At 36.8% G+C, this 204,958-nt stretch overlaps 16 protein-coding genes and 5 long non-coding RNA genes across 44 annotated transcripts; 12 read left to right on the forward strand and 9 right to left on the reverse strand.

Moving 5' to 3' along the window:
* The first annotated feature begins 713 nt into the window (after window positions 1-713).
* Window positions 714-5,417, forward strand: LOC117219949 (uncharacterized). Its single transcript, XM_033469530.2, has 3 exons — window positions 714-1,091; window positions 3,538-3,777; window positions 4,645-5,417. Exons 1-3 carry the CDS (start codon window positions 1,028-1,030, stop codon window positions 5,220-5,222), a joined length of 882 nt encoding a protein of 293 aa, XP_033325421.2. The 5' UTR covers window positions 714-1,027; the 3' UTR covers window positions 5,223-5,417.
* Window positions 5,418-5,946: 529 nt separating this feature from the next.
* On the forward strand, window positions 5,947-10,011 carry LOC117219950 (uncharacterized). Its single transcript, XM_033469531.2, has 4 exons — window positions 5,947-6,086; window positions 6,834-7,056; window positions 8,459-8,787; window positions 9,486-10,011. Exons 1-4 carry the CDS (start codon window positions 6,026-6,028, stop codon window positions 9,659-9,661), a joined length of 789 nt encoding a protein of 262 aa, XP_033325422.2. The 5' UTR covers window positions 5,947-6,025; the 3' UTR covers window positions 9,662-10,011.
* On the reverse strand, window positions 9,964-15,104 carry LOC117219951 (glyceraldehyde-3-phosphate dehydrogenase). Its single transcript, XM_033469532.2, has 7 exons — window positions 14,302-15,104; window positions 14,108-14,231; window positions 13,460-13,575; window positions 12,879-13,142; window positions 12,087-12,247; window positions 11,142-11,336; window positions 9,964-10,188 (listed from the first exon to the last, which is right to left on the reverse strand). The coding sequence occupies exons 1-7, from the start codon at window positions 14,377-14,379 to the stop codon at window positions 10,065-10,067; spliced, it is 1,062 nt and encodes a 353-aa protein (XP_033325423.1). The 5' UTR covers window positions 14,380-15,104; the 3' UTR covers window positions 9,964-10,064.
* On the forward strand, window positions 10,207-13,033 carry LOC143260165 (uncharacterized). Its single transcript, XR_013034279.1, has 3 exons — window positions 10,207-10,529; window positions 12,161-12,328; window positions 12,896-13,033. It is a non-coding gene; the product is annotated as an uncharacterized LOC143260165 (long non-coding RNA).
* Window positions 15,105-15,257: 153 nt separating the features above from the next.
* Window positions 15,258-17,973, forward strand: LOC117220111 (uncharacterized). Its single transcript, XR_004490185.2, has 3 exons — window positions 15,258-15,383; window positions 16,063-16,239; window positions 16,335-17,973. It is a non-coding gene; the product is annotated as an uncharacterized LOC117220111 (long non-coding RNA).
* Window positions 17,593-25,358, reverse strand: LOC117220110 (Type III alcohol dehydrogenase). 2 transcript variants are annotated; one of them, XM_033469792.2, is made up of 8 exons: window positions 25,149-25,358; window positions 23,907-24,015; window positions 22,453-22,716; window positions 22,096-22,328; window positions 20,401-20,634; window positions 19,601-19,763; window positions 18,546-18,827; window positions 17,593-17,741 (listed from the first exon to the last, which is right to left on the reverse strand). In XM_033469792.2, the coding sequence occupies exons 1-8, from the start codon at window positions 25,199-25,201 to the stop codon at window positions 17,658-17,660; spliced, it is 1,422 nt and encodes a 473-aa protein (XP_033325683.2). In that variant the 5' UTR covers window positions 25,202-25,358; the 3' UTR covers window positions 17,593-17,657. The 2 variants fall into 2 exon arrangements, with proteins under 2 accessions (XP_033325683.2, XP_033325684.2); XM_033469793.2 differs by lacking the exon at window positions 25,149-25,358 and having other exon boundaries at window positions 22,453-22,726.
* Window positions 25,359-27,268: 1,910 nt separating this feature from the next.
* On the reverse strand, window positions 27,269-63,975 carry Gp150 (leucine-rich repeat domain-containing glycoprotein 150). Its single transcript, XM_033469705.2, has 9 exons — window positions 63,813-63,975; window positions 39,611-39,960; window positions 37,634-37,911; window positions 35,407-35,990; window positions 34,061-34,400; window positions 32,253-32,618; window positions 30,717-30,890; window positions 29,829-30,042; window positions 27,269-28,791 (listed from the first exon to the last, which is right to left on the reverse strand). Exons 2-9 carry the CDS (start codon window positions 39,950-39,952, stop codon window positions 28,381-28,383), a joined length of 2,709 nt encoding a protein of 902 aa, XP_033325596.2. The 5' UTR covers window positions 39,953-39,960; window positions 63,813-63,975; the 3' UTR covers window positions 27,269-28,380.
* Window positions 63,966-66,132, forward strand: LOC143260166 (uncharacterized). Its single transcript, XR_013034280.1, has 2 exons — window positions 63,966-64,105; window positions 64,297-66,132. It is a non-coding gene; the product is annotated as an uncharacterized LOC143260166 (long non-coding RNA).
* Window positions 66,133-70,836: 4,704 nt separating this feature from the next.
* On the reverse strand, window positions 70,837-76,861 carry LOC117220033 (jerky protein homolog-like). Of its 2 annotated transcripts, none has more exons than XM_033469666.2 (2): window positions 72,889-76,861; window positions 70,837-72,795 (listed from the first exon to the last, which is right to left on the reverse strand). In XM_033469666.2, exons 1-2 carry the CDS (start codon window positions 74,408-74,410, stop codon window positions 72,770-72,772), a joined length of 1,548 nt encoding a protein of 515 aa, XP_033325557.2. In that variant the 5' UTR covers window positions 74,411-76,861; the 3' UTR covers window positions 70,837-72,769. The 2 variants fall into 2 exon arrangements, with proteins under 2 accessions (XP_033325557.2, XP_033325559.2); XM_033469668.2 differs by having other exon boundaries at window positions 72,885-76,861.
* Window positions 76,862-79,274: 2,413 nt separating this feature from the next.
* Window positions 79,275-80,338, forward strand: mRpL18 (mitochondrial ribosomal protein L18). Its single transcript, XM_033469780.2, has 3 exons — window positions 79,275-79,649; window positions 79,741-79,854; window positions 80,014-80,338. The coding sequence occupies exons 1-3, from the start codon at window positions 79,465-79,467 to the stop codon at window positions 80,246-80,248; spliced, it is 534 nt and encodes a 177-aa protein (XP_033325671.2). The 5' UTR covers window positions 79,275-79,464; the 3' UTR covers window positions 80,249-80,338.
* Window positions 80,339-80,414: 76 nt separating this feature from the next.
* Window positions 80,415-113,071, reverse strand: LOC117220094 (protein Wnt-5b). Of its 2 annotated transcripts, none has more exons than XM_033469779.2 (9): window positions 112,802-113,071; window positions 111,378-111,842; window positions 93,836-93,921; window positions 85,273-85,538; window positions 83,832-84,012; window positions 83,214-83,325; window positions 82,982-83,084; window positions 82,195-82,362; window positions 80,415-81,866 (listed from the first exon to the last, which is right to left on the reverse strand). In XM_033469779.2, the coding sequence occupies exons 2-9, from the start codon at window positions 111,399-111,401 to the stop codon at window positions 81,679-81,681; spliced, it is 1,128 nt and encodes a 375-aa protein (XP_033325670.1). In that variant the 5' UTR covers window positions 111,402-111,842; window positions 112,802-113,071; the 3' UTR covers window positions 80,415-81,678. The 2 variants fall into 2 exon arrangements, with proteins under 2 accessions (XP_033325670.1, XP_033325669.1); XM_033469778.2 differs by having other exon boundaries at window positions 112,493-113,071.
* Window positions 113,072-113,165: 94 nt separating this feature from the next.
* LOC143260135 (uncharacterized) lies at window positions 113,166-123,727 on the forward strand. The gene is made up of 2 exons (XR_013034245.1): window positions 113,166-113,281; window positions 122,499-123,727. It is a non-coding gene; the product is annotated as an uncharacterized LOC143260135 (long non-coding RNA).
* A 3,651-nt stretch (window positions 123,728-127,378) lies between these two features.
* Window positions 127,379-128,867, reverse strand: LOC117220217 (transmembrane emp24 domain-containing protein). Its single transcript, XM_033469972.2, has 3 exons — window positions 128,634-128,867; window positions 127,690-128,033; window positions 127,379-127,612 (listed from the first exon to the last, which is right to left on the reverse strand). The coding sequence occupies exons 1-3, from the start codon at window positions 128,758-128,760 to the stop codon at window positions 127,463-127,465; spliced, it is 621 nt and encodes a 206-aa protein (XP_033325863.1). The 5' UTR covers window positions 128,761-128,867; the 3' UTR covers window positions 127,379-127,462.
* Window positions 128,868-129,292: 425 nt separating this feature from the next.
* Window positions 129,293-131,575, forward strand: LOC117220214 (sn-1-specific diacylglycerol lipase ABHD11). 6 transcript variants are annotated; one of them, XR_004490219.2, is made up of 6 exons: window positions 129,295-130,004; window positions 130,082-130,238; window positions 130,291-130,656; window positions 130,734-131,044; window positions 131,135-131,204; window positions 131,285-131,575. XR_004490219.2 is itself a non-coding variant. In XM_076524784.1 (6 exons), exons 2-6 carry the CDS (start codon window positions 129,889-129,891, stop codon window positions 131,142-131,144), a joined length of 960 nt encoding a protein of 319 aa, XP_076380899.1. In that variant the 5' UTR covers window positions 129,295-129,674; window positions 129,775-129,888; the 3' UTR covers window positions 131,145-131,575. The 6 variants fall into 6 exon arrangements, 4 of the variants coding, with proteins under 4 accessions (XP_076380901.1, XP_076380899.1, XP_033325852.2 ...); XM_076524784.1 differs by having other exon boundaries at window positions 129,295-129,674; window positions 129,775-130,004; window positions 131,135-131,575; XR_004490220.2 differs by having other exon boundaries at window positions 129,296-130,004; window positions 130,734-131,050.
* On the reverse strand, window positions 131,085-132,859 carry unc-119 (unc-119 lipid binding chaperone). Its single transcript, XM_033469970.2, has 4 exons — window positions 132,454-132,859; window positions 132,261-132,374; window positions 131,871-132,170; window positions 131,085-131,793 (listed from the first exon to the last, which is right to left on the reverse strand). The coding sequence occupies exons 1-4, from the start codon at window positions 132,596-132,598 to the stop codon at window positions 131,666-131,668; spliced, it is 687 nt and encodes a 228-aa protein (XP_033325861.1). The 5' UTR covers window positions 132,599-132,859; the 3' UTR covers window positions 131,085-131,665.
* On the reverse strand, window positions 132,612-136,488 carry Pop1 (POP1 ribonuclease P/MRP subunit). 5 transcript variants are annotated; one of them, XR_004490218.2, is made up of 5 exons: window positions 136,200-136,488; window positions 135,956-136,121; window positions 133,640-135,871; window positions 133,074-133,163; window positions 132,612-132,885 (listed from the first exon to the last, which is right to left on the reverse strand). XR_004490218.2 is itself a non-coding variant. In XM_033469953.2 (4 exons), the coding sequence occupies exons 2-4, from the start codon at window positions 136,077-136,079 to the stop codon at window positions 133,147-133,149; spliced, it is 2,373 nt and encodes a 790-aa protein (XP_033325844.2). In that variant the 5' UTR covers window positions 136,080-136,121; window positions 136,200-136,488; the 3' UTR covers window positions 132,612-133,146. The 5 variants fall into 5 exon arrangements, 3 of the variants coding, with proteins under 3 accessions (XP_033325844.2, XP_033325843.2, XP_033325842.2); XR_013034243.1 differs by having other exon boundaries at window positions 133,053-133,163; XM_033469953.2 differs by having other exon boundaries at window positions 132,612-133,163.
* Window positions 136,489-136,652: 164 nt separating this feature from the next.
* Window positions 136,653-167,794, forward strand: Pka-R2 (cAMP-dependent protein kinase type II regulatory subunit). Of its 2 annotated transcripts, none has more exons than XM_033469959.2 (8): window positions 136,653-137,585; window positions 138,063-138,154; window positions 150,084-150,167; window positions 152,546-152,652; window positions 153,221-153,482; window positions 155,086-155,244; window positions 155,455-155,557; window positions 156,614-167,794. In XM_033469959.2, exons 1-8 carry the CDS (start codon window positions 137,360-137,362, stop codon window positions 156,742-156,744), a joined length of 1,164 nt encoding a protein of 387 aa, XP_033325850.1. In that variant the 5' UTR covers window positions 136,653-137,359; the 3' UTR covers window positions 156,745-167,794. The 2 variants fall into 2 exon arrangements, with proteins under 2 accessions (XP_033325850.1, XP_033325851.1); XM_033469960.2 differs by lacking the exon at window positions 136,653-137,585 and adding an exon at window positions 137,718-137,877.
* LOC117220215 (uncharacterized) lies at window positions 166,248-171,151 on the reverse strand. 8 transcript variants are annotated; one of them, XR_013034244.1, is made up of 8 exons: window positions 169,291-170,478; window positions 169,132-169,226; window positions 168,879-169,017; window positions 168,593-168,730; window positions 168,381-168,528; window positions 168,020-168,303; window positions 167,191-167,926; window positions 166,248-166,997 (listed from the first exon to the last, which is right to left on the reverse strand). XR_013034244.1 is itself a non-coding variant. In XM_076524788.1 (8 exons), exons 2-8 carry the CDS (start codon window positions 169,336-169,338, stop codon window positions 167,891-167,893), a joined length of 888 nt encoding a protein of 295 aa, XP_076380903.1. In that variant the 5' UTR covers window positions 169,339-169,483; window positions 171,013-171,151; the 3' UTR covers window positions 167,066-167,890. The 8 variants fall into 8 exon arrangements, 7 of the variants coding, with proteins under 7 accessions (XP_076380908.1, XP_076380903.1, XP_076380906.1 ...); XM_076524788.1 differs by lacking the exon at window positions 166,248-166,997 and adding an exon at window positions 171,013-171,151 and having other exon boundaries at window positions 167,066-167,926; window positions 169,291-169,483; XM_076524791.1 differs by lacking the exon at window positions 166,248-166,997 and adding an exon at window positions 170,510-170,996 and having other exon boundaries at window positions 167,066-167,926; window positions 169,291-169,483.
* A 36-nt stretch (window positions 171,152-171,187) lies between these two features.
* Window positions 171,188-173,729, forward strand: Ndc80 (kinetochore protein Ndc80). Its single transcript, XM_076524783.1, has 2 exons — window positions 171,188-171,386; window positions 171,742-173,729. The coding sequence occupies exons 1-2, from the start codon at window positions 171,188-171,190 to the stop codon at window positions 173,466-173,468; spliced, it is 1,926 nt and encodes a 641-aa protein (XP_076380898.1). The 3' UTR covers window positions 173,469-173,729.
* Window positions 173,730-173,855: 126 nt separating this feature from the next.
* Window positions 173,856-177,164, forward strand: LOC117220210 (uncharacterized). 4 transcript variants are annotated; one of them, XM_033469954.2, is made up of 8 exons: window positions 173,856-174,081; window positions 174,165-174,249; window positions 174,327-174,659; window positions 174,733-175,068; window positions 175,138-175,259; window positions 175,332-175,613; window positions 175,686-176,110; window positions 176,217-177,164. In XM_033469954.2, exons 2-8 carry the CDS (start codon window positions 174,169-174,171, stop codon window positions 176,627-176,629), a joined length of 1,992 nt encoding a protein of 663 aa, XP_033325845.2. In that variant the 5' UTR covers window positions 173,856-174,081; window positions 174,165-174,168; the 3' UTR covers window positions 176,630-177,164. The 4 variants fall into 4 exon arrangements, with proteins under 4 accessions (XP_033325845.2, XP_033325847.2, XP_033325846.2 ...); XM_033469956.2 differs by having other exon boundaries at window positions 174,736-175,068; XM_033469955.2 differs by having other exon boundaries at window positions 173,856-174,035.
* A 4,554-nt stretch (window positions 177,165-181,718) lies between these two features.
* Window positions 181,719-184,446, forward strand: LOC143260113 (uncharacterized). The gene is made up of 3 exons (XR_013034199.1): window positions 181,719-181,896; window positions 183,221-183,325; window positions 184,341-184,446. It is a non-coding gene; the product is annotated as an uncharacterized LOC143260113 (long non-coding RNA).
* The last annotated feature ends 20,512 nt before the right edge of the window (window positions 184,447-204,958 follow it).

The following is a 204,958-nucleotide window of genomic DNA, read 5'->3' on the forward strand; positions in this document are numbered from 1 at the left end:
GCGAAATTGTATCATGATTGAAACTAGTTTAACAAAACGTATTGATTCGTGAGCACTAGTCTAAAAAATTTTCATTCATTTATCAGATTCGTGCAAAAATAATGACCGATTTTGAACGTCAGCTTCGAAAACTTGCACACACACACACACACACACAACTCCGTTTTAAAATCTCATATTAAAAGAATTATTCGTAGAACTCGGAGCGAAAAAATTCATTTAATATGCATTTTCGTAAAACTCTGGCATTTTTTACAGAGTATAAAATGACACTCAAAGTTCGTAATTAATTTTAGCCAAAATGTTCACCTAATTTCATAAAAATTCACAAACGAATTCAGTATGTATACATATATTAATATCATTTGTTATTATTTAAATTTATTATATATATTTTATTTCACTATCTAAATTTAAAATTGTGAAAACATAAAGGCTGAGTATCTATAAAAATACCAAAAACTTTAACAGAAAAGTATGGATTGAAATAAATTGATTACATTACCACATACCTATAATGCTGTGTAAATAAAACAATTACGCGTGTAAACTCAAAATAAGCACAATGTGGATCCTCTTGTATATTTTACACAACTATGTTTTTAGGATAAGAACTTCTTCGGAGGAAGGTCGGTAAGGAACACTCTGTTTGGTTAATAGAACTTTGAATAGAAATTTTGGGTTTCCGGTCAGAAGAGACCGTCGTGCGTTCCTATCGGTTCGGGAAAGTGGTGTTGGGTTTCTAATGCAACTGCTTATCGTGTAATCTGTGAAATCTTACGAAACCATAGCTGTACAAGGGAGGAAGGATAATATGCAGCTGAAAGTGCTGTACAGTTTTCCAGAGATAAGATTCTTTTGGAAACCGTCGTTAACTCGGTTCCCGATAGCCTGCATGTTAATATCGCCATGTTGCTCCAGGGTTTCCAGGCATGTACATATATAAATCGAACGTTGAAAGGTAGACAGTTTAGTGAGGTTTTTGTTTACGAGCGACGACCTATACGTTCAACTAACGAAGACGATCATGTCGAGAACAAGAATCTTAATGCTCATGGTCCTTCTTCTATCGCAGCGTGACAACGTTAGAGGTACTTTCTACAAATCATCTACTGGAAAACGGGAAATTATCATTCTTTTCACATATTCGAAACGTTTTTATAATGAGACTACGGATCATTATGTAAATTCCCACTTTCCTCGATTTTATGAAAACCAGACGAAGGAAAAATCTTAATTTGCTGCCTAAACGATTCTTTATATTAAAATTGTCCATGTCCGTGTTCCTGTATTGTATAATTTGGCAAATGTCGTAAGTGCATACAAATGCATAATCACATACGATTAATGATTTGAAGAATATTTACATTAAAATAAATCATTTGATATAAATGTGAATATTCGAATATGGCAGGTTAGCAGTTATTTATATATATATATATATATATATATTATTTATATATATATATATAAATAACTAAATTAAATTATATATAAATAACTTAACTAAATTATTTATATATATATATATATATATATATATATATATATATATATATATATAAATAACTGCTAACCTGCCATATTCGAATATTCACATTTATATCAAATGATTTATTTTAATGTAAATATTCTTCAAATCATTAATCGTATGTGATTATGCATTTGTATGCACTTACGACATTTGCCAAATTATACAATACAGGAACACGGACATGGACAATTTTAATATAACAAATCGTTTAGGCAGCAAATTAAGATTTTTCCTTCGTCTGGTTTTCATAGAATCGAGGAAAGTGGGAATTTACATAATGATCCGTGGTCTCATTATAAAAACGTTTCGAATATGTGAGAAGAATGATAATTTCCCGTTTTCCAGTATATATATATATATATATATAAGTGATAGTTTCGATTATTATTCGAATCTGTAATATTTGTAGCACTGCAATGTTCTAATACTATGTGCATCGAAATTATGTAACAATGAATAATATTCTTCTGAAGAACGAACAATGTGAATCATTCACATAATTGTCTAAAACCGAGAAATCTGTTTGCATCATTTAATAATCTAACATACTGTCGATTGTATTATGATTGATCGGATATTCCTATGATTGAATGCTATGTTTTTTTGCGTTCGCCCGACAGTTCACGGATACTTTAATGACGCACAGATTTTTCAGATAACGTTACACTGTAATACCCTCCCCGAAGGCGTTGAGGTATGCATTAAGTGATACGACAAATAATTTGCACCAAGATTACGCATGGAAACATCATTCTCGTTAATTTATGGTATATACATTGTTAAGGATACAATATATTTTTGACATTATGTCGATACATTTTAAATGCTAAAAATATATATTTCATTCTCACCAATGTATGTTTTGAAACATAATCAGAATAATATTTTATATTATTATAAATTATTATTATATATATAGAATTATTATTACTAATTATTATAATAATTCTATATATATATAATAATTAATTTATAATATATATATATATATATTATTATTATTATTATTATTATTATTATTATATATATAGAACAACATTCTCATCAAATTGTCATAATCATTCAAACATACACATATCCATTTTACGATTATTTAATATACGTTTGAAATATTAGGTAGCGTGTTTACGAAACTTGAAAATCTTGAAATTCCACAGTTGTTGTACAAATCGAATTCAATTAAATAAATTCGAATTCAATAAATCGCGGCATTAGTAAAAAAGGATGACCTTGTCTGACTATTATCTAAATTATAATACATGTTTCATGCCTCTTCGATTTCGTAGTCGGTTTCGAAGAACTGAAATTATACCTTCGTCGTCATTTGAATTCGGACAAAAGTCTCGGTGATTAGTCGAAAGAACGTTCAATCCGGCGACGTTGGAGTTTCCTGAATAAAAAAAACAGAAAGACAAGATAAAAAAAGTTTTAAGGTAATTCACATCCGTGAATGACTCAACATTATTTGTAGACAACAAATTGTAAATGCTACAACGCTATTCGAAAGTCTGAGATCATCTACTGCCACTAGCAAAATGTTTCGTTCGCCTTTTTATTTCGTGATTACGATATAAGACAGAAATGGTTGGTATGGTTTATTTTATGAACGAGCCATTGTTGCTTAACATTATGATTAATTCTTTTGTATGCTTCCAAATGTGAAATTATTTTGAGATCACCGTAGTGCTCACAATTTACAGATTAATAATGGTGCAATATTTTTTATCGCTTTCTTATTAATAATATAATATATTATATTAGTAATATATAATATATAATATTAGTAACAATAGTAAATAATGATATATAATATTAGCAATATATATTAATATATTATAATATTAGTAATATAAACGAATCTCTCTGCAATTTGAAAATATTATAACAATATATTATTAATACATTATAGGATAGAATAGTTTATTTTTAAACAATTCTTTTAAGCATGCAGTAAAGTTTAAAGTCTTCAAAGACAAAACACCAAAAAAGTATTTCTATTTTAGGTAAATCACTGGATAATTTCTTAGTTAACAACGAATCAAATGAATACGTAAAAACTCTTCAATCAAACGTACATCGGAATCCACGTTCACATCATTCTTGGATGCTACCGGTTTCGACATTTTCGGTCAATAATTTGTTCAAAGACAATAGCGGAGATGTGACAGCGTTGAAGAAGGGAATGGAAACAATACAGAAAAACCAGGAAGAAATGCTGAAACTGCTAAGACAGCTCGCTGAAGGTAACTGTAGTAACAATTGTATGTGTATAAAACTTTGAATATGTATAATGTACTTTGACATTCTGATAGCGTACTCTGACTAAATCGTTGTTTTACAAATGAGACAGTAAAATCTATTTTTCTAGTTACAAATAAGTGTTAAAGATTGATGAATATTATATAATAATTATTATTATATATTATATTATATATAATATTATTATAATATATTATTATATTATATTATATTATATTATATTATATTATATTATATTATATTATATTATATTATATTATATTATATTATATTATATTATATTATATTATATTATATTATATTATATTATATTATATTATATTATATTATATTATATTATATTATATTATATTATATTATATTATATTATATTATATTATATTATATTATATTATATTATATTATATTATATTATATTATATTATATTATATTATATTATATTATATTATATTATATTATATTATATTATATTATATTATATTATATTATATTATATTATATTATATTATATTATATTATATTATATTATATTATATTATATTACATTATATTATATTATATAATATAATATATAAAATATAATAATAAACATGATCATTCACAAGTATATAAAAAATATACCAAATATTTCTATTAGGAATTCTGAATAACTTGTACGTCATTAAGAAAGAGAGGACATTATCTCTTAAATAAAATCTAATAATAATATAAAAAGCTATATCAATTATTAATCTAACGTTGTCAATCAAAAATACAAACTAGAGTGAATAAATTCATATTTATATGAATGAAAATTTCTTTATCATGAGATCTTTACAAATATATTGAAATTAATTAATTTTCTAAACAGGGCCTAAAGCAGCGCTTTGCGAATCCCCATCCGTTCCAACATCGAACAATGATGATTCTAATATAGAGCCTGAAGATTTCGTGTACGACAAATCGAAGCAATCAGTCGTCGATATTTTAGACAATAAAAAGAAAATCGCAAATGGAAACTCGAATACTCCATCGGACTCTCAAAATAAAGTCATACACGATGATCTCGCTTCCGATGAAAATGCAACAAAATTAATGCAAATGGACAATGAGACATTCGTCGATCCGTCAAAAACCGATAATTCTTCTGCTAAATTGGACGTCAATGAAAATATATCCGACGAGTACAGTGACAAAAATACTACAGAAGTGGAGTTCATATCTCATTTGAAAGAAAAGGTATTCGAACGGATAAGAAAATTAATGAGATCAGAAAATGATTTGAAAAATAGGGAAGAGAGTTCAAAATCTAGCAACTCCGAGGACATTGTCGCTGAAGAAATCGGCGAGCGGAATGTTCAGCCGGCGAACGAAGGAAGCAGCAATTACATGGGAAAGAATTTCAAGGGAATGCCATTGACATATGACGGCGACGGAAATGATGCTTAAGAGTTGTGACACCGAACGCAACACGAAAGTCATAAATGGATCGTGAATTTTATGCAGTTGCGACAAAACTGAGAGAAGACGAAATAGAAAACAGTAAAAACATCGGAGTTACACATCAGTTTGGACAACTAACATTTTTCATTTTAATATCACTTCAACGTTTTGTAAATGACACAATAAACTTTTGCACAATGACCCGTAGTTTTTTGACAGAAAGAACTCAACAAACATTTCCCCTAAACTAAAGATAACGCAAGTAATTAAAGTTAACACAAGTAATTTAGTAGTCGATTTTATAAACAATGGAGTTTATTTATACAAATCGTTCGGATGTTAAAGAAATGAGGAAATGTCGAATGAGCAATGTTATTTGACACTAACACAGCAAAGATATAAATAGATTGTAAAAATAGGGCTGCATATGGAAAAATTAGGTTCTTAGCTTTTCCAGAATATTGTTATTTTTCTTTATAATTTAAAATAGTAATCAGCGATTTTCTCCTCCAATTGAAAAGGAAACTGTGAACTTCGATGCGATTTGTTGCATTGAAATCAATATTGCGAGGTTTACGTCAATGTCAGCGTGGATCCTCGTTCGTGAAATGCAACCTACTGAATTGCTTCTCCCCGAAAGTCACATTTCTTTTCGTACGAACGAGTCATCGAAGGATTGTGTCTCTATACACAACGAGAAGTATTACGTAAATGGACGCCCATCGAATATCAATAAGGAGTTCAAGGTCGTTCATACTTCTTGAAAAAGGGCGGAGAATAGTCGTGCTGAAGTCAGAACACTGTTAGTCATGGCCAGGAGCAGTTTCTTCATCGTGTCACTCTGTGTCGTGTGTTTAGTTGCGTGGGCAGGTAAAAATAACACTTGCTATTAATCTGGAAATGCGTGTCGCATAACTATGTATGCGTGTCGCACTCTATTTAAAACAACAAATGCTATAAACGTATAAAGTGATGTGGTGTGTTGAGTTCGTTTTAGAACTAATTAAAAATTAGGTTCTTAAAATATCTCAATTACTTTATTACATTTCTTCTTAACATCTAAATCTGTAATAGATTTCTATTAATTAAATTCGATCGATTCTGTCACTGTATTAATAATGTCCTATCATCGTTTTAATGATCAGACAGCGAATATTTATGCTGTAACACTAAAATCAATGATACAATACATTGAGTTTTTATACTATTTTGAGTATATTCAAATGCTTTGTGAAGAATTAAAGTGAGTTTATACGATAGCTAAAGCTTGCTTCATGTACAGAAAGCACATTTTTATTCGATGCGAAGCTTCATGAAGAAGCTAAATGCACTTTATTGACAGAATTTTATAAATACGTTTATAAATACGCAGACCATTGGACGTTGGACAATCTTTTCGAAGACTTTCATATCACACGCATAATCTGCAATCTACTTAGCGATAATAGTACATCTACAGTATTCGGTGCCATTTAATGTTAACTAATTTGTTGAGAATGGTATGTTCTCTCAAATCGACTATGATCTTTGGAGAAAGGAAGAACGAAGATGAAGCCATGGAAATGAGAAAATACCGTGTCCCCTATATGTCAGTTAAAAACGTTTCTCGTTTCCCAGATGATCGCGTTCCTCTCACAGAAGACGAACGACGGTGGAATACACCGCCGGAGCTCATACCGGAGGAAGTCATCAAGGGGTCTAACGCGAAGAACGGACGATCGTTGTCCATTCCGATTACGGCGAATATTAACTTGAACACCGGGAACAATGCCCATTCTTTAGGCTTTCAAGTAGGCCCCGAAGGTCTCAGCTACTCCGAGAGTAACAGCTTCAACAATCCGTACGTCTCTGCACCGAGCAAAAAAAAAGAGAAATCGTGACATGTATCGGTAATTGTCAAAGTGCTCCGAGTAAATACTCCAAGAGACACTTGAATTTGAGGCGTATGCAACAGTGATTTACATTACAATAACATGGAATCATTTCTTCAGAGTAAGAATAATCTCGCTAAAACCAAGTTGGTGATCCTGATGTTGAAATATTTGTAGTCGAATTCGGAGCACTCTCACAATCTCCGATATATTTAGTAAAGTAAGAAAAAGAAAGGCTAAACAATGTAACTTGACATAGCGTTCAGGGACATTGGATTTCAGTAATTTATCATCCTTTGATCGAGTTTGATTTGACATAACTTGTGAAGAAAAGTTGAACTGATTTCTAGCTATTTGTAGTTCCATTTCAACGGCCTATGAATTATTTTCTAGAATAGTGTATAATAATGGCAACAATAGTTGCGCTCATTTGTGGTGTAATTAGAGTTTTCACAAATTTGGTAAGAGTTGCAAACTTTCAATTAACACCTTTATCTACCAGAAGTTTGTCAATAGGCTGCTTAATAGCCGAGTTGTACCTTAAAGAAGCACATTTTTAAATAATTACTTGTAAATTATCTTTTAAATAATAATTCTAAAGGAAGTTTTTTTATTATAATTATAATATAATAATTAATATAATATTATAATTATATTATATATAATATATATATAATTATATATTATAATTATAATATAATATATATATATAATTATATATTATAATTATAATATAATAATTAATATAATATTATAATTATATTATAATTATTATTTCATTGTTCTTTATACTTCATTATATAATAAGGTGTGTTTTAAGAATGAAATAACTTGAGAGATATACTTGCTATTGTTTAGGTCGTTTTGCAAAATAGATTTAAGTTGGAATTGGCTTCGGGCTTCATTATACCGATGCAATTAATTTGTTGGACCACGACTGAAATTGTCGTCGCTTTTGAACAATTTTGAAGAAAATCTCATCTGTTGATCTCCTACTTTAAAAGGACTATTAAAAAGCTACTGGATAGATAAAGTGTTAAGATTATGCAACTTTTCGTTGTTACAACGTACAGGAAAATAAAATTGCGAATATACAATATGATTCGAGATGAATTAGATTTGTAAAATAACGAATTTGGTTTGCAAAATGATGATTGTTTTACGAGCATAACGCTAGTTTTTTACAGTTGACCTATCGAATCGAAATGGCCAGTTTCACAGCTTCGAAATCGTAAATTCTCTTTTCTAGGAAACAATTGAATAATTTCTTAATCCGAGCTAACGATATAATAAAAATTGTAGTAAAAGTCTAAGTAAGTTCAGTCACGTCATCGTAATAAACTAACATGCGTCAATTAAATTGGTCTGCAGCCTGATTTCGCAGAGTCAGGCAGTGTCATTGGCTGCTGGATCATCAGGCATCACCGGTTCGACAGTCCATGCTGTCGGTCAACACCAACCGGATTATAATAATCATGGCCACGCTAACAGACCATCTTTTGGCGTCAGTGCGGCTGCTTCTTCGTCGGCCTCGGTTCAAAATGGACAAGTATCTACAGCTGCAGCTTCCTCTGTTAGCTCCTCGCATTCCACTGCACCTTCGAACGCAGGAAACACTGGACGCGGAATGAAAATTCGATTTCCGGGACAAAATAATAGATATCCGATATGGACTAATATTCGACCAAACAATAACAATGGTAAGACACATTAGAAAAATTTAATACTAGAAGCCGTCGAAATGACTGATTTTTCATTTTCTTTTTATTTACGATTACTGAAATTATAAAATTGTTTTCATAAGACAGATTTTGATGAACTTCTCCGGATTTTTTTCATGCATTTATGGTAAACGTGTAGAATAGCTAAAATATTCAATTGTGAAGACATAAGAAGAATTATTTTTTTATATATTAATAATATATTAATAATAATAATATACTTACGTATTACGAGCATAATATACTTATATATTAATAATAATAATATACTTACCCTATTTTCAACTTATTAAATATAATTCTCTAAGGACTATAATTAGACTGCGGATATGATGTATTTATGGCAGAAATGAATGTATAAAATATTAAATTGTGAAAACATAAGAAGAATTTAATAATATTCTTACTCTATTTTCAATTTATCACAATTATTAAAAGAAACAATTTACTTTTATCTAATTTCTGTTTCTTACAATTCTTGGACAATTATTATTTCGCATAAAGATCCGCAGTTTAATTATAATTTTATTCAATTATACGAATTCAATCATTGCTATAAAATAATAAACGTGTGCAGCGTTAATTACAGCTGATTTGGGAAATGCTCATCTCAATATTAATAAATAGAGTCGTTGACTAACGAAACTAATAACAATATAACAATAAAAACGTTGCAGGTCACAGACCTTCGAGTCAACCAAAATTGGAAATTGACGTAAGACCGAGCACAGTGCATCGAGAGAAAAATGGTGGGCCTGTAATACTGGAAATTACATCGCACCCAACGCAACAGCAAAACAGGAGACCGACGGTTCATGTACGCAAATGGTATCCTAGTGATAATGCGCAATGAAATCAGCAACAAATTTAAAGAAAATTTAGGAATGATAATTCTTCAGAATGTGTTCACTTAAATTAATAGTAAACAGTTTCACTTGTGATTCTAATAGTTTTCGTATATTCAATTCGTCTACTTTGCTGACGTGTTATTTATTCGAAATATCTTAACATCGGTTTATTATTCTCGACGCAAGTCTAATTACGTAAACTTGAAAAATCATGTCACACTGAAAATCGCGTGAGACTAAAAGCAGGATTTTTGAATGAAATGAAGTAGCAGCTAACGCAACAACGATCGATGAATATTCGAACCATTAAAATTGATTTCTAATATAAATAGTGATAAATAAAATACATTTTTTTTCTAATTATTGTGACGTTTTATTCGAACACACTGAAATGACATTGCACGATCTCTATGCATCATCGTTTACCGAACCTTCGTCTGGTCTCATTGCAGTCTCTTCCCCAGAATCAACTTTATGCATGTACTCCACCAGATCTACCACACGATTCGCGTAACCGTACTCGTTGTCGTACCTACAAACATTTACGAATATTAGTTGACGTCGATGAAATTAACGGTTCCCATAAAATTGAAACACATTAATTTTATTCACTTCGTTATTTGAAACGATAATAACATTAAGAGGAACTAAATTGTTTACTCATAAACGTATGCACGTTACGCGGTACAGTAATTTCTCCCGGAAATGCCAAATCTCGGATTGCTATGAATTTCCCTGCGTAATTCCTACGCCTATGTAATCTATTGCTACGTCGATGCTAAGGGTCGACGGAGTTGGTCAAACATGTGATGCGGCACGCGATGCGAATTCCCGGAAGACAATACAAAATGGTCTGTGTTGGGTGTGAGTCAGGTAAGAAAAACCGCGGAGCTACAAGGTACGAAATAGGTACAGTAATTTCTCCCTAATTTGCGCTGAGATTGCGCACAAAAATGGACAATTTGGGAGGAGAAGATACGATTATTCGAGGCTTGAGTCTCGTTTTTGTAGTTGTTGACAATCGGTGACTATGAAAACAAGCCGCAAAGCTCGAATAATCGTATCTCCTCTTCCCAAATCGTCCATTTTTGTGCGCAATCTCAGCGCAAATTAGGGAGAAATTACTGTACTAGGTACGTGACCGTCGAATCGTGGCACGTGGCCTCCGAATTGCCTTCGAATCGTGTCATGTGGCCTCCGAATTGCGTTCGAATCGTGGCAAAAAATTAGTTAATTTAAAATTAATTATTGACAAAAGAGTTAAATCATCGTTTTCATTCTAGCATTATTACGTGTTCGTATTAATGTACACCGGTATGGTGGCCGCTGTCTTTTTTCTTTGCCGACTGCCCCGAGTTTCTATAAAAACGAGCCGCCAGGCTCGAAAAATCGCGACTTAGTATTCTCAGATCTGTCGGTTCCAATTCCGACCTTTGAACATTTTTAGGAGAAATTACTGTGTATTACGAAATGTTGTCAAATTACCATGCGACAACTTTGATGAATGTACTTGTTTGCGGAATGCCAGCTTTCGCGTCAAATATACACGAATAACTCGTGTTCATGAAATCAGATGACACGCAGTCGTCGTCTGTGTAGCCGATGATGTTCGCGTGAGAAACTTCCGACGCCATTTTCATTGCGTCCTTCACTTCTTCGTATGTCGTGGGCTTGTTCACCCTAAATCGTATAACGAAAATGTAGATTATTGTACTGTGGCTTTATTGCAGGGTGATCCAGTGAGAACCAATTTGAATGAGTAGAATTGCTCAAATCTTATATATAATATTTTTGTTGTATATATTTCTGTTAACAGAAGGGTAACCGAAATACTTCTGTTAATAAAGTTCTTTTCTATAGCACCAAAAATAAGAGAGATATTCAAGTATTAACCCTTTGCACTCGAAGCCTTTTAACAGTCAATCTAAAATAATTCTTCCGACTTACAGTATTTCCATTTTATACGACAAAGTGCATTTTATGCATACGAAATTGCGTCTCGCGATCCATGCAACAGTTATACTTTTTAATCATATTTAAAATCTAAGCTTCGATAATATAAAAATGATCTTAGAACGTGACATAACAATATTACCGGTGCCTCGGAGTCACCACTCGAGTGCAAAGGGTTAATTCTTATTATATAGGTGGCTCTAAGCAGAAACGCCGCATGTTATGATTTGAAAAAATTTAAGTTTGTACATTAATTGCTGTAAAATATAGAAGTTTACGTATTTATCAGATAAAAATCATGAGAATGTCTTGGATACGCTCAAAAAAAGTAATGCAATTCGAAACATTACTGAGACGAAGAAGTAGCGGTCAGAGTTTTAAGCGACAATATTACGAAATCGAAAACATATGACGTTTTTCCATGCAATTGTAGATATTTAGATGTTCCATTTATTTATTATGTGACCCAGTATGCACCTGAACGTCATATCGCACAAAGAGACATTTGGGACCGGTACTCTGAAAGCTATTGCAGAAATTTTGCCTTTCAGGTCAGGAATAATTTTGTCCAACGATTTGGCTGCTCCAGAAGATGTTGGAATTATATTTTGTACACCGCTTCTGCCATCTCTCCATAACTATGACACAAATGTATGGTTACATTATATTAGGATCTTACACTTTCTGCACTATTATATAAGCATGAAAGATAGCGTATGGTAAGATACAGAAAGTAGAAATCTATTTCTTTTATTAATAATTTCAATATATTGAAAATCATGTATTCATAAAACCTCTCTATTTTTCTATTATTTTACACTTCATTTCATTTTTATCATAAATGCATAAAATCTTTATGTAAAATCAAAATAGTCTAAGTTAATTGCAAGATGAATATGTAAAGTGAAATATTGTAATAAGTTGAACAGTAATTAAAAAATAATAACAATATATTAAATTCTTCAAATGTCTTTGCAGTTTTATATTTCACTTATCAACTTAAATTTGGAGTAATGGTATATATGTAATGTGACGTGTATATTGACAATATTATATTTAATTAGTATATTTTTATATCGTGTTTATTTTAAATATTATATTTAATTGCTTGAGTAAATTCAAAAATAACGTAACAATGTTCACAAATTCTTCTAATGCATTTATAATTTTGCATTCGATCTACTCATTTTTGTCATAAAATCTGCCGTCTAATTATAGCAGTTTTGAAATAATAATAATAATTATGGTAACGATATTAACGATATTTACTTTTCCTCTCTCTATAGGTCCATCCAAAATTCTTTGGGACGGTGTCAAAGCATGCACGCTGCTGATCATCACCTCGATAACATCGAAATTTTCGTGCATAACTTGGATAAGCGGTGCTGCACAATTGGTTGTGCAGGAAGCAGTTGATACGATTTTACTTTTTGTTGGGTCGTAACAACTTTGATTCACGCCAAAAATAATCATTGGCGCGTCAACGGATGGTGCCGTGATAATAACCCTTTTAGCGCCGCCGTCCATGTGTAACTAAAACAGTCATGAATAATTATGTTGACACACAGTCGACACGATATTGAAATATAAATATTGCATATATAAATGCAAAATATATAAATATTAATATAATATAAATAATATATAAATTGCAAAAATATATATATATATATATAAATATTGAAAATTTATTACTTAAGATTATATGTTATTGTTTATATTATTGTCGTCATGTCGTAATAAATAAATACAAAGAAAAATGTAATATATTATTATTTATTTATTTCAAGATTTAAAACAGATAACAATAGAACAAGATAATCGACAATAATAAGATTATAATTCCTTACCCCTGCTTTGTCCAAGGTATTAAATACACCAGTAGCTTCAATTACATAAACAACGCCAGCATCTTTCCATTTTATTTTGCTTGGATTTTTTTCTTGCGATGTGCAGATTTTCTTATCTTTGATCAAAATACAACAAAATCAATTGTTCATTTTTTCACTGTTATATAACATCTATCTAACAATACGAAGCAAATTAATAGTAAATAATTAAATTTAAATAGTAAAATAATTGTAATCCATTACTAAATATAATACAATTGATATTATCTATAATTATATTACCTATGTTTAATATAATCTATATATGATCTCTTTTAATTAGAACAAAATAAATTGTGTTTATATAATTTTGTAATAATAAAATATATAAAAGTAATAATAAAACATAGTAATAATAAATATAGTAATACGATAAATAAATAGTTTGTACTATTATATTATTTTTGTGTCTAATATAAAATGTAGTTTAGTATGAAATGTAAACATTTAAATAAAAAATAAAAAACTATACTTATATCTTTAAATGTGAGGCCATAAATATTTTGTGTTACCGTATTATCTCTCTCTGTGCCTAATATAAAATTTAGTATCCGAATTAGAGTTAGGTATAAGACAATGTACAACAAATTGTTTAGGACACATATATACCTGCAATAACAATATTCCCGTCCTCGCACTCCAGCCTTAACGGATAGGTGCCATGAGTTGAATCGTATTTGAATAAATATAACATATAATCGGTTGTAATATAAGGATCGTTGATTAGTTTAACCTATTAAAATGTATCGTTTGAATTCACACCGTAGAGAAAATTTGTCAATTTTAAATAGTTCATATATTACTTCAATACTCTTTTCTATGCAAGCACGAAGACACATCCTTCCTATTCTACCAAATCCATTGATGCCTACAGTGGCCATAACTTAATTGTGAAATTATTAATTAAATATTATTACACTCGTTGAGAAACTATCAAACTACATACGAAACATGTATCTCGTTTACTTCAGTTGCTACAAACATCTGGTAGTCAATAACACGAACTCGTGTGCGTTTGTTATAAAGTGTACACGATGTTGTATAATGCATTTTCATAAATATAATATCTTATCAATTAATATTATACGTACAAGATAATTATTTTTTACAAAATTTTTGAAAACCACGTTAATAATGTTCAGTGTAAAACAATATAATAAAATTTTGCTAGTATTACTTAGTCTGTTTTCTCAAAGAACACTGTAGCTGTATTACTATTTGTATTAATTTTTCATGAACTAAATTTAATTTATTTTAAATCTTGAAGATTACTAATACAGTAATTTCAACATAGGTTATTTGCAATCCCAAAAATTGATGCAATATTTTTAAACTTCGAAACACCTTGGAATTGAATGTATAATCAGATCGCAGATGTTTACACGGATATATTATGATCTAAAATGCAGAATCTTAAATCAAATTAAAATTAATTCCTCTTATTAACCGTTTTAGAAATATACAGATCGAATAAATAAATCTCGCAGTGAATCCTATAAATTTATAAAATCTAAGATCCAATGCTAATGTAAAAGTCAGTTTAACTATCCAATATATCGAACATTATCCGCGCAGAATAAATGGTTCGCGCGTGTTTCGGAATACATGCGTAGTTAGCATTCATTGTGTTACATATTTACCTCGTACTGAATGAGAGTCGTAAATTCCGTGTATTTTTTCTGTGTAAATAGAAGTGCTTACACACAATCATTGTAGAATATGATAATGAGAACCGGAGATCAATAGGCTAGAGGATGGAATTCGACTAAAGCCATTATTCGATCGCCAGTCTCGTATTTGCAGTAAAGGAAGTCGGTTCGACATGAGAGAAATGCTCGGGTAAACGTTCGTTGAAAGATTAACATTTCTCTGAGGAAGTTAAATGGTGAGTAATTCGGCATTTTTAACCAAGCTTTAATGTTACGCAAATAACATACATTTCATTTAATGTCTGCTAAATTTAAATAGATTTAATCCAATATCTAATTTCGTATAAGTTCAATTTCAATTTTAATTTCCTATTTAATTTCATGCGAGTTCAATTCAAGGGTTCTCATTTCATATTTAATTTCATATAAGTTCAATTCAAGTTTTCATTTCATATTTAATATCATATAAGTTCAATTCAAGTTTTCATTTCATATTTAATATCATATAAGTTCAATTCAAGTTTTCATTTCATATTTAATTTCATATAAGTTCAATTCAAGTTTTCATTTCATATTTAATATCATATAAGTTCAATTCAAGTTTTCATTTCATATTTAACTTCGTATAAGTTCAATTCAAGTTTTCATTTCATATTTAATTTCATATAAGTTCAATTCAAGTTTTCATTTCATATTTAATATCATCTAACTTCAATTCAAGTTTTCATCTCATATTTAATATCATACAAGTTCAATTCAAGTTTTCATTTCATATTTAACCTCGTATAAGTTCAATTCAAGTTTTCATTCCATATTCAATTCCATATAAATTCAATTCAATTCAATTTATTTCAATTCAATTCAAGCCCATTTGATTCGATTCGTTTACATTCATTTTCACAACTGTTTCAAAAGAATTAGATGAACCGAGAAAGAACGTACACCTACAACGATAACTGTAACGCGTGTACTATCAACTTTTCAAAAGGAATGTCAGAGTTCTTATAACATTTGGATGCATTTGCTTCAACAAACTCGTTGTTTAAACATGGAACGACGACTACACGAGGCAAAAGTGAAGAAAAAATGCAAGTACGTATAAAACTAAAAATAAAACTGCGCTCAATTTGCAAGTGCAATATAATAATGTGGAAACCATTAATTATATAAATTACCGTGAATTTCAGAATATAAAATATCCGATCCGGGACTGGATTGTTTTAAACGATTAAGCATCGATCAAGATGGACGAACGATTGGAAATTATTTTAAAAGAAAATCATTTGCGGGCACGGAAACTTCGAGGAGCAATTATTCACGTTGTTGCGTTCTGGAAATGAGATTGGAATTTCGCGGAACAAGAGGTAAGGAGGAAACGAAACTATGTGTGTCACCTAATGCCATCTAAATTAACGTTGCTTCGAGAAATCTTCGTAATTGTATCATATATTGGTATGGACACAGCTTTCTCTTGCATCAATCGAAATGAATTAATATGTGCGACCTCGGTACACAGATCCGCTTCGTTCGAAATTCAAGCATCGCTTCCCATAAAAATAGACCGTGACGAGACGACTATTAATTTTCCTTCAACGATCCGTCGAACACAAACGACATTCGCGCGTTTCAATGAAGAGGCATTTGTTAAGTCGTCGCATTCATATATTTGCATTCCCGAATGTTCAAGAGGAAAAGATATAGTAGAGTATGGAAAGTACGTACGAAATATTTCTCGAAGTAACAGAAAGAGTAACTTCGCGTTTCCGATATCGCGACATCGAAACGAAGGGCAACGATTTGTAATCTCGATCGATTCTACGATGTCTATATATTATTCCGATGGTGCGTGTTTGTCGTATGTGTGTGTGTGGCGTCTCCGAAGAACGGTTTTGCAATGGAAAGTGTCTATGAAGATCAAAGAAAACGATTGCATAAAAAATTCGCGTAATACATAATCTTTGACTGCTTCAGATATGAATTGAGATCTGTGGCTAACGTGAGCTCTTCCGAACGCGGCAGAGCTCGATTTTAAACAGCCAATTTTGTTAATTAATATATACGATGTTTTGGCGTAGGTGTTTGAAGTATGTACCGTAACAACGGCATAACGTAACGTTATCGTAATGTCGAAAATTTCGTCGTCGTGCAATCGAAGTCATCGATCATCAGGGTTCCTTTACGCTTCGGCGAACGCTGCTTTATCAAGGATCATTGATGAGACGGTGACTTCGCTATTTAATTCGTGCGCTGCGCGTTCGTAATCGCACGAAATATTTTTAAATTTCTTTGCCAGCGGTTGATTAAATTATTTATTTATTTATTAGCGTTTTCATCGCGTTCGAAGCGGTAGTTTCGTGATGTTGATTTTTTACCGACACGAAACAGAGAACAAGTGTACGTAAATGTTCGTTTGAGAGTGTGTTCAAGGATAAATACAACACGGGGTACAGAGGTATAAAATAACTCTTTATTTGTTGCTGGCTTTTAATCGGTTTCCGGAGGATGCGTTCTTAATAAATCGTGAACGAATTTTCGAACAACCGCGCGATATCTTCTTCGGATTGTTCTCTCGGCGCTAGTTTTGTTATACGATGCTGCAATCAAAAGAAAATGTATTAAGCGTCGCGAATAAGCATATAATGTGAATGTGTGTATACCTATAATTTGCGCAAATACGAATAATGAAATATGTTCATAAAGGTACGTACCATTAACGCCACAATTATGAATTCGTCATATGTAAAAGTGTGTAATCTGTTAGCGATATGTCGAATTTATTTAATTGTAATAAATCGTGTATAGTGATCAATAAATCACTATTCTAAACTCGGTTCTTTATTCATTTTCCACGTCGCGAGATATAATCCGTTCGTGTTAATTCTCATATATATATATACTCTTCAGAAATAGTTACATAACAAATTCTTGATTGATATTAACCTATTTTCATTTCAGAATTTTCAAATTGTGAACAAATTGTGTGCTAACTGACCTTCATTCATAGTCTCGTACTTCGAACGAATATATTAAATAAGAACATAATCGCAAAGAAATAAAAAATGTCGCAGAATTTAAATGAAAAATGAATTATTCTGTGTCCCGAGAAATATAACTTGTCGGTATAAACCCTTTGCGATTAAAGCGTATTATATTTTAGCCTTTAATTTAATATTTGCAATATTTTGTTGTGTTGTACATTCGCAACAGTGAAAAATCAAATAATTCCTCTTAAGATCAATGTAAACGTGGCTACTGTGTATATGTATATTAGTTGACGACGGTAAGCTTATGGTGTTACGTTACTTATTTCTTACATTGGAAAATATAATTAAAAGGTTCTTAATTCGTAAGGGTTAATTCAACGAGACAATGAAAAATCGCGGAATACAGAAACTCACCTGTGGCAATGTGCCCTGAACCAGTGTTGGAATGTCGTCTTTCTTAAATCCTAATTTTGTCAGACCATTTTCGATTTTCATTTCGTTCATGTACTGTTTCACTGTGTCAGCCAATATTTTGCCAGCGTCTTCCTTCTTTGCTCGGTTGACGTCAGCGCCAAGCAGCTCGGCAGCCTCCAAATGCCGTTCCGGGCATGCACTTCCGGTGAAGGAGAACACAGCAGGCGCTGATATAACGACCGAGAGACCGTGTGGCAATATGGGATGATCTTTGGTGTAGCCCTGAAATAGTTTCATAATGTAACATTGCACCTTCACTGTGAAATTTACTAAAATTTTATATTGCTCAATAAACGTTTGTTGCAAGAAAAGATATCGTTACAAATCACATCTAGAAAATTTATTTTTCCATTAAAAATGGATCTTTTTTATTGTTATAATATTCATAAAAAAAAATTTCTACAATTTTATATTATTTAATAAATGTTTGTTGCAAGTAAGAATATCATCGTAAATTACGTCTATAAAATTTATTTCTCTATTAAAAGTAAAAACGATATAAACAGTAAAACCCTGAAGGGATTTCAGAATATTGTTGAACTTTTCTCCACTTGTTTTAATTAATTATAAAATAACTTAATGTTTAATGGATTTCTGCCTTTTGCAATTACCTCAAAAAATCTTGACTTTGGATAAAAATCTAGTGTATGAACGAAGGTCGTCTCAATACAATGATTTATCAATTTTGTTTAAATGTTATTAACCCAGCCACGTAACGAATTATATATCAAATTATCTACTAAGATAATGTACGAATATTTTGCATAATAAAACATGATTTTTAATATTTTCGTTGCTGAAAATTAATAATTGCAATCTTCGCTGACTTCGCTTCTAAAATTTGCATATAAATGTTTAATAAAGTAGTTTGATTTCGCTCGTATAAATTTCTGCGTTGTTCACTTAAAGATAGCGTAGCTGGTATTTTACAGATCCGATTGAAAATTCAAAGACGCTATTGCTACCGAAAGTACGAGAACTTTTGAAGCAGTTACCTCTGGTTGAAAACTTCGCACGTTTCCGCTAATAGGGTAAGAGAGCCCGTGGCACAGGTGCACACCAGCATTACCAAACCCAACACCCGCCATAGTACTTGCAAGATGCATGTTACTTCTTGCTTCGAGATCGTCCTGGTTGTAAACTGCTCTTGAGAAATATCTGGGAATAAGAAAAAAACAGTAATCAATATCATACCGATCAAATATTAGCATTAAATTTTTCATTCAGAGAATTTGTCTACTACTGATCGTACAATCTACGACAGTAAAAATAGATTATCTTTCAAAAAGTAGAAAAAACAAACATTTATATTATTACAATAATAATTTACTTAATTAATTAAAAGGCCCTTCGTAAGAGTGTATTAAACAAATGCAACGTAAAATAATTATTAAATAATTTCTGGTACGTATTAATCGTAAATTTTTCTATTATTCAGATAGTTAGCAAACATTTTATTCTGTTTATTATTGTATTTGATGTTTTCTTATTACAACTATCATCTAGATTAATACGTTTTACTTGAGATATTTTATTTCACTATTATCGAAATTCTCCATTTATTTTATCTTTATCGAAGATCCCTTTGTACGAAATTATTGAACAAATTCAATATAAAACTATTATTAAATAATTTCTAGCATATATATCGATAACTTTTATAAATTGTTCTAGCGTTTAGAGACTTGAGAGATATAAAGAAAGTTTAAGATGAACGAAAGCAAACATTTTGTTCTTTTGCATTGTCTTGTCCCCATGTTTCTCTAATTTTTGCTTCCAGTTGAATTCTGCTTACTTGCGCATTGTTTGAAGGGCAAATTTCGACCATACATCGCTGACAGGATTGCTGCCCTGATAAGCTGGCCTGAGAATTGGATTTGTAGGACAGGGTGTCCTCTCCGAGTACGGTATCGCAGTGAAAGATTCAAGGGCGTGACAGAGAACATCGAAACCGGAATACGCGCAGACCCTTTCTGGCATTGTCAAGGTGTGCTCCGGATCAATTAAGCCTAGAGTGGGTTTCAAAGCTCTGCACTCGAAAAGAAAAATGTACGTTAAGAAATTTGTACGCTCAACATGCTTTGCAAAACGTTTTGTACAGACAAGTGGAAACAGATAATTTTCTCGTGTATTAGATTCGTCCCGTTCTTCAACGGAATTCTTATTCTTCTTCCATCTGATTTCCTTTCAAATGATTTTTCTGCCTTTCTAAACTCGAAATATAGTAAATTCTCTCCAATTGTCCCTCAGTTTGTATGCAAAAATGGACAATTTGAGAAGAGAAGATACGATTGTTCGAGCCTCGCGGCTCGTTTACGTAGCCGCCGATTGTCAAGAACTATAAAAACGAACCACGAGGCTCGAATAATCGTATCTCCTCTTCCTAAATTGTCCATTTTTGTTTACAAACTGAGGGACAATTGGAGAGAATTTATTGTACCCTGATCTACAAAAAATTCCTTTCGGCTTAGCGTGACAATATCTGTATTAATTCAACGAACGGCGTGCACTGAATTAAAAGCTCCGTCTTAATTGAATTTTTATTTCAATGTTATAATATTCATTAATTTATTTACTTGTTACTCAAACAGTAAAAGATACTCAAACAAAGTTCAGAATTCTTTCATGTTATTTGCAACGTATTCAAATTATAAAGACAAAAAGCTTTCCGTGCAGTTTTTGTTCCTTGCAATCGACGTATAGCGTTTTTATTTTGTATGAAATTTGTTTACGACGCTATTTATAAATACAACTATTTGTTTTCAATGACATTTTTTGCAGTAATTTGTATTACAGCAGTTCATACTATAATGACAATTGAACAACGCACGACTTCTTTAATTAATTATATAGCAATTCTAGTCCAATCTTATTTTCAAAATATTTTGTGATCTAAAATTGTGGTCTAAAATTTTCAATAAAAATCGTTTTAATATTGGTATTATTATGTTTATAACATGTGCTAATCATAAATTCCATTGTCTTTAAAGAATTGTTATTGCATACTACTGAAAACGTGTACAGACACGTGCACAAATATACAAGATAGTCCACCTAGATATTTCCTTCAGGTATAATAACAGAAAGATATTTTTTATAAGTTAAAGTTACTGATATTTTATATAGGTTGATCGTATTAGAACACAGTAATCAATTTTTAAATAAATAAATAGCTACACTGAAATCTTATTGTCATTACATACTTTTCAACTTATCTGTAACATGAGCTATAGAATTCAGTTTATCGTAACACTGATAATTTAATTATCCATCGTAAGCGTATATAGACTAGCTACACTGAAATCTTATTGTTATTACATACTTTTCAACTTATCTGTAACATGAGCTATAGAATTCAGTTTATCGTGGCTCCGATAATTTAATTATCCATCGTAAGCGTATACTTTCAACAAATTGCAAGTTAATTGTTACGATCGCTCATTCATCGTAAGCAGTAATTCAGTTTGTAATTTGTCAAACAACGTTTTACCTATTGGCGATACCGGTTTTGGCTTTCAAAGGTCGATAATCAAAGATGGAGACACCTGTGGTTTCCGATCCAGTACCGGAAGTCGTCGGTACAGCGACCAATGGTTTCAATGGCACCACGACCGGTTTTGCTTTGCCGATAGGCGCGTTCACGTAATCCAGAAACTCGGCCTGTGGATCGCAGCTGTAAAGATTTGCCGCCTTGCAGGTGTCCATCACCGAGCCACCGCCGACCTACTCGAAAATTAATTTCACATGAAATTCGTATAACAACCGTGCGCTTTAAAATTGTTCTCTTCAAACTGTCAGAGCATACTTCGGTACATCGAGTTATTATCGAGAATCGAGAGCATCTTACCGCTATAAAAGCATCAAAATTCCCAAGCTTCGCATAATCGATGGCGTCTTGGAGACTCTGCTCTGTGGGCTCAACGCGTACCCTGTCGAAAACCTCAAATTGGATCCCAGCTTTCGCGAGACTGTCCATGGCAGTTTTAACGGGCAACAAGTTCACCAGGTTGGGATCCGTCATCAAGCATGCCTTTTTCGTGCCCATGTTCTGCATGTCCATACCCAACTCTCTGGTGACGCCGACGCCATATCGTATCGTCGAGCATGCCATCTGTAATTACCTTTAATATGTATTTTATAATTGCTGCTGCCCTTTCGAAATAATATTAACTCTAATTATATTAATATAATGATGATATGATAATATACTATATTATAATAATATAATATAATATATATATATATATATATATATATATATATATATATATAATTATTATATATAATTATAATTATAGATTATTATAGATTATATATTATATTATATAATATATTAATATATTATAATATTATAGATTATATATTATATAATATAATATGATAATATATTAATATAATTATATTATTATACTATATTTCTTGAGATTTAATATTTAATTATAATTGCATAGCTAAATTTAAACAAATTGTGACGATTGGAAATTATAGCGAAAGAAAGCTAAAATAAGTGAAAGTCAATATAGAAGTCCAAATATATATAGATGTAGTTTATAATAATATCTTTATTTGCAACAACCGTTCATTAAAAAATATAAAATTCTAGACAATTTTGCAAATAATTATCTAGACTTTTATATTATTCAACGAACAGTTGTTGCAAGTAAAAATATTAGAAATTACATCTATAAATGTTATTTTTTCTTCAATGGTAAAATTTCAATAACGATTGGAAATTAAAGCAAAAGGAAACTAAAAGAAGCGAAAGTCAACAATTTGAGAAAAGAATAATATTGAAAGAATTTAACGCCAAAATTATAATCACATAACATTCCTGATTATTAAATTGATGAATTACAAAGTTGAAATTATCTTTGTCATTTGCAACGAACAGAACCCAAAAAATCTTTCGCGTACAAATATTTTCGATGAGTTGAAAATAATGTACAACCTTAACAATTAATGTATAAGGCTCAAATACTTAAAATTTGTTTCTACTATTTTAAATTGTGTTTAAAAATTCTCGTTTGTTTAAAAATTCTCGTTTCGATCGTAAGTCCGCAGTCTACTTATCAGTGACGTGTTCCAAAAACCTAATATTCACTAATTACTTGTGGACAGATACGCAAGTTAGATTGCGAGAGAGCTAAAGAATTTGAAAACATCTTTATCTGAGTTTATTGATTATGTTTGCATTTTGTAATCGCATGGGTCGGCGATACGAATGGATAATAACGGTCTCGTTAGAAGAGATCGTTATTTCACATTTACAATATATGTTTTGCGAATTTCATTAACGCATACCTCAAATGCATATTCCTTCTGTGGTGCAGAATGTGCAGCCGTGCTGCGAGCTTTTGCTAGATCGTGCCGGGTCATGCCCTCTACCTGTGCATGAGCTGGACACCTACATCTGTGAAAAAATTTTTTTTTTGAATAAAACATGATAAAGCATAGCCAACGGCAAGCATTGCACTGCATTATCAGTGATTAACCAACATTACAGAAGGGAATTTATTAATATTACAAAGCTGTAAAAACAAGATACATAGTATGTTTTTATAAAAAAACTGAAAAGCTTGAAGTAAAAGAATAATTAAAAGATATTTGTATTACTTTGAAATACCCCGAATGTATTAAAAAGTTTAAAAATGTTCATATACATGTACGATTACCATTCTCGATACTCGTTTCAAGTTTTCTTTATTGAAACACGTAATCTGTGTCATATTTAACTCTCGCATGACGATGGCCGGGTCTCCTGTGACCTTTATGTATTACATGCGAGGATATGCGTGATATAAATTACTTATTATAAATAGAACGAATAAATTGTTCTCCATTCCCTTCCATTTCTCATAATGGCAATATTAACAATAATCAAAAAAATAAATAAATCAATGAAAGTGTCATGCGAGACCAGGCCACCGGTCACTATGGACCGTCATGCAAGGGTTAATAACAATTGAACCATTTATTTGTCCAGAAATGATTGTACTGTTATTACTGTTATATCGGTTATAAATATTTATGTAAAGAAAGTGCAATTTGATTTTGATCGTTAAATACGTAAATATGTGAAACAATTTCTAGATACAGGGAAAAATATTTTGGATAAGAAAAAACAACTTACATCCTGTGATAATGACTAGATATTATAAAAAGGAGCCAATCGGAAAAGAAAAATATCACATTCTAAATAAAATATTACATAGATTACATATTTAACTTCTTTAGTTAGTATACATGGACACTGTTATATAGTAAATAGAACGAAGTCTACGAAGTTTTCTTGACGCGTTGTCAATATATGGCTGCGAAACAAAAACATTTCTTTCGAAACCACTTAAAATTCTTCGAACTGGTTTTAGATCTGTGTCCTCGATCGATTCGATATTTATCCAAACACTGGAGACACGGGGTGTCAACTTAATTGCAGTATCGGCGACATAGATTCGCGGAAGTGCTCATTTTGGCGAGTATCTTTGACTTGCGCGAACGTCACGGCTTTGCAAATATGTTATTAAATAACCAATATTTACTTACGATTGGGAGGAGATGACCTGCAACAGTTCCACCACGCGTCTTCGGGGATACATTGTTTGATACTAGGAAATGCAAGGAATCAAACAGGTCGGTCAATTTTGGAGAAAAATCGGCGGCCAGAATGTACGTGATAACACGTCGTTGATATCTGGTGCTCCCTTCTACACTGACTAGTCGTACACTCTTTTAAGTCTTGTTATACACGCATGTTGATGAGATGCGATATCCCGCATGTGTGGCGCAAACAGTGCCGTATCAAGCGTATCGAGTTGTATAATAATATGGACACAGAGAGTTTCGCAACGAAACTAAGCCAAAGCACAGAACTTTGTCTGCGACTGCATCGCAATAATATAAAATTATTAGACTGCGTATTTACGAGTTTTAAATTTATTGAATATTTCACACTGTACTTTGTTCCAGTACGCAGCAGTGAAATATCGTGCTTAAGATGAGTATAATGTTAAAGTAAAGAAATTAAATACGATATTTAAAATAAATGTGATATCAAAGTTAATTAATTAAGTATAACATTAAGTGCCCCACTGGTATTTACCCAGGGCTCGCGGGCCGTAAGAACTTCCAGAACATGGTTCCCTCTTGTTTAACCACTGCCCAACGCAAAGGAAGGAGGGAAAGAGTTGAAGTGGGACGTGTCGCGTCGCGTTGCTCTCGGTGACTCCTACTCCTTTTCTCCTGCGGTTAAAAGGGTGGGGGGAGTTCAGAAAGCTCTTACGATCCGCGAGACCTGTTGGTACCATTTCCTACAAAACTGATTGCTACGAATTGTCATCAGACAGCGAATTTTATGCGTTTATGAGAAAACTGAACAAGTGAAATACAAGACTATAAAGGCATTAGCATAAACGAAGAATATTCTTACATTATTTTCAACTGGTTACAATTATTAAAAGAGGAAAGACATTTTTAGCTGACTCATTTTGCACAAAAATCCGCGATCCAATTGTTATACAACTCTAATCTAATAGCATTATGTATAATCTATAAATTGTATATATTTTTAAAATTTGTTACGTCAACATTGTTTAAGGCATATATTAATTGTTACGATACTGTGGGCAATTAGGGTCGTTCTGTAAACAACTGTAATTAAGATAATCCATTGTTTATACTTCGCACAGAGAGACTGTAGAAAACGTGATACATTATTATTATTATTATGTATTACGTGAAATATGTATGTATAATGAAACGCATTCTAAAGTTCGTTTTATTTATGAAATTCTACGAATTTCACGATTATACAATGCACGTATCAGATTCTGCATAATCTAATCGCCATCGTTTGGTCTGATATTGGCACTGTTAATTGCGCGCGCGCTAATTTGCGACGATAAGATACGAGAAAGACGAAAGAAGCATGGAACTGCTGCAAGCTACTGTTTCGATTGTTATTGCAGCGTTGTTCTGCGCTAGTAGGAATGTAGTTCGAAGCGTCAACAGCCTGCAAGCGGGCCGGTAACAATCGAGTTGAGAATATGTGTCATCAATCATTGTGCCACGCTTCAATCGCGCGCAGATAATTCTATTAAGATCTTTTGTATTTTCTAGTTGTGCAAACCTCCCATTTGGGACAGAAATATTGATCAATGATCAACGCGGTAAATACATGGAAAAGATAAATAAGATAAATTCTTTGCGTCGATTCAAAAATGTGTATTAGCACAAAGGAGAAACTGTGCTTTTACAACGTAAACAGATTGCAGATTTCGAGGATAGTATCAATTGTTATAAATTAGTTTACGGAAATAAACTTCTGTTGCTTGAATTGTGGATTATATGTTATATATTAAATAATATAAAATATATTATATATTATAATTATTATATATTATAATATATTATATATTATATATTATTTAATATATAACATAATCCACAATATATATATAAAAATAATGTGTAATAGAATTGATGTACACATGATATAAGTTATTTATCTATAATTTCAGTATATATAATTTACGTATTTGTATGTGTACAAAGTGCATAAGATCTGCGAGCTGATCACGACTTCAAAAAAGCGAATCTGTTTGAAGAACAACGGAAGGCAGACATTTTGTAATTAATTATCGAGTTAAGACAAACACTGAATCATATACCGTAATGAAAACTTTATTAAAACGTTATACATTATTTACAGCATGTAGTATAATACATAGTACACGAAGATGTACTACTTATACTAGGCCACGTTAGTTTTCTTAGTATTATATGCGGTGTTTAGTCGTGTAAATACTTATGTGTGTTCATGACTTGAACGAGACGTTGTGGTCACTGCAATTGAAAGTCGCTAGCCTTACGTATTATGTTTGATATATATATATATATATATATATATTACTACCGACCGATCGTTTTTCTCCATCGAAGCTTGCTCTTGTTTCCACTCGTTTCCTATTCTTTCGAAATGCTAATTAACCTAGCGCCCAAAGCTGCATTCCCTCAATGATTAATAGTAAACGTAGTAGATACGTAATTATGCATTACTATTAAATATACAATTATAATTAAATTAATCTGACTCCATTCCGATTTTCCCCATTAAAAATCGACGATTCCGATATCGGCACGATATATCGATACCACGATGCTGGATCGTGAAATATTCCACGCGAAATATCTTGATTCGTCGTCTACAACCTTTGGAGCCACGCTAACTCGATCGAGTCTTACATGTCGGTTCGCCGACACGTTCGCGTTGCCCACGTGTATAAGTAAATACATTTATAAACCTTCCGTTTTACCCCTGCAAGTATCGGTGGTGGTGGTGGTGGCAAATATTTTTCAATTTTCCGTTTCATTAAGAAAGAAAACAAAAGTAACCGCGCCGGTCTAAAAAGTCAAAAAGCTTCTTAAAATGAAATAAAGTCGCGTATAATATCTTCGTGCATTGCGTGTGCATCAAGATCGCGTCGCTCAAAGGTTTGGAGTCGCTGGATCCCCTCGAACAAACACACCGTTCCTATAATCCTACACTCTAATACGGATAACGAAAAATTCAAATGCGAATCGATAAGTACTTACACCGCCGACTGATCAGCACGGCCAAGTAATCTGCGACCCCAAACGTTTGAACGGCAATGTACTCGGCCAATTGGATTTGTACAAACTATACTTCGTTCATCGACTACTCGAACTATTCGCGTTATAAATCAACTCGAGCCGCGTCAACAGACCGGTAACTATTGCGTGCGGTCGTGTCGGCTAATTAGACGCTCTCGGGCACGATCTTGTCGTAGTGAAATGTGCTGCTTGAATAAAAGCTGCCACGCTTCGGCATATGCGGCGTGGCGATTTCCTCTTGCAGAGGCTTGTAGACCAGTCCGCAGTTCTTGTTGTCGATCAACCCCGAACGCAGCATCATCGGCGGCCTGATCACGGGGCTTCCGCCGCGTCGTTTCGGCGCGTAAAAAACAACGTGTATCGCGATGGAGACGAACATCACCGTCATGATCACGAGCGTCACCACGGGCCAAACGGCGCTTGTGTACCAAGGATGGTGCTCCGTACTTCCTTCTCTTACAAAGTCTTCGTATTCCTGGTCCTGAGTGGTCCACGCCTTCTCCACCTCCTCGTCGGATCGCATATCTCGATCGTCCAACAGTTTCAGCAGCTCCTGCTACGAAAACAACATCGTTTCTAATTAGTACGTAGACTTTTAGTAATTTTATCGAGACCTTTATGCATTCTTTGTTGTTTTTTTTTTTTAATGGAGCAGAAAGGTTGCTTTAATTACTTGTTGCAGTACGACGGTCTAGTCGGATGAATACAAACGCTCATTGTTTTGCTAGAGAAATGGCGGAAATAATATCGGACAGATTTAATTACATTAAATATATCACGTAGCTTTTTAAGTTATCTTAAGAACGAGACCTGAAATTGTATTTAGTATTCTTTTCAGTATAATTTTTTCAATATCACAGACTTTTACTAATTTACTTAAAGAATGGTATACAAATACAATTAAACTGATTTAATTATGTTGTAAATATATGAAACACCAAGCGCTTTTACAATTTTTGGGAACGAAATGGAACCTCTCCTTCAATTGTTCTTTTTAGTGTGATATCTGTGGTATTACGATTACAAGCTGTAATATTTTTTTTCTAAGAAGTGGTATAAGGATATACAGTAATTCTCCTTAATTGACCCTCAGCTTGTATACAAAAGCGGACAATTTTGGAAGAGGAGATACGATTATTCGAGCCTTGCTGCTTGTTTTTATAGTTATCGATTGTTAACAACTACAAAAACGAGCCATCGCAAGACACGAATAATATAATAGTATCTCCTCTTCCCAAATTGTCCATTTTTGTTTCCAAGGTGAGGGTCAATTAGGGAGAACTTACCGTAATTAGGCTTTTATTAAATCTTTAAGTACGTTAATTATCGGCGAATTTCTATATTTTTTATTCTTTTACTGATAAAGCAGAAAAGTTGATCCAATTTCTTTGTTTAAATATGATGTTCTTAGTTTTGCGAATGTTAGTTAAGATTTTAGCTCTAAAACAGTATCATTTTTCAGTTAGTCAATTCAGTGTAACGATTTTAACAATTTTAACAATTTTTAACGATTGAAAATATTATAAATGGACATTATAGAACTATAGTTCTTAACAATAAATATGACTTTTTTTGATTTCCGTGATAACTCACCTCATCGTTTTGTTTGCGCAAAATAGAGTCAGAATCTTTCGATGTGTCAAGCTCGTCAAGCATATTTTTCACTTTGTTCTTTAAGTGCGGGATGTTTCTGTTCGGTGGTCCATCATCGCTCACGCCATCGCAGACTATATTCGCCAGATCAGTCCAGTGACTGATACCTTCGTTATCTTGATTATTATCCCCGTTAGCGTAATCATTAAGATATCTGTAAAATAATTTTATTTTACATAATTATCTTAATTAAAATTTTTCGTTGGACTTCATTAGTTCAGTAATAATTGAATTGCGGATCTTTTGCATTTATAGCATATTTCGATCTTTCAAATTTGCAACGCGGAAGAGTTAAGAAAAGAAATTCATTAAGATTTTATTCACTTTATAAATAATTATGAAACTATAAAAACTCTAATAAAATTGAGGACCGTTTCGATTCCATTTCCTATAAATTAACATGTACGATAATTCGTGTTTGATAATGATTGTAAAATCGATTCCAATTAGACGACATTAAACCACCTGTTTCTTAAGATACAATATAATTATCTCAAACAGTTCAATTAGGATTGACAAATATTAAATAAACATAAATGGAGGTTCATTCATGTTCTTCAATTCCATCACATAAATTCTTTTAGCAGGGAAAGATTATTTCTTATTCGATAGTATTCTCTCTCTCTCTCTCTCTCTCTCTCTATATATATATATATATATATATATATATATATATATATATATATAATTAGTATCTTTATATTAAATTCAGTCGGAAGCTCGTTTCACTCGAATAAAAACTAAAAAATTATAAACAACAATGCATTTTAATTAACCTTCCACTCGGCTCAAGACACATATGCTTCGATTATTTTCGAAGTTGTATACCTGAATGGTTCCATCGTCGAGATTCCACGATCCGTGAGCCATTGAATAGCCTCGGTGAACTCGTTATCACAATCCAGTGGATTATGCGCTAAATTGATGCCAACAATTTTCGGTGTCGCATTCAATTCCTCAACGGTGATTCGTCGCAAGAGATTCTCGCGGACTGACAAGGATCTGAAAGTGAAATCGAACGTAAACTTACAACCAGTTAATTAACACAAATTAGAACACCGAAATTAAATTAATTTTTCGATCGTTTTGTGCAGTGAACAGCAAGTTCTTGCGCCCCAGATGATCATAGCGAATTAATAAACTAAAAGAAATCGCAGAACGGTGTTGAATTTTGTAAATTACGAGTATCGCTTTTATCGCTGTTCAGGAGATCAAAATTTACAAGCATTGTTGCTTTAAATTTAATCCTTTCGGTGCAGAGCTCGTATCAGTTGACTATACGACACATAAATACGATAGAACACAATTTTTGAACATTCAGAGCGTTAAAACGTTGCTGTTAGCTCGTAACTAGGCACGAATGACAAAAATTCTGTAAAAAACGTAAAGGATGATTATTACTGGTCTGTGGATTTTATGCATTTACGAGTAACAAAACTAAGAGTAGTCGAGAAATAAAATTCCGAGAGCATTTGAAGAATTTAATAATAGCGTTACACTATCTGTTGAGGACTCATCAGATGGATGACGGAGATCCTCTGAATATTGCACTTGGTGCCGACTACCTCGAAGGACCACCCACTGTAGTGGGACTCTATTTGTAACGCGCAACCTAACCGTTACGCGTATCTCTCTATGTGTTCTGTTCTGTTCTGTTTGAAAGTCTGTCTTGTCTGTACTTTCTGTATGTCTGTCTGTCTTCTGTGCTTTCTGTCTATCTGAAGTTGTCTGTACTTTCTGTATGTCTGTCTGTCTTCTAAGAATGTTCTGTCTGTCTGTACTCTAAGAATGTTCTGTCTGTCTTCTGAGAATGTTCTGTTTGTCTGTACTCTAAGAATGTTCTGGTCTGTCTGTACTCTAAGAATGTTCTGTGCTCTAGAGGACCGGAGTCATGTCTCATATCACCTCGGTCCTCCCTACTTCTCTTAACCTAGGGTGGGCGGCAAGGAATTACGGTCCAATCACTGCAATCCCAAATCCAGTGAGACTGCCCCAAAACGGTGGGCCGGGAGTTAGGAGGGAGAGTGACAAAATAACTCCTGCGAGACATCCCGCGCTGATGGGCCTACGTGCCCGAACAATGCCAGACCCAACCGTCATTGACTGGACCGTAATCAAGGACCAGGAGACGTTATGACGGTGCCACATGTGCCCGGGAACGGCCCGGGACAGACCCATACCGTCCGGGTACCCAAGCACATGGCCCCTGCCATAAATCCTGGCCACTCGGCCCTAACACTATCCTCGATTTACTAAAATGATTTAAACGAGCAATTCATTTTCATTTAAAAAATTTCGGTTTCTTACAACCGTGTCGGAAGATTTTTATTCTGCATAAAGAACCGCAAATAACTTATCACTTGCCTCAAGCTCTCCAGAGGAACTCTAGCCTCGCTCCAAACTCTCTCCAAGGCGCATCTGCTCGCGTCCAGCTTGGAAAGATTGGGAGTCGCCAAGAATGGTGTCACTTGCAATTTCTCCAAAGGATTGCCAGCGAGACTAATCTTCGCCAGGCCGCTGGCACCGTTGAACATGTTGTTCTGCAGCACGCTGATTATGTTGTCGGAAATATCGAGAGTTTTCAAAGAGACGAGATCCCGCAGAAGTCCATCTGGCAGGGTCGCTAGACGGTTCTTGGACAGGTTCAGTCGTTGCAATACTGGCATATGCCTGAAGGTTTCTTCGTGGATTGTGTACAAGCCACAGTTCGAGCATTCGAAACGGTAAATACTGCAAAAATATGTAACGAGATTTTAACGAAGATGTAACGTTGACTGGAACTATGAGAATTACATCTGTTAGTCCATAAAAATAGTCCTCCATGCTATCGAGCTCTAAAAGCTTTAAAAATTATTTGCAAGAGAAATCAGAGAGTCGATTGATGTTGGAAGAATGCCATCGAAAAGAGTGATTGATACGTTGACGATTAAATATTATTTTATAATTAATGGGATGACATCTTGATGACACGATTATACTATTATTTTTCCATAACTAACAGAGGCCACAGTCGCTAAATCATTGATTTTGATCAAACTTCTTTTGATGGATCTATAGCTATTTTCGTGGCAACTCATTCTTTATGGTTTCTGCAAATACTGTCATAGAAACGTATTGCATCAGGTCTAATTATAGATCCTGATATCTCTGTTGATTCAAATCTCGAAAGATTAATATTTGGTTCATTTGTTTTTTTTCGCGCGAATTACACGTCACATTATACATTTCAATAAAATGATAGTAAATTGAGTATAAATATTTAGAAAAAGAAACATACGTAAAAAAAGAAAAATATTTAACAAATATTACAAAATTAAAAATAAAAGAACAGTATGTGTATCTTCCGAGTTTTCAACACCATTGGTCATTATCATTTCCGCTATCATACAAGTGGAATACGTGCCTATTAACCCAGTATTTATGAAAATCGTAAAGGTCAAATGTAAAATATTTTCATAAATAGTGAATATTGACGATGACGCCAAAATATGAGTCGGCTTATATAGTTTCGCTTTACATTCATCGGTAAAAGTTTTATCAAAACCGTCGACCGAAGGATTGTAATTACTTCTTGTACAACCCCTGGTAAAAAGTATTCGTTCACCTTTTAAAATGCAATAACATTTTTAAAACTCCGCTAAATGACTTTACTGTGCAATGACAAAAATACTTCTTGTTAATTTTGCATGGTATGAGAAATACGAAAATACGAAACACTTGTTCTTTAACTTTTTTATTTGAAAGTGAAGCGAAAATTTAAAAAGTGCATTTCGTAGATCCAGATAACTTACATGCATACTGAAAATTTCATTGAAATTGGTTGACGTTTTCACGAGCTACAAGCAATTGAAGATCGTAAAAATCGCAGTCTTTCACGAATTTAAACCAAAAACAGGTCATTTTTCCATCTTTCAGTGGCTGTAGTTTGACTATGCGTCAACCGATCTTTTGTTGTCATTGTAAGTAACGGTAAAATTAAAAAAAAAAGTATGCTAGTCATTGTAACGTAAACTAGTCCCTTTAACACTTAAAAACAATTCAAGTTGTTTAGACCAGTTTGGAAAAAGTTATTGCGTTTTAAAAGATGATTTGCCATGGGTTGTAAATCATTTGCCATAGTGACCGCCATAGTGATGAGAGATACAGATTCCTTAGGTGAAGGTAGCTTTTACCTGTAACCGTCGTATTCGTTGCGGGTCTTGAAAACAGGCAAGGTCTCCAAACCAGGATTGTCGTTCAGCAGAACCACTTGCAATCTCCTGTTTCCTGCCAGATGGCTCTCCTTCAAGGAAGTCAATTTGTTGTTGCTAAGGTCGATATAGATAAGCATCTCGAGGTCAGCGAAAGCGGACGGATGAATCGACCTGATCTCGTTCGAACGGAGCGTCAGTTGCTCCAATAGCGGCACACCCATCAGACCGTCTTTAGGTATCACCCTGATTTTGTTATGGGACACATCCAACTGTCGCAATTCTGACGCATGAATCGTGGACAACGTAGTCAAGTTATTACCTGCAAGTTGAAAGCTCTGTCTTAGATGTTCTATAAAAGTGAGCTGATAACTAAATATATAGAGACACGATGAATGAAATCGACGAAATCACGAAACAGTGAATATTCTTCGGATTTCTTCTGTCAAAAAACCGTAGCTAAAAAAATCTAACACAGTTTAACAATGTTTATTTTCTTAAAACTTTGTCGGTGCATTTAACACTCGATCAACGAACTTTCCCGAGAAAAATATAGCTGTACTCCTAAATAAGTTAGTTTTTCTGTAGTCCTCAATGAAACATGAAAATTTTAATTAAGTGTCAATAACATGATGTTCAAATTTTTTCTGGTTACAAACGGACCCAGGCCACGTCGTTCGAGTGTTAATAAAGAAATCAAATATACCAATAACTCGCGAACTTCTAAAAATCCACAGAAATGTACTGAGCATCGATTCAAAACGTCCTTCGCGATAACCAGAAAAACAAGATTCCAACAACGGGAAAAACATGTTTTTGTCCATTCAATTTTGTCGAATTCTCTCCTCTGCGAATTGTGTAAAGTCGCCGACAGACTTTCGTAGTATCATTTATGACTCCTACAGGGTGTCCCAAAATTCTGACACTTCCGAGGAATGAAAGGTTCCTGAGACCATTTGAAGCAACTTTTTCCTTAGCGCAAATGCAATCCGCGGCCTTATTTACGAGTTATTAACGAAAAACACTGACCAATGAGAGGTGAGCTCGGCTGGCGCGAGGCGACCGAGCCAATGAGCGGAACTAGGCTTCGACCGCTCGTCTAGGCTCCGCCTCGCGCCAGCTGAATTCGCCTCACATTGGTCACCGTTTTTCATTAATAACTCGTAAACGAAGCCGCGGATTGCGTTTGCGCTAAGGAGAAAGTTGCTTCAAATGACCTCAGGAACCCTTCTTTTCCCGGAAGTACCATAATTTTGGGACAGCCTGTATGCTCGAAGAAAATTGTGATCACAGAATTGCAAAATCTTCGAAATAGCAGATGCTCTTACCGGCAACGTTGAATATCTCCACTCTCTTGTCATACAGCAAATCGGCAGGGATCTCGTTCAGCAGATTGTTCGAAAGGTCCACATCAGCGAGCGCTTTGAGCGTGTTGAAGACCGCGCTGTCGATCTCCTTGAGTTTATTATTTCGCAGATTGATGTAGAGCAGGCTGGGCATCTTCGCGAAGGCGTTCCGTCTCAGCTTCGTCAAACCGTTATGAGAGAAATCGAATTCAGTGACGGACGGAGTATCGAACAAGCCATGTTTCGCTGATCTCGGGTCTTGGGTGTGTTTTAACGGGTTTCGGGAGATCGACAGTAACGTGAGCTGCGAGTTGTTTTGGAACAGATTCGGAGGAAGCTCTTGCAGGCCGTTGTGGGTCAGATTAACAGCGAACAAGTACACCACGCCGTCGAATGCGGTTTGATCCAGCTCGACGATCTGCGTGTGCGTGATCTTGATCGATTCCAAGTGCTGGAGGCCTCGGGATCGAAGCGCATGGGGACCGAGCGAAATCGGCTCGGCGTGCTCGATGCGCAGATGAGCGACACCTGTGCCGAACGTTTGGTCCTCCACGAATTTGTTGCATCTGCACGAAACGGGAACATATCCGAATTAATATTCAAACTTTAAAGTCCTCAGACGGCGAGACATCTGATGATGAAATTGAAGATCAAAGCTGGATGTGAAAAGGAAAATAAAAGATACTGAGAGAATAGGGAAAAGTGTTGGAATGGTATAGAGTACTTGGAAAGGAAAAGGGGGAGTCAGTAATCTTTATGTCATTGTTCTTTCAGTGCCAAAGAAGAATGGACAGTACAATGATAAACTACAATAACAAAGTAAAGGAAAGTACAAGTATAGTAATGTCTCCCTAATTCGCGCTCAGATTGTGCAAAAAATGGTCAATTTAGGAAGAGGAGATACGATTATTCGAGCCTCGCGGCTCGTTTTTATGGTCACGAATATATATAGTTCTACTCGTCGCGAAAAAGATGTTACCCTTAAAAAAGATGATCAAGCCGATCCGAGGATGTAGAGTTTTCACTTATGCTAGTCACGACAAAGCATTTTATAACAGCCTGTATAAAGTCACTATTGCTGAAATTCATTATAAAAAATTCAAATTTTTAACAAATTATTCAAACGAATTATCCTTTCTTATACTCATCTACAGGCACAAATTCCCTACTCAAAAACAGACAGCCTAAACAAATTATGTAATCCTATATTCTCTTGTTTTCTCTCTCTCTCTCTCTCTCTCTCTCTATATATATATATATATATATATATATATATATATATATATATATATATATATAGTTCCCTAAAAAATATTTTTCTAATTCACCAATAATTAAGAGTTTCAACATGGACAATGACTGATGGGAAAGACGTGTATGAACTATTCCTCCAACACAACTATCTATACGTTCGATTCAAATCTGCTTATTTGACTTAAATACATTACGATGTGTGCAACTATTGGTTGAAACGTTTATGAAATCTAGCATTAATAAAATTGAACGATTTTTGAAATGTTTGTACGAAAGAAATATTTGTACTCCATCTCGTTCTTTATATTGAACAACTGATATACTAGCCAATATCTCTGTAATCAATAATTATTATAATTTGCTAACGATAATTTGTTACGGTGACAATGAAAATAATTTGTAATTCGGCGTAGCATCATCGGAATCACGATTCGCAGTTGTCAAACGAGCTTGGTTCATTTTACAGGGATGATTTTCATAGCAACTATTTAACCCTTTCGATACTACGAGCCACTATAGTGGCCCTCCATAAGATGCCATCGAGGTACTACGAGCCACTATAGTGGCTTTCCATAAGATGCCATCGAGATACTAAGAGCCACTATAGTGGCCTTCCATAAGATGCCATCGAGGTACTAAGGGCCACTATAGTGGCCTTCCATAAGATGCCACCCAGGTACTACAGGCCACTATCGTTTGTAGCGAATAAAGTCAGTGCTTACTGCAGAAAGCTAATTCACCTTATTTTTCTCTCAACAACGGATAAATAGATATGCCTTATTTTTTTCAATTTTGTTCAACTTTATTTGGATTAACCCTTTTGCTACGGGCGGGTTCTCCGCTGCGGTACCCCCGCAACGATCGGCGTCTTGTAGCGTGCAGCGATGTCGCAGCGCGCCGTCCAGCAGAAGTACCGCGGCGGAAAATCCGCCCGTAGCGAAAGGGTTAAACATACGTTGCAGTCGTTGCAGCTGCGTATTCTCCAGCACATTTACAGTAATCCGGACACCCTGTTAGCACTTGCTCGTCGTCTTCGAACTCGTCGTCATCGTCGTCGTCGTACGTATCCTGGCTTTCGTTCTCTTCTTCCTCGGTTAAGTCGTCGTAGGTTCCATTCTCGGCGTCTAATAATTTTTTGATAGCACTGGCGTCCGTGGTGCTGTTGCTTTTCGCAGCAACTGGTTTGTACCTTTGGGCTTCGGCTCTGAATGCTTTCTCAACTTCTTCTTGAGTCTGTAATTATCATAATGATCGGCTATAATAATGGTTAACTTTTCAAGCGAATCGAACTTCCTTTAATTATGTTTAGCAATAATAAGCGATAGTGAACTTCCAAATTACATCTTACGAATATCAACGTAAAGAAAAATCTCTCTATGGATCTGCGAATCGTCTGCAAATAAGAAATCGATCTGAAAATAAGATCGATTAGTATCAATTCTGCAACGAAGTAAGAAAAGATGATCTCTTAAGAAAGAGATTATCTTTCTTCAAAATCAGATTTGGTTTGAAAATTCAGATATTGTTTTGAATTTGAAATATATTATTACTATTAATAGTAATATATTATTACTATTAATTATTATTACTATTATTATTATTACTAATCAGATTTAGTTTGAAAATTCAGATATTATTTTGAATTTGAAATATATTATTACTATTAATAGTAATATATTATTACTATTAATTATTATTACTATTATTATTATTACTATTAATAGTAATAATATATTTCAAATTCAAAATAATATCTGAATTTTCAAACCAAATCTGATTTTGAATATTGAAACATGAAAGGATAGTTTTGAAATACTTACAGCGGGTAAAAAGGTATTCGTACACCTTTTAAAACGCAATAACATTTTTACAACTGCATTAAATGATTTGAATTGTTAATAGATAATAGAGTATACTAGACAATGACTAAAATGTTTTTCCTTTTTAATTTTAATCGAAATTTTAATTTCCCAAATTTTAATCGAAATCAATTAAACCAGAGTCGAGCTACAGGCGTTTTTGGTCAAAATCGTGACAAAACTTCGATTTTTATCCTTTCTAATTCGCTGTAATTCATAATAACGTTAACCGATTTCGATCCAATTTTCAGCATGCATTTAAGTTATCGAGATCTACGAATGAGATTTTTTAAATTTTCGTTGTAGACTCAGATAAAAAAGTTGAAAAATGACAGTTTCCTATTTTTTGTTTGTCATTCCAAGTAATAGCAAAATTAGAAAAAAAGCGTTTCAGTCATTGTCTCGTATATTATAGTATATAAATAGTTCAAGTCATTTAGTTTTAAAAAAGTTATTGCGTTTCAAAAGGTGTGCGAATACATTTTTTACACACCGTAAACAACGAACTCGCTCATTTGTTTTCTAATTTAAGTATAACAACTGAATGTGCTTTAAAGATAATGCACAGTGTATAAATAAACCGTAGATATGTTATGGAGTATTGATAATACTCATTGTAGAAAAGGACAGAACCATATATGAGCCGTTTATTTTGAAAGTGGCACAAGTCACTTTACCGTGATGAAAAGTGGTGATTTTTTAATGTTTATACGAAATTATTTATACTGGGAAAAATATCAGTATCCTGAGATAACAAATACAAGTAAATCCTCTCGAAAGTTAGCATCCATATTTTGAAACGTGTTAAAACGCAAACCCTTAAATAAATCGACTTAAAAACAAAGTGACTTATGCCACTTTCAAAATAAACGGCTCATATAACATTTGTGTGCATCAATTATACCTTTTTAAGCGAAGGCTAATAATAAAAAAGTTGCTTAATTTTAAATAATACAAAACGGACGATACAGAAGTCCAGATGTTGGCATATTTGAAGCTGGCTTTTGACGAAATATTACACACAGGAAAGAAACGACTGCAAGTTTATCGAAACAGAATAACACGGTCGTCACCTTGGCATTCGAAACCTCTTCGTCCAAGGTTTGGATTTCTTGCATAAGCATGTCCTTCGGACTCAGGAATCTCTTCGGATCCCCAAGGAGCAAAGAATCCTCGTCATCGGTCGCCGTAGTTTCCTCTTCCAATCTCGCGAGAGGCGTCGATTTGCTCCTCATGAAGATATTTGTGTGCGAGGTGGAGACGGATTTCCCCGACGTCGCGCTGGTTTTCTTTGTATCATGCTGAGAGTCTGCCGGGAATGACGCTTCGGTATTGCTTCGCGATGTGGGCGTAGTCGAAGCAAAGACGAATCCGACAAAGAGGACGGTCAGCAGCACTGCTGCTAGGACCTTCATTCTGCCTTCTATAGACAGATAAAGATGTTACACATTAGTCCCGTCGTCAACGAAGCTTTTCGTTCTTCATCTCCTCTTCTGTTATTATTAAACCGTGGATTTGTGTGCGAAATAAAACTTTTCTGTAACGATTGCAAGAGATAATGTAATAATAAATGTATAATAATTATAATAATACAATATAATAATGATAATAATAATATAATAATATATATAAATAATATAATTTATATAATATATAAAATTATAATAATAATATATAATAATATAATAATAATAATAATAATATATATATTATATATAATATATATTATATTAATATAATTATTATTATTTTACATTATATATTATATATAATATATATAATATATATATTATATAATATAATATAATTTATAATATATAAAATTATAATAATAATATAATAATTATAATGTAATAATAAATCTCTCTAATTTTCTTCAGCTTGTAAACAAAAGTGGACAATTTATAAGGAGGAGATACAATTACTCGAGCCTCATTTTCATAGTCAATAACATAGTCAACACACTGTCAACAATTATAAAAACGAGGTGTAAAGCTCGAATAATCGTATCTCCTCCTTATAAATACGATTATTGTAGATTATACGATCTCCTCCTTATAATTGTCCACTTTTGTTTACAAGCTGAAGAAAAATTAGAGAGAATTTACTGCATTTCTTTTCTTGATGATTTTACTAACCGAAGATTCTTGAAAAATGCTTCTATAGTTCTGTATTTCATCTATTGATTTTCGTCGCGAATTCATAAAATCCGCAGTCCATTAATTACATTATGCTCGGAAGCTTAATTTTTAATATAAATCGAAAAACGCCTTAAAAGATTGATGTGTCGAAGGTGTCTCTTCAATCGTTGATTACGTATGTTTAAATATTTGTAATGCAATGGAAAAGAATATACTGCTGTGTTTGTGAATCGTTCCATGTAAGAATCATTTCGTAACTTTCATAGTTAAAGCGAAAAGCACGGTGTAACGTAGAGTAGTATAATGTAATACGATATATAACTGGATATAATACAGTATAATACAGGTTTTAGGTTTTAACTGGAGAAAATGAGAAAGACAAAATGAGAGAAAAGAATGCGTGAGATGAGATAAATATGTGTACGTATAAAGGAATTGTAACAAGGCTGGCCACAAGAGAGGCTGAAATAAAGACATAATAAGAACAATTAAAGCAAAACATATACTCAAAATCGCGTATATCCGACTTCTCTTTCGAAATCCAAAATGCACGTGTTTCTCTATGCATTCGTGCATTTTAATGTCAACTGGTTGTATATTGTATAATTACCACGTTTTACCTTATTTTGTGGTTTATTATTCCAGACGACATAACAGGCACGAATCGTTCGAAAAAGAGTTTACCGCGTTAATTAAAAATACGTTTTGTTTCAATTTCTTATCTTGCAATACCGCAACGTAAATTACGTAAACTTTCTCTGCAAACCAGTCACGCTAGTTCCTAGATTCATCGTACGTGGTTTAGGCTCGAGCATATCCCGACCGGTTTTAGAAGCGGAAGTGCAGCATCTTTACAAGAAAGGGAAGCACCTTTAAGTAATCAATCCTGGGGTGAAGCCTTTATCATCGCGATCTTTCTGATCCCATGCCTCGAATTTCGGATCGCCTTCTGCTTCGTTCGCAAACCCAAGCCTCTACATCAAATTGATCGCTCTCAAAATACAGTCTTATTTTATTAATAGTCTTTCTCACCATAAATGCGGTTAAGCAACCCCAGCCGACGAACAAAATCAGCAAATTACTTCAAAATCATCGTGATTGATTTTCTTAAGATATTTTCTGTTTCTTTGTTTTTAATTTCGTGTCCTTTAAACGAAACAATTCATAAAATGTCGATACAATAAAATGAATAAAAAGGAACGTCATATGTTTCCCGTATGATATTGTAACGTTATTTTGGAACAATTTTTTCACGAATGTGAAAGTTAAAACAATTACAGATGAAATTTCTTATCTAAATCGATTTTTATTACCTATCTCGTTAACTTTATGCACCAGATCTCAGCAAACATTTTAAGTTGTATGCTACGTAGTTTCGATTTCTATATACAGAGTGTCCCAAAATTATTGTACAAGTGAAAAATGAAGGGTTCCTGAGACCATTTGAAGTAACTTTTTCCTTAGACCTAGTTCCGTTCATTGACTCGGCTGCCTCGTGCCAGCTGATCTCGTCTCCCATTGGTCACCGTTTTTCGTTAATAACTCGTAAACGAAGCCGCAGATCGCATTTTCGCTAAGGAAAAAGTTACCTCAAACGATCTCAGAAACCCCTCATTTCTCGCTTGTACAATAATTTTGAAACACTCTGCACACAGTTGAGCACAAAAAGTAATCCGAATATATTATTATATTATAAATTATTATAGATTAGTTATGATAACTAACTCTGCTCTAAACTCACTGAGCAATAAGATATTTTAACAAACTGTACACGATTAAAAAATGTCTTCACAATCACGCTTTTGGTATAGTCGTTTTTGTCAAATGCAACAAGAAGTGCATAATTAAATTTAATGCATTAATTAAATGCATTAATTGAATCTTCACTGATGCATCCACCTTTAAAACAGTTTCTCTTTCGGAACGAATTTTAAGAACAGTTCTGTTAACAAGGAATTGTAACTGACTGATCATGGCACTGTCACTCAACAGAATAACTCGGCAAAATACTTCGATCTGACGTCCAATGGGTGACCAAATAAAAATAGCTATAGGTATTATCGCTGTTACATAAAAATGTTATAAAATGTCATTGCTTTGTGATGCTGTGATATAAAGAAGACTGCACTCGAGATTGAGACAAAAGAACTGCAATTTTTCCGTGATATCGCTGATTGTTGCTTTACGTTGGATTGCAGATAATAGAGAGTAAACTGCGGAATAACGTCTTTGGATTGGCGCCAAGTATCTTCGGATAGTATGAAACAATAGATATCTGAAATCATTTGCAGCGAAAGAAAATAATCTTTCCTTCTATGAAACATTATCTTTACTTTGGAACGTCAACAATTTCTCAGCTCGATTAAATTTATTAAATCGTAACGCATAGAGTTCCAGTAAAGTACATAAATTTACAATCTCGAGAGTTCACTCTGAAGTCAAAGGATTTGAACATCAAAACTGCTGATCTTTATGGATTTATAGCATGTGCGACTTTGCAAAATACAAGAGGTCGTATATATCAATCAAAATTAATAATAGTATAATTTTAGGTTCACTATAAAGAATCTTTTAGACAATAAATAAATTTAGTCAATAAATTTAGTCAATAAATTTAGTCAATAAATTTAGTCAATAAATTTAGTCAATAAATTTAGTCAAAAAATTTAGTCAATAAATTTAGTCAATAAATTTAGTCAATAAATTTAGTCAATAAATTTAGTCAAAAAATTTAGTCAATAAATTTAGTCAATAAATTTAGTCAATAAATTTAGTCAATAAATTTAGTCAATAAATTTGCCTAAAGATCAACAATCTAATTACGATGCTTACTTTACAATTGGTGATTGCGTAATTTGAGAATAACATGTACTGCACGCGTACATTATTAACATCTAGAGGCGTAATCTCATAGTTTTCACTAACTATAAATATTATTCATTGTTCAAATGAAGTTACGATCAAAATTCGCGCAGTACGAACCCATCTGACAATTCGTGATCCAAAAACGCATAGGCATGATTTTAAATTCATCTTTTTCGTAAAATTGTTATCAGTCACGCTTCGTGTTATCTGGTTATAAATGGCGGTGGCTTAAGTACTTCAATAATTGTGTTTACTCTGACGAAGCAAGAACCCAGAAAGAGCCGAAATTATGGCGGTTACATGCAGCATGATAGATGAATCAGCAACCCGTAATTTTTAAGAACCGTGTCGATCGCCAGTGACCGACACCATGCTACTCCTGGAAAATAAGTATTTGGCTAGAAACAATAGCAACGAATTAATTTAAAAAAAAAAAACAAGATTGTTTTAACTTCAAATGCTACGACAGAAATATAAAAGTACTGGCAATTTTAAATTGGACATATATTGAATAAATACGCGACACATAATTAATATTTCTTGGAAAATATAGCGAACAAAGAAAACGATGCTTGAAGAAAAGTATTTGATCTAGCGAGATTCTGGAAAACAGTATTTGGCCATTCAAGTTTGCATATGGAGGCGAAAAATAATTTGCTTTGTGTTCGCGGTATCCAATATTTTAGGACGATTTTACGTATACATATACATATGTATATGACTGTTTTAACGAATGCTAATGCACTCGCAAATGCATGGTAATTGATTGCTTCGCCATTCTGATTCATACTTTCTGCCTTTGTTCTACATTTTTCACAAAGGATTTTCTTTTTCAGAATGAATTCGTTGCTGTTGCTGCTGGCCAAATACTTATTATCAGGGATGGTACTTTCAATTTGGACCATGTCACTCACCCGTGACTGACACACAATTTGAAAAAAATTGTATTCTTTTAATTTTAATTAATAAAATTCAAATAATTTAGAGATCGCGCAAGAATATACCTAAATAATACTTGTTACCGACAAAATTTTAACGAACATTTTTAAAACGCGGGAAGAGAAGACAAACCGAGCATTACGCTTAACGTGTTAATCATCCGAAGCACATTACCAATCGAAAATTTGTAAATAAAATATTTAACGGAATTCTACCTATACTCTAATACGCGGTGTGATACAATTTAAATTTAATTAAATTATCAGGCAAATTCAATTAAATTGTAGAGAAAACTCAATTAAATTATAGCAGAAATTTAATGATAACAATGACATTATATTATCACGTGAGACAAATAAAATAAAAAACGATCGCGTAAATTTTATAATTTTATTTATCACGCCAACCGAGCAGCTACAGATCATGACTACGAAGCTGAAATCCTGCAAACACGTACCAGTCGCACAATGTGCTAATGATGCAGCTGTCATTATCATGATACGCGTTGAAGTGTCAGACTACCGCATTTTATTCGCTATGATAATATATCGGTGAGTCCGGTGCTTTTATTAGAGCGGAAGAGAATACAAGAAGAGTTTTCCGAGCGGTAACAACAACGGGGCAAAATTCAATGTCTATTTTAATCGCGTGACGACAACACCGAATATCATTAGCAACGAAAAGAATGACTTATATTCGAGAGATGCGCACTAAAATTCTCAGTTTCTTGAAACAATCTAATAATAAATTCTAAAAATCTGCCAAACACACAATTATTGTGTTTCATATCTTCTTAAAATGTCCCTTTTTCAAATGCGTCTTGAGTTTCGTAAGTGGTTTAGTAAGTTATTCTTTTGAATTCAAAAACTATACAATGCGAAATTGAGACAAAGGCCACATATAATATTAGACGGGTTCTTTTGTTTCGGTAGAAGCCTATAGTAAACTTGTTTTCAGCAGCCTGCGATGCTTTATAATCCAAGAAAAAGAACTTATTGCAAGTATTCACTAGGAGCAGTGTACATACATCACAAAAATGTACTTTTAAAGTAACATTATCCTTGACGCATAAGCAATAGAACTCAAAAATAGTTGCATAAATGTGATTCTCGCTTTACGATTTATTCTTTTTGATTCTCCATTTTAATTCGTCTAGCTTTTGTGTTAACGATATACAGTGATTATACTTTTAAACAATTGCAATAAACTTAGTTTCATTAACATCATACTTGCATAACAAATTTTCTGTTGAAATTATAAAGGCTCCTTCATAGGAAATGATTCAATGAACTTCGCGGTTCAAAGCCGCATTGTCATCATAATGCTATTAATAATGACATGAATGTTTTAAATGAATTTGGCCTTATCATTTTTAGAAAGCAACACACATACGATATCTTCGGTTAGCTTCCTCCATTCTATGTGGAAAAATACATATACTAAAAATAAGAAATATATATAACATAATGTATAAATAATAAAAAAATATGTACACAAAATATATATAAATATATATAACAAAAATAAATATAATATATTGATATATAAAAAATATATAAATATATATATAACAAAAATAAATATAATATATTGATATATAAAAAATATATAAATATATATATAACAAAAATAAATATAATGTATTAATATATATTATATATATGTATATAATGAAAAACCGTATAAGTACCATTATTTTTAGAATTTCATTCGAACTCTGCTCAACCAAACAATATCGCAGTGAACTATTATCCGTATTGTTTCCAAATATCAGTATAGCATTTTCCAGGAACGAATGTGTCAGGCAGAATATCCGACTGCGGAGTTCGAGGAACCATCGTAAACCGAGGGAAATCCATTTTTCTTTGATCGTGCTGCGCCAGGAATGCCCGCGCAAATAGAAAACATCGGCAGCCTAAATGGAATGCGGTTTAAAGGAGCCAACTCCTGAAGTCGTCAGGTACGCATGTGAATGCCGCTTTAGAAGATGAAAGGTGGCGGGCTTAGGTCGGGGAAGGCACGACTACCAGCTGGGCTCTTTGTTCAATCTTCGAAAAATCTCGGCGGTTCAGGGGCCAGGTAGAGTTACCTGTCTCCAACGCATAGCGCAGGTGGTCCCTTCCTTCTTCAGTTCCATCCCGACTCGGTTAGCACGGGGACAGACCAGTAAGGAGGACCGCTCTGACCCAAAATGGAATCTAGTAAATCTCGGGAACGGCGTCCGCCGGCCACCTTGGCGATCGGCGAGGAATTCAAAGGGACCCGTGTGTCAAAATAGATAAATTAACTTGGAAACGTTGCCCGACTATTATGGGATATTAAGCTTGTCTGGATCCCCTAATGGAATACACTCGAAAGTAACAATGATTTGATGGTTACGATCGGTCACAGAAGCGTTCGTGCACATCTTCGTCCTTAATCATTTCCCCGACAGGACGAGGCAATTTTTGTTTCCCGGATGTCTCAATCCAACTTCGTTCCCAGATTTTGATAACAGAATATTTCGTGGATTCATATTCTGTAGATTATGTGCGAAATCTTCGTCATGATTCTGTGAAAATTGTCCGCATTGAAAGTGCGGACGGAACCTGTACAGACATTTCTTTCTTCCCAGAATTACTTTATTGAGTTGAAATGAATTAATGCAACAGTATTTTCGAGTTCTTTAAAATAGTTTCAGCGTTTTGTTATTTGATCTACTCATTTTTGTCGTAAATGCTTAAAATCCGGAGTTCAGTTACATAGTACAAGATTTCCGAATTTTACTTTTATAATAAACTTCTTTACTCAATATTATCATTATATTGTGGATATTTATTCATTTATGGTGTATGGCAATTTTTTTAAATGCAAGGAAAGGTACAAATCAATCTTAATTGATTGTATTATTTTCGTGCATTCACCACAGTGAATTTGATCGTTGATGAAAGAAATCTTTCCTTCTTCAGGTTTTCATAAAAAAAATCCATGAAAATTATTGTTGTAAAACGATATCAGTGTTATCGCGACTAGAGCTTGATAGTTTTAGTGATAAAATAAAACCTATAATATTTAAAGTGTGAGTTCACGATCTTGTACTTAGTTTATAAAAATATATCGCTATTTAAAATCGGTAAGACTGCGAATTTTATGCATTTGTGTCAAAAATGAATTTAGGCATGTTGTTACATTATAATCAAATTTGTTAAAACTATTATAAGAATGAAGAAATTTTTCTGCAACTCCTCCTTTGTACAATTGAAGCATAAAATTTCTGTTTTGTACAAAGATTCATAATTTAGTCGTAATACGTAACAAAATACGTCAACAACTCTTCTTTGTTTCAGTGACTCATAAAGGAGGTGCGCAGCGTTTAATAATACATTCTACAACAAAGATAAACGGCGAAACTAATGCTGGTAGCGAATATGTTAATTTTAATAGCTCGCTAGTTCAAAAGTTGCTTTATTCGTTAAGCTTAAATGAAGGATTTCTTGATATGTGTATTTATTTACTGTGGAATTAATTATTAATATTTTGCTATTGATATCTATATTTTAGTATTGCACCGATGAAATTTGGACTCGATCTATAATATGGGGAATTATTAATTGAAACAATATTTCTTTGGAATACCTGCATGAGAAATGATTATTTCACTATGTAAACTTCTAAACATAATTATCATCGTCAAAACATATCCACACGGATTAGAGCACCCACTCAAATTATGCATAAAAATTGTATTATACGATTAATAACAGAAACATTTATTTCAAAATTGCTGCTTAAAATTTACTAATAGTATAATACTATTATTATTAGTAGTAGTAGTAGTAGTTATTATTACTATTAGTATAATAGTATTTACTAAAATAGTACTAATTTATTAATAGTATAATATTGTAAAATCAAATAGTATTTTCATCGATACGAAAATAAACGATTGTCTTACACGTGTCACACAGCTAAGGAAATAATTCCTGAAAATATTGTTTCTTCTTTTACACTTGGAAAATCAACAGAACCTTTGGATATTTTATAGACACTAATTCCTTTACGAGGAAGATGTCTGACGCCGTTGCGGATCTAGTCGATCGTGCGATAAAGAAACACGAATTCTGTAAAATTGTCTGCCCCGTTCTTTTCAGAGATCTTTATGGACTATAAAAGGATAAAGGCGTCTAACGATCCCCCTGTTCGACTGTTCGATTTCAACGCGTGAGTTTCGTACGGTCTATATTTAATCCGCTAATTATATGGCTGCCTTCTTTGCTAGGGTCTACGTAATGTTCACGGTAAAATTGATGATCAGCGTTGGCAAAATATGTCGTCATAATATTTATACGTGTTTGGATAGCAGTCGTGGGAATTGATGTTACAATTAGTTCTTCTATTTTTAGCACTGCCGGTCCTTCGAAACGAACGAATATTATTAAAGTAATGAAAAGTCAAACGAGTTGCTTCAACGATGTAAAGTGCGCAAAGAGACATAGATCACTCGCGGCACAGAATGCACATTTAGCTTCATCTTCCAATTTTATATTCGCTTGCTGTTTTTATATTGATTCCTTGGTAGCAACCCTCCGAAATTAAATGACAATAAATCAAAAATTCTTTTGCGCTTATCTCAGAGTTAGAAAACGAAAAGTAATCATTCAAGAATCGCTACCATCGATCGCAAAGTTCCGAAATTTGGCGACGAATTGGAAAAATATAATTTTCTGCAAAGCGTGTAAAAATCTGATTACAATTATGTAACGCGACCACTGCGGCAGCTATTCAATATCGAAACGTTAAGAAATTCAATCCCTCATCGACAAATAGTCATGTTTCTTTCTACTTGGTTTCTCGCATGAGAAACAAAAATATAATATTACTATAGGCGATCTTTAGTACAATAAAAAGCGATAACACCAAGTAATTCTCATAATCGTTCACTATAATTTTATCAAATTACGTCACACTTTATTTCAAGCAACAGAACAATATTACGTAAAAGATTCTGATATTCATCCATTTTTGTTTCACACATTGATGCTACCGATTGTGTTTCACTCACAATTTGAAGAGAAACAAATTCGGCGGTATGTAGAACCCTGAGTTTACAAGGATTATGAAACTCTAATCACTATAAAGACGCGAACGTTTCTTTACTCGATATATAGCTCAACATTTAATTGATTGGCCAGCTTTCAATTTCTTACAAAAATATGGAAGCAATTTATTGCAAGTGCATCTTTACGACCCCGGAAATAATAAATCGAAAACGAACCAGTTTCACTCGAAGCACACGGTGCTACTATTAATTGCAGAAGTGAATCAAATCGTTCAACCGATAACAAGAATTTCTGTGAATTCTGCTTCTCGTTAAAGCGATGTCTACGTTCCATTTCGTGGAAAAGATTCCGTTTGCATGCGTTCGATGTCTATTATAAAGCGATGTCCTTCGAAAAATCGTATCGGCGCGTTCTCCAAGTCGGAATTACACATCGATCCGATCGATTCCCTATTCGACCTGCATGACCGATTCGTCGCACGATGGTTAGCTGATTTCTTGTGAAATCAACCGGCTCGAATGTCAATCTGTACAGGGAAGCATTATTGGTCACCGTCAACATAACGCTGGCACAACATAATCGGCCGCAGTCTAGTGTCAATAACAGTAAGAGTAACGATTTCGCAAATCGGCGTTCATTGCTCTGAAAAAGGTGCGCAAGGTGACCCTTCGCTGATAAAAACCGGAACAAGGATGATTCGCGAGAAAAAGATGGGAAAACGGTCGAGAAGTATCGTGTTGAATTTTTTACCTCTTATCGTCTTTGGCAAGAAATGTTCTTTGCGAGCGTAATCGTTCAAGAAATAATTTCGGCGTTTTGACGGAAGAATTGATGATTAGAGTAGGAATTTGATGCACTCGTGATCAAAGTGAATTATTGCAGTTTAAAATAGTCATAAATATTTTTATATATAGTTTTAACTATTTTAAATAGTTATTATATAATTATTCAAATAATAGAACGATATATCAGTACACTACTTTCGATTAGTTCGAAAATTTTTGCAATTCATGCAGGAAACTTTTAGTTTGCACGAAGCTTCGCAGTGTATTAATGGTGTTCCAGAAAAGTATTAGTAAAGTCATGAATGTTGCTGTTCTGTTGCCAAATTTAAAATAATACACCTTTAAAATAATCAATCATTAAAATAATCCTTGTTTGAAGATTATGAGAATAATTAAACGACACGACAAGATATAAATTATGAACACAGAACTTCCTTCTACGCTTAAACCCCTTGAATTCTATTTTGAAATTCTTTTAACGTCTGTAGTCTTGTTATACTGCTGCATAAAAACCGCGATTTAATTATAACAGTAGACGTTCGACTCATTTAAGCACAACCAGCTTATTCCTCATGCAAAATAACAGTTCTTTACTTCGACTGCAACAAATAGAAGGTAAATAAACATCTGTTTTCATTTTTAGCATTTTTAATAAATTAAGAATAATCTACTTTTATACTACTTTTATGCATGAAAACCGCAAGCCTAATTATGACAGTTTTGTAATCTTTGTATCGCAAATTGTAACAAGACAAGAATGAACCAAAAATAATAACGAATATTAATGGATTCTTTCAGTTAACATTGGTCGTGCAATAATCTTGATTTCGTTTAATGTTCAACGAGTGAATGGAGTAATATTGTTGAATCATTGACACACTCTCTTTATCCTCCACCGACGATACGAAGTATGATTTTTGCAACACTAATCTGTCGCCGTCTCCGTTCCTTCCGATCGTTAAACGAAACGTTCTCGTTTCGTCGCATACATGTTTTTGTATCGTAATTGTCGCTTACGCAATGCGACACCGTGTCGATAGAATTAATTGCGTCACATGCAACAAGTTTTCTGCACTCGAACCTTTCCAACTCATCCTCCCGTGTTATTCCGATTGGTTTATCGAGATCGCGATAATTAAGCGTTCGTTTCCCGTCGAAAAGTGTGACTGCACTGGTGCCTGTTAACGTATCGCGATAAAATTTGCGGGATAATTAGTGACACCGATTTCTTCGCCCTAATTGTGCCGCAGCGGAAATTAAGACTGCGCGTCTAATCGGTCGTACAACAGCAAAAGCGTGCAATTTCGTTCTACCAGTTGTTTATTTATTAAATTATCGTGCATTCGTATATAGAAAAACCATATATTGAAATGAAATATCGTGTACGATCGAACGATGAGGTATATTTATTTCGAAATTCTGTCAAATTGAAATTTTTTTAAATTACAGTGTAGCTATAAAAAGTTTAGTCACTCAAAGAATTACCGTAGAAATTTATTTTTCAGTTTGAATAGACTCGAATATATTGAGATGAACATATTAACGTTGATTATAATAAATAATCTGCATTTGTATTGACAAGATAGATATAGACTTTAAGGGTAAAACAAAAGCAATAACAGATTGTTCTTAAGTGGGGAGTTAATGAAATATACAATACATTAAGTAGAATGTAGCTTGTTATTAAAAATAATATGCATTCGTGTTGCAAGTATGCTGATTTATAATTGCAAGTATGAATTGGCGCGAAGTATGAATTAAAAAAAAGCTGGAGAGCCATTGTTTTATCGTTAACTCTGAATATTTTGGATTATCGTGCACTTCTGTTCGCTTCATTTTTGTTCCACGTGTATGGATGATGTGTTTTAAACTTCGAGTAACCCTTTCGCCAGCACACCATTACCTCTATTTTATCAGAGAACATAGGTTCCGTTATCATCTCTCCTTATCGACCTGTTTATCTTGTATATGCTGATAACATATTTGCTTTGTCTGAGACTACGGCGTTGCTCTTTACGCCTTTGTATCTCGTGTTTGGTGCTCTAACACGCGCGCATAAACACGCATTCTACCTTTTTGCATAGTTATCAGGATTTTGAAAGACCTGCGGTTGCGGTGTTGGAGTGCTTCTACTCGCGGAAACTTAGATTTTTAGTAACGCGATACGATGCAGTATAGCGCGATACCGACTACCGAGAAGTCGGCGATTATGTTTGTCGATGTGTGCACGTGTAAAGACGCTCGTTCGTATGAATCTCAATTGAGTTTCCTTATTGCTCGAAAATGCGTAATCAAAAAATTATGAACCCGTCACGATCGCAAACAAGGACGAAATATTTTCAAGTATTTCCGATTACCGAGATAAGGAATTTCACATCTCCATTTTCCGTTTTGGAAAAATTTCTTGTGCAAATGTGCACGTGGATAACGGTGTATGCATTGGTGATGAAACGTACGAAGAATTTTTAACACCGATCCGACGGTTCAGCGCACGAGACTGCGAACAAGGGGCCTCCGATCTGCGCGATTAGTAATTACTAAATTACGTTAACGAGCACCGTTCGTTACATTGTAATCATGTCAGAATTATGGTCGTTTTCATTTGGTCTCTATTCGAATGTCAACTCACTGTTTAAACCATGAATTAAGAAATTTTTCTATTGAGTTGAAGTTTCCACAGTTAACAATGCTAATAATTTTGAATGTAATACAGAGTCACAAGAACTCGAATTAATACTAATTTGTGAGATGATAAATTATTGAACGATATTTTTAATGTTTGCGGATGTTTACGCAAAATGAAAATTTGCTGAGCCTGTTATATAAGAGACAGAAATAGAACAAAAAAATAAACCTTTCTCTTGAATAAATTTAACAAATCAAAAGTAATATAACAATATTTTTAAATTCTTATCATGTCTTTGCGATTTTGTATCTTATCTATTCGCTTTTGTTATAAATATATGAAATCCGTACTCTTCGAACAATCCAGAACTTCAAAAAAACCCGTACGTCTTCTAAAAAAATTTACGTCAGATTGTTGACCTTTCAACAGTTTATAACAAGATCGAAGAGAATAAGATATGGTCAGATTACACGATCGATAGATCACAATGACGAGCGGCTACGTGCCCGATTGAATCGAGGATATAAATTCAATCAATTACTGTTTTACTGCGATATGTTCAGAAGTACCTATAGATCTGATGCCTCGAATTAAATAAAAATCGCGAATTGCTTGAACGCTTCATAAATAGAATATTTAACATTTTATTTATTAAAATATATGTACCTCGCGAAGAGCACCACGTCTGTAGGCCCTTAGATATTTTTAAGTGCGTCGGTTCATGTGCAATTAACAATCGCGTCGGTTCATGTGCAATTAACAATCGCATCGGTTCATGTGCAATTAACAATCGCATCGGTTCATGTGCAACTAACAATCGCATCGGTTCATGTGCAATTAACAAACGCATCAATTAACAATTGCATCATTTTTCAAATGGAAATGCATGTTTTCATTGCAAAGATGGATTGCTCTGTTCATTCTGCGTGAAAAAATATTCGGATATCATAGCAAAAAAATAATTAGTTCCCGAGATATTTTCAAAAAATATCTTTATTGAAGAAGATGCTCAAACGCTTCTCCATTTATTCGTTAAATAAATATATTCTGTCATTTTACTAAATGAATACATTCTGTTAAATAGAGATTTATTTATTAAATAAACCTATCAGAGAACTAAAATAGACTTAATTAAGAGGAAAGCAAGTAAACAGTATTTTTTATTATAAATTTACCTGATTCTCATAGTAATTTGAATGTGTGTGCAGTGTAAAAGAAAATAATGATTTTTTTACACATAAACATAGTTGTTTATACCTGGAATCTAATTTTGACGTCAGTGCAATTATGTACTTCTATCCTCTTTTATCGACGACAGGATACAATGATTACGCAAAAAGGATAGATTATTACAAATTCCTTGTTAATAGTTCTGCAATCACGAATAGGACATTGTGACAATGGCACGCTGAAAAGAAATTTAAACGATTTTTTAACGAAAGAAATACCTGACATACTGCGAATATTTTACATGAAAATAATAGTTGCGTCTCGAAAGGATCTTTCATACTAATGGAAACGCGAAACAATTGCAGCGAATTATTTATAACCGGTTGTGCAAGTATGTTAACAGAGATCTACGCGAGTTTTTGCCGCATAGATCGGATATTTTTTCAATCGAAACAATTTATTTTCTTTAAAGTTAAACAGGTCGAAGTTTATGAGCAACACGTGTGGTATCGTGTGCTTGTTTCCTGTACATGTAAATGCTGCCAGAAGGCTAATATCTTGCGGTGATTTCCAAGAAGAACCGCTTTTTAGCATCGAACGGTTTTAAAATAGCGGGGCAAGAGTGCCGCAAAAAACATCCGTCTCCTTAGACACAGATGGTGTCATGAAATCGAGTGTTTCGTACAACAGTGTCAATTCTGCTACATGCCTTCTCCTACACGTCGAATTCCTTTATCTATAAATTTCATGCTCAACGCATCATCTAAAATGATTTTCCTTAACAATCTAACCACTCGATTGGTATCGATATTTGCTCACATTCAATAAAATCGAAAGACAATAGCGAAAGATATAATTTAACAGAATAATTTGACTCCCAACACAACATTTATCCGCCTACTTTATTTTCTCTTTTCTTTTACTTTCTATAATTTTACATTAAGTTTTGGTGTTGTTACAGATACTTAGCCTCCACTATTAAACTTCCTGTTCGCAACACTAAATTTAAATACAACTGTACTTGTATAATATTTATATAAAATGTATAATACTATGTATATTATTATTATATACAAAATATGTATACATATAAAATATATAATATAATATAGTATACACGTAACACATGTATAAAATAATAATAATATAGCTCAACTGTAAACTGGTTTCGGTTTTATTCTTAAAAACTGTTTTACTTTGTAACATTATCGCTGTGTTTTCCACAGATCTATTTGGCCTACTCGTATCTTTAATCATTTAATTCCTAATTATTTTTTAACTATTTAGTAAGCGACATTAACTTAAATTTTCATATGTTTCATTAAGATATATACAAAAACTAGCCTACAAACGATATCATAAAAAACATATTGTACAAAATCGTTCAATAAAATAATAAACGATTCCAATCATACTCGGTTATATTTTTGTCAAAATGTGCGAGTGTTAAGTACTAATTCGACTCCGTAACATTTTTTTACCTAACATGCAAATTTTGTTAATGAAATTTCTCATTTTATAAAATTGCAAGAGAGAATAATCAATGACATTGATATATTGACGACTACGTCTCCTTTTGTCAACATTTTCAATGCATAACTCGTCGACAATCGCGTCTGGATTCCAATTAGAATAAGTGTGTACTGCGTTACTATTTCTCACTGAGCACATTCTGTCGCAGCGTTTGATAAGCACGTACCGACGCGTACTTCGAACCCAATCAGATGATGAATTTTCACCGTTCATTGTGGGGAATCGAACCGAAGTTTTAATAAAGGAAGGATAACAATGGAAGCGGAATACTTGTTATTCATTCGTCATCGCTTTATCAATTGTTTCACAAAAATCGCTCGAAGAAGTCCGAATTGCTCGCTTATCAAACGTCGCATCGCTACCGACATTAATCATTCCGTGTCTCTTGCACGAAATGGAAGGCAAGTTTAAATATCGAATATATACAGGTCGTGTTAAGGATGACATTCGAACTCTATATCGTCACTTACGTTGCGATAAGCAACACCAGGACCACTGTTTATCGATATTTAGCAAACTTCTTTTTGTGCTTGCATCGTGTTTATTTTTTAATAAAAAAACTCTTTTATTTTGTTTACTCTTGAACAAAGAACTCTTTTATTCTGTTTGTATTTGAAGAAGTAACGCTTTTATTTTATTTATTCTTTCATGAAAAAAACTTTCATTTCGTTTATTCTTTACAGCGTGTAGTTTTTTCCCAATGGACTATAAAGGTAACACAAATTATAGTTACGTTTGTTACGCAATGTCTTTTATGTATTGGTTTATCATAACAAAATGTTAACTAAAATAATACAAAATTATGAAATACAATTAGTACACAAGATGATGTGCTAATTATAATATTCTGCGAGGCAATTTCTGTTGGTTGTGAAGCAAAGATAAACATTGCACATAGTACATATATTATACGTCCTAGTTTCTATGCAGCGTGTAGCACGATTTGCATATCTTTCCATTCTTTTCGTTTTTTGCATGTTGTGTGCTGTGGGCAAATTGCGTTTTGTACCAAAAATAACCAATAATTAAATACGACAATTACCAGTTTTAAAATGGGGAAAAATGTTTCCCTTGGTCGTGAAGGGGTTAAAAGGAGTGGTCGTGTGAACGAGCAACCGAATACGAAAGTAATGTGTTACTTCTCGAATGAACGCTAAATTTTGGCGAAACAACTACTGCAATCGCTGTTTAGCCTGCACATCCGTATTTTCGTGCACTCGAAAGCACTTCGAGGAACTTTCTATCCGATACGAATCGATTTGCTGCGCGACGATTTCCCCTAATTCCACGCTCGCCACTGTGCGTCGCACGAAAAATTCTGCTTTCCACGATCGACGTGCATCGTGCTCGTAGCTCGGAGAAAAAGTAGAGGGAAGGGAAAAAAGAAGATAATCGAAGCATCTGGCGAACCGGCTCTTCCACTCGGTATTTATTCATTCAGGGGCCGGGAGCGATCGTTTCTGATCTCGAGTGGGAATATCAGGACGGGAATGAAATTATGGTGTACCGAATAGGCCGATTTTGACCGATCCCTCTCGGGGCGAGCGTGTCCGTCACGCTCGGATATCGTTTTGTAACCTCCATAATGCATAACTATCGAGTGCCTTAAATCGCGGCGAGTTTATAAATAAAGTTGTCCACATTCAGAATCGGCAAACAGGAAATCCACGTGGATCGTACTTTTTTCCCCTACCAAAAAGTATAATTTGTTTCCGCGTGTGTCACACTTTTCCTTTTATCGCCAGGTGTAATCTGAATTGAACTTCTGGTCAAACCCTTTCACATGCCATGCTTAATAAATTAATTTCGACGCCCTCGTTTGTTGGTATGTTCGAAACAATTTGTGATTGAGCTCTTCTGTTTAATCGGCTCGGCTCTAATATCATTCCCGAAACTCTAATCTTATTTACAGTATACAGTAAATTTATACTCAATTTACTATTATTTCATTTGAATGTACAATGTGTAATACGCGTGATGAAAACAAATAAACCAAATATTAATCTTTCGAGATTTGAATCAACAAAGATCCCGGGATCTATCATTTTATAACTAGACCTAACGCAATTGCGGCACAGTAAATTCTCTCCAATTGTCCTTCATCTTGTAAACGAAAACAATTTGGGAATTCGAGTCTTGCGGCTCGTTTTCTATAGTTGCAAATTGTCCATTTCTGTTTGCAAGCTGAATTTACTGTACGTGTAAACGAGATATTATAGCATTTTCATTTCTTTGTAACTTCGTTCCTGCCAATTTGTATCGGTATTTGTTGAGCTACGGCGCTACATTCGATCAATTATATGACATCACGACAAGTTCATCGTCTTCGAGAATGAGTCATCATTAAAATCCTAGAACGTTATTTACATGAGATCGCACATTCGTAACGTTGCATATCTCACAAACAGAAGCAGCAAGAACGAAAGCAAAATAGAAATAGAAACGTGCCAAGGCATAATGCGACATCGATGCAAGATCTCGAAGAATCAACGATTCGCAACTGACGGAATCCTTCGCGTCCAATGGAAAATGGTCGACCGGCGCCATTAATCTCGCCGTTCGTATCGATAAGTCATCGCGTGGACACCACCATTTTCGTCTTTTTTCGAAAGAGAGAGCTTTTATACTCCGTCATAACATTATTATCTATACAGAGATAAAAAGTCACGACGTTCGTACTGTTAAAATATACGCGTTTTTATTGTCTGCTCGGAAGATGTTTCATTCAATTTCGAGAACCTTCTCTCGAAAATATGATTCTCCTCGATCGTGCAAAACTTGTCTTCGATATGGTATAGTTACGATGCCGCATATTTTTTCGCCTCTAAATACAAAAACACGTACATATTTGCAGGTGGAAGTACGTTTTGCTCGTGCGTTCGATAAAGCGGCAGTGTCGCCAGTATTTTTAACGTCTGATCGACTGATTAAGAATCGATCTACAGATTATTTTATTTTTCTCGAGATAGCCAACAAAACATGTTGGACAGGAATGCAAGACTTACCGATACAAGACTTACACGCTTTCTTTTGTAATCGGATGGAAGTTGTTAACTGATTCTTCGTTCTCGGAGCTAAAAAGACGTTCGATGTTTTCTTCGCCCATCGACCGCATGGGAATCTATGCGGTCTCTCGTTATCTATGTAAATTCAAATGAGCTCTTTCTCGACGAAGACGCGCCTCGCGAAAACGTAAATAAAATCACCGACTTTACGAAAGTTTTTGTACTTGGATTTTTAGTACTACGACGATCTAGCAGCTAATTTCGATGCATTCGATGAAAATGAGTTCCATGTGCGTTTCGAAAGCTTCGGCGTCGCGAGCGTGAGTAGAATGAATTTGAAAAGACTAACCAAAAACAACTTCAAATGTCACTGTGTCACGTGTTGCTAGCAGATGCAGTTCGGCGGTTCTCCGACTCTAACTGTCATTCTGCGTGGTGCAACCGCTTTCATAATAGTTCGCACCGATGTAGGAGCTTGTGCTGGGTTCCGGAGCTCCTCCCGTGCAAAAATAGATCATTCAAATGGACACTGACCTTGCGATTGCGCAACGAAACGGACCGGCGCAAGAATGCGAAATATTATTAAAGACACAAAGCTTTCCGGCCGCCTCGATTACTGCGGAGCCAACAGGTAGCAGATCTCATTACAAGTGAGCTACAGCGGTGTGCACGATTATTCAGAAAATAACTTTTCCATTGTTGCTGATATCTAAACGAAAAGCTAAGTTTTATGTTCTAAGTTCTTATGTTTTAAGTTCTGATATCTAAACTTAACAAAACATCGTATTTTTGATCTTTTTATTATCTCCCGTATGGAAATACACCAATATAATGTTTCGTTAAGTTCTTTTCGAATATACAGGGTGTTTCAGTTAAGGGAGATCACCTGCAGTGCTGTGAATAATTGTAAACTCGAGGTAACTTCTACATCTTTACTGATATTTTTACCACTAAACACACCAAGCCAGTCAAAAGAGGACCGGTTTTATATTATTAAATTTGAAGTTGCTGAAATTGTGAAGATCCTCTCAAAAAAAGATCGAGTAAATTTCTCAATCCAAGCATGCATTGTACTTAGAAGTTGTGGAGAGTCTAAATAAATTCGGTCTTATCATTCTTACAGAGCAACACGCATTCGTCACTTTAAATGCTCGGTAGATCTAGTGTTAAACAAAAACCAAAATAGCTACATTTGTACATTTCTGTTATCTATTAATTGCAATATAGAAATATACAAATATGGTGTTTCATTAAGTTTTCTGTATAAATACCACAAAAAGTGAAAAAGTTATTTTCAGTCTATAATTATTCACGCCACTGTATTTATCTTCGAAAGAACTTCGATCCATCTAGACTTTCGACATGGATCAAAGAAACGCTGGTCTCCGTGAAACGTCTTAAGAACAGTTTCTAATTTGTCTGAACTATCATCAAAATGAACGCGCTATAAACTCGCATTTCTTTGTGTCGATAAAATGGTTATTGCCCTCTAAAAACGTTAACCATTAGTTAGTAATGATCCGATCGAATTGGACCTGTTACTTTTTGTACCTGTAACGGAGATAGCTCCAATGTTTAACTGGCATTTTAATGTATACTCGGTGGTGTAAAAGCTTATTAACACGAATGCAGATTGTTCGGAAACTTGTGCTTACTGCAACAGCTCGGTCATCAACGTCATTTCGAAAATGTACCAATTTGTTTAATACTTCAAATGTATGGTCCATCTGTCAAAGAAAGAACTTCATCTTTATAAAAAGTAAAAGTTTGAAATAAAAATGTGAAACAGAAATAGAACAGTGATAAAATAAAGATGAAGCTAACACGAATCAATAACAGACACAAAGAAGACGAGGATAAAAATTGTTTCACGTTGTTAATTTTATAATCCTACGATGTTATAACCTCGTTCGCAATTTGTCGATTGGGAAGCACAAAAGCAACGCAAAACGTGATGCTTATTGTACAATAAAATTGTACTTAATGTATTGTAGAAATAAAAACAGCACGTAACACGTCACGATGCGTAAAGAAACGTTTGTAATACACCTTGAACGTCGTATTTTCAGTGAATTTATCGGAAGCTAACGTGACAAGTACCATTATGTAGATTGATTACACTGCGATCGTACGTACAATGTGTTGCACGAACAGAAATATCCTATAGAATGCGTAAGTCGTTACTTCGTAGACACCCTGTACGCCGAGAAATTATAGTGGTGACGACAGAATCTGTGTACGGCTTACGCGTACACTCCTGGCTTTTATTAATATTAATGCTCGTGTATTGTAACCACGCAAACCACACTCAACACCGAGATTTAAATGATATGCACAATGTCGTACACATGGCCGGCATCTAATTTGTTGCATCTAATGCATTCGATCGCTTGTTCCATAAATTGAGTCTGCTTTCTTAATCTTACGATTAAAAGCAGAACTGTTTTTATAATTAAAAATAAAGCAGAACATTGTTTTTATAATTTCAATCACGCCACTTAACACGTAGGTCTCGTTTGACGTTGCTGTTCAGAAAAAGTTATTGCATTTTTTTACGATTCGAACTAACGTTTGGTGCTGAGATCTTGGAGGAGAAAAAAAACAACTTATGCACATAAAATATGTCGAACCGTTGCAGAGAAAATTGCCATTTGGGCATCAACGACCGAGGAAGAAAGAAATTACAATGAGTATACTGAAATGCTGTTAAAAAGTATGCTAGTTTCATTAATTTTATACATGTATAACTCTAATTGTATGTATTAGAGAAAATACGTTAGATACCAAGAGCCAGAACGATCAAGTCATTGCGTTGTGTCAATAAGCCTTTCTTTTCTTTTAAATGTTGCCGCTATTGTGCTTTAAAAGCAACCGCGTTAAGTTATCAGCGTGAGACATATTGCATAATAAAGTTGACGTTTAATAACGACACAATAAAGTAGTCGAAAAGACTAGCATAACCTACGATTCAACTGATTACTCCGAATTTATTCTTACTTCGTAAATCGCAGATAAGAGCCATAAGTGAGTACCATACAATCTTCGATTCGAGGAACTGAAATTACCGTAACGTTTCATTTTTATTCGATAATAAACAACATTAACGACTGTTGCATCGAGCTCGACACTTCTCAGATGCTTCCCTTTTGATCCCCCCAAGTAACTTGAAATCTAGATCGAGGCTCTTACATTATATTCCACGAAATATCAAATCAGAGATAAAAGGTAGGTCGAGCCGCGCGCAATCGGCAGTGACTCAAAAAAAACATTTCCTGATTAGATCGGATTTCTAAAAATTTTTGGCGACTGTCGGATCCCGCTTGATGGTAACGATCTCTAAGCAGGCATTAAAAACAAGTACTAACAGTATTATAATCGACGTTTTATTAGAAACATGGCAGACCCAAGAAATTCTGTGTTACGATGCTGCATCGGTGATTTAGCTAAATCAGCGATTAAATTAATTTTCTTCGAGACGGACTCGAAAGAAAATCTAGTGCGCGTATCGTGCGCATTCGTCGCGTGAGTGAAACACAATGCATAATTATATTTGTAATTTTAGGCTCATCTTCCGGTCACGCATTTCTCGTTTTTGCAACGCAAACGTAAATACGTTTAATAAATTATAAATATAATATAAATATAACCGTTATATAAATTATAACCGTTTCACCGAGCAACCTCAGTTTTTCCTTTTAATTTGCATTAATTGTGCAGCACCTCGAAACCTGTTCGCGAACTCCAAAATCGTCGGCGCCCTTCGAAATTGAAATGGTGGCACGCGTGCATTTTTCGATACCGTCGCGGTCGTCGGATGGCTCGATTCGTGCGCGCAATATTTTCGTATCAATTTACTGGACGTATCGCGAGCATTTTTCGAGCCATCCTTTTCGCGTTATTTATCGTCGTCATAGTTTCGCAGTCAGCGCCAGCGAGGACGCGAAATGCAAGTTAATCTGCAACTGCTGATAAGCGCTCAAAGGTAATACGATAGACCAACCGTGCGCGTCTGTGGCTTGCGTCTTATAATACATGCATATACACAACGACTCGATTGTTACGGACGCTTAAAATATTTCGCTGCCAATTTTTCCGTCTTTCTTACGACCAGAATCGTTGCACGCGAACACAACGTAACCACAGCCGTGCCCCGCGACTTCTTACCGACTTCGAGCGCCGATTGCGGACCACACACGATTCATCGGCGTCGGAGAAACCGGACAAGAAATACGTATTCCTAAATTCGATGCTAAGCGGAAAAAATTGTAAATCGCGTTCATGCAAATGTTCTTCGTCGCAAGACCGCGATTACGGGAATCCATTTTGCCCGGGTGAACGATATTTAAATGCCAGTTATCGCGAGTCCTCGGCATCTCGCCTAGAAACGAACCAGTTCGAACAATACATTTTTACTCGAAATTCAGAAGGAAACGCGCACCGTGCGCGTTCTCTCCGTGATCGTGTTCACTCAGTCCCGCGACTAACCTCGGGGATAAGCGAGGCATACTAATGCCGCTTTCCACAAAAGAAATGCGCAAGGTGAAATAAAATGCCTGGCCGATGAGCCAGCCATGTTCGGGACGCGACGACGTTCGCCGGATTCCGCGGCGAGATTCCGGAACTTAGAATCCAAATAAACGTACGGGCACACACGGGCGTCGTGCGCGATCGTGTTCGTGCGCGGCATACGCTGCCAAAGATGCGTCAGCCCGTCGCGCTCCAAAATGTTTAACGTCCCCGAACCTGATTGGCAACTTTCGAAACAGCACGCGCATCGGGCGAAAGACAAAACACGTTCGCCGAGCCGAGAACAGACGAGAAGGAGCAGCAGCAACAGCTCGAAACGATCGGTAGAAGCAGTTTAGCGTTCGCGACGTGTGCACGGCGCGATCGTTACGGCGACGAGAGTCGCGTGACCTTAGAGGAAAAATGCAGGCAGATCGTTCGAGAGGCGAGAGGCGGTGTCGGGGAAACGCGCCTACCAAGTACCGAGCGTCCTCGAGAGCTCCGATCGGATCCGAATACCGTTCGGAATGTCCTTAGATGGTGTCCCCTTCGGGAACTTCCTGCCGATCCTACCGATCCAATTATACAATCGACGGAGGACCGATCGCGGCCGTCGATGGAACGGTGAACGCGGATATCTATCGGACGGATCCTGGAATTGCTCACCTGGATCGTTGTACGCCGACGATGGTACTCCACGAGGAATCGGTACACACTAACGTCTCAGTCCGGTGGTGCACTATACGTGACGCGCGCAATTCCAATGGCAGCAGAGCCGCGAGAGATAACGCTGGAAATCGGTTTCAGCAGACGGCCGACGAAATTCTGAACTACGTAGCCTGTTGTACTGGAGCCAGGCGGCAAGTGACGCGCGGCTAAAGGGGGCGGTGGGGCCCAGGGTCGGTGCAGCCAATGGTCGGCCGTGTCGGACCCTGATGCCGGGGCATCGAGCCGTTCAGGTAAGAATCAGGTAAACAGGTGACCGTTTGTCGTGCCATCTGGCGAAGCTGAGAACAAAACCGGGGCGCTCTGGTATATGCACACAACGCCACAATGGTATAGACAAAAAGTTGACCACGAGATTCGTCATTTCGTACGATTGTTACGAAAATCGGTACTCCTGTGTGTGTGTGTGTGTGTTTTTTTTCAGGTCGCTGACTTTCGGTATGCCATCGGTAGAATGCGGATTTTTATGCAACTGTGAGAAAAATGATTTATATGCGAAACGGTGAAGACATTTGACGAATTTACATTCGCGGTTCTACCGAATCGTTGAAATTATCGATAAGAAAATTGAACGTGTGTTTAATAGTTCGCATAAAAATCCAATGTTCGATTGTCGGAAATGAAATGTTCGACATTGAAGATCAGACACTGTCGGCGTTGCTTTTTTCACTTGTTCCTTGTGAATATCAATAATATTGCGATATTTGACTGTAATTATATAGTTGGAAAATGAAATTTTATATGGCGAGCTTGATTTCAATGTCTTAAATTTTACAGAATCTTACTGGTCTTTCGATGATTATCGAAACTTTTTCTCTATTGTAAAAAAAAGGTCAGAAACCAATTATTGCGACTTTATTATTGTTTGATAGTATAGTATAGTATAGTATATTATTGTTTGGTAGTATATAGTATAGTTTGGTTTTTATTATTGTTCGGTAGTATAGTATAGTATAGTATATTATTGTTTGGTAGTATATAGTATAGTTTGGTTTTTATTATTGTTTGGTAGTATAGTATAGTATAGTATATTATTGTTTGGTAGTATATAGTATAGTTTGGTTTTTATTATTGTTCGGTAGTATAGTATAGTATATTATTGTTTGGTAGTATATAGTATAGTTTGGTTTTTATTATTGTTTGGTAGTGTAGTTCGTTTCGACTGCGAGTATAAACACTGTTATTTTCTGAAGTGGATTGAACGATAAATTTTTTACGATTGGAACAAACGACTTGAAGTTGTTCGTGAAGTAACTGAAAATAACTTTCAGTTTATTATAGACAACGAATACAAACATTAAGCAACACCTTATAATAATAAGCTCTTTAATAAACGTAGTCCGATTTGTATCATGTTTGGACTCATCTTAATCAAAAGAATTTCATCTATCCATTGACGCTGCAATTGTGAATAATAATGAATAATAAACTGAAATTTACTAAAAATAAAATTTTCTTTCATGCACATTTACATTGTCTAGTCACGGCATTGCCTTGTCTACCGATGTAAGGCCTCGCTGAGCTCGAGACTGAGGCGCTGTGGTGGGAAAAGAATGCCGATTTTGGAAGTTACATTTACGTAATAAGTGAAACCTGATGTGTGCATTATATTAGAATTAGAATACTTCGAACTTTCTTTCAACAGGATCGTTTGGTAAACATATTTTTTTTTATATTATTAACCAAATATTTTTTGGGTTCCCAACCACGTGAATTTAAATACATCGTTTGAAAAACATTTTGAAGAAACTGACTTTAAACATTTAAAAAGAATTTGAAACTATATTGGCTGTATCAACTAGAGTATGACAAGCTATCTTTGAATCTCTTAATGATAACGAGTTGTTTTTTTTTAATTATAACGTACGATGGTGATTTTCATTGGTTTCGTGAGATTTATATATTTTATAGCTGTCCCTCTTTCTGGGTCCTCCAACGATGAAATTCGAGCTATCATTTTCTTATGTACTATTTCCTGTCACTATCACACATGTGATAATAAAAGAATTGTGTTAATGCAATATGCAAAATGCAAACTTCATTATTATCGAAAAATAGTATCGGAATCACCATATCCAATTCAACAATCCAAACATTTCCGAATTACGTGATGCTAGTAGATTAAAAAAGCTTTTTAGATTAAAAGGAAAACCTTATTTATTAAGAACATTAATCGAAATTTTTGTAATATCTACGAGACTTATGTATGTATTTATATAAGTATGTATAAAAATAAATCGTGCATGATTAACTTTTTAAATTTTTTGGATGTGCAAAAATACTTTATGATAATATCGTAGTGAACATTTTCATCGTTTGAATGTACGCGCCGTATGAATGTGAGGCTTCCAAATCATAAAATGTGTCGTAATACGAACGAAGTATACGGAATACTCGATCCTCACTAACAAACTGAAATTTCTGAAATATAGTATACCTCATTTGTATCACAGCACATTTTATGATTTGTAAGAGAAAGTTCTAAATTAAATGTTTTACATTGCGATAATTTTTATATTGTTAATATTCTCTGAATTATTCGCAAATGATCCTTGTTGTTCTAACCACAAGCCGGAATACGAATACTGGTAAAAATGATTTGCTTCGTTTGAGAGTTCGTGTATCGTCATTCCACATAGTGACAAATTGTTGAAACTGGTAGCATAAACGTCACAGTTATCGACGTAACACAAGTTCTCCTCTAGATTGGTAACATAGACTTAGAATCCGTACAGACATTTCATGCAATGCTTTTTTTGTCTCGGGATCTGAATTACCGACTCTGTAGAAAATGCTATGGTATGATAGATTTGAAAGGATAACAGCGTAAAAATAATATATATATGTATATGATCAAATGACCTCAGCTACCCCTCATTTTCGGCTGTTAAAATAATTGTGGAACACCCTGTATATATATATATATTATTATATATATGATATATATATAATAATTAGTAGAAATAATTGCACAACTGTCCATAAAAATAATTTCACTTTATATCGCATTTCTATAGTACATGTTTCATAAATACTATTTCTATCATTTAAATGTTCGCACTCGATATCAGTATTAACACTTCTGACATGCTACCACAGATGGCGCAACCGTCCTAGGGATTTAGTCGTTACGCTCTTCAATAAATGATGTAGAAATGATGTAGGATCGTGAGTAGAAAAGGTAGAATCAAATATTTTGCAAACAAATTTATTATATAACAATTATTCTCGGCTTCTTTGGTGCAGCGTACGTAGCGTGATTTGCTATTAACAAAATTATAACTAAATACCACCTTACCTTACCGAACTCTCCGCTCGGTAAGGTAAGGTGGCAAATGTCGCCACAGCAAAAAGAATTCTTATTGTTAGTTTACCGAATTTCTCCCACAATTTCACATGTTATCACAGACAAGGTGTGAGAGTAAACTGGACATCCAATGTATTATCACAGACGGGATATAAGACTAGACTGGACATCCAATGTATTATTTTATCACTAAAAAATGGGACTCCAGAAGCCCCATTGCCATTCCCGCGTCACGCTCATTCTTACCGATATTTCAGAAATTTTAGTTTGTTAGTATGGATCGAGTATTCCGTATACCTCATTTATATTACGGCATATTTTATAATTTGGAAGTCACAAATTCATACAATGTGTACATTCATACGATAAAAATGGGTATCTATAAAATGTAATTAACTGCAAAAGTGAAGTTCACTACGGGAGTTCATCTGCAATTAATTTGACTAATTATATCATTAAAAACAGAGGATTATTATATTATAATCTTATTAATAATAATAATAATACAATTATTATAATTATTAACATTATTTTTTATTATAGAATAAAAACGATAACTTGATTTTTTCATTTCTAACTTTTTATACATGATATTTTTTTTATTATATTGTGGTCAGATTCTTGCAATTAAAATGATACCAAACACGACATGCTTTAGACCATATTTATTCATTATACGTAGGAAGTAACTTCTTTTATTTCCAAAAAAAAGCATTAGAAAAAGATTCTTAACTATACATATATGAAATATTAAAGGCAACGTCAAAGAAGGTACATATATGTCGTTCGAAAGAAAATATCAGTGAAGTTATGCTACTCGGGCCTAGCATGTGAATAGGCATGCCTATTTGAAGGCAGAGGACAGATACAGTAATGTCTCCCTTACTGACGCTCAGATTGTCCTTAAAATGGATAATTTGGGAAGAGGAGATACGATTATTCTAGCCATGCGGTTTAGTTTTATAGTTATAAATTGTCCACAATTATAAAAATGTGCCGCAAGGCTCAAATAATCAATCGTATCTCCTATTCCCAAATTATCCATTTTAAGGACAATCTGTCTCTCTAATTGGCGCCCAGATTGACCACAAAAATGGACAGTTTGGGAAGAGGAAATTAATATTAAAAATGCACGGAATAAAATTATTAATCCTGCCAATCCTCCCATTCAGTTAGACACGACAGTGCTTGAATCTGATTTGCCAGACATGATAAGTGTAATCACAGGAGAACAATGTACACCGGCACATGTTACACAATTTTTATTAAACTGTGAGGAAGAAGAAAGTCGAAACGAAAATGAAGAAACAGAAGTAGAAACGGACTTTCTTGGGCAAAGAAAATTAAATAAGTACGTACTCATACAATGGTAAAAATTTGCAATAGCAACTTGAATATGAATTAGTTATAAATGAATTTTTTTTATATTTGCATTTGTTATTAGGAAATAGAGAAAAACCATCACCGTAGGCCACGATACTACACGATTCCAAGGATGACACGTCACAAAACAATTCAATATAGAATATAATTTTTCACAATAAATATTAGATAAATAAATGTAATCGAAATTATATCTCTTGTTTGACTTCAATGTAATCAGAAACGTCTGTCCAAACTATATCATGTTCGGTCTCATTTCAATCAGGAAACTACCAGCAATGTGTTAAAATTAAAAAAAAAGGTATATCATTGCATTGAAAGTGTATTGAGTTGTTCTCCGGGAATTCGAGTCAAAGGAGCCACAACGCGTGTCACAGCCACGTGTTCACCGACTCCGACGAACCTTAGCATCGGCGTAGTGAGAAAATCGATAAATTACAGGGCCGTAGCGATATCACCGCGTCATTTACGGCATTCCAAGATTTTGACATTTGGAGAGAGATTACTGTATGCAGCAAAGGATACGACAAGTTTAGACACATTGGTGCTTATAAGGTGGCGCCTGTATAGGAGCCTACGTCTCTGTATATGTAATTTTCTTAAATACGCAAGTACAGTAATCTCTCTCTAAATGTCAAAATTTTGCTATGCCACGAATGTCGCAGTGATATTGCTACAGCCCTGTAATTTATCGACTTTCTCGCTACGCCAATGCTAAAACGTGTTAATTAACTCGAATGACTCGAATGACAACCAGAAAACAACTCATAATACAATGATATAACTTTTTTTAATTTTAACACATTGCTGATAGTTTTCTGACTAAAATGAGACCAAACATGATATAGTTTGGACAGACACATTTCTGATTACATTAAAGTCAAACGAGAGATATAATTTCGATTACATTGATTTATCTAATATTTATTGTGAAAAATTATATTCTATATTGAATTGTTTTGTGACGTATCATCCGTGGAATCGTGTAGTATCGTGGCTTACTAGGTGATGGTTTTCCTCTATTTCCTAATAATACAAATACAAAAAAAATTTATTTATAACTAATTCATATTCAAATTGTCACTGCAAATTTTTACTATTGTATGAGTACGTACTTATTTAATTTTCCTTGCCCAAGAAATATAACTTAGATATTAACTCTTGAACTGTGAGATGACACTTCCTCGAAGGGCGTACGTAATTCATTGTTCACAATCCCATGAAAAGACATTTAATTTAAAACTGCAGGGTTGATGAAAAAAAGTAAAATAAACAGTTTTTTCACACTCTCCGTCAAACGGGTAGGTTCGTTGCTCCGAATCTCCGTCGAATCATATAATAGTATGTAATTGTCGCTGGCTTACAGACGAATCGTCGCCGGCTCCTCGGAATTACAGTCGAATCAAGGCCCGAATAGCGTAACTCCACTGATATTTTCTTTTGGACGACCTTTTACATACCTTCTTTAACGTTGTCTTTAATACTTTTCTAATGCTCTTTTTGTTATAATTATAATTTGTATAGTGAAATAAAATAAGTTACTTGCTACGTATATGGTCTAAAGCATGTCACGTTTGGTATCATTTTAATTGGAAAAATCTGACCAATATATTAATAGAATTTTCATGTATAAAGGATTAGAAATAAAAAAGTTAAGTCATCTATTCATAGTAATGTACATCGGCATGCTGGCCGCTGCCTCTCCAGGTAATTTCGTTCTCTCTCTCTCTCTCTCTCTCTCTCTCCTCTCTCTCTCCTCTCTCTTTCTCTCTCTCTCTCTCTTTCTCTCTCTCTCTCTCCTCTCTCTTACTCTCTCTCTTTCTCTCTCTCTCTCTCTCTCTCCACACCCACGAAGTGTTGTTAACTATAAAAGCGAGCCGCGAAGCTCGAAGAATCGTGCCTTAGTATTCTCAGATCTGCACGTTTCAATTCCGACTAAAAACATTTGTGGGAGAAATTACTGTAGTTTCGTTCGTCCCGAGTTTCATTCTATCTCTATCTCTGCTACAAGATATCGGTAACTATAAAAAGGCGAGCCGCGAGGCTCGAAGAATCGTGTCTTCTGTAGATCGTTGTCCCTACGAACGCGTTTCCTGGGTGCTGATGGTTACTTTTGTGTTCTTATTTTAATTGTTTACGTATGTAAAATCTCACTTAACTCAGTTTTTAGCCGAAAAGGATCAGACTTTCTACGAGCGTGGAATTTTCAAGTTGTCGGAGAGATGGCAAAAGGTCATCGAACAAAATGGAAAATACATTACAGATCAAACTTCGTTCCAAGTAAAAAAGACTTTTTATTTCATTGAACAAATCGGCAATTACTTAGTTGCCAACCCAATAGAAACAGAGCTGAAAGTATAACAGCTAACTGTACAATCAACGAAATTGGAGACTTTTATGGCACGCGCGGTGGCAAGTTTATGCCGCGTCCACATTCGAGAGAACAGTTCACGAGCAGCTCACGGACTGCTCGCAGGCAGTTTGCGAGCTGTTCGTCAACGAAAACGGCAACGTGTTTGCACACGGTGCTCACGAACAGCTTGCGAATTACTCACGAACGGTTGTAAGCTTCTTCGCTCCGAATTCATAGTCGGTTACAAATTGTTACGAACTCGTCCACACGCTCCTGCTATCCGTGCGAACAGTGTTTGCTGTTTACTGAGGAGCTCGCTGCTTGCTGTTCGCAAAAGTGTTCACACTGCCGGCGAGCTGTTTGCGAACAGCAGTGTGGACGCGGCATTAGGGACAAACACACTTACAGGCAAAAGCACGGCCCGTGCACATTGTTCGTGAGTCGAGTGTATATCTATATACAGTAAATTCTCCCTAATAGTCCCGCAGCTTGAGATCAAAAATGAACAACCTTAGACAAACCAGTCACGATTCTTCTCGAGCCTCGCGGCTCGCCTTTATAGCCACCTTAAAAGCCAGTGTGGCCAACATATCGGTGTACACTAATACAAATACACAATAATGCTAGACTAAAAACGATGCCTAACATTTTTCATTTCTAATTTTTTATACATGAAAATTTGTTAACATATTGTGGTCAAATTCTTCCAATTAAAATGAGACCAAACACGGCCATATTAGACCATATTTATTCAATTACATCGTGATTTATGTTATTTCATGTAATCAGAAATATCTGTCCAAACTATATCATGTTTGGTCTCATTTGAATCACGAAACTATTATCAATGTGTTAAAAAAGGTTTCAGTTTAAAAATATTCAAATTAAAAAAGTTAAGTTATTGTATTATTAGTTATGATTCCGAGAATTCTAATCAAAGGAGCCGCGTTGCGTGTCGCATCATACGGTTAACTGACTCCGACGAGTCTTAACATAGGTGTAGGAATAATGTATATAGCCGTCGAAATAGCACAGACATATGTAAGCAAGCCTCTAACAGGGACTATTTAGGGAGACTTTACTGTATATGGTACCGCTCGAAATTCTCCCACATTGTCCCTCTTAGAGATCCACTCACATTGCCCCTGTGCTATTTCTACGCCTATATGCGTTACAGCAAATTCTCCCACTGAATTCTTTTCAGATATTGCTGGATAGTTTTCTGATTAGAATGAGACCAAACATGATGCAGTTTGGACAGATATTTTTGATGAAAATAAAATAAAACACACACGATATAATTTCGATTATACTTATTTATTTTGATACTTATTGTGTAATTAATTTTATTCCATTATTGCTGTGACTATACAAGAAAAATACATTGCTGTACAAATAAATAATAAACTGTATAGTATTTCTAACATACTAAAGTAATCTTTCACCACAAGTGTTATAACTAGAGATGGGATAAAATTTAATGTATACTCATGAATCCGAGTCACAAATTTCATTGAGCAAGTTTCGTTTCATGGGTTTCGATTACTACCTAAAAACAATAAGGTCTCAATGATTATTATACTTGAAATGTATTCATTCTATACAAGTAGATATCGAACCCCGAAGTGAGTTCTTTTGTCAAAATATTTACATAGGGGGTTCGAACCTTTCTCGTAAAAATTCGAGTATATTTTCGATATATAATTTGATCCCATCCATAGCTACAACATTTATACATTAAAAAGCTGCCTCGATATTATACATAATTACGCATGTACTAGTTAGAGAAATGTAAAAATTACATTCTATATTAAATTATCTTATGGCGAATCGCGTAGAGATATGTATCGTGGCCTACTGTGGTGGGTTTCCCCTATTCCCTAATAACAAATAATGTAAAAAAAAATTAATGTATGTATAATACATATTTAAATTGGCTGCAAATTTTTACCATTGTATGTATACGTACTTACATATATAATTCTCCTTGCCCAAGAAAAATATTTCTAATCCCTGCAGTACGCATTGTATAAAAGTCGGTGCTCTCGCACTGTAAGACGTCAATCTGTCGAATATTATGCGCAATTCATTTTTCACAGTTTCGTCACTGCTCCCCGCATATATTACTTCTCGCGTTCTTTTCCGAAATTCTTCCGTTTCCTCTTGAAGCTCTTCCATTTCTTCTTTTATTTCTTCGTCGTCGTTCTCGTTCCTTCGTTCTGCTTCCTCGCAGTTTGATAAATACCGTGTAACGTCCGCCGGGGTGCACGGTTCGCCTGTGATCACGCTTATCATGTCTTGCCAATCAGGTTCAAGCACCGCCGTGTACGGCTGATTAGAAGGATCAGCGGGATTAATAACTTTATTCCACACGTTTTTAATAGTTTTCTGTGAAATCTCCGACCAGGACTCGGACAAAATGTCGACGCAGTTCTTTATTGTGTAATTAGCATAGAACTCATTTATTCTTCCATCGTACGTTAAAACACGTTTCAAGAACTTGCGACGGAAAACTCTTTTTGTTTTCTCTACGATCTCTTGATCCAACGGTTGAAGAATCGACGTTGTGCTGGACGGTAAATGCATAATTTTAAAATCCTCGTCTTCCTGTTGGGAAACTTTGTAGGCTTCGCAATTATCTAACAATACGATTGCTTTTTGCGGTATTCGTTTTTCCTCCTGATATTGTTTCACAGACGGTTTGAAATGTTTCTCAAACCAATCTAAGAATATCGTTCTGTCCATCCGTGCATTTGTCTGCGATTTAAAAATTACAGGTAACGAAACTTCGTGTTTCAAAGCTATTGGATTTTCGTGTTTGTAAATTACAAGAGGCATTATCTTATGCGTGCCTAACGCATTTGCGCATAAGCCGATTGCAATTCTATCTTTTCTCGCCGTATGTTCGCTGAGATTTCGTTTTTCTTCTCCGGCCAGTGTTCTCGTCGGAAGAGCCTTCCACAAAAGTCCACTTTCGTATATATTGTAAACATTTTCTAACGTTATATTTTCTTCCTTCATTATTGTTTTCAAATTTCTTATAAATGCTCCGTTCAAATCAGCGCTAACTCTTTTCCGATAGACGTTTCTGAAACGTATACCATGACGTATTTTAAATTTCGTTAACCAGCCACGGCTGACCTTAAATTCCGAACACGACGGCAGATTTTCTTTCAATTCCTCCGCCTTTTTGAATATGATAGCATCGGTTATATGGTCACCAAGGGTTTTTCTTTGCGCGAACCATGCTAATAATTGTTTATCCAACTCATTATATACCGGCTGCATTATTCTCCGTCGCTTTTGTTCCTGCCTATCTTTATTTGCGAACGCAATAATTTTTGAGGCTTCTTTTCTAATGCGATAGATCGTTTTGATGTTAACGCCATATTTAATCCCAATTTCTGTAATTGACAATGATCTTTCTCGAATATCCTTCAGGACGTTCATACGTTGCTGCATGGTTAATATCATATATTTTCTCTTAGTTGTCATAATAGTAATATTAAAGATACGTGTATGTTTTTATAATAAATAAAAATTAAATAAACAGAAACTGTTATTAATAATGAGAAACTATTAATAATAAACAGAACTATTACTAATAAAATTATCTTACGTCTCACTAATTACTAATATGTATACATTTAAAAAACGATTATTAACAACGATATTAATTGCTACAATTTATATATCACTAATTACTAATATCTCTAATAATAGCACTTGACACTATATAGAAATTAGTAATACTGGTAATAAACTATAATAATACAAAATGATCTTAGAAATAACACAATGTGGAGCTTGCACTAAATAACGTTGTATCTTATCCGACGATTCGGACGAGACTGGCTAGCAGTGTGGTCGAGAATATAAGTTACGCAAGGAAGGAGGTAGCTGACGCATGCGCCGGGAGTCTTGCACAACAGCGTGGCGCGTCTACCGGGTGAACATTATAATTCTAAAATAGGATCGCGTCGCGACGTAAGATCTTTGTCTAATCATCAGTCAGAATTACAACGTTCACGCGGTAGATACGCCACGCCGCGCTCTGTGGGACTCCTGCTCATGCGTCGTTTATCCCCACTCATTGTGTAACTTATTTCTCAACTATACAATCGCGAGGAGTCGACTCTTATCTTCGCAGGATCACTCGTCTTTAACACTTAGCCAACCGAACGGGGAGATCTCCCCGTTTTAAATTCAATCGATTGACGACCGAATGGATGATTAATGAAACATTAAAAATGATTGCTTAATTTTATCAAGATTTGCAAGAGGTACGAATGCTGAGGAAGTAATCGATATGAAATATTTTAATTTTATGAAAATTGTTGAGGTTTCTAGCGCGGTCGTGGATGTGTTAATCGATCCCCATCATTGCAAGATCGTTGGTATTTGTCCTGACTTTCGCAATTGAACGTGGCTTCGTTACGATATCGGCGCTGAGTTTCAAGGTCCTCGTATCTAAACAGTGTCGTTCTTCCTCGACGTTCGACCATTCTTACTCCAAAGCCACTTAAAATTTTAAGATCAACGGAGAAAGTACATTTCCTCTCTTTGTATCCATTTTCAGTCATTTTTTACATCTGATTTACACAGTGCAACAGAATCTATTTTCCACTTCCATCAACGAAATCATTTGGTGACGTCATTCTTTTCTCTCCTCTGTGTTCTTTCACACTACCCGTAATTATGTCACATCGTGCGTTGTATGTAGACTCATTCTTTCACGTTGTCCATCGTACGTAAGTTCGTTCTCTCACATTGTCCATCGAACGTAGGCTAGATTTCTTACATTTTCCGTCGAACGGCATAACTCCACTGATATTTTCTTTTGGACAACGTTGTACCTTCTTTCACGTAAATATTTCATAGACAGCTAAGTTTCAGTTTTCCTAATGCGTTATTTGTTACAATTATCTCTGTAATGAAATGAAATAAGTTATTTGTTACGTTTTAATAAATAAATTTGGTGTAAAGCATGTTATGTTCGGTCTCATTTTAATTGGAAGGATCTCACCAATATGTTCAACAGATTTTCATGTATAAAGAATTAGAAATAAAAGAGTTGAGGTATTCTAGCATTACAGTCAATTCTCCCCAATTGGCTTTCAACTTTTAAACAAAAATGAACAATTTCTGAATGACGATTATACGACTCGTTTTTATAGTTGTTGACGATCGGTAACTATAAAAACGAGGCAAGGCTCGAATAATGGTATCTCCTCTTCCGAAATTGTCTATTTTTGTTCACAAGCTGAAGGCCAATTAAGGAGAATTTACTGTATTGTGTATATTTGTATTATGACACCGATACGCTGGCCGCTGGCTTTTGTTTGTCGACTGCGACAATTTTCATTCTATCTCTCTCTTTTACGACGTGTCGGCAACTGTAAAAAAAACGAGCCGCCAGACTCGAATAATCGTATCTGGTCTTTCCATGTTGTCCACTTCCGGTTCCAAGCTGAGGGACTATGCGAGAGAAATAACTGTGTCCCTGTATTATGGCATACCGACATCGCTAAAAACAAGAGGTTTCCTCGCGCCATCTGCCTAAATAGAACGGTCAACTGGTCAACTACATAAGAATGCAGCATAGAAATTTCGTTTCTATTTTACAGCGTTGTCAGCTCTAAAAATCAATATACAATGGTGCCGCGTGAGTTCCAGACATTCCAGCTCGACGAATCGTCGGGGCCAGAGATGACGTAGAGAGATTGCTAGCGCCCGGGTTTTGCTGGTCCGCCGTGGCTCGACGAAACTCGTCAAACAACATATGGTGCGCAGTGCGCACCGAGTTTTAAAAAGAAGATGAGAACCTTTTCCAGCCTTGGTGGGAGAATTTAACCTGCAGAAAACGAATGCTGGCTGCAAAACAAGATTTTCCTCGAATTGTCCTTCTCGGCTCAGCCTTTAGTCCCACTTGTAGTTGTTCGAAAATCTACCTGCGCACAAAATCATTATTCTTTTCAAATTACAGTAAATTTTCTAGCCTAATTTTTCTTCAGCTTGTAAACAAAAATGGACAATTTGGGAAGAGGAAATACGATTATTCGAGCCTCGAATCACAGTTATAAAAATGAGGTGCAAGGCAAGGAATAATCGTATCTCCTCTTTCTAAATTGTTCATTTCTGTTTACAAACTGAAGGAAAGTTGGAGAGAATTTACTGTACTTGCAAATAAATGCTGCATCATACTTTTGTTTGCCGACTGCAACAATTTTCATTCTATCTCTCTCACCCAACAATTGATTATATAATATGTACATACATACATAAATCAAAAAATTCGATGAATTTATACACTAAACGCCCACACATATACACATACAGAAAACGATATTTAAAATTAAATAATATTTGACGAGTTTCTTCAAGTCACGGCGAACCAGAAAAACCAGAACGTTAGCAATCAACCTACCAATCTCTGGGCTAAGTCTTTATCTATGTACAATAAATTCTCTCAAATTGTCCTTTGGCTTGGAATAAAAAATGGACAACTTGGGAAAACCGGATATTAGACACAAATCTGGGTACATAGTCGGCAAACTTAAAAGCTAGCGGCCAGCGCGTCGGTGTACATTAATACAAATACATAATAATTCTAAAATAAAAGCTATGCCTTAACTTTTTTATTTCTAATTTTTTATACATGAAAATTTGTTGAAAATATTGGTCAGACCCTTCCAATTAAAATGAGACCAAACACGATATACTTTAGACTATATTTATTCAATCTTTTATTGATCTTATTTATTGATTTTATTTTATATAATCAGAAATATCTGTCCAAACTATATCATGTTTGGTCTCATTCTAATCAGAAAACTATCAGCAACATGTTAAAAATAATACAGTTTTAAAATCTTGAAATTAAAGAAGTTGATGTTATTGTGTTGAGTTGTTATTCCGGGAATTCTAGTCAAAGGGCCACGTCGCGTGATAGATCACACGCTTGACCGACTCCGTCGAACCTTAGCACGACGTAGCAATAAATTACATACATAAGCGTAGGAATAGCATAGGGGAAATTCCCAGCATGTTCGTAACACGGACTACTAGAGAGAATTTACTGTATTGGTAATATTCATTGTGTGTAGGAGATTGTGTAAGAATGTGTATGTAATGATAATGACATGTATGAATGTATGCAGCGATGGGACGTACCGGTCGATATGTATTCGCATCTAGTGGAATCCGATCGGTGCGGAGAGCGGAGAGTGATTTGACGCGTCCTGACGTCACTTCTTTCTTCTTCGATGACGCCACATTGTATTACATTGTGTTAAACAAAGTTTAAATTGATATTTCTTATTAGTCAGAAACTAAGCCCGATCGATGATAATCCAAATTCTTAATATTGACATAATAGGTGTTCGAAATTATAATTGTATCATTTGATATTATATCATATAATTATATCATATAAATTGATATTTCTCATTAGTCAGAAACTAAGCCCGATCGATGATAATCCAAATTCTTAATATTGACATAATAGGTGTTCGAAATTATAATTGTATCATTCTTCTATAAACTCGAAATCTCCGCAGAACCTTTTGATCGCGATATCTAGGGTGTCTATAAAAAACGCTCGCGCGACGCTAATTTTTGTACACGGCAGCGAGGTCAGCTGATCGAGCTTTATCATCGTTTTTCAACTCCTGGCTGTTTCACATTATCGTTAATCAATTTTGTTTCATAATAAAAGTAAATAGTCGTGTCAGGTAGACAATCCAAAGAGTTGTCTCTTTCACATTGTAAATGCAATCTATCGAAATCTCCCGAAATAACAACACAGAAATGTTGAAACATAATTCGTTGTACAGTAATGGGATCTATACTCCTGCACACTTTTCTTCCTCCCTAAGCTGGCGCGCGCATCCCCACCATTTTACTGCGCTTCCAATTCGTAGTGGATCCTGTCTCAGCAGTGAATCATCAACCAATCAGAGCAAAGAAAATTTCTACGTCGACCTTCGCTAACGGATGAAACTGTGGCCTGGAGGTGTGCAGAAGTGGGTCCCATTACCGTATTATGTCATTATGTATTACCGAATCAATGTATTAGTTCGCTATCGTGTCGCAGCATTTTCTGCAGAGTCGATAATTTAGAACCGTAGATAGAAAAATACATTGCACGCAAATGCAATGTTTGTTCGGAATTCGGTCTCTTTTGGAGTCACAAAGTGAATGTAAGTAATTTATCAATGTTTTTCGATCGCAATGAGGAGTCAGTAATGCGAAACTTTTCACTAATGTATAAAAACTAGTTTTGAAATACCCGCCAATCGTTGTCCAATGCCAACACATTTCAGTAGAGGTTGCTACAGTCGTATTAACAATATATTGTAGTACAGAGACCATACAATATCGCATATGTGCAGTGCATTAAATTAACTTATTCTGTGTATGTTTGTAAATAATTTGATTATATGCATATATGAACTCAACTTTGCATGCTTGAAATAAAAATAATTATTGTGACAAGTTATAAATAAAAAATAAAAGAATACACGATAAGAGAGTTACACAGTTTTAAAATGTTATCTTTAAGAAGTCGTATACTGGATACGATTATTAAAAGAAATGTACATGGGAATGCCGAAATAGTTGCAAATTGTAAAACTGTTAGAAATCGCAATCCAAGAAATTTAGAACGTTTACGAATTGCAAGAAAGCCTATTGGTTATGCTCTTGAGAAACCTGGACATTCTTATTGGCACAAGTAATACAATTAATACCAAACTAGTGTAACCTTAATAACATTTTGTTTCTGTTTTTAATATAATATTAGTAACTAAAATCTGTGTGCGCAGGTTGATTGTGACGAAGGAAAGTCGTCATGTTACAGCAGAAATACATCATTTTGAAAATGGTCCTGTTATCAAAGTTTCAAGTCGAGAATGGGGATTACATAAACAATTGTATAGGTTTGTATGCATTAGAAACCTATTTGTTAATATTTATTCTCACAAATTTAATTTAAATATACAGTAGTTTCAAAATCATAAGTACTTTATATGTCAGAGTATTTGTGAAATATAACAGACAAATAAAATATAACATAATTGTTATTTTATCGTTTTTAGAGGAAAGGATACAGCTGCATTTATAAATGTAGGACGTGTGCTTGGTCAACGTTGCTTAGAATGTGGGATAGTCGAGATTGATTACGATAAAGAAACAATACCTGGAGGAAAGGAAGACTTAATGACAAAAGAAATTGAAAACCAAGGAATTCGCTTACAAGAACCACTAAAGTACAGACGCTTTGTTCATGCAGACAGATACAGAGATGAAAAGCCTTGGGAAACTTTTGAGTAATAGTTTTTATTTTATTGTAAATATAAATAAATAATACATTGTATATACTAATGGGTAACAGAGATTCAAATTACTACTATATGTACTTTACATGAGTTCTTGTTTTATTACTCGTGCAATTCTGTAAACTAAGGAAACTGTAGATGGGGAACATAAAACAAATACCTTTGCTGTCGTGCAACTCCTCTTTCTTTTATTTAGTCTTTTTTTTTATAATTTGAAGTATACAAGTTTGTACATTATACATTACTCAAAGATAGCAATAAATAATTCTACTAATATTAAATAAACATGTAATCTATGGTAAATACGGTAAAGTTATAATGTATGAAAGTGTTAAATATATTTGTGCAGAATTTATTGCTACAGAATATTGGAACATAATATTGATACTACAATTAGGCTAACATATTTGATACTAATAGAAAATGGTTTATGATAAACGTAATACTGCATTTGTAATTTTATCATAATTCTGACTAATAGTAATTAGAAAGTTCAAAAATGTTAGCAAATTAATTATTTGATGCTTTTAATTGGGGCAAATCACAGATTGTCAGTCATTTGTTAGTATTGTTCCATCGAGACACAAATAAATATATTAATAATTACATAACTAATTGAGCACAAGGTAATATAGGCCGCTTAATACATTCACAAATTCATGAATAAACATATACTTCCTAATTATACAATTGCTTTGCTCTAACGTACATATTAAAGATTGAAAAGGTTGTTATGTACAGTATTTAAGACTTATTAAATTGTTTTAATTAATAAGAACCTGTTGCTATGCCAACCCACTACAGATGCAATCTTATTTTAATAGTATTACATAAAATTCTAATGATAGATGAACTCTACTGGGGCTAAGACTTTAAAGTTAAATACTAATTCAGTAATAAAGTAACATCTGACATGTACATTATTTTTTGTTGCTATGGACCTGAATATATTGCTTCAGTGTTTCTCAGATATTAAATGAAAATATTGTAAATACAAATATTAGAACTGTTTCACTTTCTTTCAATATTGTGAACTTTTTTGTATTTTTCTAATATTTTATATAGATGAAGATAAGATAACTTATTTCTCGTCAAGTGTTTACTATTAAATAAATATTAACATTACCAAACAGGTATTACTATCTGTAAGATTGTTTCTATATCTAAGGCAGTTTGAGCTATTTTTTAAATAGATGTAATATTTTGTAAAGGATAATAAGAAAATGTGTATGTAACTTGAAATTAATGTCAGATATATCGTACATATCGTGATAATTAGAAAAATTTCTTTTGGTATTTTTTTAATAGCAAATCACCTTGTATATGATACAAAATACTTCAATTTATCAAATTATTCTGAAATGTAAAAGAAGTTGAATTCCAGTAATTGAATGGACCTTCTAAAATATCAATACGGCTGATATTTTATTTGCATGTATGAATGTCAATGCTTTTGACACAAGTTTTACATTCAACAGAACAACACCATTGAAATTTGCACTCGCATCTCTCTCGGATAGTCGATTTTTGCGTGTTATAACCCCTGCCGCAACAAAGGAGATTACAGCCATCCATACCAGATGATGTTCTGTTACAAATTCTGCCATGTGTACCTAGAAAAAATATTTTTCATTTTAATTGTTATACAATATACTAGTGAAGCTAAGCATGTGTGAAAATAGGTTTCTTATTTTTTACAACTATAATGATTTTATGAAAAAAAAACTGTTTCTTTCCAGTAACTTTTCATTAAATGCATTCAAATCAATAAATACATATTTTAAGGTTGCAATATTTTAATTCGTTAGATTAAAATTATATTTTCTTGATAGTAATACATTTCTTCTGTTTCGTAACAAAATCAGTACTTCAGAACTTTCACACATAATTTCCAACTTTTTGATTTCTTTTAAGTTGAGTACACATTGCTGAAGAAATCACCTAGTGATCCATATGTTTCATTAGGAAGGCAATAATTTGGCGAATCATCCAAATAAACCAGATCATTTGCCGTAGGTAATGAAAATCTTGGATCTCTCATGGACAGACGGCCGCGTCTGTTTACTCGGACTTCTGTTGCTCCATCATATTTATCTAACAGAAAATCACCTGTAGACATCGAATACAATCATTTAATTAGTACCTCAAGCGCATTAGAAACATATAAGAGAATTGAAATTAGTAATGTTATCTTGGACTGATCAAAGCATTCCATACGATAAGACTGATCCTTTGCGCATTCATTACAATACTCACAAAATATTCGAGCAAATATTATAATAAATACTTTATAATAAATAAAGTATTTACAGATAAGGTAACGAAAACGTGATTAATAATCTTATATTAAAACAGGAAACAACAAAATTCAAATTTGGATCTGGATGGTTTCAGAGTTCGCCATTTTGGTTATAGAAACTTTTTGCTATTTCACTATTAAACTGTACAAGTATCGTGTAAAATACGTATCATTTTAGTAAAATTATTATTGTATTAAATATGTTGATTTTTTAAAAAGGATATTAAAATAAGGAAGGGAGCAAAGATTATATTAGATCCGTTTAATTTAATAATTTCAAGATCATCAGGGTACAAAAATGATTAAATACAATTTAACCGACATTTTCGTAGCATAAAGAATCAAGGATTATCCGTATTGCTGCAAATGTTGCAAAGACAAGAAATGTAATTCGAGAAAATTACAGTATATCATGAAGAAAAAGTATACCAATTTCTCGAAACGATGCTAATTGTTGCCAGCAAGTGATCAAGCTGCAGCTTCCTGAAACCCCATGGCACTTGCATGTCACCTTGGATTTTTTAATTACCGCCTGTAAAAAATATTTATATCTTTCAAGTTCGCGCAACTGGTATACTCTTATCGTAATAGAAATTTAAATGCGTTTCATCTGTACATGCATCCAATATTTAGCAAATTTCTTTGACAAAATTCGTTTTACCCTGCGTCCCGCCTCATTATTGTGAAGATTCATCAGACTTCTGCCTTGCTCTCTGCTGCCTCTTTTAAAGCTGCGCTCGCGCTCCCTTACATCAACAAATGCCTGTGTGAATCTGAAACGATTAAACAGCAACTTGTTGATCGTACAATGTTGATACAAAGGTAATGGTTAAAAAACAGTGGTAATCGTTCACGACAAAATAGAAAACATTAGAAAAATGTAGGTTTTCATATTATTTTCCAAGTATAGAAATTCATTAAAAGAGAATACGTGTTCATTTAATTTCTGTGTCTTACAATGGACTTACAATTAGACAATTTCTATTTTGCACGGTGGTCCAATCTAACTACTTGATAAACAACAACGAATCGTTGCAAATAATGGAGAATATTTATTTTATCGACAAATCAAATTTACATATCAAACCGAAAACTGCTTATGATTCGACCAAATATTATTCGAAGATCGATGATGTTTTCTTCGTTTTCTTAATAATGAAGATTTGACGCTAGTCTAAACATTCGAAATATGAAATAAGAGCGTTTTCAGCGATTGCAGGCAAATGTAAAACGCAAAATAAGTATCGTCGAAATGATTTAAGGATGGACTAATACTCACTTGTAACCGTACTCAAGATTGTCTCCGCATCCACCCCAAATCCAATCGTGTTTCAAATCTCGGGGCCTATTGCTTCTGGAACAACCACAAGAGGATAACTGACCGTCTCTGCAGGATCGACTAATTGAGTAAACCACTCCTGCAGCCGTGATTGCATGAACGAATGCGGTTTCTCTGCTAGCTACGAACAGAAAAAAATACTTTATACGATATAATTGAAAAGACAATTTGGGATCATTGTGATCACAAAAGGTCGTTTTATGCATGGTAATAACTAGACCGCGGATTATTATTGCACTTGTGGTAGTATCGTTATTGTAGTTTTACGATAAGGAATTTTTTAGCTCACGCAGGAAATTTTGTGTTATTTCTAATTTTTGTAAAAATTATATTATTTTATTTTCTAATATTATTTATATATATTTATATATATTATTTATTTTATATTATATTATTATATTATGTTATTTATATTATTTATATTATATTATATAAACGAACTTGCGAATTTGCATAAAGATGAGCAATCTAGTAATAATTAACAGCTTATTTCAAGGAATTGGAAAACTCTAGGCAGTAGAACGAATTGCATATTTGAAAATAATGAGGTAAAAGACAATATAAAATTTGAGAACTTTAAACAGCATGATACGTATCTGTTTCTAAAAATATTGTAGTATAATCAAAAGTTTCTACGGTTTCTTTGAAAAAACCACTAAGAAACCCGTATTACTTTGTTGAATAATTGTACGGTGAACGGTGAATATTATATTTTATATTATAAATTTATATTATATTATATTATATATTATATTATTATTATATTATATTATATTTTTCTTTCCTTATTACTAGACTGCGGATCTTTGTGCAAAATTAACATGTTCCTGGTTAATTGTATCAAACTGGAACGAGACAGAAGTTTCTTCCTTTCCATAATAATTTTAACGAGTTCGAATTAATGTACACAAGTAAGTGTAGATGCAGCAAAACCTCGATAATCTTCGGACTTCTAATGCCTGATTTATTTATTATTGATTATAGCTAGCGAGTTTAGTCCTTTCGGAACCTAAATTTTCCACTTGTGAACTGCACACTTCGATATTAAAGCGTCAGTTTTAGTGGATGTAAACCTCTAAAACTAATATACGTATATGGCTTTTCTTCTATGTGTGGGATGTCATAGTGTGCGGCGAGCCGGGCTCTTAAAACTAAAAAAATGCATCTGAGCGTCAATTAGGGAGAATTTACTGTAATCGTTCCATTATCCGATCATTCATCTCTCCCCGACTGATCCGAATTATCTCGAAGTTCTGCTGTTTCCTTAAATTCTTTTGATCCTGCTACCGTTTTAATTCTCGCCTACTTGTTTTTTCTCATAAATGTATAAATTCGCAGTCCACTTGTTACTCAAGCAAAAGAATTTCTGAAAAATTCTTACCAATTCTTAGTATTGGTCCGAAGACAGTTTCATCGTGAACAGTGGAGCAATTCCATCTCCGATCGTGAAATTGGTGTTGGCACTCAAGAATCCCAATTTTCGCACCATTAGCTACACTTAACATGTGATCCACGGACAGCTGACATAGTTTTCCTTGGCCTTGAGAGAGACCCCTCAGCCCGTGGCAAATAGTGGATGCTGCTACGTCGTAAGTCTCGATCATTTGGGCAGTCTCCAGTTGAGGGAAATGTTGCAACCCGACGTTTCTGATGACAGCAAATAACACGTCATAGTATTAAAAGTATTTCAAGATAATTCACAATAATTGCATCATGGTGTTGTCAGATATTAACAACACAAACTCGAACTGTCGATAAATTAAAGGAGGTGGTTTTAACTAACTCAGAAATTTCTGTAAAATCTTCGCTTAGACTTCGTAGCATTTTCAGAGTTATTGTTAATAAAATGTAATAAAATTATATAATATAAAAATAATATAATAATAAAATATAATATAATTATTATTATTACTAGAGTCTCGACTACGTTGCATTGCTAGTTTGAATTGTCGAAGCTGTTTTTCTCGTAACAACATCGTTGCAATTGATTGACATGATTAAAAAGAAATTATTGGACCGATCAACTTCAATTTTATCTTAAGGAAAATTGACCTGGAGTCAATAACCAGATACTACAATCTGCTCGAGAAAATATTATTGGATATTGTCTAGTAAATTAGTCCTTTTGTTCATTTTAAAATTGTTAGCGTACAGTATAGTAAAATGCCGGGAAGTTTAAATAAATTGTTTCGTTATTCTTGTGAAGGTTTAACGTTGGCACTAAAAGTAAGTAACGCGTGTTGCTTTACAAGAATAACGAGACTGAATTTATATAGACATTCCGCCATTTGTATATTTAAATTAAGATATTTATTCAATTATTTCACATGAAAGTGTTTTTATATATGTATAGTGGAATTTTAAAGGGGGGGGGGAGATGTGTGACGTGTCGTTTTCACTAAAACGGTAGATTTAGAAACTGTTCGCCCAATCGTGCATGTTGGAAATGTATCAAAATCGAAACCCCAGGGAACAAAACCTTCCTTTCCATTGTTTCCCACGCGCCGTGCTCACGAGCTCCCTGCACAGAAGCCGGTAGAACACGTACCGTGCGTCTGATTGGCAATATTAGAGCATTCGAGTGTACCCGTATCGCCACTGAAACGTTTACGGGCAGCCGTTTCGAATTTGAGATTGCTACCCCAGTTCGAGACCCCCGACTTCTGTCTGTGACGGCGTCGTTCCATCATCTCACACGGTTGACTCCCAAATGTGCCATTAAAAATTGCCGCGGAGAGCCGTTCGTCGTCGTCCACCGGTTTCCCGCTCTGAATTCGTGAATCGGCGTAACGAATTTCGCGAAATCGGATTGCGTTTTCGAAAACGAGGGATGCAGCGTGTTCAATGAGCTGATCAGACATCGTTTCTGGGCGAAATCTCTGTATACTATTGGGTTGGCAACTAAGTAATTGCCGATTTGTTCAATGAAATAAAAAATTTCTTTTAACTTGGAACGAAGTTTGATCTGTAATGTATTTTCCATTTTGTTCGATGACCTTTTGCCATCTCTCTGACAGCTTGAAAATTCCACGCTCGTAGAAAGTCTGATCCTTTTCGGCCAAAAACTGAGTTAAGTGAGATTTTACAGCGTCATCGTCATTAAAAGTTTTACCACGAAGGGAGTTGTCCAGGGATCGAAATAAGTGGTGATCCGATGGCGCGAGATCAGGGCTATGTGGTGGGTGTAACATCAATTCCCAAGCAATTTCCATCAATTTTTGCCGAGTGGCAAAGACGTGTGCGGCCTAGCATTGTCCTGCTGGAAAATGACACCTTTACGATTGACCAATTCTGGTCGCTTTTCCTTGACCGCTGCATTCAATTTGTCCAGTTGCTAACATTCGCGGATAATAAAAAATAACATAATAATAATAATAATAATTTTATAATATAACATTTACGGACATCATAAAAATGGGAGTGAGAGACAGTTATAACTGAAATCGGCAATTGCTTAGTTGCCAACCCAATAGAACAGCCCACACGTGTTTGGTCACGTGTGAATTTGTGGTGTCTTACCAATTTGTTGATTTTCAGTAATTAATCCTAAGTTAGCGGGGTCTGTTTTGACTCAGGGTCCAAAACGTTGCATCTAAATCGTAAATTTTTAGCAGTCGACTGAAATTGTCGGTTAAGCCGTTCCAGTCTAAATGATTACACTTTTGGGCCCATGTCTTCGAGTCAAATTATTTTTTAATACGTTGCCACTTGAAATCAAAAGACATAAAATAATGTCCGAAAAGTCGATAACTTTGCTTTGCTAGATTGTTTTAATGATTCACAAAGGAAGTACGTTGCGTTTAATTAAAAATTTTAAATATCAAAGTAAACTGCGAATCTAATGCTGGTTGCGAACGCGTTAATTCGTTCTACGAAGAATAATTGCAGTGCTGTTATAGTCGTGTTACAGAAAGATTGTTTTAAGGCAGATATCTTATGCAATAAATTGACGATAAAGCATTGAAATTATGTTGTAACAAGCAATGAGAACAATAACATTTATCGGAACAATTATTTCTAAGGCACAAATTATTCAATAATTTCAATTTGATCATTATTTTTAGCTAACCTAATATATTTCCAAAATTGATGAAAAATTGAAAAACGTAGTTATAATATCGCGCAAAATTTTTGGATTTACAATTTTGCTCTTTAATCAGTAGTTACTTATCTGAGCCTTTAATACGGCTATTGTTTCGAATAAAATCTTATCCGAATAAAGCTTCGAATAAATATATAAAATAAATAATATATATAATAATATATATAATAATATAATAATTAAATAAAAAATAATAATAAAATATATGAGATAATAATATATAATATAAATAATATTTCGAATAAATTTTACAAATAAAATGTTATTCATTATTCGAATAAAATATGCCCAACTCCGTGGTCGGCTAAAGAATTCGTCGATTCTGCAGAGAACATGGGTTTCGATAGACTGAAATAATCTCCGCAGTTCGAAGGGTTAAAATTAGTTTTCGTCATCAGGACTAAGATGACCCAAGGTATATAAGATTATACCAGGGAGTGCGTAATAGAGAGCATTAATATTCCGGAACACGTTTCGACCGTGATATATCATCGACTTTGCACTCCCCTAAAACAATGACGCTGGGAATCACAGGAAGAGAACGATAATATTTCGAAGGATCCTGCCCACGCAAATTCGTGGGACACTGTGGGCTGTGCCGTCCCAAAAAGTAATGTCTCGTGTCTCTTAAAAGATTGTAGCAACAATCGTACGGCTTCATCTACCGGGTGTTCGAAATTCAATTTTCCACTGGCAATCAATCACCCGTAAAAAGGACAGGCCCTGCATTTAGGGTTAATTCACGCCAGGCTATCATCGTTAAGTCCATTTCGCTGTCCTACCATACCTTGTAACTTTTGTCCTTTTATTCAGATCTTACTGAAAGTTGTTTCATATGTTTCACGATGCTCACGGACAGGTTCGCGATAGTGGAATAATTATTTTTAAAATTTCATGATATGAAGAAGTTTAATATAACGTGTGTTACACAATAAACAGTTCAGTGGAATATATGTGTTAGGTAGCAATACTTCACTCATATGAAGAGGTTTAATATAAATTGTATGTATATTACACTGGAATACCTCAGTTACGTGAGCAAATCCATTACTATACGTATATGTATATTACACAGTATTTCATTTACATCAAGAAGTTTAATACATGTTTATTGATACAATATGTTTTATAGAGGAATACAATAAATATAATATAATATGGTACTTTCGTGTTACACCAAATGTGAGGAATAGGCGGTATAGTTTCAATTGATTTACATAAAACAGAGAATATATATTTACAATGTAATACAATATATGTACAGAATATAATATATGTACATTTACAAAGCTTGTATTGCGGTGTCTAATTGATATTTAAAAGTCGAAAGTCATGTAACATTATATTTTTTATTATCTAACGATATTTATAATATATAAAGAAATGATTGAGAACATATAAAGAACATATAAAGTCATGTAATATTATATTTTTTATTATCTAACGATATTTATAATATAAAAAGAAATGATTGAGAACATATAAAGAATGAGTATGACTTACTCAAGAATAAGTATGACTTAGCGGAACGAGAATTAAAGTTTCACATATAAAAATCGAAAAGAAAGTATTCGTAACAAAGGGATGATAAAACAGTTGAAATTCTGTCGTTTAAAGAACTGGAAAGATGAGAAAAATAAATAAAAACGTTCAGCATCTATTCCATAACTTTCAAACGGTACGATAATTAATGCAACAATATGCTCCTGAGTAAAAACATTCCTTTGGACAAAACCGGTCTTTTTGAATCATAATAAAAAAAAAACACGCGTTTCCGTTCAAGCACGAGATCGAAATTGAGCCGAACAGTTCGGTAAATGGAATATGCGCTGATTACCTAACGACAAACGCGAAAAAAACGAAACGTTCGATAGAAAGTCTCACACAATGGCCGATATGCATAGAACGTAGCCAGCCGCTTTCTTTTCACGTGGGCTGAGAAAAAATGTCCTGACGCCACCCTTTAATCCGGCGACTTCGATATCCCCGCAGATTCACGCTGAAATAATACCTCGCGAATGGCTTGGCGTGAATCAATTCATTTTCTGGATGGAAATGCGTACACGGTCACGGTGTGTGCTTGGAATCTAATCTGGATGCCGGCTCTTAGTCGTGACTTAAGGGGTTGTTACGCCGATAGCAGAGGGCAGATTAGCGAGAATAATGCGCGTTTATATTGGTCGGATTATTTTATCGCGCGTGGACCTTTGGTTGGTCCCGCGTTGCATCATTATTATGCCGTTATACCCCTTGAGGTCGTCTCAAAAAACGTGTAAATTATCTGCGGAAATTCTCGACGTTTATTGGCGGAGTTGCCCGCGCAACAAGCGGAAAGATTGCATAACAGTGGTGACGATTTTGTTCGGAATAGATACGAAATTATTGGCTCATAAATAAGTGACCGTAAGTAGGCCGAACTTTGTGCGAACACAATTTCCAGAGATCTCTAGAAACGAATGAAATGTTTAACTTTAACGGAAATAATGCTAAAATGTTAAATACTTCTGAAACAATTTTTGAAAAGACAAATTTTTTTATCAAACAGATATTAATATATATGCAGGCACTGAAACAATAGAATTTTACTTGAACCTTCGACAGTTTGAAAATTAAATTCTCAAGGACACTTTGCTTATAGGTGGATTGCGGATCTTTATGCATTTTTTTAGAAGAATTTCGATATGAGACAGAATATTTCAGAACAATATAGAACATAGACATATTATTCTTAAATGATTAGAATTTGTGAAGAGGAAAAATACATTTCTATTCGACTTAAGTTTCTTGAAATGGACGAAGATAATTTTTATTTTGCTTAAATATTCGCAGTTTGCCTATAAGGAATTATTAATTCTGTCAAGATCGCGGTCTATTCAAATTGACAATTACGATCTTTCTTTGCATTCTAATAAAAATTTCAACAATTATATAAAAAGCGAACTCGAAGCAGAAGGAAATGGATATATTGGAGAAACAAGTAATCTAGAAGCAAATTAGAAAATAATAGTAATAAAGAATATAAGAAAATTTTGATAACAAGGTTAGTGTATATGTATATATGAATTAATTATTATATTAATTTTATATATTATATATAAATTAGGTAGTATATGTATACACATGTAATATATACATATTATATTTATTATATTTATTATATTTATATTATATTTATTATATTTATTATATTTATTATATTTATATTATATTTATTATATTTATATTATATTTATTATATTTATTATATTTATATTATATTTATTATATTTATATTATATATGTTATATATATATATATATTATATTTATATTATATACATTATATTCTCCGCGGGAAAGTTTGTTTTGACTTGGCCGCACACGTAGTCGCGTCGACTCCAACCTAATTAGTTTGTGATAAAGATAGAATTAAGATGACGACATTAAATCCATCGCGTTCTTAACTTAAGCCCGGGTAAGAAGGATTAACTATTATGGAGATGCGAGGTGGCCCGCCCATGTGATTAGGCATTTTTCGATCGGGCGGTGCTTACAGGAGAGATTACGAAGAGAAAGAAAGCAGTAATAATCCGAAAGGTCAGTGACTACGTATCGGAATCAGCCATCGAAGGCATTATGCCGTCTCTTTGTTTACACGGTGGAAGTTCAGTTGTACGAGCTGATTGAGCGATACTCCGTTTGCATAATCGAATTCTTTCGTTTGACACTTGTTTATCATACAATGTTGTAACAGAGTAACAGGCTACAACATTTGTAAAATTTGTGTCCACAAACTTTTACGAAAATATATGTACTTTGACGTAATATCCATTATATTGTTTAAAGGAAAATAATATTCACCCGAGAAAGATAACCTACGTCGCAGAGGCGCCTGCGAAGACTGTTGATTTTTGTTAATTTTTCATAGAGGTCTAGTGATTTAAGTTTAAAATTACTTAAAATATAAAAAAATATAATATAAATGCATTTTATTTCTACAATAATGCCAAACCTTTAAAATGACTAGATTAACTTAAATAAATATCCATTGTTAGTATAAAATTGACGCCTTAGAAAAGCATGCGCCTCTGAAGCGTATGGTTATCTTTTACGTACGTTGTCATATGGTTATCTTTCTAGGGTTAAGAAACGAAAATACTATTTTTCATTATATTCGAAAATATGTGCACTTTAGTACCAAAGGTTTGTATAGTATTCGTTCGGGGAGAAATCATTCGGTTGATGTGCGAATAGATAGCTCATTTTTAAGCAAAGAAATGATTCGATTTAGACTGGTTTATTTTATATTTATCAATATGATCGTCAATCTCATCAGACTTTTGCTAATATCTCTTGCGACTACTTTCGAAATACAGTGTTGAAAAATCGACTAAAATCGTCAGATTTTAGCACAAATGTATGTACATATATTGCTTTGTGAAAACGACGAGACAGGATTTATTCGAACATTAGGAAATGACAACTGAAGTGACAATTCAAACACATAGGAATGACTTTCATGATATCTCCGCAACTGTAAAAGAAAAGATCGAAAACCATTTTATCCGGTTTGGGAGTTCTCTGGCTTGAACGAGAAAGGGTGGAAACCGAAGTAAGATCTTGCCGAATGGCGTCCACTGTCACGTCGCATTTCATCGCTTTTTACCTGGCCGAGCGATTTGGTACCGCCGTTGCCACCGCGACGCGACGACAAGCCTGGAAATGCGCTCCGAATGCTAACGAAACTCTACCGTGATCTTTAGAATTTCTGAAAAATCCAATTATGGAGTCGAGCATGAAGACCTCCGGAACGTGATGGAAGTTCCCTGCGACGAAAAACGACGGTGATCCAGGGACCATTCAATGATTTGTCATGGACGTGCAGGGGTGGAATGAAGGGGCGAGAACGGCAATTCAGGAATTAGACACACCAATGGCATGGGTACGTCGGAAAAATATAGACGGCCCAGTGTTTTGAAAAATATCTTCGTCCGGGTTCCCACGACACGGTTTCGTCTCGGCCTGTACAAAGGGCCTATAAATTATAGAAGTCGCGCGAGTAGGTAATTCCTGCCAGAATTCGACGAGGGTAGCTCCGGCCGCACCTTTCTCCCCGCGACGCGACGCGACGTGTTAATTTATCGATTGCGTCGAGATAATGGAACGATGCCGCGATCGTTCATTTGTTGATGGGAAATTGTGCGTCGAATAACGTTGTTCGGAGATTTCGCTCGCCAAGAGACGCACTGTTTCATATTCTTTTTAGCTGATTACATGCGAAACGTCGTTATGAAAACAGTTGGAAGAATGGTAAAATTATAGAGCGCAAGAAAAGTTGTTTATTAACCAAAACTAATACCGTATTTCCTCTATTTTTGCTATAAGTAATTAATCCAATTTAAGACATCAAGAATTATTTCATTAGCTATTACGACATTTGGCAACTAAAACATTTGAAAACACTGTTATTTTTTTATCGAAATTAAAAGAAGATAAAATGATTTTCTATTTGAGTCTTGTGTCTTTTTGCAAGTGATTCGAAGAAATTCATCAGAAATATTCGCAGTCTAATTATAAACACAATAATAAATTATGTGAAATATGAAAGACGGTTTGAGAGAAATATTGCGTACTTTACTATCGCAATTAATAAATATTTAGGCATCGTTATAATAGGAAAATATGTTTTTATGAGGGTGTTTTTCATTATCTCTTTGGGAGCACAATGAAATTATTTGTACAGTAAGAATTTGGAAGTAGAAATGGTTATGTTTTTGAATACTGTTAATTACATCTTAAAACCTGTTTTAGCATAACAATGAAGCTATTAATATTGATACGTTTCAAATAAAAAAGATACTTACATCCATGTTCCAGGTGTAGTCGATGCTGCGTCGATAAATAGTAGCCGTAAAATAATAAATATAGTGCAGAAAAACGCCATCTTTGTCTGAAAAAGAAATTCAGCGTGTGAATATTGTTACGAATTATTTCTCATTCGATTATTCTCATTCATTCTCATTCAATCATCGATGATTTACACAGCACCGTCTGCCATCAACGATCCATTAAAAAGTATCTCTGATGCAACTTGCCACACGCGTGCATAACCACTGTACTCATAAATCTACTGAATTAGAATGTGACGCTAAAAAATGATATATATATAATATAATATAATATAATATAATATAATATAATATAATATAATATAATATAATATAATATAATATAATATAATATAATATAATATAATATAATATAATATAATATAATATAATATAATATAATATAATATAATATAATATAATATAATATAATATAATATAATATAATATAATATAATATAATATAATATAATATAATATAATATAATATAATATAATATAATATAATATAATATAATATAATATAATATAATATAATATAATATAATATATATAATATAATATAATATAATATAATATAATATAATATAATATAATATAATATATTATAGGTTATATTATATTATATATATTATTATATTATATTATAATATATTAATATAATATATATAATATCGTCAAACTCTGTACATATCTCCGAAAACCTGTTAAAATATAGAAAAATCACGTTGAAAGCCAACGATTTGCATCTATCTATCATCAGAGATTCACTGAAAAATGTTTCTGGTACAACTTGTCCCCTACGCGCGTATTTACGCATTCATGAATACTGTGACTTAGAGTGTGATACGAAAACGTCGCGGCTTTCCCATTCGATATCCAAGTGTTGCTGCGAAAAATCCGATGAATTATGCACGATCTCAACATTTCCGTTCGTCGCAGGAGACTCGTTGAAAAATCCCCGTTTTACGAAAACACTCGAAGACCCTGTAGCGCGGAAGAAGGGCATTTCCGAAGGTAAATCCGAACGATAATGTTAAGCGCTTCACCCGGTATATATAACCAGTACCTGAGCATACATAAGGTACGCGTATACCAGTTCTGTGGGCAGTAAGCACGCCGAGGACTCGCCTCGGAACGAAAGACACCTAAGTCCAAGCGATTATGGTACATCGATTCGACATTACACCTTGCTCGCTCCTGAAGCGACTCCGCGAGACTCCTCGGTTCTTGCTCTCTCAGCACGGCTGAGGGCTGAGAGCTGCATGACTGGTTAATAGAAACTACGGAGCTGAGTTACGAGTCACAAACTCTATAACTTTTCATTTTCCGCCGTGTGTTATACCGGGATATGAGAACTGTGCGAGCCGATGACTAAGGCACGCGGTAAACCCGTATTTATGGTTTGCGGGTTTTCTGGATTTTTTCGCAGCCGATTCGCCGAGAGTGATATCGGATCGGTGAATCAGGTAGCTAAGAGCTGAAAGGGCGGTCGACCGTTTAGGGAAAATGAGTCGTTCGACGGAGCTTCCTTGGATTTCATCGTTCATTCGCTGGATGAAAATGTCCTCGACGGATTCTCGAATCGTTTAATTTATCAGCTCAGATCGATTCTTAAAGGTTCTCCGACGAAATTTGTCGAGTTTCTTTTCCGATTTTTAGCGCCGTTGTTGAAAGCATCTATTCAAGAGTTTAAATAGTGGTATACAGTTGGTAACAAATTTAACTCTGGCCATGCCAAAATCATTTTGCATGGAAATTACTAATGGGAATATGGTGAATGGATTGCGAACCTTTGTGCATCCATGGCATTTACATATTTTTTAACTAGTAAATGACGCGCATATTAACATATATTAATGGCAGTGCTGTCTTATTTTTATACTATAAGGAATTTTCTAGTTCGTAAATCGTTCCTCACTCTTGGTTTTATGAAATGGTCTATAGGAATTGGTATTTACATAAAGATTCGGAGTCTAACGATGATTGAATTTTGCCCAAAGTAAACGCACCCTTTGATCTTCTGCAACTGAAAATGGTACAAACGTAAATTGTATTTTACGATGCAAATAGATACACGTACTTCTTTAGAAGAATCTATCGAGCTGTAAATTTGATTACCAGTGTGTCATGCACAATTGCAGTTTCCGCATAATTTGCATTCACTTGGCCAAACTTTATAATTTCATTGTACTTGTGAATTTAATCAGTAATTTTTTCAAAACTATATATTTAATTTGCTTCGTGACTATTTACACTATTAGGTGTACCTTGATGACATCAGGAGTGAACGATTATCTTGCATACGATCACTTTGTCATGTAGGTGGTAATTAAAATTGCAGGTTTTGTCATTCATTTATGTTATGAATATACATGTTGCATTATGTAAAGCAAATTAACAGTTTCAATTTTCTTTTTAATTTAACATGTACAAGCTATAAAAAGGAACATTTCTTTGACACTTTGCTTTATAAGTGATAAATTGAAAAGACTTACCACAAAGTTCGTAATTTCTTTATTAACGTTTTACAAATTACACTGGTAAGTTCTTAATTGGCACAGTAAGCCTGCAGTTTGATTTTATTACATGAAAATATGAAAATTATCTAAATCAACTGTCAAGAACAGAAGAATGAGAAGTCAGAAGTGGACTTAAATTATATCAATATCTCTCAGTTTATATTCTACATATTCAATTTTTGTATAAATGCATAAAAACTATATTATAATATATAAGAATATAATAATAATAATTAATATAATAATAATATATATAACAATGTGTATGTGTGTGGAGTTTTTATCAGCTTTAGGAAGTAACTAAGGATTTATTTGGTTCCAATTTCGAATTGAATCGAAATAAATCGGTTTATAAAAATCGACATCTGCGTTTTCCGATAAGCAAGTATATTAGACAAGACATTTCTAGCTTATGATGAACCTATGAGAATAATCTATAGTTGCGCGATAGAAAGAAGAACACAGAAAACAAATTACAAGTAATTCGATTGAGGCTGAACAATTTCCTTGAGTAATTTCAGAAGATTAAGAGTTACGTTCGAAGATCGAAAAGTATAGTCCATTATGGTAGATCGATTCTTGTGTTACACCTTGCCCGACCACGATGGGTGGCTGTTGCTTTCAGGTTTACCTGCTGCGGCTGGTTATGTAGTACGCGTATCAGCACCACAACGAAATAACGAGTCATAAATTTTGTAACTTTTGATCCTGTCGTGTTTTCATTTCAGGTGGTCACTCAGCATGTTAAACGCATTCACGAACAAGAGCTTCTTAAAAAAGGGGGCAAGGATTCTCCATCAATATCAGAAAAAATACTGGTACGACCGATTTGAAAGTTTGACAAACCTTTAAATACGTCCAATTATAAATAAAATACCAACATATTTTTACTTTGTAAATCATTGTTACGAAAAAACAGTTAAAATAACATACAAAAAAGAATAATTATTATTATTATACACATATTGTGTTCAGGTTCACAACTATTACAATCTTAAGTGTACACAGAAAATGTTTAACTTGGTTCATCTTATTTCTAATTATCCAAGTTAACTTAAAATGTATAAAATATATAAACTATATAAAATATATAAAATATATAAAATATATAAAATATATAAAATATATAAAATATATAAAATATATAAAATATATAAAATATATAAAATATATAAAATATATAAAATATATAAAATATATAAAATATATAAAATATATAAAATATATAAAATATATAAAATATATAAAATATATAAAATATATAAAATATATAAAATATATAAAATATAAAAATATATAAAATATATATAATATGATAAACGTAGACAAACGAAATATATAATATAGCAGGAACATACTATAATTTCTTCATTAGTTGAAGATAATACTGTAGTTAATTTTTAAAGCTTTGATAGTATTTATATATATGAGTAGAGACACTAGTATGAAGAAATTTGAAAGCGAACGTATTTTCAATTTTATAAAAGTGTTTATTCAAAGAAATAAAGTGTGTTATACATTTTAATTAATTCCCTTAAATAGAAACTTCTCAAGAGCACATTTTACAAGAAATAGTATATATAAATGCGACATAATATTATGGTTAATTAAATAGTCTAAGAACAAATTCTACCACTTTGTTCCTGGAACGACAGTTGTGAGAAAAATCTTTCGTTTGCACAAATTAGCTAGTGTACAATTACTCGAAAAATAACGCTTGTCAAAACTCATTTTGTATATATCGTTGTACTTAGATATTTGTGCAAAATATAAATTTTCCAAATCGATCGTACGACGCCTAAGTTAATTGAAATTGTGCTACTTATTTCAATAATTTCGATAGTTCATCAGGAGTAATAATATAACAATATTTTCAATAATCTTCTGAATTTTGTCATCGTCCTTCAGCATCGTATACTTCAATGTTTGCCATTTCATTTCATTAAATAAATGACTCAAATTTTGTGGAACTTATACTGGGCTGGCAGTGAAAGTGATAATACGTAAAATGCGATCAACTGTGATAACTCATCATTGCGTTTACAGCAACTATGTTTTATATTTTCTTCAATATCGAAGGAAAAAATGCTAGACCGCACGCCGCGCCGTCGACCGAAATTTTCACGAAGAACAAAATTTATTATATCAGCATACGTCTATAAAACGCTATTAAAAATAGTGATAAACAAATTTATGTATCTTGAAACGTCAAATAATATGTTCGGAAAGTGACGAAAGGTTCCATGAGGCCCTCCCCCTCGAACGAATCGCTACGATTTCATGGAACTTTTGTGGATGCTGGATTATGTCGAAGCGTAGCCAGGCCACAGGCGTGCGAAGCACAAAAAGTCTGCGACAATCGGATATAATATCGCAGGAACCCGAGTTTCACTCGGCGGGTTTAAGTATCCGCGTGCACATCTGAAACACCCTGTATGTCCGCGTTTATCTAGCCCACGCGATCAGGCAGAATATTAGCCGGTATATAAAATGCATTTGTGATCACGACAGGAATGTAAATGGCGTACTTCAGCACGTCTCTCGCGGGGCCAGCCTCGAATTATCAGCAATAAAGTATCTCGCTGGCGTGTTGAACAAGACATGACCGGCAGTAGTGCAAGCACCGCTACATTTGTTGCTGAATGAGCTGGTCCCGGCGACGCTGATCGTTGATCCTGCGCAGCTGGATGATACCACGCTGGTTATAATGAACATAAAAGATCGTTGGTCCAATATTAAAGGCGCGCATGACGTTCCACCGGCGCGGCGCGCGTGCAATAAAACGAGACCCTGTTGCAGTTTCACGGAAACTCGACTCGGTGATAATTAGGTGCGATTCTTCGGGGTCGCGCCGGGATCGCCTGCCATAAAATCCGTGACGCCCGTTCTCTGCTTATAAACGACAGTTTAAACCGTTTTATTATTGGAAAGTACTAATTAATATAATTTTATTAGCGTGCTGTAACGCGCGCTGCCCGCAGAAAATGAAAAACCATCCCCTACCACCCCTCGCAAGAACTTTTCAGCAGAGCGAGTTACCGTGCTCGCTAAAGATGTTATCCGCGTAGAAGGCGAGGCGAACGAAGTGTTGCAACACGTTTTTCATCGAAAGCATTGCGTAGATATCGTCGTCGTACGTTTTAATGAAATCGAACCGGGCCGTGAATTGTCTTGCTTGGAAGACGTTTTTTTCAGTTCAAATGAAATCGTTGATATTCCTCGTTTGGATGACTTGTAGCAACGTTATTACTAACGACCATGATAATTCCCTTCTTAAAATAATAATCGGCGCTTTTTGGAAAAAACGGAGTTCTAAAAATCATATAAAATCTTTCTGCAAGCGTTACAAACGTGGCTCCCTGTAGGTTTATTCATTGAAGAATAATTTAGCCGTGTGCTAGAAATATGAAAAATAAGCCTAGAAACTAGACTGCAGGTCTTTAAGCAAAATAAAAATTGTCCCTGTTAATTGCAAGAAACATATGTTAGATGAAAATGTGTTTCCACTTTTTATGATTACAATAAGTTGAAAATAACGTAACGATATCCTTAAATTCTCTTAATGTGATCTTACAATTTTATATTTAATCCATTCATTTCTCTCGCAGATCGATAAAATCCGTAGTCTACCGATAACCGTTTCGATCCGAACGAAATATGTATATTTGATACGCAAATTGTAGCATTAATCCTGTTGATTGAATGCAATAATCAGCAGAGTTGTATGATCGTAATTCTAATGTCAACTATGTTTTGACCAATCATTTAATAGCTGAAGACCAAGTAGAAAGTTCCGTCTACAACACTTGCTATTTTAAACAAGCATCGGTCTTATGGAGTACTACTTATCACTAGCTGCTTCCCGTTCCGTAGTCCAACGCATAAGAACGCTACTCTCTCGGTGTTATGACAAATAGCACCTCAACATTTGGTGGTACATAGGCTGTATGTGCTTAGACGAGTGGCTGCAGACCCTATTGCTTATTTACGAAACACATTAAATCTTAATCGGAGTCTACGGGATAAATATCGCGTTCTTTAGTACATTGGAAAAGCGAACAAACCTTTTCCTGAAAATAAGAACATACCGATGTTGAAGTTGCTGATCAAGAAGTGAACGCATAAAATGTGCTGTAGAACGTGACATTGCAAAAGCGGTGTACAGACTGCGGAAGTTTATGCAAATATTTTAGGAAAATGACAGACGAAACTGTAATTGGAATATGAGCCGTTTATTTTGAAAGTGGCATAAGTCACTTTACCGCAATGAAAAGTGGTGATTTTTTTAATGTTTATACGAAATTATTTATACTGAGAAAGATATCAGTATCCTGAGATAACAAATACAAGTAAATCTTCTCGAAAGTTAGCATCCATATTTTTAAACGCAAACCCTTAAATATATCGACTTAAAAACAAAATATTGCATAGTCCTTGCATATTTTGAACAGAAGTTGCATGTTCCACGTATTGCATGCATGTACACAATTTCGCTACAAATTAGCTTGGAAATGGTTAGAATTTGCTTAGACTCGTCGTTGAAGAGTAAAGTATTATGATTTTGTTGTGCTCTTCTCTTTTCACATTCTTGCAAGATGCCATTCGAGTAAATTCGAACATGCTTCAGTTAAACTAATTATCTCCGACAAAAAGCATCAATTTTCAATTGAGAGTTTCGATAAAAAGATATTGTAGTTTATTGTCACTTCAATTATGCATGAAAATATTATGTATAGTATAATATTAATAATCAAATACTTAATAAAAGTTTACATATATAATACTAATTTATATTATACTTAATAATTTATATAATAATTAATTAATTTATATAATACTAATAAAAGTTTATAAAGTTGATGATGTTTAAAGGTTCAATCATTTAAAAATTTATAGAAATGATAGATTAAAAAGTCAATAGAGTTCAATATAGTTGTATACATGTACAAATATTATATTTGTATAAAATATGTAATATTATATTTTGTTTCTAATGTCATGAAGTTAATATTTGAATAATACGCACAAGCAAGTACAACGTGAGTATTTTTTAGAACAGTTTGTGTAATATTAAATATATTTACATGTAACAAAATTTGATGCATTTTTTTAGTATCTACGCAAGTGCACGTTTTCCAAATCTATGCTGCATACACTTTGTATACATATATCTTGCATGCAGTTTGCATATTTTTGCACACCGTCTGTACTGTATATTCACTGCATACCATAAGTGCATAAATTTCCGCACTCTGGCGACGTATTATAACTTGAATAAGAAGTGTCTAACAGTTATACTTAATTTTTGCATTATTATGGCATACACAATCGTTTCACGAAATGGACGAGCACGTATATTTAAATAGTTTATATTTAAAATTCAAATGTAATTAAAATGTAAAGAACGCTTCCTGACATTTTAATATGAAAGGATACTTTTTGACGTTTTAATGTAAATAAACTTTTGATATATCAATTAATAAAATTGTCAATAAATAAATAAAATAAAGGATATATACAAATCAAATCATTTCCTCAGTTTTAATCGGAGACACAAAAGGATATTTGACGCGGACGAAAAGTATATATATATATATGTCTGTACAGTTGCCATCTAATTAAAAACAGAAGCTACAAAGTCCGCGCGGTGCTGATGAATGATCTTTACGATGAAATGCATTACAAAGAGAGGAGCGTAGAATTATCGTAATAAGTTAGGCATATTTCCATGTCTTTAGTGCTGCCGCTAGGCGTGTAAAGAAGCTCTAAAGCAGCTCTGAAGCAGCCTCTGCCGCCACCTGACCAGGAAACATTATCGTAACTTCACTGCCGATAAACCTACTGAAATTCTGCGATACAAGCTCGCCGGCTATAGCTACTTGAACAAGCAGGAAAGCCGGGAATTGGTACAAGTGGACGTTAACATCGCTGTTTAATTTCTCTTAGAGTCGTAATTACGTTCGTGATGCCAACATATAAACTTGCATCCGCGAAAAATGTAATGGACGGTCGAGATGCAATTAGAGGCGGGTTTTAGAGTCGTGAATTTTTCAGCAAAACGAGATAGCCACGCGAAATCTCCATAGAACGTTCTACGACCCGCGTTTTGCGACGTCCGTTTCTTCGGGAACAGAAGTATTGATATTAATCGACGTACCTATTTCTTCTTCCACAATTTTTAATACAATCAATATTGATCGATTAAGAAATGATCAGTAGACCGCGGATCTCTATGCAAAATAAAAATTGTAGGCATATGCACGGAGATTTGTTTCTTCTTGTATAACTTTAATAAGTTGCAAAGATGATAATGGTATCTCGAAATTTGTCTAAAATTTCAACTATTGTATATTATTATATTATTATAATATAATATAATATAATTATAATATATAATATATATATAATAATTATAATATATAATAATAATAATATATAATATATAATATAATTATTATATTATTATATTATTATAATAGTTTTGTGCTAACGGCGTGAAAATCCGCAGCGTAATTCATCAACAATGAACAAATATTTGCAACGAGATAATTATACTTATTATTACTTATTGTTATTATTACTAATTACTATTATTACTTATTATATACTTATACTAGATATTTTCTAAAACTAGTGTCAAAAGTTCTGAGTATTCTCGATTACAATAAATTCTTTTAACAACGTAATACACTGAAATGTTATTGCTGAATTATTCTTACTGTTATTCTTAGAAAATATACACGATCATTTTATCCGCAATAAAACATTCGCTAAAATAACAGTTGCCCTAAAATTATAACAAGCTTCGAAGTTAAGAGCGACAGTATAGTTCAGATCTTTGCAAAGTGAATCTCGTGTTGACTGGTGTCGACCTAGACTGCGGGTTTCATGTTATTTACAACAAAAATGAAAGTCTCGAATATCTATATATTGTTTCCAATTCGCTAAAATTATTATAGATAGTTTCTATTTACCACCTGTTTGTCGCAACTGCAGAAGAACATTTTTCCTTCGCACAAATACTCGCGGCGTATAACGATTGAAAATACTGGTTTCATTCAACATGTAGTCGAGAACCGTCTTACTTTAATCGCGCAGATCTGTTCGAGATTTTTGTATCTTCCAGAGCAACAAGCTCGTTGTGATCTTCCTTTTTAGGCATTTAATCGAGTCCTAGACCGGAGCAATTGCAATTTTGTTGTAAATATCAGGATTCTCCTTACTGGTAAATCCTTTGTACTCGACGCCGCGAGATTATCCGAACAGATGATCCTAAAACGACTGTAAAACTTTACGAGATGACGTTCCGGCGTCATCGGCGTCCTGACAACGTTCGGTTTTTATCGGTCCAACGATGACCATCCTTTACGCGTTTTGAAGAGCGTCGCGCCAATTGGGGAAACGGCGCAACAACTTTTATATGCCGCATCATTTAGGGTTATCTCGCGATGTCTCATACTTGTGACATCTTTACTGTCAAACCTCTAAGGAGCCACGAGGCTGAATGCGAGAACGTTTTAAAAGGACATATACGTGATAGCGTTTATTGCATTATGTGGTTGCTGTTGCTTCGCTACGATGGATATAAAGCGTGCAGATTTTCATCGAGTCGGACGATCGAACGAGGCGAGAACTGAAAATTGTTTAGAAGTTGCATTTGACATTTTCTGTTTGACGAACGTTTTTCATTCTCTCTCAATAAAGTGAAAATTACAGGGGAAGCTCCAAATAATTTGCATACCGTAACGAATAGGGGACAATTATGAAAAAAACTCGTACACGTATGTAATAACTTAAAAATTGTTTTTACGTTAATTAAGAAGAAAATAGTAAATGTAACAGTAATAATAAATGTATATAATAGTAAAAGTAAATATAATAATAATAGTAAATGTATAAAATAATAAATGTTTGTATCTGCTTCGCTACCAACGGTTCGCCTAATTTTTATTGTAAGATCGAACTGAATAGTCAGTTAAAAATATCCACATCCTATGAGCAAATGTTAATGAACTAGTCGAACGAATTATTATTTTGAAAAATCATAGACAATAGAGAACAATTATGAAAAAAAACTCGTACACATACGTAATAACTTAAAAATTGTTTTTACGTTAATTAAGAAGAAAATAGTAAATGTAACAGTAATAATAAATGTATATAATAGTAAAAGTAAATATAATAATAATAGTAAATGTATAAAATAATAAATGTTTGTATCTGCTTCGCTACCAACGGTTCGCCTAATTTTTATTGTAAGATCGAACTGAATAGTCAGTTAAAAATATCCACATTCTATGAGCAAATGTTAATGAACTAGTCGAACGAATTATTATTTTGAAAAATCATAGACAATAGAGAACAATTATGAAAAAAACTCGTACACATACGTAATAACTTAAAAATTGTTTTTACGTTAATTAAGAAGAAAATAGTAAATGTAACAGTAATAATAAATGTATATAATAGTAAAAGTAAATATAATAATAATAATAGTGAATGCATAAAATAATAAATGTTTGTATCTACTTCGCTACCAATGGTTCGCCTAATTTTTATTGTAAGGTCGAACTAAGTAGTCAGTTAAAAATATCCACATTCTATGAGCAAATGTTAACGAACTAGTCGAACGAATTATTATTTTGAAAAATCATAGACCGCGATCCTTTATGCAAAATAAAATCTGCCTGCATCAATTGCGATAAACTGTATGCATATTGAAATTTCTTTCTCTCTTCGATCGTCTTAATAATCTGGAAACAACAAATTGATATCCTTGTTAATTTTTGTAGCAATTTGGATCACACCAGCATAATTCTATCGTGCTTGAAATCCTAATTTGATCGAGAATCGCATGATTTCTGTTGAAACCTATTCATAGTCCTATATATAGACGATTGTCAAGGATAAGAGACACATACACGCATGCCATAGACAAAAGTCACGTGCATTGTTAAACAGCATCACGTATTTTCACTGAAATCAAGGTGTTCGATAAATCTGTTTTTTTCATTAACCGAACATGAAATACGCGCATTCACACCCCGCAAACGCCGACTGATCCATCTGGATCACAATTGCGCGTGATTCTATCCGCCTACTTTCGTGGGAGGTTCACTTTGCAAACCGGCTTCGGCCGTTGCAGAAAAGAAAAAAAAAGAGAAAAACTATATCTGGGCCACTTTGCGAGCCAGGTAAACGCGTATCGTTATTTTCCAGGCGGGGAAAAGGTGTTCATCATTGAAATCAACTTGTCGGCGACAGAGAGTCAGCCTCTGATTTTCAACAGGAGCGGCAGGACGATGACTTGAGTCCTCTTGAGATGCAGTTCCCGGCTAGGGACCGTTCACGCACACAAATTCGCTTCAGATATACAAACACATGGGACACCATGAGAGCCTGGCTGGCTGGCTAGCCTGTAGAGTGGAGTGAAGAGAAAGGAGTGTTCGTTGAAGACTCTCGATGAGGAACAGAAGAAAGAGAAAAAGATGGAGACGAATAAATAGCAAAGTAAATTGAGTGACAGAGACAGAGAGCGTAGGGCGGGGGGCGGGGGGTGGGCAGGCTGCGTATAAAGGAGAAATTAACGAAAAAATGTTTTCGAAGGATAACGGGATTAGAAAAATTCAAAGAACGAAATTAAGAATTTTTGATAGCAGAATTCGAAAAAGGGAGAAACGATAATAGAGGAAAGGATGAAGCAAAATGGTGAAGAACGTTTGAAATTTGGAACGATGTGTATATTGTTCGATTGCTGTATAAGATATAATAAGACAAAAATTCGTAATTGTGGGCATTTTAATAGACAATCTAATATCGGTAGCAATTTTATTCGTAAGCCAGTAAGTTATCTCGAGTAAATGTTGTTCAATGATCGTCTTCTCAGATTGTTATTTAAAAGAAACTTGCTGTAGTTCGACTGAATATGACGTATTTATTCTTATTATTTATTTTATTCTTACTTATTTATTACTCGCTCTCTTTTGATAAATATTCTCGCTGCAGAAGAGTGTAAAATTTATGTTGAATTTTATACAAATTGTTGTTCTACTGTATGTTATTCAGCAGCGATTGTTGTGGTTGCGTGTAGAGTGCAGTCCAGCCATCGAGAGAAAATAGAGAAAATACATACTAGAATATATGTAGTATATACATTCTATAATATATACTGTATAATAGAGAAAACAAGTACAGGAAGAGAGGAACCGTGAAAAAAAAACACGTTGATACGGTTCAGTCCGATGACTACCAGTAAAATGATAATAGAAAAGTAAAACCGCCACGGAGAACATGCAATCACTTAGTGCAAATTGCATGGAATTAGCCTTGAAAATGAAGAAGAGCGATAAACGCGTCCCTGAATAAATTAAATGATTAAGAATTGATGGTTACGATCGACCGAGACGATTAACACCTTAATGACAGGATCTGAATAAAAAAATTCCGCTTAATATTGGTCAATGGCAGTCACCTTCGACGTCGTAAGATATTCATCCGAATTTTTCACGATTTATTGAACAGTATATACAGCAAGTATTGATGGAACATACGTTTTAGATTTGATATGCATACAATTGTTTAACGCAACAGTGTGTAAGAAAATCCCGAGTCAAGAGAAAACGCGACATTGAGTCGCGTCCGTTGTGAAGGTGTTTCAGCAAGATAAGAAGAAGAAAGGAACTTTTTGTGCATGCCTTTTGCGTTAACAATGAAAGGTCGTGAATCAAATTTGCGGAGACAGGGCTGTGTGACGTAATGGATCGAGATGAACTCGTAGATGGAAACGAAGCAAAAAGATAGTGCTCGCTTTTGATATATCTATAATTGAGTTTCAGATGAATATTACTGTTTCAAAGTGATCGCGACTGCAGTGCTCTATTCTGTTTATATTTAAAAAAAAAACGTGTTACAATGTGAGGGGAACGATAACAATGGAATAAATTAAACAATTATTTTACGTTTTTAAGAATCGTTTGAAAGATTATGTTACTTTTGTAACACGTTTTGACTGCAATAAAACTATTGAATATTTTGTACTTAAAGGCAAGAGATATTATGTTATTAGAACTTATTTAATTCATAAAACCTCGAAGACTCATTCACCAATTTTATAACAGTCACTTGTTTATTACAACTATTTTGTAGTTTTTATTAATTAGATCTACTTTGTAATTGTATTTATGTAAGTGAAATTAAGATCAGGTTACGTTAAATGGTGTTCCAAGTTATGGTATTCTGACAATTATTGTCATAAACCGTAAAATTCCATGAAGGGGTTAATTGTGAAAGAATTTTTTAATTCCAAAAGACTTGCAAACGTTGTTACTGCCCGCTCGTAAAAACTTTGAAGTGTACAACTTTCGAAAGATCTTTTCCAATAATTACGTGTGCTCGCATTATCAGGTAATTTATAAATGCATTCCGGACGTTAGATGTCCTTTCATTATAAGCTCGATAAGCGTAGTCGTTCCATGTATACACTTTAAACATTTATTGCATTTCATTGCGTGCCAAATGGTCTGTGTGGGATGGTATGAGCGTTATAAGGTTTCAATAGCCTTATCGATAGCAAAGTTACGATATTCACGGTCAGATAGCGGCAGACTGTTTTTGCACTTTGATAAAAGGAGCTACATAGGATAATAGTAGACAGATGCTACGAAACGCATTCTTTTTGACCCGAAGAAAAGTCTAATTTTGAACTTACGCGCGAGCACATTTTCAACAGAATCTTGATCACCAACTTCGAACCACGCTCGACGTATTCTTTCAGAAACGTCAGTTTATTTCTTCAAAAGCATTTCTTTCTTTCCGAAAAATTTTTTTTTAATCACAAAAATTCTTTATTTTAATTTGACAGTCAACTTGCAAGTTTCCATATACTGTTTTCCTACAGAGATGTTAAATTACTAATAAGTAGACTGCGGATTTGATGTATTTATGGCAAAAAATGGGTGTGAAAATTTTGAAACAATGACAAGATTCGAAAAAACGAAAAATGTTCGTGCATTAATTTCGACTTATTGAAATTATTACAGAAAGAAATCAAATCGTGCTTCGATCTTACATTATACAATTGATGTATGCGATTATTATTTTGCATAAAGATCCGCAATCTACTAATAAGTGAAAAATGTTAACAATGTTTTAATGTTTTACAATTAATTTTTAACATTTTTATATGTTGAACCAGCCTGTGTACGTGAAGTTGCAAATCTACGACGATTTTTTTAAACGTATGATAACAGATTCTTGAAACGGAAGAGAATGTATAAGTTAACAACTTCTACTTTATTTTCTTTTTACAATGAGTAATCTTTTAATCGACGAGTGATGCTTAATTCCAAATTTTGCCAAATAATTCATATAATTAATAATGACATAACACAACATCATAATATGTGTTATATACATTGACATAACATATATTGACATATATGACAACATATAACAGCACATGTTATGTTATATATGTTGACATAGCATAACATTAATTGTCAAATAATTAATACGTAACATATATTGACATATATGACAACATATAACAGCATATGTTATGTTAGATATGTTGACATAACATAACATTAATTGTCAAATAATTAATACATAACATATATTGACATATATGACAACATATAACAGCATATGTTATGTTATATATATTGACATATATGACAACATATAACAGCATATGTTATGTTATATATATTGACATATATGACAACATATAACAGCATATGTTATGTTATATATATTGACATATATGACAACATATAACAGCATATGTTATGTTATATATATTGACATATATGACAACATATAACAGCATATGTTATGTTATATATGTTGACATAGCATAACATTAATTGTCAAATAATTCATATGCAAATAGGAATTTACACGAAAATTACGCGAAAAAGAGTCCTTATTCCGAATGAGCGAGGGTACAGCACTCGAACGATCGAAAGCAAAAAGAAAATCGGTAATTTAAAAAAAAAAAAAACAAAAAGACACGAGTTGCTCCTTTAATAGATACATAATTTTGAAATCGATCGATGCTACCGCGTGTAGCACCGCAGCAATGAAAGTTTATCTTCGAAACCGCATTCGTCGAACGGCGCCGAATGCCATCGTGTGCATATCGATTCCTTCTTAACGAGATCCTGTTACCGACACTGACAATTTTAATGCGTGCACCGTGTTAGATCCACAGCACCGCGTAAAAATCACCGATGTTCCACTTTCTAAGGGCACTCGCGTTACTTTCGCAGACTCTAATTGGTCGAAAAGAGGGGAACTGTTGTCGAAAAAAATAAGACCCTTTGTTTATACTGCTACAATGAGAGCTTGGATCGTTTCCAAGAACGCCTTGATTGTTGTAGACGACACTTTCTTGGTAGTCGCTCTTCCTTCGAGCAGAGACTTGGACAAATTTTATTCGAAATGAAAATGAGAAATAACTGTTTCCCGAATAATTCATTTCGAATCGTTATTTTCAATGCTGCTGTTTGAAGACAAAAAAATAATATCGATCCATTCGAAAGAATACCAATTCTAAATAAAGAATTAGTTCGTTGTTCTTTTTTTATGTCAGATATGACAAGAGAAGTGATCGTCAAAATAACGCAACCAAAGGTATAACAAAGGTATGAAAGTAAAAAGATTTAATGTAAAAAAGTAAGAAAATAATGAAAATAATTATGAAATAAAATTATTATTTGATATTTCAATAATTCGATATAATATTTAAAATAATGTCATTTCATATGTGCCTTCTAAGACAATGGAGATGTTAATCAAGAAACAAACAAAACGATGGACCGATGGCAAAGCTCCTAAAATGGAATTTCGATCGAATTGACAAGGAAAAGGGATGATCCTTGATACGCGCATTTATTCGTTGCCTATTTTGTGCAACTACCTACGGTGAATAATTTCTTGAATGCAAACGTGCAAAAGTTCATATAAAATCTTTCATTTGAATTATGGTACTGTGTCAATATTTTTATTAACTTCAGTCGATTATATGAGTTTATTACCATTAGTATATTGATTATAGTATAGATATATTAATAATAATAATAAAAATAATAATATTATAATATATATATATAGATTATAATATTATTATTTATTATTATTAATATATCTATACTATAATCAATATACTAATGGTAATATATATATATTTATACGTTATATATATATATTATTTATATACATATATAATATATATATTATTACGTTATCAAATATATATATTATAGTAAAGATATATTAATAATAATATATTATAATAATAATAATAAAAATAATAATATTATAATATATATATTATAGTATATACTATATACAATGAGTTTATAGATTAAGTTGATTATATCAACATTTTTATTTCACAAAATTTGCATCGGTACACTTTCAAACCAAAATTTCTTTATATTTGACTTAATTCGATACTTACTAGTTCGCGAATGAACTCGTTTTAGTTGCTGATAGATAATCGGAGAAAATTCTTCAAATGCAAAGGGTTGAACAGATAAATTTCGGTAAAAGTTACTCGCGATGTGTTCTCGATTCTACGAACTCCAATTTAACGTCGTACGAGAAATTGTTGCACACGAAAGCGAAAAACAAATTCTATCGAAGAAAAAATATTGTCCGATAAAAAATATCGTAACTCTATACGCGTATGCAAATAGTTCGAACGTACATGTTCTAACTATTCGAATTCAGAAATACTTCTGATCGAGTTTAATTGATACACCACGTATCAATAAATTATACCCCAGGTATCTGGGTTCGTAATGGCGTGCCGGTAAAAGTATCTCAATGTCGTTTAGGATAGCTGAAGCTTTCTCGTGGAATCGTGCCGACCCGAGCTTGTAAAACGCAAACGTGATAATAGCGGTACCAACGTGTTAATAATAAAACCAAGGTAAAATTATCAAGGGTTAATTATTATAGCCGATTAAACCGATTAAACGATTACTTACCAAACCGGGTGTATCCAACGTCATTAAGGTCGAGGTAGTTAGTGCCGTGGCAAGATCAGGCACCGTTTCACTTTTTATCGGCAAAAGGCACCGCCGCACTTGCTGTTTAAATCAGTATCGATAACAACGGCCTCGTTCGCATACATTCATCGAATCGTTCTCTGGGTATACCGTTTTATTGTTGAACCGATCATTTCTTAGGCGGCGCGGTACATGTCGCATTTTGCGCTCTTTACATACGCAATCTTCTCGGCGCTCTCGTGGAAAGTTTCTCTTACTTATTCATCCCTCCTTTCGGCGGGCACTTTTGTCTCGAAATCAACGTTACCGCGTACACTTCTTGTTACCACGAACGCACGTGATTTTCTTATTCTCGCAGGCAACACCGAGATCCTTTTGTCGCGTCGATGTCGAAGCGAAGCGAAGCGAAAATCGTTTTTCCGTTAGCTTCGCCGAGTTACAGAACTGAAAATTACACGACGGTGTCGAGCCGAATACTAAAAGTGTACCAGCTCAAGGGAAACTATCGCGATCGCGCGATATCCATCGTATTATCATTTCGAAACGAGAAACGCACGCTTTACCGCTGTCCCTATATCGTTCAAGTTACGTTCGGAGCTCCAAAACAAGAGCACGAAGCGTGTCAAGGGGAGAAAATCATCGTACGTGACAAACGCAGAACTCCTCTGGACGGCACAATTCGAACGAGCCGATATTTTGCGACTCTCGGTTTCGAACTGCTCCGGTTTCACTTTCACGGTGCCCGCGAAAAAGTGCTTCCCGGGAGGGAAAACAATGTTCCGCGGAAAGCGCGGCGCGGCACGCGGACCGTGCGAAGCAAACGCGGCTACAATTAGCGCAATCTACAATCGATACAGACTCGCCATTACCGTTACCCGATAGTTTTTCGCGAAACGCGAGGTGCACGTTCCGTCCTGTGTGTCACCGCGGGGTCCGGATAAATCCTAATCCCGTTCGCGATCGCGACGCGATTCGTTCAAAGAAATTTCCAGGACGGATCGTAGCGATCACGAGTCATCGGAGGATCGGGAAACGTCTCGACACACCGTGACACGCCACGGAGTTCAGGCATCGATTGGGAAACCGTTCGTCACCTGTTCGTCGAGCGGGCACATTTTCGTTCGGAATCATTCGACGGGCACTCGGGACGAAACGCGAAAAGATCCCTGTCATTTCCGTTGGCCGGCGGGGCATCCTTGCGCGTCGCTCGCCGCGCTAAAATCCTCGCGACCTTCTTCGCGGCATGTCATCCTCGTCGATCCGAAAACAAGTCCGAGTGTCACCGCACCGAGATACCGAACCACCGAAAACCACTACTAAGTCCCGGACGAGTCCTTGCGCGCGTGCAAGAGGATCGGTTCAAGATCGTTCGACTCCGTGTCTCTCGTCAAAGTCTTGTTTACCGTTCACCACGGGCCCAGCATCGCTACCGAGAGGAGCTTCGAGGGAGCCGAACCATATTTGGCACGTGAATTCCGCCGTCGAAGGATTTTCCAGGATCGAGGAACGGCCGATCGGTGTTTCCCAGGGTCCGGTCAGGATCTATCGATGCCGGTACCTAGGCGGCTCGGCTCTTCGAGCATCTCGAGGAACGGTGGTGCCTCGTGGCAATCGGCCAGGGACCAAGGTACGCTACGAAACCGACTTGGACGACGTGTAACTGCGGAATGGTCGCAGAGTGCAGGCAGAATCCACGAGACCGTGGTACGTTTCGTTCTCTCCCGCCGCCTTGTCTCTCCTGCACGACACGGGATCGGTCTCTCCTGCTCGCTTCTCCCGAAGAGGGAGCCCCCTCGACTAGTGATGGCCTCAAGGCACCTCGAACCAGCCGCCTGATTCGCTAAACCTCAGCTATTATTAACACTGGAACAAGCCTCGTCGAGGTATTATTCCCAATACGGTATAATAAATAGTCCGTTTCACTCACAATTCGTGCACGTATTTCCGGAGACTTCAAATAGTAAATTGGTGGACAGTTTGTTTCGCTTTAAATCATACTTTTCGAATTTAGTGTATAATTTGTTTAACTTTGAATCGTACGAACTGTTCACACTTTCAAATAGGAAATAGTAGATACTTCAGTTTGAACCGTTTATAGCGATCGTCAGATAGCAAATAGTCAACTTCATTTTAAATCGTGCGTACGCTTTTGAAAATTGCAAACACTGAATGGTCTATTTTATTTTAGAAAAATTTCAAACAGTAAATAACGAATAATTTATCTTATTTTAAATCGTACATACAGTTTTGAAAATTCCAAATAATAAATGGTTTATTCTATTTTTGACTGTATATGTTTATTCATTTTAACTGTGTTTTAGCTATATACGTAATATAAGTAATTACAGATGCGTTCGTTTTCATTTAACTTAATCTAGTGCATCGTTTTATTACTATATCGTACAGTGCGTAGAAAGATCTTGAAATGATTGCTGATCGATTTGATGAACTTTTCAGTGCAAAATTTTATTTAGAGGATACTGAAAATCCTGTGACTTGTATATTTAACATATTTTGTTTTATATGATTGATTATTTTGTAATCTCAAATATTTAAGGCGATTCACGCGAATGTAATAAATTATGTCTGTTTTTGTTAAAGTTAAGAAATCTATGAAGTTAGAAACAGTAAAATAAAAGGAATGTATATAGGAATAGTAAATAATATTTTTTTCGTAAGTGTAATGATGCACATACATCTTTGTATTTACCAAAAAATACCGACATATTCGTGTAACATTTTTTTTTCAAACTTCAACAACAAAAGAAATATTTTCCTCCTTGTTATAGTTAATAGTATTCTACTCTCTTAGATTTTCTTTCTATAATATTGTTATTATTATTATTATAATTATGCGTTAGGTAACACAAGTGCGAATTATTACGATAACGCGACCGCAAAGGTATAAGTGCATTTACACGTCACTGAGTATCATGGGTAAGAATTATTATTTTAAACTTATATTATTATTTTAAACTAGATTTCGTTGCTTAGTAACTTGGATATAATGTAGTTTCGCTGGATCAATCTTTCAGTCTACGAAGCAGTAGTTTATTTGTAATTAATGAAAATTTCGAACGTTGCACTTTGTTACATGCGTGCAGCCATTTTTTAAAAGAGAATTAATTAAAACACCTTCATCTGTTTACATTGTCAGTAAATATTTTAAATACTGTTTTATAACATAGAACTAAAATATTTCATTTTGTACTATAATTACTCTCTTTATTTTATACTTACTATTAAAAACACTATTTTTCTGAGATTTTAGAATGACGATTATTTAGAATAGTATGTAAAATATTTTTCCTATCAAGTTTATGCAGCACTGCACTAGCAGGACCTCGAGCACTAAAACGAACTGGTTTGCATTGCAACGCGTTGGAAAAATTGCAGGAGTGCTCTCATTCGGATTTCGCGTGGCGTTTATTGTAATAATTTCAGTGATCTTTGAACAAATAATCGTGAATAGGTCAATTTGACGTTTGTTTGTTAACGGTGCTCCTGGTGCTATTTGTATATCATAAAAATTTATTTTATTAATCTTCTGTATATACTTTACTTTAACTTTCTGTTATATTCTCTTTTTATTTTTTTATTATAGATCCTCTTGATGTTGTTTCACTCATCATGAGAAAGAAAAGAACTGTATAATTAATATTACTGTTATTATGTTACAAATATTTACGCAAATTCAAATACTCTTATAAACTAATCTTTAAATATTTTATATGTATTTATATGTATTGATATATTGATATGATTGATATCATGATTCATGGTACAAATTGAGTGAGATAGATTCTACAACTGGAAATAAGACCAATATCAAGAATAACAAAATTGCGTGGGAATTGCCTTAGTTTTCAAAAAAATTGAAATCAAATATCAGTCATGTATACGTGTACTTAATTAATAACCGATCATAATAGACCGCTAATGTGATCGTTCGCATACGTGATACAATGTCAAAACTTGTTTATCCATGTCAAGGTTTAAATCAAGTTTAACTCAAGCTGTAAATCTTTGTTAAAACTGTACCATGTGATATTTCATTTGTTCGATTTAAATTTGATTATTGAAAATCGTTATCTAACAGTTGTTGTACAATTTTATAATTTTACAGTATTTATAACGAAGTCTATTTATAATGCAACCGACTACTTTTATTGTACACTAGTTTATCAGCTTTCTAATATTTGTCCAACATTCTGACATATGAATTTACTCGATTGCTAAATCAAGTAAAATTACCTATTCCAGCATTTAATATAATTCGATTAAATAATTATTTGGAAATCTCTATTTCATAATATTTTATTTTCATTGTTCATCTTCTCAAAGAAATACAAGAGCTGTTCGAGTGTTCACTTGTTTAAATTGTTCACGCGAATATTACAAGTAAATAACTTGATTCAGAATATCAATTTGAGGATAATAATTATTTAATATTCATTGTATAACATTTAATATGTCTTACGATAACGAAGAACTTTCTCAACATATCCACAAACGAAATATCTACTTCTGCCGTGAACAAATACATTTATATCTTACAAGTTCTCTTCCATTTGGAACTTCTCTTTCGAAACATTTTCTTTGTCCGTTCTCATTGGTACATAGAATATGAGAATGTGTTCCAAAAAAAAGAACCATGGTCCACGTTTGAAACAGAACCTATTAAAAGTTACAGACCTCTTTCGATCCTTGTTTGAAACTCTTCATGCGAACAACGGATTGAGTTCTTCTCTGGTTACGAATCCATCGAACAAAGAAATTGAACAGGTGTGGCTTGTTGGAGTTACAGAGAATCCGAACCGACGAATGTCCCGGATAATTGGCCGGCACGTAGCGTCCTCGAAATTGTTTGAAAACTCGCGAGGTGGCGAAAACTAAATGCCCATCGCTACCCTCGTCGAAACCCGCCGGCTGCTTCTCTCCCCTGCTTCTCTCTGCCTTTCTGTTTCTTTCCTTCCCCTCTCGCCGCTCTATGGCTGGTTCATTGGTTCATCGGTGCACCGGTCCGGGCTCCGTATTCTTCTCTCTAATTATACCGTTACGTGCAATCGCTCGTGTCAATTAGCAGCTCCTTTCTTCCTGCCCGAATGCAACCCCTTCTTTCGCGGAGGACCCCGGAGGATCTTGATTTGACTCCGCCCCCCACCCTTTCGTCCAACGGATCGGCAGAAACGTAGGGGTGGTTTTTTTTACGATTTCTCTTTCTTTCGAAATTGATAAACGATCCGATAATACGGACCCGAATGTCTTTGATAGAAATCGTGTGCGCGCGCGAGACTAGAATTAGGAGAAAGTCGTTAATCAGAATCTTCGTGCAAAATAAATATTATCCACGTTTATTGCAGAAGAAGATAAGTAGCATTTCCTCTCTTTTAATAATTAGCAGTGTAGCAGTTCTCTGAAATTCTCCTGTTTTGTGTTTTCACTTACTCGTTTTTGTTATAAATACGAATATGAATAAATGCATAGAATAACTACATTAAATAGAAGTTAAAAAGGGAGCCTATTTTTTAAACAAAGTTGTAATATTACCCTTTTCAACAGAAGATACGCATACCTTCTTCATAGTTTCAGCAGAATAATTATAGAAAACAATCATGGAAAAGTAGGATAACTAGATGCAAGCTTCCTGGCAAATAAGTGTGAATGTAATCGAGGCATTCGATTTAAATATATTGATTACTAGACTGCGGATTGTTATGCAAAATAGAAGCGGTCTGCACTTACTGTAAAATACATTTATTACTATATTTTATTATTATTTTGTTACTATTTTATTACTATTATTATTTATTACTATAACTTATTACATACATTTATTACTATTATCCTCGTCAATTCAATATCCATAACATTCCGCATTCCTCATTTATATGTTATTATTTTGACAATTTCATTCATAACCATTTCTAATTTATCTGTTGAATTTTATTAAATCTACTGTATTTAGAATATGTCAAATATACTCCATATTTTAAATAAATTAGATTATACAAACTGTGTTTAAATTCGTATGTACCAATTTACAAGCACTGAAATTGTATACAAAGCATCCGTTTTCATTTTGAAATGATGTATTCATTTATTCGTAAATAAAACAATATTGAAAATTATTCTAACTATAGAATATTAACTATGTAGCTTTAATGTGCATTGAGATATAACTGTTTTAATTTGATGTAACTTTCTAATTCTGCAAATCAAGTCGATTTTCTCTTACCAGTTTGACAAATAAATAAATCGACACTTTTTTTGAGACCTCGACAATTGTTTAGAATGAATTCAGTTCAGTTCTAACCGATCTCATAATTTTGATATACTTTGTACGTTTGTCCATGATTGCTGCTAACGAAATTTCCGATTCGCTAATAACAACTATACTTTCTACTAACTACTGTACTTTCTAAGCCACCTAGCTTGATGCTTAGTTATTTTTTTCTGGAAAAGGATGTACACAAAAGCATCGGCTTTAAAAGTTGCCACCCTTTAGAAAGAAGCTGGGTCATTAGTAAGAAAAGCAGAACTGCTCACATCGGTGAACACGATAAACCACTTTTTTGCGTGTAAACACGCTCTGTTCGGATAATTACACCGGCTCATTGAGAAGTTACTCTCCCTACTGTTAACAATTTGAATCGAACGGACCGTTTATATTTTATTCGTATTCACGGTGGCGGCAAACAAACTTAATTAAAACAAAATCGTAAACTATTTTATTCTTACACAATAACTTATTCTTGAATAAATATAATCTTGCGATCACAGTTCCTAAGTTGTTCTGTATCCCTGGCATACACGTTCGCAATAATTACACCGCAGATCTTCGCGCGAAATAAAAATTGTCTATCTCGATTGCAAGAAACAGGAGTTAAATAGAAATTTACTTTCATTCTTAACCGTTTCGATAGGTTGAAAATAATCCAACAGTGTTATTAATCCCTTGCAATAATTTCTTAGAAGGAAAAGAAAATTGATGCTTATTGTGTGCCTAAATTTACCTGAATGTTGAAGTATTGATGACAAAAGATTCGAATTTTATTTCAATTTTAAAGGACATAATAACATCTATACTCGGTAAGTTGTTAATAGAAACTTTCATGACGAGCCGGACTCGTCGAAGTACGGCAAGGGGTTAAATTCTTCTTACGCATTTATTGTTTCGCATTCTGTCTGCTCGCTTTTCTCAGGAATCCACAAAATCCGCGGTCTAATTATAATACACACAGTCAATTTGCAAATTAATTATCGTTCGTTTCGTTTATTTATTAATACCGATTCTCTTAGAATTGTTTACTTAACCATTAAAAGTTTCTTTTGTTTTCCAGCCCTTATCTAGTTCTGCATTTATAAATCTTAATTTTGCGTCGCTGTCACTTAATTTAAACAATATTAATATATTTATATATCAAGATAAATAATATTAATTAATAATATTATACAATAATATTATTATATAATATTATTATTGCAAGGGATTAATAACACTGTTGGATTATTTTCAACCTATTGAAACGGATCGCAAGATTATACTTATTCAAGAATATAATATTGATATATTATAATAATATAATAATATAATATTATTAATTAATATTATTATATAATATTATTAATACTATTTATTTATGTTATATTAATTTTATATATTTATATATCAATATATATATATATATATATCAACAATATTAATATATTTATCTTAATTTTGCGTCACGTCACTTTTTCACTTGCTTCGACTAAATACGATGGACCAATCGAATAACCATTTGCTAATACTGTCAATAATTATGAAACGCCTTGTGTGACTACAAAAACAAAATCGTCGAGCTTCCCGCGCTTTGTGTTTTATACATCCAATAAAATTCTGTCTTTTTGGAAGCTTTGGTTTCGGTATTAATTGGAATCCCGACGTGGCTGAAATGGCTCTATAACGTTCGGTTCGTGAGCGCAGCATCACGAAGGAAATACATTATATCTTGTTAAACGAGCCGTGCTCCCCGCACGTTCGATTAATACTTTGCAAGAGGAGGCGTTTATATTTGCTGGAATACTGACTGTAATTCTTCTTTCTGCCCCTTAATTATACCGTTACGTGTGATCGCTCTCCTTAATTAACACTGCTTTTTCTTTTCGTTTCGGTTCGAGATTTTCGAATCCCCGATAAATCTCGCAACTTATCCCGTAGATCTTCTTCGTTCTACTATCGGGACTGAACATTACCGTCGATTAGTTAAAGGATTAATGGACGGCTATAAGCCGTAACAATGAGATTTATAGTGGAATGCTACAGGCATTCGAATTTCCTGTTTAGAGAACTGATATCTTTTTGTCATAGTTTACTGTTATTGTGCTATTTAACTTCGAAAGAAACGTGTTTTGTTAATAGCCATTTCATCATTGTTTTACCAATCGATACATAATTTATTATTAGGCGGATTAGATTAATTGCTTTCATACATTAAACTATGACATAATAAACGTAAATGAAACAGTAACAACCAATGCTTTGGAAAGAAATTATGCTGTAATTTGAACTGAAAGCATGTGTGGATAACGAATAGAATAATAAAATAAAAGATTTTTCTGATGTGAAAACACATTACGTTATGCATAGTTGCCAGAATCATTTTAGTTATCAGTATTTCCTTACTTTTTTGACGAATTGAGTAAATAGTAATTAATTCTTCTTTGATATTAATTAAGATATTAGTTATATTAATATAACTAATATATATATATATTAGTATATAGTATAATATTATTATTATTAATATATATATATATATATATATATATATATATATATATATATATATATATATATTAGTTATATTAATATAACTAATATCTTAATTAATATCTAAGAATATATATATTAATTAGATATTAAGTTTTACTATTAACTAGAAAAAGTTTATCAGTACGATCTGTTTCGATAACAACTTCATCATCGATGCACTTTCAACTTTGTATTCGTCGTCTTACGATTTATGTTATCTTATACTTTAATTTAATCCTTGGACCATTTAACGTTTCGCACGATTGTACGCTTCAACAATGGTCGTGTGTGTATTAGCCAAAACGAAAATCCAACACAAAAGCGCCCGAATGGGGAAGGCAATTCCCGGAGTGAGTAACGTGAGTAGAGCGACTGATATTTAAAATTCTTCCAGTCGGCCGAATTCGTTCAGACATTGATAGGACTGCGACAATTATACCCTTCGACCCTTCGACAGAAACGTCCAATTGCTACCAGAAATTTACATATTTCTTGTCAAGAACATACGTGCCAAGCAGAGCGTTAAATTATAGAGCAGTTTCGCTGTTCTACCTCTAAACGTAATTGGAAACTACTAAAATTACTGAGACGCTTTTTTCACGGTGCACGAGGATATGCGTCGTGCTTTGAAGATCCCGACGAACTTGTCTAAATCAAAATTTAGATAAACTCTTTTTTTTGTCTAAAATACTAAAATACTAAAAACGTATTGTAATATTAATCGTTCGGATAAACATTTGGACTATTATCAAATAAATTAAATGTCTACCTCGAATAAAAATTTCTACTTTCTAATTCTAATAAAATAATCTATATTGTATATTATTATACATTTTGTTTATTTCTAATTTAATTTATTTTAATATTTATATATTTATATTATTGATTATATATATTTATTTTATTGATTAATATTACAGTACGATACGTATTGTATTTCAGTAGTAGCGAGTAAATTGTTGCGTGTTTGTGTGCGTGTTTTTATTATATAATCGAATTTATTTGATCGGCATCCGCTGGTGAACGTAATTCGCAATGCTTAATTTACAGTTCCCTAGGCCCATAATGATTCTTTTCGCCAATTACATGTATGTTGGAGGCGGAGAATTTATGGTTGTGTGTTTCGTTTTTCATCAGCCTCCACAATGGTCTGTTACATGAAACTACGATTGGATCGAACAGTTAGTAAACACGGTAATTACCAGCACCATTGTGTTTCGTATTACACGTCAGTAAACAGCTGTGAGGAAAAAATAATTAACGACATTCGCACCGGCTCGATTACATGTAACGCACTGCGACTTCAAAATTCGTGTAAAATCATTGACTCATGGTGCAACGCGGACGAACGTATAAAACCGTAGAAAGAGTTTAAAACTGTTGTGCCTACATATTTAAATTCACCATTCCAAATCTTTTTTCTTTCTCACCGACCGAATATTCTGCGACCAGTTTACATTCAAATTCCATATAATTGGGATTTAAGAGTAACATGAAGTTGCATCGTGCCTTTAATCGAATCTTGTATTGTGCAAAATACGTGTAGCAATCTGGTAAACTGCGAATTTTTATAAACATTATCCGTGTTAATTGAGAAACGCGAAAATTACAATAACATTTTAAAGGTCTTTAAATGCTTTTAACACTATACCTAGATAATTAATCTAATTTATTAGATTCTTTATAGTACTTTACTGAGGCATGTTAATAGTACTAATTAGTAGTATTACTAACTTATAAATAAATACTATATTAATAGTACTAATTGGTAGTACTACTAACTTATAAATAAATACTATATTAATAGTACTAATTAGTAGTACTACTAACTTATAAATAAATACTACATTAATAGTACTAATTAGTGGTACTACTAACTTATAAATAAATACTATATTAATAGTACTAATTAGTAGTACTACTAACTTATAAATAAATACTATATTAATAGTACTAATTAGTAGTACTACTAACTTATAAATAAATAGTATATTAATAGTACTAATTAGTAGTACTACTAACTTATAAATAAATACTATATTAGTAGTACTTAGCATGTACATAGTATTTTACTCCTGCTCTTCTTCACGCTTTCTCATTTATTATTTATCTTATTTCTTTGGCATTCCACGTACCTCAGCCTCTTCCGTGATTGAGGAACTAAATACAACAATTAAGGAAAAAATGTCTTGTACGGAACTTTCTTCGACACTTAAATTGAGAATAACGATTCTTTAACTGGCATGGCATCGGTCCGCAAAGGATTAACTTTCGCTGTTAATTTTTATTGTTTCATAAATCAGCATAAGAAACAGAAAGAGACGGGACAAAATGGCGGGATGTTCACTTGCATCAACAACATCTTTAAGCTATAGTGAAAGCGGGGATGGGGTCGGGCAATGAGTGATAGTGACTGACGCTCTCCAGGCATAGTATCCTTCGTCGACGTCGCCAACACTCGCGGATGGCTTGCAGATATTGGAGTTGCGACGAGAGACGGACAATTAAGGCGAGGACACTTTCCATGGTCGAATTTCTAGGAAAAGAGAACGATCTTACAAAAGTGGAGATACGTGGAGGATCGTGCCCGCTTGGAAACACCCTGAGAACATCTTAAGGAGTGCATTGAAATCTGCTTGCTGTTCGGATTACACTAAACATGAATGGAAAATCGAATGACTGATTAATAATAAATAGACCGCGGATGTTTTTGCAAAATGAAAATTGTCTGCATTAGTTTCATGAAATAGAAACTAAATAGATTAAACTAATAGATTAACTAATAGATTAAAAATGAGACATTGAGATTTTTTAATTCTTTTAATCTTTATTGTATTTCAATTTGCAACCACACACCTGATTTTGTCATAAATGCGATGCGATTAATAAACCAACTAACGCCTGTATTGTAGTTTCTTAATAATGTAGTCTTTCATTTCGTCAGTTTGTTCATTTCTCCTTCAGGCTTACAACAATATTAGTTATTTCGTATAATTAACTCGATCTTTACCTTTCTGCTTTCTTTAAATCATTCACTGGGCATTTATTTAGCAGTTCTTGTGTCATCCAGTTTGTTTAACTGTCTAATATCCACGCAAAACATTAAACTGTCTGCATCGTGATTTTTCTTGAAATAAAAACTCTTTAGCCAAATCATGATTACGAATAGGAAAAAATATATATAACTCTATTCACTGCTACAAAAAGTGTTCATATAATCCTTCATTATTTTAGATATTCCTAGATTGATTGCTTGCATTTTGATTTTATTGCACGAGGAATATGACAGAAAACGTGTTATCACTGTACTGCGAATGTTTATACATTTAACATGTTCGAAAAATTGGAAAATATTTGTCGTTTTTTTAAAAAATACTATTAGCTTGTTGAAATTGAGGTGGACAATTCTTATTTTACAGAAAGATCCGCGGTATATTTATCACTATGAAAACAATGTAAATTAGAAGAATTGTATAAGACTGCAGAAATGATCGATATTGTATTATAATAAGATTTTTAATTGTTTAGTGTATACAGGACTCGCAATAACTATTCACTCGTCGATACATTTCCTACTTCAAATAGGTCACCCTTCATTAAATAGTTCGCCATGTCTCGTATGTTTCAATCGATTTCATATACAAACGATTACGAATGTTGATGAGTGCTCTGTGCCGGACCGTATCTCCGACATAACAACTCAATAACATGATCGAAACACAAATGAATGCGTTCATCGTTGATGGCCGTTTTATTATACAATCCTGACACTGGACAATCTCTGGATGCAACGTCGATATTTGAAACCATAATGTCCAGAAGATACTTTCACAGAGTTCAATCACGGAATTTTAAATGCATGCTTTTAATTGCTTGATAAACAAATCGTCAGAGTCGTATGTTCTTTGTTTAAACACGTTCACGAATGAAATTGTACGCATGAGCTCGAAAGCATAAATTCGAGAACTAAGTATTACTTAAAAAAGAAAAGAATGTTCGTTATGCCAATTAAAAACTTCGTGAAAACTAGATCCGGATGTTTATCATGATAAAATCACCGCAGCTGGAGAGTTCGAGGTAATCAAGACGTGGACATATTTCACCGAAAGAATATAAATGAATGAACTTCTGTACATAATTTCATCTCGGAAGGAGCAATCCTTTTTTAACAAACTAGTAACGTAACCTTTTTTAAGTAACTAGTAAGATTCGTAAGTAACTCGTTAAGTAACTAGTAAGGCTCTAACAAGATATAATAAATTTCCTTCGTGATTTCCCTCGTTTCAACCACGTCGCGATTCCAATTAACACCGAAACTCACGTTTCCAAAAAGACAAAATTTTATTAGGCGAACAAAACAAGCGCGGAAAGCTTCCGAAATCGTTGCTAGCGATGTTTTTTATAAAAGTGTATTCGATTTTCTTACAACTTTTTAACGATTACGCATGCATAAACGAGAGATTCTCGAGGTTTCATTCACGCTAAAATAGCCGAGCAAAAGTAACTATAGTTCGTACCGTCTTTCAAACACAACAAACTCGCAATTCACCGGTCTATCAGAAATATGTCTTTTCAGCTGCATCTTACTGCAGCATCTTGCCTCTGCAAAGATTGCACGATCGTTTGTCTGTTAATTGAAGGCCGAAATGAAGAAGTTTTAAGAAGTCCGAGTTAATATTAAATAAATTAATTTAACTTTACGTAGAAATACTGAACGGAGTCAGTCATAATCTACTAAATAGAAATGTTATTACTTTCTTCTAAATAGTAACAAAATCTGAAAATGTACAGGAAACAGAGATTGCCTCGTTCTATTAGGGAAGTTATTAAGGACGTGGAAGTGTTAATCAACGTGTCTATGAAAAAAAAGAAACGTAATACAAATAAATCGTATTAAATAATATTAAAGGGAGAGAAGAAGATCGTACAGAATTATTAAAAATTGATTCAGACTAAATAAATATACCGAGTAATTACCCGCACAGAAGCTTCTTTGCTGTCTCAATAACTCCAACACGGAGAATCTTAAATCCGTCATTTTGACAAACTTGGCTGTACTGGTATTAAATAGCAGGCTACGGAGAACTTCTCAGCCTTCGGACTCGCGTTGGGCAGTAATAGCATCCCTTTCGAATGTTCCACGCGGACAACCGTAGCACCGAAAGTATTGTCTTTCGGTATAGTCATGGCCGGGATTAGAGCAGACACCGAGACATGAAATCCGCTCGTGTTTCCTGCAGCTACAGATCAAGGAGGAAGAAAAAAGCATCCACAGTATTGTTACTTGGTGGGGTCGATGGAACTGCTAGGTGGCATCTAATGAGAAGGAGCGGACAATGAGCCTTTCTGACTTAAGAGCCCTAGGGTGAATACCGGAAGAGTACTCCTACAACCCTTCTTATGTTATTCATTTATTCTCACGCCTGCTTCACGAATCAGACGAGTTACCTGACGAGAAGAGCTCTGTGGTGAATGGCTTCGAGATATTCGTGAAATTTCAACGTGGCAGAGTGCGAAATAATGCAGTTTAAAAAACTGAATAGAACGATCGAATACGTGATAAATTGATTTAATTGCGAACAAAATGAAACCGAGAAAAAAAGACTAATCGGTTACTATTCCACGAAAAAATTAACAAAAACGGTCCACGCTGGTTGGTCTTGATAAAAATGTTCTTGATAAGAATTAAAGCTTTTAGCTTTTAGAAAATTATGATAATCGATGCTAGACTTCATCATATTGCATATGCCTTTTTCGTAGGTAATTTAAAATACTTTCGATATACTTGAAACTTTATAAAGAGTTTATTGCAGAAATTACTTAAGCAATAAATTGAAAACATTCTTTTATTCGCTTCTATTAGATTATTATACAATTACGTCCGATCAATTGAAAAATGATAAAATTCGGAAATTTAAAAAGTATTTTTTGAAAAGAAAAATTTATTATCACAGAATTGAGTAGTACAATTGAATTATTAAATTACAATTCAAATTATTACTGAATTCATCAGGACAGATTTATTTTATTTTCTAACTAATAAGCTTATACAATGTTCCGTGAGAAATTACCAATGTTGTACATCGATAATTTAATTTTTTAAACAGCTATTCGAACTAATCAAATGAAAAAGATATGAAATTATTGATGGAATTAACGTCAAGAGGGTTAAGACATAAAAAATGAATTACTGTATAATAGAAACGGTCATCCATAATTTATCATTATAATTATACATATACAAATCAGTTTTTGACCCTCGAATTTTTTTATTTATTGTATGATTCTTTTGCAATGCATTATAAAAAATTTTTAATATACACTCTTCCATATAAAATTATAGCAAATATAATTATGTGTACAAGTAATGTCTTAGATTTCTTTTATATGTATCTAAATTATTTATTAAACCTTATGAAACTGATTGAATGTCATTATAATACAAAATATCGTAATTTAAAATCGTGGGTCTGAAAAAACCCAAAACAGCGGTCCGCATATTACCCGTATTACATTACGTTGTTCGTATAGTAAGAATATAGATTTTTGTATACATTTAAAACTATATCCCCTATTAAGGAAGTATGTATCCCGTATAAGATATGAGATGTAAATAATTTACTTTCTTTTATAAAAAAGGTCGGTTTTTCAAAATTTTCAGACTTATTAACAGTTTTTTCTACGTTGAAATAGATCGCCACCAAAGCACATAATTTTTAAATTAAAAATTTTAACATTCATATGATTAAAACTACAATTTTTTCGCTCACTTTGACGATAAAATTAAGCTGAGTTATTTGTATTACTAGTATACGTTTTTACAAATATTATTGACTGTATGATATTATTTCATGTCATTATAAAACAACTAATATATTTTAGCTTCTGCTACATTATATTACCCTATATAATCATATAAAATATATTACAAGCGTTATAAATATTACAATTTCGATAAATCATTTTAATTTACCTAAATAATAAAAAAATTACTGCGAGATTAAATTAAACTTTGCTTTTATCGAAAAGATTTACAGTCAACTAAATGTTAAACTTAATTTTTATTTTGATACTGCTACTGCAAGAACTGAACTCTTATTAATAATGCATTTAAAACTTTTTTTATCGAACACTATATCCGAGGTCTTTGATGTTACAAATTACAAAAAAAAGGAATTCAAAATATTGGAACTTCGTAATTTTATTATAACTTAGTCACATAAAAAATGTACAATGAGTTTATGAGTTTCTTATTATGTGCCTTAAATTAGATAATTCTTCTGACTTCAAAGAATCGCTTTAAGTAGAAAACTTGCCCTATTGTCATACAAACCAGAACCATAGCTTCAAAGAAGGCCCACATACCTACAAGGAAATTGGTACTTTCGTTGATAGCTCTATGGTTTCGATCTCGTACCTGAGAAAAGAAGTTAGCATCGTTGAAATTCCAAGGTCCTGGATTCTAAATACATAAAACTAAAAAAATTTAGTTACCTGCATATATTCTTGCTCATTTTTCACTCCCCATAAACTTGTGCTTAATTCTTTAATCATATCATCTATTTTACTATGATTTGTATCATCGGCATTCTTTCCATCTGAAGTATGTTCTACAGGTTTTAGAGTCTCACCAATATTCATATTAAACATTACAACTTTTGGTGTCATACTGCTTTTCTGATTACCAAAGCAATACGTATAAACACCAGACAAATGCGCAGCAAATGTATATTTTCCACTGCTTTCTTGTTCACCTTTATATATTTCCTTCTGATCAGGACCAATTATTTTTACATCTATATCTAAAAATCCACCTTCCGCTATCTCAAACGTAAGACCTAAAAGATATTACAAGTATAAGAAAAATTTCTTATTTGATTAACATTATGCTAATGTATGTGTAGCTAATATTGATAAATGACATAAATAAATGAAAAATATATATCTTTTGATTTTTTTAGTATCTTTACTCACTATTATACAAACAAGAATTAATTTATTCTTTTTCTAAATACATTTAAGAGAAAATAGACACAATATACAATACTAATCTTTACTTCAATTTTCAGTCTATAATCTATCGAATTATATAGTGCACACAATTTATTCAATTAACAAAAACTCCATATGTAAAATAATATCTTTCATCTTCTTAATATTATTTAAAAATGACTTACATAACACAATTTAAATAAACATAATCTAAATATGATGTTAATGACATAAATATTCATTGAATACATTTCTGAAATATATCTACTTGAAAAATTTAATTTCGTAAATTTTACATAATAGAAACGTTAGCAATAACAATAAAAATGAAATGTCAAACCCCAATTTATATTAAAATAAATAAGTAATTGCGTAATGAATTTGTAAAACACGTTATTGTAATCATTAAAAATTATTTAAGGAAAGTTTCCTAAGCAAAAACTAACCCATTTTCGTTCCCGCTTCAACTCTGTCGAAAAAGCATTCTTCAGCATGTGCATCCACAGTTATGAAATAACAGGTTGCACTTTTGCTTAAAACAATTAGGGATAAACAAGAAATAAGCCACCTCATTTTATCAAATTACGCTGTGAACTTATTAAAAATGACATATGCCGATTCTTAACTCTGCCACTTCACAGCGACATGTTGCTACCACAGCGCCACGTATGCAGACTACCATGAAATTAATGGTAGACAGATGTACATTCGTTTGAAAAATATAGTGCCTCAGGTTTTGCACGATTTTTCTACCTCCTTCAATTTTTTACTGCACATCCAATACGCAGTGTATCCTGTCTTAAGCCCGGAGAAACACACTTTCTATGAAGTAGTTTCATACTTAGCAGTAGTAAATGCTGCATTCAGATAACATATGTTCTAAGAAAAGTGTCCAACATTTTTTGATAACTAATTTCCATCTTCACGTAAACTTGTCCGGAACTAGACTTATCATGAGTATTAGCCCAAAAATTTCATGCATCTGACACGCATGCGTATGCAATGTTTCCACTTTTGTGTGTCAAGGTTATCCAATTTAGGAACATAAACAATACAAATTTAAATAGTAGTACATACCATACATACCATACCACCTCTGATATTCCCTGTTGGTGACTTGTGGTACCTTGACCTGATTCGTTATATGTCACTTCAGCTGACTTCAGCTACTAATAAAAATGCATAGCCTTGATAAGAACTTTTCAATAGAAATATTAAGTTAAATAAGTAAATATTTATTGAAGGCTGCAACTCAATAATGCAAGTCAATGATGCAAGTCGATCATAGACTTTCACAATAAAAGGAAGTTCTCTGATATCGGCAAGTGATTTTCAGGTGATCGGAGTGAAGAGTGAAGAGGAACTATTTTGAACAAATGTCAGTCAATGTCTAATATTACCACTATTCATATGTTGATCTGTTGATCCAATGTTATTGGATCATTGTATATTTGAACTGGGTCGAAGTCACTTTATTATACAATAAGGCAAATATTAAATAAATCTATTAAGATTTATAAAAATATTTTGCAATCTCCATTATCATTCACAATTCAGTCTGTGACCGTGATTAAATATTATCAACAGATAATATAAAGTGTATACTTATCTTTCCCAATAGTGGAAATGTTACGAAAATCTTTTATATACATATGAATAAGAATTGAATACACTGCCATTAATAACTAAAAGGAAATAAAGATGAGGACTGTGAGTGTTTGTTATTTGATAAGGAGAAATATTTTTGTACAACATTGGAGACAAAACTTAATTAATTCATCTCTATCTTCTAAACATATGCATATTAATTCAAAGGAGTAAGTTTGATTTCATGTAAGTATATACTTTCCTATTATCCATTATTTATTTCAATATTTACTTATTTTTATTCAAGCATAAAACCAGTAAAACTTGCATATGCATCATATGAGTCAATGAAACAAAATACAGATGATTCAAAGCACCCTATTATTATAATGCATGGCCTTTTTGGGTCAAAGAATAACTGGAATATGTTATCAAAATCAATACATCAGCAAACAGATCGTAAGGTAGATACATGGAATTTATGGAATATAAGAAATACTTGAAATGCATTTATAGGTAATATCTATAGATGCAAGGAACCATGGAGATTCTCCACATTCTTCAAATATGACCTATAGACACATGGCAAATGATGTCATTCAACTCATGCATGATTTAGGATTTGAAAAATCTATTTTAATAGGACATAGTATGGGAGGATCTACAATGATGTATGTAGCTTTAAATTATCCAGAAGTAGTAGAAAAATTAGTAGTAGTAGATATGTCTCCAGTGAGGGCCAGTCCTCAACTTTTGGAGATGGAAAAGATATTCAATGCTATGAGTTCAGTAGACCTAAGCAATAGCCCAACATTGACAAAGGCACGTAGAATGGCAGAGGAACAGCTTGCAGATGCTATTAAACCACTGACTTTACGCCAGGTATATAACTACCTTTTACGTTTATAATAATTTTATTATGAACGGTTTGCAATAATTAGATCAAATTTTAATTGCAGTTTTTAATAATGAATATAGTGGAAGCTGATATTGGAAAGTATAAATGGCGGATTAATTTACCTGTACTGCAACAAAATTTTGTAACAGAGATAGCAGTTTTTCCTTCGATGCAGGAATCAGAAGTTTTTAAGGGACCAACATTATTTATAGGAGGTGGCTTGAGTGATTACATAAAAATGGAAGATCATGATAAAATTAAAAATTTATTTCCTTCTGCTCAATTCTCATACATAAGTGGTGCCAATCATTGGGTTCATGCAGACAAACCAACTGATTTTGTGAAGTGTACAATTGATTTCATTAATCAATCGTAATTGTAATTTCCATTTTAAGATAAGAAAAATACGTAATGCATTTGGAAACATATATATGTATTTATGTGAAATTTATAACATTACAGATACAAGTGAAAAATAGAACGATAAAATACAATTGTATACAATGTAAACAAATTGTGAATTCTGCATCAGGTAAGAACTTACAAAGTTTAACACTTTATTAACTTCTTGTTTGTTACATTTCCATAAATTGCATATTCAACGTTTTGTAGCTTGGAAATAATTTTATCAGAACTGGAAAGTAGTTTCGCGTAAGGCCATGTTTTATTGGAGAACGACTATTCAAAATGTAAAATTTTGATAAGGCTTTTAGACATTATTAAAACATAGTGTGCTTAATTAATTATTGTGATTTTAAGACAGAAATATTCAACAAAATAGATAAATTCGATTCAAAAAGTTTAAAGAATTGTGTACAAATACTATATTTAAGCGATAATGTAAAAATTTGCGATTGCAACTTTGTGTACAGAGAAATAAAGTTATAATTTTAAATTAGTTAAGTATGTGTTGCAATATCACAATCATTTTTGCAAAGTGCAAATTCCTTACTAACTTTTCTTTATATTTTAACCTATTCAACAAATTGCATACTAAAGTACATCGTGAGGATGTCCACCATTGTATGCATAGTCTGCTTTATTGTGCATTACCAATTGATTGTCCACAAAATAAAATGAATCTGAGCGTGTTTCGAACGGATTTGCAATCATTTCAGATACTGAAAGATCATTTTTAATGAAATTATACTATGCGATTAATATTTCCAGTCATCATACAATCAAACTTACAACTTACCCAAATCAGCAGGCAAAGTAGGGAACTCATAAATATGTTCGCAGGTATTTTTGCTGTTTGGTATACAAAATCCAAATTGAAAATCAAAGGTTTTTAACAATCTGTCTCGAAAGAAATGGCGTTCAATCATTCGAAAATTAGTCACTGGTTTAGAGCCCACAAGAAATTCTACTGTTGCCCCAACAGTCTTCAATTTGAGAAATTGGGGTGTAAATTGGTAACGTACAAAGCGACCAGTATTTGTGTCCTCACAACCAGATTCTTCACACTCTGGTTCTACATCTTGTACAAGATCGCATTCTAAAATATACAAACAAGATATTTATATTTGATAGCATACAATATATAGACATAAATATATATACATAAATTAGTTTAGTCACTATTTACCAGTAGCTGGTGGTTTTGTTATTTCGAACAATATTGCTCCTGTTTCTAGGTCCCTAATTTGAAATCTTGTAAAATCAATGTCATAAATATTAGCCTCTGGAGAACACAAATATTCTAAAATAAAATTGATCAATGGTTATTTTATAAAAAAGGAAGATATATAAACTATTATAATAAAAATATACTGCCTTACTATCGGTAATTGTAGGCAAGCGTAACACCATTTCTGGGGTTATAGGGGTTTTTTCAATATTTCCGTTGTCAGAATTTTCTTGATCTACTGACGGTGTAAACGAAGTAATAGCTTCGTTTGATTTGTTTTCGCTATCAACACTCATATTTTAATAGTAATTAGACCATAAGCAGACAATTTATTTAACGTACAAGCGTATATTTTTCGTATAACTATTATGCTATGTCCCACATAAAATGACATTCATTGAAGATTTTTTAGGGGTCTTTTACATACATGCTTCGTTACAAATATTTATGGAACATTTCTAATCTTTAAATCCTTTATCCATCTGATAACATCTTCATTGTGTAAACTTTTGGACATTCCATCGTATTTTGACAATTATTCATGCGCCACGTTAGAAACGTCAATCATAAATATATCCTGAAACTATACACAACTGTAGAAACACTACCCATTCATACATAGAATACCGAAGCCAAAAACGGTCCAATTGGAACATTCGATGTTCGTATTATTGAAGCTGGCTCACCATAGTGACCAATATTAATAAAACAGCTTTAAAAACTGCTCTTTAATTGCCCATAATTGCTTACCAATTAGTTTTAATTGCTTACTTATCCTTTTCGAGAAATATCCAAAAAAACTTTGTTGAGAAGCCTAGGGATTTTTACGACAGATTGGAGACTTTTAATAATACGAAATTTCTGAAATAATGAATAAAACGTGTTGTATTACCTATCAAAACATTGCTCTTTCCATCTAACCAATTGCTCAGTCTTCCACGGACGACAATTTTATCAATAAACAATACATTTTTAATAAATAAATATATAAGAAACTAGGAGTTCGTGCCGTTCATAGCAAATTGCTCTATCGAGCAATTTTCTCAATTAGCTTACATATTAAAAAAAAAACCATTTTTTAACAATGCATATTTAAAAATCACAGTTTAATTATAAATTACTGTACAAATTGCTATTTACTAAAATATGAAAAATAGAAGGCGAGAACGTTATTCTTATTTGCTAAACTTTTACCTCCAATTTAGCAATTCTATACTGCCTCGTTTGTATATTTCTAATAAGGACAAATGGATATTTTTTGTTAACTAATTCGAGCAGCGAATTCAACGTTATATATCCCAGACCTATGCCTTTTGCCTGTGTAAAAGAAAAATCACCTTCTGTTACATATCCCATGACTTCTCTACTGCAGGAACATCTTACACCAACACAATCTGGAAGGTACATCTGTGTCATTTTCTCAGACTGCTTACAGACAGCTTCACGACTTTCTTCTAATAAATTTCTTCTCTTGCTCTCACTATTTAAAATTTGTAGATCACTGTTTAACAGCTGTCTCAGTTCATCATCTAATGCTTTTTTATGTCGCAACCTTTGCTTTCTTAAGCGTTTTAGAAGTGCTAAGTGATTTTTTCTTAATCTTTTTCTAATGGTTTCATTTGGATCAGGATACAACTTCTCTGTAGGTCCCGACCAGTTCCTATTATTTCTATACATCTCTATATCTTCAGGTGTTGGCATACATATAATTGCAAATCTTTTAGGGCATCCTTTTTTCAAGATGGATACCTTGACATGAATTAAACAATTCCTATTTTCAAAAGAATTTTCCAAATGAGGATATGATTTGGATTTCTGCAATTTATTCTGTCTACTTGGTTTTCCTTCAGTTACTAAATTATCTTGTAACAATTGCAGCAACTTACGATTTCTTAATACAAAAAAATCTTCAACATTGGTCCACTCATTCATCAAAGTTCTCCATTCACAATAAAATGGAGTAGCAATTCCCAGCTTTACAAAATTTACACGTCTATTAGTTGGATAGCGCAAATATTTTTCTATCAATTCTTTTTTAGTACTTAATGCTTCTCTTGAATAAGCAAGTGTATCTGGGTCATTGATATCTGGCGATTTTACATTTTCATATTCGAACGCGATAGATGTTGATTCCCTGAGTGCACCTATTCTTACACAACGGAGTATGCAAGCAAGCCAGAATGGCATTGCCCAACCTGCTGGTAAAATAATGTCTATAGCAGAACTTAAACCCTGATTACCAATTCCTGGTTTCTGAACTAAAAGTATGGGTATTTTGGTCATAATCTCTTCATTGAAATATTTGTCATTATTTATGCCAGGGACTAAACATTTACTCCTTAGTTTATTAATGGAACTAGTTGTTACACATGTTTTAGTAACTTTTTGCCGTATTTCCTCATCCCAAATTGGACTGGAATTAGCACTTGTCGGTGGGACTGGCATTAATTCCATCATCTTTGAGACACTACCTTGTGGCTTTGTTCTTTTTTCAGGCAGGTGAAACCTCGGATCTAGAACTGTAAATCCGAGAACAATATTTGGTGGCAATTGACTAGACGATTGCAGTGTCTTTAGCAGTTCCCACAATTGTTTTTGAAGTTTTAAAGATTCTAAATTTTCCTCATTACTGTAGTATTCTTTATGCCACAATTTATTATTGTCTTGATTATCATCTTCATACTCCATTCGATTTTCTTCAACTTCGATCGTAATTGGAGAATGAAATTTTTCATCAATATTTGGTAATCGTAATGTCTCCGTTAACGTGCTTAACGCTAACGGTCCGAAAAAACGAAATCTGTTAAACGTAGTTTTGTGGACGGTCATTTTACAATTATTATCGTTGGTATATGAATTAGATTTAATCATTTGACTATTTGTTGGGCTAGGCACTGTATCATTCAGTTTAAAGTCGAAACTGGATATGATTTCATTCAAAAATTCATCGAAAAACGATGGGTGCACCCAAATCCAGATTGTTTTTAATTTTGAATTCCCGCTCGGCTTCCACAAAAAGTGCACGTGACCAATTGGAAATCGCGGGTAACCATTTTTTTTAAAGAACATCAGAGTTCCTTCCCGGGTACCGGAAAGGAAAACTTTTGCGGCGAACGTTAACTCGAGTGGATTACAATGGCTCTTCAATGTTTCTTTCAGAATTTCTTCGGGTCCGTGCATTTCAACGCATGTGTAATACGAAATATCTTGCATAAGACAATGCTTTGTCACGGCGCGATAATTCGCCTTAAAACATCTGTCGTTTGCATGACTTGCGATCTTGTAGCCCCATTTTTCCACCATATGAAAGCGTTTTGCATGCCAAATATGTGTCTCCAACCAAATTTTGTTCCGCTGTCTTCGGTTATACTCCAAAAGCAAATTTCGCGGTCGCCTGCGATATTTGCGGCACGGCCTCTTGATTTTTGGCGGCAAACCAGATTTTTTCATTTGATTCAAATGTGCTTCCCGCAATCGACGCGGCAGTCGCTTCACACTGTGCGACATTACACGCCTGCGCATATACATAGGCAACTTTTGAAACAAAAGTTTCGTTTGCTGATTATTTTCTGCAAGTGTTAAGTGCGTTAAAACGTTGAAGCAAAGGATATTTCATTCGAATAACATTGAAAACATGATATTACATAACCTACCTATAGAATGTGTCATTGCAGCGATTTCGCTAGCTCTTGCGGAAACCAGTTTTAAAATGTGGACCTCATTCGGTAATTTTTGAGATCCACCTAAATATTTATCGAACTGTTCTTTTCCCGCCATCTTCGATAAGTAGTTTCGAATCCTTGTTTACACCAAGATAACCTAAAACTCCTATGCTCGTTACTCTTTGTGCGCGGCCATTATCGAATAAAGTAGCATTGAAATTTTAATGATACATACTTGCAACAACTAATGAAATAATTTTTAAGCGTATAAATCAGTAATCATTTCATGTTTTACTGTTAATACTGAAATCGTTGACTTGTATGGCGCACGTGTTGTAATTTACTAAAGGCATGAACAAAACGATTTCACATAGAAGCGTTTCCAGCATGCAGATTGTTCTAAGTTAGTTTCTGTATGCGCCGATAGGTGCTGCGAGCTGCGTCATTAAGACAGCCTTAAGAATCAGGATTTTTGAAATATTATTTGAAATCGTTGTTATCCCAATTTCCAATGAAGTGTACCTCTCAATTTACATTATAATCACTAGAACCCAATAAGAACTCATAAGAAAAGATACACGATCTGCATTATAGTAAGAACGTTATCGAACCAATAAGGAAAACGGCATTACGAATTGTCGACGAAAATACAAGAGTACCATTGGCCGAGCGAAGTCGTGTATGAATGCGATATCAAAGAGCAATGTAAAGTGATGCGTCTGCATTCGTAGTGTACACTATTGCTCTACGATCTATGTGTTCGGGGCCGTCGATGATGTTCAATTTGCCTGCAGTTTGCCACTTAAATGTCCGGTGGAATCCCTCTGCCTGATGTCAAGACCCGTTCCGTAAAATAGTCGCCATCTTTGCGACCAGGTCGCATCCCTCGGTTTGGACAGACGTATGTTGCGCGCAGCTTTATATAGTGTCGGATAGAAAAAAAAATCGTTGAAAGTTGGTGACGAAAGGGGCAAAGGCGATTCATCAGGACCGGATAGAGTTCGAGAGCTGCGACGAGAGTGTGGCCCAGCGCGAAAGTGGGCGGAACGCGTAGGGCTTACGTTCTCCTGGCCTCGCTAGAGCAGTAGTACGTGCGATAGTAGGAATATTCTTGCTCGTTTTTCTGACAAGAGTGACATATACACGCACACATACACACACAGGGAGAGAGAGAAAGAGAAAGAAATAAAAAAAGGAAAGAGAGAGCTAGAGAGAGAGAGAGAGAAAGAGAGAGAGAGAGAGACACAGTAAGAGAGCTGTCGCGTTAACTACTCTGGTGCAGTGATAACGGACCAGCCTGGGACTCATCGTCGGCCAGCCCGTTACCGGCGTATGCCATTGTAGCGTGTACATCGTTAACGTGCGGTTTGTTACGGGTGCAACAGAAACGGAAAAATGAGTCGTACATGGGCCGCTGGCCATATCTCGGTGCCAGACGAGCTCCACGAAGTTCTATTGGAATTCACGATTAGTTATCTACTGGAACGGCCAGTGAACGTTATCGACTATGCCGTCGAGTATTTTACGCAACTACAAGAATCTCGACAGACTCGGTTAATTCATCCCACTGAGACCTGTAAATCTACGCCGGACGAGTCGCCGGATGAGTTGCCGGAAGAAGGTGAGCGGTCGAAGAATTTTCAGTCGGTCGGGATGCAACTTCCCATCGCGTCCAGTAGACGTCCCGCGACCAACCGATACATACACATACAACAGACCCACACACGCACACACATATATATATGCAACCCACCGCTCGCCAGCCTGTTAGTCCGAAGCGCGCCGTTCGCGGTACCGTTTCGATTTAGAAATTCGACTCCTCTCATAGTGCGCTTTGTGTAACTCGACCGGTGTCGCCCGATTCTCGCGGTTTTCGCTGAAAAACTCGCGTACGCGACCACCAATGGATATCGGTACGACACTTCTATTCCGATTCAAAACAGAGTTCCGCGAATTCGAAACTTGTGATCCACACACTGCTTGACCTGCTCCGATTTATTTACGATTCCGTTACCGTTTTTTTTAAACACGGCCGTTGTTGTCGCGGGATGATAGATCGCTTTGGACCGTGTTCTCAAGGTTATTTCTATCGTTACAGTACCGCAGGTCGATAGGTTCTCCAAGAGGAGGAAAAGTATCTTCACGGAGACCTATAATCCCGAGGAAGATGAAGAGGATGCTGGAACGAAGGTACGTCGATTCGTGGATCAATCGATCTTCTTTATTCCTTTTGTTTTGCAACGATCGGTTCCGTTCAACGAAGGCTACCGTTTACTATCGGTCGCGTTTCGATCTTCGTTCTCGATCACGTTGCACGAAGATCCATACTGTCTGCGCTCGTCTTCGAGCGGAGGGTGCGTGTATCGAATCGACGATCGATCGGTACAATTCGGTCGAACGTTAGAGAACGAGAATCGACTCTTCGTCACCTTCGGGAATACGAATGTTTTGTCGAGATGTTTACGCGAGAAACCGTTACCTTCGATTATGTTACGGGTGCAGTACCGACGTTATCACCAAAACGAACAGTAGCGTTGATTCGAGATGATGGAAACGAGGATTCATCGAATGCGCCGACGATTTATCGATCTTCAGAACGCGAGTGTAATTTCAGCCCTCCAAAACAGTAAAAATCGCTCTTCCGAAACTGTCCATTGAGATCTCGATTAATAAGAAAATAGCATGCATCGATATTTTATTATTTTAATATTTGAAGCGTCTATGGTGGAAGACTGTATGTAGATACGCAAGAGTTTACGGGCAATATGGCGACATTGGTTCCCAAAAGGGTTAACCCTTTCGATGTAGCACAGTTTCACCAAGTTTCTGTCCTCGAATATAATAGGGCCGTTTCGATGAAATAAGATTTCTATAGCAGCTCGATTCAATCATCACGATCTTTGTTTCGAGAGAAAACACCTGAATTACGTTCGCAATTATAACAGCTGTTCACTGCGCTTTTACTACTTTAGATCGGCAACATAGGAGTGGAAGGAATAGTTATTACGGACACGAGGATATTTCGAGCGTCTTTCGAAAAAAAAGGATATATCTATTTATAGACATATAGCGAGTAGTAGCGCGCGTTAATAGTCAATGAAAGTCTTTAACGAAAAATTTCAACGATTATGCATAATAGTACGTGCACAGATTCGAGCCGTCGCCCAACGAAGGGTCGAAGTATGTATGAATCCGAGGATCTCGCGTCCCTGGGGAACCTGTTAAGGACAGAGCCTTATGGTTTCGCGGTAAATATGTCGAAGGGTCCGAAAACCCTTTATTCCGGTACATTGGAAGGCGACAAGGATAGGGTTAACGTGTTTCACACACGATTACATCGCGCACGTACGCGACGGCGTGCGTGTACGTGTGTACAAAGGCTAAATATGGATGCTTTATGACTCGTTGGAATAATAACACGGCCGATCGGTTCTGTTCGAGAACGCACACGCGGTTCGCGAACGTAACGTCCGAAAAACGAACCATTCGTCGAACGCCAGCGTACCGCGCTCGCTGTACTCCAAACAGAGAAAGCATGAGAGAGAGAGAGAGAGAGAGAGAGAGAGAGAGAGAGAGAGAGAGAGAGAGAGAGTGGAGGGAGAAAGTGCCTAGGAGCCGGCCATCTTTTTCCTCCCTTCTTTGTATTTTGTTTTTTATTTTTTTTATATCCTTCCCTATCGAGACACCGGCGTATTCAGGCTGCGCGGGTGACGAAACGGGATGATTTACTTTGCTCGGCGATGCGAGCGATGTACCTTTGTGACGTCAGAGCGCGTGTTCGATAACCTGGTACCGACGTGACTTACATATGTATAGGTCGTATACACACGCGCGCGTGAGGCCTGTTCGTGAATGAGCGAGACAGAGATAGAGAAGAGGATAAGGGAGAGTGAGCGAGAGAGATTGAGAGAAAACGAGAGAGAGTGAGAGAGAGAGAGAGAGGAGTAGGAGGGAGAGACGCAGGCCTCGGTGTTCGGATCGGGATCGTAACTGCTCGAAAGCATTTCAAAAGACAGCGACGATCACGATTATCGGGAACCTGAACCGTTAAAACTGATCGGGACAACCACGGGTTTCCTATAAGGTGGCCCATTAGAAACGACAGTTGGCTGGTTGTTGTTAGATCCTCGAGCAACGTATTTCTGTTATTTAGCTCTAGAACCACCGACCTGTGAAATTAAATATTTCAAATTCATTGTTTTTCGATTATAGAGATTGCAAAGGCGCTTATGTGGGTAGATATTAATAATAATAATAATAACAATAATAATAATTTATTCATGTATACGCGCGTAGGTTTTATATAACGATCGCATTAAGTATGAACAAAGAGGAAAGAGGGGGAAAACACAGAAAAATTAAAGATCGCAAAAATCGCAGTATTGTCCCAATTTTGGACACTTTTGACCGAGAACTGTAAGAAATCTGCAGTTTTCGAAATCTTCCAACGCCTGCAGCTTGACTCTGAGTTAACGGATTTCGATCAAATTTTTAGCGTGCACATACGTAAGTTGCCGAGATCTAGGAAAGGTGTTTTTTAAATGTTCGTTATAGGTCCAGAAAATAAGTTAAAAACGAGAGTTATTGCCTTTTTAAAAGGTGTTCGAACATTTTCGTGCGCCTCTGTACGCAGATATTGAAGACATCTAATCATTCAGATATATTCTATGAAAGTAACGCAGACTGCGCTCTTTTAGTGCTCGATTGTTCCAGTGTTAACAACGGTAGTATTCTTTTTGGGGAACTATCAGTCGCGGAAATTAATTTCTTACGATTCATTTTTTTTTACCGTAAATGCAAAAATCGGGAAGTTCAATTGTTTGTTTGCAATCGTAGGATCTAGCTGCATGTGTCTGACGCCATCAATATGGCGGTCTTCTTTTTAAAAGGGATTATTCAAGAGATATTCAATTTTAGTTAGCGAACGTGTTCACCAAAGATCAAGTAATGGTACATTCGAACATCGAATTAGGTTTCAAATTGATCGAATGATGAATATACTAGCTATTCGGTTTTAGATTTTATCGATTTGTTAGATCATGATTTTTTGCATGATATGTTGGTAGCCGAACCACTTCAAAGTACATATCCTACAGGGTTAAAGTTCATCGCTGGACCGCAGATCTTCATGCAAATTCCTATTTTCGCGGATCATGCGAAACTCCGGTCAGGAAAAAATTTGTTTGGTTAAATAATGAGTTTTTTTTACGGTGAAAATAAAATAGAGATGCCATTACAAGTATTGATTACGATATATCATCTCCTATTGCAAACGAGAAGTCTGCGGTCCATATGCTACAGTGATTGTTCGAACTTCTTTCGATTAAAGGGGGTTGAGAATGGAACAATGATGTTCCCAAAATTCTATTTCACGTGCTACAACGTATTTTGTATAAATGCATAAACCGCCATAACGACAGATTCCGGCGACAGATTGAATCCTGTTTTCCTGTTGCCGATGACGTCGTCCGGCGTCAAATTGATTATCATTTTCTATTAGTTCTTAGCGGTAAGAAGTCAAGTTCGCGAACCCGCCGATAACGCGTGAAATGGCGAAGCAACCAGCGATTTATTCGGGTAGTCATGGTTCTTGCGCACGTACGTGGCCAAGGTCACCGGTACGGATCCATCGGGTCGAGCCAGTTGTATTATATTCCGGAGTGCATGCACTACTAATCATATGCGAAGGAGACGTATTGGTTCCACTCGAGGGGACACCGGCGACCTTGATCACTCCGGGGGGAAAAAATAGCTCCTAGATCTTCTCGTTCGTCCCACGTAGCCTAAAGATTAGCTATGCGGCTGCAATGTTCGGTTGCACGTTTGATCGAACATCTACAGGGTGCTCTGGAACCGGCAACGCAGCCCGAAAGGGTTCAATCCGTAGGGTGGCACACGTGTTCCAAGGTGTAGCTGCGTTATGGGTGAAATTGGAAGGAAATGTTACAGGGAAAACATTATTGATTTCAGGCTTATCATACGGGGTGGCTGCGAAGTCTCGATTCGTTTCGACCTTGCTGCCGCCTCTGCGAGACTTTGCAGATCCAGTCGCGTTCTCGTTTCTTCGGTCTTCTTTCTCTACCATGATCGTGTGATAGTTCTCGCCTTCGGCTGCAAGTAGTGAAGCAGAAAGTTAACAAAATTTTCTCTTAGCGATACCTAGATGGACACGGTGTCCTATACAATTTTAAGTCATATCCTGTCAATTTAATTGCCTAAACCGGTTGTTTCTCATATATATATAATTCCCTCGTTTAAACGAAGTAATATAAAGTAATATAATTATTAGTTCGAAGTAATATAATTATTACTTCTTCTTTTTTTACCCTCGCTCATTTCTTTATATAACTTTCGACATCTTATTTTTTAGTGTACACTACGCAACAAACGGATTTTTCCGTTTACATCAATAAAATATTATCATTGTTATTATTAACCCTTATCGCCCCAATCGGCAATAATGCTGCCAAGCTTAAGCCAGAGTTCTATAAAATTCTTGAAGTGATAAGTCATTAGTAAATGAAATAGGCCAGGTTTCTTTCTCCCAAACGCTAATTGCTGGAGCATCTCCAAAACAACTTTTCGGCATTCATTTCTCGTTTATCGAACAATTAGAACATTTTCTTCGCAATGAGAAAAATTCGCAAATGCGACGGTCTTGCAGAAGACAGGCGAGGTTAGTTCGTGTCTTTTCAGTGTCCACACACTTTCTACAGTAGCCCCTAAAAAAGCTAAGTGTTCGAACATCTGCGTAAAAGATGCGAGACGTCGATGCGTAAAATAGGAAACCTAATCCCTCGAGAAGTAAAACACGCTTCGGTTAGGGTGTCTCTCGAAGCATGTGGGACCCATTGCAGTCGCGGACGAGGTCGTAAAACCCGGCGTGAAAAGTTTATGCGAACGCGTGCCGTATTCGAGCTAGCGGCGGCCATTTTTACGCTCTGCTCGACGAACTTAGGCGAGCCGCCCTACGATTGATTCTACCAAATAAATTCTACCAAATATAGCCAAACGATAACCTCGTCGGCGAGACTGGGGAACGATATAGAACTACGTAGAACCGCATTCCCTGGCTATTTCGAGCAACAGGGGTAAAAACCATAAATGCGAATTTATTCTCGACCTTCTCTTTCAACGTCTCCCGCGTCCCCACATAAATTCACTGTCTCTTTTAATTGTCGTCTCTCCTTGTACTCTTTTCTTCTTCTTTCGTACGGTTCTACTTTCTTTTGAACAGTGTCCGGATCCTTTGGGTTTCCTCCACGATTGTTTGTGTCATTGTGTGTTTCATTCGATTTTGCAAACGCAAATGTCTCCGATACGTTTGCCAATCATTGTACCGCGTTAGTATAGCATCTAGTTCATTTCGGCGTCGCCACTTTTAACGCATTTACCACCGGGATCTTGTTAATGAGCTTCCGAACGACTACGCTGCACGAAAAAGCAGCTTAGAAATCTCCTTTCGACTCCTTGTTCCACGATTCAAAGGAAGAAGACAATTAATAATGCCTGCTTACATTCGCCTCAATGCTGCGACGACGGATGAATAGCGTTCCATTTCAGTTGAAAAGAACCTAGTAACATTAGTGTTTAGTAAATTCTATCGATGGCTGGCACGTCGACGGTTTATTATTGGAACAGCGATTGTCTTGGCGACGCAAACACGTCCGCCGTTTATCGAGGTATCGGCCGATCGTGTCCGCGGAGTTTCGAGAAAAACGGTCTACGTCGGTGTATCCGATTTTTTTGCAGCCGCTACGCCGATACTAATTGGAGCAATTAAGTAAGAACCGGCAGCGTTATTAATTATCTTACGGCTCGAAGTTTCCGCCGCGCGTGTTGAAGTTACCTGAAAGTCAGGGGAAACACGTTGCTTTCGCCGGGGAGACGCGCGCGAACTTGTTTCCGCGGGGCTGAAAATGTTAATTACGAGACGCGCCCGGCGTTATCGCGCGATTCGGATGCAGATGGATTAATTGAGACGGTCTTCCCGTGAACGGGGACGCGTTGTAGGTCACCGTGAAGCTGTTTTCGCCCGCAAACCGGCGTGGCGGCAGGTGTCCGCGGGGGACGAGCGAATCGACGGAATGCGAAAAATTAGAATGGCAATCTAATTGCTCGACATAGTACTACATCGTCCACATTGCAGTTCGGTCGCGTATAAATTGTCGATTGGACGTCGATCTTCGCGTAGGCTGCGGATTTTCTGTGCTTCTAAGAGAAGTGAACAGATGAAACAGAGAACTTTATCTATCGGTAACCATTTGCCTTGATATAATGATTCAGACTCGCGATGATTCTATTCATTTGTTATAAATGTTTAACTGTCACAAAAACGCAGACACAAATTTTCTTTTTCTCATAGGACATAAGACGAGGCTCTGATCACTTTGGAATGAACGAAGATCTGCAGTCTACTCACGATCGTCTTTACTTGGATCACTTGTAGTTTTCAGCAGAGTAATTGACTATCTGTCGCAATATAATATGAAAACAGATACCAAGTGACGATACCAAGTGACGACCAATTATTTGCTCCCTTCGAATCGAAGTAGAATATTTAAGCATTCGAGTGAATTTGAATCGATGATAAAATAGACATTTTTATTTTCTTCTAGGTAATTGTTAAGTGCAGAGGGAAAAAACGTGCGGCAAAGAGAAAGTGTTAGGTCATCTTATAAATATCCGGATCGTTTCGTTTGAAAAGATCGAAAAATTCGTTGTACCAACTAGAAGATTCTCTTCTGGTGAAGATTCAATAAAATTTCCTGTAAATCTTTGCTAACAGAAGTGATATTTTTACGTGTAGATCGTTGCCGATAGAAGCGATTAATTTTAAGTATCGTTGCACACGGGTTTCGCGGTCTACTCGTAAGTAATGCGAATTTCATTCTACGAATCGCAGAAAATTGTGAGAAATATGTACAAGGGTGTTTCATAATTACGTTAAAAATGCGAGCCGCGGCTTTGTTTACGAGTTATTAACGAAAAGCACTGACCAATGAGAGGGCGAAATATGCTAACGCAAGACGGCCGAGCCAATGAGCGGATTAGGCTTCGTCCACGAAACGATTGCAAGGAATAGAAACCAGATAGCAACGTCATTCTTCCTTTAATCGTCTTAGCAGATTAGGAATAATGCATTGGCGTTTTAAAATGTTTTTAATTGTAGCATTATTTTGAAATGTAACTACCCAATTTCACCATAAATGCATAAAATCCGCAGTCTATCTATCCAACGAATTGCCATAAGGGTACATTCTTCATTTCACCGAATAAGAAACCTCCAAATTCTATCACTTTTCAGTATTCGCGACAATATCAGATAAAGTCGGAATTAACCGAGGTCACGGAGGGCCAATATTCCTTGCTTAACGTTACGTCACGGTCCAGTTTTGCCGTTACACTTTTGTTTATCGCAGCGAGATCTCTGTTCCGTCGACTTGATCTGCCATCGTTCACGGTCTCCCGAGTTTATACTCGAAAAATGATCCTATTAACAGGCAAAGCTGGGTGCCAGAGTTAAACAGAAAGGTCAGAGAACGTTGAAACGAAGGAACACCGTTTGATGCACACCTGTGGCGGTTCTCTGCAAAAAAGCGGATCTCGATATCGATTTACGTCTGCATATAGAATCGCACTCTCGGTCCCCGGACGGCATCGATCGGGCCGTTTTTCACCGGTCCCGCACGGGGATTTTGAATACTCCAATTAATAAAGTAACCAGCCATCCATAAGTTGGCGTGGTCTCCGCGGAGGGATCGTTTAACCGGGAGACTATTTTTCATTCCCGCGTTCTTTCGAAGCGCCGGATTAAAAGATCGCGGAACCCAGGGAAACCGCTCGAATCCTCGGCAACCCCACTCAACGGATCAATCCCCATGGATCCCAATTGCTGGCGATTCGTCACGCAGCGCCCCAAGAAGCAATTTTCCGCAATTTTCCGTGTCGCTTTTCCGCTTCAATATGCGGTTAAGTAGAAATTGCGGCCTTGAAAGGTTAATTTCGAGTTACGCTCGGTACGCGGCTCCCGACTATGCCAATTTGCCGTTTCTGTTTTTTCTTCTTCTTCTTCTTCTACGGCACAGGTTGCACAGTTCGAGAACCGAGGTCGCCGGAAGGGATCGACATTATCTCTTCTTCAGGCTTCTTTTCAATTTTTTCGTTCTTCTATTTCTCCGTTATTTTTTTCAAACTTACCCTGCTGTTGCGGGCCTACTCACGCGCGGCTAATCGGGAACCCTTTCTTTTTATATAACGGAGATACGTGTTATACGCGTTCACACCTAACGTTCCCTCGATCGATCCGGCCGCAATTAATTTATAATATCGACGCGTGCCGCGCGATGATCGTAATTCCTTCGGAATAATGCGACGCGACGCGGCGCGGCGTCCAGCCTTCGTTTCGTTAATTACTCGCCGAGCGGACTCGTCTCGCCTCTATATTTGCCCTGCAATATATTTCGCGCGGCTTTGCTTTGTCGTCGCAGGCCCGATGCTCTTGTCGTTCCTGTCAACAGTCATCGACGTCTCGCGCGTTATTCGCGTTATTCGCGTTATCCCCGGTGCTTGCGCATTTTATTGCACCCTTTCGATGCCGAGCGTTGTTCGCTGGATTCCCATCGGTGGCTCTCCTGCCCGTGCTAATCGAGCCACGCTATTGTTATTGCTGGACTGCGGATCTTTACGCGGAACAACAATTTTATCCGTCGTTCGCCGGAGAGGCGAGACAGGCACTCTTCTTCTTTCCTAATATTAGGTTTATGGAACACGTCCAAAAGACGTGCACCAAATTTTTAAGTAACGATTATTGTAATTACAAAGATAAAATTTTTCGTTCCTTACAATGGGGAGCGAAACTGAGTCAACATCTTTTGAAATGGTATAATTATTTTTAACATTTTTTTAGAGGATAGGACTACTCTACTGGGCAATGATTAAGAGGCATTTTTTACATTTTCATTGTAGACTCAAATAAGAAGATTGAAAAATCGAGAGTTTTATATTTTTTTGTATCATTTAAAATAATAGCAAAATTAAAAGAAAGTAATTTTGTCACCGCCTAGTAAACTAGTGTTTCTATCGTATAATAAAAATTCAAGCCGTTTCCTCCACTTTCAAAAAAGTTATACCGTTTTAAAAGATGTTGGCTCAGTTTCGCTCCTCGGTGTATATTATATGTAGTAAAAGTCGCTAAAAATCTGAATAAATACACGTACGTTATTCTTGCGAAGCAATCACGTTTTTCGTTTGAAAATTGTTGCACGTTATAAAAGTCTCTTTTCGGCAGGGAATGATTGGTCAAACTCAAGCACAAATTGTAATAAAAATGGTGAAACGTCTGAATAAATTCAATCTTTTTCTTTACAAAGCAACGTACGTCAGACGTTTTTAGTGCTCGTTAGCTGAAGCGTTAATAGCAAATCGCTCCGATAAATAGCAATATATTCTCGTATATTTTTTAAGGGTTCTCGCTCGATCGCCTCTCGTTTCTGTTAGAAATTCGTTAAGCAGTCTGTTTATCATCGTCTGGATTAAACGCTGAAGAATAAATTAGACGTCGTGTGCATCGTCGGCCACGTATTGGTGACGCCAACATTTGAAATTCATTTTCACCGTGATATGTTCGAACGATCTGAATTTTACTAGGATTTTTCGAACGCGAAAGAGTCAACGCACCATCTGCTATGACAAATTTGAACCTTCTGGTTTCGGTTTTGTTTATCACGTTACTTTCATTTCGTGATCATATATGATTTAATCGTATTCCCTGTAACTACAGCTGCAAATTCAAAACTTTTTGCATTAATTGCAAGCGACGGGAGCTACACGAATATTTCTTTCTTGGTATGATAATTCTGATAGAATGGAAATAACATGTCGGACATTCTTTCAATACTCTTTTGTCACTCACGTCTGTTGTAAATGCATAAAATCCAGCAATCTGACGGCGATTAAATATGTAACCACTGACACAGAAATTAATGTCGAAACTGGTTCGATGTAGGACTAGAAGGGTCGAAATATTGGGAATTAAGGAAATCAAACGGGGATCGCAAGATGTTCAATTAATATGCATCGATATTCAGCCCACCCACGTTATGCACCGAATAACAATTCAGCGAATAATGCTACGTTCACGACCATATTGCCTATTGCAATGCAAATGCATTTACATTAATACGTTCATGATTGCTATCTTGATGGAAACCAAACGAAATTCGTCGAAAGTAGTTCTACTATTTGCGCAATCCCGCCGTACAATGGATTTGTTTTATTAGGCTCTCGTTCTTCTCCTCTTTTTCCCCTTTCTTGATTATCTTTGTACACTTTAATCATCAACGGCTACGTAATCGTGTATTACCGTGTCCCTCCGACCTCTCGTTCTCGTGACAAGAAATAGTAAGATAGAGTAATAATAGTAACAGCTGGTCTGTGGATCTGCATGGAATTTCCAAAGTGAACTACGAATCCAAGACAACTCAAAATTCAAGATAAATCATGGAAAATATGTTGCCGAACTCGTGCAGGAGGGCGAGCAGTTTCACTCGCAGCGCAACAGGTTCTCTCGAGCAACGTACGGACCGAATATTATTGTTTAGCAGCAAATTGTTCGGCTCTTCTTAGATGAAATGGTTGACACACTTTTAACTCTATTTTATCGCTACACAAGAAATTACTACATATTAAGTTTCCGCATCTTACCGAATTAATTTCCTAATCATCGGACTTATTTCAAATTGGAATTTTGAAAGGTTTCTTTTGATCACTATGGCAAAACCACATATCGTTAATGAGTTGTACAGAGACAATCTCTTTAAATTCTTTTGTAGCTTTGTCTTCTGCAACGTTAATGCAATAATGTTTTGCCATAAACGCGTAAAATCGGCACTAAATGGTGCCCGCTGTTCCGTCGCCGAAACGAATATCTTTTATGCGACGAACGCGAGGCACAAGAACCGCCAAATATTCGCAAGTTTTTAGTACAGGAAGTGTTTTGGCGTGTTACCCGAATAAAACGAGACTCGTGACAACATAGTCGAATTCGGGACCGACTATTTCCCTATTTAGACGCTGCTGTATATCCGACGATCGCGGCGACTCGCGTCATTTCGGGTAGCTGGTTGATCCGCAAATTGCGAATTACACGGTGCATATTAAATAGCTGCGGACGCGGCCGAGGATCGATCGCAATTAGACCGGCAATTGCTTTCACGTTCCGGGCCAGAAATAAAACGATCTTCGGATCTGTCGTCCGAGATGCTTCTTGGACCAACATTACACGCCAGCGATAGTCATTTAGCATTTCGCGTTTTCAATCAGCGTAAACTCAGCTTTTCTTTGCAGTTCTAGATGCAGTTCTAGGACATTCGTTGTCATCGTTATATCGGCGTTCTATTACCTTCAACGTTATATTAGCAATCGTTTCTTAGATTTTGCCTGGGTGAGAAATCATCTTTGGCCAACGAAGAATTCGGGGAAACGTAACACAATGGAACTATTAAATCATCTCTATTTCGGCCAATACGTTTACACCGAAATTTTAGGAGTTTTTAACTGTTTGGGACACTTTTATTTATCATGTTCAAACATTTTTTCTAAGCTGCTTGAATATTTCACGAACGAGGTACATACTTTCAACGAAACATTCGAGCAATGACGATAGACAGCGAAGAAACAACCGTTGTCGCACACTCATGACAACGACAATAGCGACAAATCAGACATGCTTGTAGCCAATATCACAAAATTCAAAACAAGTTTACGTAAACTGTTCATCTAAACCGCTGACTCGCAGATTCTGTATTACATTAATATTAGCTTTCAGTTCTGTATTGCAAAAAACAGGATTTTTGCCCGTATATATATATATATATACATATAAATTAAACTACATTTACTTCTGTAACTCTGCCTAGAGAAAATCGAACGAACTCTGTGCACGTCGTGAATCTCGAAATTACAACGTTTTGGTGATAATATTTTTGTCTATATTTACTTCATAAGCGTCCGCTGTAATAAGGCTACTGTTAACAGAAACATGCTGTAGCGAGCATGTTGTGCGAATAACCGATCGGCGATCGATCGTTAACAATATTGCCTGTGGTCTGGGTTACAGATAGTCTACCCGAAGAGCGACGAGCAACGGCAGAGGCTCAGTGACAGCGTGAGGAACATTTTTCTGTTTCGGGTTCTAGACGGCGTAAGTTTAAACATAGTACACTCTGCCCTCCCGCTCTGCTGCTCGGTAATTGAAACGGGAATACGGCGAGAGTTCGCGCCAACTCGTGGAAATGCCAATGAGTACGTGTAATCTGCTCGACTGGGATTCGGAATCGGAGGGAGCTTGATCCGAGGGAACCGACTAGATACAAATAGCAACCTCTAATGATCGGCCATCGGCGGCTGCTGGCTGCCTCTCGTCTCTCGACGTTTTACTTTGAAAAGCGTAATTACACGCCGACGTCCCTAAAAGCTTCAATTTTCCCGTGCACATGGAGATATTATTCGATTAGTCGATCAATTAACCGGTGAAATTCGCTGGCTGGCCTAGGACAAGCTACGAGCCACCGCGACACAGCAACGGTATAAGAATAAACCGTTTAAGAACGGGGATTCGCGTGTTTCGCATGCTATTTATAAAGTTTTCATACGAAATTCTGTGTCCCTCTGTTCCAGAATCCGCGCGATCGCAATTAGAAATGCAATTTAACCCTTTCGCCGGGACAGACGCGTCTTCACTCTCAACAGCAATTCGAACGTATTTGTTCGCGAAATAGAGAAGCAACGTTCAAGCATAAAAAGATAGGCGATTGTAAATAATTATTCTGTCCGAATAGACTTTGAAATAGAATCGCGTTGATACAGATTTCACGAAACAAATATTTTTTATTCAAAAAGTACCATAATTAGTCCGAAGGCTTTGAAAATAAGTTGAACAGTTCGATTTTTATTCCGAGATGTTTTTGCTTGATAATGCTATGAAACTGTAGAAAACGTTGTTCCTAGCAATCCTGCATGGATTTGAAGACTGAACCTTCCTCTTTACGATGACTCCTGAAATCTTGATGTACGATGCTTTTTAGTCGTTTTATTCAGCTTCGAAGGGAAGACGTACCCGCCAAGTATTATAAGATACGCCACAAGGCTTTGCAGTCCGAATTTGTTCCACGAAACAGTTTCAAAAAGTTGTAGATCAAGTTTTGAGGGATAGTTGAAAAGAGAAAACAGCGAGATTTAAAATGAGTCGACATTCATTATGATACTATCTTTTTCTAACGAAGTTCTTTCTCGATGAAAATGTGGACAATTTTTTGAAATCCGAAAGTACTTTTTTCTCGAATCACTCGTACGTTTGCGGAATCGATTCGGAAGTGTTCGATGAGACCACTTAAAGAGAAGTCTTAAAGAGACCGTGAACCTTGTTCATTGCTTTGAAGCATCGTTTTAATATTGATTATCCATTTTACTGGCCCGGGACCATAATGGGATTCATCAAATTTCTAGCCGACGAATGAGACATTTTTCCATCATGTTAGACGGATGTTTTGCAGTTTTCTTAACTGATCAGTCTCGCTATATTTTAATAACGTTCGGCCGAGCCAAGGGTCGTAATTTATCTGTGCAAAGGGCGTAAAGAAAATAAACGCAAGGTTTATAGCCCAATATATGTAGAACCTTCACCTTCCGTAAAAATAAAACGACCCAGTATGGCTACTTTGTTGAACTTCTGGCTATACCATAATTTCTTTAGAACAATCTTCTGCACAATAACTTGATATTGTAGTTTATCGAATTATTATCTGAACCAGATGATTCATGGACAGTATACACGCCAAGAGAACAGGAAAGCGTTTTCTCCAATAATCGAGTATCCTTGAAGTTAATTATTTATAACAAGTGCATCCATTAAACGATTCAACTTATCATCAGATCGCGCATGTTTGTGCAAAATGAAAATCGTCTAACTTGGTTATACGAAACGTGAGTCAGACGAAAATGTTTTTCCTCTTTTAAGAATTTTAATAACTTGTAGGTAGTATAAAAATATTCTCAAATTCTTTTCGTGTCTTTAGAATTTCGTGTTTCTGACCTATGCATTTTTGGCATAAAATCCGCAGACTATTTATTATGCAGTCCAAGTGATCCAATGAACAAGATCGCGTCTCTCGGCTAAACGCAAAGTCTGGTCCGAGAAAAATGATCCTTCCGAAACTTCATCCATTCGAGCAGCTACAAGGCTAATTGTAAAACTTTTCCCAATTATTGAACCATGAGGAAGAATTTGATGAACGACGGAAGCTGTTAGGCGCGAAGACCGAGCGCGCTTAGGCGCACAGACACACCGCTCCTTGGAATGCATAATTCTCTCGAACAGCAAAAGTGTGTTAAGGATACTCCCTGGGACCCAGACGACCGTGTCGTTTCTCTGCCGAGCACGGCAGGCTTTGAATTTCGCTAGAATGATCGCGATCGCGAAGGCCAAGTGTCCTTGGTCTGGATTAGAAAAGAGCAGACAGAGCAACGGGGCCATGGTATTCCCGGACGCTTGCACACGCATCCCATGAATTCTTTTCGCAGGAACAAATGGCCGACGTGCTGGATGCGATGTTCGAGAGGCTCGTCAAGCCAGGACAGTACATCATCCGGCAAGGCGACGACGGTGACAATTTCTACGTCATCGAGAAGTACGTTCCACCACATCATTCTCCTCTTCTTCGACGCCCTCCTTTCCTGCATCGTTCTTTTTTCACCTTCATCCTTCTCCTCTTCTTGGCGGGGCCTCTTTTTCTTCGTTGTCTTCTTTTCCTTCATCGACCTCTTTTTCTTCATCATCTTCTTCTGCTTGATCAGGACTTATCTTTCAATGTGCCGCTTTCCTTGATCCGGACCTCTTTTCTCCGAGGCTCCTGTCTCCCTCGATCGACCTCTTTTTCTTCAACGTCCTCGTCTCCTTGATCAAGACTCTTTTCCTTTCAGCGTTCTCTTTTCCTTGGACCTCTTTCTTTTCAGGACCCCTTTTTCTCCATCAGGACCTCTATTCCCGTTTATCAGGATCTCTTTTCTTTTAAGATTCTCTTTCCCTCGATCAGATCCTATTTCCCTTCACCATCTTCTTCCTCTTCGTCGTCCCCCTATCCGGCATCGCCCACCTCTATTACCTCGACGTCCACGTCTTTTCTGCGGCGTCCCCTTTTCCATAGAGACCCGGTGACCCGTGTGGCCGATTACTGACCCCAGAACGACCTTTTCCAGGGGACAATACGAGGTGTACGTAAGGGATCAGGACACCGGGGTCGAGTCCATGATTCACGTGTACGATAACAGCGGCGCCTTCGGCGAGCTGGCGTTGCTCTACAAGATGCCGAGAGCAGCCAGCATCAAGGCCATTACGAACGGAACGCTATGGGCTATGGACAGGCAGGTCTTCCGGCGCATCCTCCTCAAGTCCGCGTACAAGAAGCGCAAGTTATACGAGGACCTGATCAACAAGGTCCCGATGCTGAAGTCACTCGAGGCAAGTGTCTGTCGCGGCGTTATTAGAGCACAGGAAGGTAATTCTATTCTCCGTGAGAGAATGATTGGGGGAAACACTGGGACGCCCAATGGGAAGCTAATCGTTCGGCCGGGAACGCCACACCGGCCACTTCAACAGATCCGAGCGAGTTAGAGACAATTGGCAAAGGTGGGGTCGGCGATGATGTGATCTATGCTTGGAAAACGTCGCGTGTACCGTGGCCGCTTCGAAAACCACCTTCGATGCTTTTTGCGTAGCCGACGCCCTTTCGCCTCTCGTTGTTGGGCGAACGGGTCACGGGAATTGGTAATCGTTAGGACGAATTTAATGCTCGGATCGGCAACGAAGGAGGAGCCGCCCCGTGTCGAGCTTTCTTCCTCTTTGCTCGATTGCTGTTACGGCTCCACCCTGCCGGTTACGTAACAAGATTTCGCCCTTTCCTTTGTACACTTTGTGCCGCTCGATGTTTGCGTTGACTTCGTTATTTTGATTGAGGTACCGCGGTAGTGAGAAGTTGTGCCGGCCGCTCAATAGGATCCATCTGGAGTAGTTCGATGTAGAAACGAAGTTAGATTCGAGAAATCTGCGAAACCATGGAATTTTGTTAGTCGCAATGCTGTTCGATATTCGAGTCGTTTAGAATCATCGTGGTCTAAGTCACATTTTCGAGTACGCGCGAAGATGTTAGAAGGACAATGAAAGAAATTCTGAAGTTACCATGGGATTAACTTAACTCTAAATTATCTTAATTAATTATATATAATTATTTTAATTATTTATTTATTTATTTATTATAATTATCTTAATTTGGCCAGTAAACGATACGCGCGATAGTAAACAATAACACTCCTGTGATTCTAATCCAATCATTTATTAGATTCAATAGACGACTTTTGTAACTTTGTAGGTACCGAACGATCTACCTAGCAGTATCGATATATCTATGAAATCTACATGAACTTCGAACTTTGTTGCAGTCGATAGAATGTTAAAACTGGGCCGTGGATTTGATGCATTTGCGAGGAAACTGAACAGATCAAATGCAGAACAGTGAAAGATTTTCAGGATCTCTACTATTTCCTGCACATTGCAATTAACGCGATCAATAATTATTTCCAGCAAAAATCCTCAGTCCAGTTGTATTTATAGAGTTATCATGCTGCAAAACGGACGGCAATGGTGAACGTGTTCAACCTAGAATCTACAGTGCTCTAACCGTGTTAGAACGAAACCATCTGTTGGGAACGCGATTTAATGGTGGTTGTCCAACTCGAGCAGACCTGGAATAGAGCAAATGTTTAGCTTCTATTTTGAATCACGCGAGACCGTTAGCGTGGTAACAGTCTTCGAGCTCAATGATTAAAATTTGCAAACGAATCAGAAGCTTGGAACCGTAAACCGCAAGCGTTTGAGAAGGCTTCGGAAAGTTTGGGTAGAACCAACGGAGACTTTGGTTGTATAGAAAGAACGTGTAGCGTACCAAGGGTTCTTGAACTTGAGGATTAAGAGTCGCAATTGTCGTAGAGCTTAGCAGATTATCAAACTATTTACCGAAGCTGATGCGATGTTTGAAGTACTAACCGAGCCGTTCTTGTTTCATCAGAAATACGAGCGCATGAACCTGGCAGACGCCCTAGTACCGAAACAGTATTCTAATGGTGAGAATATAATCAAGCAGGGCGACACTGCTGATGGTATGTACTTCGTCGAAGACGGCGTAGTGAAGATCACCATACAAGGCGACGACGGCCGAGAGATCGAGGTACGTTGCTGGTGATCATAATAATCGGTGCGTCGATCATTTTTTCTTCTGATCGTCTGTAAGACGTGGCCGGGACACGATCGGTGACCCAGATACCTCGAAACGGCGAGGCCTGTGGTGTGCCGGTATCGTGGCTGGCTAGCAGAACCACCACGCTAATTACACTGTCAATTGTATAGATGTCATTTGGTATTCTATTTGCCGGCACAGATTAATAGAGTTCCCGCTGGTGGATACTTAGGCGAGCTGGCTCTCGTGACACATAAACCGCGCGCTGCTTCGGCCTACGCTGTAGGCGACGTAAAGCTGGCCTGTAAGTTCACTTTTAATACGTTTAAAACGGTAGCGTCGGATTGCTGCGATCGTTGCGATATCGTGTGGGCAATGGCGCGAGCGTAATCCTGCAGCGGGGGTGGCGATTAATGCTAAAATAGTCGCCTGAATTTTACCCCTATAACGCAAATTATCGTCGCGCACGCTCAGCATTTGGGGGCGTTGAAATGTCAATTTCTATTTATTATAGCTTTGCTATTTAAGATTCGAAAATAGCTGTGCACACGCAGATTTTAACCCTTGTGTAGGCACTTGTGTACTAGAAATATTAGAAAGTCACTCTAAATCATTCTTTGGACGTAATACATGAACAGTTACGCTTCGATCCTTCTGAAAATGCGAAGATTCGATGCTGGATCATTTTGAAGTGAATATCAGTGTGCAACAAATTTCATATATGTTCATTCTGTATAATCATTCTTTGAACACGAAGAATGGATAGTTACGCTGGGATCCTTTTGAAAATGTGAAGATTTACCAAAACATTTTGATGCGAATATTATCAGTGTGCAGTCATTCGTTCACTCTGAATGGATCTCGTTCTTTGAATATGAAAGATTAACTAAAACATTCGACTATGTGAAGATTAACTAAAACATTTTACTTTCGCTGATTAATCGTAGAGTGCTGAAACGTTTAAAATGCTTCGAAGTTATTTATACGTTTTGATTGCCTACACAAGCGTTAACGATCGAGTTGAACCAGAAGGAATTTTCTAAAGTGGCTGCGATCCGATAAAGAAAAACTATGCCAGGCAATCCGATGCCACCGAGATGATTAGTTAGAATTAATGTTTGCCAACCTGTTAACCGGGTAACCGACACCCACGCGACCATAACGAAGCAGTCGATGCAGGCCTAAGTAATGTTACCAAAGATGTTCAGAAAGATAGTCGATAGACGCGGACGAGTTCAGCTCGGTTAACAGAAAAGTGTGAACGTTGTCCCATTTAGTGGGTGGCATGAATGAGAGAGTGTTCGCGGTAGTTGTGGCTCCTCGAGGGCACACGGTGTTAAAAGTGTAACAATTTTTGCAGTCTTGGACGTTGAGGCTTTCGAACGCTTGCTCGGGCCATGCAAGGAGCTCATGAAGCGTAATATCGACGATTACGAGGATCAGCTAGTAAAAATTTTTGGCAGCAAAGCCAACGTGACCGATATCCGATGAACTGTTCGAAAGCAGTGATTTACCGTTGCACTGCTGTACCAAACGGATCCTCTCTCGCCGGAAACGATTTTGGTACAGTAATGTCACACGAGCACAAAACAGAAAAAAGAATTTAAAACAGCCGACAAAACCATAAAACAAACTCGTACCACCCACTTTAAAAAAAAACAAAACAAAATGAATCTCATCCAAGTAATCATCTCGAAGAGTCGACTTTCGTAATGACTGTTCACTTAGACGTGTACCGGTAAGGATCGTCGTTCAATAGTTACCAAGTTTGTACCTACGACACACATACAGGCACACACAGAAAACACTCGCGAGAACATGTACAAACGCGTGCAGCACACACAAACACGAACACACGTGACACAAACGATTGTGTGCACACGGTATGATTGAATCCGCACGTTCATACGCGCAAAAAACGCGGGTAAACCTGAAGATACAAAAACGCATACAAGCACAACATACAAAAGGGACAGAGGTTCCGGCACAATTCGCATCACACGGTACCGATAGAACGCGACTCTCTCTCTTTCTCTCTCTCTCTCTCTCTCTCTCTCTCTCTCTCTCTCTCTTATATATCTACTCTTTCTTTCTCTCTCTCTCTCTCTCTCTCTCTCTCTCTCCCTATCTCCCTGTCTCTTTATCTATCTATCTCTAAAGACTGCATCGGATCAACAAGTATTACCCTATCTTGTCGTGTGCTCGATCGTTCACAAGATGCGCGTGCAAATTCGAGTTGTAGCTTTCGAGAACAAGATTGTTATCCATTCGTTTGTTCTGTCGGGTTTCGGGGAGGGGGCGAGGGTGTAATTCTAGACGACGTTGTACATTTCATAGCCATTCTATTCGTTCTTCGTGCTGAGACTATTTTTCCGGGCGAGGCGATGATTAGCGAACCGTGTGCTATTATTCGATTTAATTAAATTATTTCGAGAACCACCCCTCGCGACACGTACGCACGTGACTCTTTTTGGTTCGCGGAGGGGGACGATGGGGTGGTGGGTTTGATACTGCTGCGTCGGTATCGTTGAGTTAAGTTGTTTCTTCGTAATTCTAGGAGAAGAGTTTTTATTGATATATAATATATATACATATATATTATAGCTTGTCGTGGAGATGTTTAGCTTAATTATACGGGAGGGATGCGCACGTTTCGGAGATATCCGGATACATCGGTCGTGGTGTGTTTCTACGATGATATACATATTCTCTATATCATAGATGACGACGATTAGGCGAATCCTCTGGGTGCATTAGGGGCAAAGAGCACGGCAGGCAAGTTAGAGCAATTACTAGTGTATCTATGTTACTAATTTTAAAAACAGAGAAGAAATCAGTAACTATTTTCTACGATGAACGTGGCGCATTTAAGTTAGATTTCGAAGGAAAACGAAAAAAAAGAACATATTAAGAACGGATAACTGATAATAGCGATTAACCGATAACAAAACAGATAAAGAAAAAAAGAGAAGCGGAAAAACATAGAATCGCGGGGGCGGTAGGGGTGTGGAAGGGAATATATTAATTTCGAGGTGTTACGCGTTTCGTCTGTGTGTTTAATCTCCGTCTAACGATGCCTGAGTAGAAACCACCAATCTCTGTAATTTATAATTAACACAGGGCGGTTCTCCTACAAAACTACTCCCATATGTTCCTAAGTTAACGAGTTGCTCTTTGCTAAGTTAACGCGAAAGTATTAACGAGAAATATATCGTACGTATATCAAAAGAAAAAAGAAGAATAAAGTATGTATACATATATATATATTTACATCTCCGTAGCGCACAATTACGAAAAACGTTTTTGTTTCATCGAATTGTTTATGAATAGGCGCGCACAAAACTTGGCTACGCCGAGCCGTTCGAACTGTTTTGTTCGTTTTAATTGTTTTCTCGCGATCCGTCATCGTCTGCGATCGTTTGTTACAAAATGGCATAGGAGAGGAGAAAACGCTTGATGTGGCGCACATATAGCTACACTTATTATACATAAGACATACATACGATACAAGTACAGTACATACGTATATATATATATACATATTGTATATTTTCGATCGACGGAGTGCAGTGCTCTGTCATTACGGTTTGTTGTATATCTGTACGTTGACCGTACCATTTTCATAGCTATTCGCTGAGTTACGGTACCATCGTGAAAACGCAAAACGAAAAAAAAAAGGAAAAAGATAAAATACAACTAATAAGCAGTTACTCTTCTCGGCGCAGACTCGATCGAGCAGCCACGCTCTTTCGCAAGAAGATGGAATCTCTACAAACTCGTCTATGTCCGTGAATCTCTTTGTACTCGCCGCTGTGTTAGCCCTTTCGTTCCCCGCCGTTAACATGTTGGAAATCGTTCGGAGCAGAGTCGCTCGGTTCAGTAAGCATCCCGTGATCATGCAGCAATTATTTATTACATTTTACATTCGCTAGAGCTGTTCGATGAAATTGCAGTTGCACTCTTCGCCGCGCTCGAGGTGGAACTAAATTTTCTTTTGGACACTGTAAGAAGGTTTTTCACGCGATGAAATTCGAGGATAATTGTCTCGATATCTCGTTAGTTGGTTTCTAGATATCAGATGTATAATTCTATTAGCTATCGTCGGGTTTAGTAGCTACGGTCTCCTTTAGGATGGAGCGAACGCTGGACGTTCGGTGACTATAGTCACCTTAAAGTGCAATGAGACGTTTACTTCGGGTGACAATAGGACTGCGGATGCTACGACCAAAATTGGTAGATGAAATACGATGATTCTCGCAGTCGATGCAAACAGTTTTTGCAGAGAAATCCGCAGTCCGGGAGTCATCCTTGAGCATTCTACATTGATTGTCAGAATGCAGCGAACCTTCTACGTTAGTCGACTATAATCACCATCGGAATGCTATGAACCGTGCACGTGCTAGGAACGAGGAATCATTTTCGGAACGCAAGCAATCTACATTGACTGTTAGAGTGCGAACCTTCTTAGACGACTGTAATCAGTTTCGGGACAGAGCGAATCGGGATCCAGTGGATCCGCGATCGGGAACATTCACGGTACCGTGAATGCTGTAGGAACGAAAGGGTTGATCGAAATCGGCGTGTTCCGGGAAAAGGCTGAACGATCGGGTCTCCACGTTCATGTGTGTCTTATCGGTGACTCCTGGTAAAAGACTCGACCAAAAAAGAACCTATCGAACCTATTTTTGTTACACGTGTACGATACACGTTATACACGCGCGATTACGCGTCTAGCATCGTGATAAAGCGACGATGAAGGGAGGCGGAAATGAGGATGCCGAAACGCTGAAACAATCCGGAGAACGTTCGCGCGAATCGAGCGCGAAACGAGCGCGCAATGCTAGTCAGCTCTTCTGAGGCCGCGTCGGAAACTGCGTTTCCTTAACGGTCCCCGATGTAAGTTTTATTACTACGAACACTATGTATTTACTGTGCGACTGAAACACTCAATTATGTACAACGGTAAGCTTTCTAAATAATATCACAATCACGGGGCAAGCAGGAGGAGACTAGTGCGTGCGTTTTACGGGAAAACGTGGTATCACCGGCGAAACGAGCGGGATGAACACTGTCGGATTTCCAGAATCATTCTCAGATTACTTAGCTGATGGAGACCGTTTATTCGAGATAAGATACTCGCGACCTAATTAGATCATTTTCATCGTGATTTTTCTACTGTAACGCGACAGTGCGGCGTACATTTATACGTTTTCCGTTAAGAGATGCATCGTGTCCATAAAAATGCGTTGGACATTTTTGTTGTTAACAATAGTCCTATCTAGAGAACGAAAATTTATGTTTATTGTACGCCAATCTCTGCTACAGCATTTCTCAATAGTAGAATTTGATTTCGATTCAAAAGAAATTAATAACACGTTTTTAGTAGATTATGTTCCAAATCTTTATAACGAGGGTGCTACAATATTGTAGGGCAAAGGGTTAGGAGAATTGCAAGACAGTTATCGAGGATCTTTATCGGAAGGCCGAGGAATATTACATGATTAAATGGGTCGAAAGACAGCAACAATAGCAGGAAGTAGCGCAAGTGCATCAAAGTCCGCGATTTAACGAGATTCTTCTGAAACGTTTGTTCTATTTGGTCCTGTGGACACTGCCTGTCGCTGGATCGCCGACAATGCTCGTCTCGCTCGCGATCGAAGGGGCGCTAACGATTCGTGGTATTTATCAGCGAAGGTTGCTCTGTGCCGATCATTTTCCAGGGCCACTGTCATTGTCGCGCGACGAATATCTACTCCCGCTGATTTTTTTCTTGAAACGAACTCGCGGACGCAGTGCCGCAACGTGGAATCGTTCAGTCAGAATTCCAACGACCGTGCCATGTTTCATTTGACTTTTCTCTCTCTCTCTCTCTCTCTCTCTCTCTTTTTTCTCTCTGTCGTCCATTGTTTCGTTTCCGAATTCTGCGAAGCCATAGCCGCGGTTTCTTAGTCTTCCACCGTGTCTCCAGGCTGTGATATTATTTTCGGCAGAGCGTTTCATTCCTCTCATGCGTGCGCGCGCGTGCTTAGAAACGCGTGCTCTCTCATCACGGACAGCTTCCAAACGAGAAGAACTCGGTTAAGAAACAGAGTACCTAGAACGATGGAAAGCGGAATTGATGGAGGCACGAGACCGATCCGGCTATGATCCATCGTAGATCGCATCCGACTGCCTCCGACTCGATCATAAACGTCTCTAATCGAAGGGATAAGGAAATCGGGCTATCAAGAGAGAGATGGATACGCGACTTATCTATGTATACATACATATACATGAACATATCATTGGCGGACAGGCCGGAGAGTACAAGTCGGAGTTGTTCGTATAAACGCCTGATCTGATTTCAGCATTTGATGCGACCATATGTATAAGCTATTTCGCAATCTATGTTGAACAGATGAATTGATTTGCTACAATTGTTCTTACGTGCCATGTAATCGCGGTGTTATCCATGAACGTAATGCAAACTAGCGATAAGTACAGTAGAATCTCAATTATCCGAATTCGCGATTATCCAAATACGTTTCACGTGAAAACAGTTCAATCTAAGAAAATCCATATGTAATTATTATTTATTGGAATTAATCGGTAAACACTTGTTCCAGCAATGTACCTGAGTAATTGTCCTATTATCCGAACGTTCGTGTTCTCTTGATTAATATTTGGATAACCATTGGTCCATTAAATAGAAAAATCCATGCCGATTCTGACACAGGACCGCAAATGGTAAAATCTGCGAAATACACACGATGTTCTATTCCGCAATTTGGCCTGTTTATAAAAAAAAAACGACTTCCACTCTGCCGCTCGCCCGCATACGTATGTATGTATATCGTATAGAAAATAGAAACCTATTCTCGCACACCGAATTGAAAAGTATATTTAGACGGAGTACTTATTTGTGAGCCAACAACATTCGATAAATTAAGTGTAAACGCTTAAGTAGAGTTGACCCAGTTCAAGTTGTACTGTATGTATCTCTAACCAAGTGTGTGGACTTCTCCTATACATGTGTTGCGTGTTCACCCATTCGTCCGTGTATACGTTTTCGATGCGAGTGCACGTACGCGCGTGCGTGTACATGCACGCGTGCGAGACTCGTACCGCGTGTGCATACCCGCGTGCGTGCGCGCGACCGTCTGTGTAGGTGTATATGTTTGTGTGCGTGTGCATGTATGTGTGTGTGTGCGCGCGCGCGCACGTGTATGAGTGTGACGACCGAGCCAGTAATTTATTACTTGATTTGCATGCGCGCGGTCGTCGGCGAATTTTCGTCCGAGCGGTTTGTGCGATTCGCGTCATCGTCATTGAAAGTAATCAACGGTGAAACCGGCCCGAACCGTTCCCAAACGGCGTAATGAATCTCGCGTAATCAGCGCGATGCACTCGGAGAGAGGAGAGGACTCGGAGCGCGAACGGACGTGAACCAAGTGTCGACGCGATGTTTTTTGTCACAGGCGGGTTCCTGGATCTTTCGTTTTCGCGTTCGCAAAGGAGAAGCTTCTCCGGTTTCGTGTCCGCGGCGATCCGAATTCTCACCCGAGATCTAGACCAGAGCTATGCGACGGAACGTCCTCCTGGCGGGTTGCAAATTGCGAGTCGCGATCGCGTGATCCCCGAGCATTGGCCACCGCTGCCTCGCTGCCGTTCCGTGCAAATCATTCGAGCCAGTTTCCAATCCGGAGGGCTCGACCGATCGTTGATCGATGGTTGGCCTCGGATCCCTCGAGACCGTACACCGCCGGCCATAAGCGCGCCGCAAAGATGACGAGTTGGCTTCCTTCCGTCGTCACGCAATCCGATTTGGCACCGTTTAGGCGAATTACGGAGGCACACGCGGCCGGAGGCAGGGTCAGCAGGCTGGGAACCGTGGTGGGGGAGCACCGGGAACCAATCGAACTGTTCTAAAACTGTTCTCGGATCTGCACGTTACCGGGGCTGCTCGATAAGTAACGAGGTTTCAGGCTTCGCCATGATTTCTGATTAGATCAAGTGTTATTCAATGATCAGACACTCTCCTAAGTAGTTTAATCAGTGATTAGCGCTCCGTACGCAGATTTGCAAGTGCCCAATGAATAGCGGGGCTGCTTGCATCTATAAAAATGTAATAATTTATGTCGAATGAAAGTAAATGTTCCTGATATCAAACGAATTATTATTTATAATTTTATAATTTTCGATTATTCTACTGCGCCGGGAAACGGGCTCAAGGAACGCGGATTAGAGAAGTTGCGGGATTATGTTTCCGAGGAAGACCGCGGTTGATTCAAGACGAAAGCTGCTATTGCTATCAAAGAGATCTTTAACGGTGAATTCAAATTTCTGAGACACGCGATTTTCACATTGTTGATACCGTACAGTACAGACCCCGCGATGTGATAATACCTTTACAGGAACGGTAATTCTAATTGCAAAACGCAGTTCCTTGGTGACACCTGTCCGACCACCGACTGTCTGACTAACGACTGCCATTATTTATGGTCGACAGTGTACGTTCATTTGGGAAGAATCGCGCGCTTCGCGGCAGGTGCAACATCAGAAAGGTGCGATTGCACGATATCGCCGGTGATCCCAATGATGCAGTTGTGCCACCCCGGGACGAGATGCCTATAGCGCGTATAATTCATCGCTGCAACTCGTCCCGTTTATTGTATGCGATTTCCGGTCTTCGCATGTACCAATATCGACGTCCATTTCCACGAAGCTGTTCTGCGTCCGACGCGACCCTCGCGTTACGATTAATCATGCAACTTCGTCTGCCAAGATTGTTCCGATGATTAATTGCGGCCCGAGCGGCGCTGTTGCACAGGAAATCCAATGAATCTCGTCAAACGGCGCATTGTCGCATCGTTCGATCGCGTTCCGCGATTCTGCTCGTCGTCTTCTTCACGCTTTTCGTTCGAACTTTCCTTAATGAAGAACGTTGTCGACAGTAATTATAGATCGTGAACTTTCCTGCGAGATTGTTTTCGACGCAGTTGTAGGAAACGGAAGTCGAGTTTATTCACTTCAACGAGTATTTCTAAATTCTTCCGAAGTTCCTATCGTCCCGTGTCGCGTGCAGCTAACAATAACTTATTTAATTTACGATATACGTGGTTATCAACGGATTGAGAGCAATGAAATTGACGAACAAGCTCATAAAAACTCGGGGCACGTTACGCGCCGAGATTGTGGCTGGATCTCAGCCATCGACGCAAGATAATGGTGCATTCTGGCGCAACGGCTCCGTGCACGGACCGCAAAATCGGCGACAGATCGCAACTCGACAATCCATTAATCCTCCATTTTGTTTCCCGTAGCTGCCTAAAAGATATTTAAGTTAATCCGTCGTTGCAACTTAAAGTTAACGATCCGATCCGTCAGCGATGATGCAACGCGTCAGGGATTCGTCCGTATACAAGTGCTCCTGGATCTTTCTTGTGTCCCCGCCTCGTGGAACCAATTCAGATCTGAAGTGTACACCGAGTGGAGAGTCGTTCTTGCTCATCTAGTGAATGTTTAGAGAGTACACCGTGCGAGAACGACGCGTCCGTGGACCGTCCCATCCGCTTTCGATCGACAGCATTTCTATGTGATTTTCACTTGATCAATATATCTCGCTAGAACCAAGAGACTGTGGACCACGAGCGCTTCGTTCTCGCTCGACTAAATAACTCGCGTAAGTCCGAGAAGGAAGCGGAAGAGATATTCGAGTTCGACGTCCTTGTAATCCGGGAGAGAACAAGGAGAAGAAGAGGAACGCAAGGAAGACTGGCTTAGATACGTAGATTTCATTTGAAAAAAGAAAAGAGAAACAATTGTTCGTCCTTCGTCGAGGGGCTTAGATGTCGCGGGACGATGTAACTTTGTAAACTTGCGGAGAAAATTGTTGTCTACCACGTCGACGATCGTCTTTGTTAGCGGAATCGCGCCCGACCCCCCTTATCGAGCGCCGACCCGAGGACGATCGCCGAATAAAACAAAGCAATTACGCTGTCGTAATACTATCAGGGTATCGAGAACTGTTTAACGAAACGGGGCCACGTTCGCGAGGCTAGCCGGATTTCAATGGAGCACGAGTATCTGCAAACACCTCGAGCAAAACGAAAAGCCTCTTATACGCGAGCGTGATCCGTTCTTTCGTTCGTATAATGGATCATTCGAGTGTTCTGTGTGTTCTGCGAGAGGAATTGCGAGAAGCGATGACCGCAGGCTGTTTCACGTTGCACGATCAACTCGAGAATCGGGCGTCCGTTTTTCCGAAAGAATTTGCACTAAGAATATGCCGTATTTCCTCCGTAAGGTCGCGCGACCTAAGGGGCAGCGAGACGCTAGGGAACAATGGAAACCAGTTTGGTTTTTTTCACGTTCACTGGTGACTCTCTGCGCCTTCTCTAGATTCATTTCAAAATTATCGTTCTCCGGGTGATTAATTTTTCCGATCGATCTGGGTCGTGTAACGGCGAGCCACGCTGCGGATTTCGATATCAAATCATTCAATGTTGTAACCGTAACGATTTCTGCGTGTCTACCGGCCGAAAAACGGCCGTACATTCGCGATCGCAAAACAATAACTTCACCGAGATTGTCGCGGTTCTGTCCCCCCCATTTTAATCCGCGACGCTCAAAAGCTGCATCAATATCGCATGTAATTAGCGAGCTGGTGATATCGCTCCCCGGTGCGCGGTCCACGAGAGATGTATGTACGTTTTAAGCTGGTTAGATTTTATACACGTATACGCTTGTAAGAATGTCCTCTCTTCATCTCTATCTCTATTTCTCACACTCACTCACACTCTCTCTCTCTCTCTCTCTCTCTCTCTCACTCTCTCTCTTTGGAGTTACAAAAGAAAAAACAAAAAAACACGTGTTGTAAACTATAAGAAATGGAGCAAAGAAGAAACCGTGAAACAAAGAAACGACAAAAAAAATGAAGATAGTAATTATTCTAACGTACTTAAACGTTTTTTCCGTTTCACGATGTGTTGTAGCGTAAAAACAAAACGTGCACATACGTATATATACATATAGATATATTATATATACACAGAATTATATATTAGATATGTCGATATACATATATATGTCGAGACTCGTTTCCAGCTTGTCTGATCGGGTATTACTTTAAATAATTATAAAATTACGTTAACCTGGCAGCGATGCGATTGTGAGATAAAACAGAATTCTAACACGAGAGAGTGGCGCGTGTGCAATCACGTATAGTTTATTGTATAGTATACACTGTCATGTCGACGACAGTTTAGTGAATTCGTAATCCTTTTGGCAACCGAAGTAAGACGAAGAACGAGCGGTTGATGATGCTTTTCGTTGTAGATTCATTGGCACGATTAAGCGGTCGCGCGAGAACGGCAAACGTGATGAATGAGCATCGGGGAATTTTTCATTGGGCCATTCTTTGGACACGAGAATCGGAGTTGTATTGTTGTTCTTTGCGGACTGTTTTCCGTTTTTCTATACCACCGATAGAGTTCCGAGGCTCCAATAATCCTCTTTTAATTGGGCAATACCAAAACGACGCTAAAAACAAAATGAGAAAATATAACTGTTTCAGTCGTTCTTAATTTATACAAAATTTGTTAAAAGTACATACATGACTCCGTTGCTACCGATTCCCATGTTTACCTTACAGACTGCTGATTTTACGGATTTATTGAGTACACGCTAACTGCAGTTAGTTGTCCAGTGTACACATAATTGTTAATAGTAAAATTACTTTCTCGCTTAAACTTCAGAATATGGTCCTATCATAACGAAAAGTAGTATGTTACTGGCTGATAAGCACTGGCTGGCTAATTAAGCGCACAGGTCGTCAGAGTATCGTCTACTTTATTGATTCATTTTGTGTAGACGCTTCAATTTTTGCAAATATCCGCAGTCTTAAGTTACACATATTAGACTAATTGACTCAGCAAATGTTGATAAATTTGATTGTACCAAGTGATACTGATTCATTCACGTTTCCGTGGCGAGTCGATGAACATCGTCTCCTTGGTTCCCGTTCAAACATGTTGCCACGTGCAAGTGCTGGTCCATGATGTGAAGAGGCGAAATTTCGGCGAAGAACCATGCGGTATCCTTGACCCGTGCTCGATTAGACGACGATACGTAGTTAACGAAGCTTCTTATACAGCATCACTGCCGGATTAAGTAGCGGCGATTACTATCATTTTCTTATTCGACGAGCCTTACCTGATTTGACGACTTCACCAGTTTCGGTGCAGAGATATCGTGCGAGACCTGTACTTTTTAGTTGATCGTACAAATTCGTTGACTATATGTTCACGAAACAGTCACTACTCTGACATCTTGCTCTCGTATACTTACTCAAATATGGTATTCATACGATGGTGTGTGCATATATATATATACACATACATACATCATACATACGCCGCCTAACATTGCGACGAAACGTTACTTGTCTGTTTATTTGCCCGAGGCGAGTTCGTATTCGAGAAGCGAGAAACATTAGACGTACAGTGTACTATGAATAGATAGTATAATGAAAATTAATATATAATAAATGAATGGACCTGTACTTCCACCTCGTGTTACTCCATACACAAATCCTAGCTTTCTTTCAGTTTTATCCTTGGTAACATTGGCTACCACTTACTGAATCAACTTTGTAATCTCAGTCGGTTTTGTATATCGCTTCGTTCTTATGGTTCTTTAATGAATTTGTTTTGTAAAAAAAAAAAAAAAAAGGTGTTAATTCATTGTTTACTTTTTATTCATTATTTACATTATTTACTTTCTTTACTTTTCTTGTTTCGATTGTATGCAAAAATGATACAGCTTTTAACAAGGACCAACTGACTTGGTCTCGTTCGATGTCTGGCAACTTCATATACTTGAATTTAAGCTCCGAGTTAATGGATATATGTGGTTTATTAGCTGTCTGTGCAGATACATCCAATAGCTTCTTCATAATATATTCGGATGATACTATTTCCTGTCCAACTATTAAGCCGAACCATTTTGCTGCGAAGAAAGTGTGCAATACGTATATATTGTTTGTCGATTCCAATGACTCTGATAATAGCCCTAGGAAGGTAAACGCTGCATAATCAATGTTTTACTATAGGCATGAAAGAAATGTTACTAGCAAAGCATAAACGTACTCTCTCTCAACAAAATGCAAGACATTATAGAAACACCCAGTTGTTGCTGAGTAAGTAATCTTTGAATGGAAGATCCTTTATGTGGAATATAAGTATCTTCTACTATATATGTAGCAGCTATAGGTATAGTTGGAGTTATAGCTGATATCTAATAGAAAACAAGGAATCATGTAATCATGTTTAGCTACATCTTTAGATAGTGAATGACTTACTAAAGTTATTAAATCATACAAATTTGCTTGATTATTCCAATGATGCCAGTTCATATCCAACACATCGTAATTGCAGTCTAGAAGCGTCCAGCTTAGCATAGTAGCACCAACGTGAACTGCTAATACTGTTTTTGGCATCTATAGTAATTGGAAATTACTTTAATGTATATAAATTATAATGTACAAGAAAAGTTTCATATTTGAACAATGATAAAGAAGGAGTGTAATCTGGATGTTTGATCGGTGATAGTGAGCACTAACTACCAATAGTTAATATATTGTATACCTCCAGTTTTACTATTTTAGGTGTTGTCCTAAGTTTTGTTTGCTTACGCTTCTTTTTTTGTTTAACTACTTTCTTTTCTATGTCGATCATGATATTATTTAATGATAACTTATCCATAGAGTTGACAGTTTCATCATCACTGTAATAGGATATTATTGCATTTGTGATTTTTTAAAATATTTATAAATCAATTACTATAAAATAATTATAAATTGTATCTGATAACAAATAGTTTAATAACAATTATACACACTTTTTAGATACTATTTTTTCATCGCTATCTTGTGTCAATTTTCTTGTTGTAGATTTGGAGAATGCATTAGATGGGCACATCCACCAATAATGCAACTGAAAATTTATTGTTCTTATATTATTCTGTATTGTTATTGTAAAATGATAAGATTAATTTTACCTTTTCCAGTTTAGCTCTGCAAAACGAACTATACAATGGTTTCAACATTTTCGTTTGGGAATGTTTTGTTAATAATAAAACACTATATTCGAAAATATATAGCAAATTATTTCCAAAACCTTCGTTATTTCACGTACATTTCACGCCATAATGCAATGAATGAATCTCAAATGTAAAAATCGTAAGTTTCCAACTGCAAATATACATTTATGATGTAAAAACTCAACGTTGTTTACATGTGCCAATTTTATACATGCTGAAATAATTGTAACCTAAGCTTGCAACCTTTAAGAGGTTAGGTTAGTCACGTGACTTTATAGACTCGGCAAGTAAATAGAGACCCTTTCCAGGGCCTCAAATTCATGCAAGCGGGAATTTTCGTCCTTATTCGTTCCAGAAGTGAGAATATCGATGCCCGAATGAAATACAATTTTCTATGTAACCCAGACGTACAAACACAGCCTAGTTTCGTTGTAGATTGCAGGTAAAAATCTTTGTTAGATGTTTTGGAATTGTTTCATATAGTTTTTTACTCTGTCTTGCCGGTAAATTGTACCAATCTTCAATAATTCTTAACTCTAACTCTCTAAATCTCTGAGTTTGAGCAGTTTTTGTAGGTAATCACTAGATTAAATATGTAGTCTTTCTAAGAAAATATGTAATAATTAAACATTTTTTACATTTGTTAAGCAATGATTTTTAATTAATTTTAATTGATATTTTTGATAAAAAATTATTTAAATATAATTTTACGAACTATCTTTTACTTTTTAAATGTGTATTTTATATGTATGTAAAATATAAAAGCGAGTAATCTCCTTGTAATCAACGCATACAACAATTACCAAAAAGCGTACAAACAAATATTTTTATAATTATTTATAATAATTACAATTTTTCAGCATTGTGGAGTAAGGAATACAACGCCGTTTTTGTATAACTTTTTAACTATAACAGAAATTGACACGAGATTTGATCACAATAATATACAAATTTTATGTGACAAACAGGTTTAAAAATTATAAAAAATTATATTAGAAGTATCTAATTTGTTATTATTATTACATAATTTGTCTAAGTTCTCAATTATCTTTGTGGATACTTTTATTCATATGCTAGATGCGAAAGGATTAGAATAATTCTGAGTTGTCCAGATGCGAACAGAGACTAGAGAGTGGAAGATTGCTTATCTGAACCATAGTATAATCTATAAACATACAAGGTAAGTCTAAACCTAAACATTTCCCTTATGAACTGGAAACCAACGCCCTTGTTCCTCGCAGAGTTTCATCCATAGCCGAACACCTAGCCTTGAATATCAAAGACCCAGCGATCGTCAACCGCATATAATGTAAGCAAATGGGGAATTACAAACGAATACAAATTTAAACTTTTACATTTTTCAATATACTTTCATAAAAATATTACGAAAGGACTGAGGAGTTACTCACGATGAAAATGAGTATAAACACGATATCATTAGAACGTTCTTCGAAAATATTATATTTTTTTCATAACATTACTTATCAATGAAAAATGTCTAATTACATTCGAGTTTGAACTCATTTTTATCGGGAAAAGCTCCTCAATTTAATCTTAATGCGCCTCTGTCGGAGAAAAAATGAAACTCAAAATGCTCAAACTGTTAGTCAAAATCGACTGTCGATAATTTGGCTAACAGTTTGGACGTTTTGCCACTTCACCAATTAGCGTTGCACGAACCTCGAACTAAGCTTTACTTTTTATCCACAAGGGGCGCCACAGTCGTCCTTAAAATGTAATGTCGATGATTTTCTCGTCTAATTTTTTCGCTTGTTATAACGGTCATTCAATTTGCTTGTCCCGCGCATTTAGATTTAATTAAATATTTGTATACTTATCAAGCAAAAGTGTGAATATGTCATCAAAAATGCGAAGCAGTTCGGTGGGTCGTAGGTCACCTACGAATCCAGTAAGAATATCTACGATTGAATCAAAGAGGTCTGACACATTGAAACCGAAGGCTTCCACTGGTGCTGAAAGTTCTTTTATTCCCAGGCCTCGAACGAAGTCATGCGACAGAACTAGTACTAGGGCATCCAGTATAAAACCGACAGGTAAATGTTCGTTATTCGTTTCGTTACATTTTATTAATTGTTTAAGTCTCAGGGACTATTGAGAAACACGGTCAAAAAATACCGAACAGCGCAATAGCGTTTGTTTTAACTGTTTAAGTTCCAAGCATCGCGATCGCGCTGTTTAGATTTTCTGTCGAAAAGTCCCGGGCTATTTGAACGCTGTGAACAACTGACGGTACACTCGCAGACTGTCGAAGTAGCGCATTTTACTTTACTGACGCATGTACATCGCATAGCTGCTTTTAAAAAAAATGTAAATAATAGAACTAGTACAGTATGGGAACTAGTAGAACAGTATGGGAAAAGATGCTAACACTGTTTTTTTTTTTTTTAGGTAAAACACCACTTCGTCATGGACCAACAACTCCAAGGACACCACGCATAAATGCTGCAAAGCATTCTGCACTGCTTTCGGTTGGGAATTCCAGCAGAATTCACTCAGCTTTACCAACTGGACCCAGATCCTTATCTGCTGATCGTATCAGCAGTCTTGGAACCAAAGGCTCCAAGAAAGACACAAGGCCCTTAACGGACAAAACTTATCAGGCTTATATGCTTAACAAGATAGATACATATTTCAATGCGAATCAGCTTATTCATATGCTTAATAGCAATGGTAGTATAAAGCCTATTACTCTAAAAATGTTTGTAGAAATTTCTGCTTATCTAGTTAAAATGCTGGGTATTAAATCATTTCTGACAAATACTAATTATGTGGAAGAGTTGCCAAAGATTGCTAAAAAGCTTCATTATCCTGGTGTTATTACTAAATCTTGGTTGAAGACTGCTAATGCCATGCATTCCTGGCCCAATGTTTTACGCTGGATCTGCTGGTTGGTGGAAATTTGCGAAGTTAGAGAAGCAGCTCTGGAAAATTATAATTTAGATAATTTACCTTTCATGGGAGATGAAAGGCAAGCTAATATGTACAAGAATACCTTCTTCTCTATGATTGAGTTGTACAATGCTTGGAATGATTTAAAACTTGATGAGGAAGCAGCAATGGTTGAGAAGTTTTTGCAAGAACTTACAGATCAGCATGGTCTTGTTGAAAAAGACTTGACTACTGTACAATGTGAGTTAGAGGAGAAAGAAAACATATTACAGACTGTTGAAGAAAAGACGCAGAAAATAGATGAAGATGTAAGTCGTTTACAGGAAATTCTCAAAAGTTTACAAAATGACGAGGAGAAGCAGATCAGCGATATCAGAGCAAAAGAAGATTATGTAAAAACGATTATTTCTGACACAGAAAAAATAAATGCTGACTGCAATGTTCTGAATGAACAGATTCGTTTGCAAAACATATGCCGTGACAATTTAATTATACAGATTAAGCAGCAGCCAATGTCTAACACAGAGAAAAATAAGATACTGGAGGAGTGCAAAAAGATTGAGAATTACATGCAACAATTTGATGAGCATTTACAGGACATAAAGAAAGATATATATACAATGGACATTACATTAGCATCGATTAACCACAATTTAACAAAGGTGGTCTTAGCATATAATAAGGAAATATTTATGCACCTTAGCAGAGATATGGGTGTCGATTTGGAAGAATTAAAAATGCCGGAAACTGGTATGTCACATCCTCAAATTATGGATGTATTACATGCTAAAGTTAGTTTAATGAATGATTTCAAAGAATTAATGGAGAAACAAATCATTGAGAAAGAAATTTTAATTGAATTAAATTCCAACAAATTAGAAGATTTTCAAAAAAAGTTGGAAATATTGAAAGAGGATTGGAGCGATGAAATAAAGAAGAAGAAGAATCTCATCAGTAAGATTAAAACTGACTTCAAGAACGAAGAAGCAAAATTGAGGGAACAAATAAAAGCGTTACAAATTGATATTAAGGAGATTCAAGATTCCATTCCGTCTAGAGAAAAGATTGTACAAGAACTTGAAGAAGCAACAGATAAATTAGATGCAGTACGCAGAAGGAGAGAGTACATTGAAGAATCTGCAAAAATATTTTTCGAGAAATTTTACAGTATTTTAGGCGAGCATAGAAGCGATATTTATAATCTATTGTCGAAACACGATAAATAATGTAGTATATGTAAATTATATACCAGAATTGCAATATACAATATAATTTTAATAAATAGCAGAATGTAATATACAGTTGTATGATAGTTTATTTAGGCTTAAGATTTTGTATATTTACACTTTTATATTGTAAGAGCGAATGGCTAAAATTAATGGTTCAAATCTCACAAAACCATGTATGATAATTTATAAATGAAATTATATCATAAAATGAAAATGTGCTATACTTGTAATAAATATAAACAACAATTTATTTGTAAAGACTGCGTTCGATTATTTTAATCATAATGTAAAAGAGAAAGAAAGAAAGGAACTTAACACGATTCCACACGTGATAAGGTGAAAATTAATATTTCGAAATTAACATAGAATTTACACTATTTACTAAATAAATAATGTTTTGAAGTTAAACACTACACACTATATGTGTACGTGTTTGTTTATTCCCGTCACTAATTAACAATTTACCACGTATTATCAGGACAAAGTGATTATGCTAAATTATTTAACATGCATGACAATGTAGCGTCAGAGGAAATATACTGACAAACACCACAGCACACTACGGTGAGTTTTCTAGTGCACGATGGACGTGAGTTGAATCGAGTGTCAGGTTAGATGGATCCTAACGGTCGAAAATTCGTCGATTTTCGAACTGATCGCGAGTAAATGAAATTGTTTTTTTAAATGTTTCAGCATAATGAGCAGTAAGACAAACGCTGCATGCAAAACTGTCGCCATTAAGTCCGGCAAATATTCTGTTGAGAACAAGCAACTTTCGGTAACGCATATTTTGGAAGTATGATGGTGCGTAAAATTACTATTGTGTAAAGATGACGTATATTTACTTGTTTCTAGCCTACATCCGAAGTACCTGCAGGTGGTCTGGTTGTGTATGATAATTATAATACCTTGATTGAAGTCACTGTCAAAACAAAGGGACGTAAGCGTACATCCACCATGGTCAGCAGTAGTCCCACTAGTCAGAAGGGTATAGAGGAAAAAAGAAAACCTGGAAGTAGCGGTGATCCTCACCAAAACTGGGCCAGAATTTTTAGGAAACAGAACCGTGCAACTATGAAACAAACCTTGCAACATTTTACAGAAAGGACACCTGCTCCAAAACCAATAAAGAATAGATCCGATTCTAAAGATTCAAAGAAGCAATCTTTAAATTGTCAAAGGCATGACGTTAGTATACACACTTTTCATATCTTGTAGAGTACACATACCGTGAGATAATTACTTTGTTCGTTGTATTTAGCAGAAGCGTTTGGATGAGGTTCCTGTTAGACAATCAAGCTCTCAAAAGAAACTAGAAGAGCAGATGAGGAACACCCCGCATACATCACATCCATCTACCACATCGTTATCAAGCTCTGTGAACTCTATCTTAGTTTTAGATAAAGGTGTACAATGCGGCGGAATTTTTGATTCTATTGATGACAGATATAAAGCATTCAATCCAGTACGTATCTTAGGGTTCTTAATGAAAGAATTAGAGCACTTGGTCAAAGGTGAGAAAGCCAGTAAGATTTTAAGTAATATGGAACAACTGTTGCTTATAATATCAGAAGAATTTGGGAAGTCAATTGCCATGGTATGTTTATTGGAGACTTGTAGAAAGCTGTATTTATCGACTGTACATTATAAAAATATTAACTTCTAGGATCCAGAAGCAATAGCACTACGCTCGAAATTAGAAGAAACTACACTTCAATTGGAAGAAACAAGCAGAAAAATGAACACCACGTGCGAAACATTGCGAGAAGAGCGTGACTCTTTACAACGGTAGATTTTAAAAATGTCTAGAACTTAGTGTTGTCGAACGTAGAAAATTGAAAAGTATTTTATTTTAAACAGGCAAGTTCAAAAACAAAATGTATTGATAAACAAAGCTCAGGAAAGACAATTACATTTAGAAACGACTATAAAAGCACTGGGGAATGACTTAGAGGATGGAATAAAAGTAGCGCGGGCAAGGGAAAAGACAATAGCAGATTTAAGAACGAGTATTGCTGAGCAGATAGAACTTGCGAGGCAGAGGCATTTAGAGGTGCAATATTTAACTCTCGAGAAGGACAAACTGTCGGTATTATGTTCGTACAAGGATACACTTTTAACCGAACTTCGGAATTCTATTAAGTTAGTTGAACACCATAAGCTACAACGTATATCAATAACTTCAAATGGAGAATAATGTTTTAAAATTTCTAGGGAGTTGCAAAATCAAATTTCTGATCAACTGTGCAACTTGAATATATATGTTCACGAAGATAACAATCCTATGATTTCATTGGTACATGGAGGTCTCGCGTGTTCTTCGCCAACTTCTTCGTCGTCCCGAGAATCGAACATACGTACTTCTTGCCACGAAATTTCTGACGTGTCATTGTCGATCGTAGGCCAGGAACCTTCCAAAAATATGGATCATCGAAGATTTATACGAAAGCCAGAAAAGGTCACAACTGTTTCTGAGAATATAATCGGGAATTTGGAAAAGAAGCGGACAAAGGCAAACAAGGAATATCAAACTAAAGACTCTGCTAACTTGGAATTTGTTAGCTTACCTTGTGGAGAATCCTCGCTCACGCTGTTGCCGTCTTACAAAGATCTTGGTTGTACGGAAAATAATCAATCAGGTACAATAGTCAGTTAAGGTGGTGGTCAAGGTGGTCACATATGAAGATCATCTTCAATTCTTTAAAAGTGACTATTCAATGTAAGAAAATATAAATATATTTTCAGTTAACAAAGGAAAAGGGGAGTTTACGTTGGTTCAGAAAAGGAGCGATAACTTGCGTAATTTCAAGACTTTAAGTTCGCCTCCGGAAAAGCTTTTCGAGACAAGAATACACGCAGAAGATGAACCGAAAATTCAAAGAACTTTGGAACTACAAGAGAAACAGAGTCTCGGCAAAAAATCCAGCTTAATCGATGCTTCCAGTAAATTAAAAAGTAATTTAGATAATAATCCGATAGGTTCTAGTATATCGGAGCAGTTTCATAACATCTTCCATGACATCAGAGTGCAAAGTAGAATGCCGGTGAACATACCAAGTCCTCCAAGGAGTTATCCTCATCCTGATTGGAGCGATAGCACCCTGCCAAGTATCAGTACAGCTTCCGAACTGAATGTGATACCGTCGAATGACACGTAGCCAGCTTTTTTGTTGCAGGGCAATGTTGCGATGTGATCGTAAATTATTATTTATCCACAGAAGTGCATCTTTGGGGAAACATAAAAATTGAATTATATTTTCTGATCTCAATGATTTAACAATATAATTTTAAGGTAATAATATACAGAAGACATATATATATGTACACAGTATAAATTGTATCAATTTTTTTTTTTTTGTTTGACTTAAAATGTACTTTCCTATTTTATATATCTGACGTTTGATTTTTGTAAATGTGAGTGAAGTTTGTACACAAGAATATATAATTTAAAAAAATATCGTTTATAAATGTAACGGTGTAATTGTTCAGAATGGAAAGGATTTGTTAAAACTTTTATTAACGTGGACTTAATGCAAAACGCACGTTAATACCAAAGTACATACACGAGAATGTATTGTAACTTATATTACAATATCGGTGCATCGTTGTGTTGACATAAATTAGGAAATTTTTGCGAGAGCGTGTGAATGAACTGAATTGATAATCTTGCGAAATAAAAGTGAATACGTTTGATGTGTGCCTTTTTTTTTTAATAAACAATATACATACTCATTGATTCGACTACGTTCACATTAAGAAATAGCAAGGATACAATATAAATATGACATGAAAAACCAGGTGTATATATATATATTTTTTATCACATATGTATATATACAAGTAAAGTATAATACTTATATTTTGTAAGTCTTAATAGGATTAAAAGGGAACATTTTAGTACACGTAAAACATTCATCAATTTTGCATAAAGACGTCTTGAAATACATATACATGTTTCCCAGTAAGCGTGTACGATCGTGTACTCTTTTTCTCTCTTCGCGCAAAAATTCGATCCTCCGTGATTATTCTTCTTTTTCTTTTCTTTCTTTTTTTTTTTACTTCTGTTTCCAGCGACCGAGAAACGTTCATCCGCTAACAACTATCGTAATACGAACACAGTCCTAGCATTCGATGCGCGTTAAAATAAGTAGTGTCAACTTCGAGACGAAAAAGACTGTCTTCGCATTTGAAATGACTTCGATGAAAATTGCGATAAAACTTGAAGTATTAAAAACCCTTTATTTAAATACGCGTCTCCTATCTCACGGGGGAACCTTCCTCGACCGATTTCCAACGTGTTCTCTATTTGTCCACGACACGATTCCGTGGTTTACAGCCGTGAAAAATATGAATTTCGACCCGTAGAATTTTGATTTTCGCGCCGTTCCCTCGTTCGTCCGCCACGTGACCACGTAAAATACGTTAAAACCTTTGAAAAACGTGCGAGAAACGATTGCGCCCTCGAAGAAAATTCCCCCGATACGTATTCTCGCGCGATATATCGAAAGATTAAAGTTCCCTTGTCGGATACGTATACTTTCACGTACAGGTCGGTACGGTTTTTCCTTACGACATACTCTCGAGGCTGTCATTTAAAAACATAAACTATCATTTGATTTCTTAATGCTCGTCGATGGTCTCCTTAATTAATTTTAGAAAACGTTCTTCCGTTACCATCTTCTTTTGTTTCTTTTTTCTTTTTTTCTTTCCCCGGAATCATAATACAAAAGTCTTTGTTACATCTACGAACAAATTCGAATTCGAAGATCGATATATATATAGCAGCAACGGCAATTATATCGAATGAAATCGCACGGCGCGCGAAAAATCGGATAGATCGATATCTATCGATAGGTTCGCGCGATGACGGAAACGTGTAGAAACGGGCACAGAACGAAAGTTTTGCGGTGTGCTGCCGTGTGGGCTCGAATATTTGTTTTCGCGTCGACGTACATAAATATTCGCGTTCGTATATATTTCATTATTTGTCGTATGAAATTACCACTTGTCTCGGCAATAATCTACGATACACCGCGGATCACAAAATTCTTTCGTTAATTTACGTATCGTTATCGTAATGTCTCTGAGGTATTACGTACATTCATGGTTTAAGAAACTCGGGCAACTATTCGTATGTCTCATTCGAATCCGTCCCCCGGGGGGGAATAATATCGAAACTTGCCCAACAGGTTAGAAACGGAAATAGTTTTCGTATGTAATTCGCGGCCCGTGATTCCCATAACGGACCTTGGATTTCGATGACCAACATCGACCGCCAATTAACCGACCGCCATTTTTCAAATCTAGATCCCGAACTGTGATTAGCGTGTCTCTAATTGGCCATCGATGCTGTTACATGGAAGGTTGTCACGCGTGCTGTTTCTAATTCCAAACGCCATTGTAAAGGTATTGTGAACTACGGCCCTTCCCGAACCCAAACAGTTGGCGACACATAAGCGAACCACCGAATGGCGAACTTTTCTATGAGAATTGCCTCGATATCTAAAAATCCGTCTGCAGTCCCGTTTATCTGTTCCTTTATGGACGTATTTTGGTACGTATATCTCGGGGACACGATAATCTCCCCGTTAAATACGGTATTAACCTCAAGTCAGTCGTTGTAAACGAAAACTTGTTACATTTTGAGAATCTGATTTACATCGGATCGATCTAACGAAACGATAGTAATGTTCAATTATTATTATACTCCCTTCGGAAATAATGAATGCAATGGTTGCGCATATTTTACTATGAAATGTACTGGGAAAAATGAAATTTATTCGATCGTTGTCCACGAAACCATGTTCATAATATAAAAAATCATATAGTAATCATCTATATATTATATATAGTATATAATATGAAAAATCATACAGTAATCATATATATATTATATATAGTATATAATATAAAAAATCATACAGTAATCATCTATATATTATATATAGTATATAATATAAAAAGTCATATAGTAATCATTTATATATTATATATAGTATATAATATAAAAAAATCATACAGTAATCATCTATATATTATATATAGTATATAATATAAAAAATTATATAGTAATCATCTATATATTATATATAGTATATAATATAAAAAATCATATAGTAATCATCTATATATTATATATAGTATATAATATAAAAAATCATATAGTAATCATCTATATATTATATATAGTATATAATATAAAAAATCACATAAAGTAAGTCAGCTGAAATAGCCGGGTTGGATTTAGCGTTAATGGGCACCTCGAGGCGCGTAATTTGAACTTGAGAAGTAAACCCGTCGGCGGGTCCGCCTCGTGACAAGATGGACCAATGAGAGGGGCCCGTCACGTGGCCCAGTTTTCAATTGAACAGGCGACAATAAATTGTGCGATTGTTTCTCGCGAATGCAGAATGACGAAGAGCGGGTAGAACGGGCGGTGTTTTCGCCGTTATTCACGAGCGCCAACGTGAACCAAGTGGAACCAACCGTGTAAGTGAAGGGTGAAATAAATAACGCTCGCGCGAAACAATTCGAATTTTGAATTTGTCAAGACACAGCACGCTGTGCGAACCTTCCTGTCGTTATACGTCTAGAAGTATACTCGTGTGTCGCGCGTGTCGGTGATGTGTATATTTTTATATACAGCTATCTTAAATTACATATGTACATTATTTCCTTACGAAGTAAACGGATCAGTATTCGAGACTCGTGTTCCTTTTTCTTTTTTCCTTTCGTTTTTGTTTTGGTACCGATCGGGTGTTTCACGCATTCTTTTGATTCTCGCACGAGTGAGTTCGACCACGCGAAATATAAATTATCGTACGACAGACGGGAGCACAGTGACATTATTAGCATCCGGACAGACTATGTGTGAGTCGCGACACCTCGCTTTTGACTATTCCGCCGCCATCTTGGCCATCTCTTACCGTTCGAAATGATCGTTTGATTTTGTTCGTCGTTTTCTTCCCTTTCTCCCTCTCTCTCTCTCTCTCTCTCTCTCTCTCTCTCTCTCGTTCTCTTTTCGTTCGTTCGTTTTTTTTTCTCCGTTTTACAATATATCGGCGCGACTCGCGAAAAACGAATGACAGCGAAAAAATTATGATATTTATCACCAGCGAACTGTCGTATCGTTTTACAAACTGCGTGTGCTCGTTTTTCTTTCTTTCTTTCTTTTTTCGTTTCTTTCTTTCTCGGATATTATCTTTTTCGATCGGAAGTATAGAAATTGTGTATCGGTAGATCGGTGGTTGGTGAGTCGATTGAAAATGAATCCCCGGCCAACACTCCTTCTCTCTCATTTCTCCCCCTTTTAAATATCCTACTTAGATAGTTCTCAAACTATTTACGAGATACGCTCGAGTATAGCTCAGATATCGGAAGTGATAGTGGGCTGTTGTTGTAAAAATAAAAATTTAACATTTGTCTTCATCTTGAGGTTGCGTATGGAAGGACATTGTTGTTTATTGTTTATTGTACGTTATTATACTGCTTCTGTTTCGGTGTAAAAATATAAAGCATTTCGATTACAGACTTCGTATGTATGGGCGTCGCCATTGTTACCGAGAAATCGGCAGTTAGTTTACGATAATCTCTTTTCTCTTTCTCCTCTCTGTCTGTCTCGATAACTTCCTTGATGCAGGGTTGCACGAATGATAACGCGGATAGGGGGGGAACAGGGGAGGACGGGGGACCTGGGGGAGGCAGGAGAAATCATGAAAAGAAAGCGAGAGACGTTCGATCTGTTAACCGGGGAGGACGAGTTAACTCGTCGGGGTAATCTGCGCCGCCCTCGCGGCCGATCTTTACTGTTCCATTTATTTATCTAATTAATCTTGTAGTCAACTGTAACATATAATATCTGTAATAGTATAAACTATATATATATATATATTGTATCTGCACAAATCGCAGCGTAATATTCATCGGATTGTTTTTATTCGTCGATAATTACGTCTATACAGGCGCTTATGGTCGAATAATCGCCCGGTTAACAGGCGAACGGCGTCGCATTGTGAACGCATTGTTGCAGAAACATTCGGGGGTAGACCACTATTTTAACCTTTAATCCGAAGTCTCGCGAAGTAGAACCGTTGTAGCGTTTCCGGCGAAGTTGCCCGACCACCGGGAATCTCCCATAAACGCGGAGACGCTTGTCGGAAGAGACAACAGTTAATTATAAATCGGGAAAATGTAACGCGAACCTCTAATCCGTGTTACTATTTTTTGCAGCTGGCGTCTCCACAAAAGTTGCTCTCGTGGACACTGTTAATTAGGAATCGGAAAGGACTGGTGTCTAACTGCGAGGAAGAAAACTTGTGATAGGTTCCAATGAAAACCCGAGGAAAAGTTCAGGGGATCAAGAACGGAGGCAATACATCATGATAAAGGACATAAATGTTACCTTGCCAGCTGCAAAGGTATTACGGTAATTGCCAATCCTTGGTGCCATCTGCCAGGATCCAGTGATCCGGAAACATTGGGAGCCATTACACCCGATTAATCCACTTATTCTACCAATCGGAAATTAGGGGCGTGATCGTTAGCGGTCACTGTTAAACCTCTTGTATGCCCAATCTGTGAGACCGAGCAATCTTGAGCAGCACCATGGGGGGAGACTGTGCCAGATAGAGAAATCTTCTTGAATCCCCGATTAAACGGACCCATGGCGCGGCAGCTTCTACAGCGATCCTTTTACCATATTCTGCCTAACTGCGAACAACCGGGATCACTGTTACTATATTCAACTACGGTGTAGATTCTACACCCTTTGTGCAATTGTCCCGGTAAAACCCTGTCCTCCAGGACATAATGTAATTCCATACTTCGGTTTAAAGGTTATCGGGATCGCTTGCTAACGTTTAACCCTGTCGCTGTGACAAGCAATCATCCTATCTATCTGGCTTGGACTGTTGCAAAGTTGATACATTGGTAGTTGCAGGCGTGTTGAATAGACAGTCTTTAACGTGATAAGAAATAATCTTAAATTGTAGACTGATAAATTGGCGATATTGAAACCTGAATTCATTTTAAAGCTTAAACATTCTACTTTCGCTACGCATTGTTCTCATTTTTGCAACATGTGTTACGGATCGATAGGTCTGTAAACATTCGAGAAAATTGATTTCCCGACTGATCTTATCGTAGATACGAAGATTGGAACCTCCTTTTTACAACGACCCCCTAAACTTTGCTGTATGTTTCTTTGTTAAACATTTTTGTAAGCTTTGAACGAAAGCCGTACTGCCCACTTTAAGGTAGATTTGTTTCTCGTTTCTGTTCCATAAAATGACTAAAAAGAATCGTGCACCAAATTTCAAGGGGTCATTGCAAATGCAAAGCGGAGACTCTACTCTCCAAATCTATGATAGCGTCATTCGTGAAAACAATTTTTCAATGGTTTTGGAGACCTTCCAATTCGCAGCATTTTCGAATAAACCGATATCTTCAGTTTTCAACTTGTTATATCATGTAAAGTTGAGAAGATAGAGCCTATTTTAGCTTTAAAATGAGTTCGAGTGCGTTGTCGTACGACTCGTTTTTACGAAATGATAACAATTCAAATATCGAAAATTAGTCGACAATTGAGTATTTAGTACAGATTTCACGGACTACATTAATTTATAATAGCTAATTTGTAAGAAAGAGGCAGGAGTGCATAAATTCCTCTGCTCGAAAAAATGATTTATCATCGAACCCACCAAAAACAGAGGGATGTGGAGCACGGTAAATAATCCCCGTGAATTTTTCAGGCAAGAAGAATGGCCTCCGCCGCTCGAGAGTCCCAAGATTAATGTCTCCGGCACATCGTTAGCACGCTCCGCCTCAGCGAGAGGGTTAAACACATCTTCCGACAGGTGAGTCGGTCGAATTAGGCGCACGCGACCCGCGAAACTGCGGGGGTGGAAAGTTAGGGGTGTGTGTGTAATCGAGATAGTGTTGCGCATCACGTGGAATTACCTCGGTCAGTTCTGCTTGGGGGAAAAGTCGTGTGTGCGTGCGCGTGTGCGTGTGTATGTATGTGTGCAGGGGACTGAAACGGTGCAACCCAACTTCAAGAAACAGTCTCTGGCTCTCTCGTTCAACTAACAATGGCCCAGGCTATGGAGTTAATAATTGCTTTTACGTGGCAATGATAACAATATGCGTGTATAACAAATGTACTTAGTAAACGGTTTCACTTGTGCTATTTACTGCTCCCCGGCGATAAAAATCAGATATCATTGTTCAACTGCTGGCTCGTATAACAAGGGCTGAGGGTAGAGTTGCTTTGGCTGATTTCTGCGAGTTTTTAAACACTATACACTTCCTGCCTGCGCGTCCCGAACATAATGTTTGTGGCGCGCGGGCCCGCGAACAGCCCGGACCGGTCACGGTCCGTCAGGCGCGCAACAAGACACGCCGGATTCAACTATGTCGGTGGTCTTCGAATTTTGTCGGCTCGCCGAAGCCACCACGCCTTCGGCAAACAATTGTCGACTCTCGTACATACCTCGGAAACAGTCGCAGAAACAATTCTCCATTCATTTTTTACTGTACGCGTTGAACCAACAAAGTAGATGTCTTTCATTCAAAATTTTCAAGAAACTGGTCTTAGCCCGAGGAATGCACGAGGGTCAGGAAAAATGATTGAAAAGTCTTTTTATTTAGAGTCTCTTTGGAATTTTATCCACTGGGCTGCGGCGGAACACAGTTCGAAGACCACTGAACTATATTCACCTAAATCGCGAGGCGAGAGGATCGATCTCCCCGTGCGCCTCGCTGTTTATTTTATTTATTTATTTATTTATTTCCTCCCCTCATTCGCCTACCGTAAAATTAACGAACCTGTGGTCCTGGTATGTACACACTAGTGATTCCCATTTTTTTCAGCTCTTTTTCAGCTTTTTCTTCGTCGTCTTCCGCCGTTTTTGCGTATACCAAGAGAGATGTCCATGCAACAGAGTATCGTGATCGTCGTCGACAGGCTGAAGGGTGATCCTTTTAGATTTCAAAGTGTTTGTTTTCTTAGTTTCATGTGAAAAGTGTCTCTCGAGAGTAATTGTTGCGTTTACTTTTCTCAGGGTCGCGTTGCAGAAGGCCCGGTATCCTGTCCAAGGTCAATTCAAGATTCGGTAAACCTTTGAAGGATAATTCTTCCATGTTCGCTCTTGTTCCATCTCGAAACATCAGAACGGATTTGTTTATCGATTTCGTTTGATTTTTCAGAGAACGAAGACACTGCATCCCCTTCCGCTCGACGCGCATCCCAATACTCGGTTGCGGTGGCGCGTGATTACAGAAATATTTTGTTCGTGCATCCTAGAAATCGATTAACCGTAAATCGAAACACGGTGTGAAGACGGGGGTGGTCCGTGAAAGCTCTCCGGACAAAGAACCTTGGGAAAGAAAGTGGACAAAAAGCTCGCGTTAAGTCTCAGAATGGACGGCCAAACGAAAATTAGCAGTGCTCCTGCCCCGTGCACGAGCGTTAAACAATGGCGTTTCACCTAATCAGAAATATTTCCTCTATAAGTCCGACAATAAAATTCGTCGCTAATCTTCGTTCCAGCGATCCATCCTTAACGATAATCAGTCGATGTGTATATTTAAAAGCGCGCTCGCTCGATCAAAACCTTTCACTCTTTCATCCCATTCTCTCGATTGCCCTTTCTCTCGGGCTTTATTTGCATCTTCTCTTTTCTTTCTCTCTCTCTCCCTCTCTTTCTCTCTCTCTCTCTCTCTCTCTCTCTTCTTACCGTACTAGTATTATAATAACATTTTGATTAAATGACGCGTGTTATCAGTTAACGCGCGCAATCTCACGAGGGAAACCGTCTTAATTATCGAAAAAAGATAATGAACAGTGCGCAGCGACGGGAAACCCGAGTTCGATCCAACGCTGGGGATCGATATCGAAGGCAGAAACGGAAACGGGTCCTCCTTTGGAAAATCGATCATTCTCTTCGGTAATTAACGCTTCGATCGCATATGCTGTGAAACTAGTCTCAAGTTTTTGTTCTTATAAAATTCCCACCCCTCCCTCTCTCTCTCTCTCTCTTTCCCCCTCTTTCTTTCTCTCTGTACATACTGGATGATTAATTAGGACTTTTTGTTGAACGCTCGTGGCCGCAATCTGCGACCTAAAACCTGCGAAACAGTTCCAGCGAGCTTCAATCCTTCAAGTATCGAACGATCTTCAGAATCTCGAAATAATATTCGTGATCAATGTTAATACTTTATCAGACTTGTTACCCGGGTCTCATTTTTATTTCATGAAGGGATTTCGTTTTTCTCGAGATTCTGGAGTAAGTTCCTCGCGGTCTTTGCTCAACAATGTCCTTGTTTTCAAGGAATTTGCCTCGCTATTCTTAGCTCTTGCTATCCTTCCACTCTGTCTTGTTAATTTTTAAACGTTCTATGCACTCTTGAATTTTATTGTACCAGGCCGAGTTATAAATAGTATCATTTTTAACTAGAAAATTTAGCCTCTCTTTTAATAAGCAAATCTCTATATTGGACATAAGATACTGTAAATACAGATAAATACTGTAAATATAGATAATACTGTAAAACAAATGTAAAATAGACGGTTTTATAGAAATCAAATTGCGGAGAAACTCTATTTTGGTATTCGAAAGATCCTCGCGGTAAAAATGGAGAATACGTAGCGCTACTTTACAAATCTGCAATTGATGTATAAAGATCCATAATCTAAATAAAACAGTATTTATCAAAGGCATTTCTGCGCTAAATTGTAAACTACAATTGTAAACTACAATATATATATATATATATATATAACTCGACTCGATGCTCGATTTGTATAAATTCGTATTTGTGAAAATCCAGATTGTAACGCAAGAGCAGTACGGTTTAAATGGAAACTGGTAGACCTCGGCTAAAGATATTCAACGCAAGTGTTAAAGCCTGCTAACAAGCGCGGGCTTTTCAATCTGGTATGATTATTTACGCGGCTCCTTAATAGAGGTTGGTCAATAACGAGTCAAAGATTGTACCGGGGCTGTTTCATCGGGTGGCATAGAACGGGAACGCGGGCCGACTCGACGTTCAGAAAAAAATCCTCCTTTAATCATCCTGTAGAAGCAAACGCCGGTGTCCCCAGGCGAGGCCTGATTATCGTTCCCCGCTGAAGCACGACGGGCGACGTCGAATAATAATGATTATGTGAAATGATTACCTGAAACGCGCGCAGCAGCAGCGGCCTGGCCAGCCCCCCTGGTGCTCTCGTATATAATTCAACGTATCAAAAATATTCCGCGAATCTTTGAAAAGCAGGCTCCGTAATTAGTTACGCAGCGCGGCTAGCCGAAGCAACGGTTATTCTAATTAAAAATGTGGAAGCGTATGCGGCTCTCTCGGCGGGAAACCGTTTCCGTCTCGCTCGAAAACGAGGAAAACCGGCGGAGAACGAAAAAGAAAACTCATTCTTCGCGGTTCCCGCCACCCTTCTCTTTCTTCCAATCCCCCTCCGGAGGATCCTCGGGTTGCCCGCGCGAAATTCTCTTATCGATACTTCTCAGAACGAGTTTGAAACAGTCATTAAAATCGTACATATAATTACTCGTATGCGCACACACTCTTTCATGCACGGACGCACGCTATTCTTCTCTATAAGTCACACTGAATTACGTATTCTTCGGTAGAGCGTGGAAGATGTCTGCAAATTTCGGAGCACCCGTGACACATCGGGTTTGTTCTGTGCACAACAGTTGGTAAATCGGCGTGGTAACGGAAACCTGAACGGAACAACTCATTTTCGCTCTCGCTCGATCCTCTCCTCTCCTCTCTTTCCTTCGTCCCCCCGTTCCCCTTCTCAACCCGCGATCGCTGTCGACGACCCTTAATAATACGTATATTTGATTTAGTGTCTTTTGTCTCATTGCCCTCTGCTTCGCCTCGTTTTCTACATTGACATCGTTTCGCCTTATAAAAATTGGACCTGGTTTGTTTCTTTCCTCTTCTCTCCTTGTCTCTCTCTCTCTCTTTCTTTTTTCTTCTCTCTCGTTCACTATTTTACACAACGTCTCTTACCCGATTTCGCCCTCTGGTTCACTAACGTTATTTTAATCGACCAATTAAATTAATGACGCTTCTACAGTTTTTTTTTTTTCGATCACAATTCGTTTGCCCTATATCACTAGACGATCAACAAAATCGACGCTCGAAACGTGCACCGACCGCGCAAGCGAGACAAATCAATGGCTCTCACCCTTCGGGCCGATAGGACGGGGCTAGTCTGAGCATCGCGAGAGAAATTAAAAGGTTTCCGGCCGAGTCTGGCTCGATGTAGACGAAAATTGCCGATACGCGATTAAACCGGCTCGCTGTTTGTCTGATAATGTAATGCTTCCGTCGTCCGAGTCCTTTTCCGTAGACCCTGCATTTACCGCGACCCGGTAAAATGGCTCGGCAAAATTCATTCTGACGTTTCAAAGGTGCAGAATCATTTTTCTCCTTTGTACCTTAACCCTTTGACTGCGAACGCATAGGATGCGCCGTGTAATTCTGCCGCATCTAATAACTTTGTTATTCCTGCAGGTACAAGGGAATACTTGGAGAGAAAGTTATCGTGTTTCAAGGAGGATGCACGTCTCCGGAGAACGACCTATTTCTTTGTTTATCATTAAATAGGCGAGGTCGAAACGCGTTTAACGATGTGCTTTACCATGACCTTGAAATGATCCTGTACCAAATGCGTTTTGTATCTCAAAGAATTTTGTTTGGTGCACGGCAATGCTCTTTCATCAACCCTGATGTGGCATCCTGTTTTTATGATTCAACAAAATTTTCTGCAAACATAGTTGCAAATATGGAGTTGCTTCAATTTATTCGGAATATATGTGGATATCCTAGTCCTAAATCATTATATCTAAGAGTATTTTGTACATTTTTATGGAACTTTTAGAAAGATTCGAGCGTGATACTTTATATATTGTGTGACATGTACGTGCAGAGGAAATTGAAGAAACTTCATGTTTGCAAATATTTTACAATGCATCAGCGAAAATTGGTGTACGGAGTATTTTGCTGGATTCGTCCAAGATGCTATTAAAGGGCTAAACTCAAACGACTGAGTTTCCACAATTTAATTGTGAATTATTTTAGCTTGGCATCGCTAAATGTTTACAGTTTTCAGTTACGGTACACCGCAGTCCAAGGGTTAATGGAAACTAGAAGAAGCGTGTACTAGGATGATTTTACTATGACAATGTAGTACTGTCATTGACTCAAGAATTAATGGCAAAATGACAGCAGTTTCAGTGCAGTTTTCTTAATTTGATTAGAAAGGAATGTACAGAAAATTTCCGGCTGATTAATGGCACGTTTCGTCCTCCGCCCTATCGGTGACCATTCTGCTCCGTAGGACGTACACATATATCGTCGAACATTGGTATCTATGGGCTTTCCTCAAACGTATAATTCTCAACTAAGAATCAAGTCATCCGAAACATGCAACCGTCAGCAAACAATGAATGTTCAATCGAATTTTTCCAGCACAAAACACTGTTGGAGACAATTGGCTAGAGTTGCGGAGCGAAACGTTCAAGGGTGAAAAGTAGCCGAAGGAAAACAGTTTGTCTAGCTCGCGGACGCAAAAACAATTTACTGCTAATTAACAATCAGTTCGGTGGAGTTGACAGCCCGTTTTTCGCGCGAGATGAACCTACTCTCTCCCCCCTCTGTTTTTCTCCCTCGACGAAGAATCAACGAAGAACGAACCAGTCGACGGATCGTTGTCCATATAAAAATTCCCAACGAGGTACACGCGGCCCGGTATAAAATGGGCTTCATTAGGGTCCTATTAATTTACAATGCGCGTCCGCGTTCCACCCTTTAGCGAGCATTCCGTGGTTTCTCGATGGCCACGCTCCCGCGCAATTATCGTGCTCGTCGCCCAGCTAATTTTCGTTTTCGTTCCCATCGGACCGTGTCGGGACGAAGACGTGCAGGTCGCGGACTTCTCTCGGGCCAGGAACCTCTCGAGAATCCCGAACACCACCGAGAGAGAGATTTAATTATGCTCGTCGATGGCTGATATTCGCGCGTGTATTTTTTTCGAAAAAAAAAAAACACTCGTAGAACCCAACGCCGGAGAACCGACGCCGGTTGCCGCTCGAACGCCGGCGAAATTGGACTCGTTAAACTTTGAATCGCCGGTGTTTAAGTACACACAATTTTGGTACTAACAGTTCTCACCTGTTGCTTCCTCTTATTCGGTCCCTTCAGACCAGAATAAACTCTCTAAGTAGGGAAATTCATCGCCTCTGTTCGAAACTACCGGCGACGACCTTCCGTCGAACAAAGACCGATTTGCGGGAGAGATAACAGAATGCGAGCGCGACCACGCAGTCGCGAAATCGGATTCGCAACTCTTGTTAATTGAAAGCTCCTCTGGATCGCCAAAATTTGCATCGTTTTTCTCATTATGGCAATCGACGCTTTGTCTAGCTATTTGCTTCGTAAGTTTAAATTTTCCGAATTGAAACAGCTGCATCGAGAAAATCTGAAAAGCGTTGGGAAACAATTTATCATTATCATTGTGCAAAATAATTGCAAATAGGTTAATAACGATCGTAATTGCTGTTAACATATTTAACAGACTGATGTAAACGAATACACAACGTGCAGGAATTAATGAAACATTAATTTTCCAGGTACAGGGACGTCGACTCAAGCTGAACATGATGGTAAATGCTGCGAATGCTAACATTCCTGGTTGGACAGAATTATAATTGTTGTAAGTATCTTTAGGTCTCATTCGTACCCTACTTTCTAATTTGTTCCTCGGTATCAAATTTGCATAACGGTAGAAATCAGTAGAATATAAAGTTAAACACGAAAGTAACTTATAGTAAGTTTCTTCTTTGAAAACGAAGCAAAAAGATAGTAGGGAATAGTACCCTTAAAGGGCGGATATCTTTGAATCATAATTGGATCAATTCAAATTACTTCTTATCGCTTCCCTCGTTAACATTTTCGAACATACTTCTCCAAACTCTACACCCACCCCTCAGATCCAACAGTTCCATTCAGTTTTTGATGAAACTGTTTCGAACGATGGATCCAGACAGATCCAAGTTTCGTCTTCCGAAGCGGCCAATGAAAAATGTATCGATTTGACTCGAGGGACAGAAGAAACTAAATACTCGAAACCTATGTTTTCAGTAGATCTAATCGAGGCCCGAACGGAGGAATTACTAACAGACGATTTTGATTTCTAGAGTGGACTGTGTCGCTGTCGTGGACTCTGGCTTACACGAAAGGATTTTCGGTGTCCGCAGTAATTTACGTGCGCGTATCTTCCTGAATTTCATCTGGCCGATTGTGTGCCGACTAGCGGGCAGTTTTCCCCATCTCTGCTCATAAGTTCTTCTGGCCGTCGGCGTCGTTTAGATACCGCGCGCTCGAAAACCGTAGTCCCCAGGCCCGGAGAGCACGAAGCTACTGCCTTTGCCGGGGCACAAAAACGGTCGGCTGCCGATTCGAAGGTCGGCAGGCGTTTCATTGGCAGGTAGCAGCCTGCGTGTGCGCTTGCCTGTGTGCAAGAGGCGAACGAGCCGACTACGTATAAACAGAGTTTGACAGACTCTGGGAGAGGGACTCTCTCTCTCTCTCTCCTGCGGATTCTGCGCGCTCTGTGGGGCTCTCTTCGGGTTCCTTTCTCAGCGAAAACAAAGCGCGGGGATCCACACACGCTGCGGCCCCTGATCGATTCTCGCGAGTCGTATCAGTTCGGCTAATAATCCCCCAAGGACAGCCTAAGTCCGCAAGGATTGTCGCGGCGTGACGCTCACACGATTCGTCGCGGTCCCCGCTCCTCGATTCGGGGCCCCGGTCTGGGCCCCTCTTACCCCTCCCGTCAGCCCCAGGCGAGAAATATCGACTGGTTCGACGAGCAACAAGGCTTTCGGTCGCCTAGCTGCAGGACCAAACAGGGCCTTGCACAACCGTGCAACCTTGTTTGGAGACACCTGTAATTAAAAGCTGACCTACTGCAGGTTGTTTAACCCTTCTGCGTTGCTCGCGTAATTGCTGCGGTAATGTTCTGTCGATTATCATCTGGTTTTGGGTGGAAGATTTTAGGTACCGCTTGTTATATTGCTACAGTTGTTAGTGTCTGCTCTTGTCAGTTGTGTATTATTATGCGAGTCTTGCGTGATTGGAGTAGAATCGACATAAGTAGATAGCATTCCTGGTTCTCTAAAACTTCAGAACTTAGAACTTGAACGAGGCTTTCATTCTTGGATCATACCGCGAACTTCTTGACAGAGGGAACGCGTGTTCAATTCTTCGTAAAGAGCGATGCTCGCATAAAGATCTCGCACGAAGATCTTTTGAAAGACAGATTATTACATCGCAGATCTCTCTTCTGTCTTCACGAATGATCTACGTATCAACAACTGGATTACAGTGCGCATTGCTAAAGACGAAATTGAATAATTAGATCGCCTACTCCGAATCGTCTTTCGTCAACAATAATCGAACTCGGCAGAAGTTTCGCTGTTGAATCAGTCGGTGGCACGGTCGACTCGAGAATGCGAAGAATTGCTCCCAATGGTATTGGAGACACACGAGAATGGTTGAAACGCGACACTAAGGAGGTCTCCTAGGATGATCTACTTCCTCAAGGTCACGTCTTGAAAGACTCGGCTCGAATAGATCCGCGAATAGACGACTCTGATCTACGCTCCAGCCGCACGGGAGCGATCGATCGGCGAAAAAAATCATCGGGATCCTACCGAAACGTTAAACAGCCCATTAGCGGCTCGACGGTAGTTAATCAGTGGCCGGTGATAGCGTTTCGAGGCGTAATCGGCGGGCAGCGCCGAGCGTGGTTAACGAAATTGCATGAATAATTCAATCGTAATCGTCCGAACTACCGTTCCCGGCGATAAGGGGTTGGTTCTTGTGATTCGTGTGCAACGAGGGTGTAAACAGGGATGGAGGAAAGGATTGAAGCGTCGGGGGAGGGGGGATGCTGGAGGACACAATGTTCTTGCGATGGAACTTGTTACGATTCTCTTCCTCTCCGGTCGATGGGGACAACCGCGCCGAGCACAAAGAACCTTCGCATAATATTCACCGGGCTCGCTTGTCGTCGGATTAAACCTATCGAGGTTCATATCAGCCATTCCGACGAATAACCCCTTGCCTTCGTCCCTCCTTCCCTCCCGCATCCCCCCAGCAACAGGTTAAATGGTACTCGAAAGTGAATCTGGAAACGTAGAATTACCATTTGCCGGCCGTCAACCAACTGATATAAGCCAGGCTTCCTTGATTCATGATCAACTTAATTATTTGTCGATCTGCATTTTGCTGGTCGAACTCTTGCTTCAACCCTTCCGGAGATGCTTCGCGGTGCTATTTTTCTTGTAAACCCACCGTATCCCGCGTTTACAACACTTTATGATAATTACTGCTGATTTGTTTTAGGACACGAAGTGTTCCATCGGCTCTGCGAATTCATACCACGGATCTATACCTGCTGTATCATCTGAACTACAGAAATCGCTGCGAACACACACGGATGAAGCAGTTTTAAGGATGACACACAACTAGTCAAGGTTCGATCCGGAGCTTGATCATCGGTATAATTATCAATATATTCTTTCGAAGAACAGATTACTAGACCGTCATGAAATACGAAACCAATTAGACAGGGATAAATTGTTTTCTTGTAACAATTTGTCTGAATCGAAAGTGAAGTATGCAAGCGGACAAACATTGGGAAGGCGATCGAGGAAAGAGAACGCAATTATGATCGTGGGGCAAGACGAATCTTAGGAGGGCCAATAGTTGGAGGACCTCGAAAACAACTTTGCTGCGTCGAACAGCGGTCTCGAAACCGTAACATCTTGGCGTACAAGCTTGTACCGTGTCGCGGGACGACGGGATCGTCCTCGGCTAGCCGTCGGTTAGTGCTGTTGACGGTGAAACTTGAGTTCTGGTCGGTGAAGCCCAGCGATCCCGACGGTAGCCCTTTATCCACCGACCCTCCTTGTCGTCGAAGTTCGAGGTCCAGGATCCCGACGCTGCTTAGAGCACTTTCTAATTGAGCAACGCTTAGAAAGCTTATGCGGAGAGCTCTCGCTAGTATGTAGAACCGAGGGAACCGAGCTCGAGCGAGAAAGGAGGGAACCGGTGTGTGTCCCCCGGTAATGGGCCGGCTTAACCCGTTTGAATTCGGTGCCTTGTTAATTTATGCAATTGGAACGATCGCGTTTCCAAACAAACTTATCCGGCCGGCCGAAGATCGAATTAAGGCTAACTTCGTTCGGGCGCGTCGGTCGGTTTAGCGCGCGGCCACTTTCGAAACGCAAATCCAATGGCTCGAGGCCCACCGAGACGAAACGGGGGTGGGGATGGCATGGGATCGTGTGGGTTACCAACTCGCATGGTAGGGGGACGCAGAGGGGATGCTGCGAACCGGGGAGAAGTTTAGCAAACGCGGGGGAGACCTGCGGATATACAGGGTGTTCGGCTAGATGTGCTTGATCTCTGCTGCGGGAGCGAAACAGTGTGTCGGAATCGTTGGTTTTGTATAGAAGCACGTTGAAAGTTTCAGATCAGATCTTGGATTAAGAAAATTGATCCAGGTTTGTGCATCGTTGTGCGAAATAGAAATCCTGCGAGTCGATTCTGAGATGCTGGATGAAAATGTTTGTCTTACTTCTGTAATTCTAACAAGTTCTGGATAGTTGATATATTGGCGGAAAATTGTCTGCATCGATTGCAAGCTACAGGAGATGCATATATTTATTTCTTCTCTTAACAGTTGCTCCGAATTGAACGTGATCCAATATGATTTCCAAATTCTTCAAAGATTTGTATTCTTTATTTAGTTATATTTTATTTTGGTTATAGATTTATTTTAGTTATAAATGCATAACTCTATCGCGCTCCATTAGACTTGGTATACGTACGTTGCACTTCTCTGTTTTTCGAAATGATTGGAAAAGTTCGTCTGTTATCGTTGTTGCACAGCCACAAACAGTGTGTCCGTTCAGGAAGATAATTTTTAGTTAAATGTCATCGATCTGCGAATCAATTTGAAAACGTGCTTATCGACGACCACTAGATTGTTAATGAATGAATGATCATAGCGATAGTTCTTTAATTACTTGCAGATGCGATTCGCAAGAGACAGAGATCAGTGCCATCACCGGTACCAGCAGAATCGTTCTTCTAATTGCCAAGTCAACCAAGTAGAAAGATCCCTAAACAATCGGGCAGAAGTAGAAGTCGCGAACAGGCTGTTCAGCGATTCTGAACCGGGCAGATTCTACTTGGTGTATGTGTGTCTACGGGACGATCTGGGTGGATTTGGTGGTCGTTTGCTTGTTTAGACGTTCGTCCGTTATACGTTGCATAATCCTTGGGGCCCCGGTCGAGCAACAACAAGAAAGGAAAAGAACGAAACGAAAGGAAAGGAAAGGAAAGGAAAGAAAGGAAGGAAGAAGCGCAGGGTACGACGGGGGCGAGGGACAAGAAAGAAAAACAAAGTTCGAGCAGGAAGTGGCTCGCGTAAAAAGAAAAGCCCCCGGTAGCTCGTCCGTGGCGAGCTGCTCCGTGGAGTGGAGTAGTAGGCCAAGTGGAAGTTCCTCCGAGTTGCTCCTCTCTTCCGTGAGAGAAGGATGCCCACCTTTTATTTCGTTCGAGGGAGTAACTGTCAGCCGGTATTTCGCGTCGGGGCAAAATAAAGTATAAAGGGTGTTCGGTGCGTCGTATATACCCTCTCTCGTGCCTGTATGGACCAACTCTTCTACTAGCCCCCCCCCCCTCTCCGCTGTTCTTCTTCCTCGGGTTGGTCTCGACGGAGAGTCTTCTCTTTCTTCTTCTCCATCGTTCGGAACATCTTTCTCCAAGGTGTATTCGACCCTCTCGGTCTATCCTTCCATCCACCGTCTCGTTTCAACGATCCTCGCTTCGTCTTCTTCTTACTCTCCAGTCTCTTCTCCTCTCTTCTCCTCTCTTTCTCTCCTTCCCTCGCTTTTTCCCGTGTCTACGTCTCCTTTCGCGGTCCGTCCGCTCTCCCTTTACGCCTCTCCTTCTTCCACGGATACACACTCTCCCGCTCCTTTAGCCTTGCAGACGCTTCTGGCAGACGAGCCGCGTTTTGTTCTCAACTTCCTTAATTTCACCTTCCGGGGACCGCCGATGCTGGTCTGGTTTTTTCCTGCGATCTTCCCTGGATCACCGTTGATCCATCATCTAAACCTGCCTCTAGATGTCGACGAGCAACGGAGGACACCCTGCCCTAAGTGCGACTAAGTTACCCTAAGGAGCAGAATGTTAATCCCTGAGCAGGCTTGATTTTCTTACTTCTGATATCTTTTTTGTGGGGGGGGGGGGCGGATTCTAGTCGAATGTTAGAATTCAGTGGATAAGAAGATAGAGAATAGCTCTTGAGAGGAAAAATTTAAACGAGCAGAAAGCGACTGGTCCGACTAGAGGCGTGGCATCCTTGCTCCTGACTTCTTTAATTTAATTCTGGTTGGGACGAAGAAATCGACTTTGGTAGGCGTGGCTTGGTCGCTCCCGAGACTAAACCAGACTTCAGCGACGAATATTTTTGATATCGTAAGAGTAGTCGAAACGACTCTAGAGAGCAACGCGCTCTAAAAGATACAAAAGAAAAATTGAAATACTTCCAATCTCTCCACGCAGGAGAAGCATTTCGGCTTTCTCTTTAGAAGTCCCAAGTGGGCGTGGCTATCTTGCTCCCGCGTTTCAAGCGGACGTAACCAACGAACGTTCTTCGTCCCCGAAGAACTGTAAAAGACCGGGGAAAAATAAGATGCTCGATGTCCCGACGAAGCAACCCCTCTGTTCCGAATGTCCGATCGCGGGCGTGGCTTCGCAGCTTTCGCTTTCAATTTCAGGGGCCAGCGAGTGCCCCACGGGGCAGCCTGCAGACCGAGTCGCACCGACTCCCGGTTAAATCGTCTGCCCAGAACGCGCAGCTAGTTTTTAAGCCGCGCTGATTACAGTGATCAGCCGCGGTACAGCTCTATTCCTCGGACGACGATCCGAAGCGCGTATGGACATTCGTACTTACAAAACACGACGCTCGCCCGTACGAAACGAATCCAGGACAGAGGATCTAATAACCGGCTGCGTCTGGATCGTTGGATCGCGATCGTATCTGTCCGCCGACCGAAATCGGTAGTCGTTGCTCGGTCTCGCGTCTCCATCGATAATCACGCGAAATGACAGGGATCGGGATCGGGACCAGAATCGGGGTTGGGGCTGCGGGCCCGGTTGCGAAAGCGAACGCGAAAAAACGTTTCGCCGTCGATGGATCGCGGGCCAGGTCTCGACCCAGTTGCGGGCCGCGTGTAATTTTAAACCGTCCGCCACCCGAAAAAGGAGTTACCCGGCTGCCGGCTCCGTGATTACGCCAATTACCCGCGACCGGGGCCCGATCAATCGTCGCGAGGACTGCGTCGCGCGCGCGCGCGCCGGGCCTCGGTCTGTCGGACTCCGGCGTAGCTTGGCGTCGATTTTCGTCGATTTTCGTCGTGTTTACGTTCCCGAGCACCGAGAGATTATGAATTATTTTTGCGTCGCGCGGCGCCGAGAGGCGGCGGCCAGGCGCTCGTTTCGTGGCCGGTCCCCGAGATCGGCTCGGTCCTCCTGGCTCGGTCCTGGCTCCGGTCCTCTCTCGGTCCGCGCCTCCTCAAGGAGACTCGGGTAACCCGATTAGCACCTCCGCCGCCTCCCGATGCACCGGTAGATGCAATCAGCGCATCGGAATGTTTTTTTCGAGGTGGATGCTGCTGCCCCCACCGTCTCCCCGTCGTCTCGCTGCCCTCTCCCTCTCTTCTCTCTTAGCCTGTTCCCCGTGTCGAAAAGGAATTTCGCGTCACGTGACCACGACACGAGAGAAACCAGTACGTAGAGCACACCGCGAGAACCGGCGGCTTCTCGTTACTCCTGCGAGCCAAGCTCGTAAGAGCCGTCGCGACGATCGTCGTGGCAAGTTCATGAACCTTGAACCCTCCTTTAGCCCGACGACTCGTTTCGAGAGGTCCCCGCGTGACTGCCGATTCGCGCCGGGGATGATTAGCTTTCGTCCGGAGGATTCCGCCGCCGTCTCGGCTCTTTCTCTTTGACGCTATTTCGCTGTCCGCCCGCTGCGATCCTAGACTGCGTCCAGACGGTGCGTGACTCTCGGGGGGCCTTTTCGCTATTCCCGACGATGGTAGTCGACGTATCGACGAGCTTTGCTTCTGTCTACGTAATCCTGCGCTGTGACTTACGTAGGATGGTAGACCGCAAGACAAATCCGTCGATACCTTGTACTTCGAAGGTCATTCAAGGTCATTCGACGCTGTTCAAGGCTTACTTCCCGTCAGTAAGTACTTTCGCCATCAGTTGTTCCTAGACTGTAGGGTCAAGAGGGTAGCTCCACCCTCTTAAAATTTGCACGCACATCCTATCGTCGATCTTCACGTTGTTACAAGCGGTGAATGAATAAACCCTTTTCAAAAAAACACCTCCAGAAAAAGGTTTACAGATGTTCAGTTTAGTGATCTTGTTCGAAAAAGTATACCAATTTCCCTTGAGTACTTGGAACTGCAATATCAGGTCAGACTAAGTCATCGCATCGATGTCGAAAATGGTTCCAAACAGAAAATAGTCGCCGTTGAAGCCTCATCGAAGAACAACCGGAGAGACAAGCGTCGCATTCGTTGGCCAATTTCGAACCAATGAATGAAACTGTTCGCTTGAATCTCGACGTCGAATCTACTGTACCCAGGACTCGGAGGGTCAGTCCTCGATGCGAACCAAAACTCCCGACGTTAGATTCGAAGTCTGCAGGAGGCTCGAAGCACCGAAATCCAGCGACGTTCCCGGTGTCGGAGGGAACCGCGTCTTGCGAAACCTCCGGCATGGTTAAGCCTTAGCTGGTAGACGGATGACTCACGGGAGTTGGAAAACAGAGATCACCGGTGCATGATCGATCCCCGGCGCGGTCTCCGTCCGTTCGGAGACAGACAGCCGGACAGAGAAAGGGAGAAGACGTGACCGCGAAAACACGAATAGCATAGGAATGTCACGAAAACAATGTCGGCCACCTGACCCTACCATCGCAGCCTGCCAACCGGCGTGTTCCGTCGTCGTCGTCGTCGTCGTCGTCGTCGTCGTCGTCTTCGTCGTCGTCGATGTTGTCGTCATCGGTCCAACTGTCTCTTCCTTTCCCTCTCTTTGTTTCCTCCGTCACTCTCTCTCTCTCTCTCTCTCTCTCTCTCTCTCTCTCTCTCTCTTTTTCTTTCTCTGTTGGTCTCTCGTTCGGAGCGTCGATTACAAGTTTCCTCGAGCGTCACGGAGCCGAGACCCAGCCGGCAGACCCCCGACGAGACTGCGAGATTGAGAAACGCTGTCGAAGAACGAGACGGGCCGACTCAAGGCCGCGCCGTGGTCCCACTCCTCCCCCGCCAGCCGAGAGTCCGAGTCAAGGGCGTTCTCCCACCACCTGCCGAGTTATGAGTCGGGGAGACCCGGCAACCTTCTCTCTCTCCCTCTTCTCCTCTCTTCTTTTCTCTCTCTCTCTCTCTCTCTCGCTTTTTCTCGCTCTCTCTCTCCCTCCGTCCCGGTCCCACCGCCGTCCTTGTCCCCCGGGGGCCAAGAGAGAGCCCCCCGTTTGCCCCCTCGCTGCCAGACCAGCCAGCCAGCCAGCCGAAGTCTTTCTCTCCGGGCTGATCCCCGGCCGTCCCTTTCTTATTATCGGCTCTCCTCTCGTGTGTTTATCGTGTAATTTTTTTCGAATCTCTCTCCGCGCCGTTTTGCGGCCGCACCTTTTTCACCTATCGCGGACCGGGGTGCGCCACCCCCCTCGGCCAGCCCCCGTTTTTCGTTGGACCGATCGATTCTCTTCCTCGCTCTCCGTCGCACCTGGCTTCGCAGATTTATCAGCCGGTTCCTCTCCTCGTTACTCTTTCTCGGAAGAGCCTCCTCTCCGTCGGGATTCGGCCACGGTCCCCGGGCCACCCTCCGGCCCTCTCGCCAACCCCGTGCCGCTCCCGTCCTGCTCCGCGCTCTCCTGTAGCCGAGCCGTCCTCTATTCCCTCCTCGCGGCCGATCAACCGTTTATCGGCAGAAGAAGCTGTTCCTCTCGCGATTTCGGCGAAGCTCCGGCATCGCCGAGGTCGCGTGACTCAGTTTCCTCGGTCGACCACTCGACGAGACCCGCCGTCTTTCCGGCTCGACTCGGAACCACGCGAAACTGCCATCTTCTGTGACCTCGTGTATCCGAACACTCCGGGGACCAGGCAGTTCGGATAGCCGAGCGGCTCCGATCGTCCGCTGTCCCTAAACCCGCTAGGTTTTTCACCTTTCGGAGACTCTAAAGTCTCTTGAGTCCAGGAGAATCATTGGAAATCTATGTACGTTCTTTGTATAACGTTGTCCAAATTGATCGATTGTCACTAGATTTTCGGAATTCGTCAGAATGACCGGTCACCAATCTTTTCATTTACGATTATTCGACAAATTGCGGCCAATTGCGGCACATGCTACAATAACGCTCGATAAAAATCAAAATAAATGTCTTATTGTTACTATTTTTTTGTTACCGTAAATCTAGCGTTGACAATACCAGTGTTACTTGGTTTGAAATCTAGCTCGTTTTGCTAGCTCAGCACTGCCCTTTAGAATCAATTCTACTTTAAAACTTCTACTCATCGAGATTTAGTTCGACTGACCCGTTTTACAGGACGTAGGGCAGCGGGGCCGGTTACTGCTATTATGCCAATTGCTATGTCATTTTAATTCTTTTATTCTCCCATTTTGTTTATTTCTTAATAAAAAAGTTCAATACGCCCTTGTCCGAACGTTCATTTTTACAATATTTTAGTATCCAAACGTTCTATTGTTTAATTCTATTAGCTAAACGTTCTATCATCTCATTGTGTTATTTAATTATGTTATCATCACCTAGTCGCGCGGGAACTTGAATGAAATATTTAGATAATAGAATGTTTTAGTATCAGGATATTACAAGAAACCATCAGATGAGAGTAGCTCTACTTTTTATGTCTCATTCGATAAATATATACACAATTATGCCCGTAAATAACCCAAAAGCACAACAATTGATCGTCTCACTGTAACCAGCTTCGCTACCCTATACATTTATTTACAACAATAGCGATGAGATTGATATGCATATTTGCAGCCAATGTTAATAGATTCGAAACAAGTCTCCATAAACTGTTCACCTGCTCCACTGATTCTCCTCGGTTCAACGTAACTTTTGCTTTCGTTATCGTAAAAATGGTCGTTTATCCGAATACGACGCAAGGGATACATCAAAGTGCTGTAACTATGCGAGAAAAAAATCGCAGCCAAGATTCCTTTTTTCTCAAATTGAAGGGAAAGCCTTAAACTTTATTTCGCGGCAAACGGCATCTCCGAAAAAAATTTAACGAAGTCCGCGCATTTCGTCAAACATGGTCATTTTCAATGTGACAAACATGGCTTCACAGTTAAAGGATTACAGTGGCATTGGTGAATCAGACTTAAAATCGAGAAAGAATGCGTTAAAGCAGAGGTTTCAAGCTTTAATTTCAAGAAAAAAAAATTATCATCCTATAATGATTGTTCACGGAGTTATATCATAAGCCCATAGTCGGCCAATTTCTAGGCTTCGTGGTTCGGATAAACGACGGTGAATCTGTTCGAATAAACGAGGTTCCAGCGTCTCCGGGCGTCCATCGATCAGTGGGCGATCTCGCCGGGAAAAACGACCGGCGGATCGTGGAGCGTAGATCGTCGGTTTGCTCAATCAATCCGCTTTTCGAGCGGGCCCGATCGCCGATATCGTCGGAGTCCGCTCGGCCGTCCGCTGGATTCTTCTCGTCCCCGGGCAACATTCTTCATCTCGGCGGAGTCCCAACGGGTTTTCGGGCATGCATGATGATCCATCATTCTTCGCGCCGTTCCAATGCCCCGTCGTCCCGTTCTCGTCCTTCGGGCCTTACGTTTTGCGCCGCGGCGCGGCTCGGCTCGGCTCGGCGAGCCGGGCTTCGCAGCCGAGCTCCCAACCGAGCCGAGAAACCTGGGGACCCGGGGCCCAGCTTTGCCAGTTCTCGGGGCTCGGGGCCCGTGCGGCGCGAGTCCCAACAGAGCCAGACTTGGCCGCGTCTTTTCGAGGCCTCCCGATATGAACCCCGGTTTCTCGTTAACCTCTCGCCGCACGCTATTATAAAGGTACACGCGTCTTTTTTTCGACCCGGCGCATTATTTTATGCCGCCTGCTACCATTAACCCGCTAACCGGCCGAGACGAGTTCACTCGTTCTTCGCGGTCCTCTAGGCGGCTCTTCGTCGACGCTCTTTTTACTTATCCGACAGAAATCGATCTTCGTCGACGCCGTCGCTCGCGACCATGCGGCCTTTCAAGCGTCGCGTCGCTCCGTTTCGCTGAAAATCCTGTTGCACGCGCACTTCCGAGGAAGCCGTCGCCGATCTTCGATGCACGATCGTTGCCGCCGATTGGCGAAAAAGTTCGCGTGTCGTTTCTCCGCCCGGACGTCGGCCGATGGTATCGTTCGTTCGTTAAATAGAAGACGAGTTGATTCGTTCTTCCTTTTGTACGATTTTATAACAACCGATTTTATTCAGCGTTATCGGCCGCGCGATCTCGCGGTTACCGAACCTGTAACAACTCCATCGGTGTAAATTCGATTCTACACGCTTACCACGTTGGAACGAACTGCGTTAAATCGTTGGCGAAGCGTTATGCCGCGTTTCGATCGAGAGGTCATTTTATAATAGCTCCGCTTACCATTAATTCCTTAAGCGAACGCTTCTTTTACTCTCGCTCCTCTTCTTACTTATCTACCAGAAAATTATTCTATTCAACGGCGTTGCACGCGATGTTGTAATTCTTGAATTTATACTCTCTTACATTACTGCGTATACTGCGTGTTTCTTGCGTATACTCTGTCGGGTCGTTGCTGCGCATTATTGAAAACGTTCGTGCGCGCTCTTACAACCACGAGATCGTTTCATGGCTGGTTGGTACGATCGACTGTTTAGCCGGACGATGAATTAACTTGTTACTTCTGTTTTCTCAAATGATTGTTCGTTTTCTCGTTTATTGACTAGAGAAATTTTCCGCTTAATTCCGCCTTAATGCTTCTGGCAGCAGGAATTACATTCTACGACGTATACTGGGGTAAATTGCATCGCATCGTTGCGGCGTATTGTCGAGAGAGACGTTCGGTTCTCGCTGTTCTTAAACCAAATTATTTTGCATCGCTGTCGTTAATTCGTCGATCGGAAGATCAATTAACTCTCCCTTTCGTTATTAGGTTACTTTTCGTGATTGAGTTGTTGCTTCTCGTTTTTCTGTTGGTGCGAGAAAGGAGCCTCCTATCCCATTCTATCGCAATGCGTGCTGCAGTGTAAATAATTGTGGATTAATGCTCGGACGGCTGGGCTCGGGTCCATTCGGACCCAGTGAGTAAATATTAGATGACGGTTTCTGACAGTTTATCTAAATTTGTCACGTGCTCTTCGCGAGCTCTATAGAAAAACTAACGCGTGTAAGGAGTTGCTTGGAAAATATGCCGAGAAAAATTGATGAATTGATAATTAGAAATTGTAAAATTGTAAAAATACGCGTATCAGAATCCTACGTAAAATCATTCACCCGCAATTGCAAGCGAATCTGTTCCCTCATCTTATAGCAACCGATCCCCTTCGGTCATGGCACTATCGTTTCCGAATCAATTCAATGTCACGTAAATCTTCGTCCATTGTCCCAGCAATTCTTGCCAAGGCAACAGTCTCGTATACATTCTCCCGGTATTACATCCGCCCCTTTGCAACAAACAAATCCGTGGCTATAAGGAGAAATGCTACAAGTCACAATTTCAACAAATTTCAGTTGACGCATTAGTATTGATTATTATTTACTGCGATTAATTATTATTAATGTAAGTATATTATTATTAATATAAATAACGAAATGTAGTCTATAGGATTTACGTATTTATCGGGAATTATTATTGTAAATTATAAAATTACGTATTTATCGAAAATTATTATTATGAATTATAAAATTAATATAAAATCGGAAATTATTAATATAAATAACGAAATGTAGCATATCGGATTTACATATTTATCGGGAATTATTATTGTAAATTATAAAATTACGTATTTATTGGGAATTACTATTAAAAATTATAAAATTACCGGGAATTATTATTATGAATTATAAAATTAATATAAAATCGCAAATTATTAATATAAATAACGAAATGTAGCATATCGGATTTACATATTTATTGGGAATTATTATTGTAAATTATAAAATTACGTATTTTTATCGGGAATTACTATTAAAAATTATAAAATTACCGGGAATTATTATTATAAATTATAAAATTAGTATAAAATCGGGAATTATTAATATAAATAACGCATACAGGATTTACGTATTTATCGGGAAAAAAACTCGCGCAAACAAATTTTATAGACTGAAAACAATTATGCAATTTGAAACACTAGAGCAGAAGCATTATCGAAGCATTTAGTGATCAGTACTTTGAGCAGTAACATGTAACATGTAACTTGCGGCGTTCTCCGTTACAGCCACGGAAATCTAACAGAATCGTTATAGAATTTCTCTCAAAATCCGAACTTCACCGTGGCTAAAAAATTGAAATGATTCGAATGAGAAGGGCCCTCGCGCGAATGTTATGCCCGGTCGACCACCGATTCGCCGAAAGCGATCGGCGTCTCGAAAAATCCATCGAGCGGGCCCGCGATATCATTGGCGGGTAGTTGAATTGAAAACCGTGGCGATCGGCGGCGTAATCGATGCTCGGATCGGCGGAACGAACGCCGGATTCGATGTTAATCGTCGCACGCTCGCGTACCAATGAAATCCGAGCGAAACATCGGTAAAGGCCCGGCAATTACCGGCGATACGCGCATATTTTTTCTTCTACCGGAGTGTTCGGCTCTCTTCGAGAGCTGCTCGGCTCTCCACTCTCTCTCTCTCTCTTTTTCTTTGGCCATCTTTCTCTCCCTCTCTCTCTCTCTCACACACGCACACACACAGCCAGTTTCTCTCTGTTTCTCTCGCCGACCCGTAAATTTCGGTGCACTCGTTCTTGCATCACCTCGGCGGCCACACCGGGCCCCCGAGCCCCGGGACTCCATTCAAGGACACAATATTCAGAAACCGAAAGTGCGATCACGCGAAAATCTAACGTCTCGCCGAACCGGTCTAACCGGATTCGGTGTGCGGCGCTGGTTAAGACGGCACACAGCGGTATCGGTGTGAGCCGCGTAAACTCGTTCCTCGTCATTTTTGGCAATAACAACATTAACGCGACCGTAGCCACGGTCCCACGGCGCGCTGCAGCGAGAGAAAAGTTTAGGCCCGCTTAGAACCCGAAAAAACCGCGTCCCGTCTCGCGGATTCTGCACGCCGCGGCCGCCGCGCCGTCGCGATCGTTCGTGTCA

This window comes from Megalopta genalis, chromosome 10 (assembly GCF_051020955.1).
Source record: "Megalopta genalis isolate 19385.01 chromosome 10, iyMegGena1_principal, whole genome shotgun sequence".
NCBI lineage: Eukaryota > Metazoa > Arthropoda > Insecta > Hymenoptera > Halictidae > Megalopta > Megalopta genalis.

Bases quoted from the DNA above. Each gene is read 5' to 3' on its own strand.
- LOC117220033 (XM_033469666.2), bottom strand. From the start codon at position 74,410: ATGACAACTAAGAGAAAATATATGATATTAACCATGCAGCAACGTATG. The intron at 72,796-72,888 runs GTAAGTACGTAT...ATTTGTTATTAG, and splicing joins GGGCAAGGAGAATTATATAT to GGAATAGGGGAAACCCACCA.
- mRpL18 (XM_033469780.2), top strand. From the start codon at position 79,465: ATGTTATCTTTAAGAAGTCGTATACTGGATACGATTATTAAAAGAAAT. The intron at 79,650-79,740 runs GTAATACAATTA...CTGTGTGCGCAG, and splicing joins GGACATTCTTATTGGCACAA to GTTGATTGTGACGAAGGAAA. The intron at 79,855-80,013 runs GTTTGTATGCAT...TATCGTTTTTAG, and splicing joins TTACATAAACAATTGTATAG to AGGAAAGGATACAGCTGCAT.
- LOC117220214 (XM_033469961.2), top strand. From the start codon at position 129,889: ATGAGGACTGTGAGTGTTTGTTATTTGATAAGGAGAAATATTTTTGTA. The intron at 130,239-130,290 runs GTAGATACATGG...ATGCATTTATAG, and splicing joins ATCAGCAAACAGATCGTAAG to GTAATATCTATAGATGCAAG. The intron at 130,657-130,733 runs GTATATAACTAC...TTTTAATTGCAG, and splicing joins AACCACTGACTTTACGCCAG to TTTTTAATAATGAATATAGT.
- LOC117219951 (XM_033469532.2), bottom strand. From the start codon at position 14,379: ATGGCCACTGTAGGCATCAATGGATTTGGTAGAATAGGAAGGATGTGT. The intron at 12,248-12,878 runs GTAAATATCGTT...TTTGTGTCATAG, and splicing joins GACCTATAGAGAGAGGAAAA to TTATGGAGAGATGGCAGAAG. The intron at 10,189-11,141 runs GTAATTTGACAA...AAATGTTTGTAG, and splicing joins TTCATCAAAGTTGTCGCATG to GTACGACAACGAGTACGGTT.
- Pka-R2 (XM_033469959.2), top strand. From the start codon at position 137,360: ATGAGTCGTACATGGGCCGCTGGCCATATCTCGGTGCCAGACGAGCTC. The intron at 150,168-152,545 runs GTAAGTTTAAAC...TTCTTTTCGCAG, and splicing joins TGTTTCGGGTTCTAGACGGC to GAACAAATGGCCGACGTGCT. The intron at 155,558-156,613 runs GTAAGTTCACTT...CAATTTTTGCAG, and splicing joins AGGCGACGTAAAGCTGGCCT to TCTTGGACGTTGAGGCTTTC.
- LOC117219949 (XM_033469530.2), top strand. From the start codon at position 1,028: ATGTCGAGAACAAGAATCTTAATGCTCATGGTCCTTCTTCTATCGCAG. The intron at 1,092-3,537 runs GTACTTTCTACA...TTTCTATTTTAG, and splicing joins GCAGCGTGACAACGTTAGAG to GTAAATCACTGGATAATTTC. The intron at 3,778-4,644 runs GTAACTGTAGTA...TTTTCTAAACAG, and splicing joins GCTAAGACAGCTCGCTGAAG to GGCCTAAAGCAGCGCTTTGC.
- Gp150 (XM_033469705.2), bottom strand. From the start codon at position 39,952: ATGAAGGTCCTAGCAGCAGTGCTGCTGACCGTCCTCTTTGTCGGATTC. The intron at 35,991-37,633 runs GTATGTTTAACC...CGTTTCGTGCAG, and splicing joins GCAGCTGCAACGACTGCAAC to ATGCAACAAATTCGTGGAGG. The intron at 34,401-35,406 runs GTAAGAGCATCT...TTCAACTTGCAG, and splicing joins GGAGATATTCAACGTTGCCG to GTAATAACTTGACTACGTTG.
- unc-119 (XM_033469970.2), bottom strand. From the start codon at position 132,598: ATGAGTGTTGATAGCGAAAACAAATCAAACGAAGCTATTACTTCGTTT. The intron at 132,375-132,453 runs GTAAGGCAGTAT...ATTTTATTTTAG, and splicing joins CTTGCCTACAATTACCGATA to AATATTTGTGTTCTCCAGAG. The intron at 132,171-132,260 runs GTAAATAGTGAC...TGTATATTTTAG, and splicing joins AACAAAACCACCAGCTACTG to AATGCGATCTTGTACAAGAT.
- Ndc80 (XM_076524783.1), top strand. From the start codon at position 171,188: ATGTCATCAAAAATGCGAAGCAGTTCGGTGGGTCGTAGGTCACCTACG. The intron at 171,387-171,741 runs GTAAATGTTCGT...TTTTTTTTTTAG, and splicing joins ATCCAGTATAAAACCGACAG to GTAAAACACCACTTCGTCAT.
- LOC117219950 (XM_033469531.2), top strand. From the start codon at position 6,026: ATGGCCAGGAGCAGTTTCTTCATCGTGTCACTCTGTGTCGTGTGTTTA. The intron at 6,087-6,833 runs GTAAAAATAACA...CTCGTTTCCCAG, and splicing joins GTGTTTAGTTGCGTGGGCAG to ATGATCGCGTTCCTCTCACA. The intron at 8,788-9,485 runs GTAAGACACATT...AAAACGTTGCAG, and splicing joins TCGACCAAACAATAACAATG to GTCACAGACCTTCGAGTCAA.
- Pop1 (XM_033469952.2), bottom strand. From the start codon at position 136,079: ATGGCGGGAAAAGAACAGTTCGATAAATATTTAGGTGGATCTCAAAAA. The intron at 135,872-135,955 runs GTAGGTTATGTA...TAACACTTGCAG, and splicing joins TGCAATGACACATTCTATAG to AAAATAATCAGCAAACGAAA.
- LOC117220094 (XM_033469779.2), bottom strand. From the start codon at position 111,401: ATGACGTTGGATACACCCGGTTTG. The intron at 84,013-85,272 runs GTAAGAATTTTT...TTCTGTTCGTAG, and splicing joins CGGACCAATACTAAGAATTG to CTAGCAGAGAAACCGCATTC. The intron at 83,085-83,213 runs GTAAAACGAATT...TATTTTTTACAG, and splicing joins ATAATGAGGCGGGACGCAGG to GCGGTAATTAAAAAATCCAA.
- LOC117220210 (XM_033469954.2), top strand. From the start codon at position 174,169: ATGAGCAGTAAGACAAACGCTGCATGCAAAACTGTCGCCATTAAGTCC. The intron at 175,069-175,137 runs GTATGTTTATTG...ATTAACTTCTAG, and splicing joins TTGGGAAGTCAATTGCCATG to GATCCAGAAGCAATAGCACT. The intron at 175,260-175,331 runs GTAGATTTTAAA...TATTTTAAACAG, and splicing joins GAGCGTGACTCTTTACAACG to GCAAGTTCAAAAACAAAATG.
- LOC117220215 (XM_076524788.1), bottom strand. From the start codon at position 169,338: ATGTTGAAACCATTGTATAGTTCGTTTTGCAGAGCTAAACTGGAAAAG. The intron at 168,731-168,878 runs GTATACAATATA...CAATTACTATAG, and splicing joins CTAAAATAGTAAAACTGGAG to ATGCCAAAAACAGTATTAGC. The intron at 168,529-168,592 runs GTAAGTCATTCA...GTTTTCTATTAG, and splicing joins TGTATGATTTAATAACTTTA to ATATCAGCTATAACTCCAAC.
- LOC117220110 (XM_033469792.2), bottom strand. From the start codon at position 25,201: ATGTATCCCCGAAGACGCGTGGTGGAACTGTTGCAGGTCATCTCCTCC. The intron at 24,016-25,148 runs GTAAGTAAATAT...ATTTTTTCACAG, and splicing joins CAGGTCATCTCCTCCCAATC to ATGTAGGTGTCCAGCTCATG. The intron at 22,717-23,906 runs GTATGCGTTAAT...AGGTAATTACAG, and splicing joins AGAAGGAATATGCATTTGAG to ATGGCATGCTCGACGATACG.
- LOC117220217 (XM_033469972.2), bottom strand. From the start codon at position 128,760: ATGAGGTGGCTTATTTCTTGTTTATCCCTAATTGTTTTAAGCAAAAGT. The intron at 128,034-128,633 runs GTTAGTTTTTGC...AATATCTTTTAG, and splicing joins TGAAGCGGGAACGAAAATGG to GTCTTACGTTTGAGATAGCG. The intron at 127,613-127,689 runs GTAACTAAATTT...TTCTTTTCTCAG, and splicing joins ATGAGCAAGAATATATGCAG to GTACGAGATCGAAACCATAG.